General features: G+C 54.2%; 79 protein-coding genes across 79 annotated transcripts in view; 40 read left to right on the forward strand and 39 right to left on the reverse strand.

Moving 5' to 3' along the window:
- Positions 1-1,100: 1,100 nt before the first annotated feature.
- On the reverse strand, positions 1,101-2,682 carry E0L32_008595 (uncharacterized protein; the record flags this gene model as incomplete). The annotated part of the gene is made up of 3 exons (XM_031143467.1): positions 1,101-1,694; positions 2,054-2,392; positions 2,473-2,682. The coding sequence occupies 3 exons, from the start codon at positions 2,680-2,682 to the stop codon at positions 1,101-1,103; spliced, it is 1,143 nt and encodes a 380-aa protein (XP_030992087.1).
- Positions 2,683-3,531: 849 nt separating this feature from the next.
- E0L32_008596 (uncharacterized protein) lies at positions 3,532-4,599 on the forward strand (the record flags this gene model as incomplete). Its single annotated transcript, XM_031143468.1, has 6 exons — positions 3,532-3,548; positions 3,607-3,697; positions 3,740-3,879; positions 3,947-4,025; positions 4,233-4,236; positions 4,304-4,599. The coding sequence occupies 6 exons, from the start codon at positions 3,532-3,534 to the stop codon at positions 4,597-4,599; spliced, it is 627 nt and encodes a 208-aa protein (XP_030992088.1).
- An 87-nt stretch (positions 4,600-4,686) lies between these two features.
- E0L32_008597 (uncharacterized protein) lies at positions 4,687-5,391 on the reverse strand (the record flags this gene model as incomplete). The annotated part of the gene is made up of 1 exon (XM_031143469.1): positions 4,687-5,391. One exon carries the CDS (start codon positions 5,389-5,391, stop codon positions 4,687-4,689), a length of 705 nt encoding a protein of 234 aa, XP_030992089.1.
- Positions 5,392-6,223: 832 nt separating this feature from the next.
- Positions 6,224-6,943, forward strand: E0L32_008598 (uncharacterized protein; the record flags this gene model as incomplete). The annotated part of the gene is made up of 1 exon (XM_031143470.1): positions 6,224-6,943. The coding sequence occupies one exon, from the start codon at positions 6,224-6,226 to the stop codon at positions 6,941-6,943; it is 720 nt and encodes a 239-aa protein (XP_030992090.1).
- A 2,254-nt stretch (positions 6,944-9,197) lies between these two features.
- Positions 9,198-10,789, reverse strand: E0L32_008599 (uncharacterized protein; the record flags this gene model as incomplete). The annotated part of the gene is made up of 5 exons (XM_031143472.1): positions 9,198-9,229; positions 9,293-9,455; positions 9,538-9,604; positions 9,688-10,506; positions 10,560-10,789. The coding sequence occupies 5 exons, from the start codon at positions 10,787-10,789 to the stop codon at positions 9,198-9,200; spliced, it is 1,311 nt and encodes a 436-aa protein (XP_030992091.1).
- Positions 10,790-12,869: 2,080 nt separating this feature from the next.
- Positions 12,870-13,193, reverse strand: E0L32_008600 (uncharacterized protein; the record flags this gene model as incomplete). Its single annotated transcript, XM_031143473.1, has 1 exon — positions 12,870-13,193. The coding sequence occupies one exon, from the start codon at positions 13,191-13,193 to the stop codon at positions 12,870-12,872; it is 324 nt and encodes a 107-aa protein (XP_030992092.1).
- Positions 13,194-15,998: 2,805 nt separating this feature from the next.
- Positions 15,999-16,568, forward strand: E0L32_008601 (uncharacterized protein; the record flags this gene model as incomplete). The annotated part of the gene is made up of 1 exon (XM_031143474.1): positions 15,999-16,568. The coding sequence occupies one exon, from the start codon at positions 15,999-16,001 to the stop codon at positions 16,566-16,568; it is 570 nt and encodes a 189-aa protein (XP_030992093.1).
- A 116-nt stretch (positions 16,569-16,684) lies between these two features.
- On the reverse strand, positions 16,685-18,463 carry E0L32_008602 (uncharacterized protein; the record flags this gene model as incomplete). The annotated part of the gene is made up of 2 exons (XM_031143475.1): positions 16,685-16,842; positions 16,909-18,463. 2 exons carry the CDS (start codon positions 18,461-18,463, stop codon positions 16,685-16,687), a joined length of 1,713 nt encoding a protein of 570 aa, XP_030992094.1.
- Positions 18,464-20,698: 2,235 nt separating this feature from the next.
- E0L32_008603 (uncharacterized protein) lies at positions 20,699-21,979 on the reverse strand (the record flags this gene model as incomplete). The annotated part of the gene is made up of 2 exons (XM_031143476.1): positions 20,699-21,110; positions 21,162-21,979. 2 exons carry the CDS (start codon positions 21,977-21,979, stop codon positions 20,699-20,701), a joined length of 1,230 nt encoding a protein of 409 aa, XP_030992095.1.
- Positions 21,980-22,777: 798 nt separating this feature from the next.
- E0L32_008604 (uncharacterized protein) lies at positions 22,778-24,216 on the forward strand (the record flags this gene model as incomplete). The annotated part of the gene is made up of 3 exons (XM_031143477.1): positions 22,778-23,588; positions 23,647-23,887; positions 23,946-24,216. The coding sequence occupies 3 exons, from the start codon at positions 22,778-22,780 to the stop codon at positions 24,214-24,216; spliced, it is 1,323 nt and encodes a 440-aa protein (XP_030992096.1).
- Positions 24,217-25,286: 1,070 nt separating this feature from the next.
- Positions 25,287-27,490, forward strand: E0L32_008605 (uncharacterized protein; the record flags this gene model as incomplete). Its single annotated transcript, XM_031143478.1, has 4 exons — positions 25,287-25,313; positions 25,372-25,427; positions 25,487-26,900; positions 26,951-27,490. 4 exons carry the CDS (start codon positions 25,287-25,289, stop codon positions 27,488-27,490), a joined length of 2,037 nt encoding a protein of 678 aa, XP_030992097.1.
- An 878-nt stretch (positions 27,491-28,368) lies between these two features.
- Positions 28,369-30,909, forward strand: E0L32_008606 (uncharacterized protein; the record flags this gene model as incomplete). The annotated part of the gene is made up of 1 exon (XM_031143479.1): positions 28,369-30,909. The coding sequence occupies one exon, from the start codon at positions 28,369-28,371 to the stop codon at positions 30,907-30,909; it is 2,541 nt and encodes an 846-aa protein (XP_030992098.1).
- Positions 30,910-31,513: 604 nt separating this feature from the next.
- E0L32_008607 (uncharacterized protein) lies at positions 31,514-33,526 on the reverse strand (the record flags this gene model as incomplete). Its single annotated transcript, XM_031143480.1, has 1 exon — positions 31,514-33,526. One exon carries the CDS (start codon positions 33,524-33,526, stop codon positions 31,514-31,516), a length of 2,013 nt encoding a protein of 670 aa, XP_030992099.1.
- A 463-nt stretch (positions 33,527-33,989) lies between these two features.
- E0L32_008608 (uncharacterized protein) lies at positions 33,990-35,617 on the reverse strand (the record flags this gene model as incomplete). The annotated part of the gene is made up of 2 exons (XM_031143481.1): positions 33,990-35,247; positions 35,304-35,617. The coding sequence occupies 2 exons, from the start codon at positions 35,615-35,617 to the stop codon at positions 33,990-33,992; spliced, it is 1,572 nt and encodes a 523-aa protein (XP_030992100.1).
- A 691-nt stretch (positions 35,618-36,308) lies between these two features.
- On the forward strand, positions 36,309-37,925 carry E0L32_008609 (uncharacterized protein; the record flags this gene model as incomplete). Its single annotated transcript, XM_031143483.1, has 2 exons — positions 36,309-36,545; positions 36,612-37,925. 2 exons carry the CDS (start codon positions 36,309-36,311, stop codon positions 37,923-37,925), a joined length of 1,551 nt encoding a protein of 516 aa, XP_030992101.1.
- Positions 37,926-38,989: 1,064 nt separating this feature from the next.
- On the reverse strand, positions 38,990-40,972 carry E0L32_008610 (uncharacterized protein; the record flags this gene model as incomplete). The annotated part of the gene is made up of 3 exons (XM_031143484.1): positions 38,990-39,813; positions 39,900-40,171; positions 40,242-40,972. 3 exons carry the CDS (start codon positions 40,970-40,972, stop codon positions 38,990-38,992), a joined length of 1,827 nt encoding a protein of 608 aa, XP_030992102.1.
- A 1,017-nt stretch (positions 40,973-41,989) lies between these two features.
- On the reverse strand, positions 41,990-43,642 carry E0L32_008611 (uncharacterized protein; the record flags this gene model as incomplete). Its single annotated transcript, XM_031143485.1, has 1 exon — positions 41,990-43,642. One exon carries the CDS (start codon positions 43,640-43,642, stop codon positions 41,990-41,992), a length of 1,653 nt encoding a protein of 550 aa, XP_030992103.1.
- Positions 43,643-44,940: 1,298 nt separating this feature from the next.
- Positions 44,941-46,386, forward strand: E0L32_008612 (uncharacterized protein; the record flags this gene model as incomplete). The annotated part of the gene is made up of 1 exon (XM_031143486.1): positions 44,941-46,386. The coding sequence occupies one exon, from the start codon at positions 44,941-44,943 to the stop codon at positions 46,384-46,386; it is 1,446 nt and encodes a 481-aa protein (XP_030992104.1).
- Positions 46,387-47,746: 1,360 nt separating this feature from the next.
- Positions 47,747-49,725, reverse strand: E0L32_008613 (uncharacterized protein; the record flags this gene model as incomplete). The annotated part of the gene is made up of 6 exons (XM_031143487.1): positions 47,747-48,091; positions 48,455-49,066; positions 49,144-49,228; positions 49,285-49,447; positions 49,497-49,583; positions 49,632-49,725. The coding sequence occupies 6 exons, from the start codon at positions 49,723-49,725 to the stop codon at positions 47,747-47,749; spliced, it is 1,386 nt and encodes a 461-aa protein (XP_030992105.1).
- Positions 49,726-50,336: 611 nt separating this feature from the next.
- Positions 50,337-51,421, forward strand: E0L32_008614 (uncharacterized protein; the record flags this gene model as incomplete). Its single annotated transcript, XM_031143488.1, has 5 exons — positions 50,337-50,397; positions 50,458-50,671; positions 50,723-50,753; positions 50,815-51,095; positions 51,148-51,421. The coding sequence occupies 5 exons, from the start codon at positions 50,337-50,339 to the stop codon at positions 51,419-51,421; spliced, it is 861 nt and encodes a 286-aa protein (XP_030992106.1).
- Positions 51,422-51,787: 366 nt separating this feature from the next.
- Positions 51,788-53,733, reverse strand: E0L32_008615 (uncharacterized protein; the record flags this gene model as incomplete). The annotated part of the gene is made up of 5 exons (XM_031143489.1): positions 51,788-52,005; positions 52,066-52,331; positions 52,628-52,910; positions 53,397-53,468; positions 53,544-53,733. 5 exons carry the CDS (start codon positions 53,731-53,733, stop codon positions 51,788-51,790), a joined length of 1,029 nt encoding a protein of 342 aa, XP_030992107.1.
- Positions 53,734-54,035: 302 nt separating this feature from the next.
- Positions 54,036-54,971, forward strand: E0L32_008616 (uncharacterized protein; the record flags this gene model as incomplete). Its single annotated transcript, XM_031143490.1, has 1 exon — positions 54,036-54,971. One exon carries the CDS (start codon positions 54,036-54,038, stop codon positions 54,969-54,971), a length of 936 nt encoding a protein of 311 aa, XP_030992108.1.
- A 6,761-nt stretch (positions 54,972-61,732) lies between these two features.
- Positions 61,733-63,236, reverse strand: E0L32_008617 (uncharacterized protein; the record flags this gene model as incomplete). Its single annotated transcript, XM_031143491.1, has 3 exons — positions 61,733-62,605; positions 62,660-62,912; positions 62,974-63,236. 3 exons carry the CDS (start codon positions 63,234-63,236, stop codon positions 61,733-61,735), a joined length of 1,389 nt encoding a protein of 462 aa, XP_030992109.1.
- A 799-nt stretch (positions 63,237-64,035) lies between these two features.
- E0L32_008618 (uncharacterized protein) lies at positions 64,036-69,748 on the forward strand (the record flags this gene model as incomplete). The annotated part of the gene is made up of 10 exons (XM_031143493.1): positions 64,036-64,457; positions 64,716-64,863; positions 65,877-66,200; positions 66,523-66,924; positions 66,991-67,466; positions 67,850-67,932; positions 68,036-68,061; positions 68,118-68,807; positions 68,876-69,314; positions 69,369-69,748. The coding sequence occupies 10 exons, from the start codon at positions 64,036-64,038 to the stop codon at positions 69,746-69,748; spliced, it is 3,390 nt and encodes a 1,129-aa protein (XP_030992110.1).
- A 1,221-nt stretch (positions 69,749-70,969) lies between these two features.
- E0L32_008619 (uncharacterized protein) lies at positions 70,970-72,991 on the forward strand (the record flags this gene model as incomplete). The annotated part of the gene is made up of 4 exons (XM_031143494.1): positions 70,970-71,084; positions 71,147-71,501; positions 71,551-72,115; positions 72,176-72,991. The coding sequence occupies 4 exons, from the start codon at positions 70,970-70,972 to the stop codon at positions 72,989-72,991; spliced, it is 1,851 nt and encodes a 616-aa protein (XP_030992111.1).
- Positions 72,992-73,268: 277 nt separating this feature from the next.
- Positions 73,269-74,445, reverse strand: E0L32_008620 (uncharacterized protein; the record flags this gene model as incomplete). Its single annotated transcript, XM_031143495.1, has 4 exons — positions 73,269-73,300; positions 73,356-73,747; positions 73,802-73,959; positions 74,008-74,445. 4 exons carry the CDS (start codon positions 74,443-74,445, stop codon positions 73,269-73,271), a joined length of 1,020 nt encoding a protein of 339 aa, XP_030992112.1.
- Positions 74,446-75,222: 777 nt separating this feature from the next.
- E0L32_008621 (uncharacterized protein) lies at positions 75,223-75,657 on the reverse strand (the record flags this gene model as incomplete). The annotated part of the gene is made up of 1 exon (XM_031143496.1): positions 75,223-75,657. One exon carries the CDS (start codon positions 75,655-75,657, stop codon positions 75,223-75,225), a length of 435 nt encoding a protein of 144 aa, XP_030992113.1.
- A 1,517-nt stretch (positions 75,658-77,174) lies between these two features.
- E0L32_008622 (uncharacterized protein) lies at positions 77,175-78,908 on the forward strand (the record flags this gene model as incomplete). Its single annotated transcript, XM_031143497.1, has 1 exon — positions 77,175-78,908. One exon carries the CDS (start codon positions 77,175-77,177, stop codon positions 78,906-78,908), a length of 1,734 nt encoding a protein of 577 aa, XP_030992114.1.
- A 1,452-nt stretch (positions 78,909-80,360) lies between these two features.
- On the forward strand, positions 80,361-81,644 carry E0L32_008623 (uncharacterized protein; the record flags this gene model as incomplete). Its single annotated transcript, XM_031143498.1, has 1 exon — positions 80,361-81,644. One exon carries the CDS (start codon positions 80,361-80,363, stop codon positions 81,642-81,644), a length of 1,284 nt encoding a protein of 427 aa, XP_030992115.1.
- Positions 81,645-83,043: 1,399 nt separating this feature from the next.
- On the forward strand, positions 83,044-84,407 carry E0L32_008624 (uncharacterized protein; the record flags this gene model as incomplete). The annotated part of the gene is made up of 2 exons (XM_031143499.1): positions 83,044-83,086; positions 83,149-84,407. The coding sequence occupies 2 exons, from the start codon at positions 83,044-83,046 to the stop codon at positions 84,405-84,407; spliced, it is 1,302 nt and encodes a 433-aa protein (XP_030992116.1).
- Positions 84,408-84,984: 577 nt separating this feature from the next.
- On the forward strand, positions 84,985-86,278 carry E0L32_008625 (uncharacterized protein; the record flags this gene model as incomplete). Its single annotated transcript, XM_031143500.1, has 2 exons — positions 84,985-85,093; positions 85,158-86,278. 2 exons carry the CDS (start codon positions 84,985-84,987, stop codon positions 86,276-86,278), a joined length of 1,230 nt encoding a protein of 409 aa, XP_030992117.1.
- Positions 86,279-88,028: 1,750 nt separating this feature from the next.
- On the reverse strand, positions 88,029-93,414 carry E0L32_008626 (uncharacterized protein; the record flags this gene model as incomplete). The annotated part of the gene is made up of 2 exons (XM_031143501.1): positions 88,029-89,737; positions 89,799-93,414. 2 exons carry the CDS (start codon positions 93,412-93,414, stop codon positions 88,029-88,031), a joined length of 5,325 nt encoding a protein of 1,774 aa, XP_030992118.1.
- A 2,142-nt stretch (positions 93,415-95,556) lies between these two features.
- E0L32_008627 (uncharacterized protein) lies at positions 95,557-99,495 on the forward strand (the record flags this gene model as incomplete). The annotated part of the gene is made up of 3 exons (XM_031143502.1): positions 95,557-95,729; positions 95,824-96,528; positions 96,597-99,495. 3 exons carry the CDS (start codon positions 95,557-95,559, stop codon positions 99,493-99,495), a joined length of 3,777 nt encoding a protein of 1,258 aa, XP_030992119.1.
- A 1,443-nt stretch (positions 99,496-100,938) lies between these two features.
- E0L32_008628 (uncharacterized protein) lies at positions 100,939-104,741 on the forward strand (the record flags this gene model as incomplete). Its single annotated transcript, XM_031143504.1, has 2 exons — positions 100,939-102,790; positions 102,856-104,741. The coding sequence occupies 2 exons, from the start codon at positions 100,939-100,941 to the stop codon at positions 104,739-104,741; spliced, it is 3,738 nt and encodes a 1,245-aa protein (XP_030992120.1).
- A 381-nt stretch (positions 104,742-105,122) lies between these two features.
- On the reverse strand, positions 105,123-105,980 carry E0L32_008629 (uncharacterized protein; the record flags this gene model as incomplete). Its single annotated transcript, XM_031143505.1, has 1 exon — positions 105,123-105,980. The coding sequence occupies one exon, from the start codon at positions 105,978-105,980 to the stop codon at positions 105,123-105,125; it is 858 nt and encodes a 285-aa protein (XP_030992121.1).
- Positions 105,981-106,551: 571 nt separating this feature from the next.
- Positions 106,552-107,381, reverse strand: E0L32_008630 (uncharacterized protein; the record flags this gene model as incomplete). Its single annotated transcript, XM_031143506.1, has 2 exons — positions 106,552-106,890; positions 106,977-107,381. 2 exons carry the CDS (start codon positions 107,379-107,381, stop codon positions 106,552-106,554), a joined length of 744 nt encoding a protein of 247 aa, XP_030992122.1.
- Positions 107,382-109,325: 1,944 nt separating this feature from the next.
- On the forward strand, positions 109,326-111,366 carry E0L32_008631 (uncharacterized protein; the record flags this gene model as incomplete). The annotated part of the gene is made up of 2 exons (XM_031143507.1): positions 109,326-109,543; positions 109,617-111,366. 2 exons carry the CDS (start codon positions 109,326-109,328, stop codon positions 111,364-111,366), a joined length of 1,968 nt encoding a protein of 655 aa, XP_030992123.1.
- Positions 111,367-111,592: 226 nt separating this feature from the next.
- E0L32_008632 (uncharacterized protein) lies at positions 111,593-112,720 on the reverse strand (the record flags this gene model as incomplete). Its single annotated transcript, XM_031143508.1, has 4 exons — positions 111,593-111,861; positions 112,048-112,314; positions 112,423-112,582; positions 112,640-112,720. 4 exons carry the CDS (start codon positions 112,718-112,720, stop codon positions 111,593-111,595), a joined length of 777 nt encoding a protein of 258 aa, XP_030992124.1.
- Positions 112,721-113,845: 1,125 nt separating this feature from the next.
- On the forward strand, positions 113,846-115,048 carry E0L32_008633 (uncharacterized protein; the record flags this gene model as incomplete). The annotated part of the gene is made up of 4 exons (XM_031143509.1): positions 113,846-113,878; positions 114,087-114,349; positions 114,414-114,568; positions 114,627-115,048. 4 exons carry the CDS (start codon positions 113,846-113,848, stop codon positions 115,046-115,048), a joined length of 873 nt encoding a protein of 290 aa, XP_030992125.1.
- Positions 115,049-115,619: 571 nt separating this feature from the next.
- On the forward strand, positions 115,620-116,615 carry E0L32_008634 (uncharacterized protein; the record flags this gene model as incomplete). The annotated part of the gene is made up of 1 exon (XM_031143510.1): positions 115,620-116,615. One exon carries the CDS (start codon positions 115,620-115,622, stop codon positions 116,613-116,615), a length of 996 nt encoding a protein of 331 aa, XP_030992126.1.
- A 186-nt stretch (positions 116,616-116,801) lies between these two features.
- Positions 116,802-118,643, reverse strand: E0L32_008635 (uncharacterized protein; the record flags this gene model as incomplete). Its single annotated transcript, XM_031143511.1, has 3 exons — positions 116,802-116,855; positions 116,926-117,966; positions 118,071-118,643. The coding sequence occupies 3 exons, from the start codon at positions 118,641-118,643 to the stop codon at positions 116,802-116,804; spliced, it is 1,668 nt and encodes a 555-aa protein (XP_030992127.1).
- An 831-nt stretch (positions 118,644-119,474) lies between these two features.
- On the reverse strand, positions 119,475-124,444 carry E0L32_008636 (uncharacterized protein; the record flags this gene model as incomplete). The annotated part of the gene is made up of 5 exons (XM_031143512.1): positions 119,475-120,008; positions 120,115-120,467; positions 120,518-120,690; positions 121,678-124,259; positions 124,322-124,444. The coding sequence occupies 5 exons, from the start codon at positions 124,442-124,444 to the stop codon at positions 119,475-119,477; spliced, it is 3,765 nt and encodes a 1,254-aa protein (XP_030992128.1).
- A 1,442-nt stretch (positions 124,445-125,886) lies between these two features.
- Positions 125,887-127,542, reverse strand: E0L32_008637 (uncharacterized protein; the record flags this gene model as incomplete). Its single annotated transcript, XM_031143513.1, has 1 exon — positions 125,887-127,542. The coding sequence occupies one exon, from the start codon at positions 127,540-127,542 to the stop codon at positions 125,887-125,889; it is 1,656 nt and encodes a 551-aa protein (XP_030992129.1).
- A 2,562-nt stretch (positions 127,543-130,104) lies between these two features.
- E0L32_008638 (uncharacterized protein) lies at positions 130,105-130,785 on the forward strand (the record flags this gene model as incomplete). The annotated part of the gene is made up of 1 exon (XM_031143515.1): positions 130,105-130,785. The coding sequence occupies one exon, from the start codon at positions 130,105-130,107 to the stop codon at positions 130,783-130,785; it is 681 nt and encodes a 226-aa protein (XP_030992130.1).
- A 1,766-nt stretch (positions 130,786-132,551) lies between these two features.
- E0L32_008639 (uncharacterized protein) lies at positions 132,552-133,859 on the reverse strand (the record flags this gene model as incomplete). The annotated part of the gene is made up of 1 exon (XM_031143516.1): positions 132,552-133,859. The coding sequence occupies one exon, from the start codon at positions 133,857-133,859 to the stop codon at positions 132,552-132,554; it is 1,308 nt and encodes a 435-aa protein (XP_030992131.1).
- A 5,430-nt stretch (positions 133,860-139,289) lies between these two features.
- Positions 139,290-139,814, reverse strand: E0L32_008640 (uncharacterized protein; the record flags this gene model as incomplete). Its single annotated transcript, XM_031143517.1, has 1 exon — positions 139,290-139,814. One exon carries the CDS (start codon positions 139,812-139,814, stop codon positions 139,290-139,292), a length of 525 nt encoding a protein of 174 aa, XP_030992132.1.
- Positions 139,815-140,259: 445 nt separating this feature from the next.
- Positions 140,260-143,094, reverse strand: E0L32_008641 (uncharacterized protein; the record flags this gene model as incomplete). Its single annotated transcript, XM_031143518.1, has 3 exons — positions 140,260-141,604; positions 141,685-142,520; positions 142,573-143,094. The coding sequence occupies 3 exons, from the start codon at positions 143,092-143,094 to the stop codon at positions 140,260-140,262; spliced, it is 2,703 nt and encodes a 900-aa protein (XP_030992133.1).
- A 687-nt stretch (positions 143,095-143,781) lies between these two features.
- Positions 143,782-145,803, reverse strand: E0L32_008642 (uncharacterized protein; the record flags this gene model as incomplete). The annotated part of the gene is made up of 1 exon (XM_031143519.1): positions 143,782-145,803. One exon carries the CDS (start codon positions 145,801-145,803, stop codon positions 143,782-143,784), a length of 2,022 nt encoding a protein of 673 aa, XP_030992134.1.
- An 829-nt stretch (positions 145,804-146,632) lies between these two features.
- On the reverse strand, positions 146,633-147,675 carry E0L32_008643 (uncharacterized protein; the record flags this gene model as incomplete). The annotated part of the gene is made up of 3 exons (XM_031143520.1): positions 146,633-147,222; positions 147,296-147,367; positions 147,441-147,675. The coding sequence occupies 3 exons, from the start codon at positions 147,673-147,675 to the stop codon at positions 146,633-146,635; spliced, it is 897 nt and encodes a 298-aa protein (XP_030992135.1).
- A 3,413-nt stretch (positions 147,676-151,088) lies between these two features.
- On the reverse strand, positions 151,089-153,732 carry E0L32_008644 (uncharacterized protein; the record flags this gene model as incomplete). Its single annotated transcript, XM_031143521.1, has 2 exons — positions 151,089-152,767; positions 152,820-153,732. The coding sequence occupies 2 exons, from the start codon at positions 153,730-153,732 to the stop codon at positions 151,089-151,091; spliced, it is 2,592 nt and encodes an 863-aa protein (XP_030992136.1).
- Positions 153,733-166,870: 13,138 nt separating this feature from the next.
- Positions 166,871-167,711, reverse strand: E0L32_008645 (uncharacterized protein; the record flags this gene model as incomplete). The annotated part of the gene is made up of 2 exons (XM_031143522.1): positions 166,871-167,349; positions 167,669-167,711. The coding sequence occupies 2 exons, from the start codon at positions 167,709-167,711 to the stop codon at positions 166,871-166,873; spliced, it is 522 nt and encodes a 173-aa protein (XP_030992137.1).
- A 2,108-nt stretch (positions 167,712-169,819) lies between these two features.
- Positions 169,820-171,628, forward strand: E0L32_008646 (uncharacterized protein; the record flags this gene model as incomplete). The annotated part of the gene is made up of 3 exons (XM_031143523.1): positions 169,820-169,856; positions 170,050-171,123; positions 171,276-171,628. 3 exons carry the CDS (start codon positions 169,820-169,822, stop codon positions 171,626-171,628), a joined length of 1,464 nt encoding a protein of 487 aa, XP_030992138.1.
- Positions 171,629-173,077: 1,449 nt separating this feature from the next.
- E0L32_008647 (uncharacterized protein) lies at positions 173,078-174,064 on the reverse strand (the record flags this gene model as incomplete). Its single annotated transcript, XM_031143524.1, has 1 exon — positions 173,078-174,064. The coding sequence occupies one exon, from the start codon at positions 174,062-174,064 to the stop codon at positions 173,078-173,080; it is 987 nt and encodes a 328-aa protein (XP_030992139.1).
- Positions 174,065-177,449: 3,385 nt separating this feature from the next.
- On the forward strand, positions 177,450-178,833 carry E0L32_008648 (uncharacterized protein; the record flags this gene model as incomplete). The annotated part of the gene is made up of 3 exons (XM_031143526.1): positions 177,450-177,464; positions 177,530-177,692; positions 177,770-178,833. The coding sequence occupies 3 exons, from the start codon at positions 177,450-177,452 to the stop codon at positions 178,831-178,833; spliced, it is 1,242 nt and encodes a 413-aa protein (XP_030992140.1).
- A 1,907-nt stretch (positions 178,834-180,740) lies between these two features.
- Positions 180,741-181,271, forward strand: E0L32_008649 (uncharacterized protein; the record flags this gene model as incomplete). The annotated part of the gene is made up of 1 exon (XM_031143527.1): positions 180,741-181,271. The coding sequence occupies one exon, from the start codon at positions 180,741-180,743 to the stop codon at positions 181,269-181,271; it is 531 nt and encodes a 176-aa protein (XP_030992141.1).
- Positions 181,272-182,332: 1,061 nt separating this feature from the next.
- Positions 182,333-184,259, forward strand: E0L32_008650 (uncharacterized protein; the record flags this gene model as incomplete). Its single annotated transcript, XM_031143528.1, has 4 exons — positions 182,333-182,892; positions 183,063-183,277; positions 183,420-183,528; positions 183,770-184,259. 4 exons carry the CDS (start codon positions 182,333-182,335, stop codon positions 184,257-184,259), a joined length of 1,374 nt encoding a protein of 457 aa, XP_030992142.1.
- Positions 184,260-184,753: 494 nt separating this feature from the next.
- E0L32_008651 (uncharacterized protein) lies at positions 184,754-186,051 on the reverse strand (the record flags this gene model as incomplete). Its single annotated transcript, XM_031143529.1, has 4 exons — positions 184,754-185,283; positions 185,345-185,653; positions 185,704-185,757; positions 185,949-186,051. 4 exons carry the CDS (start codon positions 186,049-186,051, stop codon positions 184,754-184,756), a joined length of 996 nt encoding a protein of 331 aa, XP_030992143.1.
- Positions 186,052-195,370: 9,319 nt separating this feature from the next.
- E0L32_008652 (uncharacterized protein) lies at positions 195,371-196,608 on the forward strand (the record flags this gene model as incomplete). The annotated part of the gene is made up of 6 exons (XM_031143530.1): positions 195,371-195,473; positions 195,525-195,592; positions 195,646-195,719; positions 195,857-195,960; positions 196,025-196,239; positions 196,318-196,608. The coding sequence occupies 6 exons, from the start codon at positions 195,371-195,373 to the stop codon at positions 196,606-196,608; spliced, it is 855 nt and encodes a 284-aa protein (XP_030992144.1).
- A 1,195-nt stretch (positions 196,609-197,803) lies between these two features.
- On the reverse strand, positions 197,804-199,082 carry E0L32_008653 (uncharacterized protein; the record flags this gene model as incomplete). The annotated part of the gene is made up of 5 exons (XM_031143531.1): positions 197,804-198,154; positions 198,208-198,425; positions 198,486-198,791; positions 198,842-198,898; positions 198,965-199,082. The coding sequence occupies 5 exons, from the start codon at positions 199,080-199,082 to the stop codon at positions 197,804-197,806; spliced, it is 1,050 nt and encodes a 349-aa protein (XP_030992145.1).
- Positions 199,083-203,679: 4,597 nt separating this feature from the next.
- E0L32_008654 (uncharacterized protein) lies at positions 203,680-206,463 on the reverse strand (the record flags this gene model as incomplete). Its single annotated transcript, XM_031143532.1, has 4 exons — positions 203,680-204,614; positions 204,673-206,116; positions 206,179-206,360; positions 206,418-206,463. 4 exons carry the CDS (start codon positions 206,461-206,463, stop codon positions 203,680-203,682), a joined length of 2,607 nt encoding a protein of 868 aa, XP_030992146.1.
- A 1,117-nt stretch (positions 206,464-207,580) lies between these two features.
- On the forward strand, positions 207,581-209,130 carry E0L32_008655 (uncharacterized protein; the record flags this gene model as incomplete). The annotated part of the gene is made up of 3 exons (XM_031143533.1): positions 207,581-207,821; positions 207,889-208,101; positions 208,169-209,130. The coding sequence occupies 3 exons, from the start codon at positions 207,581-207,583 to the stop codon at positions 209,128-209,130; spliced, it is 1,416 nt and encodes a 471-aa protein (XP_030992147.1).
- A 301-nt stretch (positions 209,131-209,431) lies between these two features.
- Positions 209,432-209,920, reverse strand: E0L32_008656 (uncharacterized protein; the record flags this gene model as incomplete). Its single annotated transcript, XM_031143534.1, has 3 exons — positions 209,432-209,743; positions 209,815-209,859; positions 209,918-209,920. The coding sequence occupies 3 exons, from the start codon at positions 209,918-209,920 to the stop codon at positions 209,432-209,434; spliced, it is 360 nt and encodes a 119-aa protein (XP_030992148.1).
- A 369-nt stretch (positions 209,921-210,289) lies between these two features.
- On the forward strand, positions 210,290-212,077 carry E0L32_008657 (uncharacterized protein; the record flags this gene model as incomplete). The annotated part of the gene is made up of 1 exon (XM_031143535.1): positions 210,290-212,077. The coding sequence occupies one exon, from the start codon at positions 210,290-210,292 to the stop codon at positions 212,075-212,077; it is 1,788 nt and encodes a 595-aa protein (XP_030992149.1).
- Positions 212,078-215,960: 3,883 nt separating this feature from the next.
- E0L32_008658 (uncharacterized protein) lies at positions 215,961-217,430 on the forward strand (the record flags this gene model as incomplete). Its single annotated transcript, XM_031143537.1, has 2 exons — positions 215,961-215,984; positions 216,207-217,430. The coding sequence occupies 2 exons, from the start codon at positions 215,961-215,963 to the stop codon at positions 217,428-217,430; spliced, it is 1,248 nt and encodes a 415-aa protein (XP_030992150.1).
- A 595-nt stretch (positions 217,431-218,025) lies between these two features.
- On the reverse strand, positions 218,026-223,419 carry E0L32_008659 (uncharacterized protein; the record flags this gene model as incomplete). The annotated part of the gene is made up of 5 exons (XM_031143538.1): positions 218,026-218,964; positions 219,355-221,057; positions 221,107-222,632; positions 222,687-223,053; positions 223,362-223,419. 5 exons carry the CDS (start codon positions 223,417-223,419, stop codon positions 218,026-218,028), a joined length of 4,593 nt encoding a protein of 1,530 aa, XP_030992151.1.
- A 1,168-nt stretch (positions 223,420-224,587) lies between these two features.
- On the forward strand, positions 224,588-225,301 carry E0L32_008660 (uncharacterized protein; the record flags this gene model as incomplete). Its single annotated transcript, XM_031143539.1, has 4 exons — positions 224,588-224,633; positions 224,695-224,702; positions 224,758-225,196; positions 225,264-225,301. The coding sequence occupies 4 exons, from the start codon at positions 224,588-224,590 to the stop codon at positions 225,299-225,301; spliced, it is 531 nt and encodes a 176-aa protein (XP_030992152.1).
- A 3,537-nt stretch (positions 225,302-228,838) lies between these two features.
- E0L32_008661 (uncharacterized protein) lies at positions 228,839-230,167 on the forward strand (the record flags this gene model as incomplete). Its single annotated transcript, XM_031143540.1, has 1 exon — positions 228,839-230,167. One exon carries the CDS (start codon positions 228,839-228,841, stop codon positions 230,165-230,167), a length of 1,329 nt encoding a protein of 442 aa, XP_030992153.1.
- Positions 230,168-231,758: 1,591 nt separating this feature from the next.
- Positions 231,759-243,467, forward strand: E0L32_008662 (uncharacterized protein; the record flags this gene model as incomplete). Its single annotated transcript, XM_031143541.1, has 2 exons — positions 231,759-242,726; positions 242,784-243,467. 2 exons carry the CDS (start codon positions 231,759-231,761, stop codon positions 243,465-243,467), a joined length of 11,652 nt encoding a protein of 3,883 aa, XP_030992154.1.
- Positions 243,468-244,432: 965 nt separating this feature from the next.
- E0L32_008663 (uncharacterized protein) lies at positions 244,433-246,802 on the forward strand (the record flags this gene model as incomplete). Its single annotated transcript, XM_031143542.1, has 4 exons — positions 244,433-244,513; positions 244,644-245,135; positions 245,226-246,557; positions 246,644-246,802. 4 exons carry the CDS (start codon positions 244,433-244,435, stop codon positions 246,800-246,802), a joined length of 2,064 nt encoding a protein of 687 aa, XP_030992155.1.
- Positions 246,803-246,930: 128 nt separating this feature from the next.
- On the reverse strand, positions 246,931-248,463 carry E0L32_008664 (uncharacterized protein; the record flags this gene model as incomplete). Its single annotated transcript, XM_031143543.1, has 1 exon — positions 246,931-248,463. One exon carries the CDS (start codon positions 248,461-248,463, stop codon positions 246,931-246,933), a length of 1,533 nt encoding a protein of 510 aa, XP_030992156.1.
- A 1,761-nt stretch (positions 248,464-250,224) lies between these two features.
- Positions 250,225-252,115, forward strand: E0L32_008665 (uncharacterized protein; the record flags this gene model as incomplete). The annotated part of the gene is made up of 3 exons (XM_031143544.1): positions 250,225-250,329; positions 250,422-251,607; positions 251,670-252,115. 3 exons carry the CDS (start codon positions 250,225-250,227, stop codon positions 252,113-252,115), a joined length of 1,737 nt encoding a protein of 578 aa, XP_030992157.1.
- Positions 252,116-253,277: 1,162 nt separating this feature from the next.
- On the reverse strand, positions 253,278-254,389 carry E0L32_008666 (uncharacterized protein; the record flags this gene model as incomplete). Its single annotated transcript, XM_031143545.1, has 4 exons — positions 253,278-253,459; positions 253,563-253,938; positions 254,049-254,233; positions 254,296-254,389. 4 exons carry the CDS (start codon positions 254,387-254,389, stop codon positions 253,278-253,280), a joined length of 837 nt encoding a protein of 278 aa, XP_030992158.1.
- Positions 254,390-256,473: 2,084 nt separating this feature from the next.
- Positions 256,474-258,852, forward strand: E0L32_008667 (uncharacterized protein; the record flags this gene model as incomplete). Its single annotated transcript, XM_031143546.1, has 5 exons — positions 256,474-257,452; positions 257,515-257,576; positions 257,630-258,055; positions 258,128-258,199; positions 258,265-258,852. The coding sequence occupies 5 exons, from the start codon at positions 256,474-256,476 to the stop codon at positions 258,850-258,852; spliced, it is 2,127 nt and encodes a 708-aa protein (XP_030992159.1).
- A 376-nt stretch (positions 258,853-259,228) lies between these two features.
- On the forward strand, positions 259,229-260,706 carry E0L32_008668 (uncharacterized protein; the record flags this gene model as incomplete). Its single annotated transcript, XM_031143548.1, has 3 exons — positions 259,229-259,397; positions 259,464-259,492; positions 259,573-260,706. 3 exons carry the CDS (start codon positions 259,229-259,231, stop codon positions 260,704-260,706), a joined length of 1,332 nt encoding a protein of 443 aa, XP_030992160.1.
- An 819-nt stretch (positions 260,707-261,525) lies between these two features.
- Positions 261,526-261,841, reverse strand: E0L32_008669 (uncharacterized protein; the record flags this gene model as incomplete). Its single annotated transcript, XM_031143549.1, has 2 exons — positions 261,526-261,730; positions 261,780-261,841. 2 exons carry the CDS (start codon positions 261,839-261,841, stop codon positions 261,526-261,528), a joined length of 267 nt encoding a protein of 88 aa, XP_030992161.1.
- Positions 261,842-262,183: 342 nt separating this feature from the next.
- Positions 262,184-263,662, forward strand: E0L32_008670 (uncharacterized protein; the record flags this gene model as incomplete). Its single annotated transcript, XM_031143550.1, has 3 exons — positions 262,184-262,292; positions 262,426-263,004; positions 263,067-263,662. The coding sequence occupies 3 exons, from the start codon at positions 262,184-262,186 to the stop codon at positions 263,660-263,662; spliced, it is 1,284 nt and encodes a 427-aa protein (XP_030992162.1).
- Positions 263,663-264,786: 1,124 nt separating this feature from the next.
- E0L32_008671 (uncharacterized protein) lies at positions 264,787-267,402 on the forward strand (the record flags this gene model as incomplete). Its single annotated transcript, XM_031143551.1, has 1 exon — positions 264,787-267,402. One exon carries the CDS (start codon positions 264,787-264,789, stop codon positions 267,400-267,402), a length of 2,616 nt encoding a protein of 871 aa, XP_030992163.1.
- Positions 267,403-267,713: 311 nt separating this feature from the next.
- Positions 267,714-268,181, reverse strand: E0L32_008672 (uncharacterized protein; the record flags this gene model as incomplete). The annotated part of the gene is made up of 1 exon (XM_031143552.1): positions 267,714-268,181. One exon carries the CDS (start codon positions 268,179-268,181, stop codon positions 267,714-267,716), a length of 468 nt encoding a protein of 155 aa, XP_030992164.1.
- A 744-nt stretch (positions 268,182-268,925) lies between these two features.
- E0L32_008673 (uncharacterized protein) overlaps positions 268,926-269,170 on the forward strand; it is a gene marked incomplete at both ends in the record, with an annotated part of 459 nt that continues 214 nt past the window's right edge. The window contains 2 exons of the mRNA XM_031143553.1: positions 268,926-268,958; positions 269,020-269,166. Coding sequence (XP_030992165.1) covers positions 268,926-268,958; positions 269,020-269,166 — 180 coding nt within the window. The remainder of the gene's footprint in view (positions 268,959-269,019; positions 269,167-269,170) is intronic.

Genomic DNA, 269,170 nt, shown 5'->3' on the forward strand with positions numbered 1-269,170 from the left:
GGGGGGGGGGGGGGGGGGGGGGGGGGGGGGGGGGGGGGGGGGAGGGGGGGGGGGGGGGGGGGGAAGGGCAATCACCCTTCAGATGAGGAGGCAGGAGGCAGTGAGGCAGGCAGAGAGAGTCAGCCGGGCATGGTAGGTACCGAGAAGCAGTGGAAAAAAAAGGGCTAGGCACTGGGCTGGCTCATTTGCTACTGTCGGGTAGCATCACAACCAGTCCGTGGATCTTGGGCGCTAAAAGGGAGAGAAGGCAGAAACCAGAAACCAGAAGCGGGAGCGAAAGTGAGAGGTGGGTGTCTGGATTTCATCATGTTTGCCTCTCCAGCGAGGCATGTTGTGTCGCAGCAGCCTCATCAGGCTGGAGAGAGCTTGAGTCTTTCTGCCCCGCCATCTGCCGAGGCATTCGATAGCCTTACAGTGACCGACTACTGGGACAACTCGATGCCCACCGGCACGTTTCATCAGGCGCTTGATCTTGCTCAGGGCTCAGATTATGGCCTACAAAACCCGGATCCCCTGCAGATTCAAACACTACAGCATGAGATGCAAATAACTCACACAATTCCGTATCTGTTTACCTTTAGGCAGTCAGATACTTAGTTAGATCAAGGACAACTCTTCGATCTTCTGGACATACCACGACTGTATTCTTCAAATTGTGGATAGTCAGTCCCTACCAAAGCTCTAATATAGACTTTAAGGCCCGTCCTGTGCCTCTTCCAAAGCCGAAATAGCAAATCCTTTAACAGTGTGTTCGTTGAAAACGCAACACGACATTCAAGACCATAATTATGAGAGAAATGTTCATCATCAAGTATCTTAGAATTGTTTTCTGTACAGGTTGGCAGCTTAGATGCGGCCTCTTTCTAGAAACATTTTAGGAATCTGGACATGCTTCGAACGCAAGTATTCGGCAACATTCTTTCCGAGGACATCGTACGTTGAGCTCGCGGCGACACCACGGTCTAGATGATCCTTCAGAAGGAAGTGTACAGCTGAAGATGGACATTAGCGACTCGAATCTCGAGACACGGAAAGGTGTACAGTGGGGCTCACCGTGAATATTAGGGAGTTCAAAGCGCTCGATTCTACCGCCGTTGTAGTCATTCTGTAGAAGCTGTTTTGAAGCTAAAAGAAAGAACTGTCCGCAGCCATGGGTACTCGTCAGCATGCCGAACGTAAAACCCGACATTGCAATCAGAACTCTTGTCTCCTGATCTTGCGTGCACGACGTATCCGAGAGGAGCCGTGCAGGTAGGGCCAAAGCTCTGGAGTGATACAGGCTCAGCAGTCTCATCGACTTCTTGCTCGTATAGGTACTCGGCCGTTGTTGTTGGGGTGGGAATCTTCTTCAATAAACTCTTTGCTGGGATATGCGCGGTGTGACTCAACAGATTCTGCGGGATAATTGTGACGAAGTACTCATTGTACGGCTTCGGCACGCCTTGCCGGGTATCGACGGCGAATGTGGCACCTGGGTATGTGCACTTAATGATGTTGAAGCAACGATCGAGGGAGTTCTTCTTCGACAATGCGTCTTCACTATCAGACTGTGCAAAGATTCGGAACTCTACAGTCGCCGCGTCCTGAGAGCTTGGGTTGGGATTAGCCGGCCCAGTAAGTGTGAATTTGAGAAGGGAGAAGGGATGGACGTCGAGATATTCTCGGAGTTGACGCTCAAGCAAAGAAGCTATCTCCTAGATGTCGAGGCCTGTCATGAAATACCTCGGCCTGGTATCCGCCATGGGCCGTGATCCCGACTTTTGTTGCTGGTGGCGGCGGCAGACAGCCGATGTTGTGCACAAAGACCTTGCCGGGCCGGCTGACTCAATCTCTATCTGGTCGATAACGGCAACGACATTAGAATTGTAGTAGCGCTTCCCTTAAAGCCCGTAGAGAAGCTGAGGTCGACATGTTTCGACCGTGACGCCACCGCTCCGTCCAGGGATGTTGTGTGCCTCGACCGTAAAAGTCCTGTTTGGATTGACTCGCATGATTGGCAAGTTGAGAACCGAGCTGGCACCGTGAGTCATTAACTTGAAGCCTGAGAAGTTACCACCGGTGACATAGTAAGAACATTCGATGAAATGACCCGCGATGAGGCTGTGTGCGAGCTCCGAAAGAGAGTCTCGCGACCATCCACGTCAATAGGCTGCGGCGGCGACCGTGGGGCAGCATCGGCTACGCGACCACAGACGACAATATCGGCCCCTTCGTTGAAAGTCTCTATGATTCCCCAGCTACCAAGATAACATTGGGCAGAGTATATGGGGCTGCAGTCCCAGTCCTTGAAAAGCTGACCGGTTGGTGATATTGCGGAACTCGTGGCCCTCCCCAGTCGACTTTTGCACTTGCTGGAGTACTTGGTCGCCGTCAACCCACGCGACTGTGAGATCTATACCGGCTTTGTCAATCGGGGATCGCAGAACATGGTGAAATTCTCTCGGTATCACTTGCTCCGGCGTTAACAGCAACTTTGATACCGCGAGATTCGATGAATGGAAGTGCGTCGACAATGGAGTGAACGAACTGCTCCTCAAAGGCATCGACCTGGTTGACCTGTGCTCGAGTGGCGACCATCTTGCCCCTGATGGCCATGTAGTACTCGGACATCCAGTCGCCAACGATGAAGTCGACATCACCAGTCTCTGCGAGTTCGACCAGGTTTTCCGGTCGATCGGTCATGGCTCCGGATGCTGAGCCAATGAACACCGGTCTTCTTAGTTTTCTTAGTTCAAGAGAGCCCATAGCTGCGGTCGAATTAGACTCAAATAGAAAGATCATATAACAGTGTTCATTCGCATCTATTGCGTTGGTGGCGAAAGCTGGGGAGAAGACTCAGACTTATACCATAGAAGATGAGTGACCGAGGCTGGACAAATTCAATTTACGTGATTCGAGTGGCGTAGTGGGCCGACGTTAGAACGAGGGCCAGCTTCCCTTTCTCCCAGAAAGAAACGACTGTTTGGCCAGCGCCACATGTCGCTCAATGTTATATCGGCAGAACATGGAGAAAGATGGGAGATCTCCGATGTGTCCATCCTCGGCTTTTCTTGGGACTAGAAGCAGAAGCCGCTAGCACCAAGAAGCTCGTCACATTTACTGAGCTACGTGGGGTGGAGGCGATCTGTAAGAGGCCGAAGATGGTGGGTGGTTTGGTTGATTCAAGAAGCCGAGTCGCCGACAGCTCCACTCCCAACTCTCACGAGTCTCCTCCCCCACCGAGCTCCATACTCATAGGGTTTCAAATCAGGCGGGGTTAGGTGCTAGATGCTTGATCTGTACGGTGAATTCGTGAGCGGTCATCTGATTGAGGGGCCGATCGCCGGGAATGCGCCTTGCAGCTGGGCCGCCTGGCCGAGAGGCCGAAGTGCTCGTTCGACAGGCTGCTTTTAGCTCAGCAGGAGTGGGCACAGCAAGTGCAGAATGACCGTCGATATAGCTGCGCCTCTTCAACCGAGCTTCTGTCTCAACGCCGCGGGGGTTTCCGGAGTCACATACCTTGAACGAGATTCGCATCCTCTCACCCCAGACATGACTTCCATGCTAGAGTACGTACAACTCGATCTCTGTCCTATAAAAGTTGAATGCTTAAAATAAGCCCTCTAGTATCAAGGGTCGTGTAGCCGCCGTCACTGGCGCATCTTCGGGCAACGGGCGAGAAATTGCTCTAACGCTAGCTACCGCAGGCGCACATCTTGTTTGCAGCGATATTAGTCCCGACTGTAAAGAAGGGTGTTAGGAGGACACCAGTACGCCTACTCACGAGCTCATTGCGAGCCGAAATTACCAGACCATCTACCAGGAAGCGAATGTCAGTTCAGAAGAGGATGTCAAACTCCTAGTCGAAGCCGCTGTACATCAATATGGTTGCCTTGACATGTATGTGAAAGTTTGCGAGAGAAAGAAGAACCTATATCTAACCTAACGACTCTCTTGTCTCTTGCAGTTTTGTCAACAATGCTGGCATCTTCTGTGGCCTGGCCAATATTGTGAACGAGCTTGTCGTGAACTTTGATAAGACCATGGTAAGTGATTCCTCATTTCCCCTTGATCCTTCACAGTTGCGTAGGCAATTTCATGCATACTGATTTTGTCCAAAAGGGCTGTGAACACTCGAGGTGTAGTCTTGAGCATGAAATATGCCATCACTCAGATGATGACCACTGCCTTCGGGGGAGCGAGGTTGGGTCGTCAATGTTGCATCTATTGGCAGTCAAGTTGGACTTCTCCAGGAACGTATGTGGCTTGACTCTTCAACGCTTGCGAGAAACACACTGATATCTAACATGATTTTCTATTTCAGCATCTTATTGTGCTAGCACAGATACAGTGGTCCAGTTAACCCGCCAAGTGGCCGTTGACTACGCAAAGGAGAAGATCCACGTGAACGCCGTCTGCCCGGGATTTCTTTCGACGGCGATGGTACGGCCATTCTTGGAAAACCCTGAAACCAGGAAGATGCTGCTTTCAAAAAGCCCCTGGCCGCATCTAGGATCAGCTCAGGATGTGGGCAAGACTGTGCTCATCCTCGCTAGTGATGCTGCCAGTTGGATGACTGGTAGTCTTCTGCAAGTCGACGGCGGTTTCATAGCTCAGTAGGGCCCTCTAAATATATGGCTGATGCAGGACCATCAACAACATGATTGCAAGCATACTCCCCTCTATCACACACCACCCTCATGATGATCATTCCTCAAGCCATGAGAGCATTTCTTGTTCCTGAGGGTTCAGTGTTGGGATGAACCATTCCTCGAATGGGAGTTGTATGGCCCCAAGATCGAAATGGGCGGTGAAGGGATCGAGCATCTCCTGACCTCCACCGTCCCAGCTCTCGAGCGGCACTATCAGGTTCGTTTCAATCTGCCCAGAACTGCAAGCGGTTGGAAGCCCTGCCGAGTCCCAGTCATAGCTGGGCTGACTCGCAATTCGTTGTCGCCTCTCTAGATATCGCATCGGCGTAGTCCCCGTTTGCCTTTTGAACAGCCTGTGAAAATGCCATTTCGACAGCCCAGCCTGGGATGCCATCTCCTCTAAGCATGGTGTTTGTGATCGACCACTATTGTTGGGGGATTCTGCCGTATTGCATGGTAATGAATCTAGCAGTTGAATGAACCTCCTGACGCTTTCGATTCCTTGCTCGGGGGGGATGGTGCCCAGCTCGTTGGGCTTGCAGCGTTTGCACGCGCGGAAGCCGGCATTCTCTGCATCGATTGATAGATTGAAAAAGGTGACATTCTTTCGGCGCGCTCGCCTCGCCTTGCATACAGGCCGGCAGTAGATCTTCGTGGAGATAACGGCATAAACAAAGAGTCCGTCCGCTCTTGCGTCGCGGGTTTGGACGGCATTCCATCGCCCAGCCTCCTCGGCGTATCGGTTGACCAAAGATGTCATTTCAGTCTTGATACCTATCAACTCTTTCCGGCGCTTCGATGATGGACCGGCTAGTTTTTGAAACTCAGGAGGCAAACGGGGATGGTGCCTTCCTCGTTTCTCGGATCATCGACGGCTGCTGGCATAGCACATACACCGTTGGACCCGTTGGTTTTGCTCTCGATGTGGCCAATCATGAATGATTTAAGCCTGCATTCCAGGCAGCACCAATTCCGCCCCACACAACTCTGACTCATCCACGCCGTTGCTTTCAATGTGGCCAGTCATATGGAACCAGACTTGTTGGCCCCCAAGAGTCTCCAGGTGCCTAGGAGATCTCGGAGGCAAGTGAAGATCAGATTAGTTGATTGTCTATCCGATAAATTGGTCTTCGATAGTGCACTAAATGACCCATGAGACTTTCAGAGAGACGATGTCCATGCCATTATTTGAGGAGACTCCAGATAAATTCCTGTTGACAGTTCTGACCCTGCACGGGCCGTGGCCGCGGAGCTACCAAGTTGAATTGAATCAGACCGTTCTCACTTGCAAGGGGTACGAAAGATCGAAAGCAACGATTTCGACTCTCGACTCCATGCCCATGTATCTCAGCTTTGCCTTGCTATGGATGCAACCAATTGGGTAACTTCGGATAGCTCAAAGTCCACCGTAGCATAGCACAGAAACAAACAGCAACGAGACAATGATACGCTACTGGCAATATTTCCAATACTGTCTGTTGGTGAAATATTTAAATGCGAGGCATTCGCACCAACACATCAGGAGACATGCGTCATCTACACATACTAAGCACCTCCGGCGAAACAGTAGATATTCCGCTGTATCTTTAACGATGTCGGGCGACAGCACCACGCATTCTATCATTTCTCCTGCTATCCTCTATTGGGGCACACCTGTAGTGCTTATCTCGTCAGAGAACGAGGATGGCACTACCAACATTGCACCTATGTCGTCGGCCTGGTGGCTCACAAATTCTTGTATGCTCGGCTTAGGATCCGAGTCCAAGACAACCGAGAACCTTTTGCGCACAGGCCAGTGTGTGCTCAATCTGCCCAACGACGCGATGGTCGGCTTCGTCAACAAGCTTGCAGACACAACAGGCTTGAAGACCTTCTCGGAAGCACGGCGTAAGCGAAATTATACATACGTTGCAGATAAGTGGGCGAGAGCAGGCCTGCACCGGCAAACTTCGGAACTTGTGCGACCTTGTCGCATACAAGAATGCCTAGTGCAGATGGAATGTGAGGTGGTCCACTCGCATCCCCTACGCAAGGACGAGCCCGACCGGGCAGGCCTCATAATGGCCATCGAAGTTAGAGTCTTGCGAGTCCATGTAAGAGATGAATTACGTATGGACGGATATCCGAATCGCGTTGATCCAGACAAGTGGCGGCCCTTGATCATGATGTTTCAGGAGTTCTATGGTCTTGGCTCGGAGAAGGTAGCTGAGAGTGTGCTGGGACGGATCAGCGAAGAAAAGTATCGATTCATGATGGCAAGCGGCGCCCGCAAGCTGCCTGGTGATGATGGTGATCACATTACAGGCAAATAGCCACCAAACATCTCCAATCACAGAGAGATATGATTTAAGCTACTAGACTCTTATATAGATACATCTCATCCATACTACTGGCTTCTCGCTTAAGACATACAGTCAATTATAAAGCCAATTCCAATCTTGTGAGACCAGACCAATGCAACTATTCCTCTCCATCAAAGACACACCGCCGCTTCTTATGATCAAACGTATCACGAACCTGATATCAATCGATATATATATATACACATCAAATGGTGTCTATAGAACACGGGTACTGTGTTCATTGTAACTCTTGCATTGTGTCTAGTTTAGAGTGTAACCCGGATTGTATCTGGGAGGTAGACCGAGGCTAACCTTAATATTGAATACACATCTCAATCAGTTATTGGGACCAATACTAACCGACATAGATGTAACCCTGGCCACCCCTGCTACGACGAGAAGGGCCCTTTCGAACTCGCCCCTGCTGGATCTGTGGCTCATAATCATCAAGGTCGACATCGCGAGGCGAGGTGACGGTTAGCGGCGCTTGTGGAGCCGCAGCTCTCGTTCTATTCGAGCATATAATGTCAAGGAATTTTCGCGCCTGGAAAGCGCATGCACCACACAGCTGAGACTTGTTCGCGAGATCTTTGAATGGAAAGACCATCTTCAGACCGGGGCAGTCCACAGCTCAAATCTGGCAGCCGGACTTCTTCTCCGGGTGTGCCAGAGCCTGCTCGCACAGCGGGGGAACTGCCAATTCGGCGTGTCAGAGATAGGTAGCGCTCTGCTGAAACGACATTCACGCTGGCTGGAGGACTGGGACCTACATTTACCCCTGATCAGATGTGTTTTGAGTCACATTTAGCTGCTTAATAGCAAGGAAAGAAGTAATTGATTCGATGATAGGGGATGTTCGCGCGGAGCTGAAGCCATCGGTGTGGTATTCCTCAAATGATTCGACGATGCCATACAACATCCGCGCTGTGATTCACAACGCAGGGCCTTCTTGGAACGGGCACCAGGGCATCACTCCACACTTGCAGAAGGCTTAGGAGAGCGCTGAGTGGTGCCTAGTCCATAAAACCTTCATTCGGCCTAGCAGATGTTCAGTGTTCTGAGATTCATAGTACATATGCTAAAGCTGGTGATGGATGGCCTTGAGGTGCAAACGATTCGTAATGCTTTATGTGAGGGCAGGGCTGACGTAATAATCGTCATCATCCTGACCACTGTCATACCTCAAGCTGGGGAAGCCCTGTTGTCGCCCGGTTTGTGTGCGCACACAGACAAGCACCTATGCATGGACACTTTACCTCAATGCACGAGCCGATCCACAGGGCCTTCATACATCTGCCAATCAGATCTTGGTGTGACCACACAAAGTTCCTTCTTCGGGGCGTATATGAGATCCATCCCCATTCAGCAGAAGGACAAATATGAATTGTCTGTCCTGCATGATCTGTAGGACGAGGGCAAGAGCCATCTTTTCTCCCTGCTTTGCACTCTGCATTCTGGATGAGTACCTCAGGCCTGCTGGCTAGATGCACTGCCCAGTGATCGAGTACCTTGAGTCATTTTCTGCCCGCGACAACTTTCTAGCCTCTTCCAAACACTGACAAAGAGCTGATAAACCCAGTTACCTACGGGCCAAGCATCTGACAAACACTCTAAACCTAGCATACACATGCGGACCCGGTTCTCCTCAACACCGCCTTCAATCGGGAAGGCGTACACATCGCATGTATGTGCATAGCGAGCGCGTTGAATAGGGCGGGGATACTACGTTGAGCAAATCAGTCAAGGCACCACTCATGCAGGAGTCGAAATCTTGGATCTGATCTGATCATCCGGCGAGGACCAGCAAAGGTCAGTGACGTAAGTATTAGAATGCAACACTCACCTGTGTATCTGAATAAGACTGCCAAGGGATGCTGAAAGTATGTCTTCTATTACTCGGGTCATCTCATTGGCTGATGCGACGGCCATCGAGGTGTTGCCCCAAACCTCGGTCTTCTCTTCACCAGTGATGTTTCTCTCTGGCCTACAAAGAAATATGGTTGCATAGCTACACCACCAAGGAAAGGTGAATAATATATTAGCCTTAGTGAAGATTTAAGAGCTTCGTCACGGACTCACTTGATGGCCATTCTCAAATTATCCGACCACATGCCGGTACCATCATTTAAAACACCCCTTTATTGAATACCTTCAGGAATGGCCGCTCGAAAATAGAGTAAGGCACTCTTAAGATCTACTCTGCTCTTATCTAGAGATACGGACGTTACTGGAGAATAACGCGAAGTGAGTATTTTGCTGACTGTCAGACTCTGTCAGTATAAGTGGGAAGTTTGTCTTTGATAGACTTTGTTTGCATACATATCTCATTTAGACGGGCCATTTGACACGAATACAGCCTTCGCTCCTCGGAGCTACTGAGAACTTCTGTCACGTCTGACTCTTCGAGTACTTCGACGTCACAGTCATTACCATTGATGTGTTGGGGTCGTCCGATGGAACCGCTCACCAAGGTGTCACGAGTCTAAAAATGTGGTTAGAGAAGCCATAGCTGGGTTTCCATTCGCCCGCCATCGAGAGCCACATGTGCAGAAGAATGTGCTTACGCGGATCGCCCACCATATCCGTTTCCATCGTCTGGTGGTCGCAGCATCCATGCCAGAGTTCCGGGTACTAGACAGTCCCGTCTGTTAGCTGTCTGGTAGAGTTCTCTTACCAGGATGCATGAAGGTTGAAAATGTGGGACTACAACGTACGAGCGATGAAGCCCAAGGGCTTGGGCAAGATTGGCGGCTACTCCCAACCAGTGAAAGGAGTCCTTGACCTCATCTGGACCTCCCCACCAGAAGCTCATGAAGAACATGCCAACGAGAGTGCTAATCTTCTCCGGCTCCAGGTCAGCGTTATGGAGAGCATGCGCCTGACTGTAGAAGATAGCACGGCCAGAGTAGCGTTGATCTTGGAACCCGGCTGCGCGCAGGGTGGCCTTGTCACAAATACTGATAGCAATAAGAAGGACGGCATTGAGGACCAGCAAAGACACTTCTCCTTTCTGGGCCTCTGGTGTAAGCTGAACGGGGCCCAGGATTGGAAACACCGGGTGAAAGCTGCTGAAGAAGGTTTCGAGGAGCTGACCTAAAACGTTGGTGGGTAGCATGAAGAGCAGGCCTTGTTTCTTGAGGTATTCACGCTGTTGGCTCGTTGAGACAGCCCTGGCCTCACCAGCAGCACGGCCCGCTCCACGGCTGTCGAGATGGAAATGCAGTCTCCGTTCGTAATTAGGCGCGGGTGCAAAAAAAGGGGCGAGGACGTCGTGCACCACGTAGGTCAGACTGAATGCTTCGCCTAGGAAGACCAGCTTTCCAGTGTCGGCAGGGCCATTTTGTTGTCTGCCCACGCCTTGGGCTATCCTGGCATGAAGTGTCTCGGGTACATCTTCTTCCTCATCGAGTGCCGTCTCTTCGTCGCTTGGCTGCTCTTGCAGCGTGTTGAGGTTGGAGGTCTCTGTTTGCGGGCATGGAACGGGTGCCTCGGTAGAGCTCCGCCGAGACTTGGCGCGGTTCTTGCGTGCATATCTGCAATTTTGTCAGTCAAGAGTCTAGATAGAACGAATCAGGGGGTCACTCACTTCCCGCGGTTGGACTTTATCAGAACGCACTGTACGTGGGCATTCGCACAGCCTACGCATGGCATTCCCTCCCCGGCTGTGCATCGCGTCTTGCGTTGGTTGCATCGTTGGCACGCAACGGCCGAGCGCTTCCCAGTTGCCGAGCTTGAACTGCACCGGCAGTTCTCCGACAGTGAGGGTGTCGATTCCCGGCTCACAACCTCCTGTTGATTGGCTTGAACAGCAGGCATATCCAAACGTCGGGCCGGGGCCGGCTCCGTAACGGAGGTAATGAGGGCTCAAAGAGCCCGAAGTTGCCGTGATTATTCGGGATCTTGATAGACGAAGTGGAAACAAAGAATTCAAACAATCAGGATCTGGCTGTGTGATAGGATGGATGAACCTCCGCAATACACTCATCTGGGCTGGGGTTGCATGCGGAGACGAACCAAGTCGTCGGCACAATGTGGGGCATGAGAGAAAAAGGATGGATTGTCGGCTTCTTCGTTGTCACCCTCATCAATCTCGCTCGCGCGTGATTATCCCACATACTAGTGATCTGCCCGGATATCGCCTTAGTTAGCTATTGGAGTGATAAGGAAGATGCCATGCATATTGACGTCCTGTCGAAGGTGATGCAATGGCTCACACAATAAGGTAACTCAAAACCCTCATTTATACCACGGACGCCTTCTTTATCAACCATTCTCTCCAATTTCTCTTATCTTTACATTTGGCCGATTATCCTCACATAAAAACAACCCATAATGCCTGCCCAAGACATCACTTTCCAGACGGCCGACAATGTCACGCTCCACGGATGGTTCTATAAGCCCTCCGCCGCAAGGCATGTCCCTACGTGCCGCTGTGGCGGTTCATGGGGTCCTATGTACCACCCTTAGCGGCGATACAGCGGTAGTAATCCCATCCAGACTGCTAAAGAACGCTCTCAAAGCTCTTAAGCCATCAGGAGGACTAATTGGCTCGATGGGCAGTCATACAGACAGATCTAGGGCTGGCCCTGACCCATAATTAGCCAGCTTTAAAAGATGGGCTAATAGTTGCTGGCTGTCTAAGACCGGCTAGTACATCTTAGATAGACCGGTTTCTTAAGTAGAATCTATCTATCCATATAATTAAAGATAAGAAGATTAATTTTAACTAGCTTAGAGGCATCAGATCTAATATCATTAAGGCCTTCTTCACTCAGCTAAGGCTTCTAGCAATCGCTAAAGTCATACCGTCAAATCGTTGGAATATAGATAAGACTGGACTTCAAGAAGGGAAGGAAAGCAATGGCCTGGTACTGGGAAGGAAGGAGGCCAAGCAGGCTGTTTAAAAGGGCTCTTAACGACGTATATGAACTACTATTATCGAATGTTCAAACGCGGTGGGCAGGTCCCTAGATCCGGCCGTGATATTTCAGGGGAGGACCGTTCAAGACCAAAGGTTTCCCGACGAGCCCAGCGAGATTGACATATTTAACGGTGATTTTGATGGCCCGGAGGGCGGTCCGGGGCGGGGGGTGGGGTGGTCCAAGTTGTGGGGCCCTGTCTTATTCATCACCGGCAGCAATGAGAATAAGCAAATGCCATCCCACGCAGCAGGCGATGGGATGTCACTGCTGATCAAGATCAAGCGAATGGCACAGGTAGAAGACACTTAAGAGGGGCATAGATACTGTAAAATTATCCAAATCAAAAGCCGAAGTGCAGAGCACCACCAAGATGCCGTATCATCACAAGATGCACTCGGCTTGCTACACTCCATTATGCCCCACAAACAATCAGTACAGCCACCAAAGGAGACTCAAATACTGCCAGCACGTAATCCGCGGGATAGCCACCATGGGTCGGAATTCACCTACCGCTTGCTCCGTGTCTATTCGTATATTTTGTAGCTTTACACACAAGTCCCCTCACCCATTTACGAGTCTGTGATCGAGGTTGTTTCTCAGCTCAAAAATTCGACAGAATCCGTAGCTAGGCACAAACTGCTCCTATAGTATCTCTCATAACTGAGTAAATGTTCTGAATCAAATATATTTGAGCGATTGGTGGTAGAGTATTGAAGCATGAATGGCCCTTTGACCATGATGTGTATACGAACATCGTCTTATTGAAGCTGAAGCCCTCATACCATCACAAACATCGACAAAACGAGTCCAAGAGTCAAGTGACAAATAGGCCCAAGAACAGTACACACCCTTTCCTCCATCGTTAAAACGAACGTGTTTCTGTTTACATAGAAGCTCGTGAAGGACGATCAAGCTTAACAGGTAGAACAATTCTTAGAGGAAACCGGTAGGTGGTAGCCTTGGCTCTCAGTAGCCTAGTCCTGATACGAGTTGACGTATGCAGCCAGCTCCTCATCAGTCAGGGGGTCCTGGCCGGCCGCGAGACGCTGGGCGTCAGTCTCAACACGAGCGCAGCCCACAGGGCATCGGCAGTCAGAACGCGCGCCGAGGCTATTGCAGCAGGATGCAAAGTTGCTGAGTCGCTCGCTGATGCCACTGGCCGGGCAATCATCGTTCGTAGGGTTGCCACCAACGCTGCGGCAGCAGGCGCGAGTGGCGTCGACGTTGCTGCCACACTTGCATGCCTCGGTAGCTGAGAAGAAGGCCGCAATGGCAGTGATGGCGGCGGATAGCTTCATTTCGGTAGCTTTTGCTTTTTTAACTCAAAAGAATCTTTTTCAGACTGTGATAAGTGCTTGGACTGGGGCTTTGAGAGTGGCAGTTTTGATTCTCATTGTCCTCACCCGAGAGCAATTGACTGCCTTCTTATACTTCTCTGCTGGCCCGCATTGTATTTAATCTAGTCCATCTGATTCTCCTGAACACCGGTAGCACTGTTGTGTTACCTAAGTCTTGCATTTTTGAGTGCCCGAATGTTACGTAGGTTTTGCACTTCTGAGTCCCCGAATGTCACCCAAATCTTGCATTTCCAAGTCCCCGAATTACTTGGAGCCTTCCCAAGCTGTAGCAAATAGGACCTCATCTACCGTCGTCAGCATCGCCGCTTATGCTCCCCAGTGGCCCAGCGAGTTCCGACCTTGGGTCAATGCGTCTCGTTTCGAGGAGCCTCGCACATAGACCCGTCGCTTAGGACAAGGATGTCAGACGCGTATATGCACAGCCTCTCAGTTCACCCGCGTCCCTGTTCTTCTTACTCAGGCCAAGTCCAATACTACCCTCATCACGGCATTTACCCGCTGCAGTCATGCCGATCAATCACACCCGAGAGGAATCAAGAGCCGGCGTGCTGACGTAGCCTTAAAACTATGATTCGAGAAGTGGGGAGGCAAATTTGATGCCTGAAGTGGAGCGGCCGGATCACTGAGGCTGCACATCGTCGGCTGCATCTCCTCGTTGAGGCATGCTATGCACTGTCCTTCTCCTATAGCGATGAGAATCGTGTCGATCTAGTATTATCCTAACCACACCGACCCGAGAGACGCAAATGCGAACTGACCTATCGGACGGCATAGAGAGATGAATGACACGTAAACTGCGTTGAGGCTGCCAATGAGGATGCCGGGCATGTGCACACGGCCGTTCTCACGGTGGATCCAGGGCCCTTGTTCTCGTACCACAGCTAGGAACTGGAACGGACCAAGGAAGTTGGCAGTGAGGCCACCGATAATGTAGCAGCCACCAAACACAGAGGAGCGAGTCTTCGAGTCTTCGAGTCTTCGGATTTATATGATTGCTGGTGGCTTTTAATTGAAACAAGCCATGACCGACTGGTTGCAACGGAACTGCAGATGACTTGGCCAGCGACAAAGGCTCGCTTGTTTCTGCATGGGTCTCAATTGTAGCTCATTAGCCAAACCCTGGTAGAGACATTCACTAGAAATCTAAGTGCTAAAAGGATGTCAGAGGAACGCGAGCAGCCCGATGCTCTGACAGATGTGTTCTATCGTGGAGACGGTCACTGCCAGCCACACTTAGCAAAGAACAGTCAAATGTTTGAGCGCCATATGCCGTGAATGTGTGACCCGGTTGATCCCGTTACGTGCGAGACAAAGGGGATGTCTGGTGATGAGAATTTTATGGGATAAGTAACCCCTTAACCTTGGACGCGACGCGTTGAAAAGCGGCCCTTTGGCATGGGGAGGAACCCATGATACTGCCGAACATAAAGGGGCTTCCCCGGTTATCTCGGCTCTCACTATGGACTTGTCTGGCGGGGATGGGAATTGTCCGCCCCACTAGTTATACCAACGAAGCTGGCCCACTATTGGCCAATCGTAGGCACAGCATTGTGTATGTGAATATCAACCTTTGGTCTCAGCTTACACGGCCCTGCAGTATGAAAATGTATATATATTGGGTTCGTTGCCTAGATGGGATCTTTATAGTTTCCAAGTTAGATAGACACAGACTACCTCTCGTCATCGAACAGAGCGTTCCCAAAGTCCGTCATCCTGCCTTGTCTCGTCTTCTTTTACGTCCGTCGACGACACTATGGCGCAGCAATGCCGGCAGCCTGAGTTAACTGGGAAATGGCCTCAAGATCTTGATTTATCCAGGTAAAATGCACTATGTCGAATTGAGGGAGAAGTCGGTGACTTAATCGTGCTCGGCTAGCTTCCTTCAGGCATTGATGGGACATTCTACTGAGTCATGTGCGATCCTTTTGTCCCGCCTCATCCCAGCCATGTCCCTATTGATGGTGATTTGAATGTTTTAACATTTCGCATCCGCAAAGGGTGTGTCGACATGAAAATCAAGTACATCGAGACCGAGAGATACAACTCGAACAGAGGGCCAACGAGTCGCTGTTCGGTCTATATCGGAACCCCTTCACGCATCACCCCTGTGTGCGGGCGGCAGGGTGATTCCACTGCGAACACGAATCTTGTGTGTACGGGGCGGATAAACTGTTGGCCCTGAAAGAAGTCGCCCTTCCCTATAGTATCGACCCGGATACTCTCGAGATATGTATTACGGTTCCATTGGAGACCAAGTCAAGGCCAAAACCTTCATAGCTCATCGAAAGATTGATCCATTCACCGATGAACTCGTAGTCTTTGGGTAGCAAAGGGATTGGCCACCAAGGAAATTGTCATCTACGCTCTGGACAGGATGGGTTACAAAAGAGCCGAGCAGTGGACTTAGGCGCCCTGGTGCGCCTTCACCCACGATTGCGCCATCACCCGCAACTGGACTATTTTGGTTCTTTGGCCGTTAGAAGCCAATCTAGCACGGATGAAAGCCAGGAAACAACATTGAGCCTGGAACTACAATCTTTTAGTAATATTCATTGTCGCCCTAAGACGCAAGGAAACTCGTCTTCCCGTGGGGTGGAAGCCGGAGGAGTATCGGACATATTCGTGGAAAAACTGCATACTTATTCACACAGCGGGCGTATGGGAAGCTGGAGATGGCGATCTCTATTTCGAGTCTTCTCGAGTCCACGATAATGCTTTCCGTTTCTTTCCGTCCGAGGACAACGGATGCCTGCTCCTGACGCCAAAGCCGACTTCGTGAGCTGGAAAATCGATCTGAATCAACCAAGTGGTACTAACGTCCCCAATCCTGTTGTTATCATTGACGTGCCGTTGGAGTTCCCGCGTATAGACGAGCGCTTTATGACGTCTGTATGCGACCGCCTCTTCTTAAATGTGTTCATACCCGAGAAGTCCGGCGGCCGCAAGAATATCTTCCACGGGCTCAACGGTCTGGCCATGCATAACCCCAAAACTGGGCTAACGCGGTGGTCCTACGGGGATGAACCCCTCGTTCAGGGCCCTGTATTTATCCTGCGCACTCCCGTCACACCCGAGGGCGATGGCTGGGTTGTTGTCACGATAAAGCGCCGTGGTCTGAACCGCAACGACTCGGTGGTGTTAGACACCCGAGAGTTCGAGAAGCCCGTCGCTATTGTCCAACTGCCACTTCATCTTAAAGCCCAGATTCATGGAAACTGGATCGAGGCATCAATCCTGCCCGAATGGGCAAGCTATGTTCGAGATATACCAGAGGTTCAAATCAATAATCAGGGAGCCTTAGAGCCACTGGCCTGAGCTACTAGCTTTAAGAATATATCGCTTATAGTCTGATAGGTACATCAGTCCGGATAATATATTGCTAACCATTCCGTCGTAATTATCTCCATTTAGCTAGCGGCTTTAATGGACTCTTAGAACCCGCTCGCCATATCCAGCCTCTCTGATAAATACGCGATACCCTCTGCTCGATAAAAGTCAGGCTCTGGGTAGGCAAGTGTGCTGACATTGGTATCAAAGACAAGGTTCTCGGGGTTGTCAAGGGTGTATTCAGGCCAAAAGACTTCTGTCGCTAAGGATGCGTTAGTTTAAAAGGCCCAAGTAATGTAGGGACTGCCATGCATATCTCTAGACTTACCTTCACACTTATTAGGGTTCAGCTCATATATGAAACTGATCCAAAACCGCGACATCATACGTGCCAATTGAGGGTAAGTAGGCGGCATATTCGCAAATGGGTTGACCGCCACTGCATTCTCATAACCTTGGCCCTTGATGTTGTAGAATACAAACGCCACTTCCTGGAAATGCGTTGCTCCAATAATGGGAGGAACACCGTTTGGGACCACATCAAAGTGATAAGACCAGGAGCTCACGTTATTCCTGGCCCATGCCTGATTCGTCACTCTCCTTGGGGCTTGCATGGTCAGGTCCCCGTTATAGGCTGCGCTCCGCTTGAACTGGTACCCAAAGAAGCCTACGAGGCTGGGAGGCGGTCGACCCTTGAGAGTAGCAGGAATACCTATCTGTGGGATATCAGGGTAGAGCGCTGCGATAGTCAAGGCCTCAGCGTCGTCAAAGCCATTGGACTTGACAGCTTCCAGGAACTGTTCTGTGGTATTGATTCCTTTCTTGCTAAATGCAGTTCCCTCGTCAAAGTTTGTTCCAATAAGGTAGGGCACTTTGACGAATGCATCTTTTCGAAGAGCATCAGTGCCGGACTGGGTGATTATATCGCCATCGATGACAGGCCAAGTCCGCACAGATGCCGTCACGCTGCTGTTGAATACGGCTGAAAGTTGCGCTGTTGGAATGGTCCGCAGACATGCCAGAGTGTCGGGTGCAGAGGTGCAATTGGTCGCATTCACAATAGCGTCATAGGCCGGCTGCCAGCTCGATGTATTGCCGCCGGACGAACCAGATGCGGCTCCAGACTCTGATATCGCAGCACGGAACAGACCATCGTCACGGCCTCCGTAGGCGTACAGATGTATGGCGACGCTCATGCCTCCCGCGCTCTCGCCCCAGATGGTAACCTTGGAGGGATCACCACCAAAAGCAGCGATATTCTCCTGGATCCAATGGAGGGCCAACCTCTGGTCCCTGATGCCGAGATTGGAAGCACCAGCGGCTTTAAGTTCTTTGCCGTACAGGAAGCCCCATTCCGCGAGACGGTAGTTCAGAGTCACGCCAACAATAGGTTGCTGAGCAGCGACCGACTCCTGGACGATGAAGGACAGGTTATATCGCGGATCCGAGCCACCGCCCATGAAAAACCCTCCGCCGTGGATCCATACAGCCACAGGCAATTTTGCGTCTGGAGAAAGCCCGCGGGGCCGAACCACATTGAGCGTTAAACAGTCCTCCGAAACATAGTTGCCAAGGACCCAGTTGTCGCTACCATAACCGATGCACTGTGGAGAGTACTGCGTCGCATTCTTGGCGTCAACCCAGGTAGAGTTGAGAGACTGCGGGACTCGGAAACGAAGATCACCGACGGGCGGCTGAGCATATGGTATACCCAGGAAAGTGTCTTGGCCGTAATTTGGGAGGGAAAGACCATAGTATGAGCCGTTCCGAACAGTGACTCTAGGTGCATTACCTTTGCCACGCTCGTTCAGCAGAGGAGTAATAGCACCAAGAACTGACGTCGCGCCGAGCAGCAGCGCTGCGGCTAACGAAACCACGATCATTGTTGTGAAGGTCTAGGTTGATCTACTTCACAGGCAGGCCAAAGTAAGAGAGAATATCATCTGCGCGAGGCAATGTTCAAGGGCCTGAAGAGACACTCGGTCGTTTTCATTCCCTGACTCTGGCAGCATTGGCTATATACATGTAGCTTCGAAGGGCAACCAACACAAAAGTCAATGCCGTAACTCCCGCTTCGAAGGCCCTTCGTTGAGATGCGTTCGAAGCGCCGAAAGAAGCGCCGAAACTTGCTGACAATCCTGGGATCTTCAAAAGCTCACGATACGAAGTTGTAGTCATGGCCAGCAGTGGTTAGGACTTCCTCCAGATTAAGGCAACTCCCGAAGCTAGCTCCGGAACCATGCGGGGTATGATGGGGCCAGCCAAGGTTGAGTGCCGACGGTCTGGTTGTTTACTCCGAAGTTTACCCTTTAGGTTGTGATTGAGAGCCAATAAGAGTCGACTCTGGCTGGATCCTGGCTTGCATGCATCATTTCCCAACCCATTGCCTCTTAGCTCGGGAATCTTGTGCCTCGGCCCTTTACACCACTTCTAGGTGCCATTGTGTGCGCTGGCTCTCGTTCCATAGCATTCTATGTGCTACTGTTTTTTCTTGCCTCGATCAAGCTTGTGGCCTGACCCCAGTTGCTGGTGCATTCATCCTCGATGTTCGCTCCACTGCCCCAATGCTCCAAGACGTCCGAGCAACTAGCTTGGCATCCACAGCGCGTATATCGTTCAAGAAATTCCTCTTAAAGGCCACTTACAAGTAGAATAGCGTAAGCCAAGCCACGCCATCCCTTTAAGAGCTGCAGGAACACTCCACAGATCTTGAAGATACAGGGATCTATTGCAGACATTCTTACTGAATAAGGTAACTTGCACGCGATGTGTTCCTACGGTTCTGAAAATAATAATCCCTGATATGCAGCTTGCAGTGTGTAGTGCAGTCTTTATGGAGTAAAAGCATTGATTGCAATTGTTACGAACGAGGTCAAGCGCGAACACGGCTGGTTGCTATTTCATGAATTCCCACCCCGAAGAAGCTTGGAAGATTGAATTTAGGGAATGCTAGTACCTGTACCACTGAAACCAGACGACCTTCTTAGCATGACTGCCCGTAGCCTCAAACGTGCAGCAAAGTTCGCATACCGTTTTCATACCTGGTCTACATTCTTCGTCGCTATCTTCAACAATCCAGCTGCCGAACGCAAACACATCAGTCAGGGTATATTCCAGAGTTGTAGTGCCACTGGAGTCTTCGTAGTTCGTGTCAGCTCCATGACACAACAGCCATGTTACAACCCTAGGAGGCGACAGGTGGGTTGGTCGGCAGGTGTGGCGCTCTACCTTGCCAAGGACAAATCGTTGGACGGGAACATGACTGGATTGGGACCCAGTTTGTACTGATGTGAGCAACAGTGATACGACTAGACACGTGTATAATTCTTCTGGCGCGAAAGTGAATAGGCAACTCCGGTGCGCTGGGGATCTTTCAGAGGTGTTGCCATAAGAATGGATTCTGGGTCCTTCAGAACCCGATACCCTGCGGTAGGAAGAAGTTTGGCGGTATCTAGAATGACCTCGTCTTGTTCGGTATTCCGGAGAGAGAAGGAATGAGCAATGAGGCATCATCTTGTACGTTGAAGCAGACGCGGGGTGACTTGAGCTGTATCTCTCGACTCGAGTACCACACCAAGGAAGAGTCTGCAGAGAAGCTGAGTTAACTCGTGAGCCACAGGTCAAATGGGAACATTGGAGCCTATGGTATGATCGAAGGGTTCTTGGAAGATTCCTTGCTATTGCTACATGAAAGGAAGGAAACCGGGCTGTACTTTCATATATTGTCTCAAGACTCGATGCATTGCGAATGCTGGGTCTTACAATACTGGCATTATGCCGAAGTGTTTGATTCTTACCAACCCTCTGAACCTAATAACTCTGATTATTGTTGCTGTTGTGCAATGGTAACAAGCCCATCCTCAGTTTTCCTCGGCGGAAAAATCTTGTTACTAGTGGGCATTATTGGTCTGAATTCAATTTTTACACCAGCCGCCATTCCCGTGACCTCTATTCTAACAGTCCGCAAAAGATACTGGCTTTGACATTGCTAACGTCATTAATATTCAATCTAGCCCTGACGGGTTCGTAGAAGTCTCAACCCCCATATACGCTAATTAATGCTAATTGCAAGTACAGATTTCCGTAGCAAACCACCAACATTATGGTGAATCCTGCCACTACCATTCCAGGGATTTTAACTTTGAACAATCCACAGTTGAGCAGAATCCAATGTCGTCCTTGCTCACGGTAGCGGAACCTGGCAGATTCTGCCTAGCCGGCCATATCTCGCGCTTCGCCTTCGCTTCTAGCTTGTGGTGCGTAACGACAGCCTCGCGCACTGACTTCTGGAAGTATAATGGGCCCTGCTCCATTCTCGGATGAAGTTCGCCGTTGACAAACACGCCTCTGTTAATGTTCTTTTGTGCGTTGAGGCACAGGTATTTGTCCTCTGACATGATGCGTTTGTAGATATCGTTGATCGCATTGAAATCCTCGTCGCTGGAGTTCTTGTTCCTGTAGACCTCATACTTCATAGCGGACCTATTAGGCCCCTTGGGTACAAAGCGTTGCATGAAGAAGAAGTGTGGTCTACATAGTCAGCACTGCTGTTCATAGATCTGGGAATACCGATCTACTTACGAGACGTTCATGGAGGCGTTAGGGAAGTAATAGGTAGCAGCGACATTGAAGCCTTTGGCAATTTGTTCCGGGGTGGGGTTGCCAAGGTGTTGGACGTAGCCCTTCTCTGTCTTGACAGCATATGCCTCCAAGTCTGCAATGGCGGGGATGTCGGGATGTGTTGTAGGGCAATGGTAGCATTCGTTGTAGTTATCGGCCAAGAGCTTCCAGTTGTACTCTCCTTCCATCTCCCATGTGTGATCAAACACGTACTCGTCCCAGTTATACGCCTTGAACCGGGCTTGTTGATCAATGCCATCGAAGTCCTTATCCCAAGGCGTTGGCTTCTCGGCACTATCCATATTGACCCAGATGAAGCCGTTTGTGTCAATGTGGACGTGGATTGGGAAGAGCCCGTTCTTAGACTTGTCGAAACCCTCTAGCTCCTGATACTGAGGAGCTTTGGTGAGCTTGCCGTTGAGAGCGTAGGTCCAGTTGTGGTATTTGCAGGCAAAAATGGAATTGTTGCCCTGCTCCTCCGTGACAACTGGGAAGGCCCGATGTCTGCAGACGTTGTGGAACGCGTTGATAGTGCCAGTACGATCCTTGGTAATGATGAACTTGAAATCGGCTACCTCGTACTGCAGCCAGTCTCCGGTGTTGGGCAGCCTAGCCTTGTGTGTCGTGAGGAGCCACTTCTTGGAGAATATGGCTCTCCTCTCAAGATCGTACATGGCTTGAGAAGTGTACCAAGATCCTGGCAAGGCCCTGACGGGGTTCTTGTCCTCGGCCGGACCCGCCAAGCCGCGGCCGAGATATTTCGACAGCAGAGTGATCATCATGGCGAATACAGAGGCTGATAAGCCAAAGAAGACAAGATTTGGGGAATAGGAAGTAGTGAGCTCCATCATCTTGGAAGGACGTATCGCTCGTGTCTTTGTTGGAGGCGTGCTCAATAGAGTCGAGAACTTTGTGCTTGACTACTAACCCAAGCGCACACACTCGAACGCACCTTCAACGTGTCTCATATACTACTGAGCTATGGTTATCTATACTTTGACAATGTACCTTTCCGGGTAGTAAAGCAACCACACGATCGATATCTGGCACGCTCTACCACACACAACACATGCTTCCGTGTCGAGCTTATCACCCAGGGCGCGATCACGTGATCGGGTACCGGACCAAGTCGCCGTGTCCGACGTAGTACACCCAGATACATTCAGCTGATCGGTGATGGCCCACGAGCCCAACAAGCCAGGAGGACTCGGCGCGTGAGCCATTCGATCCGGAACTTACCCCAATATTTGGGCAGCATTGATGCAGACTCCGGTCTTCGTCAGGCCTGATGATCTGGAATGGAGGGTTCTTCGTGAGATGCCGCTTCCGGAGCCGCTCTTGGATCCACTCACACCTGCTTTGGCTCCTTTCGCCCTGCCGACGACATCGGCACTCGACCCCGTAGCGTCCTTCTAGAACTTTTGCACCGCACCAAGGGCATAAATGCATTTTGTCTCTGGACTCCAAACGCAATCCGGAGATCAACGTTTCCATTCACTGTCATCGGTCAGAGTCACTGTGGCAAGGATCCCTTTTCGGCTTGTTGATCCTCCCCCTCCCCGTTCCCCGTCCTCACCATGGCTACTGAGGACAAGTCATCATACATTATCGTCGGCGCAGGCGTGTTCGGTGTCTCGACTGCTTACCACCTAATCAAGAAGTATCCGCATGCATCAGTCACTCTGGTTGACCGAGATGCATATGATGCGGACAACCGCGTAGCTGCTTCGTGGGATTGGAACAAGGTGGTACGCGCAGACTACGACGACATCGTCTACTGCCGGCTGGCACTGGAGGCCCAAGACATCTTCAAGTTCGATCCGCTCTGGAAACCATATTTCCATGAGACTGGTATATACTGGATGTGCCGCAGTGACTATGCGCAGGATGTCATCAACAATTACAAAAGGCTTGGCCGTACGGCCGACCTGGCGGCCTATCCTATTGAGGAGGCTCGTAAGCTTTACGGCGGTCTTTTCGAGGACGCCGACTACACGGGCGTCAAGGAGGTTCTCATCAACAAGACAAGTGGATGGGCTGCCGCTGGCGATGCATTGAGAGCGGTCACTCGTAAAGCTCTGGACTTGGGTGTCAAGTATCACGTCGGAGAAGTGGCAGGCCTGCTCTTTGACAGAGACAGCCGTTGTTCTGGAGTGAGAACAGCCGGAGGCGACGTCCTGATGGCCACGCATACCGTGCTCTGCACTGGCGCATACACGCCGAAGCTGCTGGAATACAGCGCCGCAAGCAGCGGGTTGACTGATCTGCGGGCCGGGTCGAGAATTGTGGCAGGCGGAATCACGACAGGGATGACCAAGCTGGACGACGAATCATACAAAAGGTTTGCGTCAATGCCCGTCGGCGTTCAGGGATACACAGCCGCGACAGGTGACTTGCCCTTTACTCCTTTGCGGTATTTAACGTGCCAGCTGACCTTGAATGCAAGGCCCGTTCATCGGCAGCCTGCCTCCGACTCCAGACAGGGAGCTCAAGTGGTGGGGGCAGACGATTTTCAGAAACACCCGAGAGGTACTCCCTGGTCGTTTTCTCTCAGCACCACCAGCGGAACCGGACTATGGGCAGTGGGATGTCTCTCGAAAGCTCAAGGAGGACATCGACCACGCCAACAAGGTCTTCTATGGCAAGAATGGTGCAAACTGGACGATGGAGAAACATCGCATCTGCTGGTAGCCATTTTGTTGCCCCTAATGTTCACGATGCAGATAGATTCTGACTCTTTGGCAGGGACGCTTTCACGACAAGTGCTGATTTTATCATTTCTCCACACTCCGCGGCAAAAGGCTTGTACATTGCAACCTGTGGCAATTTCCACGGCTACAAGTTCTTTCCTGTACTTGGCAAGTACATCGTGCAGATGCTGGAGGGGGAGCTGTCCCCTGAGTTGGTCCAGAAATGGGCATGGGATCGGGAAAGACCCCAGCCTTCGGTCAACCCCGACTATCCGAGATTTGAAATGGCGGACCTCCTGGATGCCAAGAGAACGTCCAAGCTGTAGACGCACAGGCAATGCCCAGTGCTTAATTATCTCTGAATAATGAGGTGTCCAAGCCGGGACACTTAGCTCCTGCGATAGTCTATTGAGTGCCGTCAACGACAAGAGAGGCGTGGTTCATTCCTTCACATCCTGCACCATTATTGCCAAGGTGCTAAGGCCATCTTCCTTCGCTTCCTGGTTTAGCTGGTTACGCTAAGTAACCCGGGAAATGTGGTTGTGACCGTTTTTGGGCACAGGCCCTTTACCGAGAGCAGCATTGTGATGAGGTAGCTTGCTCGCGTAGACTTAGACACAGGACAACACGGACAATGACGGGGGTCTAGCCAACAAGACTGCTTACATGCACGTCGTGCCCCTGCCGTTGCTTTGGCAGAGGTTAAGTCAAATCAACACACTGCATTCCTTTGATTGAGCCTAGTGTACGTAAGTGTAGTGGTGTGGTGACCCGGCCTTCGATTTCACTTGCTGCCACGTCAGTTTGGGCGCAATCAATCAAGCGGGGACACCAATCACAGATATGGTATCTCTGACCCTGGCCACCAATTGCTACCCCAGGTTCGGTCAAAATACTCGGGGCGGGTATCTTTGATCGGCCTCGTGACGGGGGTTGGACACCCGTCACGAAGTGAATGCGGGGAAGAACGATAGCAGGATGACTCCAAGGAGAGATAGCTTATCGCCGGCATCGGCGGACCGACACGCTACAGATACATTAGATTGGTAATTACCCCTTGTCTGTCTGGTTACTGAGTCGTCCCAAGCATGTTGTCCCCGCCCGCCCATGTTTTGTGCTCTTTCTACCCCACAGTCTTTGGACAGGAGCGTCATCGTCATCCAACGGACCTCTGGGCTTCATGACTCCTCCAGCGGAACGAGAAACCAGTCCTCGCAGCAGACGAAGATCCCACAATGCTTGCTTGCCGTGCAGGTAATTCACGGCCCTCGTCCTCTGTATTTGCCATGCACACTGACCACGTTCTGGCAGGAGAAAGAAGACGCGCTGTCCCGGCGAGAAGCCGGCTTGCTCCAGCTGCTCTCGACTCAACCAACAATGCACCTATGCCCCCGTGATGAAGGCTACTCGAGCCGGCCCCTCCGTATGCCATGCGTTGCGGTAGATGCCTTTAATCGTCGTCGTCTCCTGACATTTGGCAGGAAGAGAGATTGGCCACCTTGGAAGAGAAGCTGGATCGGATCCTGAGCGGAAGCTTGTAAGACTGGTGTCCATCGCAACATCTACAGCGAAAAAGCGGAACTGACCATGATCCAGGCCGAACTACACGAGCTCTGGGCGCCCAGATCAACCAAACAAAGAATTTCCCGACACCTCCGAGCGCTCTTTCTCCCCGAGTTCAGCACCCGAGCGAGATACACCAGCCAGTCATCAGTCGACAGTCATATCCGAATCTGCCTCCTCAAGATCGCGACCGAGTCACACAGATATTGCTCATGGGATTCGGATATACTTCAGGCACTGCCATCGGCAACCGGTGTGGTGTTTTGAGCGCAATGAGGTCAGGGACCATCGGTCATTGCCCGACGAGCTCGTCGGTAGCATTCTGGCGTTGACCTCGCGCTTTTCGGCAAACCATGACCGACACTATGGTGACGAGGCCAGGCATCTGGTCATGCTCCGCGTGGCCAATGGCACTGTCACCCTTCCGACCATCGAGAGCCTGTGTCTTCTTTCGTACTCTTCCTTTATTGGTATGAAATCTCTTTTCTGCGTCGCCTGCCGTCGCGAATGCTCACAACTGGTTGCTGGCACAGATGGCAATATACACTTGGGCCAATTTCATCTTGGTCTTGCGCTGCAACTTTGTCGATCTGCAATGCTCGATCATGGATCGACCTATTCTGTTCGAGATCAGGTAACGGAACGGAAGAAGAGATTATTCTGGAGTCTTCAGCTTCTGGAACACTTCTACGGCCGACCCACAGGCATCCTGAGTGTGTCCTCCCAGATTGGTCGCCTAGCCTTCAGTACCACAACTGAATCACACGGACACAACTCAGATACCGGCCCAGAGATCCCACCGTTACCCAGAGACGAACTCGGGTACGGCGAGCCCAGCGAACCTGGGATCTGGAACACAGCTGCACGTCTAGGTTGGATCTGGGGTAACGTGAGGAAGTACGTCTCTGATTGCTCTCAAAACATACTCAAGGAGCCATGGCGACACGACTCGGCGTATTCTATGGTCAACTCGGACTTCATGGAGACGGAGCACAGGATTCCCATTTACCATAGATATGACTCGGTCAAGTTTTTCGATCGCACTCCGGAGGATCTCAGAATGAATCATGATTACTGGGCACCATGGCTCAAAGAACAGTTCACATATCATGCCATTCCTACCGTCCTCAACCATCCCTTCCTCTACATCGTCGCGGCCCAGCACAACCCAGACCTTGCGATCCCAAACACATTCTGGCGGAGGTCGTCGGAACTGGCTTTACTGCATGCAACCTGGATAGTCCGCATTATTGATATGATCGTGGAGAAGCAGGTTCTGCTCACAGACCCGTTCTTTGGGCACATGGCTGCCATTGCCGCCACAGTACATATGTACTACTGTTGCGCTGCGGCCGCCAGGCTGAAGCACAAATCAAACACCGATCTGGCGAAGTGCAGAAAGTTTCTGCAGAGCTTTACGCAATTCTCACCCGCCTGTGCGGCTCTGGTAGGAGGGTTTCGCCATCTCGATGAGAAGCATGAGCTGACCATGAACAGGACCACAGTCTCGACAAGATGACTCGAATTGCTGCAGATCCAGACGGCATGGATCTTGAAGACTGGATGCCATCCAAGCTCAACCTAAGTGTCCCGCTAATGTGGGACATCTTACTGTTCAATTGTACAATGGACACATCGGGTGCGACCGGTGCCAAGCTCTTGGATGCGTCATTAGCACCAAGGCCCGCTAAAGAAGACGATGGCGAGGACTCGATACTCGAGATCGTCGTCGCGACAGCACCAGAGATCACGATTGACACTACCGATGGTGGGCAACAAGCTCCTTCGCTTTCAAGAAGGCCTCAGGTCGCTCAAACGTCGACGGGAGAAACCCCGCGAAACATTGTCTGGAACGACCCGTCGTTTGAGCTGGTCGATAACCTGACTTTCAACACTACGCCCTGGCTGTACGCAGAGCCCTCGCAATTTGCCACTCTGGGGGACATGGGCTGGCACGATCCTCACTCGGCGATGAGTGATAACAGGGCCCCACCTTGGTGGGAGGGAGGAAATTTCAACAGCGTGATGTTTAATTAGTCACGGTATCCTTGAAGGAGAGCGTGCGTTACCGGCCGGTGTACGATACTTGCCATTTACTTCCACTTTCCTAGAAGGGCGTGACAAGAGAGGGGGATATCAAAAGTAAAGTTAGAAATATCGTAAATATTACGTACCTCATGATGCAATGTCAAGGCCGGTCCCGCACCGCTCAATGCTGCTCCAAAGGTTCTCCACGCCGTTGCTGTGTATCTATGTGTCAACGTGTAACTGCACCCTAAAAATTCTCCAAATTCTCCCACCCGACCTAGCACAAGGTCCACATGATCATCAGCGGTCGCCTCCCGAAGGAAGGGTCCAGACCAGTCTTCTGTGGGTGGCGATGTGCCAAGGAGGGGGGGGAATCCAGGGTATCTGGCATATCGAACGGATCGCATTCTCGGTATGCAGATCGGCCACGCGGTTCTGATGGCCGATTGGCTATTCGCAACCTATCTGGGCAAGCTGGGCAGGGGCAAGCAACATCGAAAGCTTGGCCTTGTTGATAGATACCCGCGTCCTTTTGCTGATAAGACGGCGAAGCGGCCTCCTTATGCCGATCACGTGATAGGCACTTACACGTCTCGAGACATCAGACGCCGCGTGTTATTGCTCGCGGTAACCATTGGGTTGATATTGATATACATTAGATAGCATGGGATATGTCCCTCCTGCGGATGTCTTGAAGTGACTGCATCCATTCTCCGGCCTGGCCATTTGCAGTTGCTACTCGCCCTTAGTCTCATTTCTCATTCCCAGACACCCGGCGATCACTCGACGTGAGAGTAGTTTGTCAAAACTGGTCATTTGCGAGCACAGAACATTATTGCATCCCCAAAATATTGCTTTCAGCGAGAATTAAGAGGGCCGCAAGAACAATGGCCTCTACCTCGCGTGTTGTCATCATCGGGGCTGGCATCGTTGGCACCAACATCGCTGACGAGCTGGTCTCGCGAGGATGGAAGGACATCACAGTCGTTGAACAAGGCCCTCTGCACATGCCTGGAGGATCCACGTCACATGCTCCTGGTCTAGTCTTCCAGACGAACGGCTCGAAGACTATGAGCCTGTTCGCTCGTTACACTGTGGAGAAGCTACTCTCTTTGGAGAAGGACGGAGAGAGCTGCTTCAACCAGGTCGGCGGATTGGAAGTGGCCACGACACCCGCAAGACTCGAGGAGATCAAGCGGAAGCTTGGCTATGCCCAGTCTTGGGGGGTTGATGCCCGCCTCGTCGACACCAGCGAGTGTCGCAAGCTGTACCCGCATCTGAACACCGAGTTGGTGCTTGGTGGCCTCCATATTCCCACCGATGGTCTGGCGTTGGCTGCCCGCGCAGTGCAGCTTCTGATTGACCGAACAAAAGAAGCCGGAGTGCGCTATATTGAAAACACCGCCGTCACCGGCATCGAAAAGGCTGACGGGCGTGTCACGGGAGTTGTGACTCCGGACAACACCATACCAGCTGATATCGTCATTTCCTGCGCGGGATTCTGGGGAGTTGAGATTGGGAAGATGATAGGCCTACCTGTGCCGCTGCTTCCCATGGCACACCAGTATGTCAAGACCACAGCCATACCGTACACCAATGGCGTCACTGCCCCAGAGCAAAACGGCTCGGCCGATGTCGCCGACTCGCCTCCACACCAACCCGTCAAGCCAAACTCGGCGAAATTGCCAATCCTGCGATATCAAGATCAGGATCTCTACTATCGCGAACACGGTGATCAGTACGGCATCGGTTACTATGGCCACCGCCCCATACCCGTGGATGCCGCTTTGCTGGGCAGGACCCCACAAGATGTCACCGAGCACAGCATGCCTTCCCGACTGGAGTTTACCCTCGACGATTTTGAGCCGGCATGGAAACTCTCTCAAGAGCTCCTTCCAGTCCTGAAGAATACGGAAATTGACGACGGATTCAATGGCATCTTTTCATTCACCCCAGACGGTGGCCCACTCGTGGGTCAGGCACCCAACCTTGACGGCTTCTACGTAGCAGAGGCAGTGTGGGTGACGCATTCTGCCGGCGTGGCTCGCGCAGTGGCGGAGCTTCTCACCAGCGGCAAGTCCACCGTCGACCTGGCCGAGTGCGACATCTCAAGGTTCGAGCAGGTCCAGCTCTCGCCAGAATATGTGCTGGAAACTTCCTCCCAGAACTTTGTAGAAATCTACGACATTCTACATCCACTGCAGCCACGCGACTCTCCCCGCAACTTGCGTGTGTCCCCATTCTTCATGCGTCAACAGCAGCTCGGCGCGTTCTTCCTCGAGGGGGGTGCTTGGGAGAGGCCGTATTGGTTTGAAGAGAACGCAAAACTGCTAAAAGACCTTCCTGAGGAGTGGCAGCCTGTGGAGCGCGATGCGTGGTCGAATCGGTACTATTCGCCCATCGCTGCTGCTGAGGCCTGGAAAACCCGTACCGCGGTGGCAATGTACGATATGACGCCACTGCGCCGTCTCGAGATATCAGGCCCGGGCGCGGTCGACCTCCTCCAGCGACTCACCACCGGCAACGTCTCAAGGAAACCCGGTGCCGTCACATACACACTACTGCTCGATGGGCAAGGCGGCGTGCGCAGTGACATTACCGTGGCCAGGATTGAGCAGGATCTATTCCAGGTCGGCGTGAACGGCCCTGTCGACACTGCCTACTTCACACGAGAAGCTCGTCTGCAAAGTAAAGAGTCGCCAGAAAAACAAGCACGAGTTCGGGATATTACGGGGTCGACATGCTGCATCGGTCTCTGGGGCCCGCTGGCTCCGGAAGTTATGAAAGCTGTCACCACCGAGGACTTTTCCAACAAGGGCCTGACATACTTCCGTACCAAGAGAGCGACGATCTGCGGCGTCCCAGTCACCGTCATGAGACTGTCGTATGTCGGCGAGCGCGGTTGGGAAATCTACGCGAGCGCCGAGAATGGTCTTCGTTTGTGGGACGCTCTCTGGAAGGCTGGCGAGCCGCACGGCGTCATCGCAGGAGGACGGACCGCATTCAACTCGTTGAGACTGGAGAAGGGCTTCCGGTCCTGGGGTGCCGATATGACCACCGAGCATGATCCTTTCGAATCCGGTCTCGACTTTGCTGTCAAGCTTGAGAAGCCTGATTTCGTCGGCAAGGCAGCTCTGGCAGGACGCTCCCGCGACAATGCCAGCAAGAAGCTCCGCTGCCTCACTGTGGATGACGGCAAGTCTGTCGTTCTCGGGAAGGAGCCAGTGTTTGTGTCAGGCCGCGCAGAAGGCTACGTAACAAGCGCAGCTTTTGGGTACACGGTCAGAAAGCCGGTCGCGTATGCCTACCTTCCGAGCACCGTGAATGAAGGTGATGCCGTGGAAATTGAGTACTTTGGAAAGCGAATTCAGGCGACTGTAACCCCTGAACCACTTTATGATCCTTCAATGAGTCGTCTCCGCGGTTGAGACAGTCGGTGATCATCTTGATAGTATTCAAGGACCGGTCTCATGGGCATATTAGCATTAGTAGTGAGATGTAATATTGGGGGTGGGTTACTGTGGCACTTGGGAGCAAGAATAGCCTTTGATCATTTTGACCTGCGCATCGAAACATCCTCTCTAGTTTGAAGAGGTATATAATACAGTAAATTGACCAATCTTTTCCTTGTTATTCCAGGCGATTTGCTCATTCTTAGCCACTACTTCTTCGCAGTCTGTTTTACAAACAGAGTGCTTAGATTCTTCCGTCCCCATCGCTCGCTCTCCTATTCTTCCGGGCTCAAGCCTTTGTAGATCCGTGGGTAAGGTCGCTCTATGCATGCCTGCAAGTCAGGTCCATAGCAGTACCCCCGCCATGAGATCTACTGGGTAAGTGGCTTTTTCGGTATACAAAGCGACCAGGCATACCAGCCATTAGGCGGGCGTGTTCTGAGGTTGGTACATCGCCAAAGTGTCGGAAGAGAAGTTTGGTTTACGCTAGGTGGTGCGTGGTACTGGCAATTCCAACCTAGGGACTGGCCTCGACTAAACATGATCCAGTATTATCGTACCCATGCACATTCATGCACATTCATGCACCCATTTCCTGGCCCCAAAGATCCGTATTGAAGAACAAAAGAGACTCTATTTCATCGCCACGGAACAGGTCAGACGCGACTGTAAAATCACGTACACAATCGACCGGCAGCCCTACTCCATCGAATGAGGCGTCGGGATTTAGGTTCCAAGTGGCGGATGGGAGCTCGCTTATGTTGGTTGCGCCCGGTGGTCCTTGTTGTGATGGTCGTGGTGAATGGTGATTACCAGGTCGGTTTGTGACATACTGGTCGCATAGGACGGTCAAGGCACTTTTGCAGCGTCGTGCAGACTCGGCATGCCGAGTGTGGTGGATCAAGATGTGCTGCCCCGTTTGAATAGAGGCCGCCAGGTTCGCTGTTGTGAACTCTTCTACCACTTCGGGGAAGATATGTGCCGCAATAAGAACAGTCGCGGCCGTGTAAACGTATGTCACTATGTGCCACCATGGTAGCACGACGTGCGGGCTCTGCCCCTCGAGGGAGAGACACGTCCGGATCAGGTCGAGGATCTCCTGCGCCGTGCGAACACAGGTGAGCATGCCTTGGTGTGTCACGGCGTCCACGAAGGAGCCGGAGTTCGCGGGCCCGGTGGCGGAATGTTTCAATCGTCTCGCTGCATGCAAGAAGAAGATACGGTACAGTAGGATGCGGATATGTAGAAAGCGCACGTGTAGATGGAACATGGGCCCAGTGAAGGCCGAGTCGCCCCTTTGATGATATGTTTCCGTCAGCTTATCACTGATGTGTAGGTGGTGTGGGAGACCCTGGCGGAAGCCGTCAAGTTTGCCGTCTATGTCTACGATGTGATTGATGTCGACAAATGTCTTGTCGTCGTGTCGAACCCTGTCTTGATGGTCCAATACGTCCCCGAGAATGAGATGGAGTTGGCAGAAGGCGAGGAAGAATGAGACGCCGGAGGGCTTCCCGGGCGGCTGGACACCAGGAGCGACCACCGTACTTGGCCTCGTGTTCAAGTATTCGTCATCAATAGCCGAAAAGAGCTGCGCGCCTTTGGCCATGTCCTGGGAAATCTGCAGCGGTTGACCTGACGTCATGGCGGTGATGCGGTCCAACAGAATACAGCCATGCCAAGCCCGTCGCCCAATCTCTCGCCGATACTGGTCCGGCATACGGTCAATACTATCGGCCTTGTGTAGGCCAAGATTGCGGGCAATCAGGATGCAGAGGCCGACCAACGAGGTGCATCCGCGCACGTCATTGACGCCCTGAAACCACTGAGTAAGCAGGAGCAACGTCCAGAGCAGGTCCATGCGATTGAGATCCAGTAGACACAGCCGTAGCAGCTTCTGGGCACGAAGAAAATATGTCTGAGCCAGCAGGCCTTGGTCTTCTGCCAAATCTTCCGACTTGGATTGGTACACAAGTGCGAAGATGACGTTGAGGTTGGCAAAGTGAATCTGCTCCTCCACGCTGTCTAGCGCAAGCTTGTCCTCGGCCGCCCATAGGTTGTCATACCAGCGCATAAATTTCAATCGGTCGATCCAATGGATGTAGGCGTCCCTGAAGAAACGATCGACCAGGGTATCAGCGACGGGGCGGCTCGGAAGGACGTAGTCGGCCGAGTGTACACCCCTTGGGCGTGTCGCAGGAAGACCTACACACTGTCTGTCGACCGCCGCTCGGTCTTCTCTGATTTCGGGCGCAGCGTCGTCTATGAGGGTGTCGCTCGGAGTTGGGTTAGTAGTTGGCGACTCCCGGAAGACGGTGTTGAAGAAGTTGGTAGAGTTGGAGGCCGCGAGCAGCCCAGCTGTCAAGATCCAATTCCGGCCGCCCCCGGCGCCAGCCTCGTCGTCAGCCATGGTTGGTTCCTCCTTGTCCCTGCAGTGACTGGAGCCAGGAGCTGAGGTATCACCCGTCTCAGTTGTGGGTGGTCTGGGAGTTGGACTGAACATGAGAGGTGATGGTTGCGGCGCATATACGCACACAGGGGGGACATTCTTGCGTCTCAGACATGCTCCGCACTCTGCCAGTCCCGTCAGGTTCATTCTAAGTACATGATTTGGGGGACAAGGGTGGGAAGGAGTGTGTATTACTTGGTCTTCGAGCATCACATCGAGACTTTCTCAGCCTACAAGTGTCGCAGGCCACATCCACCTTAACGCGTTTCGACTTTGGTAAAGTGGAATCCCGGCCTTCTGCATCACCAGCTGGAGCAATGCTCGTCCACATAGTTCACCATAAGTGTAAAGAGCAGTAATAAATGGGTTTGACAGAAAAGGGGCACGCCTTGAGTAGGTGTTTGTGCATGTGGGGGGCGAGTAAAGAGGGATGAGACTGACGAGGCGGGGACCTGCCTCGCGCCGGTTTATTAGTGCGACTCGCGACGGTACTAGCTGAAATGAATCGGCAGGTCTACTAAAATGCCACATAACGGGAAAAGGCATACCCGAGCATAATCCAAGTGGCCCACCACCTATGTCGCGACCGGCCCTAGGATGGCCTCATTGGCTATTCTGATTGGAGTACTTCGCGAGCCAGGCGCATTACATCTTCAAAGTGTTCTTTAAGCCAAACCACATGTCCGTATCCCCGAGTGTCATCGCTCATGGCATCCCGAAGTTCCACCTTCCCTTCCGGTCCGAAGCGCATGAACCGTTCCGCGGCCGTATAAGGCTCCCAAGGCGTTTTCCCATGAGCAAAGGCTGTCCAGGCTTCTGCCATGGCCTCTGCAACTCTCTGCGATTTCGCGGGCAGTGCCTCATTCTCGACCCCGTACATGTACAGGGCGCATTGACCATGGTATGACAGCCCGTACGTGAGCCCTGGGAATGGGGACGGCTCCTCAAAGTGATACAGAAATGCGTCACCTCCCGTCGAGACCTTGAAGGTTTCGGCGATGCGCATATTCGGAAATTGAAACATCATCACAGACATGAAATGCCGGATGGAGTCTCGGTAGGCCTCCCATGGCTGTTCATCGTCCCCGGAAAAGCCAAAGAGACGGGAGAATGTGTCGGCGTCGGACTTGGACAACATGTTGCGGGCCTTCTTCTGGAGTTGCGACGGCTTGATGCGCTTGGCCAGTCCACTCATAATGATGCCCTCGACATTAGTGTCTCCGATAATCAGCGACTGACACCTGGTCTGGTTCGGCTGCTCGAAACTCCACGACTTGGGCAGCAGAACGCCGTCGGCCATAGGACCCATGGCAGCCGCCGAGTAGCTTTGCAGGATCTCTTGAGGCTGGATTGCCCTCAGTCGCTCCAGCCGTTCTTTTGGGGGATCTCCTGCCACACCCAGCTTGCAGCAGAGATCCTCCCAAGCCTGCTGATATCGGAAATATGGGAGAGGCCCCAGAGTAGGAGCCGCGCCTGACATGCAAATGGCGCGGTCAAACATGGGTTTCCCAGTCAAGATGTGATGATGGACGCTGGCGCTGCCAGCACTGACGCCAAAGGCCGTCACATTGTCTGCATCGCCGCCAAAGTCTTGGATGTGTTCTTGGACCCAGATCAAGGCGTTGCGCTGATCGACAAAACCATAATTACCAACCGCCAAGTCGGTCGTGGGCCGCCCTTCGCCGTTCGTCACACCAGACGCCTCCTTCGTCTCGGTAATGAGGTCTTCCGAGGCAGCAAACCCGAGGGCCCCCAGGCGGTATCCCACCTGCACGAGGATGATGGGGTGACCCGTTCTCCGGGCTGTTGCACACAGGCGGTGCGGACGATAGCGGGCCACCGAATTCGCGCCGTATTTGAAGGCGCCGCTAGAACAAGATCTCTCAGCACACGATGGGAAAATCTTGCAGAAGGCGGAGCGTACCCGTGAATCCAGAACATGACGGGGATTTTCTTCACAGTACTCCCGCTCTCCAGTTGCTGCAGGGTCTCTCTCGGGACGCAAATGTTCAGATTAAGGCAATCGAATTCGTCGTCGCCAGGTGTCGGGTCGTTTGTGCCACCACTCACGAGCACCTCTCCTTCTAGCTGAACGCAACGGGGACCAAACTCGGTTGCATCGAAGGGACTTTCTAGAGAATGCCGCGGTCGGCTGTGCGTCCATCGCTTGTCGACCGTAGCATAGGGAATTCCCCGAAAGTAGACCAGATCGTGAGAGTCATCATACTCCCCGATCATTTCGGTTTGCAAGGAAGGCAGGTACTGACTGATCTTCATCTTCACCAAGCTTGGTCGAGAGGTAATTAAATTGCGTAGACTCTGAAGGGAATGACGGGAAAAGGGCGAAGAGATGCGGTATGAGGCCCAAAGTCACGAGCTGCTCTTCGATGTTTAGCTGGCGTCGAACCTTGTGGTGAGAAACTGCTAGCACAGAAGAAGGACGGATCGGTGGTCGGAACGGATAATTAGCTTCCAGAGCCGTGGCAGGATAAGATCTTTTCCGTCATGCTCAGGAAACCGTACAAGATCCTTCCAAGGCAAAAGCTGGACCACACGAGGTCAACAAGGTCGATATTCCCCGTCGGCAGTTGAGATCCTGAACGCGCAGGCGCACCAACCCCCGACCCACCTACTTGCACCATTTCTGTGGTCCAATCATGTCACGAACTCGGCCGGAACCGGGAACGGAAGAGCAGTTCAATCCACGCTAGGTTCCGTCTTTCATCCCACTTGTGCGGAGACCCCGCAAACGACAACGTACTACACTTCTGGAGAAGGATATCAGATGGCTTCTATTTAACGAGGAGGCGATTCTCTTCGATGGAGATGATCATGTTATGCCGACTGCCACGCCCGGTGGACAATGGTCTCATTGGATCTAGTAGTCATAATAATTCCACTCTTCCAGTCCGTCCTAAGCAACCCAACCATGTCAACCGCGGAGAAAATCGAATCTCGCCAACAGGAGTCGCAGGCTCCGTGTGACGACGAGCTCAAGCCACGAGTCCACTGTGTGGTGAAAGATGGCGATGACGCCCTCGCCATACTCCATTCGCGTTTCGAGCCGTACACGAAGGAGGAAGAAGAACGGCTCCTCCGAAAGATTGACATTCGCCTAGCGCTGTTGATGCTGTTCGTCAATGGCATCCAATTTGTGGACAAGTTGGTAAGCCAGTAGCTCCCTGGCTCAAGTGCCATTTCCGCTCTGCTCCATGCTGACCGAATCAACAAGACCATCTCGCAGGCCGCCACCTACGGTCTGGTCAACGAAGCTCAGCTCGTAGGCCAGGAGTTTTCGCTGCTCATCACCATCTTCTACATCGGGTACCTGGTGGCACAATACCCGACCAATTATCTCATGCAACGCTTCCCGATCGGTCGGTACATCACGGTCAACTTTGTCTTGTGGGGCGTCACCCTGACCTGCATGGGTGCCTGCACCAGCTTCGCACCGTTCATGGTCACCCGGTTCCTCCTCGGCGTCTTCGAGTCGTGCCTGAACCCAGGCTTGATCCTGATCACGTCGTCCTGGTGGAAGCGCGAAGAGCAGCCTGCTCGGATCGCGATTTGGTTCTGCGCCAGTGGCGTCATCTCCATTCCCACCGGCTTCATCTTCTACGGCGTCGCCCACATGCATGCACGGGGCCTCTTCCCGTACCAGTGGATGTTTATCTTCTTCGGCGTCTTCACCGTCTGTTTTGGGCTAGCCCTGTGGTACTTGTTGCCGGACTCTCCCGTCACAGCGAGGTGGCTCAACGACCGGGAGCGCCTCATCGCCGTGGAGCGGCTCAAGTCCAACAACACCGGGGTTAAGAACACTCACCACAAGTGGCCCCAAGTCAAGGAGGCACTGGGTGATTTGAAAGTGTGGATGCTGGTCGCTGGTGTCTTTGTCCACAACATGACCAACAGCCTCCAGACCAACTTCACCGGCCTGATCATTAAGGGATTCGGCTACACGACATATCAGGCGGTCCTACTCAGCATCCCTCCGGCCGCCATCGTTGCTGTTACCGTCCTGGTCGTTTCCTTCTTCCTGTCTTCCAAATACGGCGAGGGCAAACGCATCTTCGCCATCATCATTTGCTATATTCCGGGCGTCATCTCATGTGCAATCCTACATGCCTCGCCTTTGAATGAGAATACGAAGGGCGTCCACCTTTTTGCCGTCTTCTTCATCGGTTGTGTTGCCGCGAGTGCCGGCATCATGTACTCCCTCCTATCCTCCAACATTGCCGGGTACACCAAGAAGACGGTTTCGGGGACTCTCTATTTCATCAGCTATTGCGTGGCAAACATCGTATCTCCTCAGACATTCATAGCCACCCAGGCCCCGCGCTACACCACAGGCATCATCGTCTCATTGACAGCCTTCTGTGTCAACATTTGCCTCTTTGCCGGCCTGTATATGATCTACACAGTTGAAAACAGGCGACGGGATAAGTTGGACGAAGGGCGGGCCTGTCAAGACGAGACTCGGGAGTTGATTGATGCTTTTAGCGACCTGACGGACGGCGAGAATAAGAAGCTCAGATATAAACTCTGAGCCGATGTCTTGAGAAAAAACACGCACAACGAGACATACTATACATAACACATCCTGTGTCTCCATACGCTGATGGCCCGACTAGGCTTGGGACTTGGGAAGCCTTCTGGCCAGATTCTATTGTGCCTTCTCCTTGCTTTAGAAGTCGCAGTTCATAAAGAGGACGGCGAATACAGCACATTCACTCTTGGCTCTTCACGCCCTATTAGTCATGATCTACGCTTCTATCTTATGCTTTTGCGTGCTTGAATGAAGCGGATATCACGCTCAGCTATTCTCCCAGCAAAGGAGGAGCAGACTACAGGGGGATCCTAGATCCTATCACGCTTACAGCAGACTTTTATCCAAGTGCTTCTCGGCTACTTCGGACCCTTATTTCTAAGGGGCGCTATTGTTGTTCCATTTCAACAGTTGAATAGTAGGTCGATTATGGGAGAATGAGAATGACAATGGCTATTCCAAGGGGAACGTCAGGCAAGTAAAGATTGTCGTGCACAATATCTAGCCAATGGTACGTGAACCCCAAAAGCTTGCTTTCTATGTGCAGAGTAACAGTCGCCCAAATCCACCAAAGGACTACTTAAGACTCCGTTCTCTCCCATTGCCAATGACAAGACACAAAGGCATCATGATCAGCAGCAGAAGCGAGATCAGATATCACCAATGCCACTACACCAGACTAAGTGATCAGAGAGGCTGGCGAGTGGGAGGCTTGGTTTGGGCTAGTATATACATGAAAACAAGAATGTAAAATAGGATTAGCTGATCAATTAGGCCGCCTTGGATTTCCCTCAATACAACTTGTTCATTCCATATTCTGAGATAGAATGTGGCGTTTATGTTTGATTTATGTTTGAAAGGACCACTTCATCCGTTCAAGTAGTGATGTTGTCAAGTCGATCTAGTATTAGTCTGATAGCCCCGGAATTTTGATGTAGCGTTTAAACTATCTCAAAAGCCATCAACAATTTAGATTTAACTTACTAAGTGAACCAGACTTCAGATTAACACCTATAATCCCGTAATAGTTAGACTGAATAAATACCAAGAAGATAATCCTTGTTTTAAAACTGCTTCACACTGCGCTGGAATCGTGGAGGTTCAAAAGTCCATTTGTCCTGATCCTTCTGCCCTGGTAAAGCATCCTTCTGCCAATACTCATACTCCATCCAACCAGTTTCAGGCATTTGTTCCTCCATTGCTTCGACGAACTGGCCTTGTTCCCGACAAATGGTCACCACGCCGGTCTCCATAACATACTGGTCCCAAAGCTTCAACAACTGTTTGAGCCTCTCAGGTTCCTGTGCAGCCCGATCAACGATCTCTCCCTTGTCCTCGGCAAGATTGTATAATTGCCATGTCTCTGTGCCTTTGGGCTTGGGAAGCCAAACGGCCTTCCAGTCCCCTTTTCGAACAGCGGCACGTCCGCAGGTCTCCCAGCCCTGGATGAATTCTTGCTCATGTACACCGTCTTGCTGACCACGGATGAATGGCAACATCGATTTGCCCCGCATGTGCACCACTTCACGACCATGATAGACAGGGGCGGGATGGGTCAACCCAGCCATCTCAATAATCGTAGGGGCAAGGTCCATAACCGTAGCAAACCGGTGGGTTATAGGTTTCTGGGCCTCACCATGCGCAGGCTCGAAGTGTTCAGGATATTTCACAACAAAAGGAACACGAATGCCGCCCTCTGTTGTCCAGGCCTTGTATAGTCTAGATGGCGCAGTTGAAGCCTGTGCCCATCGCTCGCCATACCAGATGAACGAGTTTCCATTGCCGAGGTTTTCGAGGCTGTTGTCGTAGTGATGTTTAAGGTGATCCATCAATGAGCTTTCCATAATCATAGGGTAGGCTTCATACGCAGCGCCCTCTGCACCATTGTCTATATTTGTGACGGGGATTAGTTTTAGTTAGCTTTCACACCCGGGATCCAGGATGTGAGGGGCAAGGAGCAAGGGGAACGCCTACCAGACATGAAGCAGACAAACGTATTGTCTAATTCCCCGATCGACTCAAGGTAGTCGACCACCTTGCCTACATTAGCATCAATGCATTCGACCATGCCAGCGAAGACCTCCATTGCCCTGGCTAATTTAGCACGCTGCTCGGGCGTTTTGTCGTCCCACTCTGGGGTTTCGCCGACCACGGGATGAGGCTGAACATCCTTGGGAACTAGTCCAAGCTGCTTGAGGCGCTCCAGGCGGCGGAGACGCAATGCATCGGGACCATCGTCGTATATACTGCGAGGCAACATGGATCAGTATTGTGCCCAGAAGGTCTCTCGGGACATTTACAACTTGCCCGTGGTACTTCTTGATGTACTCTTGTGGTGCCTGGAGAGGCCAATGGGGAGCGGTGAACGGATAGTAGGCAAAAAAAGGTTTGTCCGTGCCATTGCCCTGTATCTCCTTCCATTCCTGCAAGTACCTTAACATGATATCACCGTAGCCATTTGAAGAGTACCAGCCGTCGGGAAGAGCCTTGACGTATTGATCGTCTTCCATATGGAGCGGTATGGAGGTCGTGGCCATGAAAGGCGGAGGGGCCCCGTCGAGCTTTGGGGAATAGTTGAAATGGTTCGAGCACGCAGGCAGGTGGGCAAAGGAGCGATTGAACCCGCGGGCATGGGGTGAGTGTTCTGGCGTTAAGCCAAGATGCCACTTACCGCTCATGATCGTGTGGTAACCGCCATCCCGCATCACTTCTGGTAGCGCAGCTACGCGCTCGTTCAGATAACCCTCGTAACCCGGCATCCCGCGCTGGGGCGTAGGGTCCAAATTGCCGTTCTTGGCACTATCTCCTGTCTTCATTGTCCATTCGATTAGATTACCAAGGCCAGCAATATGATGATCTGTGCCACTCATGATCATAGCACGAGTTGGGGAACAGGCGGCCGCGGCATGGAAATCAGTAAAACGATGGCCCTTGGTAGCGAGTTTATCAATATTTGGTGTATGGATCTCGCTCCCAAAGCAGCCGACGTCAGAAAATCCTAGATCGTCGGCGACGATAACAAGAAAGTTGGGGCGTTTAACGGCCATGGTCTCCTCAATTATGGCTGTTCGTAAATCAGGTGCCTAGCCGTGTCTCTTGACTTGTATTGATATGATGGTTTGGTATGGATGGCAGGTAATGTTGTATACATGAGAGGCACCACCAAGTCATATATGCATTGCAGACTCGGGTTCGTTCTTCCGCATTCTGACATGTTCGTCCGCGTTCGGAGACAACCACATCTTGATCTGGGAAACAGGTTGAGGAGAGACCCATCCACTGCCATCCCGCCCGGGGTCGGCCTGATCCCGTTCTGTCCACTGACTATTGCGGTTATGTCTTTCGATGGCGGGGAAAGTGACACCCGCTCTCTGCTCCGCTTCAAAGGCGGAAGGGTGTGAACCGAGGAGGATTCCCGACTACCGAGAAGCGACCCGCCCGACGTCGCCGGGCCATATTCCCGCCTACATTGCCGCTACAGAGGTGGTAAGAGTCATTTACGCGCCCTTGTCAGGCATTGGGTGGCTCAGCTTTAGGTGGATAACCCAGCTCTTCTAACCCAATACCTGACGGGGAGATCCAGGAAGAAGACTCCAACCTACCGAGGTTCTATGGAGGGCCTGAACCGACACCGTAGTGGCTAGACCAAGAAGCAGACACGAGTACACATTACCCGACTCGATTTACCGTGGCAGATCCCGAGGATGCGCATCTCTCTGTTGCTACTGTCGTCTGTGATTTCGCGGATTAACGCCCCCGATGCCCTGCCCGAGCACTATTTTGACACAGAAGAGGTTGGGCGAACATGAAGGCGCCGTAGGTAAAGTGAGCAGTTGTGCTTCCAGGAAGCGCGCAAACGTGACGTCTGTGCCATTTTTATATCATGTCTTGATGCATGGTGCACGTTAGAGAATGTTGTAAATTCCGTTTATTACCTAAGTATCCTCGTCTCGTCCCCTCCTAAATACTTCCCATCCATTGCCTTACCAACGGGCCCCCTCAAGTCTGGAGGATCATCAGTACCAGGTTGAAACAGGTGATACTTGCTGCTCGCAGCCGTCCTTTCAACCGGTTCCCTGATCGTGGGGTCCAGTGACTCTGAAAGTCCCATTGTTCCGATGAATCACGGCCTTTGAGAATTTCCTGGCCGACAAATTTCTTTCAGCAAAAAGAATGTCTAGCTCCTCGTATGTTCGACCACCCGTTTCTGGAAGACGGAAGTATGCCCAAATCAATGTGAGAACCGTCAGACCACCCGTGAGAAGCCCAGTCTTGCCCCTCCAATTGGCCTTCTGTGGATTGAGGATGTATGGGGCTGACACGCTATTGACGATGTTGAGTACCACATACGTGGCCCTGGCAATCGTGAGGGTCTTAGCACGCAGTCGGGTCGAAGAGACCTCTCCATTGATAACATAAGGCAACGGGCCGAGGGTTAGACACCAAACACCAAACCAAATGAGATAGATCGCAGATGTGATGTTTCCGAATGTTGTGTTGAGTGGTCCAAATGCCAAGCCGCCAATCGTAAACATCAACAAAGACAAGACAACGCAGCCGCCGAGGTAGAGAGGGCGCCTGCCGACGTTTCCGGTGAGCGCAGCAGACGCGAGGTTACAGACGAGGTGGATTGCTCCAGTCCCGAGTACCATCTTAAAAGCATCATTGGCGCTGATGCCTGCCTGCTGAAAGAAGTAACTGGCGTAGTTTTGAATGGTGAAGCCGGTCAGGATTTGCGAGCCCCATGATACAGCAGCTATTTCTGTCCGCCGCAGGTCGTTGCCTCGGAAGCAAGAGAAGTATGTGGTGCCTGTACTTATCTCCCGTTCGAGTTGATTCGTCTCGATCATTAAAGCCACAGCCATTTCTGCCTGTTCCTGCTTGATGTCTTCATTCTTAGCCGAGACCAGCCTCCGAACAGATTTCTTTGCCTGGTCATAACGGCCCTTTCGGACAAGCCACCACGGAGAGTCAGGGCAGAAGCTAACAATAGGCAATATGATAACAGGCCATGCCCACTGTATGCCGAAAGGAATGCGGTATGCCCATTCATCTAGGCGCGTATTAAGACTGAAGAGGACGGCATATGAAAGGAATTGTCCGATGCCCCAGCAAGAAACCACCCATGTTTCGAGATAGCTTCGGAGGACAAGAGGAGCCACCTCAGATGCGAACGCCGGCGCCAAAGTCGAGAAGATACCCCATGGAATGCCGCACAAAACTTGGCCGACAAACAGGACTTGCACGTTTGGCGCAAAGAATTGTATGAAGATTGTGCCGGTCAGCAGGAGCAAGCCTGCTTGCATGACCAGCTTGTGCCCAAAGCGATCCGTGAGAATGCCGTTCAGAGTGATGCCGATGATATTGCCAATAGGGGTCCCCATTCCAAGTGCTGCTTGCCACTGCGCATCAAGTGTGTACTTGCCAGTGTTGCCCACTTGATGGCCATATTTGCGCTGGAAAGCTGGGAAGCCGAAGAGACTTCCCATCAACGCAACATCGAAACCGTCCATGATGATACATAGACTCACGGCGGCTGACCAAGCCACCGCCTTCGGATACCGCTTGACGGCTTGTAGGAACGTCGTATGGTGCTCATCTTCGCTTGCCAAGTTGGCATTCGCGGCAAGCTTGATTGGAGCATGAGCTTGGTCGTCCCGGCCTTCTTCGATGTGTTGCGGAGAACCTTTATTCTCAACCGAAGACTCTGTAGCCATCTTGCACTGACAACTCACAAACGAGCAGTATATGTTGTCTTGGTAGCTTGATAGCGTTGAAGTGGGCTTCGCCAGATGGAACAACCAAGTGAAGACAAGAGCGGAAGTCGGAAGAGATGAAGAAGAAATGGAGGTAGGTTGGTTGACCCAGGCGGTGAGGCTACGCCAGAATTGTCTCTACCCAGGATTCCGACTCACCGTGCTGAGCGTGACATGCACGAGGTACGTTTGTCGTGAGCGACAAGGAGCTGGTTGCTGGTTCATTGAAGGGTGACTATGCCCAATTCAGTTCGGCAACGCGTTCCAACAAACCTGGGGTACTTTCAGTCGTGCGGGGACTCGCCTCATGGTGCGGGGGAAATACTGGGATCGGGTGGGGTGGGTTTTATGGGCTTCTCACCAGATGGTCACACTTGATGCCTACTCTGGTCAGACATGGGGCCACCCATGAGATTGCTTCGGTGTCAGATATGGGAGGTCTTGACATCGAGCCCCGGTCCTAGTCCTTCTTCGTATTGAGCCACAGATTACACTTCTTCTTTCTCTGTCTGCTTTCAATGCTTTTTACTGTACGGGGAGCATGCTGGTGGCAATGGGCCGTTTCCCTTCGATTGTCTTCATGAGTCGTCGCCACGCCTCCAGAGGGTGTGTGGATTGTTGACTTTAGCGCGGCATGATTAGCTAGTTCGACGACCTTGGTAGTGCGGTAACAGGCTCTGAAGCGCCCGGGTTTAAATTGGCTGAACAGTCGCCCCCCTAGGAATTCCTGTTGCCGGCCTCTATTTATCAGGCTTTCCCCACTCGAGGCGGCAGGTCTCAACTCAGGGCGGTGTACTTGCTGCCCCTAATCTCAAGGTCTATCGACTCTATTGTATTCCAGGCCGATTGTCAATGATTTGACAATCCCGGCCCTTCCTTTTGGCTCCATGGAGATCGTGTGGCGGTCTTCCAATACGCCAGTCAAGAAACGCAATTCCCAAGATAAGTCCCTGCTACAATCGCGCTTCGAGCCCGTCTACTGAAGGCTGACTGGCTCTGTTGTACCTTGCCATAACTGTCGTGTGCGTAAAAAGAAGTGCTTTCACCTCGACAAGGCGGACGCAACTCATTCCGATATTGACACCCGAGGGATCGACGAAAGCCCAGGCCGCGTCACCGTTTACAATCCCGAATCTGTGCTAACAGATCTCTCCGGCGCTGTTGACCTGGGCACATGTGTCGAGCAACTGGATTCGTGTCCCACCCATCCTCACCCCCGGCATAGCCTCCCTCAACAAAGAGAGAAATGCCAGGCTGCCATGCACATAGCGCAGCGCCGACTAGCTTGGTACAAGAGGTGCAAGAGACGAGCCGCTCCATTGAACCTGTCACAGCCACATCGAAGATACCTTGAGGGAGTAGGAGCCTTCCTCGAGCTACCAAAATTCACGACTGATGCTCTGTTCCCCATCTTCATCGCTCTTCTGAACGACCTCATCCCCATCATCGACGGCACTAGTGTTCTTTGTGACTACAGCAATGGACAGTCCTCCATCTTTTTGACCAGGGCCATATGTCTCGTCACCTGCAAAGTCAAACAGGCCCGTCCCTTTCTGTACGTGGCCGATGACGGTCCGCTCCTGACTCCGCCTAAGTTCGGTTCAAAATTGTTGTCCGGGCTTGATGCAGCAATGCGCGCGGATCTGGAACCGGACCGCCTGTCCAAGGTGCAAATCTTGACGATGATGCATCTGCACAACGATGGAATAGATGGACCAGGTCGCTCGTCGAGTTACCTGTCTCAGGCCATTCACGAAGCGTGGTCACTGCTGTTACATTGGGATATCCCGGGGAACGAGAATCAGGAACAATGCGACTTCCTGTGGTGGTCTCTACGGAACTTCGACCGGCTCAACAAGCCGATCATGGGAACGACTCCATTCATTATCGATGATTCCGATATTGCAATTAAACGCATTCTTCCGAGGAAAGACAGCTACCGCTCGCAACTGATGTCGCTGTCCATGGCGTTGGGGGACCTGATGGTGACGGCGACGAAAGTCTACAAGGCTACTTCGGCGGCGACAAGTGATGACTGTCGTGATTTTCCTTCCTTAGAGGATCTTACATCCACAATCGACTTTTCGCGCTTGCACAAGTCACACAAGGGTACGTTTATCTTTCGCCGGCCCAATCGCTTGGATATTGACGGGAAACTAGCGTACCTCGAGATCTGGTATCATGTGGCAGCGATGTTGTCCTGTCGATACAACGGACCAAATACCGTTCAGTACCAGCGGCGTCTTAGATCAGCAGATCGAATTCTCCATCTCGTCTCCAAAGTAGGGGATTGTCTCCGACCGTTACCCTTAGTACCCTACGCAATGTCCATGTCAACCACAACTATTTACCGTGCTCTGCGCGATAATCAGCGAGATCCGAACGCCGCTCTTCAAGATCTTTGCGCATGTTACAGTGCTTTACTCGCTCTCAGTCAACAGTGGACCAGTGCCAAAGGGGTGGCCAGGTTGACAAAGGACTTGTTGCGAGACTTTGATCGGTTAAGGCCGATGACGAAGCGGCCGGACCATGACGTCGAGAACACTCAGCAGCGTTCAATGCAGAAGGCAGATTCTGCATTAGCAGCCCATACATGTTCTCCTGGGGAAAGGCAATGCGTCATGGAAGTAGAGGATATTGGACCGAGGCCCGTCTCCATGCCTGCAAGTGTCGCAATAGAAAAGACTATATTATTAAGATTATAGGGTTATAATAGGTTAGGTAGATATAGAAAGTATAAGTAATCAATCTATATTTATATAAGATATCCTAAAGAATGGCTATCTCTAATTTTTATATCTAAAAAGCATCTAATGCTAGGCTATTATATAGTTACTTCATTAGTACTGGTTCACTAGAGGTCCAAGCTTTACTATATTATAAATTTACTGTATAACTTAGCTTGTACCTAACAGGAAGGCTAAGAAACAATATATTAAATAGATAGAGTATATTAATTCTCTAGTTTATACCTTTTCTAAAATTAAATTCCCTCCTTCAACTATAGAGTAGTTTCTTCCAGTACTTATAGTTATCTTCTTCGATTGAAAGAACTTTTTCTCATCAGGTACTATAACCTCTTGATAAAACCTGTCATTTCGAATTTTCGTCCAGGTATCCATTGAAGGAACCTCCAGTTGCACAATCCCATCATAGCCCAGGGGGTTGGTGGCTGGATCTATATGAAACTTAAACATGTTATCAGAAAGAGCTCCTCATTATCCAACAGAACATTGAACCAATAGACTGCTCAGACATGCTGTTGTTTGCAAATACTCACACTGCTTGACTCTGGAGCAACCGGGAAGAATAGAGGGCTCTTGGAGAATTGAACATACCTGCCTGTAACTTATCACTCCCATTCGGGAGAGAAATTCACCTCCTAAAGTAGCATGCTTCTCAATCCAATATTTTTGGAATTCTTCTATTGTCAGGTCCGCATTGCGAGTAACAAATCCGAATATTGTAACTGAGCGAGAGGGTCCCTTGCTGTTTGACGCCATTGGTGCTTTCAAGAGCCTGGCAAGCAAATCTTACCGAACTAGCATGGCATTGCCTCTAGAGGGGGGATTATATGGTTTCAGGTGTCTCTTTCTCGCCAGGTGGGACCGCAGGATCGTGTGGTTCCGCGAGATCGTGTGGCTCCGCGGGATCTTGTGGTTCCGCGGGCCGTGGGGCTCCGGGCAAGACAGGCCTATCCCGTGGCGCACTGGAGACATTCGGGCGAGCAATTTCCTCATAGGCTGACAAGGCCGCTGTAGACAGCAGATTGGCAATTCTGTTTGGTCAACCAGACTGACGGGTCAGATTGGCGAGGTTGACGTTTGCTTCTGGGAACCCCCCAAAATAAAACCACCCTCTTTGATTCAGGCATTCACCAGCAGGATCTAATAAAGTTGCAAGCAGGTAGAAATGCTTGTAAACTAGTCTGTCTTGGATTTGCATAAGAGTTAAGTCTATGCCATCATCTAACGCGAGCCGCAGGAGTGTTCTCAAGTGTTTTCATCTTTGGCTCAAAGCAACAGTGACAGATTGTCAAAGTCGAACTACGCAGTTATAACGCCATCATTTCTTCCAGAATTCCGCTTCGTACCACGCCTGGGTGTAATTTCGCTCCTCGTCAAGCCAACCTTCAGCTTCCTTCCAAGTCTCCGTAATCAATTGGCCCCTTTTCTCGTCGCGAAGCACGCAATTCGACTTGTAAGGTATTGGTCCTGCGACAAGGCCGGATGTCATTGCATCGTTGTCGATGACCTCGTTATCTAGCCCCTGGATGTCAAACGCCCATAGCATTCGAGATATGACCATAAACAGACTGCGGTCCGCAACCTGCATTCCCGGACAGATCCTGCGACCAGATCCGAAGGTGAAATGGTCACGAAGTGCCGGGTCAGCTTGGGCCGCAGACTCCTGTGAGAGCATAGAGTCGTGAATGTATCTGTTTGGATCAAACTTCCGAGGCTCCGGATAGCGAACTGGGTCATTATTGATGCCCCAAATCTGCGACAAGAGAACTCAGTCAGCGAGAGTAATTTCACAGTTCCATGATCACGTCAAAATTTCCAAGGACAAGTCCTAGATGCTTACATTTTGGATAATAGAAGCCCCTTTAGGAATTCTATATTCCATATACTGATCATCCCGGGCAACGGCGTGAGGAATTCCGAGAACCGCAGTTGGACACCCTAAATATCTCCACTAATTAGCCTTGATTTTAGATGGGATAGTCACAGTTGTGATTCGATCAAACTAACATCTTAAACTTTCCTTTACTATGGCTCGGACGTAGGGTAAGTTATCCCTGTCTTGCCATTCCGGAAGTCTGTCAGCACCGATCACCTCGTCCAACTCCAGACGGGCTCGTTTCTGAACTTCAGGATAGAGGATCATTGCTTTCACAAATCCCAGCAGCGTGTTGAATGTCGTATCTGAAGCTCCAGCCCAAGCATGGCCTGCATTATATGCCATCTCCATCTCGTTGAGTCCATCTTTGTCCTGATTAGTGAGCATATCGCCAGCGAAACATGGATTAAGTCTTCCCTGGTCAACCTTCGATCTAGCTTGTTGAAGAAGCTCCAACCAAAGGTCCTTCTCCATTATAACAAGCCTCGAAAGCTCTTTATTCAGCTTGTTCAAAGACTTGGGGGTATGCCTTATAATTGGTCGAAGGAAGGGGAAGAATTCTGTGACCTGAGTCGCGATTCCGACTAATGTGTATGACTCGATCCATTCGAAAAGACGAGACACGTAATGGTTATCCGAGCTGTTCACTCTCCAGCCGTAAGTGATTGTTGACCCGGTGCTGGTCGTATAGCGCTTTAGAGCATCATAGCTGCTGTTGGGCTTGTTCAACAAGTCCCAGAGGAGCTGGTTGGACTCGAATCTCTACAGTGCGTAAGTTGCCGAGGTTTAGCTAATGACGACAAGATGGACAGGAAAGTCTACTAATGCACGGAACGTACCTGATAGGGCAAGTACCGAGTAGCAGCAGTACTCGTTAGAGCTGTATGATACATTTTTCGCTGACGGCGCCAAACATCGTCGTTGCTTTCAGGTTTGTCAGTAAATGATGACGGAACATATAAAGAATCATGCAATCTTACTCTCGAGTCGATATCATTAGGTTATATCCAAAGTTGCGTAGGTAATTATCCACACGATTTGAGTAAATGCTGCTCCTTTTATCGTAAAGATCTTTGACCGTCGTGTATGAATTCAACACAATGACATCCATGGCACCAAGCTTTAGGCTCATGATCGGGCCATCTGTCGAGCGTTAGCTTTTTTACGATCCAGACATTCGCTAAGAACATACACTGCGCGGACATCTTTGCAAGCCCTTTGTGTATCTCCCGAGTAGGCATCTGGAAAAGATTTCCAAAGAAGGGGAGCGTAGGTGGCCCTGAAGTATTGTCAGTCATGTCCCTTCATGGCACTGTATGCAACGAACCTGGCGGGTAGTCCTTTGGCCGCCTGCCAAAGTTTCGATGCTTGGCCACCAAGATCGTGATAATCACGACCACAGCGATGACGTATGCATACATGACGAAGTGTTTACGAATGCCCTTCCGGAGACTCGAAACAGGCAATTGTCAGTTGGAAAGGATTGCTACCTCTTATCATAGCACGTCCGCGTTGCTCCCATTAAATCCCGAGCATCACGACCGGCACGGAGACATCCTTGTTTACGTTCCGGACCTTCTTATCATAGCATGTCCGCGTAGCTCCCATTAAATCCTTAGTGTCATGATCGGCACGGAGGTCCTTGTTTACGTTCCGGACCTTCTTGTCATAGCGTGTCCGTGTTGCTCCCACTAATTCCTTAGCGTCACGATCGGCACGGAGGCATCCTTGTTTACGTTCCGGACTTCGCGCAAGGAGTTTTCATCAAACCGATTGGCCGGCATGGATTATAAGAAAGCTTCTGCCGGATGATAGATAGCTATCCCTTACTGTTAGTACTATCATCACACCCGCTGAGAACAACAGAAAACCTGGTGTACCTAGTTTCGGCGATTAGTAGTACTTCTCTTCGGGTCTTTATGCCCATTTCTTTTGCTATGTTTGAGATGCAGATCTCTCAAAGATCAGAGCCTTGACCTCGTATCAGAAGCGCATGATCTACCAAGGATCACCTCTACAGATATTAGCCATCATGGTCATCGGAAACTTCAGCATCGGTGGGAAAATTGCTGTTATTACAGGGGGCGGCTCAGGTAACTTCTGCATGTCGAGGACACCCAATTGGTGAATAGCTAACAACTCATGATTTGGAGGTATCAACCTTGAGTTCGCAAAGCTCTGTCAGAAGCATGGTTGCCGAGTAATAGTTGCAGATATTCGATCCACTCCAGAGCTCGAGGATTGGCTACGAGATGTAGAGAGAGCAGAGACCAAAGTGGTGTATCAGCAGACAGATGTGGCAGAGTGGGATCAACTGAAATCCTTGATTAAAACTTCAGAGAGGCAATTTGGCGAAGTTCCTGACATGTGAGAAGCACGAGGTAGCAAATACTTCAACTGACTGACTCACATTAATAGATATGTGGCTGGAGCAGGGATTTTTGAAGCGGTGGGATCTACCCCGACACCAATACCTATCATTGCTCATGCTAATATTAAATGACTAATAGAAAGGACCTTCCAATTTCTGGGAGGATTTAGAAGACGATCGTTATCGACTACTTGACATCAACGTTGGCCATGCCATCCAATTCACACGGGTGGGCATTCGAGAACTTGTCCATCATAAGAAAAAGGGCGTGGTCTTGATTGTAGGCTCCCTTGCTGGGTACGCTCCCAACTTTACAGCTCCACTCTATGTTGCATCAAAGCATGCCGTCACAGGTTTCACTAGGTCGCTAGCAAGTTTGGATGAGATTGCCGACATTAAAGTAGTCGCTTGTGCTCCGGGGTAAGAGAGTTCTAGGACAAATTAGTCGCTCCCAACTAATAATTTGAGATAGCATGGTATATACGAGAATATGGACCGATGCCCCGAAAGCGATGGAGGAGTATAATATAACCGAGGGCATCTGTGCTCAGCCATCAGAAATAGCCGATGGGATGCTGTCATTGGTCGAATCATCTCAGTGGCCGGCGGGAACTGTCTTGGAGGTTACGAAAGGCCAAGCTTGGAGGAATGTTCCGACCTTCAATGCAGACCCGCCCGCTGGAGCGGGAGTCAAGCCGGCCCAACATGCGGCAGAGAAACGTGTGCTTGGTCTCTTAAAGAAATAGAGGATATCACAACCTTACCAAGAATGCAACCTGAGCCCTTATATCCCTTTCCCCTAAGGCGTGGCGGCCTATACACCGCCCCTCTAGCTGGCTGTTTCCTATGCCTTCACTTTTTCACCCCCCGGGTCAATGCACATGCACGGCTTTCATCAGTATTCTGTCGACGGGTGTTCTGCATACCCGTGGGAAAACAAAATGATGGCGTATTTCAATTATATCGGCATACTACCGCTAGGTCGATGATTTGAACCTTCCAAATTAGAATAAGGTATCCAACATGCTCCAGCACTCATCCTTTCCCCGATCGACGAGTCCCATTCACCATTAACACTCTTCCTGATGGCATAAACCTCAGACCCTAGCGTTTTACTGTTCCTGATCTGCCGTGTCCTCGTGCACCGAAACGGATATAGTACCTTCTCTATCACCAAAGACCGCCCCGATCTCCTCTAAAGAAAGAAGACCTTTTGTCTCGGGGAAGCATAAGTGCAGAACGGGAGCACTGAGAAGTGGCAGAATAATGGAAACGTGGTAATACTTCCATCCGACCTGTGCAAAAGCGATCGGCGCTGGCTGGGTATAGACTAGGAACGCACATGTTAGTGAAGAGAGCATACTAACAAAGAAAACATGATGAGGCGTACCTAGAGTCATACCAAACGAGCCAATGACCGAGTAGCTCACTCCTTGGGCACGAATCGCCGTTAGGAAGATCTCAGTGCAGTAGATATAGCTGATGGCATCGACGCAGCCGCCATAGAAGGTCACAAAGGCGAAGAGGAAGACAACGCCCGCTGCGTTGATGCCACGGTCATTCTTCTTCTTGGCAGAAACGGCCCCTAGGGCGGTCTCGGCAGCCACCATGAGACCACAGCCAACCTGCAGACACTCGTCAGTGGATCCAATTCGCCTAGCATAACGTGAGAATTAGACTCATACTAGACCTATGACAAGCATGCGGATCCTGCCAACCCTGGCCACAAATATTGCCCCCGCCCAGTTGAGGAAAGCGCCCCAGGTAGTGTAGATTCCGTAAAGAAGGAGTGGAAGGTACCCTGTAAGGCCCAGGCCATTGTAGAGAAGAACTTAGTAGTTGTTGATTACGAGCATCTCGGTAGACTGAGCCGCGCACCTTGAATGTACGATCAGCTTCACACTCTGACAAACAAGTTACAGCGCAGGCCATGTTTCAAAAGGGTAACTTACTGGACGAACAGTCCGATAAGAACACGCTTGCGGTAGGAAGGCTTTCTCATGATTCCAAAGAAAGTCATGGCCTTGGCGGGTTCTGACATGACCTGTATCTCGATAGCTCTACATTCAGATTGAGATGCGGCGTTGTCTAGGGCACCGGGTTGGTGATGGAGCTTGGTCAGGATGTCGAGAGCTTCAGAGACACGGTTCTTTTGTACAAGCCAACGGGGGGATTCGGGGACGAGTTGCGAGCCAAGGCCGAGGATGCCAGGGGCAACAGCTGTAGGTTGATTTCCTGCGTTAGCAAAATCATGTGCGACCCTTTGCTATCACTCGGTACACACCTGTAAGAGCAAGGCAGAGGCGCCATTATAGTTGTGGGTTTGTTGCAAAATAACAACCGAGGCCTGTCCACGCAGCGAAATGCTGTCAACAGATAGTCTTGTCAGTTGAACCGAAAGCAATTGACCGGTTGTTGGACTAAAGGAAAAACTAACATAACCCAGCACAAGACAGAAGCCGTGAGTTCCAACCATGCGTCCACGAACGCGTGGTGGAGCCACCTCGGATTGGTACAAGGGAATAATGACATTCATTCATCATGCCAGAGTTGAATCGTAATGTGAGTTGAGGAGTTAGCCAAAGGGAGAGTTAATAGACGCGTACCCGAGGCCATTCAAGGATCTGCCTACGAGTAACATGGCAATATGGACGGCCGCGGCTTGAAACGCAGCCGAGACGACGCAGACGGCACAGACTACCTGTATCGTTCGCTTCCTACCGAACTTGTCGGCAAGTCTGATCATGAGGAGACACCCTACGATGCCTCCGGCCGAGAAGAGACCGTTTGTAGCTGTATGCCATTAGAATGTACACTTCGGACCACAGGAAGCAATATAGAGGCATTGTTCAAAGACTCATTTCGTACCTCCGATCATAGAATTGGCATAGTCTGCATCCGGTCCTGTAAGTGACAGGTTAAAATAGGAGAAGAAAGGGGCGAGTCCGAAGACTGTGCCCATAATAGAAGCATTGAAGCCATAAGTGAATGAGCCAAGAGCAACAAAGAAGACAATAGCGAAATTGTATCTCGTCGCTGGAACCGCGTCGGACTTCATTTTTCTTATGGTGTTTTTGACTGCGATGCATAGAGCTCCGTCAGTGTCTGCTGGTGGAAATCAGTCTGTTGGGACATGATCCTTTCGACTGTCGACAGGGCTTGACACACATTAAGTAAGGGACTCGTAGATTGGGGTTCAATGCATGTCTAGGGATCTGGGGTAGCGGATCCGGGGAAAAGGGGAGGCGTGAATTGATCCATGACTTCGGGACTGAGGTCGAATCTGGAGCTAAGGGGGAACGGCATCTTGAGACATTTGTTGTATAGCCATAGAAGCCACCCAGCAAACTAACAAACCCAATGTGCATCTCTAGTGCCGATCATAACATCACATCATTCTACGCACTATCACTGATTTTACATTGTTCTCCTTCGGACGACGAGAGGATCACGATGCCAAACACACTGCAGCAGATTGCCCTTGTCACCGGAGGTGGCTCCAGAATCTCAGTTGCATTTGTCAAGCAAATCCACAGGATTGGCTACAGTATTCTCATCGCTGACCTTGCTCTCCATCCTTCGGCCTCGGCCTGGATTGAGTCTCTACAACCTGAAGCGAGTCAACGAGTCGTATTCTTCCAACTGGATGTCGCAGATTGGGCCCAGCTCGAGGCATCTTTCAATCGGTGCGTTGCCAGCTTCGGATGTGTTCCCACCCTGGTAGTCCCAGGAGCCGGGGTCTTCGAGCCCTCAAGCAATTCCTTCTGGGAGGATCAAGACCAGGACTCGAGGTACAAGGTTTTCGACATCAACCTCAACCACCCTATCAAAACGACGCGTATCGCTGTGCGCAAGCTTGTTGAAAACAATCTCCAGGGTACCATTATCCACATATCCAGCATTGCTGCACAGCGCTCAAGCATCATTACGCCCCTCTACACGGCCTCGAAACATGCTTTGAGCAGTTTTATTCGCGAAATGGCTCCCCTCGCTGAGATTCCCGGGATCAGAGTGGTCGGAGTTGCGCCGGGGTCAAAAAAAAGTCCCTTCTCATTGCCCTTCGACTCTAACACGTTTCACAGCGTTGTGGGCTCGCCACTGTATGAGAAGCGCGAGGCAGCAAAGTTCCTTGACCCGGAACGCGACTACATTCTGCCTCCAGAAGCTGTGGCCTCAGCAATGATGACATTGCTGAGACAGCTAGACGAATACGAGCCTGGAACAGTCTTGCTGCCACGAGACCGAATGGCGAAAGGTGTCTCTCCTCGGGGATTCAGGGCCGCAGGGACCGGCTAGCTTCACCAGCAGAAAGAAGAATGCAATCCAGGAGATTCAAAAGTTCCTGAATAATAGAAAACATCAGGTCAAAACGTTGTAACTGATTAGACACTTCAAATTACATTACTGTTAAAATCCAATTCATGCCTCTCGTGCCTATATAAGGCGCTGATCGAGGCATTGTTTACTCATTGCCAGCAATGATCTGTTGTAAAGGCAACGCTTGCAGAGTCTGGCGGCGGCCATGCGATTGGTCGGCCATGCCTGCTTCCAGCTTGTTCGTGTCGATGATGATGCGCTTGGTCAGTTCGGCCACCAGTAGACGGCGATGTGGGTCTCTCGGACCCGCCGTGTTGGGCACTCTGAGAAAACATCGCCGGCGCTTGGGCGCACGCGGAATTGCGCACCTTCACCAGGCTTGTTCCCCCCTTGATGATACCTGGGGCAGACTCCGAGAGAACCACATCTTGAAAAGCAGCTATCATGCTAAATAACGGTGGGGAAATTAAAGTGTATCGAGGCATTGAAGCTAAAGCTGCTAGTGCCTTGTTCCCTTGCTATCGCTCAAAGTCTCGATCTGGGCGGTACCTACAGAGGTCAATCAAAATGTGGTGGCTATCCACTGTGTCCAACAAGGCATTAAAGTACCACTATTGTCTACTGGTGTCTAGTTCTATTTTTGTTTCCTTCACGCTGTACCGCCATTCATAATAGCAAGGAAATGTCAAGTCGTGCGGTGCGGAAAATGATCAAGATCATCGCCTCCTCGACATCCAAGGTAGAACCACCATCACTACACTGCAAGGTAACTAGTCACTTTCTTGTTCAGGTTGGCGCCACTGTCCGCCGCGTGGTACCCATATTGCGCGAGATAGCTTCCAGCAAGCATCTGTTGCACCCCCTCAGGCAAGGAGGGCAAGATATCCACTCGATTGCCAGTACCCGCTGCCAAATAGTGACCTTGTAGCTCTTGGCTTGACTGAATGTATTGTCGGCTTGAGTGGACATTCGATCCTGAGCTTGAAGTCCTGTTCGAATGGCTGTTTAGCTAAAAATAGGGTAGTGATATTGAAACAGCCTCACTGAACGCCTGTTCGAAAACCCCTTTGCCCGCTAAGGTACTTATCTTGTAGTTCTATGTTTCAACCGCCGGCACTTGGATGGCCGTCCAGCAAAAGAAGGTCCGGTAATGGTCAGCAGGAAAAATAAAAAGTTGCAGGCGCTATCACCTCAACACCTGGAAGAATGAGAGGGGCGCTATGCCTATGAAGCAATGTATGCGGCGTTACCAAGTACAGTGCCAAGGCCGAAAGGCGAGACGAGGCAGTGACTTGTCCGTCTAAGGTACTGCATGTTGCTTTATGCTGTATGACCAATTGCCATAGATGATTGAATGCAGCGTGATCAATGATCATACAGGTTGAGCACGAATGATTAATGCGTAGCACTCGGCCTTGAAAATTTCCGATGCAATGACGATCTTCGTTCCTTGTCATACAGGGAAATCGATACCTTGGAAGTAAGGCAAAAATATGCGTTTGGTCGATGGACACAGCATGGTGTTCCCTAAACTAACTATGGGCCGACCAATAGTGATCCGTGTCGGCGTGGTACATGTCCGGGATTTGAGTTGTAATATCGGGCCTGGTGACAACCCCTTCTCACCGAAGAGCAAGGGTTTCATGGCATGCGGATCTTCCTGGCCTCTTGACTAGCTATTGGTTGTAGAACTGGAGCAGGCTGCACAGATTGAGCCTACGTGATGATACAATACTGGTTGTGCTGGCATACCCTGGAGTGTGACACTGTGACGACTGCAGCTGCATCCATGTGCAGCCAGTGAGGTCCTACGAAGAGGCTGCTGCCACACTGGGCGGGAAGCTCCTTCCATGGTGTCCTTCGTCCATCCTCTTGCCTAAGTCAAGCATGTTTCCTTGTCCACTATTCTCAACTTCTCTCATTACCTGTTCATCCTGATCTCCATACCCAAAACCCAACATTCGTTTTCAGACTAGCCCAGCTACTTTCATGTAAACCATCAATCGTAATTCTGTTGTCACCGCCCAGTGGATCAAGATGCGGCTTCTCCACCGCCTGGCAGAAGGTGAATATCAGCTCACCAAGGAGTTCCATGAGAAGATCCCAGAGTATGCTATCCTGTCGCACACCTGGTTGGAAGATAACGACAAAGAGATTACTTTACAAGACTTTTGCCAAGGGAACACCCTCGAAAAGCCTGATGGCTGGGCCAAGATTCAATTCTGCGGCGAGCAAGCAGCCAAGGACGGGCTGGAATACTTTTGGATTGATACCTGTTGCATCGACAAGACGAATAATACCGAGCTTGGGGAAGCCATCATATCCATGTTCTCCTGGTACCGTAACGCAAGCACATGTTACGCGTACTTGACCGATGTTTTCCAAAAGCCTGAAGACGGGTCGTCTCGGGATCCGCCCTGGTGGGAGCCAGCGTTTCGCAAGACTCGATGGTTCACTCGCGGCTGGACGCTTCAAGAGCTTGTCGCTCCTGAATCCGTTCAATTCTTCTCCAAAGAAGGGATGTTTTTGGGGAGCAAGGCTAGCCTAATATCTCTCGTTGAAGATATCACCCAAATCCCGAGCGACGTCCTGCGAGGAGGCGGCTTCGAAGAATTCGATGTGGAGGACCGGCTTGAATGGGGGACGAGACGAAGCACAAAGCGCAGTGAAGACAGGGTCTACTGTATGCTAGGGATCTGCAATGTCCAGATGCTCCCTATGTATGGCGAAGGGGAAGACGCGCGTTTCGGCGACTCCGGCTTAAAATCGAACAAATCCGCGACGGACCCCAGGAATATCTGGATAAGTTACCTCACGTCCCTGAAGCAGCTTTCAATTCACTTCACAACAACCACGAACCTTTTTGTCTTGACAACACTCGGGTGGAACTGCTCAAACGAATAGAGTCGTGGGTCGAGGGAGTCCACAACAAAGGTATATTCTACCTGAATGGCATGGCGGGCACAGGCAAGTCCACTGTTGCCCGAACTATAGCCAAGAACTATTACGACAAGAAAGTTCTTGGCGGGAGCTTCTTCTTCTCAAAAGGCGGAGGTGATCTCAAGAAGGCCGACAAGGTGGCTCCTACTCTTGCTAAGCAACTCGCCTTTCGTGTTCCCGAAGCAAAGCGACATATTTGTGACGCCATCAGAAGAGAGCCAGACATCTTCGAACAGTCAATTCGAGATCAGTGGCAACACCTGATACTTGATCCACTGTCCAAGCTTCCCAGACACTCCCCTCCTTCCATCATCCTGCTGGTGCTCGATACCTTGGATGAATGCGACAGCGACAAGGACGTTCGAATGCTTTTCAGAATCCTGGCTGCCTCGCAGATCACGAACATTCGACTGCGAATTCTTATAACGAGCAGACCCGAGATTTATGTACGGAAGAGCTTCCAAAAGATCCCGGAGGTGGATCGCGAGACTTTCATTCTTCACGAAGTAGAGGCGAATCTCATGGAGCGTGATCTCCAATTCTTCTTTGAGAATGGGCTTACAGCTATTCGAGAAGAACTTGAGTATTGCGAGGAAGGCTGGCCTGATAGCCGAATTATCACTCAATTAGTCGAGATCTCGTCAGGTCTATTCATATGGGCCGCAACAGCTTGCCGCTTCATCAAAGCAGGAAAGAGATTCGATTTGATCATGAGACGGATCGCGAAGCTATTCGCGGGTCTTTCCTCCAGTGCCGGGCCGTCTGGACCGTATAAGCACCTGGACCAGATCTATATCCAAGCCCTGCAAGCCTCCATTCGGGACATAGATGATGACGAAGAGAAAGAAGAAGTGTACGAGACGCTGAGGAGAGTCCTTGGGGCTATCGTCGTTCTCAGCTCTACGCTGTCCATGGAGTCACTAGCCAAGTTGCTTGACCTACGAACTATGACCGTCAAGGAGACCTTGGGTGATTTGCACACCATCCTGAATATCCCTAGCGACCCATCACGCCCCGTCCGCCTCCACCACCCTACATTCCGCGACTTTCTCCTCAACAAACAAAGATGTGTCGATCGCAACTTTTGGGAAAACGAGAAACAGGCGCACAGAGCGCTTGGTGATCAGTGCGTACATCTCATGTCAAAGTTGCTCAAAAGAAACATCTGTGGTCTCAAATCTCCAGGCACGCTGGTGGAAAACGTGGAACCAGGTCGGATAGCGCGGTGCATACCCCCTGAGCTCCGGTACGCTTGCCTTTACTGGGTCGAGCATTACCGGCAAAGCGGAATACCTCTGCGCGATGGTGACTCAGTCAGCATTTTCTTCAAGGATCATTTCCTCTGCTGGCTGGAAACTATAAATCTAATGGGCAAAGGCACCGAGATGGGTGCTATCATCAGACTGTACCACTCTTTGCTTATGGTAAGTAGCCGGTCACTACAGTCGGTCGTGAAGCAATTATCTGACAATTTTATTCTGTAGCCTTATGACAACATACATCAGGTACCCTTTGTCAAAGATGCAAGGCGCATGATGTTCAACTATCAGAACATCATCTGACAAGCACCTCTTCAGACATACTGCGCGGTGCTTGTATTCATTCCGCCAAGCAATGAACTCAGGGGACATTTCCGAAGCCAAATACATCCTTGGATTGAAGAGATCAGAGTCATTGAAGCAGATGTGCCCAAGGCCAAGGATGACTTCAACTATGTGAGCGATCTAGCATTCTCGCCGGACGGCAAGAGAATTGAGTCGGGATCCAACTTTCAGGCCGTCAGATTCTGGGACGTAGCGACTAAAGCAACCATTGCGAAATATGAAGGCGACGAAGGCGGCGCGAAGGACAAAATGAGTTCTGTTGCGATGACTTTAGATGGAACCATGCTCGCTGGGGGTTCGGATGATTTCACGGTCCTGGTCTGGGACGTACAATCGCGATCGCTGCGGTTTTGGATCAAATCAGCACACAAGGGTTGGGTCAACTCTGTCGCCTTCTCGCCAGATGGTCGTCTCCTGGTGTCTTGCTCCATGGATCAGACTGTAGGGATATGGAGCACTGCAAATGGAGAACTGATCAAGAGAATCGACAACCATTCGAGCTGCGTCAATTCTGCCACATTTTCGCCTAACGGGTTATACGTGGCGACAGGGTCCGTCGATGAGACTGTGAGGCTCTGGGATATCTCAAAGGCTTCAAATGAGCTACGCGCATGGCTTGATGGACATTCGGGTCCGATTAACTGCGTGCGATTTTCGCCTGATGGGAAGCAGATCGTCTCTAAATCCGATGACATGAAGATCAAAATATGGGATACGAAGACTGAATCAGAGCTTATTACCTTGGTAGGCCATACAAAAAAGGTCATGGCGGTGGCATTCTCTCAGGATGCGCGCCTCATCGCATCCGGTTCGGAGGACAAGACTGTCATTGTGTGGGATGTCACGAGCGGCGCCCGGCTCAGGACACTGACAGACCACACGACAGGGATAAACTCGATTCTTTTCTCCCCAGATAACAAGCTCCTCGCAGCAGGTTCGTTCAATGACGAGGTCCGACTTTGGGACACGAAACGATGGGCACTGTTCGGGAAGCTCGACGACTTTGAAGAGGATATCAATTCTGGAATCACAGCAACCCAGCGCCCCTGGCTTTCGGACATCTCGGACGTGAAGGGGCACTCCAAGTCAGTGACGAGCCTGGTTATGTCACCTGATTCCAAATGTCTGGCCTCGGGCTCGCAAGACACAAGCATCAAGCTATGGAAAGATGGTAAAGAATTTCGGAAGTGTGATGGCCACTCTGGCAGCATAAATGACCTGGCCTTTTCTCCTGATGGAAAACTGCTCGCGTCAGCATCGACCGATACTACCATACGGCTCTGGGATGTTTCAACAGGCACGACCACCCACACAATACATGCCCATTCAGCTGAGGTGCTTCGTGTGCTCTTCTCGTTCGACGGCAAGCTGCTGGCCTCATTCTCGACTGACAAGGCAGCAAAGCTCTGGAATCCAATGACAGGAACGAAGATATGCAGCATCATTGGTCATCTAGATCAGGTGAACGGTGTTGCCTTTTCACCTGACAATTCTCTCGTTGCGTCATGGTCGGGTAGTTCCGTGCTTCTTTCGAATCTGTCTCGTGATGCGGAGCCAGCATCGTTGACAGGTCACTCCAAACGGGTGAATTTCGTTGCATTCTCTGCAGATGGAAAACTCCTAGCATCTTGCTCTGAGGACTGCACTATCCGTCTTTGGGATCGGAAGGGAACGGCGTACCGCCAGATTGAATGCGGGCCGAGCCCTGCCCAGGCCGTCGCATGTTCGACAGACAAACGATCACTGGCGTTTGCATCAGCAGATCAGACAGTCAAGATCTTGAATCTCGAGACAAATGAGACCATGTTCTCTTTAGACGTTGGTATCGTACTGCGTACGATATACTTTACTGAATGCAGCCGTTATATCGAAACTGATCGGGGGTCTTGGACGTTGGTTTGGGATTTCCTGCTGTTTTTCCTTCCATTTCGACTCGTTCTACTGTGCTGTTTGTGACCCGAGACTGGGTTAAGAGGAATACAGAGAATGCGATCTGGTTACCAGGGAAGTATCATGCGGCCCATGTTGTTATTTCAGGTCAGACAGTGGTGATGGGGCATTCATGTGGCTCAATTTCCATTATTCGTCTGGCTTGAGCTTTTCTTGATCAAAGATGGTTTCAGATTTCCGTCTTTTCCGGTCCTGTCCTCTAAGTCTCGATGTTACGGCTTGGCATTTCTGCATTCAATAAGACCATCAAACACTAAACCCCATACCATATGGTTCCCTTGTATCGGTTACAGTTTGGTCCAGCTGGCCGAGACAGTTACCCTCGCTACTAATTGCCCGCTGTGGCGTTTCTGCTGTTTCAGATCCTGCGTTGGTAGCGTTGGTATCTTGTAGAACCTTCTCAACTGCCTTGTCGATATCATAGTAGAACATCCACGATTCTGAAGCAAGAGAAATGCGCCTTACACGCTCTGCAATCTCATCGTTTATCAGCAGACCTTCTGTTCGGAGAGCGGCCTTGATGTTGGCGAATTTGTCTATGGTCTGGTAAAGTCGACCATAATGAGGAGACCTAATAGAATCAAACAAGCTCAGTGCATCAACTAACTGTTTGCCCCTCATCCAAGCCCATTGAATCACCCTGGTCAAAGCGAACACGTCCTCTAGCGCAAATCCGGCTCCGGAGCCAAAATTTCCCAAGAGCGCGTGAGATGCATCACCAATAAAAGCAATGTTCCCATGATGGACAACATGGTCGAGGCGAGGTCCCGAATGCAGTGCAAACTCCTGTGTGTCACCCCGGGCAGCAAGACGCAAAATCTCACGCACAGGGGGACAGAAGTCATCGTACTCAGGAAGAACTCCTTCGAGGTCAACTGGCCGACCCCAGCTGACAGGTTCCTGGTGTCCTGCCGGACGGCGAATGCGGGCTGTGACTTCAAAGTCATTGTCTCCGAGTGGGCACGTAAATACGTACAAGCCGCTTACATGCTTCCAGAATACCGGGGCCCATGGTATTCCTTCAATCTTCGATGCTTCATCTTGGCTAACAATCGTGCGATACACGAATTGTCCGTTGAATCGCAGGGTATGTTGGGGGAAGCAAGTCTTGCGGATCAACTGGGCCAAAGATTAACCCTACTTTGCGATACTCCTTGAGCTCGGATGACATACTGATCTAATCCCGTCTGCAGCAATCAGCAAGTCCACATCGTCGATAGTCCCATCTTCAATCAAGATCCTGACTCGATTGTCTGGCAGATGTTCAAAGTCAACGAGCCTCTTTGACAGATATATGTGGGATTCGTCCACGCTGTTCATCATCGCACGCTGGAGCTTCGCTCGAGCAAGGCGGCAACTGTGTCGACTTGCCGGCACATCTTCCGGGTTGCATTTCTCAATCAGCAATTCCCCCGTCCTTCCGTTTCTACAAATTTTAGATGGTCAGTTGTCGGAGACTAGAGTCCGAGGAGCTACAGTATGCCTACCGTCTCTGCTCAACGAGTCCTTCTGCGGACCGGTAGTAGTCTTGAGCACAAAGGTCCTTGGCCACCCCATTATGCTCCAGTATCCTCCATGTTTGTGGCTGGAGTGTGAATCCCCCACCTATCTCGCTGAGGTTTGATCTTTTCTCGTATAGGTCCCACTGGATAAACGGCAGCTTTGCCAACTCAATGGCAGTGCCAAGGCCCGCGGGGCCAGCACCTATTATGGCAATCTTCAGTTGTTTTCGATCTCCACAGTATGTCATATTGGCGCAAGTAATGGGCAGAGAGCTTTGTTAGAGCGTTGCTGCCTAGCTGCACTGGACTTGTAAAGCTGTCTTACAATTTACTTTGATTCGAAATATTTTTACTTCTCTTTCCCCTGGGCACCACTCAGAGGTTCTGTCACTGACAGCTTCATGTTGGAATGACCTAGCAGTGTGTAATGTGCGACAACCCTCCAAGGTTGTGAAGCATTGTATCTGTGTTCTTCAGCAGCTTCCCCTGTTACAACCAACCCTGGTCACTCGTAGGGAGCCTATGAGGTCGCTGCAGGTGACAAGGTGAAACAGCATGCAAAAGTCCACTTTACACCCGATTTCGGTGTGCGCCCTGCTTTACGATCGGTTAGACATGTCATACTCACATGTCATACTGGCATGTCATACTCACATTGGCTCAAATGCATTCTCGGCCTAATATCACTGGTCATTAGGCAGCCTTCTTTTTGAGACTTGTGTTCTTGGGTGACCGTCAGACAGGGAATCTGCGCACGGTTCGAAAAATGAGGCCAGAAGGCTGCGCCACTATCCCTCCCTGGGTGTAGTTTTCTGGGGTTATTATCAATGCCCTCTGAAGTACAATTCCTATCAACCTATATGTAATAAGAGAGAGTGTGTCATCATGCGGCAGATATCATATTAAACGCAAAGTGTCTGGAATCTGGCAGATATGAGCTTTATAGAGGTATAGGGGTATAGGGGTAATTAATGATTGTGACAAGTCTGTATTCCGTCTCTGAAAGATATTACCCCTTTGCTGATTGCGATACCAGCTTCCCTCATTATGATTTGGATGATCATGGACTCTGGGAGTCCACGATGTCCCGATTGTGGCGGTTCCACCTACGAGGAGATCGCAGACATTGTCCTGCGAATGCCATGGACCTCTGGGTTTAGGGTTAATGAATCATCTCGAACTATCCATCTTGTGCCAGAAGACGAATCCGATGTTGTCTCATCCAGCGCCACTGCTGTGACTCACCTTCTGAAAGCGGCTCAAGATGCAGGCACGTTTGCGAAACTTGCCAGCTGGCCTGGCGAGAAGCTCTCAATCATGGGATCGCCGTACCCATTTGCGATTGATCGCTCCATCGCGCCGTACTTTGGAATCGTCTCCGCTGGTGTTCATCTGACGGCATTTACCCGCGATGGCCAAGGGTCGATCGCCACTATCTGGATTACGTGCCGTGGTGTCAATAAGGCTATGTATGCGGGGATGATGGGTAACTTAGCAGGAGGGCCGTCATGCAAGGCGAGATGCCTTTTACAAGTCTTCTCAGGGAGGTACGGGAGGAGCTAGGAATCAACGCCGAGGCCGCTGTGTCTGGTGGAACCGTCTCGTGGTTCAATGCGAGAGACCGGCCTAGTTGAGTCAGGGGTCCAGTACGTCTATGATTTGGAAGTCAACAGCAAAAGGGTTTTGCACAAAGCTGAAGAAGGGATTGAATGGCTACGCCCTCTCAGTGTCGATGAAGTCAAGGCGGCTCTCATGCGGCACGAATTCAAGCCTAGTAGCGCTAATGCTATGATAGACTTCTTTGTCCGGCATGTCATAATCACCGCTGAGAACGACGGCGACTTTGCCGAGATTGTATCCCGACTGCATCATAAGGTACTCTTACCTACTACCTTCCCACGGCAGGCTGTATGATTATCACGTTACTGGAAGATTTCCACACAATTTTCTGATGCATTATCTAGTTTCTTGCATCCAGCTGCCAGGAGGTGTGGTTAATGTTTGTTTGTCTGTTCTATGCTTGACGGGCAAATCATTGCACATTGACACGGGCATTCTTGAGCAAAATCATGACTCCGTATTGAAATCCGCCATTGGCCTTTGTGCACTTGGGTGCTACTAACCGATTCACCATCCTAGCTAGTCACTCACTAAGACTGCTCATGGGTGCCATTAGAGAAGCTTGCAAGTGTAGATGGATCTTTCTTTTGAATAGCCGCGTTAGAGGAAGGAAAATAAACGAGAAGGCGATGAAGAGGACTGTTCAAATATTATTCTCCCCGTGAAGAACGGGGGACTTGATACAGCAACCTCGCTGCACCGTACGTGAAGCATATGGTTTGTGGCTCGTAGAGGAGAAATCACGGGTGCCAATACCCAATACGAGCTGGGGTTGTTCAGCAGGTGGACAACCCGCTCCCCATACCTTGAGAATCGTGGCACCGGCCCGGGCCCCGCGAGCGTTTGCTGGTTCGACAACTACCTTCGTTAATGTGTCCGACACTGTTTCTTGTCCTTCGCTTCAGTCTTCTTAAAGCTAGCATCAATATCGCCTGCGCACCTCACATCTCAGCTCAAACGAGACGGCCTGAATATGCGTCACATCGCCCCCCCTCTCGCTTAACATGGTTGGTCAGCCTTGACGTTGCAAGCGCCTGGCCCTCTCGGCTAAACCCAATAGGGCTGTATGTTGGTTCTGGCGCCCGGGTTTTTGAGCCAGTATCAATGCTTTCCATAGTGTCGGGTCGACAATGCTATTGTCACTGGCCAAGAGCTGCTCCAGAACTCCATCCAGAATTGATCGTTGGTGATGACAGTGACAAATGAGAAGGCAGAGAGGACGTCTTGGTGTGGCTGTGCCCACTTGAGCGGCAACCACGCGTTCAAAGACCGACTACATTTCACTTCTGGCTCGCAGCAAGTATGTCGGAGGAAGAGATCTTCACGCCGCCCGCGGCCCCCAAGACTTGATGCGTTCACGCACTAAGTGCACTTCAGTTGGGCTTGCCGCTGCAATTTACCGGCTGTCTGGCTCAGGAGGTGCACTGCTGCCGCATGCCAGCGCCTGGCGCCGCCCCCGAGACAACGGAGGTGTGATCATGCCGGAAATAGACGGCCGCGGCCCGCCCAACAGCCCCGACTATTGCATTCATCGCCTGATACTGCGATCAGTTCGGGCGAACTCCTGGTGGGCTGCTTGTTATCTATTTGTTGTGAGAAATCGTGTATCTTCTTTGCCGTCCCAGTTCTCGTTGCTTCGTTCCATTCTCCTTGTCTTACCGCCTGCCTCATACGCTTGTTTTCTGCACTTGATGCTAGAGTTGTCATCACCTGTGCCTACAGCACCATCGTAGGCGTCTGTCCATCATGATCATGTCAAGCTCGATGGCTTCCACGAATTTCGTGCGCTTTGTTTTAGTAGCCGCGTGTGTTTTGTCATTCATTATCTTGGGGCATCCTCACTTTGTGCAGGTAAGTCATGCTGGTCGCTTCATCCCCTTTGCTTAGTGATTCAGTCAGTTAATAAACTTGTAGAGTGGCGACATCAGTATTGTAACGCATCAGTCAAAACAGGCTTACGATTCATTTCGCCCTCTTATTGTCTACATTTATCACGAGACGGAAAATGCCCGCGCGAACTTGAATTTTTTCATCGAGAATGGTCTGCACGATCAGGCCGACTTCCTCTTTGTCTTCAACGGCGAGAGTGACATGATCGATCAGATACCTCAGCACCCGTACATAGCCACTGTGCAGCGGGACAACACCTGCTTCGACCTTGGCGCAGTTGGAGAGGTACTAATGAGGAACGATCTATGGAAGAAGTACAAGAGATTCATCACCATGAACGCAAGTGTTCGGGGTCCTTTTATGCCGGTCTGGAGTCGTTCGTGCTGGACCGATCTTTTCTTGAAAAGAGTCACGGATCAAGTCAAGGTACCTGAGAGCCGCTCCCATCTACCCCTGATCTTCATAGGCACAGGACTGACAACACAGTTGTAGCTCGTTGGTACGACCGTCAACTGCAGGCATATGCCCCACCTACAGTCCATGGTGTGGGCGACCGACGATGTTGGCATGGGCATCCTGCTGGACGACAAGCTCGCAACCAATGCATCGAAAGACGACGCATTTGGTACCAAGGACGACCCGGTTGGGCTGAGCGCCTGCTACTCAGATTGGAGGAAAGCAGTGCACGCCGAGATTGGCACCACGGCCCTTGTCCGATCCCAGGGCTACGAGGTGGACGCTCTCATGACTAGCTTCGAGACGAAGAAGGACATCGACGCGTATTGTGAAGCAAACAATGATTTTGGTGATGACGTCCAGTTTGAGAAGGGGTACTTTGGGACTAACCTCCACCCTTATGAAACGTTGTTCATCAAGACCAACCGAAATATTGATCCTATCCTCATCGACAAGCTCACGATATGGCAAAAGGAAAGGGGTTTCGGTAGCTGGGAAACTTGCAAGACATCGTAAGCGCTTTTATGGGAAGGGTTTTGGGTTTGAGGGAATGGTTAATTGGTTTTCTGGCGTAAAGAACAAGGGCTCTTCAGATCTAGATACACCGCATAGTTTGCATGTTCCTAATACCAATAAATCCTGAAAACGAAACTTTAAAGTTTTATGAGTGCTTGAATCGGACTCGCATTGCGCCATCCAGTGCCTCCAAGATTTGATGGGGAGTGCCTCTCCTGGACCGATGTCAGGCGCCTGGAGAGGCGACTAGTTTGGAATGCCAATAGCGCCGCATAGCCGCCGGGGTTTTGCCCCACCCGTCTCCATCACAGATGTTGTTGGTTCCAAAATGGCATCTGAGACCGCTCCCAGGCAGTCTTGGGCTCGGACTAACATACAGGGGACCTGGCGAAGGCCTGTTGCTATTTCTCCTTTGTCCTACACAGGATATCGATGGCACTTTCTTCCCATGCTTCTGTACATGTAAGATCAGTGCCACCGTGTGACCGCTGCTTTCCGTGTATCAACCCAACGACGGCAACAAGACCATCAGGGCACTGTCAGAAATCGACTCCGTATATCAAAGGCTACAAGACAAGGTCTGGTGACATGGTGAGTTTGGCATCCAAGGATATCAGGGCTTTCCATCCGCTGAGTCTCTAATCTAGGCTGGCTGGGGGAATCCTGTGCAAGGACGCGCAAGAACCCCGGCGTTCTCGGAGCCGGCGGGACTTGAAGTCGTCACGAACCACGAGAACTACCCCTACGCCTACTACTCGAACGACGATGCGATGTCGCAGAAGTACCCGCAGGAGCTTCCGGGGGTGAACTGGCCCCGAGACCTTCCAAAGTATGACGAGCAAGACGAGTCCAGGCATTGGCAGCAGCAACCAGAGACACCCCCACGACGGTTCACGGTCCTCCCACAGACTGGACGGCAACGAGTGATATGGGCCGTGGTGGGACTGGTGATTATCCTCGCCATCATCGGCGGTGCAATCGGAGCAACGGTCGGGAAGAAGAATGCGTCTTCTACTGGCTCAACTGACGCATCCTCTGGCACATCCTCAACTTCAACCGCCCCTCCAATACCTGCTGCCAGTGGTCCAGCGCAACTGAAGTCAATAAAACCCAACTCGCCCCTGGGAGTGACTGCATGGAGAAAGGTCGCCGGCGTCGAGTTGTATCTGTACTATCAGGGTCCCGACAATATCCTCCGTGTCTCCCAATATGACAGTGGACGCGGTTTGCCAACCCAGAACAACTCTTACTGGTTGCAGCCTGCCGCTGCCGTTGCCTCCGCTGCTCCAGGCACGCCTATTGGAGCAACGACAATCGTCTTCTCTACAGACTTCCAGGTAAGCCTACTCTGATGCAAAAAGCCCTGAATGTTTATGAACCTCTCACTGACCTTGCAACATTTTAGCCACAAATTGAGGTCTTCTACTTCAGCCCTCCAGACAACCTGCTGAGCGGTGTCAACTTCAACAACCAGAACAAACCCCCAGCCCGGGCCGATGGCGTGGCAGATTTTAACCTCACCTCCCATCCAGAGAGTTCCATCGCTACGTACTGGCCATACATCATCTACCAGGACATCAAGAACAACATCATCGAGATGCGAAACATGCTTGACGGGTACGGCGCCGGCCTCTTCGGCCCATCGATACGGTACTTCGCAACGAATCAGAACGTCGTCGGCATGCAAGGCTCAGACCTGGGAATCGTGCCTTTATCTGCGGCCTTTGAGACTGCCGGCCAGCCGGGAGGCTACGGCGTGGTGTACCAGAGAGGCGACGGGACTCTGTCAACGTTCGTTCCCAACGCCGCCAGTACAACCAATGTAACGCGCTCTTGGCCTTCAAGTAAGAACCCGCCCTCTCTATGTGTTCCAGCTAATGGCTAATCATGCGACCCAGATGTTGCTTTCCCGAACATAGTCATCCCGAAGGGCAACGCCATCGAAGCCTTCGCAACGGCGCGCCCAAACGACAGCAAGAAGCGAACAAACACCTTCATTCTGTACCAAGCCACTGACGGCGCGATCAACATGGTATGGCAGGACGATGACGTGGGCTGGAAGACGTCCCGGCCGGCCGTGCTGTCCAAGGCAGATAACGGGACCCGGATTGGATGCATCACGATGCCCATGTCACACATCAACACGGACGGCCGACCCCTGCTTCTGGAACAGGCATCAGGTGAAACCAGGTGTTATTTTCAACGAGATGTAAGAGTGGTTGAGGTGCGGTTGAATGGTACGGACTGGATAGAGTTGGGCACTGTGCCTATACCATAGCGGAAGTCAGCTATATGGCTTTGGCTTGTGCTTTTGCAGGCCATGTGTCTGCCTTACTACTTATGTCACACTAGGAATTATCAGGAAGGGATCGAAGGTGGATTAATGCATGATGTCTGGACTTGATACTGTCCTTGAAGGGACTAGTAGGCATCCTTAGTGTATGTTGCTACAGCGGTCTTAATGATGTGCTTTAGTACATCAATGATACAAATACGATGCCGGTCTATATGATCACAGGGGTTTCCCAGGGAGCTGTAGTGGAAGAAATCGAAACTCCCAAGTATTGCGCCTGCCCTGGTCCGGGTTCGCCTGGGCTGACCCGAACAGCGCTGTGATTCAATGCAACAGACCTGGCATATCAAAGGTCCAGAATGCCTCAGCGACCCAATCTAAAAAGGGGCAGTGCGCAGTCATCACTGTGCCTTTGAATTGACCAAGACACTCAATCTCTAGGTCCCGGACCTAGAGACGACGAGATGTCAACTAGAATGCTACATTGTCTCTCAGTTGGACACTTACCATCCCATCGGGAAGTTGGGGCTCTCCCCCTTGGATTAGGTCCTATATCGACCTCTAAGTCAAAGTGTAATCTGCAACTGCGGGTCTAATATCACCACCATACTTTTCCCCTGCTTTTCTCTAGACAGGTACATCGGCATGGCATCCAGGTACATGGCCCTGTGATATTTGCCATGAATTATATAATCTAAATGACTGTATGATTAGCTTCCAGCTGGAGGGTCGTAAATATAGCACCTAAATCCCAATTCATGACACTTGGATGGGACCCGCAAGGCTGGGTGGGAGGTCAAGATGGCAGCCTTCGCCAAATCTGGTCTAGGGCTGAACGATTTCCAAGACTGTGTCCAACCGAGAAAATATGCAAGGTCATAATAGACTCGAGCTAACGGGTCTATGACTTGCTAAATTCTACCGCCAAGACTCAGTCTTCACAAAACACGAGTCAACCTGGTTAGCTCGTTCAACGGAGTACGATCACCGTGGGTAACGTTAGCCAGAGGCATTCCCCACGCCCCATCACGGGGAGAAACAAACCACACTACAGGCTAACTGAGTCCGGGCGGCAAGATTTACCACGGATCAAATCATAGCTGCAACAGATAAAGAGCCCACAACTTCTTCTGCACACCTGAGGAGGATTATTCGGTAAAGACAGTTACACCTGCAAGAGTGTGATTGAGATAGAAGCACCCTAAAATGCCTGCTGTCAAACGAGCTGTCCGGGTCGCCGGAGCCTCTGGTGGCTTCGCTGATCGCCAGCGAGCCATTCACGACCTGGCCAAGTACAGCCAAGTCGATGTAATCATTGGTGGTAGGTTCACTCCTAATAACATGAGATGGCCTCAAATTATTGCTGACTGGTCGTGTTGCTAGACTGGATGTCAGAGTGCACCATGAGCATCCATGGTACCCGCAAGAGAGCCAATGATGAGACGTCTCAAGAGCTCTTTGACCCATCCTTCATGGGTAGTCTTGGGCCGGCTCTACCGTATCTGCAGCAAAACAATGTCAAAGTTGCTGTCAACGCTGGAGCCAGCTCACCGGGAGGGCTGGCCAAGGCGGTCAAGGATGAGATTACCAAGCTTGGGCTTAGCTTGAAGGTTGCCTGGGTTGAGGGCGACGATGTGACGGAACAAATGCACGACATGCTCAAAAAGGGCGAGAAGTTTAAGAGCATCGACACTGGCAAGGACATTGACGAGTGGGGTCATGATCCGATCTGCGCTCAGTACGTCAACCTTGCTACGCGGCGATAATTCAGCAGGCTGACTCTTTAGATGCTATCTCGGAGGGCTAGGGATTGCAGAAGCCCTCAGGTCTGGAGCGGATATTGTAATTTGCGGTCGAGTCTCGGATGCCGCACCCGCTGTCGGAGCTGCAGCCTGGTGGCATGGTTGGGGCCGTGATGACCTCGACGCACTTGCTGGTTCCTTGATCGCCGGCCACCTTATCGAATGCTCCACTTATGCAACTGGAGGATACTATTCCGGCTTCAAGGATCTCTTCGATGGCTGCGAAGATCTGGGGTACCCTATTGCAGCTATCGAAGCTAGTGGAGACACTGTTTTTAGCAAGGAGGAGCGAGGCACAGGAGGAGCGATGACTGTCGGAACTCTCACGTCTCAGCTTGTCTACGAAATCCAAGGTTCCCGTTACTACAGCTGTGATGTGGCTGCCAACCTGGATGATATCAAATTCGAACAGGTGGGCAAGAATCAAGTTCGAATGACTGGTGTCACCGGAACCGCGCCTCCGCCAACGACCAAGGTCGGCATTACTGCACATGGCGGGTACCAAGCCGAGTTCCATTATCTTTTCGTCGGACTGGATATCCAGAAGAAGGTGCGTCATTCCAACTCTCTACAACTTACTAAGTAGGCAAGCATTAACAATTATTCTCAGGCCGAATGGACCGAGCGGCAAATCCGCCATGCCATGAAGGACCACATACACAAATTTTCAAAGGTCAAATTCCACCTCGTGGGCTCCGCAGCAGAGAATCCCGAGACCCAGGATTCCGCCACGGTCGACTTTCGGATCTTTGTACAGACCAAGGATCCGTCGATCTTGGGCCTAGGCAGCTGGGCATCCCTTGGCGGCGCCGAGTCCTTCAATCGCTGGTGCATGCAAAACTTCTTGCAGTCAGCTCCTGGCGCGAGCATCGTACCCGACAGTCGCCAGGCTTCGGGAAAGCCTATCAATGAGTACTGGGTTTCCATTTTCCCACAAGATGCAATCCAGCACAAGGTCTTCCTAGAATGGAATGGGGAGTCAATCGATATTCCACCTCCAGTCAACACGGAGCCGTACACCAAGAGCTTGAAATCATACGAGACTTCCAACCCCGTGGATCTGAAAAGCTTTGGTCCTACAGAACGTGGCCCTCTAGGCTGGGTCGTTATGGGAAGATCCGGCGACAAAGCATCCGACGCGAATGTCGGCCTCTTTGTTCGACACGACGATGAATGGGACTGGATTCGCAGTCTACTTTCAACAGATAAGATCATTGAGCTGTTGGGCAAGGAATATCTTGGCCATGGCATTGAGCGTTTTGAGATGCCTCGTATCAAGACTGTTCACTTTCTTGTCCGTGATCACCTTGACCGAGGCTTCAACTCGACTTCCTCCTTGGATGCCCTTGGTAAAAATCTTTGTGAGTATCTCAGATCAAAACATATCGATATTCCCAAGAAGTTCCTTGACAGAGGAAAAATCTGAAGGGGTGGTGTGCCATTGGGAGGTTCTCTGAATGCAATTAAACGACAGTGATGTCCCGAGATACTCTTCTAGGCCTAAACACAAAAACATTGGAGCTTAGACTTGCGAGAGGACAAGAACAATTTCTGCTTTACTTCACTATCTACCGGATGGGTAACATCAACGAGGTATCGGATACTTGAATTGATAAGTTGCAGTGTTGAAATACGTAGCGAACGCAATGAACAGGAAACCCCACGCACAGAATTGTAGGACCTCGTTGCCTTAGCAAGGAACTTCACATCTCCATCCCTGGAAGCTTTTCGAGCCCTGTGGTGGTCAGCATCGATAGAGGATGTCTCGGCACTGTTTGGTGGAAACTTACACCCATCAACCTCCTCGCCTACGGTCTTCTGAATTGTGCACTTATTGGCTGTTTGCATGGCCTGCTTTTTGATAGATCCGCAGCCATCATAGAAGCACTCCGATTTGTCCATTGCGCGTTGAAGGGAGTCTCCCTTCCAGCCAAACATGTAATCGGCGTGCGTGCCAAATCCACTCGTGCCCTCAAAACTCCACACGAATGGGTTAGGAGCGCCCGATGGCCACATGCTGTTGAATTTAGTCGTATCCCAGACAGTCTCGAATGTCACCTGTGGCATGCGAACAGGATGTGACGAGGGACATGCAGGAGCGTTTGTAAAACCATCCAGCCTGATGGTATTGTACATATGTGACTGATGGTCCGGACTGTCGAGGTTTTTACCATCCCAACACCTTCAAGTACTTAGCGCTGTATTATTCAATGAAAGAGTGGGCAAAGCTACTTACGCTGGGAAATGATGAGTGGTGAAGATGCCTCCGGAGCATGGCCTGGTGGGAAAGTCAGGCATCTCCGCACCCCTGTTTTGTCCCTGGAGGCATTGGTATCGCAAGCCAACATGAGGACGCGAAGTCTGAGTGGGACTGCCGACCGTCATACGGAAACCCTGCAGGTCTTGTTAACTTCCACGTCGACCATTCCGGGGCTAACATACTGGTGGGAACGTTTTGACCGGCTGCTGCTTGATGTTGTCTCTCGTTAAATCGAATTGGGTGTAGTACACTGTGAGACCACCTTGTGCGCCGTTCGAGCCTCCTAGAAGTGGTTGAACGGGAACGACCGGGACACGGTGATAGGATCCATTGGTGGGATGCTTGAAATACAAGACAGCCGTCCAGTAATTGGAAAAGTCTTCGGCCATTTGACACGTTGTACATGTCGCCCTTTCGCCGACATCCCCGGTCATTGTCGCGTTGAATGCATTGCCACCCACAATGTGGTGGACATGCGCAGCTGGTAGTGCTCCCGGCTGAACGACAGGGTCGAGGCGCTGAATTGTCAAGGTCGAGCAAGGGAAACGAAGACCTGCATAGACAGGCGCAACCAGCGCTAGAGCGGACGCAAGTGATTTCATCGTTGAGGCTGTGCTCATCTCCAGATTTGGTGAGGTGAAGTTTGCGAAGGCAAGGTCGGAGGCCACGGGGCCCGACAAGCCTGCCTGAAGGGGTTTATATCAAAAGGTCAAACCTCCTTATCTTCGGAATGACTGCTTGCCATTACCTTCTCAATATGGCACTCTGGCCTCGCTTACGGTTGAATAGCCAAACCATTTGACGCCTTGAATCCAGCCAATGTGATGTGCACACCCACGACAGGATAGTGGTCAGATATCCCATAACGCGTCTGGACCGAGTGCGGGTGGCGGCGATATTGCGGTTCCGGCAGATCTATTCCAAGCTTCTCGGATGGTCGGCAAATAGGTTTAGCCAAGCCGGCTCTGATTGGCTCCTCCCAATGCCGTGGATATTTCGAACACGCTTTAGCCCTCTAGGTCCTTATATGAACTACTATTCACACCTGGCGGCCGAATCCGAAAGGGGCAAATTAAATGAACTTTGTACCATAATTATAGCAAGTCGACATACATCTGATCCAGGTAGCAGCAATAAAACGGTCCAAATGCCATGCAATTGCTGGTCGCCACAGCGAGGCTGAGCTGTTTATTCATTCTCGTCATCAATATAGAGTTTATCAGGCCTGGATACAGGTCTGCTATCGAAGTAACGGGGCTGAAATTCGTCATCCACTCCTACGGACACTACCGAAACCCAAACCCCAAAACCCGAAACCTGTTACGCTGTGAACTATGGCTTTCTCCAAGAGGAATCCCACGACCACATATTCAGTCCAACTTTCAACCCCGACTAAACTAGAAGGCCAGCATGGCACACTCCTTGATGTGTGGAACCGTTTGGGTGAATTGAAGATTCTCCCAGTATATGGCAGATCTCGCGATCGGCTTGACGACCACCCCTTGATAGCCATCCTTTCCTGCTTCATCGCACTCGATAACATCACACCAGCGGGTATCCTTCGGCGGCGATAGATACGGGGAATTAGTCCCGCCTCGAGTGTAGTCACCCGCAAGGTAGATGTTGAATGTCGTGACTCGGTTGGCTTTAGTCATAGTCGGGTCCCAGTCATAATGATAGTTGTAAAACACATCTACCTCGTACCGCTGGATTGTGGGGTGCTCCATGACTGTGTCATCGCCTCGCCAACCCTGGAAGTCCAAGGCGCGCTTCTCGATACGGCGCACTACCTCATCTTCGCGTTCTACATGACTTGACTCTGAAACGCGCATGTTGAGATCGCTGACTCTCTTGTCATGTATTCGATAGATCTTTGACTGCTCGTACCTGCCCTCGCTATCGGGTTTGGGAGGTTAATTAGCTTAGACCAACGCCATGTAACTAAACGGAAATGTTCAATATACTTACCTCAGATGAAGCAGGCGGGAAATCTCATCTTTACTCAGGAATGATTTGATGTATATGATCAGTGGATCTCTGGAGAAAATCTGAGCTGAATAAGGCTGCTCATTGTAGCTCCGGACTGACAGTTCCAGTCGACGCAAATGAGTGCTGTCACCGCTTCTGCTGACTAGCTGAGCAAAGGTAGATGACAAAGCACTCAAGTCTGACGGGTGACCAACGATCGCAATGAAGACTCCGGCAGTTGCCGCGACAAAACAAATATATACGAAGCTGAAGTCTAACTTGTTAGACATCTCGCTGGAAGTCCTCACCAGGGATCTTTCTAGGTCCGGTCAAGTTCAAGGATTGTGTCAAGATTGAGACAAAGATTAACAGCTTTCCAGAAAGCGACCCATGGACATGAAAAGCAATTTGGCTACGACAATGCAAAATAGCCTATTCAGAGATTACGTCTTTCGGATATCCCATCCATGCAAGAGGCCTGTCTGACAATTCCAACGGCAACAGTCAGCCGATGTGTGACCAATGTCCAGAGTGAGATAGACTCGGATGATGCATATGCATTGAGTCGAACAGTTCCCGATCCAGCCGGCCTACTGCAAAACTCGGAACTGTCAATCTCAATGACAGACACCCTGTTTTCGTCACCCACGGCCGTCGTGGATCCACTCGACCATAAACGTCTCAGGGCCAAGAGCAATATACTATATACAATGCGATGCGCCCAAGTGGGTATCAGGATGGTTGACAGTTTTTGATCAACGTTTATCTGATAGCCAATGAAAGCCTGTAATAGATGTACACAGTGCCTTCTAAGAGATTGCAAGTATAGAGCCCAGGGAGCCTTAGGGAACCTTAGACAGGATCCCAAGGAATCAAACGCCTTAGCCCGTGAATCAGGAGGGCAACCCGAGTGTACCCAGTTGGCATACTAATCTAATTAGGAATTATGAGGCGGTCATATCTCTTTCTAGCGTCTATTGCCGGGATTTGGTAATGAATTGATGTGAGAAGTTGGGTTACCAAATTCGGGTGCCGCTTCGCAAACCACAACTTCCCTACGGAGACTTGCGCTCAGCGGAGTTAAATAAGTCTGCCACCGTGACGGCATCCGGGTTTGAATTGCGCAACGTGTAGAAAACGTTAGAACAATAGAAACCGGGTCCCTTTTCTGTCATCTCGTATCGCTCGGGTGGCGCCTGGGTGGAGCCAGCCAGCATGATTCTCCACGAGAGCGACGTGACGATATCCGCTCCGTCTGGGGTTTCGGGGTTGTCGCTTTTTAATAGAACAGCCGAGATATAAATCGTGAGGACACAATCGTGACACGCATGGGCTCGTCCTTGGAACGGAAGTTGCACCATCACCTTTCTTGCCTTGAAGAATGGCGACGCTTCGAAGGCTCGTCTGGAGCGCTCTTTACGCCGCATATGCCATTACACCGACAGTAGCAGACGCTAAAGGCTCATATCTCTGGGATCCACCTATGAATAATGAAGCCAATGTTTATCCTCGAGTCATCGAACTGAAGCATGCGGGAAGTGAGAACGGCAAATTACTAGCGACATGGGAGCATTGGTATACGAAAGGCCCCGACACATCCGACCCCGACGGAACTCCAGGTAGCTTCATCATTCGTGAAAGCAACGATGGGGGCAACTCATGGTCTACCTTGACATCTGTCAACGATACACAAACCGGTCCGGGACACCCTTGTGCTAGATTCTGGCAGCCATTCTTTTTTGAGTTCCCAAAGAACCTTGGAAACTATCCGGAGGGAACCTTACTCCTAGTCGGCAACCTCGTTCCATTCAACAAAACTTTCACTGAATTTTTCACGTGGCGCTCTGGCGATCACGGCCGGACATGGGAGTCTGTGGGTTCCTGGCAACATGGCGGCACCACTACTGCAGGCATCTGGGAGCCATTCTTGTACCTTGACAGCCAGGATCGGTTAGTGGCTGCGTTTTCCGACGAACGTGAGGCCGCCAGCCATAGCCAAATGCTGGTACATGTCATCTCTGAAGACGGGGGAGAAAGCTGGGGCGAAGTGGTGCGCGATGTGGCTAGCGAGGCTCAATCAGACCGACCAGGTATGGTGACCGTAACTCGCATGGACAATAGCGAGTACATCATGAGCTACGAGATCTGCAATCGCCCTGGCTGTCCAGTCCACGTCAAGAGGTCACAGGACGGGGTAACCTGGAACCCTACTGATATGGGGACACCGATTGCAACTACCGACGGCGTTTACGCGGGTTCGGCTCCGTACCTAGTTTGGGATGGGTCTGTAAAGCAGCTCGTCCTTGCTCCTCATTCGTCGTGGGACGCGATAACAGATCTGAAGGGTCCTCGAAATGATCGGACCGTTTTTATCAACAAGAATTACGGCACTGGAGAATGGTTCTGGGCTACATCCCCCTGGTATGTCAACAACGCATCCAAAGCCTGTAATTCCAATTACAGTCCACACCTGCTTCCTCGTTCCGAAGGTGTCATTCGCTATACCGCGCCAGCAAGTGAGGGAACCACAGGACAGTGCTCGGAGAGGACGGGCCAAGCCCCTATTGGCGTTCTGCCATACAGGTCCAATTTCTCGGCCAATGGCGAAGCTGGATGGATCAATTTTAACGGCGAATGGAGCATCTCAGGCAGTGAATACAGTGTCGCCCCAGTTGGTGACGTTGAAGCGAGGGCATTGACTGGGGCCTCAGCCTGGACAGACTACGAGATTAGCGCCGATGTCATGATTGCGGGCAGTTCAGGGGTAGTCGGCTTGGCTGCAAGAGTCACGGCTCCCATGTACGGAGCCAACGCGTTCAAAGGCTACATGGCGGCGATCAACTCCTTCACTGGTAATCTAACGGTCTCAAGAGTGGCGCATAACATGGCAGTATTGAAATCCCAGGCTCATCCAGGTGGCATCCAGGGCAACAAGTGGTATCATCTCTCGCTTCAGGTTCAGCGTTTCCAACTTACGGCAACCCTAACCTCTGACCAAGGTTCGTCAAAGACCACTTACAAAATCATTGATAACAGCTGGCCTCAAGGAGTTACCGGGTTGTTGGCAAGAAACGGGGGAGGATCGTTCAAGAATGTCGAGATTGTCTCCATTTAGATGACATGGAACAGGCGAAGTGTCTAGTACTTAAGCCTTCATTTCTGGCTTCTTGTCTAGCTTAGCTGAGCAACAAATCACAGAACCCTTTTGGCCATGTCGTCTTCATTCAGTGCCCACAACGGAGCTGTTCAATATTCTCAATTCACTACAAGGTCATCATTAAGAAGTGGTTCTTTCTCAAAGCCGTGAAGAACTTGATCAATCACCGCTGCTGCGCACCGAGCCAGGGTAACCCTTGGAAGAGCCTGTCCATGCGTGCTTCCATCGCACTAAATCTGCGTCCGTCAGTCTGTGTGATGACGACCGGTTTGATAACAGAAGCTTCCGGCCGGCCTTGATGTTTTGCTGCGACGGCGAGTATCTGATTCTCCGTCTCGCCTTATACTCATCAGCGTACGTCCATGATGTATACGTCAATTTCAGGTCGAAGAACCTCCGTATGACGCACTGCGCTGACGAAGGATTCGAGCCGGCATAACGCTACACAATGAGAGGTCAAATGATCAAACACTTGGCTAATCCATTCCCTGAGGGGAAAACGAGAAATGGCGAGAAGAAGCGAGCTGCCGGGCTTTCCTGTGAGGATCTTCGTATCGCGCCGCAAAACAGCCGTTTGCAAACACGGAGAACGCAAGTGCTACATGGGCGGTTCTCATTCCAGCATCTCCTTATCGGAATGATTGCGGGGTTGAGAAAGCAGAGAATATCTTGACACGCCGTTGCCTGCCGCTTACAGTCCCGATGGATCTTCGTGTGGCCTCGATTTGGTCACAACAGGACGGAAGCACACGCTTGCCGACTTACTGTCTGGGTTTCAGTATCAAACGTGAACCCGCCGTGCCCACTAGTGGCGATCTGGTGTTCGGCTAGACCCTTAGCTGCCCTGTACTATTAAACATCCGCGTCGGCGCGAGCACCAAATAGAACAGGTGCAAGTCTCGCTGGTTTTTAACTCGAGAGCTAGCGTGCCCCGAAGTGAGCAGTAGGCCGCCGTCCTTAAAGCCGCCACCAAACCGGGGATCACTCCGCTTCAACCTACCTATAATACTCTCGGCATGGCCCTGCCTTGGCCCCTGATCATCCCCAACCTTCTGGTGGCCGGAGGTAGACACCAGAGTGGCGCAGGCTTAGCTCGCACTTGTACTACAAAGATCGCGACTACTGCGAATCAATAGTTCGAGGACAAGCGTCCTCAATAGCTCCCAGCCGGGTCCGTACAAGGTGATAGCTCCGGGCGGCAGCACAATCAAAGTCTGCCACAGATGCCGGCCAGATGCGTCGGTTGGCGTTTTCTGTTGACGGCGATCCATGGAGCGGATTGATAGATAAGTGAATGATCTTCTCGTCGCGCCGCATAAAGGAGCAACCACTCGGTCCCCTCCACCCTGCTCATGCTTCGCCGTGTCTTCTCAAGGAGTCATTTGTATTTGTCTCAACATTGCCTTTACAATGGCCCGTCTCAGTACTGCATCTGCCTTCGGGCTCGTGATCGCTCTTTTCTTCAGCCAGACTCAGGCTACTGGTACTGGTTGCAATGCTGACAATGTTCTGCGTGCTCTGCGCCGCTTTTCGTCGCAAGCATCGCCTTTCTGTGCGACCTTCATCCAGAGCACTGCAACGGTGACGGTGACGCCGACCTCTATAGTACCCGGCACTGTGTATGAGAGCATCACCGTCCAGGGGCCAACCGAGACATCCGTCATCGAGTCTACTGATGTCTCTACGGCCACAGAGACAACGGCAAGCACCTCGCTCACTATCTTCCCAACTACGCTGATAACATCGACCACATCGACCACGGCGAGCACCTTAACCGTTATCTCTACCACAACGGTCAACTATCAGAACATCCCTAACCCGATTCGACGAGATGCTGAGAGCCCACTGCCCAGCTATGTGTCCCAGTACCCTTCGAGCCGGGTCTCCAGCGCATGCTCGTGCTTAGGCGGCCCTATCTCGACGATCACGTCCACGGCCACGGCTGCTCCGGCCTTCAGCACCAGTCTGAGCACCATCACCGACGTGAGCTCGTCGGAGACCACGACTACCACTACGTCGATCACATCGGTGACCACTACAGAGACAGCCAGCACCCTCACGATCACGACCAGCACCTCTATTACAACTACCACTGCGCTTACTGCCGTGCCGACTGCCACGCAGACCCTCGTCTGCAACTACTGCGATCCTGCTCAACAGGTCATCGGTAACCCGTCTTTTGAGGATGTCGCAAGCCCCGGCTCTACCGCCCCGGCTATCTGGTCGACCTATAACCAGGCTGGCACGACCATCTCCGATGTCAGCACAAATAACGCTGTGAGCGGCAGCCGGGCCATCCAGATCTCCCGCAGGACACTCGTCAGCAACGATCCCAGCTACCCACATGTCAACTTAGCGCAGACTGTCAGGCTCTGCCATGATGCCACATACACGTTGACCTACTTTATCGGAGTGGATACTACTGCTATCACAGCCAAGACTGGCTATGTCAACTCCGAGTATGTTGTGACGCTGGGCGGTAATGTCATCGTCGCAAAGGCTGCCGTTTGTGCTGGCGACGCGTCTGACTGCACTTATACCAAGGGCAATATCAGTTACCGTAAGGTCACTGTTAGCAACATCACCCCTCCGAGCTGCAATCCTGAGCTGCTCTTCATGGTCTACTTTAAGAAGTCAACCAAGGTAGTTCCCAATGTGTATATCGACCTTGTGGAAATGGCTGTCTCCCAATAGGAGGCCGCTAGGGCGAGTTCTGTTTCGTCTCCCTAAGAGACAGGGTTCGTTTGGGAAACTTAACCCTTCAATCTTGTTGTCGTTGTTCATATAGATTTGGCCTCTATCACATGAACAGGCCGACGAGGAGCCGCGGTAGGGAATTGATACTTAGTTATTCTGAATTCACACAGCTTGTTTGAGGTAGAATTCACGCATGATCCTGAATGCGACAAGTACCTCAGGAAGTCGTATTTCTTTTCAGTAATCTTGTACTCTAAGCATTCTCGACCATCTGAGTAATCAAGTCAGCGATTCGGCAGGCACTTACGGGTAGTGAAGCTGGACAGATCGAGACAAACATAAGAACCAAGACCTGGTTTTTTGGGATTATGATTTCACGTCACTCTATCCATTCTTAATAAGTGGAATGCTGCGGCCCATTGTTGATCACTGATCTCATGAGCTTTTGTACCGGCTCCTCGGTCAGTCTCAGGACTGAAGATGTCTTTGGAAGAATTAACCTTTGAAAGTTCGGGATTCATCGCTAAGGCGCCGAACGTGAAGCTGATATCGGACGTCCGCAAAGAAGAGTTCCTTAAAAGGGTGGTGCGGCCCTATCAAACTTGGCTGGTGTGTTGTTTCTGCGCCTCAGCTGCTAAGAAACGTTGCCCGGAACGACTGGATATCTCTTCAGTCTGAGAATTCTCTTTCTAAAAAGCAGCTGCAGCTTCTTTGTGGACAAGAAAATGTGTACGAGTCAGCAGAGCATAGGGCTAAATACAAGCAGTGCCAGGCTTCATCATTCAAATGCACAGTCATCATGACTTTTCGGACTTAATTACCACATATTAAATCACAATAGCACTGATCGAGGCCAAGCATCGGAAATTGAATACACCAAGATGAACAAAACTTGAAATCTTCTAGAGTCGGTACGTAATCGCGTTCTCGGTGACTGGAATAGTGGATGAGGGCGACGCGATACAGCTTCAACCACGGGGAGGATGTCTATGATGGCGTCATGGCCAGTACCAAAAAAAACTTGGCTGTTCAGCTGATATTGGTAAATACCCTAAGATACTTCGTTGATTGGTCCCTTCCTTAGACGTTTAAATAACGCCGACGTATAGGTCCAGCCGCTCAATCAAGTCGATCCTGGAACCCTCAATTATCCGGGGATTGACCTTGCCACTGAACGTTCCCTGCTTGGAGATATTAAACGCTTTCTCTTAAGATTGACGCCATTGATGATGCCATGTCCATCACCAGGCGTCGTCTTCATAACATTAGGATATTCTATTGCTTAAGAAATGTATAAAGTCTTTTAGTCCCGAATCAGTTGTTCCTGCAATGACCTGTGGAAGTGGCATCCGGACTGTCTGGTTTCAAAAACTAACCCCGCCCAATACTGCTCATTATGGTTAATTTTGCTGTAGCCATTCTATGGCTTGGGGCTTCAGGTATGTTCTCACGCGCATGTTTTACATTCTCCTGAGCTAATGCATGATATGTATATGGGTAGCAGCAGCGCTGGACCCGGTCTCCGGGACTCACGTCATACCTAGAGTTGAAGTTGCTACCGATGCGCCAAAGTCACAGAGTTCTCCAGCGCAGACGGTCCCAGCGCCATCCACGCCACCTTCCCCGAAAAGCCCGCCTCCTGTCGAGGGTGGCACGTCAAAGCAAGAATCGAGCCCGCAGCCGTCCAAGCCCAGCAGTGCACCCAGTGTCTCGGGTGCCGCGTCGGGTGCCACATCAGCCGGCTCTGGCCAGACGGCTTCACCCCAACCAGCAGCGACGAGTGGTGGCGGGGGAGTTGTCACCACAATAAGAACAACTATCATTGAAACAATCATTGGACCGGCACCGGGCTCCAGTTCCGAGCACTCTGAGCCCAGTCAGCCTGCACCAAGCACGCAGCCATCAGTTGCGCCCTCTTCCAACAATCCGACGTCTACTCAGCCCCAATCATCAGACAAAACTGGCTCTTCATCTTCCGCCCCTCAGACTCAGCCCAGTCAATCAGCCACCCTTCCTGCCAGTGGGAGTGCGTGGCTATCGAGCATCCTGTCAAGCATCATGTCGGCCAGTGCAAGTACAAACTCGCCCGCGCCGTCGACCACTGCACAACAGACAGGGTCCCAAACTTCGGGGGCTCGAACGGCCACGACACAGCCGGCGCAGTCGCCGCAGCCCCAGCCATCTGGCACTCAACAGCCGTCCACAGGAGCCAGCGGAAGCCCAGAAGCGCCAGGAACAATCGTCGTGACGACTATCTTGACCATCACGGGGCCGGGAGCACCTTCAAGCACGGTTAGGTCTGGGCAAGCAAGCCAAACAAGAGAACAGTCGGTTACCAATACTCAGGATCAAGGGCAGAAGTGGACAGGCGCGGGTAACTCCGCCAGCCAAGGTTCTGAGGGAAATGGTGCAGGCCAGACCACATCCTCTGGAGGACTACTGGGTGGGCTCTTATCTACAGTGCTGGGAGGCGTTGGTGGAAGCGAGGGGAGTTCAGGTCAGCCTACGGCCTCTGCTTCAACACCAGGATCGGGCCAAGGGTCAACCACGACCTCTTCCGAAGGTCTCCTTGGGGGTCTGTTATCGACAGTCCTGGGAGGTATTGGAGGGGATGAGTCCGGGAAACCAACGGGCGAGCAGACGACACCCCACCAGACTATGACCCCGGATGCCCCAGGACGCCGACGGAAAGCTCGTGTAGAGGAGTTGGACAGAAAGGCTTCCGCTCCTACTACTACTTTCTTGACCTTGGTTATCTGACAGAGGCGAGAGGTCTGAGAAGATCTATTATCCGGCCCATCCCAGACTCTCAATTTTATTCCTCTCTTGGCTGACCTCGCGCGTTCTGTTTGCATCTCGTTTCAACAAGTGATATCTACTGGTACTCTTGACAATTCAAAATTCTCCTTGAAAGATGTCGACGGTGCTCTCCAAAACATGGAAGGTGACTACCTGCGTTTGACCCTTTTTCTTCTCCTGTGGCCGTGGAGCTGTACTGCAGTCACTCGGCTTGTTGGTCGGCGTCCTGCTGTGCCGTTATGGATTGAGATCGGCTCTTCCGACCGATACTTGCACCAATGATGTCACGCAGTTATGAGTTAGTCAGCCCAAACGGTCTGGGTTCCCGATGTGGAGCCCCCCGCCGACCTTCACGGTTGCGGTATTTCATTCCCGCGATCGCTTGGCGGCGACTCAGCGAGCATCTTGATCTTAGCCTTTGCCTACAAACTGCTTGACGGCACTCCCGACTTATCGTGAATAATATTATATATTATATGAGAAAATCCCATCCTCGTCCCTGCCAGCTTGTGAGCCCGCAATCTGCACAAGCGAAGCAATGGCGTCTTCCTCGGACAACATCTCCGAGATTGTGAAGGGAGAAATTGCGGCACGAGACGCTGATATCTCGTCCATAAACCACAAGGCAAGGCACTCCGAAGACAGGGGTATTTTCATTGCGCCCTCGGGAGGATACGGTTGCTGACCTCTTGTAGATACATTCCAACCCAGAACTCGCATACGAAGAACATGCCGCGCACGACAATTTTGTTGCTGCTTTGAAGAAACTCGGCCTTGAAGTGACTCCACACGCGTATGGTGTCGACACGAGCTTCTCGTGTGACTTTGGGCAGGGAGGCCGACTGATCGTCTTCAACGCCGAATACGATGCGCTGCCCGGCATTGGGCATGCCTGCGGGCACAACCTGATTGCTAGCGCCAGTTTTGCAGCCTTCCTCGGGGTGTGCGCCGCCCTGAAGAAGACCGGCATCCCGGGCCGTGTCCGACTCCTCGGAACCCCAGCCGAGGAGGGCGGAGGCGGCAAGCTAAAGCTCATTGCAGGAGGTGCCTTCAAGAATGTATCTGCGTGTTTGATGGTGCACCCCGGGCCGCAGTATCTTCTCAAGGACCCGGTCCGTGAGGTCGCCTACGTGCGCATGCTCGCCAACGTGAAGTACAAGGTGCATTTCACGGGTCGTGCATCGCATGCGGCCATGCTGCCGTGGAACGGTGTCAACGCGCTGGACGCTGTGTGTCTTTCATACAATGCCATATCCATGCTTCGTCAGCAGATCAAGCCGTACGAGCGGATCCATGGCGTCTTTCGCGAGGCCGGGGACAGACCCAACATCATACCATCGCGCACCACCGTCGAGTACTACGTCCGGAGCGACACACGCGCGGCGGCAGAGGCTCTATGGCAGCGTGTCAAAAAGTGTTTTGAGGGCGCGTCGGTCGCGACAGGTTGTGGAATCGAGTTTGAGCACCTGAACTCGTATGCTGACGTGCGTCCCTCCAAGGTTATCTGCGAGGAGTATGTAAAGGTCATGCCCGAGGGTACAGTCTCCTATGCGGACCCCCCAGATATCCTCGCCGGAAGTACAGACCAAGGCGATGTGTGCTATGTCTGTCCGTCATACCATGGAGCATTCGGTATCAACACCGAGGTCGGACAGGGCAATCATACCCCCGGCTTCACCAGGGCCTCTGCTCTTCAAGACTCATACCAACGTGCGCTGGCATGCGGCGAAGGTATGGCGCTTGTAGGTTTCAAAATCCTCAGCGATGACAACTTCGCTGAGCGTATGAAAGAGGATTGGGAGGAGGACATGAAGGTTGCTACTCAGACATGAAGAGCTTTTCCCAGGGCCATTTGCCTATCAAACTTGGAGGCGTTGCCCTGGTCAGTTAAGCTATTCATGAGTAACACCAGCAAATGAGTAGACTTGCATTTGGAATGACGTCTTCCTGAGCGTTGAAACCGAGAAATGCGTATCAGAACTTCCAGTCACAAGGGTTTAGCACTTTGTTCTAGCCAACTGGGCACCACCATCATACAAGCAACCCAACTACCTAAAATTGATAGGCCCTGACAGATGGTGAAATAATCCGACTATCAAGGAATGGTACTTCAGGAAACGATAGACTACCGACGTAGATTGACCATCGTTGACCATCGTATATCTATCTGCCTCCTTTTGCTTTTGCTGTGTTTACAATAAGGCCGCCCAGGACATGAGCTTGATCCTTCAACCCCAGATGGCCTGACAGTATGAGGTCCCTCGATCAGGACGAGAACGGGTCGTCCGCAAAACTGGCGTCTTGTTCAGCTCACGCCTCGGAGGTTGTTCATCGATATTCACTCACAAGGTGTTGCCCAGGCCATCATCACACACAAGCCTGCCTTGAACTGGGCTACACTGGGCACCGTCGAGAACAAAACGGCCTCCACTAACTTCTTTTGCTGGAATCGTGTTTCTCGCAGGAGCGGCAAATGCCAAGCTGGCCAGGGCGAGAAAAATGGCGGCGAGCTGCATCTTGTCTATTTCGTACTTTGTCGGTTTGTTTATGACGTATGGATGCACTTGAGAAGATAATTGGAGTCTGGCCTGCCAGGAAGTCGTTGGTCCAAAAGTAATTTTCTGCCACAAGCAGAGAGTCGAGAAATGATGGGGAGCAATGAACACTGATGAACAGAGTTCGCAAGATTTTGCTTTATATACGAGGGCACAGCCAAGCATTGTTCGCACAGGATGAAACAGGAGTCTGAAATTCACCTATGTTCGTCCACTGTTGGCCCCTGAATGTGGGTCATCGTCCCATTTCAGTGCGACTTGCAACATCATCACCCTCGCTTAGCATCCGTTCACAGTATTGATGTTAGTCTCGGGATAGAAACCGCGGCTCATAGCTTGCTGTCTCTTGTTGTTTTACTACCCCCGGTTGCCTTTTTATTGTGATTGTTCTGCAATGTGGCAAGCCCATCAGCGCGCCACAAGGTGCAGATAAACATGTAGTGGACCCTTGTCCCAGAACATGTATATCTTCTGCTTCTCTGTCCAGTATTGACTGTCATCTGCAAGTTTCATGTCAAACCTCCAAATTAGTCAAACTAGGATGGTGCGCATTTCAACATAAGCCAGACTGTCAGCAAGGAATTGTGAGTACGAGACGCTTGTCAAGTGAACCTATCAATAACTCACTTCCGGCCAATGCAGTTTCGAGGTCCCATCGAGAACGGTTGAAGCACATCCCGATCGGCTTTAGCGAAGAAGACCATGCAGAGAACGGCCCTTACCTGTGTGCATCGATCTCACAGGGTAACGTTCGGGCGTATTAATTGTCCCATTCATGAGGTTGGAGGGCTTCCTGTAAGCACGCCCCTAGAGATCACCTCAGATGAGATAGATCCTCCGTTTTTAGTGACATCCTTATATAGCAAAAGTCTAAAGTTGGGAGTTTGTATCGTCGATCACTGACGAGATAGTATATCAAGTGTTCCAATTCGGCTGTAAAACGATCGCTATGCTAAGCACCTTCGGGAGAGGTTTCTATTCGAGATGAATGGTCCGGAACTCTAATCTTACAACCTCCAGCAGGGTTTTAAAGACGATTGCCCCCAGCTTTCCAGGCTCGGCTCGCCCTCCCCGGCGCAGCCGCTCCGACACCAAAATTATGAAGTCGCTCGCCGATCAGGTAAGCCTCGTCACGAATTCTCACCCTCCAAGACCGCAGAATCGCGACCATGTACCACAGGGTCCACAGAACTACAAAGCAAGAAGCCATGGCCGGGAAGCTGAGCCGGTAGACCATGACCTTCGCTGCGCCTGCCGGTCCAGGGATCGAGTCCAATATCCCCCACGAGATCGCGAATCGAGCGGAAATCAACGGTGCAGTAAGAGCGAGGAAGCCAAGTATCAAGGTGGGCAGAATGAAAGCCCGAGTAAGAATGGCGGCATCAGGGTCCAGCCAGCCTCGGCGGAGAACGGCACGCACAGCAGATGCGAGGCGAGTGTCGCCATACCATGACATGATGATCTTCGACCCGAGCTTCGTGTATAGAACGCCAATCGTCCAGGTCTGCATTACACGCACATCATGCCTCTGGCCCTGGGCTCCTTCTGTGAGCATTGCCGAGTACATATATGTGTTGAGCGGTGCAAGGATGTAAAGCTCCATCACCGAAGAGAGGAGTAATGGGAGGACAACGAGGAGAAATGAGTAGCAATACAGCATCTTCGATCCTTGCTTGATGAATGACATGGCTTTTCGGACCCCTTGTCGGTTCCCTAGAGCCGAAATCGCGTCTCTGATATAGCTTCTCGCCTTTATGGACAGCGAACGAAGGTGAAAAATCAGATAAGCCGCGGAGCCGAGGATATAGATGCCGATGCTAAACGCGTATATGTCGTTGGTGCGAATATGCGCGGGTATGAGCATTTTGAACATTCGCCTGCCGAATACAAGGGGAATAATGGTAAAGCTGACACCGGTTACAGCAGCAAATATCCACAGGAGGATAATGAACAGGGACACACGGAGCTGAAAGCGAGGCGGAATATAGACAAACTGATACTGGTCAGTCGCGTAGATATCCGAGTAAGACCGCTCGTTAAGACCCCCAGGACGGATGTTATTTTCGGTGACGTCGAGGAAGACCCTTCGTCCTTTGGGGATCTTAACCTGGTCAGACGCTGGGGTCCTGACAAACCGACCCTCTGGAATGAGCTGGCCTGTATCGACAAGCTTATGCTTGTCGGCATTGAGTTTGAGGATCTCGTCGGTCGACAGTGAAGTGGGCTTGGCATGAGCCCCGTCAAAAACGTGGGCCCATGTCGTAGGAACCACCTGGCCGTTGCCGTCATAGGCCAGGAAGAGGCGCCTCCAGTATGGCATCGCTTGGTATGGCGAATCGCTGGGTAGGACCAGTCTACCTTCTTCATCGATCCGGCGTTCTCCGAAGAGGAACCAGCTGATGCGCAGTGTATGGGCGCATTTCCGAAACCACCAGGTATACATGGTGCGGAGCGCGTTGCTCGGCTTGAAGAATTTGACGGCCAGCGGCATTAAAAAGTTGTAGAAGAGCAGATCAATCGGAAACTCGAGAACTGGCTCGTTGGATGAATAGTGAATCGGCAACACGTTGGGGACGGCCATGGCCAGGCCCCAAACAACACCGCCCAGGCAGATGATGACAAGCGCGCCGTAGACAAATGCAGAGAAGAGGATCTTGCGAAGCTGTGTCGTGACGTTCCTTTCAAGTACGTCGCGGACTGGGTGAAACTCGGGGTCGTCAGGGTCCCTGATAAAATCTAGAAACACGCGTATTATTAGCCCACAGCTGCATTGCAAATGAATTTCTGGCTGACTTACAGAGCACGCCTTTGCGCATGATCTTACGACACATGGACACGAACAGCGCAAAGTGAAACATGTAGCCAGTGCCGACGAACCAATGCACAAAAATGGACGTCAGGGGAAACTTGAACGTAAAGAAAAGCCGAGATCTAGGAGAGGTGTCCTCGAAGAGAGGTAGGAGTGCCATGTCCAGCAAGAGCCCGCAGTAGAGAGGAAAGACCAGCATTTCGATGCCGATGATCAAAAGGACCTTCAAGACCCCGCTGGCCTGATGTATGCCTTCCATCACCGAGCCTTCCCATTCCTGGCCAGTTTGCGTGCTCGAGAAGGGTCTCCCACGCCGCACGTAGAGGGTCGCTACTAGACAAAGAACGATGTAGCCAGCGAAAATGGCCCAAAAGCGGTCCATGGGTTCCCAGTACGCAAGCTCAGGGCTGAGAACGACTGGCGGTGACATGTTGTTTTCTTCAAACCAAGACCCTGGATTTGAAAGAACAGCCAATGTATGGATAGCTGTACTCCAGAAAAGCCCCGGGATGAAGGGCACAATTGATATGATGTGAAGAGCTTTGTTACCATATTCGCCGCTTGCAATGAACTGGAAGATGGAGCCGGCTGAGGCGATTGCCGTAGAGACGAAGCTCTTCACGGTGAGCAATGCATCATGACTGAGGGCTGAGAAATTTCGAATCTCCCCAGCCGAAATGACTGGTTGGCTAGCGAAGGCCACTCTGGATATCCTGAGAGCTGCGCTTCGAGACATGGCCCAAGAGCCTTGAGCCGTTCCAGCAAGAGACTTGCTTGCATGGGCCCAACCCAAGATCTGTCCACACAAGTGAAGGATGTAAAAGAGCCCAGTAGACAAGGCCCCTGCAAAAACGAGAGCAATGTCCTGTATGAACTTGGTCAGGCTGATCATCATGCGTACAGGGCGCATGGGGTTGGCCACCGCCCACAAGCCAATCTTGCCGACGTTGTAGGGCAGGAAGACGCCGAGGAAGATAGTGATGGAAACCAAGAATGCACAGAAGATTGCATTTTGAAACAGGCCCCCGATTGGCCCGCGCATGCCCAGGAGCTCCATCACGCCTTCGAGATCTTCGGCGTCGTCGATGGCGTCAGGATCCAGTCCCGCTGCCACAGCAGCCTCTACCACCTCTCGGTCCTGCTCAAAATCATCATCTCTCAGATCGCCATCATCGACAGCAGGCAGTCCATCCACGTCGTCGTCGTCGACAAAAACTTCTGGAGGAGGCATCAACTCGGCCGGGTCAATGGCATCCACACCGCCCCACATGAGATGAGCAAGCCACTGGGCGAGGCCGTCTGGCTGGTTCTGCAATTGCACGGCATGGTGACCATTCTGACGAGGTGGGGGAAGATCATTGAAGTCGGGAAGGTTATTCCACTCTGTTGGGGACGGACGAACCAGTGCAGGCTCTCCCAAATCTTGATCAACGTCCAAGTCTGATAGCTCGTCAAGCTCAGCAAGCCGATGTGGATTTGAGTCCACATTCTCCCCCATCTGGTCCACAGTAACGGCCATTCTTGATGGTAGTTCAACCGGAGTTGTCGGGGCAGGTGTGGGATACACCTCTTCGGCTTCTTCATCCGGGAAGATGGAGGCTCGAGTAGGTGAAGGGGCGGAACGCTGCTGCTGTTCTGGTTCTGAGGCATGCATGGCTGACGAATTCTGCGAGGTAGACGCGGCAAATGACCAGTTGTTGTGTGCCAGTGGACTGATGCTCTCATGTACCTGGGGCCCGTCTGTGTTGGCTCGAGCCCTCGGAGGCTTGCCCGGCATGATCGCCGACTCAGGGTGGAAACCTGCATCATCCTCGTCATCGTCTTGTATTGCCTTTGCTTTTCCCTTTTCAGCCGATGTTGGGGCTGAGTTGGACTCCGACGCCAGCTCCTCGGGCCAAACCCAAGATGCGGGCTGGTCCGGAATGACGCGTTGAGAATCGAAATCCGGCGGGGTGGCAAGCTGTCCGGCTGAGCCCTCCGCATCCTTTCCGACAGGATCTCGTTCCTTCTTGCGGTCTCTCCTAGCTCGGGTCAGACGCATCCAATACTCTAGACGATCCTCGACGCCCCTTTCCTTAGCAATACCCAATATCCTGTCGGGATCTCCACCAGCTTCCCGAAATATACTATCGTATTCATAGACAGTACTGCCTTGAGTGGTGGAATCCGAATCTGTGGGCGATGACTGGTACGCAAAAGCGGAAGGGCCAGCCCCAAAACCGTGGGGTGCATCAGAGAACTGCGCTTCTAGAGTATCCGTCTCCAAGGGTGATGACTCCAGCCCTACTCCGGTGAACTGATGTGAGTCGTGATTGACAGATTCCGATACGAATTCCGACACAGGCAGGTATCGACGGGACGAGGTGGGTAGGTCGGCATGATCATCAGGTTGCGCTGCCGGGGTTGTCGCATCGTTATCCAGAATGCCGTCGACGTAGCGGTCTGCAGCGATGCCCTCGACCATTTCACCGGCTCCGGTTTCTGTGGGTTCTCGCAGGTGGGCAACAGCGCCATTGTGGCCATCAACGGCATCGGCCTGATCGGGAGGCGGGGGGAAGTCGGGATTCTCCTCGGCAGCTCTAGCGGCTCGCATGTTGATCTCGGGTTGCTGCTGGACAACGTAATCTCGAACCAGTATGATCAGGATGAAGCAAACAATGACCAGAACAGTAATTATTTGCCCTTCTAGAATCCAGATGAGGTTCCGGTTCAGGGACGGGTACCGAGTGAGGTTCCGCAGGAAGTCGACGTCACTCAGCAGCGACGGCGGCCCTGTATTGGCAAAAGAGAGGGTGGTTGGATCGATTGAGGAATTGGAGGCTAGAGTCGAGTTTGAAGAACCGAAGCGGCCGGATCCGATTAGAAGGCGAAGCACAGTGGTTGTCAGGGGATCATTCGAAGTGAGGGTTAGATTGACACCGTAGAGCGGCCAGACGAGCTGGGGAACAGTCTCGGGGCTGAGAGCAGGGCATGTAGTCGGCGCAAGGAGAGGGCTAGAAGGGCATACATAGCCACCGAACATGAAAGCAGACAAGTCGGTCCAACCGTGGCCGCGGCCGTCCGCTCTGGGAAAGAGGGAGCCGCCTCCACCACCGAGTCCCTCATCGCTGAGCCAGAAGAGGAAGGACCAGACTGTTCGCATCAAGTAGGGTAACCAACCCAGCCAGACGCTGATGACCAGGGCACCGCGGAGCCACACGAGAATATTTCGGAAAACATACTTGGCGGCGTGGCTGAGAACAATGTGTGGAGGTAATGTCTTGGGCATCGAGGGCGCGTACAGCTTGGTGAAGCGGAAAGGTGTCTTGCAGAGCTCGCAGTGTTTCTTTTGCGAATGTGACAGCCATTCCATCAAGCAGTCCTGGTGGACATACTTGATGCTACCACTGCATTTGCAGGGGTAGAACAACGGCTCCTCGATGGTCGCCTCGCCCCGGCATATTCGACATGTGTCGGGATCGAGTGGCCCGGCGCTGAAAGGCTCTGCCGTATGAGCTGGGGAGGAAGGGGTCGGAGTATGCTGCCCGGCGGAATGGCGTCGTCGTGTGTGACTCAGCAGGTCCTGGTCCTGCAAGACAACAGTGCTGCTCGAAGCTTCGTCCATTTTGAAGTTTTGATCCGCCGGAAGGGGCGGGGAAGAGACGTCCGGGTGTGCTTGGAAGGGCTTGCTCTTCAACAGCCGCCAAGAGGTGTGTTCATGCGCTCATCGGTCGAAGAAGGGACCCGGATGTAGGGACACGGGCGCTTTTGAGAGTGGCTCTTCAGGCGTAGTGGTGAGCGGCAAGGTGAGGATAGCGACTGGAGGAGAAGCCTAGGCAGACGAGGAGAAGCGTCGGAGGTGGGATCGAGAGAGTGTGGGTTCGGGATTTGCTTCGCTGCTGTGATGGACTGGCGTCTAGGCTGCGATGAATGACCGGAGAGAAGCTCTTGATGCGTTGGAAGGCAGGCAATGGATTCCTGCCTGGAAAGTCTGTCGTGGATGCGTTGTTGTGTTGAGGCCGGTCTGAACATCAAAAGAGCTGGAGGATGGATCTGCGAAGCACATGCACCACGAGTCCATTACCAAAGTTCAGGCCCGCTGGTTCTTTGCTTAGTTTGGCGGCCCCACCACCCTCTGTACCACAATTCGAAGCCTCAACGGACGTGCGGCCGAGTCAAGCAGGCACAGTGTTGCTCACTCAGCTGGAGTGAGTGCTCACTGTGCTAAGTTGGTACAACTGCTACCCACATACATGAATGTACCTAAGCAGATCAAATCCAAATTGAAATTCAATGTTGGATGGCCCTGGTCGGTGGTTCTGGAGTCCGATCCCCCGCTTTCTCTCCGCACCTTCATGCTCAACTGACCATCAATGTTTGAATTTGATCAAGATAATGGATGTTTGGTGGGACTGGATTCACGCCTGACATCAAAATGACTGCCCCAGTGCTGAAGGCATCTTGTTCGCACCTAGCATCAGCTGCTTGACGAGCGAACACACGGGCTAGTATTGCAGGCAGTTGAACTACCTATGAATAGATCGTGCCGTGTCCCGGCAGAGCGCTTTCATCGAACGGCATAACAGGGAGGGCGCAAATGCTACTGATCATCATAAATCACGATCGTGCAAACAGAACAGGCCACACACGATACACTGCATGGAGGCACCAGAATGATAAAAGGATATCTTGTCGTCTCCAAGCCGTCTCAAGCCTCAAGGGTCAAGGGAAATACCATGTCTGCTCTCCATACAGGTATTTCAGGGTCAACAAATGGCATCGCCCGGAGCTGGCTCGCCAGCAACAGCCCCTACTGTACTGAAAATGAAAGCCGCCCACACAGCTTGATGACGTTGGCAGATCGCGATAAGACCGCGCTAAAGACCAACCCTCATGCAAGCCCAGTCCAAGTCAGCGACCAGTAGCAGCATCGCGATGCGGGCAGCGTACAGACAATGATGGATGTGGGTGGTCCTCGCCCAGCTAGGATGACCTCATTGGGAAGGCAATGGCGAAGCTGGACGAAAACAGGGAACTTTAGACACGGTCGAGGTGTGCACAGGAACGAATATTCAGATTGCTACTCTCTACCTGATTGAGTATCATGTAGGTATTTGTTTGGTGGAGTGAGAGGTGTCATCTTCAATCCTTTGCTTCTCGATTTCTTTGACATGTCTCGAGTTCGCAGTGACATAGCTCCCGCAAATGGCCAAAAAGACGGGACGGGCCCGGAGAGGTATCATCTCGAGCTGCGAGACGGAACTCTGAGGGACAAGTCTTGGTGGGTCAATTAGTAGCCAGGATACATCATTTCTTAGCGACACGCTCGAGAACTACAAGGATTATAAGACCCAACGCTATCCAAAATTGTTAGCAACATGGGTATCCATCTTGCACTAGTCCAGCGTCCTCCTTGCCCCAAGAGATACCTACCTAGGTGCCTCCACACCACTCTCTGCGACCGGTCAGTGGCATCATAGCGTTCCCCACCCCTGCACCTCGCGCTCTGATCCTGGAAAACCTGCGACATCGTCTGAAAAGATAGCTCCTTCGTTTGAGAATCCTCTGTTCGCCTTTATCAGCACTCGCTGCGCTGTTCTCTTGGTCGTCCGGGAATCGCCTTCTCGACAACCACTCTCCTCGCTCTCATCCACGATTGCTGTATCGCACCATCCATTGTGCTCGACCAGTTGGCGCTCTCGATAAGCAGCATACGAAGATCGCCCGCGTCATCTGCCACCAAGCTGGCGCCGAGCCTTCCCACGCCATGGAAGGTAGTAACGGTTCGGCCAAAGGGGCCCGGAATCCCCAGGCGATGAATGGCTTGGATGGCGTCAGCGGAAACAAGGCCTCGATCAACGGCCGCGCCGTCGTCCCTCGAAGGAGACCGGTGCCAAAGCGTCGGAGCTTCGTCGCGAGCAGTCTCAGTGTTGTTGCAAGGTATGTCGATGCTAGCCCGACGCCATGACCTTATCCCCGTGTTTCCCATCTTTATTTGGCCCGGTGCACTACTGACTGTCTCCGTCTTTCATAGACTGCTGGCATGGTACTCCATCTTGACCATCCTGTTTCGATGTCCCGCCAGCCTTGACGCCTGCGATCGGTCGTCGCCTCATATCTGCAAGCCATACTTTCAGTTGAAGAACACCCTAGCACCGCACGTGGAGCCCTACTACGACTCCCACGCAAGGCCTTACGTAGAGGCTGCCCGCCCTTACTACGACGCAGTTGACCGTACGGTACTGACGCCGGCATGGGGGTATGCTGCAAAGTACGGAGCCCCTCGAGTCGCCCAGGCCCAAGCCATCGGTCAAGCCCAGTGGGAGAAAACGGTCCAGCCCCAGGTAGTCAAGTACCAGGCTCTTGTCAAGTCGAAATACGACGAGGCGCTCGCTCCCCACGTCGACCGTCTCACCACCACCCTCGGACCGTACTACGATATCGCACGTACCAATGCTCTGCAGACATATCACGAACTTCTCCTGCCCACCTATGAGTTCATCGAGCCCTACGCTCTCCAAAGCTACGGTGCGGCCTCGGCTTTTACAACTGGAACCGCCATTCCTGCTGCTGTCTGGGCCTGGAATAAGACGTATGTCTTCTTGGATGGAACTGTCTGGCCGCAGTTGAGAGTCATCTACGTTGAGAACGTCGAGCCACAGCTCGTCAAGATCGGACAGCGTTTAGGCAGATACCATGGGAACGCGACACAAAAGCACATCGTTGAGCCAGCAGCTAGGTAAGTACCTCGTATACATACATCATCACGCTGATTCTTCGAACGCTGACCAGACATGGTCCACTTAGCATTGCTAGTAAAGCGTCATCCTCATTTACGAAACCAGCACCCACAAGCGTCGTGTCCAGTATTAGCTCCATCGTGGAGGAAAATGTGCAGTCTGCTTCTTCCGAAGTGGCTGCAGATGCTTCCACCCCATCCGAAGCAGCCACGACGATGGAACCAGCCAAGCCGAGGTCTTCCGCTCAACCAGTCCCGGGACCGGAGGAACCTGAGGCTGGTGAAAGCGATATACGCAAGACCGCGCGAGAGACAGTAGCCGAAGATCTAAAGGCCTGGCAGGAGAAATACGCCAAGGCAGCCGACGAAGGCGCCGCCGAGATTGAGAGCCGGGTCGAGGAGATCGCCAAGCGCGTGGTCCGTCGCCAGGCTCGGACCACCGGGAAATCCCTACTTGAAGATCTGCAACAATCTATGGTAACAGAATTAGCCGCCCTACGCCAGGACATCCAGACAATCGTCGCCGAGTCTCAGAGCGAGGATGCTTCCACCCAGGCCGCGGAAGACAAAGTGCTGGCCGCAGTACGTCGCGCGGGGAAGGAGGTTAAGGAGAGAGCCCAAGCCGTTCGAACTTGGAGAGAAAAATACGACGCTGAGCTTCAGGCATCTGTCACCAAGGCCGCAGAGACCCATTTCAAGATCCTGGACTCCATCAAGGATCTAGCTCTTCAGAAAATCGGCATGAAGTGGGCTTGGATGGACGGAATCACCTACAAAGACTGGGCAAAATATCACCAGCTTAAGGACCGATTCGATGAGTGGGAGAAGGACCTCGAGCAGCTCATTGTGACTCATCCGGCTCTTGAGCAAGCGCAAAATGAAGGCCAGTCGATCGAGGACAAGGCGATGGAACTCGCGCAGTCTGCCGTCAAGGAACTTGCCAGGCTGAAGCAAGTCGCAGGCTGGAAACTCGCAGCCAATGATGGGACCGACGAGTTTGACAGTGACCTGATGAAAGCTGCAGCCGAAACAGCCCAAAAGGTCAAGGACATGGCCAAAGCTTCTCAAGCTGATGCGCAGAAGTCAGCTGAGGCTGTCATGGACGATATTGCCGGATCCGTCTCATCAGCCAGCCATGTCGCCAGCGAAGCTGTGTCTGAAGCACTGCCTGTCGATGACATCGAAACGGCCACCTCTGTTGTCGAGTCAATCGTGTCTGAGGCTCACGATGGCGCCTCATCCTTTATTCTTGAGACTCCGGCTGCCAGCGCTCAGAGCTTCGCGGGTGAGGCAACTTCTAGCGCTATCGAGGTCTCCAGTGAGCTGTCGAGCGTCACAAATGAGGTGAAGTCGGCATTTGCAGACGAGGAAAACTCCGATTCTCCTTCTTCCGCCGAGAGCTCTGAGCCAGCAGATGAGCCCCTTGTGGCTTCAGCCATCATTCTCGAAGAGACCCCAGTCATTGCGGGCAACACGACTGAAGCAACAGATGTCGACGGTGAGGCCGTTCCAATACACCTCCCCGTCGATGATGTTGCGGAGCCCCAGGTTGTAATTGCCGCATCGTTTGAGTCGACCTCGGCCGCAACCCCGGACCCTGCCTCCTCGACAACGACTGTCAAGTCTGCTCTCTTTGGAGCCGCGGCTCAGGAAGTTCCAAGCCGCGTGCCTATTCTCGACGACGACAGCCTAGATGACGCTGCCAGCATGATCTCATCGATGCAGTCAGATATTCCGCGCACAATCTCATCCGCAGCTCAGTCGGCTTACTCGGTAGCCATGTCACGGGCTGCGGTGCAATACTCGCAAGCTGTTTCCCTCGTTTCAGCTCAGATCAAGGGCACGCCCAAACCTGCTCACGAGCAACTCTTGTCGTCTGTCACGTCTGCCTACAGCCAAGCCATGGCATCGGCCAGCTCTCGGCTGAATGACGCTCTCAACGCCGCCGAAAATCTTTACGGTTCAGCCAGTGCTAAGATAGCCCCTACGACAACCCCTGCCCCTTTGGTTGACTGGGCACGAGTTGAGGCTATTGCCGCCGAGCGCCTTAATCACGGCCGTTCATGGGCGGAAGAGCAGTACGAAAGTGCCAAAGTTGCTGTCGGACTCGCCACGCCCACCCCAACCTCGCCTGTTGAAAAGGTTCTGGAGAATGCGCGATACAATTATTATGCCGGCTTGGGTATGGCTCATGCACGGTATTCCGAGTTCATGTCTGCAGCATCGTCGGCATTCAGCTCTCTGACGGCCACACCTACGCCAACCGATCTAGCCGGCACTGCATCGTCTGTAGCCTCGGTCGCGAGCAAGTCCGCTGCCTCAGTAGCCTCGGTCGCCAGCGAGAACGCCTCCTCTATCGCAGCCGCGGCTGGCTCGCATGCATCTTCCGTCGCATCTGCTGCCAGTGACGGTGCTTCGTCAGTGGTCTCTGCCGCCGGCTCCCATGCGTCCTCGGCCGCTTCGGTGGTTGGCGAGAACGTTTCGTCTGCGGCGGCCGCCGGGTACGAGAATGTCGCATCAGCCGCGGGGGTTGCGGGCGACTTCCTAGTGGAGAAGTGGGATGATGTACTCAACCAAGTCAGCATGCAGGTCTACGGTGCGCCCACCCCGACGCCTTGGTACGAGAGTGTTCTCCGCGCTGCTGGCGAGTATGCCGCGGCGGCAACAGAGGCTGCCGGGGAGGGAGCCTCTTCCGTGACCAGCGCCGCCGGCAGTTACGCGACAGCCGACTCCGAGGAAGCAGCCAAACAGTACACTGCCGTCAGCAGCCTCGTATCGGAGCTCTTGGTCGGGAAGGAACCCTCCTTCACCGAGAGCGTTTATTCGCGCCTCAGCGCCGCGTACACCAGCGGTGCTTCGTCCGCTGCTAGCGTCGCCAGTGCAGCGGCGGCCACCGCTGCGTCAGTGGGCAGCGAGGCTACTGAGGCGGTCAAGGATACCGCAGAGAGGATCCGGGACGAACTGTAACAACCATCATCGGGTGAGGATCGGATATGAGGACGAATGTGGGCCACGAGCGGACCCACCAGCAGGAGGATGGACGGGAATGAAGAATGCATTGATGCACAGTGCACACGCAGCGTTTGCTATTGGAAGTCACGAGCAGGGGCGGCGAGGAGCGCAAGCCGGGAAGAAGGAAAGGAAAGGCAAGGGGAAAAGCAGGAAGACAACCCGTACGGCTAGTCGTTTTCAGTCTTTCCTTTCCCATGTACCTGTATGTTAGTATATACCCTGACATAATGGCAACCTCTGCGGTTGTCGGCCCCTGTTTTCTGTTTCTTTTCTTGAACACATCTTGTACACATTAGCGAGGTTCGGATTTGGAGGACGGTTCCGGGGTTATCCCACCTTTTGTCCATTAGCTGCACCACGAAATCGACACGACACATCTACATAAATCCAGCACAATGAAATAATGCCTGCCATCTTACCTGGGAGTCTTTCAATGTACATACTTGGCGGCCGAGTGTCTTAAAAGACCTCAGCGTGGACCAATGTCGTCGATGCTGCCGTGGTCCTCTCCCACGTGATCAACTTCACCATCTCATCTCCTGATTACCAATGCAGTAGGCACCCAAATAACGAAATGCTAGCGCGCCCATGGTGTTGGCCAGGTCCCTGTAATGCCAGGCCATGTGGCGCTTGCGTCCAGCACTTCGCCATCTCCAGGCCGTCGATTCGGGCACACGGTGGGTCCTTCCAGGTTCTCTCCACATTGGAGCAATCCCATCGCCCGCCAAGTCCCCCTCACAAGCCAAACCTCGCATCATCAAGCCAGAGCAGCCAGGCAACAGCATTTCAACCCCAACCCAACCAATCGCCTGGTCTCCTGCGTATCGCATCTCTCCTGTCCAGTCCTGGGTTCATCGAAAATTTGCTCAATCGCCAATCAGAGAGACTGCCAGCGGGAGACTCTCCACTGGCAAGGCAAAGGCTGTCGACCCATCTGTGATCTTGATGCCAGACTCACAGCGACAGGCATCCAGATAGCGCTCCCGGCAGCAACCCGGCCAAGTGACCTGGCAAGCGATGGTCATATGAGGAGACCCGAGACAAGAGGATTCGCTCCTTTCGCATCTCGCTTTTGCTGTCGCACCGCACTCCCTGGTACTGGGCCGCTGCAAACTTTGTGGCCTGCGCCGGGCCCGGACGTTTGTTTGCTCACGTTAACCTGCTGCCTGCGTATCGCGAAGAGCGCTAGTTCAGGCTTCATCAACGGATCTTCTGCCTCTCTTTTCATTTCACCCGGAAACACCAACTTGGACATTAACCTCTTCGTCAATTCGATCTTTCTTGCTGTTACGCCCATGGTTCTCCATTGCTCCAATATCCCGTCCCATCCTCTCTAAATCACCCCCACTGTGAAGGCCGTCCGCGTTTGGGCCCGTTGCCGGTCTTCTCCGCCTTGCAATGGAGTCCTATGGCTTGCCCATGGGCGGCTTTCAGCTGCCCTTCCAGCGCCGCCTCAGCAGGCTCTACAATGACACGAAGAAATCGTCCGACTTTGTGAAGGACACGGTGCAAAATGAAGAGGATCCCGAGATCAAAGCCATGCACCGCAAGCTGCGCATCCAAAAAGACCGCCTCGTCACATGGGGTCTCGAGTGGTCCGACCCCAGCCAGTCGGCCGAGGTGCTTATTGATTCTTCTCTGTCCAAAGCCGGCCTGAGTGAAGTCGTCGGCAGCATCATGTCCACGATCAAAGACATACTCGCCGAGGCCGAGCCCTTGTGGTTGAGCTCCAAGCGGTTTGTCGGCGAGACAGATGCTCCGAAATCTGCTGGCGATAAGAAGATGCCCATCGTGACCTGGGACAAGGGCCGCTTTGAAGACTTGGTTAGGGACCTGACGACCTCGATTGACACTCTGTATGACTTGTCCAGGACGCGTTCCTCGGCAACATCACAAGCAGCTCGGTCCAAGCTTTACAAATCCGGCTCATCGATGGAAGACCTGCGGCCTTTTGAGTCGTCGAGGATGCAAACACCCCAGCACATCGATCCGCAGACACTGACCCACCTTCAGTCCATGCAGGCCGAGCCCATGACCGAATCCGCATCGACTCACAAGCTTCGCGACATTGTCTTCATGAGCAAGCAAGCGTATTCCGGTCTCACACCCACCGGCACAACCCGACAGCCGTACTCGCCACTGCTCCTGGAATACGCTCCCTTCGACCCGATCTACTCTACTACCGGTATCATGCCGTCCATGACAAGGTTCGAGAAACTTTCGGCAGGTCTTCAGACGGAACCGCAACGATCGCCGGGCTCATGGACCGGCCTGCCCAGGCTGCTCGGCTATTTCGAGGATATGGAACATTCGCGGTTGGGTCTTGTCTACCAGTTTCCCCTCAACTTTAACCCGGTATCTTTCGAGAACTTGACACAAAATCCGTTGTACAATCTCTGCTCTCTCTCCGATCTGCTGGCGAAACCGGACTTTGAACCAAAGCTCGAGGCCAAGTTCCGCCTAGCATACAACCTCGCCAATACGGTATTCGACATGCATGCGCGGGGCATCACTCACGGAAACCTGATTGACACCAACATATCATTTTGCAATACGACTGGGACAGAGCCCGGCCTGAGTTCCGGCGAGGTAGACATCCGAAGACCTCTCATATCAGCGTTTGACCTTTTCCCCGACTCGCTCCTGCATGACCCCTCGGTAGGAACGCTGGTCTCGCTTTACCGCCACCCACTCGACCCGAGGACTGCGGCGCAATCCGGACAGACCCCTGTCGTCGTCAATGCCGATCCGAAAGTATTTGACCTGTATTCCCTGGCAATGCTCCTACTCTCCATTGGCCTGTGGACGAACCTTGAGAACTTAGTCACGCATCCAACATCAACTTCGATCCCAGAGTCCGTCCTTGAGCAACTCGCCATTCGCTGCGGCACGCTTTATACCAAAGCAGTCCAGACGTGCTGGACAGCCATTGACAAGGAGCTTGCAGGACGGGTGACGGGAGATACCCTCCTAGCTCGCGTTCAGGTTAAAGCCAGCAGGTTTCTCGAGGCATGCTGCATTTTGGATGGCGTCAGCGGTCTGGAGGAGCGACTTAGCGATGACTTAGGTGACGACTCTATCACTTCACGTCTAGCGACATCCACACCCCAGCAGCAAGGCGGAAGCTCGTCAAAGGATCTTGAGGCCATGAGACAGTCAATTGAAGACACTTTCCTCTCGGCCTCTGAACGAGCAACCCCAGTGGCTGAGACCAGGAGACCTATCCAAACAACTCCGATCAGCTCTACACGTATGTTTACGATGCATCTAATCTCTTATTTCTTATTCCATCACATCATCTAACCATTTATCTAGCTGTAGCTTCGCCAATCCTCAAAGAGAAGTCTCCGATCACTTCTGCAAAAATGCGACTCTACACGCACGTGTCTCTGCCCAAGGAGACCGTCGACCAATGGAACACCATGCTCATGCCTCAGATTAATCAGGCACTTCGCCAGTTCTATCGCAAGCATGCTGAATCTGTCGAGATATCCCTCGAGTCTATCGGAAAGACCCCCAGGGACACGCAACCTACCGTTTTGATCGTGTGCACATCGGTTTCGAAGGTGAGAAACATCCTGAGACGGAAGCTTGGCGACCTATTCGACGGAACCACTGGTTTTGCCTTGAAAGTCTGCAGAGGACAAGTGTTGCGATCGCGCAATCGTGGCATCCCGCGCAGCATGGCCAAAGAGGACCAGTCAGACGCGATCGCCGCGAACAGAGACTTTCAGGAGCGGCCTCGCAATGGCGCCAGTATTGGAGCGTGGATTGGTGACCGGCATCTACCGCCCGTTAGTCTTGGGGGTCTCATCATGGTCGATGACAAGCCTTACGGGATGACAGTGCATCATATGCTCGATGATCCCGAGGCAGACGAGAGCACACTCACTGAGGACCGTCCCGTCCCCGTCCTTCGCAGCAGCGCCGCATCGCAGGAGATACAGCAGCTGAATGAGTCTTTGGCCGAATGGTACGCCAATTTACCGTATGATCCATCTTGCCCAACCAGCGCCAGCAGCAGCGACGACGATTGTGCCTGCGAGTTTTCAGACACCGATACAGACGACTACTCTGAATCGGCAATCACAAGCGAGCCCTCAGAGAGCGGCGACGAGTACGACGGGCATGATGAGTACGGGGAGCCTGGGGATATCCCCGGTATCGAACCGGGATGTGGAGACGGATATGTCGTCACCCAGCCAGCTCTGGACGATGTTCAAGAGGGGTTCTACCCGAGCCCGGAGAACCAGAATGAAGACCATCTTGACACGTTCAGCCTCGGCGACGTCTATGCGTCAAGCGGCATCCGCCGACGCAGCGATGACAGCGGCTTGATCCACGAGATTGACTGGGCCCTTTTCCAGTTCCACAACGAGCGCCTACCTCATGAAAACTCGATCCCACACGTCCCGATCCTTGCCCAGGACTCCTCGCGCAAAGGTGCCAAGGGTCGGAAGGCGGAGGCTCAGCAGCGGACGGCCATGTACCACCTCGCGGGCAACGAAGTCCACCCCATCGACGTCGCCCCGACGTCGGCGCTGCCCGGTCTAGAGGTAGAGTGCATCGCGCGCACCTCGGGGATGCAGACGGGTCTCGTCCTTCCGACCATCGTCTCAGTCAAGATCTACGGCCGCGCGTCCCCGAGCCACACGTACCAGGTGACGGGGACCAAGCCGCTCTACAACCCGCACCACACGCAGGGCCGGCGGCCGATGCCGATGGGCATCCCGGGCGATAGCGGCGCCTGGCTCGTCGAGCGCGCCAACGGCCGCCTGTGCGGACACGTGCTGGCCTGGTCGGAGCGCAAAAAGGTGGCGTACATCTGCCCCATGGACGTGCTGCTGCTCGACATTGCCGAGACGCTCGGCGCGGCGGAGGTCAGGCTTCCCGGCGGAGAGGCCATTGTCAAGATCCAGGACCAGTCGAGGGAGGGCCACGTAGTGTACGAGGACGAGAGACATCACGGGCTGCCGTCGCCGCTCGACAGACAGCGGGTTGCCGATGAGGGCTACCATGAAGATATCGAGGTCGGGGATGAGGACGAAGGGCAGAAATTTGCGCAGGGAGGCCAGTCCCCGCCGCTGGATGTACAGCGGTCTGCCCCCTGTCGGGGCACGTCGCCCATCGCAGATATTGATTTGGCGAGAGAGATGGGCAAGATGCGCCTTGGCGGCAGTGGCGTTCCGGTGACTTCGTAGTAGTTCATGTAGCTTAACAATACCCTTTTCAATAAATAGTTCACAGTGCCTTTTCATCGCGTTGAATGGAATAACTACAATGTCTCTGGTTCACTCTGTTCTATTAACGGAGTTCTCTCCTAATCTGTAGGTGATCCCAATACCTAAACTTTTCCGCCGTTGAGATAATCTATTCCACTTCCTTTAGGCTCGTTTGTGCTACCAAAAACATATCAATGAAGATGACAAAGGTGGCCCCCAGCAATTCATTAAGAATAGCATGCTTCCCTCCCGTCGAACTTCAAGTCATCGAGTAAGCCATCCCGTAGCCCAAGGCAAAGGCGATAAGTGGGAGGACCCAGAGTCTGGCGGTAACCGCTTGTCAGTACTCGCGGAAACAGATCAAGGGGCATTGGAGGTCACTGACTGAGTGTATATGACGCACTTGCATCGGGCGCTCGAGGGCAATGGTGATGCCGGTATGATGGTCGGCGTGATCTCTCCTTGGACCGTTGTGGCGACGCTGGTCGGCACAACCGCGGGTCTGTCAGGGGTGGTTGCCGGGCTCTGCGTATCCTCCAGCAAGGTGCTCAGTGTCTCCGCGGTGGCCGCCGCGACAGTAGTGATGTTTTCGTGGGCAGCCGACGAGGCTTTGCGCTCTTGATCGAGAGCGCTGACGATAGCCTTACCGCCAAACATGTCCAGACAGTAGCCGTCGTAGAAGAGTGTAGCAGAGGCCACGTCTGAAGCGAGGGACGAGGCGAGGCCTGTCGGGACCGTGGACGCTACCGTGATGCCGTGCCCGCAAGCTGAGAGGACGCAAGCTGAGATACCGAGCTTGATGGCGTGGGGCGCGGATAGACAGACGCAGCTGTTGCTCACGTCATGGTTGGGATCCTCGCAGTGTCCAGGCTTGGCGATCAGGGGAGGGGACAGGCAAGTGGAGGCACATGAGGGAACGGGTAGGGTTGGGTCAGGAGAGAACGTGAAGGGGGAGGCGGCTGCCGTTGCGCTGGGCTCGTCACCACCCACCGTAGTGAGAGAAGCGCCTCTCGCCAGGATTGCGTGTTCTCCGGGACGCATGGTGGCCAGATTGACGACGACATTGGCAGCATCGACCAGGTCCTGACCTTCGGCCTGCCTCATTATGATGAAGGTATCGCCAGAGTGATCGGAACCTCCTTGCTTGGAGAGGGCCAGCACAAAGATGATGCAGAGGCAGGCGAGCCAGCTGATCTCCTGGAAGGCGTCAAACATCATCTTTGGTGTTTTGGAGTTGTTCGATGCGAGTGTCTTGGAGGATAGTTAGCTGCTTTCGCCTGTGTGAGAGATAAGTCTCGGTTTCTGAGAAGACAATCCTGGCCGATTGAGGCTGGATTGGTTGGATTTGACCGCGAAGGAATGGGAGCAAGAAAAGGGCGGTTCAGGTTGGGCTGTCTGCTCTGACAACGTGAAGTTTAGTTTGACGGGGCCACAATCACCGCGAGCAAGGCGCCTTCCGTGCTGCGGCGTGATTCATCATGACACGAGTGCCTTCCCTCGACGTCCGTATTGTTGTGCTCGATGAGTTCCTTCCAACCTTGCATCCTCAAATCCCACTTGCCTCCCAGGCAGGAGCGTTTGACAAGAATTGCAAGTTCGAGCGATCCGGGCAGGTTGCACTCGACAGACAGGTTCTCTTGGCACCACCGAAGACTCGATAGAAATGGAAGTAAGTTGGTATTGGGGATATCATCATACCAGGCCCTGTCTATGTACATGATTTTTAGTCTCGCCCCCGGCGCCTCTTGTCCATTACTTCGTCGTACCCTCCCGCACTCTTATTTTTTGCCTACAAAATGAAGGCAGCACCCAAGCAACCCGCAGCAGCAACGACGAGCATGTTGGTGACCGACAGAGAGCTCTCAACAAAGCCTCCGGCACCGTTCTTGCCGGGGCTCGCGCTGGTCTGCGAGGCTGAGCCGCCTGAGGTGGTCGGAGAGCCTCCCTTGCCGCCGGTTCCGGTAGTCGCCGAGGCGTTGCTGCCGCTGCTACCGCCACTGCTGCCACCGGGAGTCACGAGGGCCGACAACTGGGGGTCGCTGTCAAAGGAGACAGAGATGCTGGAGGCGTTGCGGCAGCCAGAGCTGGGGACCTCGCCCTTGCCGCTGACGAACTTGACAATGGAGCACTGTTGAAAGGAAAGAGTTAGCCAAAAATCTACGTTTCTTATGGGTCGAGGGGTGGGGGGCAGCTCGAGTAGCCGAAGTGACTGACCTGATACAGCAGACCATCGGGAGCGTTGGCGACAATGCTGAAGACGCCGTTCTTGCCTACCCACGACTCGGGAGCTGGGATAGCGGGCTCGCAGATCTCGCCGAGTCCGCTCTGGAAGACGATCGGGAACAGCTGTGTCCAGTTACCCGAGGCCTTCTCGTCGAGGGTGGCGCGGAAGAGCCACTTGGCCTGAGGGTGCAGCATCTTGGCGCCGACGGGCTCGCCGCCGACGTGGAACTCGGCAGTGGGCTTGGAGAAGTCTGGAGCGAAGCCGCCACAGGGGCCGGTGCCTTCCTTGTCGTCATCGAAGCCGATGGTCGGCGGGGTCTGGAGGGTGAAGTGGGCATTGGCGACTGTGGAAAACAGCAGCAGAGCGGCGGCAGAGAGCGAGGCGAGCGGTGCCATGGTGACGATATGTACGAGTGAGAGGGGAGAATGATGCTCAGAACCAGGGGGGATTGGTCTCCAGGATGGAATTGGTGTATGAAGCTTGCAAATGCACAGATGAGAAAATGACCACGGAGTGAAGGCTGCAGTGAGAATGACAATGTCTGCGAAATGGACGAGCTATCAAGGTCAGTCCAGGCTGGAGCCGGGATGAGCGCATGAGAAAGCTTTATGGATGGCCGGGTGAAGTGGGTAAGTCGGGTCTAGCTGAGATGTGGTGGAGCTTTCCATAGCCAAGCTTCGAGCTCAACATGGGCCAGTGCCACATCCCAAGCTCCCCTAGGTCGGCCAGGGATCCTAGATGCTACGTAGGCTGTTCTCGTGTCCAGAGAGTAGCATTGAAAGCCCTGCATGTTGGGGACTGAGACTAATTCGTGCTCCGGGCTTCACGAGGATGAAAGGCTGAGCTAAGGGAGATCAACGCCTCCAGGATCACACAGGCCATGGCAGCCAGGTGCTTATGACACTTGCAGGTTTCCGACCGCCAAGAGAGAGAAACACGAGAGAAACACGAGGAAAGGGGTTCTTCTTGCAGAGTACTCCGTACTACTACCTTGCCCTGGGTTAGGTAGTCTACCGGAAGACCGGCAAAGCTAAGCTCACCCAACCCAAGCTGGCCCAGTACGGGTTGATCCAAGTGATTTCCAAGATTTGGGATGACAAGGCAAGGGACGGCGCATAACAAGCGAGCAGCTAGGGTCGAACCGAAACAGGCTCTTTACACATGGCAAAACGGCCTCGTCGTCGCTGTCACTTGTTCTTGGCACGCGCTTGTTCTGGTGATCATGACGATGCAGTCTTCAAGCCCCAACAACGCGGGGAGCACCCGATCCAGCCACAGGTTTCGAACCGGCATGGACCAAGTACCCAGACTACCTAATCCAGGGGTGTCCGGGAATTCCATGTGTCGCCCTAGCACTCCGCCGCGCAGGATATGCGCAAGTTAATCGAATTCATTGAGCATGTTTCTCGTCAGCTGCTGCAGGATTGATGGTGTTACAAGCACAGCCCATGAGTCGGTAGTTTGGCTGGCTCGTCGTCCCAGCTTTGACCCCTCGACCCTCGACCCCTCCATCTCAGCAAACCGATGCGCCGATACGCCGATGCGCCCCCTGTCAGATCTACTTCTTTAGTGCGGAATGTGCGCAAGTTTCCCACCCCATAGCGCCCGTTTCAGGGCTAGCGTCTGCCTCCCTGGGCAGTCCAGGGTCCATCTGTGAGAAAGATTGAGCAAGTTATGGCTGGCTCGCTTATCCTAGTGCCCGAGCCTGCGGCACCCGGCTGGCCACTCAGAGGCCGCGCCTGTAGGTGTTGCCAAGATGGCAAAGAAGGCCGGCCATCACGGCGATATATGAACGAGTCAATTAATGGCAAAATTCAATCCGATTAGTGCGGGGGGTTAGTGAGAGACAGAGAGCACCGAGATCAAGTGTGTGGAGGACTTGACCGGATCAAACTAGTTGCGTGGCTCTTCCATCAGTTGATCTCTCTACCTCCATGCAGGTCTCTATCCTGTCAACCCTCAACTACCTACGATACTTACGCTTCACCAGCTGCTGCTCCGTGGGGAACGTTGAACCACAAAGTCGCACCCACACACACCCGTCCTACTCGCCTCTTGGCGAACAACTACTGCTTCAAATAAGTATCTGATTATCCGTCAATCTGGCTCGGCCGCCGTGCTTCCTCTAGTTAGCCCCCGCTCTCTCCGTTGTCTTCACATCACAGGCCACCAACGGATATCCTTTCTTCTCCTCCTGGTAAACTCGATCGCACCGTCCCCCACCACGGAAGCCAGCGCATGAGACGGTTGAACCGTTGTTCTGCTCAGCTGGCTAGCGGCGCACCTCCTGCGACAGGATACCGCTGAGCGCCTTCGGCTTCACCAAACCAGTTCGCAAGATGGGCGCTATCACGAGGCGGCATGACCATAGCAGCAGCAGTGGAGGCGGTGGGATGAGCGGAATGGGAGGAATGGGCGGCATGGGAGGCATGGCGGGCACCAACATGTTCCAGTCGACCAATATTGCTCTCGCCGAAACCTACTGGTACATCATCGTAGGTGTTCTCGCCTTGATGGTAGCCATCCGCCTGGTCAATTACTACGACTTCCGGCAACGGTATGTTCATCAATCCGCCTCAACGCCCCGACTCTGCAATGCATACGTGCTCACTCTCTTGTCTTGTTTCTAGGTTGCGAAATCGAGCTTCTACGTCGACCAATTCGCCGACCAAGCCCGCCAACGGCTTCCTACAGGCATGGGCTACCCTCACCGCAGTCGGTCGCGAGATGAGCTATCCTCAGCTCTACGTCCCGGCTAGGTTCTTTTCGTGGGCGACTCCTCCACCGCTCGGTCGCATCCTTGTCCTCTTGATCTACTGGGCCGTCATCATCGGCATGATGACCACCAATGCCATCATCAAGGATGGCCTCTTCTGGGAACGCATCGGCTTTCGCAACGCCTGGGTCACCGTCACCCAACTACCTCTTCTCTACCTTCTTGCCTCCAAGTCGTCTGTCCTGTCCTTCATATCTGGGATCTCGTACGAGAGGCTCAATTGGATGCATCGATGGGTCGCGCGCACCATGTTTGTCACAGCCTCCGTTCATGGCTGGCACTTTTGGAACGAATACGCCATTGCCGGCCTTACCCAAGATCTTTTGGAGATAATGCCCATGGTCTACTACGGCATCGCCGCCTGGACCTTGTTGCTGTGGTCGTGCATCAGCACGTTCGCCCCTCTCAGGCAATGGTGCTACGAGCTCTTTGTCATCCAGCACATCCTCACTGCCGTCATATTCTTGTGGGTTATCTACGTCCACATCCCTAGTTATGCCAGGTACAACCTTTGGTTCGCCATTGCTGCCCTGTGCTTTGATCGCTTCTGTCGTACCTTCATGCTCGTCTGGCAGAACATCAAGTTCCGGCCCAACAAGGCAAGATGCAAAGGTGGTCAGCGCATCGGTCACCAAGCCCAAGTTTCCACCATCGGCGACTCCACCACCGCCATTACTATCAAGGATGTGCACTTTCGCTGGCGGCCTGGCCAGCATCTTTATCTCTGGATGCCCAGAGTCGGCCCGGTCGAGGCTCACCCTTACACCATCGCATGTGCCCATCAACTGCCAGATACCTGTATTTGCAATAGCATCCAGCTCATTGTCCGGAAACACGATGGCTTCTCTAAGAGGCTGCACAAGTTCGCATCGGAGACACAGGGGTCTGAGAAGAAGAGGACGTGCACCGTCTTTGTCCACGGCCCCTATGGTAATCCCCCGAGATGGGACGTCTACGAGACATTGATCCTCATATCGGCGTCGACGGGAACTTCTTTTACCCTGCCCATTCTCGAGAGTGTCCTGCAGGCGAAGAGGGCCATCTGCACCAAGCGTATCGACTTTCTCCTCGCTGCCAAGAAGGGTGACGAGATTGACTATTACATCGAGCGTCTCCACGAGGCCATAGGCAAGGCCAGGGACCTAGGCATCGAGCTTCGCGTCCATGTCGCTGTCACAGGCACGCCTTCTACCCGCACCCGCAACAGGTCACCGGATTCATTCTCGGAGAAAGAAGGACTCCGCTCACAGACTATCGGAGCGACGAGCAGCACCTGTGCAATGATGGAGAGCGGCAAGTGTTGCGCATCGAGCTCGGTGGATATTGAGACGTCTGTAGACGAACGCAGCCCCAAGCCGCGCGGCGGCAGCAGCGCCAGCGTGGACTCCCACGTGCACCACTCATCGACGAGACCCGACATCAGGTCCTTCATCCGAAGCGCAGTCGAGGAGACTGGCGGCGAGACCTCGGTGGTTGTCTGTGGCGGCAAGTCTCTGGTTGCCGGCGCGAGAAACTGCGTGGCTCAATTATCAGACGAAAGAGCAGTACACAAGGGGACCGGGGCCCAGGGAATTCATCTGCATGTTGAAGAGTACTGCTTCTAGCATCGTGTTGGAGAGCCGCATGATTTGTTGCATGAAGCCCACTTCACGCAACCTGATTTCAAAAGCATGGCGTGGCGTTTAATTAGGGAATGAGTAACGAGAATATCTTGGACATAGCATATACACATATGCCTGGGTCCACCTGTCACTTTGATGGCAGTTGGGGGAGGACTAGAGTCTTGATGTTTCGAAAAATAAGAATATCTTTGCATCCTAAACACAGGCCTCAGGCCTGACGTGTCCTTTGGCTAGAGTCTGGCGAAATCTCCCTGGCAGTGACTACAATATCGCAGCCGCTCGCCGCGTCCACAGTTCCATCCTTCCATATGGTAGCCAGCAAACCGTGATCTTCTTCGTCCTTGGCCGCTTCAAACATTGCCTGCACCAAACCCTTCTTCTTCTCGTGCCTCAGAAGGGTATCGAACTGAAACTTGAGTGGTTTGGCGATCAAGAGTGAAGAATAATCATCCCAGTGTACGTCGATCTCCTTCCCATCTGGTTCCAGTTATGGTTAACAATGCCACACAGAGGCAGCAGCAACGCAAAATCATATCCACCCCCAAAGTGCTTGCAGCTAAAGTGAGCCGCATGTGGTGTTTACTTCTCCTCCCCTATTGCGTTCACTACAGGCGAGTAAGCTCCTGCTGTCCATGTCGATGAAAGGCTGGGAGTAAATTATACCTTCTGCCATGAGCATCATCCCAAAGTCATCCACCTCTGCGAGCCACATTTCTGTCCTGGCGTCCAGCTCGCCACTCGGGTCGATGTGAAAGAACTCGGCCATTTTGTAACTACCGCTCTGCCATTGCCGTATCCACAGACGATACCGTGCATGCCATTGATCTTCCTTGGTTTCTTGCCAAAGATAACCGGCCGCAGGTGCGGGAAGCGGCCCGAGCTCGAAACAGGTGAGAATCGGGTAGCCGTGCAGAAGTGACCAGGCCCATTCTACATGATGTAGTGCTAGTATGGTGCGCCTTTTCGCGGAGACGAAGGCCCATTGCCGCCAGTCCGGTATGGTGTGGTTTGCCTCGTGCTCCAGGAACAATCCCGTACCTGCAAGGCTGTGTTTCATATCCCAAGCGTCGATGAGAAGTTGCGCGTCTGCCGGATGCTCCAATGCTGAACTGTGTTTAGTGTCAAAGAGAATGATGATTAGTAACAGGACTAAAGACTGGGTTGCTGCGAGAAGGTCCATAACGTCGTATGATGAATGCTAGCACATGGATAAATCAGAGAAGAACCAATGCCTCAGGGGGGTCGAACCACCCACCTCCCTTAGGAGTCTCCGGATTTCCTGGAGCACGGTGTTCCAGGCGAGTTCGTCACTGCCATCGGTACGTCCCGCCCACATCTTGACCAAAGTGAAACAATTTGCTAACGGCTTCGGAACCCCGTCCAATATCTGGAGCTTGTGGATGATGGGTGGCAGATGAGTGGTATAGTGCATCGTCATCCGGCGCGGCCACGACCTGAGGGTACGGATAACAAAGCGCATCGTGTGCCGCGCGACGATATCGCTGGACGGCCCAATATCCGGAGCAGTTCCCAGCAGGACTTGGCGTCTGCTCTCCGAGATGACTAATTGTGGTGGAAACGAAGGAGGGACCTCGGGGTTTGGTGTTGGCAAGGGTGCCTGGATGCGGCCTTCGCCAGCGGGTACTACTAAGCTGAGGGACGGGGCCGAAGTATTTGCATCCTCGAGAAGAACGGGACCATTACCTTCGCCGGGAGATACGCGGCGGCCATCCTCAGAGCTTTCGGTTGTGGAAACAGCGATTTGGCTCACCGCTACAAAGTGGCATGCCAAAGAACGAGATCTGCACCTCCCACAAGTTGGTCGGTCAAGATCGCAGCGTACCTTGGCCCTCGAGCAGCTCTTGCAAGCCTTTTGCCGTGACAGCACTTGACGGTTCTGAGTGCAGTGCTTTAGGTGCCGCACCAACGATGATTCTGCAGCGCGGCTTAGCAGGCCAACATCAAAAGAGCCAAATGCATGAACTGGGTCTGGTCACTAACTCTGGGTGAATCGCTGTTCGCAGCGATAGCAGACTGGCGGATCGGGGCTCTCTGCATGGACCATATTTGACTCCTCTGTAGCCGCCCTTGGTCGTCTGCAGTTATCCCTTCGGCGGTTCCAAGTTGTATCGGAGTTTTGGGCAGTCCAAAGGGGCTCTTTCGAGGGAGGAACAACAATGTTTGAATTGTGTTGGTTGCTGACTCAAATCCAAGACCTCTGTCGGGGTTGCGAGTTGTCTCCGATTCTCCACTGGCCGGCACCCCACTTCAACCACTTCACTGGATGTAAGAAACGCTCGGTACTCGGGGTTCCGGGTACGCCCACCGGCCTCCGGGGAGCGGCAACGAAGATTTTAAATCGTCTTCTCGTGTTGTTTTTCATGTCAAAGAGACTGCATGACAAATAGAATAGGTATAGAATAGGCAGCAGTTTGGTCCGTCCCACTGTACATATTACGAGATGAGGAAAAAAGAAAGATACTTGATTACATTTGTATGCCACTGTACCTACAGATATAAGCGTCCTGTGGACCTCGGACAAGACGAAACATTAGACTCACCATTCCCCATCTACCTTGTCCATTATTGTTTTTGAATCAAAGATGCCGAGCTACGTCGTCACCGGAGCCTCTCGAGGACTTGGGGTGAACATCAATTCCCCTCGAGCCTGAGCATGGCACTTGCTAACTTGCAAAATACAGTATGGATTCATCCAACTACTTGCCTCGAATCCCGATAACATTGTGATTGGACTGGTCCGAGACATTAAGGCGACACAGGATCACCTCAAAGCAGATGGACTTTCGCATGTGCATGTTCTGAAAGCAGACATCACCGATGGACAATCTCTACGTCGTGCGGCCGGTGAAACGAGGGAAATCCTCGGCGAGAGGGGCCTAGACGTATTGATTAACAATGCTGCCTATGTAAGCGATGTGACTGCGGTAGTATCCCTCAGAGACCTGTGAGTACTGTGAACCCTTCTGTCTACGCTCATGACAGTGCTGAATTACCTCCGCGGACCACAGCGAACAAGACCCGGCTCGGTTGCTCCAAGACACGCAAAAGAGCTTTGACGTCAATGTGTTTGGCGTCTACAAGACCATACATGCATTTCTTCCCCTCGTCCAGCAAGGCGAACTTAAAAAGGTTGTCGGAATCTCAAGCGGCATGGGCGACATCGGTGAGTCGTTACCTCTCAGACTTGGTGCAAGGAAGGACCAGCACCTGACAATACACAGACTTTATCAATGCATACGATGTAGCTCAAGCCGCTCCATACGCTCTTAGCAAGGCTGCAATGAGCACGCTGTTCGCCAAGTTCAACGCTGCCTACCGGCGCCAGGGAATCCTCTTCATGACACTCTGTCCCGGCCTAGTAGATACTGCTGCTACCAATACCAATACCTGTGCGGCCCTCTCCCCTTCCTTCTCGCTACGAAGCCCACTGACTAGTACCGCAGTATCCGACGAGGACCTTGCACGCTTGCAAGACATCCAGAAGAGATTCGAGACGGCCGGTCTGAATACAATACCAATGAAGCCGATCGAGTCAGCACAACGCTGCTTGAAGGCCATCCACTCGTCCTCATTGAGCAGCGGGCATGGTGGCTCTTTTTTAAGCTACAATGGCACTAAAGAGTGGGCGAAGAAGTTGGAGTGACTCTCAAGTTGGTCATGGAGCGGTTCTGCGCGACAAGGACTATGATCATCAAGCCATAGTTGTAGATAGAACCACGATTTGCGTATAATTTTGTGTTTGCTTTCCTATGCCGAGTAACAAGGTCAATGTGTCAAATTGAATGTGACGATTCGACTACAGCCTCTGAATGCTCCCAGGCGATAGGTTGCAGAACAGTATCCCATTCTGACTATACCAACTTCCTTATCAAAAGGGTGTAATCACGTCCTTTACAAGCTTGAATTACAAGACTAGCCCTTGTCAAGAAGTACGCTCCCGTGTATCTACGTCCTTGCTCATATCAAGCCCCTGTTTGTGGAGTACCAATGCTCTCAACACTGTGGGCAGGATGGCCTAAGTGTTCGGAACCCCGAGTTCAGAACCACTGAAAAAGTCTCGGACAGTTTATATCTGGAAGAGATCAATGCTGAACTTTCACGACGGGAGAGGGGAGGCAACATCTCGAGCAAATATATTCAACACCTCAACCCAAGTCAGATCTGTTCGATCCAGTTCTGGAGGTTTCTCATACTGTTGCCTTTGAGAGTACATCATGCCAAAATTAATGATCTATGGCGCGACAGGATACACTGGCCGCATGGCAGCCATGAACGCCAAGAAACTCGGACTCGCCTTTACCATTGGAGGCAGAACGGAGAGCATACTCAAAATCCTGGCATCCTCGCTCAATGTCACCTGCTGCACGCTAAGCCTGGGCGATACGAGCGCCATCGACACGGCCTTGGATGAGATCACAGTCCTGCTCAACTGCGCCGGCCCGTTTATGCGCACCGCAGAGCCGCTGATGCGGGCATGCCTACGTACTGGGACGCACTACCTCGACATCGCCGCGGAGCTAGACAGCTATGAGCTAGCAGAGACACTCGACGACGAGGCCAAACGGGCCAATGTCATGCTGCTGCCGGGATGCGGAGGCAGCGTAGCCATGTTGGGCTGCCTATCCGAGCACGTCCTCTCAGCTCAGACCCGCCCTCCGGCTCGGATCGACATTGCCCTGCACGTCGCCGGGTCTATGTCGCGGGGCTCGGCGCGGAGCGCCTTGGAGAATCTGACAGCATCTACGCTCGTGCGGCAAGAAGGCCGTCTGACGCAACTACCTAACGGCGCCGGTGTTGTCAAGTTTGACTTTGACGACGGCAACGGTGCCGTGGACTGCTTTCCGATCACCCTGCCGGATCTAATCACTATATGGCGATCAACTGGCGTTGGCAACATTAGGACGTACGTTTGCGCCTCGGGAGATGCTTTCCCATCCCAGGACCTTGGGTCTCTGCCAGATGGGCCCACAGAGGAGCAGATGGAGGCGTGGCCCTATCATGCTGCGGTTGTCGTTACCGATGCCCGCGGCAAACATAGCGCAGCTGTGCTTCATACTGTCAACGGATATGCGTTCACTGCGATGGCATCTGCCGAGGCGGCCAGGAGGGTTCTAGAAGGCGAGGCTTCTTCTGGGTTTCAAACCCCTGTCCAAGTTTTCGGAAAAGACTTTGTGAACATTATACCTGGATCGGTGGTTCGAGAAGGATGACAAGGCGATTACGTGTTTGGCGCAGCCTTTGGTCGAATATGGAACAATAACATTATTAAACGAGTTCAATTTGTAACCTATAGAATATGAGAGCAATTACAGCTCAAGAAGCTAGCTAAATCATTAAACATTAGAACACTGATATTAATCGGCCTTTATCCCGATTCTCGAAAACAGTTCCGACGTTCAAATTAGTCGTCTCGGATGGGTGAGGCCCCTGAGTTCGTTCTGAATATTAAACTGTGGCACATTAGCATTGATTGTCTTTGATAGACATTGAATCAAGTCTTCAGACTTTCGCAGAACGTACCTTCTGAGTTTCATCCCACGGGAATCGAGTTGTTGGCGGAGGCGGCTCTTGAAAGACCTCCTTCACCCATTCCTCCGCGAGGGGGGCAGAACGACCATTGTTTTGGACTCTCTGCAGCCCCTTGCTCACTCTGGCCTGCAGGTCTTTCAAACTCGGGCGGTCCTGGGGAAAGTACATCAAGCACTCCTTCACGAGCTTCTTGAGGTCCGCGTCCAGACTAAAGTACTTGGGAAGGTCCATGTCCCATCCCAGCGACCATTTCCGCTTGCCGTCGATCTTGACAGGCCGAAAATCATGTTTGTCCTTGGCCATGAGCAGCGTGATGCAACTCCACATGGTGAGGCCGACCTGCCAGATGTTGGTCTTCTGGCCGTACTGTCCAGCCACGCGCAGCCCCGTGTCATCCACCGGGTTCCAGCCATCTTCGAGAGCCCGCCACTCTGCGGACCACATCTCGGGTGCATTTGTTGCAGCTTTACCACAGACTCGAGCCTGCCAGGGAGTCAAATCTTGGTCGAACCAGTCCATATTGCAGTCGGCCGCCAAGCCGAAGTCGGCAAGCTTGAGGAGAGGGCCGAAGGAATGGTCATCTGCGAGGTCTGCCACAAAGATGTTTCCTGGATCAATGTCGAAGTGCACAACGTTGTTATTGTACAGATAATCCTTTCCTTCGGGCTGTTCCATGACGCCTTCCATCTGCGGGAATTTTTCGTCAATGGGGCTCCCGACGAAATGATAAGTATTCTTCACAGGCTGATGACAAGGAGGAAATTGCAAGGCAACGCAGGCCTGCATCAGGCACGCGAAGATTTGCCACAGCACTGGATCGGGAACTCTGGTTGCTGGTTTCCGCTTCCAGTCACGCGTGGACCTGAACTTATCAAGCCACCTTTCTAGATCGCCATACTTCAGGTACTCGAGTATGAGGGCCTTCTGTTCGTCTTGGGTGAAGTCAAAGTCCAGCATGTTTTTCTTGCTTGGGTCGTCCGTCAAGTTGTGTGCCTCTACCAATTGAATAATATGCTTTGATCGACTCAGGAGCTGGGTGTTCGAAGAGATTTCAAGTCAGCATGTCTGCCATAGAGCCCAAATCATGTGAACCTAGCCACTTGATGGGCAGAGGGGAAATGGAGGGGAGTACCTACACAGTAGAAGTAGTCTTCATTTTCGAGATACTTTTCTCCTCCTTGAACGGAAAGTTTGACGACAAAGTACTTGGGCGGCCGGTTCCCATGGTGCCGAGGAGTATGCCTGAAGAGGGCAGCCAAGCCCATCCCGCCTTTTCCAAGAGGCTTGATATACTCTATGTCATGCTTGAGATATGCTTCACAGGTCTGTGTCAGAAGGGACGAGAGATGCTCTTCATCCGCTGCATGAACAATGGCTTGTTCGTCTCGGTCGATATAAGGATAGGCCGAGACGTCCTCGAATTCCATTTCATCGTCGGTGTCGAGGTCGTCCAGGTCCATCTCTGCATTTGGAAAGTGCCTGATTTCCTCGGGGGTCGGCCTGGGAGGGTCGTAATATCGCTCGCAGAACGCAATGTACTGGTTCCAGTGCTCGTCATCCCAATATGGGTCGTCAGGATCCGGCCGGCTGAGGCCCCGGCGCGACAGCCAGCATTGGTAGCTGATACCAGAACATACTTTCCGGGCTTGATAGACCTCATCCTCATAGTCAGCTGGGTCGAGTCCCAGCTCGCCAGGGGTGGCCGCCATTTTCAAGGTGTTTGGCTGGTGTAGTGCTGAGTGGTGGAAGATAAGACTTGCAAGGTGAATTTTAACAAGGGGCTGGTGTCGTGATTTCGGGAGCATTCACTGTGGAATCAACGTTCATATTTATAAACCTTTCGGAACTACCTGAGGAGGATCTTATATTTCTGTGGATCGATATGATTTATGATATCCTGTGGCTTGCCCTGAACCAAGACTGGGCTTTGTCAACATCCAGCTCATAGAGCGACGGCCATTGCCTTTGGAAATTCTTGTCTAAAAATAGAGCCTTATTGTTGTGATCCCTTTGTCAATTCTAGGACCGGGTTATTTCGCACTGGGTCAATGCACATTGCAAGCAAGACAGAAAGGCAGGGCAAGCGTAGGTCCCGTACGGTAGAAAGCCCAATCTCATGCTTTTCCACAATACCGTATGCCGGTATCAAAGAGAAGGGTGCGATTGTAAGATGAAGGAATGGAATAAAGAGAACCTTGAGAATCTTTGTTCTTGAACAATAGAATGAAACAGTAGCTCCTACGCTGAGAGCGGAGGCTTTGTTGTCTCTAGGAGAGAATGATGCTGAATAGAAATATGATTGTTCTGAAACCGTTTTTGGAGATGGAGATTCTACCCAAGCGGGCTTTTAATGACAAAGACCAAATCTCCTATGCGTCTCTGATGGTACCACGCAACAGAACAAAGCATGGCGAGGGTTGACTTCTATCGAGCCTACAAGGTTGGGATGATTATGAAGGTAGTGCATGCTTATTTTCATTCTCGTTACAAGACTATACTACATGAATGCCCTTTCGCAGAGTCATAAAGGAACTCAAAATCTATACATGGTCTAGTTCCTGGCCCTCTAGAGGTTTGTATCCGTCCGACTTCTTCTGCCGCGCGCAACAACGGCAGCAGCACCATATCGTGAGAGCTCCGAAAGCGACGGCGCCGCCCACGATGATGAGAATGTTCTCGCCAATCCATCCGAACATGGCGCTGTCCCAGTTGGTCCAGGTGCCGCCATGTACTTGGGTCCAGAAGACCCAGGGGTCGTGGCCCGGGCGCGAGTCCATGAGGACGTGGTGCAGGGGTGCCCAGGTACCCTCGAAGCCCTTGACGGTGTGGTCGGACTGCAGCAGCCGGTGGTAGCGCTCAAACATGGCGGTGACGAACCACTGGCCGCTGCTATAGCTGATGATGACGTAGGGGAGAAACCAGTTCCAGTTCCAGGGAATCAGGTTCTCGGTGAGCAGCATGAACCAGGGGTGGCCGGGCTGGCCACCAATGATGTTGTTACTGAGGGCGCCGTGGCCACCGTCTGTGGTGAATGCGGGGATGTAGGTAACTGCTTCGAGACTCGCGGCACACCCCTGTAGCAAGACAACACAGTCAGCAATCCATTTTATAATCACCAAAGCCATCCAAGCCAGCATGAACAGTACATGATCGCTCCATGGTTGCTTGAAGACGACTCACGTTGTCCATGTCCATGTAGATACCACCATAGTGGCGCAGGAGGAAGTACCTCAAGACATCGACGCGCTGGATGGGAAACTTGTAGCCGTCGTAGGTCTTGACGAACCAAGGGAAGTGTTCTTCTAGGAACTTGTGGGAGTTGTCGGTGAACCAAAGCTTAGCGTCGGATTGTGCAAGGTTAGCAGACTGTTTTTGCGCAACCTCCGCCAAGTCTTCTGATCGCGCAAGAGCAGGGTCCTGAGCGCAGCCGTAGATGTAGAATTGCTCACCTTGTGTTCCCAATCCGGGTTGAGATCGATGCAGGTCTGCCGCGCCTCCTGCCAGTGCGCCGGCAGCGTCTCGTTGCCGGGGTCCTTCCAATTGTGAAAGATCTGGTGTAAGATCTTTGGCATGACCTGCGGACGGGGGTCCGGGGTGGTCTGGCTGTGCAGCAGCTCGACGCCCTCCTGGGAGATGCGGATGCCCGAGTGCGGTTTGAAGATGCCGAAGAGGTTGGCAAAGTCATAGAGGCTGGTGACGATGTAGACGAGCAGCGCGAGGCCGGTGATGGCCAAGACGACGGTGATGATGCGCCGCCTAGAGGGCAGGCCCCAGACCACACGCGTTGCCATGATGTTTCTCTTCCTGTGCCTGCGCGGCCTTCTTGCTCGCAGCTTCTATGCGGGGCTGTATCGGCCCCAAAAGGGGCTCGGGATTGCAAAGGTCGAGAGGGGAGGGAGAGATTGAGGTGTGCGAATGTGCGAAAGTGCCGAGGAGGATAGACGAGGATGGAGTGCCGTTGGCTTTGACTCATTCACCTGCAGAGGTGCTGGTGTCGCGAATGGGCCGGCATTGCGTCGTAAAAGTCACCGTCCGTCGAGAACCCGAGTTGATTAATGAATGCATGCGGCGCGGGCTCGGGTTTCGAAATGGGGGAGGAGCGGATCCACGCCTCGCAAATCTCCATCTTGACAATCTCCAAGGGACGCCGCACGTGCTCTCTTAGTGGCCAGCTGTAGGGCAAGCCCGGTGTAGCGGCTGCCTAGCAGTGTCCACAGGTGCGCTGTGCCCTGGTAGTTTTAGAGGGCCAAGACTCTCAGGTTGCTCTAGAGGTTAGGGGTGCTGCGCCTGTTTTCTTTAAGCTTATTATCGGCAGCGTCGACCCATGATTGATCATTTCGTATACGGAGTAATTATCTGTGGCAGCGAGGAAGACTGCAAGCTGGTACTGCCCGATTATTTGGAAGTGGTTGCCTGAGCCTCGGGCTTGGCCAAGTTCTCTACGGTGGCTCTCAGCCTCAACAACCGGAAACTCACATGACAACCAAGCCCTACACTACACGATTGGAGTCCAAAGGTCATCTCTTTGTTTTATTACTCTACATATTACTCTAGACAATGAAGCCATCTTCGCCCAACACAAAGAAAAAAAATAGTCTCGTGATTCCCTGGTCTCAACAAAGGAGTCTATGATATCGAATGCCACGAGCGTGGTTCACCCGACGCGGCGCAAGACGGCGCCTTTCTCGTCCTCTTCAATCCCTCTACCTCGCCCGCCTGGCCGGCTTGCCGGCATTGACGTACCGTATCCGGAATGGCACCGTCTCGGCCACGTCGTACTCGGCCGCCTCGCCTTTGTCCCCAAAGATGTGCAGCGCCCGCACCACAAACTTGTACGTCCCCGGCGGCGCGTACACCCCTTCCTTCTCCTTGCCGCCGCCGACGTCGCCGCCGCCCAGCTTGCCGTCCCACGTCGTGCTGAACGAGCCCCGCGACGCGTACTCGACCGGGTACTCGGGCGGCTGGCCCAGGGACATGACCCCCAGCGCGTCGTGCGCCATGCTCGCGTTGCGGCACAGCAGCACGGGCACCACGTCGACGCGCACCAGCGGGCTGCCCATGGCCAGGTTGACGTTGATCTGCGGCAGCGACGAGTTGGCGTACCCCGTGTCGTTGGCGTGGCCCGGCGGCGGCAGCACGAACGTCGTGTTGCCGGCCGCGCGCGGCGGGCGGTCTGTGGCGCTGCCGCCCGGGCCGCGGGCCCTGCTGTCCGACAGGTACGTGTCGGACGGGTCGAGCACCGTCGCCTTGTGCAGCGAGCCGACGACGCCCATGTACGGCAGCGACAGCGACGAGCCGTCCGACCCGTTGATCGCGATGTAGCCCGAGTACACGGCCAGGCGCTTCGGGTCGACGTCGGCCGGCGGCTTTGGCGACACGGAAATGACGCGTCGCTGGCCCGCGGGGATCGTGACGGACTCGCTCGGCCCGAAGGCTATGGACGCGCCCGAGGTCACCATGTCGTTGGGGAAGGTGTCCGGGAAGATGGTGCTGTCGTTGGCATAAGTGTAGGCCGTCGCGGCGAGCACGTTGCTCAGCTTGTACACGATGGACGTCCTGCCCGTGTTGGAGATGGTGAAGTTCTGCATGGGGATGTGGTTGTCGGTGTCGTTGAACGCCAGGCTGCTGACGCTGAGCAGGCTCGTCGCGTGGGCGGCATCGTGCGCCTGGATCAGGCCCGCGCCCTGCTGAGGAACGGGTGCCAGGAACCGGGACGGCGACAGGCCATTGTGGAAGATGTTGGGGTTCGCCGTGGCCGAAAGCACGCTCTCGATCACCCTGGGGTCCTTTGTCTTGCGCACATTCATGATGAGCGCGTAGATGGCCGCTGTCATGGGGCAGGCCATCGACGTGCCCGAGACGACGGCATAGCCGCCCAGTGGCAGCGGGTAAGTGGAGAGAATCAGGCCTCCGGGCGCCGAGAACTGCGGCTTGATCTCGGCCTCGTTCGTCGGGCCCCACGAGGTGAAGGTGCTGAGATAGCCCGGGGTCATGAAGTTGTCGCTGTTGACAAGTGTCTTTGGCGCCGTCATGGGGTCGGTGGTGCTGATGACGATCTTGGTGCCGGCGGCCAGCTGCTTGATCCACGACTCGCCCTGCTCGCCCGTGACCATGCCGATGGCTGTGATGCCCTTGGTGCCTGCGGCGTCGGCTGCGATGGTGCCGGGAACATTGTTGTAGAACATGACGTATTTAGCGCCATGCGCCGCAGCGTTTGAGGCCTTCTGGACGAATGTGCAAGTGCCTCGTCGGACCAGAACAACGTGGCCAGAAAGGTCCGGTGTGTCTGCCGGGTACGGATCGCAGCCATTGGCAGCGTCTGTGGTGTTGAAGTTGACAGCCCAGAGCGGGAGGCTGACGTTCTTCCAATCCCCTGGAGTGCCGGGGGTGTAGCCAAAGGACACCTCGTCCCCGCCATCGATGGTGTAAGTGCCGTTCGTGTAGAGGATGGGCGCCTTGGTGTTGTCAACCGATGCCACAGACGTGACTCCCTTTCCATTCGATGCTGTGCTCGCGAAGAACATGCCCGTGGCACCCGAGTTTCCGGCAGAGGTAGTGCATGGCACCCCTTGGTCCACAATGCGCGACACCACGACTGCCCACGGGTCCTCGCTCCACCCCGAAGGGCCGCCGATGGAAGCGGTGATGATGTCTGCGCCAGCCTCAAAGGCTTGGTTGTACGCCGCGATGAGCACGTCGTTTGGGACGTCCCCGTTGCAGCCGAAGACACGGTAGCTGCCCAGGGTGACTCCAGGAGCAGCTCCCAAGACGCCAAATTGGTTGTTTCCTTGAGCCGCAATGATACCGGCGACGTGGGTACCGTGCCCATTGCACCCGTCATACGGATCAGGGTCTGGGACCGGCGTGTTCTTGCCATTGAACTGATCGCCGACGAGATCTGTGCCAAAGGATACGAGACAGCCGGGGCCGAAGCAACCTCCGAGGTCAGGGTGCTTGTAGTCCACGCCGGTGTCGATGACAGCGATCTTGATGCCCTCGCCAAAGTACCCCTCGGCCTTGAGCTTGTCTACCTGCGTCATGATGTGCGTGGAGAACGTGTCGTTCTGGTTGTTGGGAGCCTGGCGCTTGGTCATGCCTACCGCAGCTTCCGCTCCGCCTGCCCAGTGCAGCGTGTACTCGGGGATGCTGTACCTTCTCACTGGCCAGATCGCCTTGACCGCCGGCATGGATGCCACCTTGGCCGCTGTCTCGACCGACTTTTCCGCGTCGTGAAACTTAATCGACGCGCCCTTGAACAGCTTGTAGTTCAAGTCCATCTTCTTGTCTGCCTCATGGGCGATGGAGTCGATGAAAGCACCTCCGTCCTGTCTCTTTGTCAGTCTCGATTCTCTAGATTATGACCATTCCTGGACCCAGGGCATCGTACCTGGCCATCTTGGAACTCTACAATGTATCTGCCTGGTATTATCGGTGCTGCCAGAGGTGGCGCGACAGCTCGCACACTGGCCGCACCAGCCAACAAGGAAACAACCCAGGTCTTCCAAGCCATGATTGCTCGGGCGAGTGGAAGGACTGCAAGTAGTGCCTCGATCCTCTTGATGTAGGTTTCAAAAGCAACAGAAAACGAGTGAACGGCAACAGCCAGGCAGTGCGTATGGCCTTCCAAGTCGCCCGAACAGCCACGACCTTTCTCGGAGGAGAGCAGCGAGGGACAACGGGAATGTGCGCCATGTTGATGTTATATGCCGCCGTGCACGCTCGAAGCCGCCTTGTACCGCAGGATGTCACAATGTCATATCGCCGATCGACGCCGTTCGCGGGGGAGGGCCCAGTGCGGAAGGTGATTTTACCCAGAACTCCGCCTGCGGTCTGGCCAAATGAATTGGACAACCCCATTGGGCAATGGTGGAGCTTTCCGCAGATATTGTCAAGGGTTTGCTGGAAGGTTTGATCCTTGGAGTAGCACCCATCGGGCCAACACCCTGTCATCCACGATAACACCAGGGGAGCCTGGTAGGCCGTATCGTTCCGTGAGCGTGAGCTTCTGCTCCTTGTACTTCGTAGTTAGTCTGTGAAGCTGGAGAAGATTCATGCAACACAGGCTTGAGTAACCGTAGCATCGCAGGCACGCGTGCATTACAATGGGGTCTTTGCCAAGCCGCACGCGGCATCTGTCCTCCGTGGAAACAATGAAAGCAAGCTCTGTCACTGTGTCACACGCAGCTGGCCCCTTTTGATGGGCCATTCGGCTCTGCCATCCGCCATCACTGGAGACACCAGAAGGTCCTCTCCATGGATCCCAATGCGTTGGTGTGACCCAAAGATTCCGTGTTTGTCTATCTCCTGTCGCAACAGAGAGTGAGGCTTCCCCAGGCATGATGATGTGGGCATGATGTGGGGGACGGACCCGTGGCGAGAGCCCACGCCAAGACCTGCATCTGCAAGGGACCGCGCCAACGGCGTCCAAACGCATGTCACGAGCGATAAGTCGGAAATGACTTGATGCGACGCTGGCTTCGTTCCTCCCGGCCTACGATTGATCTCGGCCAACGGCCTCATTGAAGCACGTGTCAAGCCAAGAGTATCACCGAATTGGGATCGTCTAGCCCGCAGAATCCTGTACATCCTCCTATGGGAAGATCCATCAGGGTCAAAGATTGGACAGGCCTCTTACTTGAAACCAGCGCGCCATGGTTTACGAAAGTAGTGGAGTGAAGAGGAGCCTTGGCCGTACAACAAGCCTTGATAAGGAATCAAGGGAAAGCGCAGCTGTAACGGCAAATAACGTCCTTGGCAAAAGAGGCCAGGATAATATGGAAAATAGCCAGAATGAGTAACAATACTAGCCTCCCGCGCTTATTCTTTGACATACCGGGGTATTCATACAAGCTAAGGTAGCTATGCTTCCACAAGTACCGATAGTATTATTCTACCCTCCTAAACACCTCACTTACTTCACACCTTTGATATCGCCAAGTTCAGAGATCCTCCTCAAGACAGCAGCTCTCTCGCCACCTCATGACTATTCAAGAACGCGATGCCCTCCTTTCTAAACGTATCCGGTTCCACAAACGGGCCTGACGCGTTGAGCACCATGTTTGCTGGACTTGCCAAGTTGTATTTGGGCCAGCGCGGCAGCTCCAGCGCGCCCAGCTTGGCAGCAGTACCGCTCGACGATGGGTTCGGATCCAAATTGTACACAAAGTTGACGTATGCCATGCCAATTGACCTGGCCAGTTTCAGGTGCTTATCGTACTCCGGGCTCGGCCCGAGGAGACCCGTGATGTTCTGGAAGCTGAAGGCCACATTCGAGAAGTGCTTGACCCCCTCGAGCGGGTTGCTGTTGTAGAGAAGCGTGTCGAACCGGTAGCTGTAGACGTCTTGCCCGGCCTCGGTGTACAGCTCGCACATCTTTCTCCGGCCCGATATCATGACTGCGTCGCCCCCAATGTTGGCCGCGCGCCGCCACATCCTGCCCTTGTCGGGCCAGAAAGTGCAGTTTGTGAGCCAGAACGGCGGCGCGTTGCAGTTGTCGTCGGGGTACAGCTCCAGGAGCCTGCGAATAGTGGGCGGGGAGAGCGCGTACATCCTCCACAACATGGCGTTGTGGATCATGTCGTGGTCCGTGTCAGGCTTGCCCGAGATGGCGAAGCCCTCGTCGGTGTTCGCCCCAGTCAGGAGAGGTACGCGGTTGTATTTGCCTTCGCGAATGAGTTGGCTCGGGTAGCCCGTCAGAAAATCGCCGTCAATCAGAGGGTTCCAGACAGTCTGTGGACTAGCACCGTAGAGCTTGTTCTCGTTCACTCCCCGGAGGCAAGCAAGCTGGTCTTTGGCATCCACACAGCCAACAGTCCGTGTCAGGTTCTCGACAGGAGAGGTGTAGTATGAGAGATCTTGCACCTGTGCTCCCGTGGGGCCACCGCTCTCCATGATAGCTCCACGGAAAAGACCGTCATCGCGACCATTGTAACTGAAGAGGTGATAGGCAATGCTTTGGGCACCAGCACTCTCACCCCAGACCACCACTCTCCTTGGATTACCTCCAAAGCCAGCAATGTTCTCCTGGATCCACCGCAGAGCTAGTCTTTGGTCGAGCAGGCCAGCGTTCGACGAACCCTCTGCTAGGATTTGGGGTGTCTGCAAAAAGCCATACTGATTCATGCGGTAGTTCATGTCGACAGCGATGATGGGCTGGCCCATGTCTTGGCTGACCTTGACGATGCCCGAGAGATTGTACTGGGGATCCGCCGTAGAGCCCGTATAGAGCCCTCCGCCATAGATCCAGACCAGCACGGGCAGATGGTCATGACTTCCCGACGGCCGCACCACGTTGAGTGTCAAGCAGTCCTCTGAGGCATGGGCCTGGAGGACTGCGGACTTGTACTCGCGGCAGTTGTATCCATACTCCGTCGCATTGCGCACACCCGTGAAAGACTCATTGATGCTCTGAGGCCAACGATACCGCAATGGCCCGACGGGAGGCTGCGAGTAGGGAATGCCGAGGAAGACATCCTGGTTCCAACCGTCTAATCTACGGCCTTGGTAAGTACCATTTATCGTCTTCGCGGTCGGTATACTGCACGACTTGCCCAAGATTGGGATGGCGAGCTGCATGAGCACGCCTAGGCAGCTCAAAACGAGTCTCATGTTGCTTACTGAGGGATGTGGCAGATTGTGCGGGCGCCTCTCTCATTGGAGTGACCCAACCGTGCCATCCTCAGCACATATATGTTATTTCGCACCTTGTTATCCGGTGCATGTCTGACTGATTATCCCGTCGACGCCCTTGATTGGAGGAAAATCCAATGGCCGGCTTCGGTGATGGCTAGCACACACTTTGTCAAGCTATTACTTTGCGGGGAATACCGACATTTCGGGCTGTCAACCAGGGTCTCTATGGGGTTTGTGGGGAACCTAGTCGGTCTCGCAACAGAGGAGATTAAGAGAAAGAGATCAACGGAACAATTCAGCTTTCCAGTACGCTCGGTAATTGAATCTTTCTCCTCTATGAATCACCCGGACTTCTCATCTGTCCTTTGAGTATGCTACTGTTTTCATCACAACGAGATACTTGCTAGTTGAGTCCGAGAGTTGATCAACGCCGGCTTCCAATGTATCATGCTCAGAAGTCTGAATAACAGTGATCGGTCAGCTTTCAAACGCTCCGCAGACCAAATTGACGGATTTGATCGTGGGAAGAACTCACAGTGCTAACACGCTGTGTACTCGCCTCGTCCCTGAACCCTGCTAAACAGACCACAACTTTTGGGTCTTCTCGTGAAGCCGCAACTGCGAGATATTCGAGCCCATCCGTGGCAGCGGACGACGCCAAGTAGGCGTTGAACAGCGCAGCAAGCTCCGCCTGCTTTGATTCAGGGATGCTCAAGTGCGACACAGTGTAGATATTGCATTGTGGCGTGCAAGGGGCTCCGGGGAGGATCAAGTGATGGCTATTGTGCCATTTGATCAGTCTCATCCCATGCTGGTGACTTGGTCTCGAAAGCATGATACGCACCAGAGCACCGATGGATTGGACGCATTCATAATCTTCAGGAAGCCTGGCGCGACACTTTGGTACTCCTCTCCTAGCATAGGAGGTTGGTCAGTAATAGTCTTCAATTGATTGGGGGACATTCACCTGGTGCAAAACTGTCCTTCCCTGCCGCGGAGGTCCAATCCGCGATCATAACTGCGATTTGCCGGTCTTCGGCCTGGTACCCATGCATATTCTGTCGAGCAATCGGGAATTTGGATGACTTTTCGGTGATATCATCAAGCACTCCGTAGAACTTATGTGTGTGAGCAATGATTCTCGAGCACTGTCGGAGATTCTCCTCACTTCTTCATCTGAGATATTTGCCTTCCGAAAGCTGACCACCTCGGTCAACCTCCCCGGACCTTCGGCGTTGGGAAAAGTGATAGGTAACGCCATGGATGATTCCTTGTTTCACTTGATATGCCTTTGCAACTTTATACAATGCGGCCTTTTTTTTTTTTTTGGAATGTTCACCAGAACAATTCCTGGATGAATCGGTTCTTATTTCTTGATCCCGAGGAACGGCATCATGACTAAGCCGGCACCATGTTACCGGACGACTCTAGGTGCGAAACTTCCGGCACGTCGGTTTAGTTTCGATTCGATAGATGAGCCTCCATTAATTTCCTGGAGAACTAGCTATCTGAAGGGCATTTCGGAAGTCTTTCCCATATGAGCTTCTTCCTCAGCCATTCAAATTCAGATGGTGTCTTGGCCAACAAAATTCTTTCGTAAGTTTTATCCAGCTATGTGACATTAGACCTCGTGACTGAAGAAAAAACATTTCTTAGCCTCAAAAACCGACAATCTGCGCTATAGCAGTGATGGACTTCGAGTCGGGAGAGACGAAGGTTAGGGTCATTTATTGACTTATTTCTTCACTATTGTGTCCCCTTCAAGTTGTTATGATGTTATCTTGTTAGGAGCAGAAATTGAAACGTATCCTAGCCAGTAAGTGATCAAGGTGTTTCAAACCGGGACAATTATGTATTGGGCCGCCGCCTTTATCTTTGGATCAAGAGTGACACCCGGCTGCACTTGTGCTGGTAATCGCTACGTAATGTGAATGGTGGGAGTCTAACTAGAATCCGATAGAGCCATTGTCTGGAGATATTGCGAAGGTATAGTTAGTCACGATTGCGAAAGGGAGCATTGTAGAACATGGAGTCGGCGTGATCAGGCTATTGAGCACCACCATAGACAACGGTCTCACTTTTCTCAGTGCTCACTACGAATACTATTGGTATGGTTCAATCAAATGAACCGGTTTTGAGATCAAGCAGGTGCAACTGCATTACCGGAACCGCGTGGCGGCGGCGGATCGCCGTTTATATCTCAGTTGGAAAGTAGGCGTACGCGGCCTCAAGTCCGTAGTGTAAAGAACTGCACGAACTTAAAAAGGTTGTAATATCTCATTAAGCAACCATGTAGGCGGCCGGTCGGCCGCGTTCGGCGCCCTTTTCCCCGCAGTGCGCCTTTCAATGTCATCCCCGCATCGGCGGTCCCGCGATCTCCATAAAACCCCGAGTGCAGATCATCAAAGCTTACTGTTCAAAAGTTGGTTTCACCACGGGGTTGTAACTAGAACTGCAGGACAACTTCACTTACCTCTTCTTTCAAGACATCTAGACCGCAAGCCGCACGCATCAACACTCATCTACCAACACATTGCAATGGCATCCAAGGACAATGCCTCGTCCCTCACGCTCTACAGCTGGTCCAAGTCCTCGTGCTCGTGCCGGCTGCGCATCGCGCTGAGCCACAAGAAGCTGCCCTACCGCCTCGTCGACATCGACTACGCCAGCCGCGAGCACCACCGCGCCGACTACGCGCGCATGAACCCGAGCCGCTCCGTGCCCACCCTCGTCGTCACGTCGTCTGGCGGGGGAGAAGCCGACGCCGTGCACATCGGCCAGTCCGTCGCCGCGCTCGAGTTCCTGGAGGAGGCCTTCCCGGACGCGCCGGCGCTGCTGCCCGCGGCGCGAGATCTGGCGGCGAGGGCGCTGGTCCGCACGCTCGTGCAGGCCGTGGTCACGGACATGCAGCCGCCGACCAACACGCGGGTCCTGGACATGGCGCGGGAGATGGGCGTCGCGGACGTGGACGAGTGGTGCCGCAGGGTGCACGTGCGGGGGTTCACGGCCTACGAGGGGCTGATCGCGGGCCGGGCGGGCAAGTTCTCGCTCGGCGACGAGGTGACGCTGGCGGATGTGTGCCTCGTGCCGGCGGCGTGGAATGCGACGGGCAGGTGGGGGATGGAGCTGAGCGAATGGCCCACTGTGATGAGGGTGTTTAACAACCTGATGGAGCTTGAGGCGTTCAAGGGGGAGGACTGGCGGGGAAAGACGGCCTGAGAACAGCACAGCCCGTTACATGTAAGCTGTGCTTTGGTTTGGAGACGTTCAGAGTCGGAGACCTCGGGGTTGGGGGCGTGCGAAGACCGACGTGTCTGCTGAGATGAGATCAATCATGATGATGAGATAAGACGGGATGAGACGAGGTGCTGAGAGGCTCAAACGATCACAAGACCAGTGCGCCGATTCGATGAGGATCCTTCTTGATGAGTCTGGGTCTAAATCAGTGTGCCAATGCCATCACACATGAATAAAGTGCACTTTCATTCTGCCAAGCGAGTTTGATGCTGGGTGTGGTTCAAATCAGCACGCTCGAGACTTTTGCAGTGCCGGGTTTTGGACTGACATCAGACTCTCTTCTGGGACGAACTCTCCAACCCGACACATCCGCCCCCAACATCTATCTCTTGTGATGCTGATGACTGCACAATGACAATGCGCATTCGTCCTCCAGCACTGAAACATAGCAAATCAAGGGCCTCTTCACAACTGCCGTCACCAGCATCGCGTGTCCATCACGGGGACCTTCAGTCCCCCCCTCCATCCAAGACATCGCGTCGCCCCGCGCCGAAACGACAGGCTTTCCGGGCGTCGTTCGTCCCGTCCCGTGTTCGCGGATCTTTGGGGTTGACGTTGACTTTGACACGAGAGGTAGGGCACGTATTCGTGCTTTTTCGCGGTACCGTGACACAAACACACACACACACCACACGCACATATGCAAGCACTCAGGGAAGTAGAGCAGAAGCGAGAAACAGCGGCGGTCCAATCCTCTTCCTCCAAGGCGACAAAGGAGGCCCCACAGAGTTTGCGCAGCACTCTTTCTCCAAGAGTGTGGTGGGTGGTGGGATGTAACCTCAGGTGCCAGGATTCGGCATCATGGGGCCATGGTCAAGCCACGGAGGGAGGGGGGATGCGTGCTGGTGCGTGTGGCTTTGCAGCTTGCTGGTCCTGCAATCCCCGAATCTGACATGGCGAGCCCTTACGACGCTTGCTTGGCGGTGTGTCCCGTAATCGGACCCCTTGACCAGAGTCCTTGCGCACCCGAGGAAGCTTGCAATTTGGGGGCCGAAAGTGTTCGGCGAAAGCGAGAGGCAACCGGGACAGGTTTTCGTTTCCCTCGTTTTCTTACGATACGCACGGGTCGTGGCTTGCTTGGAAGGGGCAAATAGAGAATCCGGGTTTCGCACGGAGGAAACAGGACCCAAGACAGTGGAAAATCAAGGAGGGACTGACCGGCGTCCTGTTTCCAGTGTTGGCTCGCCGAGTCCACTGTGGAGATGTTTTGACAGAATCCTTGACATGGATGGCCAGGACCACATGCCGGATGCAGCAGTGTGGAGAGGGTCGTGCCGCCACTCGACAGGCAACAGCCCGGACCACCTGCCCAAGGGTCTCGACCAAGGTTCATCCATGCGCTGCCGCAGTGTACATCGGAAGTTTGCGGGGGAGGGGGGATGGATGACTCTGACAAGATACTGAGGGGTTTGAAGCAAATCGTAGAGGTCAACGAGGAAAGGAGTGAACAGCTTAACCTGGATGAACTTGACCATCAGACGACTCACGACAGGCAGGAAAGGCACAAGTAAGAGTTGTTGTAGACATGATCTTGATTGTCATGTTCTAGCTAAAAGTATCTATCTATCATGAACCAAGATGAAAAGCATTCCCAAACTCCGTTTCGCTTCGTGTTTTGTCCTGTTGTCCAAAAAGAAAAGCAACTGTAGTACAAAAACAATCCTCATCTATCAAGCGGCCAGACCCTTTCACAGGTACTTGTACCGCCCCTCATCGGGGTACCACACCTCGGACCGCCTCTTGGGCCCGATGCTCGTGTACCGCCGGGGAGGGATGTTGAACCGGCTGCGCAGGCGCTCCTGGTACTCGGCCTCCTCGCGGTCCTCCTGCCGCTGCGCCTGCTTCTCGCGCGACGAAGGCCGCGACGCCGAGCTGCCCCGGATGCCCAGCCCTTCCATGGACGAGTACAGCTCGGCCATGCCGTCCTTGGGGGCAGCGGGCACCTGGCCCTCGCCGGCGTTCTTGAGGATCGACTTGACCTCGGTCTGCACGCCGCCGCCGCCCGTCGTGTTGGAGCGCGACAGCTTGGGCCGCGAGTCGATCTTGGCGTTCTGCTTGGCGCGCATCTGGTCCTCCCAGCGCAGGTGCTTCTTGACCTCGTGCACCGCGGCCGAGGGCTCGCCCGAGAACTTGGGCGAGGAGGTGAAGCCCGAGGAAGGGGAAGAGGCGTACGAGGAGGAGCCGTACGAGGAGCCGTAGAGGGCCTCCTGGTGCGACGTGGGCGCAGACGAGGCCATGGCCGCGGCCTGGGCGCGGCGCTCGTGGCGGATGCGGCGGCGCTCGTGGCGCTCGCGCTCGTCCTCGGCGGATGCGTAGCCCTGCGGCGAACGCTCCAGGCGGGAGGAGGGCGCCAAGTAGGCACTATCGCGGCGGGAGGAGTTGCGGCGGCTCAGGCGAGGAGCAGACGAGTGCTCAAAGACGTCGACAGGAGCGGTGACGCTGGGGTTGCGGCGTGAGGGAACACGCTCTTCGACGATGATGGGGCGACGGCCGCGGGTTTCCTCGCGGGGCGGCGTGTCAATGCCATAGGTCATGGTGGAGGAGCGCTTGATAGGGATGGGGCGCGGCGAAGGGGGCTCGGGCGCGTAGGGCTTGTAGCCCTGGGTGGACGAGGACTCGAGGACGACGGGGCGGCGGTCTCCGCGGCGGCGGCGGCTGCCGCTGCCAGAGTGGTCGTTGACCTCGACCATCCTCGTGCCGCCCACGTAGATGTCCTGGCCACGCTTGTGGTACTTGCTGCTGCGCTCGCCGCCGTCCGGGCGGGGCGAGGGCGAGTTGGAGAGAGGGGTGGGCGGGTACATGTCGCGGTCGTAGACGGCGGGAGAGGCGCGGCCGGGCGAGGACGAGTGACCTGCCTTGATGTAGGGCAGCTGGCGATGGACCTCGCGGATCTTGGGCGCGGCACACATGCGGCCGGGCGTGCAGCAGTCGACGCGCTCAGTGACGTCCCTGTCACCGTCGATGTAGGTGTTGTGGTAGATAGTCTTGCGGCACATTGTGACGATGTTGCAACGTATCACGCGCGGATTGCGATATTTGGTAATGTCAGGTGGGAGAACCGAGTCTTTTGTCTCTGTCTCGAGTTTCTGGTTGTGTGTATCGAGGAGCTCTTCCGAGTCTCGAGGTAATGCGATGTCCGTGTTACCCGTCTGCAGTGTTCTTGTGAATGTGGTTCTTGTGATGTGGTGATCTCTGGTAGCTAGCTCTTTGAAGGGAGTGACTGCCGTTCCAAAGACTCTTTTGCAGCTCGTGTCAGTCGGCTGTGTCAGAGACGAAACAGTCTTTTGAGTGTTGATCCGGGTTCGGTCTTAGATACATAGCATCTGATCGCGACAACACCTCGAAGAGCTGGGACGAGGGAGGGAATGGTGGGCGATATAAGTATTGGAAGAGGGAGAAAGGGAAGTGTGCGTTCTTCAGCAAGTGGAGAAGGATTGGGTATGCTCTTGTGGTAGGAAGAGACTGGTTCCGTGATGTACTGGGTGTGTGGCCAGGAAAACCAAGGCTTGGAGGGGAGGCAAGAGAGAGGCGGTCTTTGTGTCTTTAAATAAAAGTTCGTAGGTGAGAAGAGGTGTAAGAGGATGAGAAGTGTGACACCTTTTCTGGCAGGGTTTAAAAAGGGTGGGTGTGTGGACGACTGCAAGAAGGGGACCCTTGCATCTTGTTCTGTACCCCATGCTGCCAAGTACCTTTCCGTCGAGCACCACTGCCTCGATGTCCTCCGTTACTGTCAAAAACGAGCAAAAACGGGAGCCAGGGTGGTGGTGGGTGGGAGTCGAGGTACCCATGCCTGTACACAACCAACCCTGCCGGCGACTTTCCCACAGCATGGGTAGACGGTTCTGTCCTAGCTGCACTATCTCGCTGCCTGCTGCGGCCTGTGTGGGGACAGGACTCTGTGGCCGATGAATCACACAGACCAGTTGACCAGAGACCCGGCGAGAGGACGAGAGACGCCATGCATGGGTTGGGTGGGTGGGGATGGGTGGGACGACGGCGAGATCACGCTTGCGGGAGAGTCCTTGGTGTGGTGTGCTCCCATGGCCCTCATTCTCAGAGCTCGTCAAGCACTACCTGCCACCCAGGAAACGGAAACGGTACAAGATGGAGGAGTCGACAGGGATTCGGCGCGGGGACATCACTCCCTAGCGATCTGACGGTGCCAAACCTAGACGAGAAATGCCACAGCCCTCTGGGAGGCTGAGCCAAGGCCTGGGGATGGAGCTATTGTTAGGGATCCCCGTAGTGCACAATCCCATCCGCAGCTTGGAGCCCTCCCACGAAGGCGATTAACCCTATGTTTAAGCTTTGCGAAACAACTCGGGGCTCTAACAGGGCCGTGCCAGAGGGAGTAGCCGTCCCTCTCCATGTGGCGTCGAAAGGCCATTCCGAAACTCAATTCCACCATGCCCATGCTTTGTTGCTCACTGCAAGCCCATGCCATAGTGAGTTTCCCCTACTGGCGCCACAGTAAGCAGGATACGGTGCCGCATTCAGTGCGGTGCAGCAGGAAGAGGCAACCAACTGGAGCTACACACACACACACACACACATGCCTCTTTGACTTGACGACGACACGCCAGCAACCCGCCAGAATTCCCCAAAAACGGCCCCCAAAACTATCCTGGCAAAGGTTTGTAGGTAGCTCGGAGTCGGTGCAAAAATAGATTTGACTTTGGCTGAGAGCTGAAGGGGAAACGGTGTCTTTGGCTCCCTCTGGAAGTCCCAAGAACCAGTCGACGCCCTTTTGCGCGCAGAGTTGGCAGAGAGAAGCGTCTTTGCGCAAGGGCGCGAAACGAAACATCCATCATGCGGCCTCTTTCAGAGGGCATCACGATGGTAGGCGGTGAGGAGTGAGCGGGCTGTCTCCTGTAGAAGATGCGGACGGTTTGATGGCCCTGGGAAACGGGCCAACACTGCGCAGACTGAAAGGCGCCAGTCGGCCCATTCCCTTCGACTCTTCTGAGCAATCACTTGCATGCGCGCCGTCAAGCAGGTGGGCTAGAATCTGGCCACTTTGGCTTCCCCATTCGCCCTTCAGCGGACTGAGTCACCGCGGCCAGGAGGATCGAGCAGTTGAGTGGTCCCGTTGTACCTCGTAGTGCAGGACGGATCGCGATTGTGCTGCATGACTGGCGTCGTGCGTTGCAGTAGCGCATGCGCAGCTGGTTTGGAGAACGAAGTCTCTCAATGGCCTGCCCTACAGGTCTCCCCGGCTTGTGCTGGTGTTGATAGGCTGTCCAAGTCTACCCTTGACAGGTACCAGAGAACTGTCCACTCGTCTTGGCTCGCTGGGCCGTGGGTACTCCTGCAACAGTACTCCGTCTGCAGCACTAGCAGCCAGGCAGGTCCCAATTCAATCGAGGAGTTTCCCTTCTGCCTGTTCCCTCGAGTATCACAGCGTTTGAAGCTTGCGTACTGAGCAGGTGCCGACACTCTGGGCCTCCACTCCAGGCCGGCCGCTTTCCTCTTGCCTGCTCCCTCCGCGCCTTTGCGAATTACGGAGTCCGCAAGACATCGGGTGAGAGCGGCGATAGATCGAGTACGGAACGGATGATGAGAAATCAATATTCCTACGCAATGGCCTTGGGAGACTTAACTACGTAGCGTGACTGTGCACTGTAGGACATCGCCGACGGGCTGTGCAGAGGCCATCTCCCAGGACCTGGGGGAGCCAACCACAAGCTCAGCCACACAGCCACACACACCATGACCTACCGTTTTGCAAGAGAGGGTGGAATTCTACGGTGACGCCAGCATGACCGCAGTCAAGAAGTCTACTTGGGCTACCCGCAGCTTCATGCAAGGCACGGGAGGAGCCATCTCCTGCAAGTAAGAATTCCTGGTGTTGCAGCCCGCATATCGAGGCTCTCGACATGCAGTCGGGGTGGCTTGCCATCGTCGTAGTAACGGGCTCTCGGAAGGAAAAAAAAAGAGAATGCACGCTGGGTTCCTCGGCCAGGGCCTCCGACCTGGATAGGCGCTGTGCGATGGAAGCGCCTGTTCGCGGGGCATGCTCTGTCCCAGACTGGGACTGTTGGCGATTGACTGGACACCGGGGTCCGCAATCGGAAACAGGAGACGGAGGGCGCCTTGATGAGACAACACTGGACCTCGAGTTTCGAAGTCTCTTCATCAGCAATGTTGTTGGCCCATTGCGACGACCTAGCTAACTCCTGCGTAAGTACCTTACAAGCAAGCAATTGGGGAGCTCCAAGGCATCCCAATTCCGGAACCCTGATCTGAGTGATAGTTGGAGAAACTCTTTACGGTTCCACCCTTCCACCCACAGTAGTACTTGACCCTCGTGTCTGGCAAGCTGATGGGTCGATCATGGAAACGGGCGCCGTCTTGGCTGTCCAAGACGTCCAAAGACAAGAAAGACGTCAGTAGAATTGCCACCAACGCTGCCTATCCAAGGCCACCCATCAACACCTCCACACACACTCTGTGTCTCTCTCGCTCACCACACCAAATGCTGACAGCCACGGAGTATGCTTTCGTCATGTTCCTTGATCAGCGTTGGTACCCCGAGCAACGGGGGGTGTGCAAGTTTCTGAAAGTGCATTTCCTGCCCATGGCAGAGAGGGTTGGCACCAATGTCAAGGCCAGTTTGGTATCACATCCTCCGCTATCATCATGCCGTGCAACCCATCCCTCTCCCCGAGGATGCTTCCAGGGTCTTCTGTCCTCCCCAGCCCATGCGTGTTCATGTGGCACTCATTCAGGGCACTCGCGTCCTGGGGTCCCGGGCCGGCAATGTGTCTGTCGCCTATCATCGAATGTTGATGGCAAGAAACCGTCATGGCGATCCTGGCCATGCCCACCCTCTCTCTATCTGTCATCCCCCCCCTATGACGACAGTAGGAACGCGTCTCGGGACCCAACGGTGCGAAATACCAAAACCATCAGCAGCCATACACCTACGCAATAGTGAACAAAGCTTGCTAATGGTGTAACTATCCAACTGCCAGCATTGGCGTGGTCATGCGCAGCTTCGGAGATAGCCTCTGGGAAACGGGATTTAAGATTCAGCCCTAGCGAGGCAGATTTTGGTTTCATACGGTTTATGGGGCTTTCCCAGTAGCCCCGACGAGAAAGCTTAGGTCCTCGGTTAGCGCCTCGGACCGCTGAAACTATCCACTGTGGCTTCTCCAGGGCTCGGTCTTAGGGAGCATTTGCTGTTCTGTCCAACGACCTCCATGCATGGATGGATTGCTTCCAAGGTTCAGCTATTGATAGTGCCATGGTGGTAACACGAAGACGCGGCCTTTCGATCACGACAACACGGCATGATCGTGGCCGATGTTTACTGATCAACTTTCAGCCTTTCTGGCTTAGCAAACCTTCAGTTCTGCCTCATCTGAGCCGAGTGCGCCAGAGCCTTGAATTTGTCGTTCAGCGGCGAGAGACAACCACAGACAATCCCCGTGCAGTATGTAGTTACTTGCAGTCTCCGTTCAAGAAACGGTCAAGGCCAGAGATGGCGGATCTCATTTGCTCGTTAAATGAAACATGTTTCCCAAACACACCCGCGATAATTATGGCTGTTTCTCGGTGGAGATGGCTCCTTATTAACCGCCTTCACAGCTTGGCCGTTTGATTACGCCCGGGCTTGAATGGCTGTGGTGACCCGGGAATGCGTTTCAGGACGGGTCACCTGAAATTCAGCTCCTCCATGGCCGCGGCCGGCCGCGAGGCTTGGTCGTCATCCAGATCCTCGGGACCGCCTGAAACTCGGAATTTTCATGGTAGCCGCCGGCCACTGCTACTCTTCGGCCTGACGATATCAAGAATAGCAATGGCAATAGCAATTCAGTATCGCGCGCAGCCCTTTGCAGAAGGCCAACAACATACATTCCACCGTGGCCGAACAAGAGAAGCCATCGCGCGTACGGAGTACCTAGGTTCCAATACCGTCCGTTGCTCGATATGATTTGCTCCTATGGAAGGTTTCGAGGCGTCTATTTTAGTCCAGCCCAGCCCATTCAGGGGGTCGAGGACTGACTTTGGCTTTGACGGGGTCATGGTTTAGGGCCGCATTGGCTTCGACTCGAAAATAGACGCGCGTGGAAGATCTACTTGGGAAGCTTGCAGACCCGGCTCTTTGGTAAGTTCAGACAGCTTGTGTTTTGAGAATTAGAAACGTCTTTTTGACAGTGTTGGAGTGTACGGCGTGATTGTTTGATAGATGTACATGTCTATGGTACAAGGCATAAGTAACCATATTACAACTGAAGATTAGTACATTGACTGTTGATGCTGCTTCCCAGCTCATAGCCATCATGTAGCACGTCTCTCAGACGCCGACCCATCTGATTGGATCGCATCCAGATCCTTCCTTCATGGCCACCATGTGCTGGCCAACCGCCCAACTCGTCTCGTCGCCCAGGCTGCACTCTCTGCTACGCAGGAAGCTTCTTCTACTATGGCACCCTCGTCTTGAGCTGGATTCCGTGCCACTGCTTCATCAGGTCTCCGAGCACCGCGTTGACCATGCGCTGCTGCTTCAGCATGTTGGCCCCCTTGAACTTGTCCGAGCTGATCTCGATGCCGTACATGGAGCCGCACCCGCCCGATATGTCCTGCACCAGCAGCTCCACGGGCGAGAACTCCTTGACCAGGCGGTCCCAGATCTCCGACTCGGCGGCGTCGAGGAAGTCGGGCTTCTCGAGGCCGGCCGAGGTTGACTCGCTCGTTGTGGCGGAGGACGACGATGAGGAGGCAGCGGCTTCGGAGGCCAGAGTTCGCCTGGTAGTGTAGGTACTCGGTGACGTCGCTCTCGAGGCAGAACAGGTCGTGGTTCGTAACGATGCCGCTCTGGATGTGATTGCTCTGCTGCTGCTGGGCTTGGGGAGACGGGCGCCGATCAGGGTCCGATGTGCGGCCGAAGGTTTGGCAGCAGCCTGCAGAGCTGCGACCCGGGCGCGCAGGCAGGTTCGGCAAAGCATTGTGTATGTGGATGAGTAGATGCCGACAGATGGCGATTGCAGAGCCGGAGTCTGGGCCGGTTGAGAAAGGTTGCGCGTGAATTGACTGGATCGCAGTCTTTGCTTCAGATGCAGAGTGATTGCCTGTGATGACGATGATTCCCAATTGCAGGCCATTCTCGGAGGAAGAAAATGGCCTGAGCAATGATGAATTGGTGTCTTTTCATTGGCCACAGCTTGAAGGAATAAGGCCCGTGCGTTGGCGCATCATTCGATGTCTGAACCACTGAATTCCAGGGGCTCATCCACTGAGAGGGCTGCTGCAAACTTGAAGGAGTTGGAACTGGCAGTTAAGGTTATCACAGAGATGTGAGAAGTTGCAATATTTCATCATGGATGTTTCTCCTTCATTCATGACTGCTTATCAAGAGAAACGGCGACATAGAGAACACTAAAGCCATTCAAATCACTCCCTGCCTTTCTTCACCTCCCAATCCGCCAGGAACCTGGCTTTGACCTTCCTCCCCTTCAAGCCCTTGACCAGAACGCCCACCTCCTGCCCGGGCATCAGATCCAACATGTTGTCCGACCACAGAGGCTCGTACTCGTCAAACTTCTCCGAGCCATCGTACACCGGCTCCAGCCAAACGCCCTTGACCGGTTGGTTAGCCGAGACCGTGACCCGGTCTTCCCAGCCGCCATCGGTAAAGAACCCGGTACCACCCGCCGTCGCCGCTGAATGGGACGAAGGCGCCAGCGCCGGCGCAACCTGCACCGAGACGGACGTATCGTCGGGCCAGTACAGATAACGGTACGGCTCCGGCCAGTCCACGGCGCGCGCTAGCTGGTTGCCAGACTTGTCCGACAGCGTGGCCTCGAGGATGACGAGGCTGTCCTCCGTCCACGAAGCCTGCGACGCCAGCGCTCCCAGCTCCGTGTTGCGGCCCGGCGCGAGCGTGACCGGGCGCGAAGCGTCCTCCGCCGACAGCTCGGTCCACCGGCCCGTCTCGAAGTCGTACGCGCGCAGGGCCAGCACGCACTCGACCGCCTCGGGCCCGGTGTTGTGCCCGAACAGCGCGAACCGCGGCACCTTGGACTCGGGCCTGTCCTCGTCGACCCACCGCGTCGCCGGCGCGCGCTCGACGCCCACCGAGACGGGCGCGCAGGCCCGCCGGATCGCGTAGAACGCCGGCTTGGGCCGCAGGAAGAAGTCGACAAACGCCCACGACGTGACCGGGTAGCAGTCGTTGAGCTGCCAGATGATGGCGCCCGCGCAGAGCTCCCGCCCGGGGCCCTGGAAGAGGCGCTTCCAGTCGCGCATCGCGCACGCGTACGCCTCGGTCTGCATCAGCTGCGACGAGTAGACGAAATTCTCGAGGTCGGCCATGTCGAAGCGGAAGTTCTCGGCCAGGTACCGCGCGATGCGCGTGTGCGCGCCGTGGCCCTTGTTGTGGCAGTCGACGAGCCGCGACTGCGGGTGGCGCACCGACGCAGGGGCGTCTGGGGGGAAGAAGTTGTCCACCGTGCGCTGCACGGGGAAGCCGTGCATGCCGAACTCGGACACCAGGCGGCCGCTGAGCTTCTTGTACTCCTGGTACGGCTTCTGCTCGCCGTGCCACACCGACCACTGGTGGATGTCGCCGACGGTGGGGTCGTTGGCCGGCGCGCCGCCCCACGGCGAGTTGGCCCAGTAGAAGACGTTGGGGGCGAGGCACTCGGCGACCTTGGGGAGGACGTCGAGGTAGATCTTGCGCTGGGGGAAGGGCTGGCCGTCGAAAGGACCTGTCACGTCCGAGTGGTCGTACTTGATACTGGTTGGTGTGTCAGCACATATACATGCATTCGCTCGTCACCAGAGGGATCATGCTGAAGTCATTCACGAAGAACTTACCCCTCCAGGTCAAAAAGCATGAAATCCTCGTTGCCTCCGCAGATCAGGGCTAGGGATGCCCGGTTCCTGAACCTGGTGATCTGGGCTTCAGCTTCCTTCCTGACGCTCTCGATGAACGTGTCGTGCACTGGTGTGTTGGTGCAGGCGAACCCCATGTCGTGCCACACGAGAAGTCCGTTCTCGTCGCAAGCATCAAAGAAGTCCTCCGTCTCATAGATGCCACCACCCCAGACACGGATCATGTTCAGATGGCAGTATTTCGCTACTTCAGCCCAATCAAAGTAGCGCTGCCGAGTAATGCGCGGGATCATGTTGTCTGCGGGGATCCAGTCGCCGCCTTGTGCGAAGATGTCCCGGCCGTTCACCCTGAACATGAAGGTCAGGCCGGGCTCCTTGTCGAGCGGCCGCTGGATGACCTCGATGGTCCGCACGCCAAAGCGCGTGGATGACTTGTCGAGGATCGTCGAGTCGGAGCCGGTGATTGCAACTTCAGCTGTGTACAGGTGCGCCTCCCCCTGTCCGTTGCACCACCACAGCTTCGGAGAGTCGATCTTGATGTCGACGGATCCCTGCTCGCGATCCTTGAGGTCGACCGAAGCGGTTGCCACCTTTGCGCCCACTGCATCAACGATGTCAACGGTCGCCGCGGCAGCAGTACTCTTAGGCGAGACCGTAATCGTTGTCGATATGCTGGCTGACTTAAGGTCATCAGCGAGCTTGGGGACAATGTGCACATTGTCGATACGGGTGCCGTAAGACTCGAGGGAGACAGGTAGGTAAGGGCCTGCCGTGACAACGATGGGACCCCAGTCCCATCCCCAGTTGTACTGGTTTGCCTATTTCAATATCTATTCTCGTCGGATCGGAAGGGGTTTGTCTGTACCATACCTGAGCTTTCCTCATGTGGTTCCTTCTAGCGTCCCTCATGATGCATTTCAGATAGCCGTTGGCCTTCTCGAGCTTTGCTCCAATCTTTTCGGCGCTTTCGAACAGAATGGCGAGCTCATTCCGCTCGCCGGGCGGTCTCAGGGCTTCTTTTACTCCGACGCGGTGCGGGATGAACATGTTGTCGCTCCTGAGGACTTCCTTGCCGTTCAGCGTGACAGTCGCAAAGGTATCCAGCCCTTCGAAGACGAGATCTGCGAATTGGCCGTCCGCCGTCTTGGGCGAGTCGAAGGAACAGGCATATTCCCAATCGACCGCCCCGGCCCATTGGATCAGACGCTCGTTCTCGCCAATGTTTGGGTCCGGAATGAGCTTCTGGGCGAGAAGTTCCATCTGGACCACAGAGGGGAACGATGCGACTGGTGTCCATTCTGCCAGGCTCGGTAGGCTTTCAGCTTTGGCGTTGCCATTGCTGTTGGCCATGCGCCATCGCCACGAGGTGAGTTGTGTCGTTGTCTTTGACATGTCGGCCACAGGAAACAGATCAAACCTTGTTAAAGTTGCAGTTACGTCCAGGTAGAAAGTGATAAAAAGGAGAACTATAACTTCCTCTCAGGTGCTCAGACAAAGTACGAATCAGTTAGAACTGCGCTCTATTATTAGCAGCCCAAAGCAATCAGGACCGGCCGCCGGGTAATCAGTGGCCACGTCAACTGACATCGCAGACACCATGAATCCTTCCCCTCCTTCACACCCATGAATGAGAGATCCGGTGGAAGACATGCAGCTCCCCCATGCCCCGCAGCACCAGCCTGCGGGGTCTTCGTGAACCTCCTTGAAGGGGAAATGTCCGAAGCTCCAGTACCTCCGCACCAACGGGGCCGTTGGGGTCGTTCTTACGCCGGACCGTTGAAAGAATGGATCCAACAAGCGGGGCAGTGTCGTCAAGGCCGGACACGTTTCCGGTGCCATTCAGGTGTTTCCGGTAGCTTGGCTCGGACATTGGCCAAGGGCGTATGCGAACCACGTCGCGCCCCGGCCGAATTAACACGCGGCGATATCTTGAACGCCTTGTGGGGGTTGATGCAGGCGTGTGAAACAAAGAATTCTCGATCAAACTCTGTCTAATGGCTCGCTAATGTCCGTATCCCACCCAGGTCTTGCTTGCTCTCGTAGATAGATGTATGCCAATCCGGAAATTGCCAGACCATTTCACCATCCAAACTTCTCGACCGCGACCCTCAGGTTCGCCCCCCGGCCGAGTGCCGCCGCACAAGTGTTCCGCACCGTCCTGTTCATGCCGTCCGGACCCGACACCACAACGCCGACCTCGTCGTCGCGGCCAGCCCCGTCCGCTATCCACCCGTCCACCAGGCCCCTGATATCCGGACGCCCAGCCTCGGCAGTCGGCTCCGGGATCACCAGCCGCAGGCCCGCGTCGGCCAGCTCGTCCAGGCGCTCCTCGGGCAGCCACCGGCGGTGCGCCCGCGAGTGCGTCACCCACAGCAGGTACACCTTCTGCCCCTTCTTCCCCGCGGCAACCCGGGGCGCGTCCTGCAGAAGGAGCGCGGCGGCCAGCGGGAAGACGACGGCGATGCCGGACCCGCCGGCCACGAAGATGACCGTGTCGCTGGCCCGCGCCAGGTCGAGCGCGTGCCGGGACCCGTACGGCCCGTCGAGCCGGACTTCTATCCGCCGGTGCAGCCGTGCGTGGGCGAGCAGGTCTGCCGTGAAGCCTGCCTGTGCGCGGACGAGGAGGTTGAGCCACGCGTGCGAGGGCTGCGCAGCACCAGTCCCGCATCCGGTCCAGGCGGCGATGGGCGGGGCTGCCGAGGCGATGGTGAAGGGGTGTGCCTGGAGTGAATGTGTCCGGCCGAGGGCAGGCACCGTCAAGAAGATGTGGTCGGTCGGTCGCCAGCCGCTGATGATGGTCCGGGACTTGCTCCCGTCCTTCTTCTCAGGATCAATGACGGGGAGGTCCCAGTCTGCCGACAGCATAAGCGTCTCTCCGTCCTCGAGGATGTCGAGATCGGCAGTCATGCGCACGGTCTTGAGCCGGAAGCGCCAGATAACCCTATCGATGACGAAGATGGCCAGGGCGATACCGACGTAAGGTCGAGCAGTGTGGTGATGGAGCCATGCGAACACCAGAGCTATGATCTGGAGAGAGACATGCGAGGCGAGGAACAGCTCGTACCAGCGCTGCCGGAAACTTCCGAGCGATGTCAGGTACAGGAGCTCGTAGGCAAAGAAGGCGCCGAGCCCCACGACGACGATGCGGTGCAGGAGGAACTCGTCCAGCGAGCCCTCCATCAGCCACTCCGGTGCGTATGCGCACCGCCATGTGAACAAGCCGGCGACGTGGACGAGGGCTTCGAAGCACATGAGCTCGCCGACTCGTCGGTGGAAGATGTTCAATGATTCGTATGATCGACCCGTCAACAGCTTGATCGGCTGGTTCTTGGCTGCCAGGATGTAGAGCAGCGGCAGGTTTGCCATGAAGATGAGACTTGCTCGGTCGGCGACGTCAAAGAGGTACTTGCCTCCCATGGGCACTCCGTACATCTGGTAGAATACGTTGACGCCGAACCATCCGAGAACGAACAGAGTCGTTGCATTGGAGGGGAGCGTTCTGCGGATGACTGGGATGGGCTGGGGTTGGCGAGCCAGCCAGCCCGCGCAGGCTCTCTTGGACCTTTCCAAGACACCTGGTGAAATAGCATTCCTGTTTATTGATGCTCTGTGGCCCAAGAGAGGCAATCTCTCGAGATCGACGTAGGCAGACTCGGCGTCCTTGGCCGCATGGGGAGGCGTGGCAAGTCCTTGTAGCGTGCTGCTCGACGAGGATGACGTCGCCTGGGATTCATTCTCGCTGTCTGAATTTGATCCCAACTGGGTGTCTTGACGATTCCGTGCCTCATATACTTTGCTTGAGACCGCTGGCGACTTGGCCTCTCCAGCTGGTGTTATGCACCTGGCCCTCCATCGCCTCTGGTCCCGACGCTGCTCCCTCCAGTGCCGGGCAGTCAAGATCAGCAGCAGACCTAACAGTACCAAGTTGTACGTCGGGGTTAGTGCTCGTCCCAGGCGGATGGAACCGATTAATTTCTGGAGATATTCGAGATCCTCTCGGCTCGGCGGCATCCGGAAGGGTGGAGAAACGCCCTCGGCTACCGTGACAGCCTGTTCCGCCGCCTCCAGCAGCACTGTGACCCGGCGGACGATTGAGGCCATTTCAACTCGCGTAGAGACGGAGTGGATGTAGTCTCATCCGACGCTGTTTGTCTGTGTTGACATGGTTTATGTCAAGAAGCAGAGCACTCGAGCACGGAGATGGGGGGATCGATGACGAGACTAGAGACGAAGGCTCGGGGCGCCTAGTGAAAGCACAAGACGCCTGAGTGGGGGCACAAGGAATCACTAGTGATGGCCAGTTATCTGACCATCTGATAAGACAAACACACGAGCTAGTTGCCGATCTCGGGTCCAATTCCCTGAGAACGTTTCGTCTCGGTGTTACGAATAAGAGTTGAGTGGGCGGTTGTGTGCCGATGTCCCCCATGACCAGCCCGGCAAGCCCAGCCGAGAACCAGTCAACAACGAAAACGGAACCGCTAATATCGAATCCCGGATGGATGTCCACTACCATGGCATGTTCCATGATCGCAAGCAAGCAGCATTGCGCAAGTTGGGCCCCATCACATATGATTTGTGGCCCGGAGAGCCTCCACATACTTGTACATGCGAGCAGCAACCTACGTTGCTTGCCAGCAAACAGACGTGGCCCAAGTGGTGGATGAACTCATCTTTAAAGACGTGCATGTGAACCATAGTCTCCTTTTGATCAAGGTTTTGCCACTCTTTTGCTCTGTATGGAGAACAGAATGATTGTAGAAAGGCGGTGCGGGTCGTAATCATCTCAGTCATTCCCATACTGCATAGCTATTTTACCCCGTATCCAATCCTTCAGACCAGTAGCCCGGATTCGTCCACTGATGCTCATTTACTCCTAATTGTCTTCTTTCCGTTCCTATCCAATCATACAGCCTTTACCATTTACCATCTACGGGAGGTTCTTCAGCTGCACGCTGTTGCGGCTGTTGTGCGAGGCGGCATCGGTGCCGGTCCAGTCGTGCTTGCGGGCATTGTCCTCCATGCGGGCGAGCCTGGCCTTGGTAGCAGCCTGCTGGCGGCGGCGGTAGAAGAAGAACCCGCCGACGATGAGCAGAGCGATGCCGCCGACGACGCCGACGACGATGCCGGCGATAGCGCCGCCAGACAGGCCCTTCTTGCCGCCGCTGGTCGAGGCGCCCGAGTTGGACGAGGAGGACGTGGACGAGGGGTTCGCAGCAGCGGCCGAGCTGGCGGCGGCGGCCCACTTCTTGTCGTCCTCGCCGGGCTCGGTGGCGTTGAAGCAGGGGATGCGGGTCTTGAAGTCGGCGGCGCTGACGTAGGTGATGTCGGCGCAGGCGTAGAAGGTCTGGTTGTGGGGCGCGTCCCAGTCGGCCTTGTAGATGATCTGGAGGGTGGCGTTGGTGCCGGCGGTGATGTGGGACGGGGCGTCGGGGATCATGGCGCAGGTGTGGCCCGGGTTGAGGTCGGAGATGGACGGGTTCTCGACCAGCACGGTGAAGTCCTCGTTGGTGGTCGGGTCTGGGAATTTGCTCCAGGTCAGATGGGGTAATCACAGCAAAAGATCATCAATCCTCAAGGTGGGTGAACATACCGCTCTTGTACGAGATGCTAATTCTCGAGTTGTAGTAGTCATCCTGGCCAACGAGGGAGACAGCGCCGCCAACTAGTGAGTATAGGTTAGTTGGGAATCCAGTGATTATGTTCCGAATCGTCGATCAGGTACCAGGCAGACATACCCAGAGGGAAGTTGGTCCTGTTGCCGGCGGTTGCGCGAGAGCCGCAGGGCGGCACGTTGTCCATGTCGCCGGACCAGACACGGTCTGGGGGCCACATGAAAGCGGCGGGACCCATCTTGTCATCGCTGACGCTCGAGTGCTTCTCGGTGCCGCCGCCGCTGGTCTGATGCTGGGCAGCGACAAACGAGGTGAGGGCGGAGGCGGCCACAAAGGCCTTGAGGACGCTGCGAACCATGGTGGCTGTCGTTCTTGGCGGCAACAGGGGAAGAATGGATACAGATTAATCCAGTAGAAGATAAACAGCAGGATATGCACGGTTACAAAAAGAACATCGTCCAGAGGGGAGGTGTCGATCACCCGTCGAGGCACACGGGCTTAATATATAGACCTGCACGGCAGCCCGCCATCCCGCCATCCCGCCATCCCGCCAGCCCACCGGCCAACCAGCCACCTGCCCTCACGAGGGAGTAAAGCATATTTCCACGCTATTCGATTGTTGAATGGCCGGGCAAGCCTTGGGAGAGTCGTCCCAGCGGTGTCGGCTCCTTGGCGTTCTGCTTTGGGCAGCCCCAGGACTGGTGGTGGGTGGTGGTGGTGGGTTGTCTTGGGTGGTCTTGGGTGGTCTTGGGTGCATCTTCTCCACTTGATTAGATTGTCATACGATCTGATAAGATAATTTTTTCCATCTCAGTGGGCGGCCGGACAGCCTATAAGGCTTGGCATCCCCCCCCTCAACGGCAACACATTCACTCTCCTCTGGAGTCCTCTCCATCCTCTCCATCCTCTCCACCGGGCTAGCACCTCTGCAGCCTCTGGTCTCGCTTTCGCCATGCGCTGGCGCGACTTGGCAGCGCGCGAGAGAAGAGAGCAGTTTCCGAGGGGCCCAACAGGGATCCAGGAAAATCCTGGGAACTCACATGGATTCCGCCCCGGCTTTGCTACTATCGGCAAGCCTTGATCTGGCAGGTGACTGATTGCATCTGGTGGTGGCCACACGGGACGAACCACAGGGTGGGTGGCTGCCTGTCTATTTCTCCTCTTTTTTTTATCGTTCGCTTATGCCTCCTCATATATGCATTGCCACCATAACGAGGCCGGCCAGGATGCCAGACTCGCGGCTCGGTCTTTGGAGCGAACTGCCAGCTTACTATTCCGGATTGAAGAGGTTATATGCCGTCTCTTATACATCCATCCGTATCAAAACCTGTGCTCGAGATAGGCAGGTAAGACAAGAGCCCCCGGAGAAACAGTCTGTCAAGTGAGCGCTCTAGTGCACTGCCAAGAGCTGCTTACACCATGGTGACAGATTCCCAAGCTGAACTCCGGCCGAAGACCGAGGACCTGCCCTAGTGCGGTGACACGGAAATCCTGCCACCTTCCAGCCTCCATCCCGGCCTTGCCAACGTGAAATTCGCGCAAGTGCACCAGCCAAGACGATAGTTGGAGGGTTCACCTGCCCGCATGCGGGTGGCCGATCGAAGTCGTTCGGCAACGTTCCGATGCACATGGCATTGCAGCGCGACCGGTTCCCCGACGCGCCTCCATTGACTCCAAAACGACATGAGAAGTGGACCTGATTCTACTTTTAAATGGGAGCCAACCTGTGATCTGGGAAAGGTATCGCTCTCGTATAGATGCACCTGCCTCTCACTGTTCCCACAGCCCAACAACGCCAAAGCTCTTGACCAGGGCACAGGTCGGCTGTATTCTTGAGCCGAGCCTCGATCTAATAGATTCATAAGATCAGTTCTCAGGAGACCATCTCATGCTCCACTGGAATTGGAGTGTGCATCATCCAGTCTTGCTTGATTTCTTCGAGTCTGTGAGCAGACATAATGGCACTCCGATGGTAGCGATCACTTTATGGCAAGGTCTACAGTGGCTCAAAAGTGTTCCGACTATCACCAAATGTTTGCCCATGCCACCTGTGCCCATAGTCTCGAGTAATTGACCCGCTCAACGAGGAGACCGGACATAATCTTGCATTGTTGCCTCGGCATCTATGGAAAGAGCTTTACAATGAGGTAAGATAAACTCGATAGCGTGATCTGTGGTATGCGGCAGTCAACAGGCTGGATGCTGGCCGTATCTCTCAACTAGGTGCTCTGAGCACCTTACATCCATTCCACACGTGACATGGCAATGTGCGATGCAGCAGCTCCCGCCAAAGCTGACAAAACAAGAGCTGCAATAGGAAGGTTTAGTGTTGGTGGATATCTTGCCTCAAATGTTGACATGTTGAACCACATGTCATCGTCATCCAAGCCGTTCCTCAAGGTTGAAGCTCAAGTGGCATCCATGAAAGCCTGCCAAAAAAGATAGGGTAGTCTTTCTCTTCTTTGTATTGTTCTGTTGGAGAATTGTCCAGGACAGAATACTACCCTTTATTACAGATTCTGTGCCTTGTGTACCAAAGCGTAAGGCCCGAGAGAGAGAATTCGCGAGAATGGCAAGATTAGCTGGGTGATAATCCAATCGATCGTTCACGCTGGATGACAAATGTTCTTTCTTGTTTAAGTTTCTGCGACTTGGGATGCCTTCTTTCATCGGCACTACCTTGAGTGCGCTTGATGATACTCAGGAGTAGTCACGCCCCACAAGGTCACAGCATTTGATCTATTGCTGGTCATCCCCCATCGTCTACCAGCAATAGACAAGTTACACTAGCCATTTGGCGACAGGAAGAAGACTTGAATCAGTCCTTCTGTAATCTAATTTTGCTTTATGGGAGAAAGCTGAGGAAACCACACTGCTTGCTATTGCAGTGACTCCTCAAGGTTGCTACAATTCCTGCACGCAACATACCTCAAACCTGGCTGTTCTGGTCCAGCAGTGCCATTAGAACTCACATTATCACTCCAGGAACCATGGCAAGGTGGTGTTAGATCTGAAAGCAATTATGAATGGAAATATGACTATTGTGGTGACAAATAACGCGTGCCGGCGCCGCCCCTGAATAGGAAAGTGAACGCAACTTGGCGTAAACAAGCCCTGAACGCACAATTGCAATCCATTGAGAGACGAATCTGAGGAACAATTAACTTTCAGTGTTAATTACCCTCAGTTCTGCCGAGCTTAGCGCCGTTTTTCAATTCCCTACGTCTATGAAAGGGCGCCTTTTCCCCTTCTCTTTGCAATTTCTCCTTCTCTCAAACACATCACCACCGACTTCTCAACCAAAGTGCAAAGGCCTCTGCCCTTCTGTCGCTGCACTGGGTAAGTCTTACGTCTGTCCTCAAGCTTATCCTTCCACCTCCCTCCCACATCTGCTAACCATGCTTCCTTCTACAGCAGCACAGATCACCGGCTGAGCTCAGCTCACACACTGGGCACGGGGCTCCCCTCATCCCTTCATCATCCCACCATCTTCAAAACACGAGCCCCGTGCCCAACTCACCTCACTCAGCTCAAGAGCACCACCATCCCTATCCAGGGGCTCACAGCCCGCCACCAAAGACACCAAGGGGGGGTCATCTTACCTCAAGACCCCCCCCCCCCCCCCCCCCCCCCCCCCCCCCCCCCCCCCCCCCCCCCCCCCCCCCCCCCCCCCCCCCCCCAAAAAAAAAAGGTCGTCAAGACAAGACAAAAATGAAAAAAAAAAGGTGACCTTCTAGAAAAGAAGACCGTGCTCTTTCAGTCATTGTCCCATTAAAACATGATCCACTCAACTTCGACTCCCGGCCCGCCGATGCAGCCGGTCCAGTTGAATGGTCCTCGGCCCGGCTTGCTGCTGCCCGCGCCCCGCGACGACCCGCTGGGGCTGCCGGCACCGCCGCTGCCCCGTCCGGCGACCACCACCACCGCCGTCCTCGGCCGCTCGTCCGCCTCGCTCTTGATCTCCCCGGCCCAGAGCCGCTCGAGGACGTCGAGCGCCGAGAGGTTGTTCATGTAGCCCGACCGCGACATGATGCTGCGGCACTTGCTGCGCACGATGCTCTGCTGCAGCTCGTTGACGCACTCGCTGCCGGCCACGAACAGCGGCCAGAGCAGGAACTTCTCGGCCGCCGAGCCCGTCTCGAGGCTGTTGGCGTAGTAGACGATCTGGCTGACGAGGTTGCGGAAGTTGTTGTGCTCCGAGGGCGAGGCCGGGTTGGCGAGGCGCTCCGTGTACAGCAGGGCGGCGTAGCGAAAGGCCTCGGACAGGCTGCCGAGGTCCCGGACCTGCGCCGACGTGGGCTGCGGCGAGGAAGCGGGCAGCGAGGAGAGGAAGCGCTGCGGCTCAAAGTCCCAGGCCTGCAAGGCGGACCGAGCCTCCTTCCACTCGCGCCAGAAAGTGTTGCGCTGGCTGTCAAAACCGGGAGCGACGGACAAAGGGTCTTCGTCCTCCATGGTAGGGAAACCATACGAGTCACCGCCCAGGTGTGTCCTGTAGGCATGTCCCAGAGGTGATGTCAAGGGCGATTGAGACCGCACTTGTGTGCCGTGACTGAGCGTTGCACCCAGAGCATTCTGTACTGGGCGGTGCTGAGAGAGGAGGTTGAGCCTGCCGAGTTTGATGATGGTCTTGAACAAATCGCGGTCGCAGCCAACGAGGTTTTCCGCACCGGGAGGGAGCAGCTGCGCATCCGGCATGACACCGTAGAAGTTGGTGTCGAGCTGGGCCTCTCGATCATTGATGCTTGCCGAGATGGCGTCAAAGTAGGTGAAAAGGGACTCCATCCAGGCCGAGTCCCGGGAGGGAGGGAAGGTGGATGAGCGCCTCATGGCGAGGATCTTCTTCACCCCAGCAAACTGGGTGTGGAACTTGGCAATTCCCGATTCCGCCATGCGGTAATGGCAGAGAATGAGGATGGTGGCCAAGACGGAGTCGTGCTTCGATTTGGTGGTGTCATTGAGCTGTTCATTGAGCAGATGGACAGCAAGATTCCTATGCTGATACTCCTCGGTCAAGGCGTGATCGTCTGTGCGACTGTCGCTCAGAAGCTCTGATAGTTCGGAGGGATTCCTCGTGTGCTGCCCTAAGCTGAGCTTGCGCTTCATTCTTAGGTTGCAGGCAGAAAGAGCGCAGATGGCGTGCTGGAGACTGCGGCTCCCGCTGGCCAATTGCATGATGTTGTTTCGGAAGGGATTGTTCGGCCCGTCAATGAAGACCATAGAAGGACACATGGTGTTCTCATAGTAGTCCAGAAAGAAGGGCATCTTAGCTATGAGGTCATTGTCCATATGGACAGAAGGGGGATCGAGCAATGAAGGCCAAGCCGCAGGGCTGCGCTCCGGGAGGTCGTGAGATGAGGCATCATCGTCTAGGCAGGAGCCCCAAAAATGGCCATTTGACTGCGCACTAGTGCTGTAAGTATCTAGATCAGGAGTGCCTAGAATGAGATTCTCTGTGTCAAAAACAGCAGGTCCGATTAGGCCTTGTTCTGAGTACGTACATACCTGCGTGGTCACCGTCATGCAGCGAATTGCCGCCCAAGTGCGACTCGAAAGGCTCTGCCTGCGAGGGCAGACTGGAGCCGTGCTCCGAGCTGGGGTATAGAAGGCTCGGGCACGAGGTCGGGACGGTGGGTTGGTCGCTCAGGAGAGCAGTCGAGATGGGCGTCTGGATGGCGGGGGAGTTGTGGCCCGTGAAGCTCTCGTATATGACGGTGGGACTGTGCATGAAAGGGATGTCTTCCCTGGAGAATGTGTGGCTCATGGGGGACATGTAATCGACATCACTCAGAGAGTCGATAGATGAGGAGAGGTTGTCGCCGGGGTGTCCGACGTGGAGGCCCATTCGGCCAAGTCTTAGGCTTTCTGCCGGGAGGCTTGTGGAAAAGTGAGACCAGTTTGGCTGAGATAATGAGGCGTGTGCCTCTTCCGGAGCCATGCGGGAGAAGTCGTAGCCAGGGTAGGGCGTGGTTGGGACCGAAGAGCCTAGGTGGTGCTCTGGCACGGTGTAGTCGCCATCGCCGCGGCTGTCACGGCGGAAGCTCTCCTGCTCGTGCCAATGGCTGTTGTTGGCAGAAGAGGAGGCTCTGGCGCGTGCTGAGGCACTCTTGGAAGTCTGGGAGCTGACGGGAGGAGCTTTCGCTATAGGTAATGAGAGGCCGCGAAGTTTGCCACGGCTCGCCACACCGACTCCCCAGGTGAGCTGCGTCTTGTAGCCCGAGCATTCGTTGCCGAGCTCGAGGCACTGGGAGCAGTACGGTCTTCTCCTGTCACACTTGACATTCCTCTTGGAGCAGGTGAAGCAGTCATCAGCAGCTCCGCCGGCCGGAGCGCGTCTCCTGCGCTTCTTGACGGCAGTGGTCTCTGCGGTGGCCGGAGCTTTTGACGGGAGCGGCTTGTTTGTGAGCGGGACAGTCATGTTAACGTTGTAGTCGGCGGGCAGCTATAGGACAGCGGGCGGAGGCAATGCAGGAGGACCGTTCTGGAAAGGAACATATGGGAAGATCAGACGGCCGAGAGATGAGTGCAAGGCAAGGTCTGGCCATCAATGGCGATGCTTGACTGGTGTGGGTAAATGGATATTTAATATGGAAAGACGGGGAGGGAGAAGCAGGCTCAGAGAGCGAGCAGAGAACCTGGGGAAGTGAACGAACGTGCAAGCTACGTGGGGAACAGGTAGGAGGATACCAGGATGGGAGAGTGAGATAGAGGGGTCATGTTTAAGAGAAGTCGCCTGCTTCGACAAGATGATCCTACGACGTACAATCAACTACACACACACACCACAGGCACACACACACACACTCATGCACAAGCACACCTCTTTTTTCTCTCTGGCCCGTGGGAGACCACGGGCCACACCCTTGAAGAGAGAGGCAGAGAGAGAGGGAGATCTGTACCGTAGGGGCAGTACATCGAGGTACAAAGGGACGGGCTCGATGGGGCAGGGGAGGGCAGGGAAGAGTGGGAGCAGAGCAGAAGTGACCGGGGGATGGGCGCGTCTGTGGGTGGGAGGTGGTGGGCCCTGCGCTGCTGCTACGCGGGTCCTGGGAACGGTCAAGATGGCGGCGGCGATGATGTCTCACCGGCCGGGGGGAGAGTGAGAGTGTGAGCGCATCGTGGCAGCTGGGAGCGTGGTGGATCTGGTAGCGGATATAGACGGGGGTTGGGGACGGAGAAGGATGATCATGGACGAGGGAGGGGGGAAAGGGTCTTGGAAACTAGGGCTAACTGGTCCGAACGAAAGGAACAAGATCAACAGTTAGTTAGTTGATGGAGAAAAGACAACGGCCATTCCGGCCGTACCAGCAAATAACACGAACAGTAAAAGAGAGAGAGAGAAAAAATAGCCAACTAAGCTAACCAGGTACTAAGTTGGCTCTTTCACGATGCGATCTAACTAGAGGAGCCTTGACCATCATCATACGGTTTGCACTGACGCCGTAAAAATCACACCATGGCAGGGAGCTTCGCACGAGATCAGGTCGCAGGACTTTTGCTTGCTTGCGAAATCTCAACGCAATCGAAAGACGGAGATGCGAGGAGGACGCCAATGTAGAAGAGTGGATGTGAGTATGTATGTGGTGTGGCACAACAAGACAAGACAAGACGAGAGAGATGGGATGAGACGATGCGAGCCACTGTCGTCGATGGTGGCGGTGGATACGGCACAGCGATACCTACAAGGAGATGATTGCGTGGGAGGCACAGCCGAGAGAGAGAGAGAGAGAGAGAGAGAGAGAGGTAGGTAGACGATCAGAGCCTACCGTTCAGAACGAATCAATGGACGGGAGTACCGAGTAGGTTGGCAAAGGTTGGGTAGGCTGGCAGGCATCTCGGGGATCTGTAGTGAGGATGTGAGAAAGTGAGGAAGTGGGCGGATGGCGGATGGTGTGTGTGTGTACTTCGTAGTGTGTGTGTGTGTGTGTGTGGAATCCATGGATGGCGGCGCATGTGCAAGGGCGGCGACGGGCGGCAGACCGGGGGGGTCCTGCTAAAGACAAAGACACAGAGGCAAGAAAGAGCCAGAGGAGGCTGCTGCTGCCGTCACCAGCACCGTTGCCGCTAGCCAGGTTGACATTAGCCCAGCAGGTAAATGGAAAGAAGCCCTTCCAAGCCGTCTTGGCCTTGTGTCTCTGCCCTTGTCGCCTCCGTCTTTGCATGCATATCAAGTTCGAGGCGTCGACGGAGCGACAAGGGGGGAGGGATCTCACTTGCGAGAGGCCGTGGGGCCGGGCTCATCATTTGTGAGAAACAGCAAGCGTCGAGATGGACAGCGATGGGCGAGGATAGCCCGAGATGGCGAGGGCCGAGGCGAAAGTACAGTGCTCATCTCCAATTCGTAGCAGCCAGTACATGACCTACCGCTGTCTTTTGACTGGATTGCCCTGTCAAAGGCCACAGAGAGTGAAGTGCATGCATGTACTTGTACCTCGACCCTTGTCCGCCCCTCCCTCCACCATCTCCTCCTGCTCCCCCCTGTCCGCCATCCACTTCGAAGCTAAGCATGGGGGGACCGGACGAGATCCCTGCTAGGCTACTTGGTTCCTCAAAACTGGGGGGCAGCAGCACCGGTTCCCACTTGAGGCGTGCGCCAGGGCTATTGCAGGCACAAGAACACACTGCGGTTTTTAGGTTGGTAGCGTTGCTTCGTGGCGATGCGACAGGGGCGGTTGTTCTGTACAAGGCTCTGGTTAGGTAGTCTGCAGGCCAGAATTATTGCTGCTTCGCTGCCGCCGAGGCCTGTTGCGAGCATTGTGCAGTCACACATCGTCTCTCTCTCTCTCTCTCGCTTTCTCTTCCGCCTCTTGTCTTGTCTTGTCTCCCTCCTGCCATGTCCTAGAGCTCTGCCGCTTGACCATGGCATGGGGCACAGCCGCGGGAGGAGTCGCGAGCAGCGTGTTAAAGGGAATTCGGAACCCCAGGACTCTCCACTGGGGCTTCCACTACTACAAACCTAGGTATGTACATGGGACATCGGTGCTCACTCCCCGCTCCTATCTCCAAGTCTTCAGGGGCCAGGTTTCTTGATATCGTTGCATTAGTCGGCAGTAAAAGGGACCCATCCCGATTTACGTCGTTCCTGGCGGTTCGTGAGATGCAAGCCGCATGCTGATGCAAGAGGGCTCAAGCACCAGCACAACCGACTAATACCTTGCTCTCCACACTGAGTCTGAATACGACAAGCCAAGGCGTCAGGGGGCCATCCGACATGAGAGGGAACGGCAATTCGGGTAGTTCTCTGTCTCTTCTCGTCTCGTCTCTACTTGTATAAGCGGGCCATCTTATCAGTACTAAGTAGACTGGCGAGACTGTCAAACCCAACACTCACTGCCGCCCGCTTCAAGTCAGGCGAGCCTGTCCGTGTCTAGAGTTTGCCAAGAATGCCGTTGAGCTAAGGCATCCGGGCGGCCTAGCCCTAGAGGCTCACCCCATCAGCCTCGGCATTGCGAGCTTCTGAACAGCAATGATGTGTGCTGCAAGCCACCCGGAGCCTCCAACTGTTTCTGGATTGTTGCGCTGGCCCTTCAACCCCATCATCGCTAGCTTGTGTTTGACCACTGCGAGAAGGCAATGCAAATGACTTACCCATAAGCTGGACAAATTCGTGAGACACCCGCCTATGAAAAGGGCCCTGGGCCGCCAGTGATAGCACAGGCACCCGACCTCCATGCATGGAGACAGCAGGTACCGTTGCATCAGCGGGCCCCTCCATCATGAAGCAGCAGAATCCTTTGGGAGAGATGCCCTGCTGCACGAGCGCCACCAGAACCAGGCCTCTGTGTTTTGCAGCTCAGCCTGTAGGAAGGTAGGTACCCGCAAGTATCGACTCGAGATACCTACCTGGCTACCTCGGACTCTCCTTTGAGCTGCTGGTTGCTTAATTTCTTCCTACAAGTCGTCTACGGCGCGTGCCCGGGCTCTTACGAGAAGCCAGAAGCTGCGTGACCCTGATTTCCTGAAAGCAGAAGTCATCCTTGAGGCGTGTTGACCGCTTGCATGCCAAAGACTATTCTTAGGAACAGCTCAATCGACAGAAATCCGGGTCCTGGGGAGTGCCCATGGTGGAAGTGGGTGCTGTCGTCTCTCGGTCGTTATTGCCTTTCACAGCATGTACCAACTCGAATATATTATGAGACGCATGTGGGGGTCGCTATCGGTGAGGGAAGTCGCCAACGCGCAACCCTGAGATTGCTTGCAGGTGGCCAGTGAGCTGTCAAACCAATTTATATTCGCTCACCTGCAGCCGGGGATTAATCTACGAGATTGTGTTATCTTGGTCCTTGGGCCAAACAGACATTCGAGAGAGGCTTTCTTCTTACACAAACCCAGGTCACAGAGAGGCGTCCGAGCAGAGCATGACCTGCGCAATGGAGTGAAGTTCATTTTACTCTCTCGTCCCTCACTCGCGCCGCCACCGCTCTTTGCGACCAGAAAATGTCGACGTCAGGGTTGTGCTTTACTTAGCTTCTTTGTCTGTTTCGTCACAGCGGCCAGGCCGAGGAGCGTGTCTGTCCCATGCCGGTGGTCTTGCTTCGGTCTCGTTTCGATGCTGCCTCTTAATCTAATCCCCATATTATCCCACCGGTCTGTCTGACGATGGCCGGCCATAGGTACTGACAGAGATTACAGGCTGGTGATCCCGCGACCTGGACCTTGCTTGTATGGGCATGCAGGTTAGCTTGCTTGCTAGCTCTTAGCGTGGAGATGTTTCTTGTAGATGGGATCATCGTCTGGTAGCGACGAGGCAGCTCGAACCAGGAACTGAGCCAGGAGGATTTCACACACACACACACCACACACACAACCACTCGTCACTGGTCAAAAGATGCCTCGGGTGCTCACGCAAGCTGACACCGGGGGAAATGAAAGTACCTACCCGCCTGCCCGCCCCTCTTCGATCCCATGGTCGCACATGTTCTCTGCAGGCTTCCAATGAGCTTCCACGGCCGCGACCTGCATCCTCTTCACACCTTCAGCGCTCAGGCTCTCGGTCCACCCCGACGCTTCCTATCATTGCGATTGACATCATGCATGGCGCTGTTCAACCCAGATGCAGTGGGGTCTGCCCACCTCCATTGGAATGCGCCGGCATGCGAGACCACCCAAACTGCCAACTGAACGTCAGTCCCCATCCCCAAGACGTGCTCGGGGTGGCGAGTGGCCCGCGCTCTCAGCTGAGGGCTGTCGAAACGGCATGCCGGGCCCTCGCGACGAGCAGCACAGTCACGGACCACGGGCCAGCAGGTGCTCCTATGGCCAAGCCGGCGATATAGGTGCCGGGGATCAATAACCTTAATCTGCGTTGTTATCATTCGGAGACAGACCCTGGCCATCAAAAAAGCAAAGTTCCACTGTGGGACAGCGAAAGCTTGTCGGGCTTGTGATCTGTCCAGGCCGCGACATTGATCACGCCCGAGAAAGGGTCGTGCTTCCTGTACGATGATCGCCTCGCGAGGCGCTGCTAGAATGCTTTTCAGACTCGTGCAACATTGCATGGCCGGTCTTGCATGCATATTCACGAATCATCTGGGTCGTCCATGCCACTCAGCTGAGGTGAGTTTGGGCCCGATTTGCCCTCGAAGCAAGATTGTTCAACAGCTCCGCCGCGGCTGCTTCATCTCCTGTCCGGATCACGTTCTTTTCTTCTTCTCACGTCAGGCCTCCCCTGCATCGACTTTTGGTTGCCAGGACTTCAGGGGAGGCGCGTGCGACACAGGCATCTTCCGCCCGCACATCCCACTCACCCCAGTCCCGCCCGTGGCTGGATGGAGCCGAGCGCGCCCCGGAGCCGAAGTTACCTACACCGCAAAATACGGCCGTTTCGTATCAATTGTCGACAAGAGGGTCTTACTAGAGATGCAGACTAAGACGCCTCGACTGCCCGATAACCCGCTCCTAAGAAAAGGCCACTTTGAAGGAGTCGCTGGCCCCTGTATGGTCTAACTAGTACCTGTCCGCAGTTGAGAGCACAGGCGAGGCAAGGTACCGAAAGGTACAGAGTCGTCGGCACTCCAAGAGCCGGCACCAAGCTAGCCTTGGTGAAACAGCGTCAGCGTTGTCCAATCTCTTGCCAGCGCAAGCTCCGGGGGTTAAGGTACCCCAATCTCCTTTAACTCTGTTTGGTCAAGCCCGGCTTCTGCCACTCCTTGGTCAAATGGGTGCATTGGTGTCTCTCTCTCTTGGCTCCCGTAGCCCCCTCGGCCTTTGCCCCTTTCAGTGCTTGACGAAACAGGCATTGAGACGGCCTTTGGCGCTAAAAATCAGCCACAATTTCGGTTGATCAGGAACTGGTGCAGAGCCAAGCCTGAGTCTTTACCAAACCTTTTACCGACGTCATGGCAGACCACATGCAAACGAGGCACCTGCACGTCAAAACAGCCTAGGAATCGCACTGCTATCATGAGAAAGAAGGAGGCCAGCCTCGGGCAGGAGTACAGGACTTGCCCGCTGATATCCACCGAGACCCTGGTCCCGGCCGGGCCTTTGACACTTTTAGTCTTGTGGGGGAAAGGTATTCCGAACGGCGGGCCCCGACTTACAGGGCCACTCGCTCGCTACTCCAGAGGCCCAGAGATGGTAGGGAGCATCCTCTAGGGAAAAACCACGATCTGCCCATCTGCCCAACCATGCCTGGCCACGGAATAAAAAAATAAGGCTGTCCATTGAGTTATCCCTATTCTCCGGAGAGCTACGTACGAAACAGGAAGCCAACTAATTTCCTGACGAGCAAGGGCACGGCTGGACAATGTTAGTGTCCGACTACAATACGCTCTGACACCTTTCACACAAAGGTAGTTTTGACCCGGCTATGGCCAAATGACACCAATCTAACAGCGGACGAAACATCGCTTATGCGTATCGACAGAGCATCTTTGTTAAATCGCTATCATCAGCCCGACCCCGCAGTATCCCGGAAGAAGATCATACATCTAGATCGAGAGAGCGGTGAACCCCCAGGCTGGAGTGGAGATGGGTCTCTGACTGTGCCGCAGCCCTCAGCAATCGTCTCTGCTGTATTGGATTCGAGAGTCGAGCTACCTTGTGATACAGGGATCTCATAAGCTTACTAGCCGTACGACATCACAGGCGAGAGGTACATACTCATCTCTCTGGAAACTTCCGTCATCTCATCGCAATTGGACCTTCAGGATATTGCTTCTGTCACTGGACGCCCCCCAGCTACTGCAAGGCCGGTGGGCTGCCTTCCGCCGGATCGTCGACACTAGCAGGTTTGCTGGACGGCGGTTGGCTGTGTTGGGCCTCCACTGATGTGCGATGATCTGTACCTTACCTAGGTAGGTAGGTAAATCCCCCCAAGGTGAGGAGCATTGGGCCCCCTGCAGACAGATATGGGACGTGTTCTGAACGTGCAAGTACGTATGGAGTATGAGTTATTAGAGAACTCCGTGGAAGCGTCGGTATCCGTCGATTTCCATTTGGAGTGCCCCTACTACGTACTCCGCATCGCTAGCTCAGCGCCCAAGGCAAGTCACTAGCCCCCAATGCTTGGCCACTTACGAGATAGCGCGGACAGGGCTGCAAAGCACATGCATCCCCCAGAGACGCTAGAAGGACCGAAGAAGCATGCATCGAAGAATCGATCCACTGAGGGGTGTTGGCAGGAACAAGCTAAACTAAGCAGTGCCGCGGTTGCGCCGTTGCGTGAACGTGATCCGACTTTTGCAGTGTCGACAACCGTCTTCCCAATCACCTCTGGGACGTCAAAACTCCGAGCGCTAATTGGGCGACCACGCCATTTTCCGTCGTCCGCTTAGGGAAAAATACCTAGCGTTGGCGTTGTTCTCTTCAAGATCAATCCCGGTCTGCGCAAAAACCCTGTCGGTTGCATCACTCCCGAGGCATGCCGTGACGAGAGTCGAGGACGATCACGCCGCCAGACCACTCCTTCAACCAGGGCCTGCACCCCTGGTTACAGCGGTTGAATATGGCACTCCTTGACATCGACTACAAGTATATGAAGTCTTTGGCCTCCCCTGCAAACCCCAGCAGAGGAAACAGGCGCGGATAAGAGGCGGGATGCTCTCGATTCTACCAAAAAAAGAAGTGGGAAAGTGGCACCTACTGCCCTCTGCTGCCACGGAAAACTGTGCGGGCGGGATTCCTCCGTCTTGACTGGCCTAGTAGCGAGATGATCGGCGGAGACAGGCGCCAGGGCTTGTTATCATTGGCGCCTGTTCGGTACGTCAACCGCGGACCGGACTCGGGACCAAGGGAAGGACACGAGCACGGACAGGGCTTGGATAACAGCGCTGTTCCGGAGCTAGTGATTGGCGACCTTTTCTTGCAGGGACTAGACGCGCCCCCGTTCAGGCCATGTTCCCTGCTGGCTAGTCGAGAACGGCTTCGTGATGAACAGGATTCTTCAACTTCGACACGGACGATCCTCTCTGCCAAACGAGAAATACCTACCCACCACACGGTTGGCCAGGCCTGGATGGTATCACGATAAGCCCAATCCTCTCTTGTTGGATTCCAAGAAGCAAAGCCCAGACGGCAAATGGCCACATTGGAAGTTCGACTCTGGCGCTCTTGATTCGACAGAGCAGAGCCCGCTCCACCCGGGCCCCGTCGGAAACCTAACCAGATCGAGGCCCCCGCCGCTAGTGGGCAAAATAACTAACTTACCTACCTGGCACCGTCACTGCACGCCAGCCAGTTTCTGAATGGAACGTTACAATCAACATTGGGACTTGCTTTCCTGCCCTGCTGGACAATTCGCCCAATCGTAAAAGATCCCCTTGAACTCCCCGACGGAGCTTCCTGTTGAACTCTGGTGCGCGCACGCCGCCTGGCGCCACGCACAGGCGGAGTTTTGTCTCGTGTAATGGAGTGGTCATTAATCAAGATAGTCTCGTGCTGGCTGCCCGACTGCCGCTAGGCTTTGAGCAACATGAGGGTTGGGGTTGCATAGCTCGTCATGAGTTCCGCGGTGGTGGCACTTACAACAACGCACCACCCACTACAGAGACTGGAGAGAAAAGAGGCTCTCAGTCCTCTGGCTGCTGTTGATTGCAGTGCCCTCCTGCCAGGCCTGCCCCCCGGCTACTACCCAGCAAAGAAAGTGCCAACCACTATGTTGCGGTGTTCTAGTCCCAAACTCTGCTATCAGGAGGAGGGGTCCCCCTTTGGAACAAGAACTAATAAGCGACGCCTGCAATGTGGACACTTGCCCTTTTCCGTCACCGAGACGGGCAGGCAGGATGACATCAGACTAGGCCAGAGATGGGTGTGTCAAGGGTACGTAGGTAGGTTTGATGTGAGAGAGAGAGAAGCTGGGGAAAAGAAGGGCCCGGCGGGCGATTTCTCAGGTACGGGCAGGTACTCTCAAATCTCCAATCTTGTAATCTGGGTCCAGGATGGGCGGGTGGCCCTGCTAGCCTGCTTTTCCTGCCTTGTATCTCCTTGTTACCGGGTATTGCGCGCACTGCTCTTTTCACACTCGCCAGCGACCTCTTGGGGGAAAACCTCAAGCCGTCCCGTTATGCCCTACGGCCATGTAGGGCAAGGGGGAAGGGGGGGCGGAGGGAGCAGGGACAGAAACTTCATGTGCGCCGGCCAGTAGCCTGGCGAGGACCCAATTCCTCGAAATACCGGGCCACTTACGCGGGGGCCGGGAGCGTTGCATTCCGGGGAGTCTCTGCCGTCTCACTGCTTCCTCTCTTCACGGCTCGTCTGCTGTCTCTATCAAGAAGACTGTTGGCTCTCGATGTCCAATGGAGCTCGGACATGGCTCTCTGGCACCATGCTCGGACTCGCTATATGAAGGTAGCCAAAGCTGCCTTTGCGTCACTGAGTCTGAGTTGAAGCGCTCCAGTGAGTGGCCAGCATGTGACTGACGTCGAAAGGGCTTTTACGACCTTTGCATCCATCGAGGATTTCGTGCCCCGTCTTCCCTCAAGATGAACACCCGGCCCGGGCGTCAGAGTTTGCTGACAGCCATATCGAGGGGGGTGGTTTCTAAGAATATCCTCAATATCAAGACTTGGCGGCTGCCACTCGGATGTGGTCACGAGCAGAGACTTTGCATTTGGCTTTGTCCAAACACCATCTCTCATGAAGAAACCACAACTCCCTGTTCATCTTCCGGTGGGTTTCCCAGAGAGACGGAAGCGTGGTTCACGCGGGAAAGCTTAATTTATTCTCCTTTTTTGCTCGCGTATGCAAGCAGGCCCTCCATCTCCCAGAAACTCAAGCGAGGCGCAGGTCGGTCTATCTGCTTTTTGTTTAATATGCCTGGGTGTCAGCCATACGACGACGACGGGTCTTGGCGCTTTCGGAAAAAAAAAGCATACTTGACGACGACGACGACGAGAGCAATAAGCAATGCCAAATCCTTCGACGCCCGGACCTTCTCGGGGTCCTTTGTGCAGAGAGTCAGAAGCAGCTGCGAAGCCCCCCTTTTGATAAGTGAGGCTTGGAAAAGCTCATAGGGCCCCTCGATCTGACACGACATCGTGTCTAGACCGCTACCCGCGTGATCCGGGCTGGCTTGCCTCGCCTCCGAGTCGCATCTTCCCACCCGTGCGGCCCTTCCCGGGCCGTGGGGACGGTCTGACGGTTCGATGATCATGTGCGGAGGTTCGTTCGTTGCCTACTAATCAATGGTCGGACAAGAGAGAGTGAGGGCCATCTCGGTATCACCCGAGCTGACTGACTGACCTTCCTAGACCATATCCGAGGACACCCCCCGATCTCAGGGAACCAAGTCCCCCCTTGTCAGATCTCGACAATCTCAACAGCTTCAGAGCAGCAGCGGCATCTACCAAAACCTTTCTTTGATTACCACACTCAAAGATTCTCCGAGTACAAGAGAGGACTTTTGCGCTCCGACCCACGAAAGCAATATACGGACCCAGATTATGCAACAAAAGCTCTCTCCACCGGGGGGAGGGGGGTTGCACGCGGACTAAAAAAGTGTCCTACGACCGTTGTTGTGTTGTTTTGGCACCGCAGGAGATGACCGAGATTTCCGCCCAGAATAATTTATGATGAGATTCACCGCGCCCTACGCCGACCGACACTCTTTTGCGTGTGTTGTCCGCAGCAGTAGTAGTAGGCTGTGGCTTATCAGCCCACGGGGCCAGGGAGCGTGTCCAGAATTATATTAATGACGACAACCCTTCAGACTACAAGTAAGCCTTCGCCTCTTGGCGGGCGGTGATACAAGATTTGTAGTCCTAGTCATGAATGACATCGATGTTTGTAAAGGCAGGGGTGAGTATTGCGTCAGGGGTCACGTTTTGCCGCTCACTGCAAGTGCGTAGAAAAGATGCAGTTGTTTTGAGTCAAGACGGGGAGGTCACGTTAGATGAGAGAGGAGGCGAAGGTGCGAAAAGACTGGCCTGCGTCTTGTCTGCCTGGATGCAGGAGCAGAAAGAGCACAAGGTTGCGAGAGAGAGAGAGAGGTAACAAAGCTATTGTAGATATCACAGAGGCTTGTAGTATTGCTACCGTAACAGATTCCTTCTTCTGATGAAGAAAACTCCACCAGCGAGCTTACACACACACACACAAATACACACACCCCGCTCAATAAGCAACAAGGGTGTTGTGTGTGTGTGTGTGTGTGTGTGTGTGTGTGTGTGTCTGACTGACCTTTTTCTTCTACAACTTGGGGGGAGGAGCCACCCTCGGAGCCAGAGTGGGAGAGTAGCTGTCGCTTTTCGCAAGAGTGAGACAAATCATAGGGCGGAGCTGTGCTCCTCTCAGTACACCACCGTGAGAGAGAGAGGGAGAGAGCGAGCCCGAAGCATCATGTAGTTGGTCTAGTCTCTTCCAAGACCAATCCTCGGCCGTGTGTTGATATTAGCCCCCGGCCTACCAAAAACGGCCCCCGAGCAGCAAAAGCTGCTCTGCCCGGGGAACCGCGTAAGCCATACCGCGGCGCCCCTAGAAAGCGCCACGCCGTTTGGGGAGGGAAGCCGGACGACCAGCCCCGGGGGGGGGTTGAGGGGGGGCATGCGAGTTATCGGCCGGCAGGTACGTAGGATGTAGGTAAAAAGGAGAGGCACGAGGAAGAAGCCCCTATCTCGGGAGCCGATGGAAACCCGCCTCCCCCAGACGATGACCCCAGGTCAGGCAGAAAGACCCCATCTTTGTCCCCTGCATCACGGTCTTTTTAAACCTTTTGCCTCCTTGTGCCTCCCCTTTGTGCATTGCTCAAGACACTCAGCTTCGAGTTGGCGCGTGGCAAGCTTCCTTCGAACAGGGGGCTGGAGCCGAGCGGGGGGCGGGGAGGAGAAGAGGACTGGGGGAACCTCGCGCCCCGATCCAACGTTACCCATACGTATCTGGAGAACTTCTGGCCGGGGGTGAGGAGGGGAGGAGGCGCAGACGAAGCTCGGCCGGGGTTCGCCGCCCCGATTCAGCTTGAGAGACCACCACACACACACACACACACACAAACATAATCTTTCCTCCCCGGCAGCGGGGCGGGGAGTGGCTTGCTGGCAAACCGACGCGCAAGAGGCGATCGGCGCCAACCCGTTCCCGCCCCCCATCATCGAACCGTCCAGGCCCGCGTGGGGACGCCCCCGTCGATCGTGTGGCGTGTGCCTGGCGGCCGCGGCCGCGGTGCCGGGGCACCCGAGGGGGGAGGGAGATAGAGATGTCCGCTGTGCGTAGGGCTCTGTTAATCTCTCTGCAACCCTTCAACCTCGACCTTCACCACGTTCTTATCACGGTGGCTCTTCTAGGGGGGTGGGAGGGGGAAGGGGGAGGAATGATGATCTCCTGACAACACCCATGCACCGGGGTAGGCATGCGTGTCTCTTTTCCAGGACGGACGATCTTTGCCCGGATCCGGGTCGGACGCTAAGCGTACTTGGTTTGTCTGCTGGGGGATGCCGATTCTGTGGGAAAGGGGAAAATAAAAGGGGGGGAGGGGGGACATGTGCATGTGTCTGCTGGGGCGAGTTGGGGAAAAGCGACGATCGTTTTGTCCCTCGAGGTTGCATTGCGGACGACATGTATCTCCATGTACAGCGAGCTAGGCTGGGGCTCTAGATCTTTTCTCGTTGCGGCGGAGTCTGTCTGGGAAACAAAGAATATGGATTCTCTCTCCTGCCAGAGTAGCTCAGTCGTATGGGTATTAGGATATCCATCAAGGGGCAGTGTGAGTGATAAACAGAGGTGTGTATTGACTTTGGAAGCGGGATAGCAAATGAATGACTATTCTATGAACCAGATCTCGCACACTAGGTGTTCATCTGGAGCTATCTTTCCCGCCCCGATATGGCCCGTCATAGAGCGATAACCCAAATCTCAAACAAGAACGCGGAGAGGGAATCAAGTCATCTCATCGTCTGTCTACAGCCTCGGCTCTCTTCTCCAGCAGCAACGCATTAGCTTTCGCGGTCTTCTGTCCTAGAGACCGCGTCCCTCACGCCGAGACAGCCACTGTTTTTCTCCGCAAGTGCAACATCACCCACCCACCCAGCATCAGAAAAAAGAGCAAAACCAACACGCGGAGGAGTTCTCCTGCTCCACCGGCTCCCTCTTCGGCAAGAGAGGAGAGGAGAGAAAAAAAAGACTCACGCCTTCTGGCCGTGGGCCAGCTCGTCGAGGATGGGCTTCTCGAGCGACTCGGGCTTGGTGGTGCTGGCCCAGCGGCCCTTGACCTCGCCGTCGCGGCCGATGAGGAACTTTTCAAAGTTCCACTTGACGCGCTTGAGGCCCATGAGCCCGGGCTTCTTCTCCTTCATCCAGGTGTAGAGCGGGCTGGCGGCGTCGCCGTTGACCTCGGTCTTGCCCATGATGGGGAAGCTGACGCCGTAGTTGACCTGGCAGAACTGCTGGATGTCGTCGTCGGAGCCGGGCTCCTGCGAGCCGAACTGGTTGCAGGGGAAGCCGAGGATGACAAAGTCGTCGCCGACGTCTTGGCGGGCGCGCACGTCCTTGTACAGCTTCTCGAGCCCGGCGTACTGCGGGGTGAAGCCGCACTTGGAGGCCGTGTTGACGACGAGCACGACCTTGTTCTTGTAGTCGCCCATCGAGACCTCCTCGCCCTTCTCTGTTGGGGAAGAAGAAGATGATTGGTTAGCGAAAAGATTGTGTTTTTTTTTTGGGGGGGAGCGCTGGTGCATCGGGGAAAGCAGCTTCCGGGACTAGCCGGCCGGAATCCGGTGCTCGGTGGTGTTGGTGTGTGCGGCTGCGGGCGTAAGCTGACATGTCCGGCAGTGCCGAGGTAGCTCCGGCCCCGTCCGCGGTCCCGGAGAAGGGGGACAACAGCGTGGGGGTCCAATCTACGGCGCGGCAATGTGGATGCGGACAATGTCGACGAGCGTGACCCGGAAGCTGCTGCGAACGACGGGTGGGTGACTGGCACTTACTGTCCTTGACCTTGAAGTCGTAAAAGGTGGTTGCGGAAGCCATGGCTGCGAATGGCCTGATGCGGACTCTGTTGTTGGCGGGGCGCACGTCTCTGATGATGGCGGTTCTCGCAGGAGAGCTGGTTCCGAGTCGTCGAAGCTCGTGCAACAACAGTGATGGCGCTCGAGAGCAGGTGCTAGACATGCAGTGCTCGGGAGCAGACTCGATGTTCCAGGTTTGTATCTGGGACGGGGTTTGTTCGCGATGGATTGGAGGGGAGAAGAGATGGAGAGATCGGGAGGGGCGGGGGGGGTTTTGTTGTCTCGAGGGGAAGACGTCACAGAACTAGCTCCATGTAGCTCGGGGTCCGATAGCTCCAGGGGATTTGGAATCAAAGGGATGGATGGGATGGGATGGTGGGGTTGAAGCTTGGAGCTTGGAGCTTCTTCCAAGGTTTGCAGGGCTGGCTGGGTCTGGAACGGGAGCGCTCGGGGGGATGTGACACACGCAAGGCCTGACGATCATCAGATACGGGAGTTTCACAACGGCATCTTTTTTTTTACTATTCCGTGGCGTACCGTGGCACAAGCACAAGCACAGCCCGCAGCATCCACGCACACACACGCCTCCATCCATTCTCTGTCCGTCCGTCCTCCTTGTTTGGCTGCAGAGTGTGCGTACCCGCGAAGGAATGCTGGCTCCCGCCCGCACAAGACGGCAAGGCAGAACACGGCGGAAGCTCTGCTTGGTGGTCTGGCAATGATGCTAATGTAGTGAACCTCGGCATCTCCCCGATCCGTACTTGTAGATGGTGGCAGGCTCGGAGGACAGCCATGGCTTGATCGGATGGCCACGGTAGTGCTCCGGCACTCCCGAATCGGGGCTTGAATTGCGCCGACTACCTCGAATGGGAGAAGAAGAAGACTCCCCGTCACGCGGACTGTGGATGGATAGCAATCCACCTCGATACCTGTTCTGGATTCAGATGGAGTCAATTCCCCAAAGGGCTTCCTGTTTCCAAGATGCCCATATTCCATCATAGACACTGACCGACCCGCTGAGATGGAAAGCTTCAGTATGTGATTGTCAATTGGATGACTAGCTCTTTGCCTTTGGGCATCGGGCAATTTAGCCAAGTTGTTTAGCTCCGGGGCCAACCTGCACTGGAATTTTTTGATTTTTTAATTTTAATTTTGGCGGCTTGGGAGTACATTCAGTTCGAGCCTCCAGGTGTTAGTATCTCTAGAGGACTTATTTTTCTACTGGCATCGCTGTTTTACACAGTGAGTCGACGGCAGGCAAATGACAAGGTTGGTACGTTTGTGGATATAGCACAGTGCCTTCCCCTCGTTGTCGAGAGAAGACATTTCGCTCTGGATAAAGTCTTTTGATCAGATGAACAACATGCATAACACCAGACATCGCATTGTGTAAATAGCAAGATATATCAGATACATCATATCAGAGCGATGGTGGTGTCGAATGCAACTTGGAAACCTCTTGCAAGCACCTGAGCTCTCTATCCCGAACAGCCTTGGAAAAACCCTGGGCTGTCCATTTAGCGTACCACTTCAGAAAGGAACCCGCTGGGTCCCCCAATTGCACACCGACTTGACGGCCTAAGCAGATCTGACAGCACCTGTGACAACCCGCCCTCCAGGGCTTGCCAAGCTAGCCCGACGAGCCCGAGTACCTAGGGAGCTTGGGCCGTCGGGGCGTCGACGGAGGAGGGGCTGCCAGCTGGAGGCTTGCAAGGTTGGGGTGGAGATAGCGAATCCCAAGACCGCAGCACAGCCAGTCAGCCAGTCAGCCAGCCAGCCAGCAGCTTCTGGCCTGACCTCACCAACAAATGGCCAGACTTCATACGCAGTCTACGTACACCAGCACCGGCCAAAGTGACATGCATTGTGAACGCGGCCCTTGCATCGCTCTCCTTCTTTGTCTGCCTCTCGACTCATTGGGCTCGTCGAGAGACTCCAAACGCGTGCCTTGAGCAGTCCCCGAGAGAGGTTTCTCAAGAGGCTCCCGCCCTGATCCTCACGCCTTCTCCTTCTCTCGCCCTTCCCCTTCTCGCCTGGTCACCCAGCACAGAGCACAGACAACATTGAAGAGAGCATTGCCCGCGCGCGCCGGCGGAGTCCGACGCCTCCATCCACAGCAGAACACCCATCATGGAGGTCCAACAGCCTCGGAACATCGTGATTGTCGGTAGGTATGCTTGCTTTTCACTGCCTTGCGCATCACTCTCATATCTCCATGAAGCAAAAAGTCGTCTGCCCCCAACCAGCCAGTGCTGGACCTTTTGCGGCGTACACACATGCACACGCACTCTCTCTCTCTGTCTTCCCAGCTCCCCTTATCTCAAGATAAGCTCTACTGACTCCCCTCCCCCCCCCTGCAGGCGGCGGCATTATTGGGTGCACAACAGCCTACTTCCTGACGCGGCATCCCAAATTTGACCCGGCGCTGCACAAAATCACCCTGCTAGAGGCCACCGCCATCGCCTCGGGCGCCTCGGGCAAGGCCGGCGGCCTGCTCGGCCTGTGGGCCTACCCGGCCGAGATCGTGCCCCTGTCCTACCGTCTCCACAAGGAGCTAGCCGCCGAGCACGGCGGAGCCGAGCGATGGGGCTACCGGAGGCTCGGCTGCGGGAGCCTCAGCGCCGTCGTCAAGCCTTCCGACATAGCCGCCCTGAAGGCCAGCTCGGTGAGGACGGCGACCCCTGTCAAGGCGCCCCAGGTCCCGTCACCCGGACCCCCGAGGACGAACGGGACTGGCCTTGTCAACGGCAACGGCAGTGCCAACGGTAGTAGTACCAATGGCGCCGCCGCGGCCACGAACGGAACCATGAACGGCGCCACGGCGGCTCCGCTACCCATCCAGTCCAAGGTCGAGCAGGGAGAGGAGAAGAAGCAGTGGGAGAAGCTGCCCAAGCAGGACGTCGCGGCGTCAAGTCTGCTGCACGAGTCGCCGCTGCCCCCGGACCTCGACTACATCCGGTCCGACCTCGTCGAGCACTACGAGGAGATGGGCCGGCGCGGCGCCACCGAGACGGCGCAGGTGCACCCCTTCATGTTCACCACGGCCATGGCCGCCCTGGCGCAGGACAAGGGCGTCGACATCCGCCTGGGCGCCAAGGTGACCAAGATCAACCAGGACGGCGACAGGGTCACGGGCGTCGAGTACCTCGAGCGGCGGACCAACTCGTCGCGCAGGATCGACGGCGTGACCGACGTGGTCGTCGCGGCGGGGCCCTGGACGGGCGTCGTCCTGCCCAGGACCAAGGTCGAGGGCCTGCGCGCCCACAGCGTCGTCTGGAACGCCCACGTCAGCCCCTATGCCGTCTTCACCGACATCGAGCTGCCGGACGACTACGTGCCCGAGCACAGGCGGAAGCTGGGCCAGGGGAGGAAACACACGGGCAACGTGGACCCGGAGATCTACGCACGTCCCGGCGGGGAGGTCTACGCCTGCGGTAAGTCCTCTTCTTCTTCTTCTTTTTTGCCTCTTCCAACTCTTTCAGATGGAAGGAGGTTTTCTGTTACGCATCTTATTTTTTTTTTTTCCCCTCCTCGCCCCCCTCCTCTCTCGCTGACACATACCCCCCGCGCTTTTCAACCAACACAGGCGAGCCGGACTCGACCGTCCCCTTGCCGCCCACGGCCGACATGGTCCAGTGCGACGAGGCCCAGTGCGACGACCTGGTCGCCTACGTCGCCACCGTGAGCCCCGCCCTCGCCGCCGCCCCCGTCAAGAAGAAGCAGGCCTGCTACCTGCCGCGCCACATGCGCCTCGGCGACGAGAAGGCGCCCCTCGTCGGCCGCACGTCCACGCGCGGGCTCTGGGTCGCCAGCGGGCACACGTGCTGGGGCGTCCAGAACGGGCCCGGCACCGGCTGCCTCATGGCCGAGATGCTGCTCGACGGCGAGGCCAGGAGCGCCAACGTCGACAAGCTCGACCCCAGGAGGTACAAGGTTTAGTAGTTCTCAAACATTCCGATGATGATTGATTATTCATTATTATTATTGAAAGAAAAAGGGTTGAAACCTCGTGTAACCCTCTGCAGCTTTTGTCCCGTCCTGGTCTCTGTCTGTCTGTCGGGAAATGAAGCGGTACGGGTTGGAGCCCATTGATGCGGATTCGGTGACGGGATACACTTTTTTCTGTCCTGGGATGGTGGCAGTTGAAAACATATATATATATATACGACAGCAGGGGGGCCATGATGCTCCACGGTGGGCCGTGGAGAGTGTTCGTTGGGGTTGAAACCCCGAGTTCTCTACCTAGTATTACCCAGTTCAGGGGGGGTCCTCCTCGTCTCGTCTCGTCTTGTCTTGTCTTGTCTTGGTGGTGGTAAAACAACCGGGGGGTTTTTTGGGGTCCCCAGAGATTGGGAGAGGGTGGTTTTTGTTTTCCCGGGGGCGGACCCCATCTCATGCCACACACACAACCCGGTGGTCCGGCACGACGCCCAACGACATGCATGGGCCGGGCCATTTTTTTTTTCCCCAAACCGGTTCTCGGGAAGAGCAGAACCGAATCGGGAAGGAGAAAACGTGTTTCGTGGAAATGAGACTAAGACCTGCCCCGAGAGAACGAGGCGTGGGTGTGGCCGGGCGGCGTGCTGGGCGCCCATTCATGCTAGGAAGAGGAAGAGCCTGCTTAGGTAGTCCCCCCCGCGGGTGCCTGGCCGTGTTGATAAAGGTCATCCTAGTACATTGTCGAGTATGCCCGGATCGGATCGGGAGCTTGGTCCATTGTGCAGGATGATAGATCTGGGAGGAATGTGAGGAACCAAGTCGGGGTGGATTACGATATTCTATCTCTGGAGCATGATCAACGAGCGAAAGCGATCCGATCAAGTCTGAACCGAAAGCTGATTCTTTTGCATGCCAAGGCCGCAAGGCACCGTTTTCAAAATCATTAAAATCTTCTTTTGATCCCGTCCCTCTCTCTATCTGCCCTCAAAACATGCCAAAGTCTCCTTCTCCTGCTGTGTTCCACTCTATGCGTCAGCAGGCGTCCGGACGTCCACCCTTCTTCTTCCCTCTGCCCATCCATTTCGAACCTAGAATTATAACCAGCGGACCATGCAGCAACGAACGGTTATGTTCCTCCACCACTCTGATCTTTGTTTCCATTTTAATTACTCAAGAGACGACGTCCCCCTGCATCTCGGAGCCCATTCGCAAGAGCCTGAAGGGATGGCCTGGGGGAAAAAGACCCCAAGAATGAATGCTGTATGCGCTGACAGACATTGAACAAAGTAGAGAAAAGATGCAATCCATCTCAATGTACCCGAAAAGAACCATGGAAACGGCATGAAAAATTCGACAAACGACGACATCGAGTCAAGCTTGCCTTGTTTTCAAGCTCACAGTGACTCCATTCCCCATCATGATACAACCCTCCACCGGGCCACACTTCATCTATAGGCTGTTCTCAATCTCCATCGCCTCCTTGATGCCCTCGGCAATGGCCGACACGCGGGCCTTGTCGAGCCTCTTGAGCGGCCGGCGGGGGTAGCCGCCGTAGCCGTAGTAGCTCTGGATGGCCGACTTGGTGCCAGCGATGGAGGCCTTGGTGAGCACCCAGTCGCCCTTGGACAGCTTCTTCTGCAGCGCGATGGCCTCGTCCCGCTTGCCCTCGGCGTACAGGTTCCAGACCCTGACGCAGAGCTTGGGCATGACATTGGCGCCGCCGGCGATGATGCCGCTGCCGCCGCTGGCGAGCGTCTGGACGGTGAAGTCGCAGATGCCGCCAAAGGCCATGTAGCCTGAGCCCTTGGACCCGGGAGTCTTGGCGTCGGTGGCGAGAGCGACGCGGGTCAGCTTGCCCGTGTTGCCGCAGGTGAACTTGGTGCCGATGATGTTGGGGTGCTCGGCGAGCTTGATGATCAGGTCCGAGTCCATATCAATGCCGGCGACGGCACCGGGATAGTTGTACAGAACCAGAGGCAAAGGGCTCTCGTCTGCCACAGCGGTGAAGTAGGTGGTGATGGCCTCCTCATCCATGAGCGTGCGGAAGTATGAGGGGGGCAGCAACAGAGTGTAGTCGGCACCGGCTTCCTTGGCGAGCTTGCACAGCTCGATGGTGCCCTTGACACTGCCCTCGGTAGCGCCAATGATAATAGGCATGTCCTTGAAGCCGGCCTCGTCCAATGCCTCCCTAGTGGCCTTTGTTACGGCCAGTCTCTCCTCTCGCGTACAGTGGATGGCCTCGCCATTGGAGCCCATGGTGACGAGGCCGGCCAGGCCGGCGCGAGCCAGACGCTCGGCATGTTTCTTGATGACGGGAATGTCGAGCTCCTCCGTCTCAGGGTCGAAGAAGGTCATAGTCGGTGCATAGATGCCCAGAGGCAGTTCTCGACGCGAGGTCGTGTGACCGTTGGCGGCAGAGCCATTGGGGACAGTCATGGTGAATGGAAGAATCCCAGAACCGGGTCGAGACAAACAGAGATAGGCACAAGGAACGCTTCGAACTTTCGAAGAAGGTAACAAGAAGTATGATCCAGGGTCACACGAAAGCAGGACAATACACAAAAGCAAGAGAAAGGGAAGGAGGGGAAGGGGAGTATGACGGAGCGGACGGTCTCTGACTTATAAACAGAAACGACGAGCTCTCCAGGGGATTCACTCCGTTCGCAAGGTGATGGGCCACAGAATAGCGGGTAGCAGGGGTAGAAAGGGTCCTTTGACGAAAGTCAAAAGTGTCTGACCGACCTACCTAGGTACACCACGAGGTTGGCTCGTTATGACATTGGTCCGAAGGCACCACAAATTTGGGGACTTGTTTGCAAACTAGTCTGGCCACTTTTTGGAGTGAGGTAAGGATGCAGCTGCAGAGGGGGAGGCTAATAAAGAACCAGGGCGATGGGCTTGGGGAAGATCAAAAGGTTGGATGACTAGCTTTTTTCGTCAACGACTGACTAAAACCTAACACAGGAGGGGTCCGAAATCCACATGTACACACGTAGCCCGACGGCACTGCGGCAGAGACATCTCCCAGGTGCGTATAACGTATAACGAAGCAATATATAGCGAATGAAGAGCGTAGGTGCATGCGGAAAGAAATCACGCATCCACACCCTCTGCCGGGAGCAGGTCGGCTGCACATGCGGTCCGTCCGGAGAGGCAATGACGAAGCGGAGTATTTCCCGATCAACCTGATTTCTCGACTGGGAGCCGATGCCAGATCCAGGTACCAGAGCTGGGACGTGACCCCGGAGGAGTCTGTTGGAGCCCGGGCCAAGTACCGCCCGCCGTCCGGCGCTGACACGCAAAAGAAACAGGTACATGGGCGAGAGCCTTAGCGTGGGGTAGCCCGGGCGCCCTAACCAGGTCGGCAGCACCTGCGAGACCGGAGCAGGGCCACGATGCGAAGATCACGGGCAGGAGAGCAGTGACCCTTGAGCATGTACTTGTATTCTCGGTGGTCATGGCATGGTCACTTGAAGCCAGGAAAGGCAGAGATTTGCATCGGGACTTGTACGAGCAGGCAGCTCAGTGTCAGTCACCGTTGGCACTGGCCGGGCCCTTGGGTCGACGGCAGGAGTGGGGCGACGCCGTATGCACCAGGGCAAATCGGGTCTACAAGTATATGCCAGTCCAGAACACAATATGCCAGGATGCTAGCGAGGCTGCAACTGCTACCCTTTGGCCACGAGACGAAAGGAACCCGTAACGACGTGATGGTGGAAAGAGGTGTTTCCTCGGGAAGTGCAGGGACATGCGGGCCATCTGACACGGGCACTCGCTACATAGAGGTACGGTAAAAGGCTGCTAACAATCAGGACGCAATAGTGCCCAGCGGTTCCAGAACTGCCGACGGTGCCCGAAAGAGAACCGGATAGACACGCATTCAAAAACAAGATCTGGTCAAGCTCTCTGATCATTCAGAAACAGCTGCAAGGCAACTTGCCCTTGGGAACTGTGGAGTTGGCTGTGGATGTGAAGTTGGAAATATCCGATGTGGGGCAAGCAATGTGCACAGAGAAGAGGATCGAAAGGGAGGGGAACGTAGGCACGGCAGAAAAGGCGGGGTTCGCCTTGGATCAAAGGCAAAGGAGGCTCGAGAAGGGTAGGCGGTGGCCAGAGATCGTGAGCCGGCATGCCAGTCTGTCCAGGTGTAAGTCTGGCGTTGGTCGAGAGAGAGATGAGGGAAGCTCTCGGCCCACTAGGGCAGAGTAAAGTGCTGAGGTAGACCCAGACCAGAAGATGGCACCAAGCAGCCCAGACGTAGGTACTGAAAGCCACTCCGGGCAGATTTCCCTTTCTCGTCGTGAGAAGACGGGTCCCACTGAAGCCGCTTTCTTCCCCCATGGCGGACGGTAGAAAGATGAACGTCGACGGTCCTAGTCCCCTAAGCCGCATACTTTGCAGGGACTAAGCAAGCGGCGAAATAAAAGCCACCAATAGGAAACACCGGCCTGGTACGGCACGCGTGTGTGAATGCACGAGGCGCAACACCAGTCAACCCTCTGGCAGTCATTGGCGAACTCAAGAATCTAAAACTGTGGATGATTAGCGAGGGCGGACATCCCGAGAGAGCCTGGGTACATAGAGTACATCAGTTTGAAAGATTGTCGATGTCAGGCTCGACAGCCGCCGGAGATCCACTCACCGAGACTTTGTCCGGGCCTCCATTCGTGACTTGACCAATACTGGCATGCAGTAAGTACTTGAGCAGGCATTGATTCGACCGTTGAAAGCAAGAAGGGTTGAATCAGAAAGCAAAGGAGCTTGGCGGTGTTGCTGATGTCAAGTTGGCGATGCAATGTCGGCAGGACAGAGATAAATGTGAGCATCTCCTTCTGATGTAGGACTGAAGGAACAACTCTGGCATCGGGCAAGAGCGAGTTGGGCGGGGTGATGCCCTCAGAGGATACTTCAATCCCAGCTCCCTGTAATGCTGTACCTAGTTACCTAGGTACACCTAATGCTGCAATGAACTGACATTGCGGGGCACATCTCTAGCGTTCTAGCGTGGGGGCGGGGGCTGCTGCTCCACTAGAGCTACCCAATTTCCCTTCGGATCCCCGACCGGCTCCCGCACCAGATCGAGATACTGCCGCGATATTCGACACCGGATCCCTATCACATGGGTTGCTAGATTTCACGGTGGGCTTGCTATCATTGCGATGCGTGAGGCACCTGGAGGGGACTCTGGCGCTCATCCTGATGCCCATTTTGCTCTGCATATGAGTCTCAATGGCGAGCAGAAAATTACCCGGAGGGGAGAGAGACGAGAGAAATGTCCTTCGTGAATGCTTTGCCAACTTCCAGAATGCCCGTTGCCGCAACGCAAAGCGCTTCCAGTACACGGAGAAACTCTAAACTCATGATTCAACACAAGTACTTGGAGACTGGTACACCTCCAAGCCGAACCCAAGAAAAGAAGACTGTCTGGTTGTCTCCAACCGGCCCCAATCTGATGGCCCCTCACCCCTCAATTTCTCCGTTCCTTGTAATAAGCTACCAGTAGTGTAGTAACTATGTAGGTAGTGCTCCAAGCTGCGCATTGAGACGTCCGCGTTCTGGACCCTTGAAAATCAAGGCCACCTCTTGTCCAGTGTCTTGTGTAATTTGATCCTATCCCAATTCTCTCTTGCCTTCTTGACTTGATCTTCCAGTTCAATTGGATGAGGAAAGTTCCGTCAACGCCATCGGATCACAGACCAGAGATCCTCTGCTTTTAGTATCAAAAGCGTCGAGCTTCACCTCGAGGGAAGCTAGATACAATCTCGAACAACTGGACTACCACCATTATCCAGTGAGAGACCAAGAGTAAATCAAAACAACCATGGAGCCTCTTAACGTTCTGATGGCAAGTCAACGTGCAGAATCCCACACCTTAGTGCTCAACACTGACATGACGTACAGGTTGGAACCGGCGAGTACACCACAGGATTCGTCGGTGGTGGTGCTTCCGGATCAGACAAGAAGGTCGGTGTCGTCGGCCTCTCCATGTTCGACCTGCGCCGGAGAGGCAAGGTCGGCAAGCTGAGCATGGCCGGCGTCAACGGCAAGAAGTTTCCCGCCATAAGTACGTGCAGCCAGCAGAAGCCTCGGGAAGGGCGGCGCATGATTTCCACGAGACGAACTAACATACCGGCGCCGTAGGGGAACACTTGCAGAAGAACATCACCGAGGTCTACAACAACCTGGACACCTCCTTCGAGTCCTTCCCCGCCAACGACGCCGTCGAACCGGACGCCTACAAGACGGCCATCGACGCCCTCAAGCCCGGCGACGCCATCACCATCTTCACCCCGGACACCACCCACTTCCCCATCGCCCTCTACGCCATCGAGCGCGGCATCCACGTCATGATCACCAAGCCCGCCACCAAGCTCCTCGCGCACCACCTGCAGCTCATCGACGCCGCCCGCAAGCACGGCGTCTTCGTCTTTGTCGAGCACCACAAGCGCTTCGACCCGGCCTACTCGGACGCCCGCTTCAAGGCCCAGAAGCTCGGCGACTTCAACTACTTCTACAGCTACATGTCCCAGCCCAAGTCCCAGCTCGAGACCTTCAAGGCCTGGGCGGGCGTCGACTCGGACATCTCGTACTACCTCAACAGCCACCACGTCGACATCTGCGACTCGATGGTCTCGGGCGCCGGCTACGTGCCCGTCAAGGTCTCGGCCTCGGCCTCCAAGGGCGTCGCCGTGGGGCTCGGCTGCCACGCCGCCACCGAGGACACCATCTCCCTGCTCGTCCACTGGGAGAAGCGCGGCGACCCCTCCAAGCGCGCCACGGGCGTCTACACGGCCTCGTGGACGGCGCCCCAGCGTGCCGGCGTCCACTCGAACCAGTACTTCCACTACCTCGCCCAGAACGGCGAGATCCGCGTCGACCAGGCCAAGCGCGGCTACGACGTCGCCGACGACGCCGCCGGCCAGCTCATGTGGTACAACCCCTTCTACATGAAGTACGCGCCCGACGAGGACGGCAACTTTGGCGGCCAGGGCGGCTACGGCTACGTCTCCATGGAGAAGTTTGTCGACGGCTGCCGCGCCGTCAACGCCGGCCGCCTCAAGCCCGCCGACCTCGACGCCAAGGGCCTACCGACGCTGGCCAACACCGTCGCCACGACGGCCATCCTCGAGGCCGGCAGGAGGAGCATCGACGAGAATAGGGAGGTCAGGATCGAGACCCAGGACGGCGTGTGGAAACTGGTTTGAGCGGGTGGATTGGATACTGTTCCCGGCATCTGGACTCGGTCAAAATTGGTATTCGAGGGTATATAGATGAGGTAGTAGGCTCAAGTTCCGATCTCCGAACCATCTCTGTCAAAAGGATTGTCCCATTGCCACTCTTTGCAGCCCTGACTCAAGTCAGGAGGAAATGCATTACCTCCTACTTCTTTATTACTTGAGCCACATTTATATTTCGTTCCTCGCCCACACTGGCAGCCTCCGTGCACCAGGCCAACTGCGCACACGGACCCCCTCCCCCGCGAAAGGCAGTTATTATTCTAAATAGAGTACCTAGTTTCCATAGGGGGTGGGATGGTGCAATGGTTTATGACCACGATAACGTGGATTCCATTTAATAAATAGCACGCCATCCTACCCTCACGACGGAGGACACCACAAAACATTAATGTGGCTGGTCTCGTGTTCGAGCAAAGAAAAACCCCAAAAGGGGTTTTTCGCAGGTCAGGGTTCGAGTGACACCTTGGCTGAGCTTTTTTGCCCCCTTTCTGCCTTTTTTTTGTCTCTCGCCTTTTGGCCTTTGCTTTTGTCATAACACAAGAGAGCTTATGGGCATATCAAAATTCAACTAGACCATGACCGTAATTCGGTGCTCTCTTAATGGAGTCTGATAGGTTTGCTCACGATATGGTTGCATTGCACCAAACCATATGACTCCGAGATCACTTCATAATATCAGAAATCTCTGGCACTCTGCTCATCAGAATATCCGGCGAGAAGTAAAAATTGTTCCTTTCGACCATGGGGTTGTCCTAATTTATCCTTTGTGTCCAACACAGCAAGCACAGGGCCTTCATGACCTTACCCCTGACTGGGCCAGTCAAGTGTTATGATGCCTCCACGACATCCGCAACATTGAGGATCCCGCTGTTCAAACGTCCCTGACCTGCGTTGAGCCACCAGAGAGATGGCTCGGCTGTCATCCCTTAGCATGTCCTGTCCATGTTCATTCTTAATGCCCAATCACAAGCCTTACCGAAGCTCACCTGTGGTTACGACCTATCTATCGCTGGATCTACCGTCTCATCGCCTGGAGGATTTTGCATCCCGGTGGTTACACTGGACAAGCCTCTCGATCATACCGCTGGCGTCTCAGGACGACGCTACACCACTCTGGCCGTATTAGCAGGGAGGACTTATGTTCTATCTTGAGTCGATCATGGACCAAGGCTGAAACCTACCAGAATACCGCCGGCCGCATGAAGCCTATCAAAGATCGTTTTCCACAAGAGTTCTCTATCCTCGAGGTTCGCAAAATCATCTAGTCGACGAGCACCCGGACAGCGCACGTCGTGTGCAGTCACGCCGAAAGCTTTCGAGCCACCCAAGCCGGAGAAGTAGGGCCTACTGGGCACACAGGCAAAATGTATAAAAAGAAATAAGAAGGCGAAAAAAAGAAAAAAACTCGCACATCAGCCCGGAGGGTGGTATGCTTCGAAAATTCGCCCTTTCTGGCGGATTTTGCTCCGTGGTTGTGAATCGAACCCGTGTCCTCCCCCTTTTCCTTGTCTCCTCTTCCACTTCCCCTTTCCCGAAATGGAATCATTAGTCCACCGCAGGACGACATGATTGACCTGAACTTGACCAACCGATCAAGCCGCCACATGCCGCCCCCCTGAAAACCAGTCAGCAGTATTGGAGGCCTTTGGCTCGTGCGTGCTCAGGGACTGATATCGATCGAAAGCGCATCCCATGGGCATCTCTCCCAGAAAAACAAGGCCTGTGGTAACGCCACCTAGGCCCTACCAAATATCCTGCTCCGAGCAAGATTGCACATAAAAGACCTTCGCCCTGGCCTATTCCACATTCTCAAATGCATCCCTCCTTTTCTCAAGTCTGCTTCAATTCATCAGCCGGTATAACATCTTGACGACATGACGAACGGTCTTCACATGGCAAAATCAGGGGATGAGCCCGAATGTATGGGTATCGCCACCGTTCCGGTGCCACGACAAGCTTTCCTCAAATCGGAAACCGGCTCCCCCGATTATTTGAGTTTGACAACCGAAGAAGGCATGGAGAGATACCAAGAGTACTTGGGGAGGAGACAGGAAGCCCGAGACCGCTACATCGCCTCGCGGGCAGCCTTGAAGCGGGATCTCAATCAAGCTCGTGACGATTATTATGACGAACTCAAGGAGGTGTGCAGGTATCGCGCCGAGGTGCGCGAGGGCGCCTCTCGCTTGCCTCCTCCGCTGGCCTCTATCTGGCATAGGCTCATAGGGCAGACATTCGAGTTTCTCCGACGAGACTTACACACCAAGCCGGGGCACGATGAACTGCACAGGCACACAGTTGCGGCTAAGGAGGGGAGGTCGAGGATCGATACGGAATATAAGGAAGAAGAGGAGCGCCTTCGCAAGGAGTATCAACATATCCTCCATCCCATTGCCCTGGCAGATTAGGCTTGCAGGAGTATGATTATGGAAGAGAGGAATTCTGTCGTGGATGGTAGGGGAGATAAAGGGGTCCAAACGTTCAATTTGATACCATGAGCCGGAAATATGATGGGTAGAACACGATTCTTGTATGGCGACCAAGCGCTAAATGTCTATCGAATGATGGAAGCAGCCATATGCTAGATGCCAAGAGGAGTTAGGAAGCCTGCAAGTCTCAAGGATGCACAAGAGTCAGAACTTTGAATACGGGTGGCTGGTAGAGTTACCATCCATTCGTAGACTTGTCTTCTTGCCAAGATGTAAAGACCAAGGCTGTACATAAAAAACCTTGCTCGAGTCTCAGATTAATTGTAACAGAGAGAAGTATGTGATTTGTCCAGACGAGCGCCATGTACCAATTAAGTATAGTCAAATGTTGACAGTTCAGATCTAAGAGTATAGATCAGTCACAAGGACGACTTGTTGCATTCAGCTCTTGTAGGGCGTCTTGTAGGGTGCCACATAGTCAAAACCACAGTCTGTGAGGGAGAAAGGTTACACTGGGGTTCTCCTTGCTCACATGTCACCTTGGATGTGCAGGCAAAAGGAATATCTTGCAGATGCACATCCAGTTGCGGACTACTGCAACTCCCCCAACTCCCCCAACTGCATGATTGCACATTATCACCTGCGGCCTCCATTTGAGGCCTAGTGTCCCCCAGCTAGATTACCACTCTTGTTACATGATAAGAAGAGTCATTCCCAGAGATGTTGATCATCTTGATCTGCATCATCGACTCGGCGGTATATCATGTGGTTGGGGGGTCTTTTTCGCTAGAAGTAGAGACTTATGATGGCAACCTTTACGTTCACGAATTAATTGCTCGAAGCACTCTCATCAAGTTGGCTGAGTCCTATGCGTCCACAGCCTGCTACTTTCAGACGATATATCGCTCAGGTGCAAGCACTTAGTGGTCGAAAAGTTGTCAGCAGTCACAACGTGCTCGCGGCGTCGCTTTCGAAAGACTCAGACGTGGTATGAACAGATTGTAAGGGCCAATAGACAGTCACTCAACAAGTCGTACTTGATGGCACTGGTCAGCAGCGGGACCTATGTTAGTTCGCAAGGACCCGTTGCAGTCAAGGATCAAGGCCCGACGGCAACAACAACGTGGGCACTGAGTCCCCTGGACCAGCACATGTCCAACATCTATGTGCGGCTGATGTACTTTATCTCCTTCGAAGATGTATCAGCCGAAGGTATCCATGACGCGACAAGCCGACTGTGCGTGGCCCTCGACGCAAGTCTTGACCGATGGCCATTCTTGGCCGGCATGGTGTGCCCGGCGCCGTCAACAACCAATGCTGGGGCGGTACAGTTAAAGTACCAGCTGCCCCGACGAACGGCAGTCGCTGGCGACCGCCACCGTCACCCTGATCCGGGTATCTTTCGAGCTCAGATCGTATGGTATGACGACTGGCCGCATCGTTACGACGACTTCGCCAGCAGTGGTGGTCCCGACCCGAACATGTGTCAGAAGGAGATCTTCTCCATCTCCGTCAAGCATCCCGTGCCTGGCGAGGTCAACCCGCCGCTGACCTTGACCGCCAGTTTTCTGGAGCACGGCGGTTTGGTACTGTGTTTCGCGTTTCACCATGCGGTGTTTGACGGCGCGTCGATCTCGATGTTCTTGGAGGAGTTTGCAGCCAATGTTCGAAGTTATTCGAGTTCAAGACCTGGTGAGTTAATTGATTGTTGCAGTCGGTGTGATCATCGACGAGAGGGTTGCCACGAAGGCCAGACTGACATTGTGGCAGTCGATCTGAAGAACACATTTCGAAGGGAGGTGCCCGAGATGTGGAATCTGGCCAGGCATGCAGAGCCCCTGGGCGGTCTGTTGAGCAAGCATTCGGCCCAGCGATCAACGTCCAGGAGTTCTCGCCAATTGATCATGCACAGGACTCTGCCATCGGGCAAGACCTGTCGGATAATAACGTTGGACGGGGAAAAGGTATCGAACCTGAAGAGAGTGGTAAACAGAATCGTCGGTGAAGAGTTCCCGGGCGCGTGGATAACCACAACAGATTGCATTTGTGCCCTCGTCTGGGTCGCCGTGATGAGGGCGCGTTATCATCGTTTGCCGGCGGATGCAATAACAACATTTACCACTGCAGTCGATGCACGAAAGCGCGTCCATGGTATTTCATCCACGTTCTTCGGCAATATGTTCGTCCAAGCCCATGCGAGAGCCAATCTGGGAGAGCTTGTAGGTGCGAGGAAACGGTTAGTAACAGTTTTTCAACTCCTCCCAGCCCCCTTTATATGGAACAAGGCAGACACAAGTCCGCCTGGGAAGACAGAGTTACCTACCCCCTGGTTCGCGCACCATGCCGGACTGGAAAAAAAATTCTTCGTCTGCCCTACAAACCGGGCGTAAATGGGACCGGGATCCTTGATATGCAAAGCGACTGGTCCCAAATTACACACCTTGCTGATGCATTTCACCTTTACCGGAAACGTCTAGACCTGCATGCAAGACACCACCTCGCCGACGATCCGATGCCCAGGATAGGGACGACGATGAGGCTCTGCGACCCCCAGCCGGCATGCAACATCCGGGCATCCTTGCAGCAGCAGCGGTTCGCATCCACGCTGCTGTGCTGGGTGTCGACGACGCATATGTCGGTCGTCGGTTCGCCAATCTGGCACGGCACCAGTCGAAACTGACGAGTCAGGAAGACACCGATGCTGCCAACACGGGTGTCGACTTCAGCTCTTGGGCCACGCTTGGGGGTGGGATCGACTTTGGCCTGCCGGGGTCTGGAGGTCGACCGGACTGGGTCCGCAAGACATGGTCTTGCAACCCCGGCGCTGCCAACGTCTTGCCCCGGACGGGTATCGGCAGCGATTGGGAACTGTTGCTGAGTCTTGAGGAGGTGGAGATGGAACAGGTGTGGCGCCATGAGGAACTAGGGGCGTGGATGAAGGAAAGCGAGGAAGGGAAATGGCGGTGAGGCAACCGCTCGGGATCAATATCAGTAGGTGAGACAGTAGGTGAGACATGAGTCGGTGTAGAAAGAGTGCTCTCCCTATAAAAAATATTAGGATTTATTGGAATGAAATAAATAGAAAGTAGAAGTCGTGATACAAAACGTGCTCATTCCTCTCAACCCAATTTTCATCGTGAGTAAAGGCAAAAGTGAAAAGACTCGATCAAGATCATTCCTGGTGTTTTGTTCCCCGGCCGGCACTGTCAGTCACCCCTGTCCCTGAAACCGCGCCCTGTAGGGTGTTCATAGATACGCCTTTCCAGGGGGTCCTGGCGCTGAACACCCCTGTGGGACCCACTGAATCTGCGGCATGGCCAACAGGTAATTTCAACCTCACCCGCACTCGCGTACCGCGCTCTGTCAGCCTTGTTTGACAAAGTAGAAAAGACTATAGACCTCCGGTCAGTCTATAGTAAATCGTGACTCTGTATGTGTAGTCTTCGAGACGCGATATGCGCTCATGGCTGTGGAATGACGGTGCATGTACAGTTGTTCTGAAGTTGGGCTACGAAGGGGACCATGATAGCCATGTAGCCCAGGATACAGATCAGTTGCGACTGATATGTGATACCAGGAATCTGAGAGACAAAGAACGCCACAAGAACGACGGCGGTGATGCTCACAGCCAAGCTCTCCCCCTTGGACATGGGCAGCATATACAAAAGGCTGACTGGTAGAAGCATGGCAGCCAAGGGGACGAGGATGGCGATTATTCGACACCAGAACTCCACTCTGTCCTGGTTGATAGACAGCATACCATCAGGGGCAGTCAGCCTAGGAATGATCCAAGGGCAGTAATGGATAAGCCAGTCAGTAAAGCTGTCGGAGTGGCTTCGGTCCATGTCGACAAGGTCGTCAGCCCTTTGGAAGGACATAATTAACTCGTCGGAGAGCCCGTTCCTCTTCATCTGGAGCACCATGTCATCGTGGCGCATGACCGGAACGCGCGGTAGCTTGCGCATCTCGCCCTCAACTCGAAGGAGCTCATCTATGTCCGTCATATTAGTCAAGTCTCTTATACAGTCGAGGTGCAATGGCAAGGCACGCACTGTATTGGTTCGTAAGCCTGATGGACTCTTCTATAGCCATCTCCTCAGCTCTCGCTTGGCTTGTGGTACTGCCACCAGGACAGCATTTGTCCTGGCCTCCAGTCTGGGCTTCCGGTGCTGGGTTTCCATCAAGGCGCTTAGCGATTTGTTTGAGCGCTTCGGATTCCTTCAAGACAATCTTTGTTTGTAAATAAAGGATCTGAGCGCGCCTCAGGACGCTGAAGCTTGGTTGGACGCGCAGGTTGTCGTAGAGGCATTGCTCGGCGGCGAACTTGATCAAGCCAGGAGACATCTCCGAGACCATATCCACTTTGACAGTCAGTCGTTTTGCTGTTGGAAAGGACACGAGGACAGCTCACCATCTCTATCTTGTATGATCGGGATATCTTTTGTATCAGCCACGGGAGTTGTGGCTAAGAACCAGTTAGACGACAGTAGCAACGAAAGTAGCACCGTCTCAAAAGACGTGCAATGCGTTCATTGTGTCTCTTCAACAGTGACTAGATAACAGTGTAACTTGGCTGGCACCTGACAGAAGTTGACCGAGGAGCAAAGTATTATTGAATAGAAAGAGAGAGAAAGAAGAAAGAAATCGTGGACTTACTCTCGACGGGTGCCACAGCCTCTTCTGGGTCAGCAGCGCGAGGTGATTGTCCTGGGTCGCTGCCCCATCTTCGGAAAGTAATTTGACTGACAATGTTTCCCATGGCTGCTGGTTCATTGGCGTGTCCTGATTTCGATGAAAAGAAGGCTTGTCTCTGGCACAAAATGGCGAAAAGCTCTCCTTCTTATACACTCCGTATTTGCAACCCCCTACCACTCCATCTGGAGGACACCGAGACTTGACAAAAGAACGAAGGACGCAAGGCTCGACCTCTGTTGCCTGGATGACCCAATGTGGCTCCCATTGTATCCCCGGTGGGGTTGAGACCCTCTTGGGGGTGTGAGGGTTGGTGATATGATGGGCCAAGTTATCTAGCGTCAAGTGAATGAACTGTCGGTCAGGAATATTGCGAATAGCATCTAGATATGACTCTAAACGGACCAACACTCCATTCGTGAATGCAGAGGGTGGGGACCGGCCCGTCCGTCATGCACAACACAGCCCGTCGAGACCGCTGGACGCGCAGAGTGTGCATGGGGCGAGATCGATGTTGGCCCCGCAACATGCCAATCATCCATCATCTAGATCATCGTCTCATGCAGTAAACGACATCTGGGGATCACCAAGCCACGATGCTCGGAGATATCTGCCTGTCGAACAAGGAAGAGATGGTGTGTACATTGTTGCCCAACCACTATTGTCCAAGTCTCGTCGACGAGAAGCGGTGTGAGCAGGCTGGACATAGTATGACTCTCAAGTGTCGAAGCAAGAAGAAGCGAACCGCAGAAGGCTACTACTTCAATCAAAGCTAGGAAACAATCGAGAGAAGCCTGCAATGGGAAATATCTCGCGATTCAGTGCTGGCATCTTGGATTCATAGATATTCCGAGAGTTACGCTGACGCTCTACAGGACGGGCCAAGTTTCAGTGACCAGGCTGTGAAATGAAATACCCAAGGGGATAATGGTCTTGGAAATATTACGATCGAGGAATCACGTAAATGCATGCTCGAGCGGCTTGTATGACTGACAAAGGGGCGGTGCAGACTGCACCCGCCTTGCCTTCCAACATACCCCATTGCATGCAACCATCAACACATGCCTGCCCAACGTTCTCCATATGTTTCTATCCCCGTATAGAATGATGTCGGCGATGGCCAGGATGTTAGGCTTGCGCGAGAGGCAATCGCCGTCGAGGCTTCTCACCGCCGACCTTCGGCCGTGCTTTGGAAGGTCGTTCGAGGCTCGATTGCAAGAGAACTGTGATTCGGGTAGATAGAGTGCATCTACAATAGATTTTAGCACGATTCAACGCCCTGAGCAGATATGCCAAAGCCCTTTAAGCTTTGTTGATTCTCTGGAATCGCGTGTAGCGTCGAGGGAGGCGAGTTGATCTCGCAGGGGGTCTGGTGCGTAGCTGGGCGGAAACTCGTCGAGAAGTATGCAAGACCAGACAGTTGGGCACCAAGAATATTCACTGAGGCAATGTCCTCTGGTTCGCATTCACGATACTTTGGGTCTCGAGATCGAGGGTTGCCTGGCAGTAGGGATCTTCGGAATACTTGTGGTACTCTGGAAGGCGCGAGGCTATTGCGCTCTGGTGCAGGAGAGCCGTCAAGACACTGCCACGTCATGTAAGTACAATCCACCAAGCTCCTTGCCTAGTGTCCATTCCTGTTTGGAAGAATCCCGGAGTTTGTGGACTTGAAAACTTTCCCGGATGGGCTCGTGGATCGGATTGACTTGCCAGGACTCGAGCAGGCGAGATGCTCCACGAACCGCGCATCATCATATACAATATGAAAAGCCGGTAGCACCTTTATAAAACGAACATAATGATCCAACCATTTACCCAACGGGGTTTCTATCCAAGAGAAGGCAGATGGTTGAGACTACCTTTTCTAGTTTTGGATCAAATGGGTGCCGAAAAAGGAGACGCGAATTGGCCACCTCCCTACCGCTTCTCGATTGGTTGCATGTACGAGCACGCAACGCACAGGGAAGGAACTGCTTAATGTTCTGTGTGAGTACCAGGTGTCTTTTACGGGCATCGAGCAAGAAATAACGACTGAACTCGAGATGGCCGGCACTGGTCAGGTGAAAAGAACGAGGACTCCGATTGAGAGCTTGTGATTAGACGTAGCCAAAGTTCAGGCGTACGTACGTGGGTGGTAAATTGCTTTTGCATTGTGACTCTCTATTTGTAAGACTGGGAGGGGGCTGCTGGAGAGCGAGTCGTTCTGATCCTTTGAATGAGCCTCGGCCAGCTCAAGATGTGCAGTTCCTCCGTCCCTAGAAAGACCAGGCCCCCATCCCCCTACCGTCCAAGGAATGCATGGTCATTTTTCCGACCCCAGCTGGACGTGGAGACAATCTGCGCTGTGATTTGGCCACCGAGATCCGAAATCATAGCCACTTGTTTGCCTCCTCGTACCCCTATTAGGCGCCAGCCTGTCCTGACTGCATACATAAATAGACACCTCGCTCCATTTGCTCAAGTTCATCGGTTTTCGTCCCTCAGTCATCGTCCAGGGCATCGTCAAATCATATGCGAACTGCCTGCGAATATTTCGACGCCCGGAACTTGTGGCCTTTTCCCCCAGAGAGGAGCGAAACCCTGCGACATCCTCGAATCCAGCTTACAGCCTGTCGAGTTGGATATGATTTCTTTGTTCAGGAGCTCGAGGACCCAGCTCCGGCAGAGGAGATCAGGAGATGGCAAGAGAGGGGCTTCGAAATTCCAGCATTCCAAAAGCATAACGGCCGGCTCCGGTTTCTACCACTGCAGCCGGGGCCCGCTTCCCGAATCCTGTGGCATATGAAACATCCAACTGGCCGTCCGGGACACCCTTGCTTTTCGGAACAAGGGCAAAGAACAGGGGATTTTTAACCATCCGCGATGGCCGCAGGGTTATCTCTCAGATCCACCAAATCGATGACTCGCAGATCTCTCCGGTGTGCGGCCGACTGCATATTCGTCAACTGCATCGCCGCCACGCTGCACAGCTGGCTGGACAAGGCCTAGCTCGTCACGCAGAAGCAAGGTCTCCGTCAGTCAAGTATCATGCTGCTTTGGCGCCCAGCGCTTCGCTGCACTGATGCCACATTGACCCACCTATCAGCCGGCCTCGCTTCTCCTTCCCCCACACTGACGACTCCTCACCGGTCCTCCGTCCCGCGTCGTACCACATGGGACATGGGGGGTTCCGGGACGGCTCGGGTTGGACAATGGCGACTCGAATCCGACGTACACCCGCGCTTCTCAATCTGGTCAAAAGCCCGTCGCGTATTACTTGTAGTAATATGAGGACGTGCCAAATCTCCCGAGAAACAAGTGTTTCCGCGGGCTTGGGATATGGGATCTGAACACACCAGCTGATTGGCTGCGCGGCTCAGCTGTTGCGACGGGACCAAGTGTGACCGGCAACACGCTTTTTCCTTCTTCAAAGTCCGATGCAAGCGCAAGGCAATGACGACCGCAATATCGCGATGCTCTTTTATCACGGCGTGTGTCGCAAGCTACGATGGCAGGCAACCCCAAATGAGAGAGCAAGCCAGAGCTGTTGAAGGATTGCTCCGCAAATGGTGCTAGGGGCTGGCGACTTGAATATCGGCGTCGCATCGCACGCGACGGGGGCTCGAGTAGTGGAGACGGATCCTCCAAGCTTGTCCCTGTTCAGAGTGTCGGCGCCACTAAACATCGGTTGTACCCGGTCGTTAGTCTCGACGTACTGGGTCAATGTTTTGATTGTCGTCTGCGACGAAGCATCATATCTGGAGGGACGCCGTCTTCTTGGTGCATCGGCAGCTTGTCTGGTCTTCCGACCTTGAGTTGCACGTTGTCGAGAAGCCAAACCACGGGCAAGATGTCGGCGCGCAATCCGCTGGGCTCGATGTCCATGCTAACTGTCAGGATCCCCTGGGAACCTGGTACTTGATACGGCCCCCCTAAGACTGCCTATTCGCCTGTCAACCTGGGACTCGCCATGGCTCTCCTCCGGGGAGCGCTGGCAGCCAATAATTTCAGACGGCTCCTCTGTCGAAATCCGCCTTGTTTTCCTCCTAGGGCAAGCCAGCCAGACATGAAGAAGAATCTGCGTACGCGAGGTGTGCTCCCCTAGGGCACGGTCACAATACCGGGCCTCAGAACCGGTCTGTGTACGCAAAACCCTCGTTCGACAGGCTCGTTTCGATCCCCCCAGATCGTAATTGCAAATCCAATCCCAAAACTCCCGCATATCAGCCGCGAAAACGAACTGCCAACCATGTGCGGTCGTTCATCCAACAGGTGATGAGATTGTGTTTCCGCACGCGCATGGCTTGCAGCCAACTGACCGTCTTTCAGCGAGCCCATGCCGCCAGCACGTCCGGCCAAGAAGAAAGACAACCCCAGACGCCGAAGCATACCAATATCCCTTACCGAGTCGGACAACAAATCCAAGAGCAAATCCAAGAAGAAAGCCACCAAGAAGGGAGACGAGAAATGCTCTTCGGAGACCACCCGGTCCGATTAACATACCTCGCCCCTGCAAGAATGGATTTCTGGCGTCAAGGGTAGTGGACGAGGGCGTCTGTGGAGATCTAGGTTGGAATTCAACATTCCCTCCACACGCGGCGCACGGGCAGCACGGAAAGGGGGCTGGCATTGTTCGAAACGAGTAAACGAGACATGTAGGATGTCACGCAGGTAGAATAAAACTTCAGAATCGATTTTTTCTCCGGGTAGTACAACATTTCGCGCCGTGTTTCTATGCTGAATGGAAGCGTGCCCTCTTTGACGCGAGCGGGATGGCGATTCGCAGGCGCTCCAGTTCACGACATGGCCAGGCTGTGATTCATCTCGTCCGCATCCGCCACGGTCTTGAGCATCCTGAAGAGCATCATGCTTGTGGAAAAATTTACAATTCTGGATCTGAATTCCATTTATACCATCACGGTATGCCTAGATAGCCTGCCGACATCTGCCGAATACTCCTTGAAAAAACAGTGGTTTCCTCCCCATCACGAATCACAACACCGCCCGCCCTCCCGCCCGCCAACCCCCTTTTTGTCTGCCCTGGCCTCTGCGAGCCTGCCACAGGAACTCGGTATTTCTAAGCCATCGAAAGGGCCCTATTTGAACGGCATTTGATCCCATTATTCGCTGGCAAGTCGTTGATCAACCGCGGGAGGATCGACTGACGCCCGGGTAGCCGGCCGTCGGGGCTCCCTGCCGGCGAGTCTGCTGGCCGGCCGGTCGGGCATTGCGTGGCTCGTGTTCTGTCGGAGAGTCTGGCGGCGTGTCCAGCGGCGTCGTCATGGCCTTTGGGAGTGTTCTAGGGTCAAGCCTGACGTCCTCGCTGCCATCGTTGCAAAAGGTGTCAATTCAGCTTGGCTGCAAAACGGTTCGTGAGGCGCGTCCTCTGCCATCAAGGGGGGTCGTCACCTTTTCCCGCCGTCGCCGCAGCCAAAACACATTTTTGGGGGGGCCTTTCTGCGAGGTTCACGGCTGGAATCAAGCTCTCTGCGGGATCGGTTTCTGACTCCTTTTTTTGGCTGCGATTCGTACACAAATCCGAACCTGGGCCACGCGCCTTCCAGACAGCTGCCACAAACCTCACAATATTGCACTCGCACATCAGAATTAATCCCTCGCCCAGGAGAGTATAGTCCAAGCCCTAGCAGAGACCCAGCACAGACGAGGCTTCCCTCTTATTGGGTTTCCCAGTTCCGTCACAAGCAAGGAACCTTGTCCAGCACAACAGCTAGCCACTTTGGCGGCCATCTGGACCCAGAGTAGGAACTCCCAAGGTGCTGCTCACCGATAACATAGACCTGGTCCATCCCAATATCACGGCCAGATCGCCTTCGTTGCCGGGGCTTCTCAGCTCAACCAAATGCATGAGGAGAAACGTCGCAGAGACTCCCGACAACTCCAAAAGCAATGGTCTCTGCAAATACCATTCTCCACGAAGAACAGCGGGTCAAAGAAACTCTGATCTACCCGCGAGCTAACAGCGGGTACCTTGAGTAGCGTCGGGGACGGCCAGGGGACACGGTGATCCTAGTCAATGTCTTTCCCCACTCTTCCACACCCCAGACACCACCCGAACATCAGGTCCGGGCTCCAATGGCGCCAGCGTGGGACGCATGTATCGTTACGCTGGCCAAGATGGGCCGGAAGAATGAAACCGCACTGAGTGAGCAGACGTTATCACTGCTCGCGGGTGTGCCTCTCCCAGAAACATTCCGAGCCTGGACGACTTTTTTGCGGGTCGCCGAAGGGAGGATCGTGCTGAACACCGATTGGGTTGAGCCATCTGCATCTCCACAAACACTTGTTTGCTTCGGCAGGTTGGTCATGACCTAACGGCTTGACACATCTGGAAAAGAACGTGCAGCCATAGATCAGGCTGCAAATGCAGAGAAGACCTTCGCATTTCGCCTCGGCGTGGGGGGGACGTCAGTACGTCCCTCATCGATGACGGGGTGGTAGGCAGGTGGCTGGCAATCCAGACTTATAGCTGTCCACTTGGCGGCAAAGCGTAGGAGAGTGACATGAGCTCGATTTCCCCAAGCTGGGCCGAGTGTGGGACGAGAAATGCCCCCCCCGCAAGGCCGACGGCTTTCCTGATCTGACCAGACGCGGCCATCGAGACTCAACCAACGAGCATTCTCGGAAGAGGACAAGGGGTGGTCAGCGAGGTGCGCCGTAGCCGCGAGAGTAATTTCGTTTGATGTGAATCGATTTCAGGATTCTAAGTGCCTCGGTTGTTCTTTGCTGGGATATTCGTTATCCTTCCTGCCCTACTCCAGCGGTCCTTGCTTCTTTCGAGGCTTGTTGACCTTTGCAGCCGTAACCGTGGTTGCCCATTCCAGATGCCGTCTCGATCTCGAATTCAAGGGGCGCGGGTGCTTTCAGCGCTGCAGGAGAAAGTCGAGGTAGGATCGCCAGTACTCGTTCGGCGCGTAGTGGTCATGCTGATGCTTGACAGATGAGGGTTGGGGCAGCATGTCGAGGAGGGAGTGCCGAGTTTTATAGATACGGAGTATGAAGCGCGGTGAATCAAGCCTCGAGGGGAAATATGGGGTACATCGGGCACCATGACAAGCCTCGTCCCAATTCGTCGCACAACACCATCCAATAATCCTCGGCTGCATCCCAGCTGCGAGGCGCTCCCGGCGTCACCCCTACAGTAGCCAATGATACCTAGAAGTCTCATCAAGCACAGGGTATCACCTACATGACCATACTCCACCCATCCAAGAGCGGACTTCCCTCCTCAAGGAGCAGTTGGTCCTCCATCCTCCACCTCCTGATGGAGCATATAAGCTCTGGCCCTGTTAGTAATATGGCTGGCCAGTTACCGCCTGCAGACCTGGTAGCTGGCGCCGCTGGTCCGGGGCTACCGCGGATGATTATGACACTGAGGTGGAAGTGCTGGATGGGAGTGTGCGAGGCGCTCCTCAATGACCTTTACCATTCGCATCCCTGACATCTCAGTTTTCCTATGATGTCTCCTTGTCGAGCTTGAGGTCCCATGCATCGGAATCTGCAGATTGCAGTCCTCTGCCGAACTTCAATGGATCCTTCATTCAATGTTCCGAGGTAATCCAGCTGGCTGAAAGAGTGCTTCGTCATCACTAGCTAGATCCCCTCTCGTTCCCCTGGGGGTGGCATCCGGCTCGAGGTGTCGAATCCGAATCTACTTCCACTCAGCTCTTTCCTCGATCCTAATGCAGTTCCCTCGTCTGAAATTGCACCTCGATAAAGATTGCATCCCTTTGACCTGGCCAACGCTGCGCTTCAAGCGTCGTCCTCAGTGATCTTACCCTGACACCTCTTTGGTCTGGTGCAGCCCTCTGCGATAGGGGTTGGGTCACGCATGTTGCCGGAAGGTGCCCAGGCTTCAAGGGAAGGTAAGGAGAGATCGCGTCGACACGAAGGAGAGCGTGTTCTTCGGTGTGGAGCGAAGATGGCAGCTCGAATAGATTCCTCAAAGACTCGATAACCAGGCAACGCGATCATCAGTGTTTACAAAGACTACCTACTCTCTCTCTCTTCCAAAAATCACCACTGCATAACATACCACGCTAATCCACCTCGAGCTCCTGCTTGTACCTGATTTAACCATCTTGCCGGTTCACGATGGGCAGAACCCACACTCTTACAATCAAACCATCCTCCTCCGGTCGATCAAAGCGTTGTACGCCCCGATAGCATCGAACCTGCGTCTTAGTCTCACTACTGTTTACAATGGACCTGTTTACGTTGCGATATATTGTGGTAGACTGGTCATGAACTCCTTATCGACTTTAGTCAAGAACTATCCATCGAGCTTCGACGTGATCCTCCCACGATGTCCTGCTGGCGACGATGACTCTTCTGAGGTAGTCAGGCTGCTGCTGCTGCTGTTGCTATGGACGGCCTCGTTGACGAATCGAACCAGAAGCTATTCGAGAGACGCCCAACTGAATCTGCAGAGTACAATGTAGCATTGAGGACATACGTGTGCTTGATCATCGGGCGGTTCAGTCGAGGCGGGCATGCATTGACTCTACCTTCCCCACGAGGCGCAGAGTAAAGGTTCATTGCCTTGAATATTGTTCTACGTGTGAAAATTCTCTCCGTCGTCACTGCCATTGCTCAGTAGAACGGCCCAGAATCATCATCCACATTCCTTCAATGGACTCCTTGAGAGCCTGGACTTGTTTGGGGGTGAGCACCAAATTTACCCAGCGTATCTACTGAGAGGTTCTTGTAGGTCCTTGAAGATACAAGGCAAAGTGACTAGATTCACAAGAGTACATGTTCTCCGAAGCCTCCTTCACCGCCTTCTACTGACAAGACTCGATCAACGACGTTAGGCGAAAATGATCCCACCTACTTCGCTTCTAGTCTCGGCCTCCCGCTCACGACGCTGTGATTTGTTTCCTTATCCTCCGGGCTCCATTCTGCTCCTGATGCAACCACTCGATCATCTCAGCCGGGGTGTTGCGGGGGCCGAGTTGATCGTGCTAGATTAGCTGCACGTCACGGAGGCGCTGTGCTTGCATACCGAATCTTGCTTCCCCACCTCCATCGCTGCGAATGGATTGTTGATCTCTTTTGAGTCACATTTGGATGCTATTCGCAGTGGTTCTACGTGCCAGCGCATCGAGGAGGCCGAATACAAGTATGCCCAACCCATCAGATCAGCAACCAACACACCCCTTCAAAATGGCCATAGCCCCACTAACAACACGGCTCAGAGCATTATTGACTTTTCTGGTGATGGAGGACGGAGCCTTGCGCTCTTCAGGCTGTTGCCTTTCCTCCTCGCTGGCCGAAAAAGCGGTCAGTGTCTGTATCGTTGACGTGTATTAAAGCGAAGGATGTTCGCCTTCTTGTGATGGAGAATATGGATCGGCCCGGGAGAAGCTTCCGGAGACAACGCAACCAGCATGGGCAATACCAGCAGCCATTTTTGGCTCCCTCGCAAGAGGACTGGCCGAAATCGATCTCAGCCTTCGGACTTGGAAGAACGCGGCACGGCGCCAACGGAAGGTGAGGTTCTCTCGATCGTCCCCTCATCCCATATGACTTGAACTGGGAAAGCTCACTGGAACCAGACGTCAGGTCCACGGCTGACTTCGAGGGGCCCCCTTCGATTCAACGTCAAGATAGTATGCTGCCCTTCAGGAGACAATCAGATGACAAAACTGACCGTAACGTCCAGCCGACACTGTGGGCAGAATGCCCCCAGGGTTACTCAAACTTGCCTCCGAACAATGTCTCTACGTTAATTCGCGTGTACGACCACGGTTCAGCGAACTGAGACAGGGCTATATCATATACTACCAAGCCAAGTTAGGAGTCCGGGACGAAAAGGATCTACAAAAGATCGAGGAGTTACTACAACAACGACGAGCCTCGAATTAATCGCCTAGCACCTTTGGCCCAACCGAAGGTGTGGGCGCTGACAAGGCAAAGCCTCTTCGCGATATATATGACGCTGACATCGAGACTGGAGCCAAAGACATGCTTACATATCGTACGTATTACCTTTCTGAACCACCCAAAATGAGCTGTGTGCGTTCGACTCATCCTCGTGATAGGCCAATTGCTTAACATGGACCGAGAGTTCCATGATCTACCCGCTGTTCCGGACGATGATCTTGAGCACTTCAGATGTTATTATCGATATCTCGGGATGCGCGATGAGTTCTTGGCGTCGATGAGGAGGAATGGTGACATTGTTGAGCTCTACAAGGACCATGTTGACGCCCTCATCGACTGGCTGTTCAAGAAACGACCTTGGTTCTTGACAAGAGTACGTGTCCCTTGTCTTGATCTAGCATGAAACTTGTGAAGTCGCCTTGCTGACTATGTACAATGTACCAATCTCTAGGGGGCGCAGCAATCTCCAGATGGTATTCAATACGTGAGAAGGAGCACAGTTTCGTCCTGGCTTCGAACAGGCACCATCCTGCTGCTGCTGGCCGTCATGCTACTGCCCATTAGTCTTCTCTTCCTCGCGTCGACTTCCAGAGGGCTGAGTCTAGCCGTTGTTTTCGTTTCTTATGGCGTTGTGACGATTGCTGTGTACTTTCTACCCAGACTCACGTTCCAGCAACGACTGGTATGCATTCTCGGCTACATGGCTATCATGTCACCCTTCCTGAACCAGCTTCAGAAATGACTGCACTTGTCCAATCAGTCAACTGTGAGCTGCCATGACCGACGAATGAATACAAGCGACTATACTGGAAGTCAATTCTATACTCGTCACTCAAACAAGAGCAAGATCGGGTATAGCTGGGGGCCTCCCGCTGATTCAGAAAAAAGATTCCCGGGGTATTCAGCACAGTGGAGACATGGAGTGCGCCGATGCGGCTACCCTACAGGGGCCTATTACAAGAATAGACAGGGATTGCGGACAGCCCAGTGTGGCAATAGTTTTGGTGTTTCTTCATAGTTGACATGCATGTTTACTTTTCTTACGATGTTTATTGGAACCTGTTGGACACGCTCTTCGATATAGCGACGCCTTTGCTTGAGATCCAAATCCCCCGTCCACGAAGTTGTTCTAAGTAGGCTTGCTCGGTTTTACGATCTAGTTACTTTTCGGTGTATCAATGTCACTCCCATTTAGATGCATCTTTTTCATCCGTGTGATCAAGCCGTCACTAGAGAATGGACGGTTAAGATCATACATGAAGACATATCTTGTGTTGAACACTGTGAAGTCGAACCTATCACGGCACCAAGCTGACAAGGCTTATCTTGTTGCCGTATGACATGACTTAGTCTCGAGGCATTCGCTTCGCAAGGATGGCGACCGAAGGAGCAGTGCTAGATGAAGAAAATGCCGCGATCTTTTCATTTGGAAACAATCAAGTGTTGGTCTTGAGCTTTGAAGGAGTTCGGTCCTCTCATGGAGTGTGAGCGCATTTGATCAACGGGGCGACGAGGCTCTTAATCAATGAGCAACACTGTTGAGAAATAACAGCGCTGGGCTCCGAGGACAAAGATGACCATCCACGAAGGAATGTCAGAGGGCAGATCACTGATTCTCTTGACTCAATCTGTACGAAAAGGGGTAAACAGTAGGTGTAGACTTTTCAACCAAACGTGTGCAACAGCGCGTCAAGTCAAGATCCCCAACATCCCTTGGGTCTTATTACGCCCCTAATAGCGTCCATTTCCTCGGCTCGTTCTTGTATGATCAACTGCTAGAGCTTCCTTTCAACTGCCAGCGCAACAGCAAGCTCAGGGACCCCCTGAACATCCAATCAACCTAAAAGCGACGATATGGGAAACAACATCAACGAAAGAAATCCATACCAACCACAGAAACAAAACAACAACGAATATGGAGATCTGTTGGCCTGAAATCAACTCGAAATCTTAAACGTAATCAATTGTTCGGAAATTGAGCCAGAAATGCAACCATCAGGGCCATGAATGCCAGGAGCCAGACCAACGCAGCCATGGGGCTCACCCAGGGGAGGCAGGAGATCAGGGGCATGAAGATGAAAGCGGAGACCAGCACCAGAACCCATCTGCCAGCCTTGGACATAGGTATGAGGTACAGGAATCCGATAGGGAGCAAAGTAACGATCAATTCGGCCAGGACGATCAAGAAACTGCAGAACGCCATGACTCTGCTCTTCTGCACTGAGCCATTGCCGTCCGGACTTGTATAGAAGAACGGCCACTTGAGTTCCCCATGCATTGGTCAGTAGCTGTTTGTCCCACGAATTGCGTGCTTATATGCGGGACGGTCTGAGAGACTTACGCGCTGAACCAACTTGGGACAATCACGAATCACCACGTCTGCGAATGCCTCGATGTGGCCCCATTTGGTGTACACGAAGTCATCGGCACGTTCCATGAATGCGCATTCCTCCTTGGAGAAGCCGTGCTCGTCTCTCAGCCCTCTGTATACACCGGCGTGTACGGACAGAGATGCTCGATGGTAGTGTGCATTTTTAACGTCCATGGACACGATTTGCTCTGTCACTGTTTGTCAGCGGCACTCCCTTTCAAAAGACCTGGAAGACGCAAAAATATCACCATAGAGCTTCATGACATTGAAGACTTCATGCACAAATGGATCGAAGGATTGCTTGAAGGCTGCGACGTGGTCGCCCTTCTTCTCGTCCAAGTCCAAGTCAAGCGGCTTGAAGAATTTATCGTCGAGGCTTGCCTCGATTTTCTGCGATATGATGTCTTCCCAACGTCCGACATGGATCTCCAAGTATATGATCAACAAGCGTGTCAAGCTACCGAATCTTCGGTGGAATCGCTGGTCGCTGTAAACGCATTGCTCTAAAGCATGCTTCTTCCAGCCACCCGGCATCTGTTGAAGTTTGTCCACTGCTATTCGTGAGTCTGCTGTACCCCCATTGTACGTGGGCTAGTTTCCTTACAGTCATCATCGTACTCGAATGGGTACTTCTTCTCACGTTGCTCGTGGTCATCTAAGCCTGGCAATTGCTGTGAGATCTGTTGCTGTTGTTCTCAAATGGATAGGGGTCTGGTCGTGCACTTACCCCTGGCGGCAGAGGCGGAAGGACCTGATTCGATGTCTGGGCGAGGACAAGACTTCCCGGCCTTGCTGGGAACTGATCCCTTCCCAAAAGTAGTGCTATTGTCTGGCTGGCCTGCCATGGTGTTCTGCGGCTACTCCTGATCTCGTCATCCGGCTGGTCACAGAACCCTCCTCCAAGTCGCAAACCAACCGCCCTTCTTATAGAATACCCGTCGAGTCATCTTCGTGTCTTCACCGCCATGTTACAGAGAAGTCTGCAAGGCAGGAAATCGACGGAAGTGGCGATGCCCAACTTGGTCCGAATTGAGGGCCTCGTTGATGCGGTTCACGATGGAAGTGTTGGCGGGGTAGCCTCTGGCAAAGGGTGTGCCGATCTCCGATGTGATGGGCTACACCGAGTCCTTTCTACTTCCGAGTCTGAGTTGGCGGCAGAGGATACTTTGAATAGCATCAAGTGATGCAGCATGAATTTCTCTAGACCATTCAGAGTACGGGGGGGTGGGGGCGGCCCGTCTTGTCGTATGCACGACATCACCAACTGCAATGCACATGGCATGGCGCCACGCTGGGACCGAAGCCCCAGACTCGAGGGTACTCTGCTATTGGGTTATCGAAACTGAGTCACCACATAATTCGATCTTGATGGTCGCAAGGCTCTACGAGAAAGCGAGGCAGTGCTTCACTGGGCTGGAGGAAAGGGTGTGGGCATTGTGGCCCAACGCGGCGATCAAATCTTCATGACGGAGGCGGTGAAGGCATTTAGACGGAAGGCCTCAAGAGATGGAGGCTCTTCAGTGGCATTGTATCTAGGAGGGAGTAGGTAGAAGCTGGCCTCGACTCGCTGGCCCCTTTTCTGTATTCACCATGAACCCAGAAGCAGCTCTCCAGGCTGTGTTTCGAACATGTCACTCCAAGTTATTGGTGCCAAGCGATATCAAATACTCGTCGGTTGCCTGCTTTAATTGTTCCTTGATGGAGAATGGGTGGGTGGTGCCCGATCATTGTGATGGTGCTCGTAGATTTGGCACAACCTGTCCCCCCTCGAGGGGAGGCAGAAGGGCCCCTATTTTGACACGACACAGCTCTATCCCAGGATATTTTTCTTCTCAACACCAACAATCCTCAGTATTGCCATTCGTAGTTATATTCCTGGATAGGTTCTTGTACGATGGTAGACGATCGAGGTTCGTGGATGAGCCGCAACTCCCATCGTTCCCAAGTGTCCGAACTGCAGGAGATGCGGTTTATCCTGGTCTGCAAACTATCGGGCTCGTAGCTCCTTGACCACAAAACGATAGACATTTGAGAATGAAGTGTTAACTTGGACTTTCAATGCATTGCTAGAGTCTCAGCTGAATAAGACTCGGCACTATGCTGCATGGTGGTCACAAGGGCCGTGAAGCTCGAGAAAATGGATTCATCCGAGTATTGGTACTCGCAGCTTTTCAGGGAGGGATTTACGGCAGCTCGTATGCACGCAAACAGGGCGAGACGGGGCGTGGTTTGGCACGGCCAGACAAGCAAATGGAGTCCTTGAATTGACTGGAGCAGTCTTCGACACTGGAAATCGACGAGGACGACAAGAATGCTTCACTATTCAGCAGTGAAGGGGAATGGAATGGAATGTTATGGCTAAGTTCTTGCTGCAGCCCCCCGATGAAGATGAAGGGATGTGTGAACGAGAGCGCTGGGCTGAAGCAAACCCCCTTTTCTTGGGCCGAGATAATACCGTATGCGCCACCCTGGCAGTGAAGATGCACATGTTTCTAACTCGTCAGCTTGAACACGGCACATCCTAGGCCTTGGATGCTATTCGTGGGATGAGTCTGCATTACGACATTTGTGCACCAGGGCTGCCTTATATGCCTAGGTCGCACCTACCGCTCCTACAACAAATTCCAGCGGCAGGCAGGAGAGATACATTAGAGCGGTGAGCACCCTTCATCGACTCGCCAGCCTTTCTCTCGTCAAACGTCTCCTTTCCAACTTCTCTTCAGCATCATCACTACCATCTATCCGTCGCTGGATTCATAAATACTTTGGTATTACCATCTCACACGTTGTTCCCACTGCAGTCAAATAGGTTCTCCTACTTCTCTGCGCACACACCATTTCATTTCGAACCAGTTGTTGTACCCACTCCGCCTACGCCGGTGCCTCGTCTCCCTGCCATCTGCCACGACGAAGCGGTCGATGCAAACTGGAGACTTGACTGGGAATATTCTCATCGGAACTGTCGCTGCTCGATGGACCATTGCCTTTCCCTGACGCAGATGACAGATCGCTATCCATGAAAGACATCGCCCTCGAAGAACACACCATGGACACGCCTCCTGCGATATCTGGAGCCCATCACGAGAAACAGAAGCACAATCGTCGACTGTTCGTATCAAGTACAGTGGTCGCCATACACATGGAGGACTAGGGTATTTGCCATGCTCAAGTTACCCCTTGCTTTCCGGATTGCGAGCTGCAACCATCCCACGACTTCATATGCAGGCTTTCTCGCCTGGGTAGACCAGGGAACAAACTCTCCGAGGGTGGATGGATGGCTATCTCCTGGTGTTGCGTTCAGGCCAAGTGGTCCTTTTAGCAAGTGCACTGAGCTTCCTCATGCGGGTTGGGCCGGAATCTCCATTGCTCAGGCTTCGCGAGATGACAACTCTTCTCATACCAATCGCGCGTGGAATCCCCCCGCAACACCCCAACAAACCCCCATCTTTATCCGCCCGCCCGTCATGCAGGTGCTTCTGCCACGCACGGGATGCGAGTTGCACAAATTGCACCATTGCAGACCGGCCTTGTTGTACCAAAGGGGTTTCAGAGCGGTTTCTTCGGCAGCTGCGGCTACTGAGATATGTGCGCCGCTGTGACAAGCGTCTCGATGGGCGATGGCATGTGATTATCATTGCTGATATCAGTGTGGCCCCACCGCTGTCCCTCATATGGTCCTGGCTTGAGACTACAGGCTTTCTCACCATGTTACAGTCCGATTTTGAATGCTTCTGGACGGACATGATTTTACTCCAAGCGGATTGTCTGGCCATGATCGCACCAGGAGCCCATGTTTCGGAACCGGGTTCGGAACAAAAATGGCATAGCTCAGGCCACGCGACTGTGTCCAATCGAACAAACGTCAGCCAAAAACGCCCGAGCAGGGGTTGAGGCCGGGGTTGGGAGGATGGTACTTTGATCCGCTGTTCCACAGCAGTCAACGGTCCGGTGTCCTTCTCGTTGCGACCGATGTCAACCTTCTCAGAATTGGTAGAAAAAAGCCACCGAGGGATTCTCGATGGGCGGCTTGAGACAGACGGACCGGGGGATGGAGCCCTTCCGTGGTTTTCGCGCCGTTGGCTGGGTCGACAACACCAAGGAGGTACTATGGCGGGACATTCTGGCATCTCACTCGGCATCTCAAGACCTCCTGGAACCTGAGTGCGCCCAGCCAGTCGCATATGGGAGAGGTGCCGCCCTGTGCACTGGCTGGCTGAGAGGCCGCATCGAGTTTTCCATGCCCTAGGTACACTCGCATAATCCGCACCATGTGTGCGTGTGTGTATGTGTGTGTGCTGGAGAAAATCTAGGACAGAAAGGGGCTGGTGGACGCACCGTCACAGAGGGCGTTCTTCTCAGCGGGTGCAGTGCACGTCTCTCGCATTTGGAAGGGTCAACTTCCAGCCTGATTCGCTTGAGGCACCCGAAAGATCACGTCGGCGAAAATTCCTGAGCGCTTGGAAGCAAATATCACAAATAACGATCTGCAACAGCAAAGATGGGGAGTTGCTTGAGCTGTTCCAGGTAAGCTCTTGGCCTCGCGTGGGAAACCGCGTTGGCAAGCCCACGAAGTCGTGTCTAAATGACCCGGGATTTCCAGTGATGAGGACTACCGACGCCATTATGGCTCCGAACGAAGCAAAACACGCAAGGGAGACAACAAGGATAGTCACACTCAGCACAAGGAGACGAAGAATGGCTCGCACCAGCGAAACGGATCGACTGGCTCCTCGGGGGGATCATCTTCTGGTAAATAGGTCCTCGGACGCGGCACCCCGCGGTGGCTGGCAACCAACACGACGCACAGGTCCCGGCTAGGTGGCTACGCGCATTCGAAGACGGAACAGGGCGCTTGCATTTCGACGAGGGGAGCTCGGAGCTTTCGAGCAAGGCCTACCTAATGTGGTCTTTGGGTCTTCAACAGACTTTCTGATACAAAGCCATCTCATCATGGCAAGGCTGGTGTTTACGGAGGGTCTTGGGGAACGGGTTTTACAATCATTACAATCAAACACAACAGAATAGACAAAACAGTCGGTCTATAGAGGGTTCAATACAAGGCAGTATGGGTAGAGATTGCTTCTTCGAAAATTGATCCTGCAGGTGCCCCTAGGTTCGCACGGCTGACAACAGCAGCCCGAACAGATGCAATCTCGAACGCCGCCCGGCCTCGTGGTCAACTACTGCGGCTTCAGCTGCCGATGCAGAAGCAGCTCAGGAATACGAGATACGCGACCAGTCATAAATGCCTTATATTCTCTTGGTACAACATGATTAGAACAAATGAAAAGGGTTCGTCATAAAAAACTTCTTTTCCGTCCGCCCAGGTGCTCATCCATCCATACACCGGCTCGCCCCTCCCACGGCCCAATCATCATGGTCACTGATCAAACAAGAACACCAAGGGTTTTCAACAACAAAAACGCTAGCTTAGGCCCATCATTAATCGTCCATCGGGGCATCGACAAGCGTGACCCCATGCTGCTGGTGAGCATGGTCGCCCGCCGCCGGCTGTGCTATGGGGATGCGCCGGCCCCCCGCGAACCGGGCGCTATTCCTCTTGAGCGAGTCCCGCTTCGAGGGCGTCTCGCCCGCCGCCTCGGCCGCCCGGCTGGCGAAGGACTCCCCCGGAGCCACGCCGTTGGCGCCGTCGGCTGCCTGCTGCGTCGCCGCCGCCGCCGCCGCGGTCGGGGTAGAAGACGCGCCGTCGGGGACCTCGAGGCTCGCGCGCTTGGGGACGACGGGCCCGAGGCTCTGGCGCGAGCCCCTCTCCGCCGTCGCCGTCGGGGACCCCGTCGCGACGGGGAACCTCGTCTCGGGCCCGCCGATGCTCCGGTCGCGGCGGTGGCCGGCGCCCCGCGGGCTCGGGGCCGGCGACGTGGCGCGGCTGCGCGAGCCCGAGGCCTTCTCCAGGATGGCGCGGGTGCGCTCCTCCATGTTGGCCTTGCGGTTGCTCTCGTCGGTCGAGATGGCGCGCGGCCGGTTGCTGCCGCCGCCCCCGCCGACGGAGCTCGAGTGCGACAGGGTGGACATGCGCTTCAGCTCGCTGAAGATGGCGTCCTTGTTGGCCAGGAGGTCGCGCAGGAGGCGGTAGGCCGTCTTCTCTTCCATGGTCAGGGACGTTTCCGTGCGCGGCCGCAGGATGCACGGCGCCAGGACGGTGGCCAGGGAGGCGACGTAGGCCTCGTCTGCCGAGGTGAGCTCGATCAGCCGGGTGAAGTGGTTCATGCAGGCGTCCAAGGTGGCGATGTTCGTAAGTCGGAGCTGAGAGAGGGTCTGCTGGAGCACCAGCACGCGCGCAGAATCAGTGCTGTCCGCCGCCGGGGTCTGGTAGATGGTTCGGATGATTTCATAGACATGTGAGGAGACGAGAGAGTCTAACAAGGTGGATGGTCAGTTACAGCGTGTCGTTCCGTACCACAATATATTACTCACCCGGAAGCTCGAGCAAGTAAAGCTTGAGCAAACTTGCAACAGTAGGGATGTCGTATTCGGAGAATATCTCCGCCGAGAAGCCTTTGACGTTGTTGACCTTGTGGCGCAAGTTGTGCGTCTGTGCCAACGGGACATCGACGAGCCAGACCCCACGCCTGGCCTCGTCGCCTTCCAGGTCAGGGTAATGATGATCCAGGTAGGTCAAGATAGTAGTGATAATGATGGGGACTCGCTTCTTGTCGGCTCTAGCGCGCGCCTCGAGATCAACACCAAAGATCTGGTCATCAACTTGGTTGTAGTAATTCTCGTAGGTCACGACTCGCGGGACAAAGCTGCCCGTCCGGTAATTCTCGAGAAGATAGCGCAAGTCGCCAAGAGGCTGCACTGTCTCTTGGAACAGCATCATGTTATCGACGGTTGACTGGAGGCTAGGGATGACGTTGCTGATGGTGCCCGAGAAGTCCAAGATGACGGTCTTGATGGCCTTGAGCCTGTCGAGCTCACACCTCTCCAAGAATTTGAGGTGAGCAAAGATGGCCTCTTCGAGCTCCATGCGCAGCTCGTCCAGTTTGCGCACGCCGGCTTTGTATTTGTCGTCAGACTCTCGTGCCTCTCTGCGCATGCGCTCCGAAGGAGTCTCGTTCGGATGGGCAGTATTGAGCACGTTCCACTTCTCCAGATATTCACTGACTGTGCCAACCACAGGGGAGTCGGCAACATCGGACGCACCGGCCGGGAGCGAGAAAGTTCTTGAAAGCGGCGCCTTCTTCTCCGGAACTCCGGACAGTTGGAAAGCCTTGGGACGCCACTGATAGAACAGCTTGGACGAGTTTGCGAACGTGTTGCCAACGTTGCCGACCAGTCGCAGAAACCCGTTGCTCACCAGATCCTGGCCGATGCGTTCAGCATAGCTGACGCTGCTGGTGTTCATGTGCTTCTGAATGTACTCGACGATATCCGAACCGGCCGAGGTGTTCAGGTATGTTCCTAGAATGGGAACCTTGGTCTCCCCGGTCTTGATGTTGTTGAGCATGTGCGCAAGGATCTTCTTGACTTGTTCGGGCTGGTAGACTTCGTCACCGATCTCAATAGGCTCGTCGTCATCGTCTAACTCGTCCTCCTTGTGGGATTGCACCTTGATCTCGGGGATGTTCTGCTTGGGGCTAGTTTCGGGGTCTTGGAACGCGAGTTTGTTCTCCTCCTCGAGGTCCTCTAGAAGGCGGCATTTGTTGAAGTAGTTGCTGCGCAGCTTCTTGACGTTCTCCGCTTGGCGATCATGCGTCTTGATCCGAGACTGCAGCTCGTCCTGGGAGTCTTGGATCCGGGCCTCGTGCGCTTCGCACCATCGCGAGAAAGGGTTGACGACGAGATCTCGAATGTTTTGCGCGATCTTGCGATGGTTCTTGGCGGCCTCCTCCATCTCTGTGCGGACACCCTCGTAAGCCTGTGGTTCTAATTAGCACCTTAACCCGTCAACTCCCCCAACCACGCGACGATAATCCATACCTTGCGCACACTAGCACCGTCATCTCTGGAGAATCCGCCTTGCACCTTGTCGACTGCCACAGGGATATCGGCCAGCCTCTGGCCATATGTCTCCTCGGCCTCTGCGCGCATCCGGGCAATGGTCATGATTTGGCGATTCTCGATCACGCCCTGCTGGAGCTTGCCGAAGAGGACACCCAGTCCTGATCGCAGTCAGTATCTAGCATCGGGTTGGGCCTGCGGCATTTGCTGCTGCGTACCTGCGGCGTAGTCGCTCGACCAGAAGGATTCCGAGAAACCAGGCATGGTGGACAGCTATGCTCCAGACGAGCTCCTGGCAAACGGGAGTTTGGGTTCGGTTTGAAGGGGACTTCGTTTGCGCCGGGTCGTGTGCTGAAGACACTTTGTGTCTCACTCGTCTGTACAAAGAACGGATTGAAGCCGAGTCTCACAGGCTTGATGGCGACCCCGTCGTTCAAGCAGTGGCTCGCGGGTATCAAAGAGGGAGGCGGCAGGATTGCGTAGGGGGCGAGTTGGGAGCACTGCGAAGACGACGCAGAGCGCAACGAGGGTTGAACGATTGAATGTTACGGTGGAGGGAGCTCGATGACGGAGCCGTCCCAAAGCAGGAACTGGAGAAAATTATTGATACGAGAAAAGGAATTCGCTACAGCGTGGCTGATGCACTCTCGGTGGACCTGGAAAATGACCAGGTTCGTCTCGCTGGTGAAGCTCGCTGGGCTGGTGGATGGTGATGGAGTCTCCGGGGGCCAGCTCTGCACGGACGTGTGGCTGGGCATGTCATTGGCCTAATGACGACAGGCGCCCCCGTGTTTGCGGTTTCATAGAGGCAGCCTGGTTGCCTTTCCGCGTTTGTTAGCGCAGCACGGCTGAGAACCACTGGAGCCAAGCCAGTACTGGGGCTCCAGCTAGTTACCGGCAGCGCTGCAACGGCCGGTTTTGACCCCTGAATCAGTCCTATGGTTCCCCTCAAAGTCTCCCCAAAAGGCTAAAGAATGTTAGACACGCGCAAAGAACAGGCCCTAGTCTGAGGTAGTGGAGCTCGTCCGATGTCTGCAACGCAGCCCGCCCTGGAGGAGAAAGATGGCTTGTGATTATGTAATACGTCCCGGCGTATTGCCAGCTCCGACAGCTCCGTCAACCAAAGTCCAAGTCGTCGCCAGTTGCCCATCCTGACTTGGCTCAATGTTATCTCAAAGTTGAAGAGGGGTCAGCATTGGAGATAAAGACTGCATTAAGCTTCTATCTAATCTTTGTTGCTTAAACAAACCCATTTGACGATGTGCAAGGAGACCCAGCCATCTTGAATGCACGGATAATCGGCCATCATTTTGAAGTTGAACGGGTCTCTCTACAAGAAGACTATCCACTAGCCGACCGCTGAACGTCTTATATCAACAAGATGACTTCAGAAAAGCCCAGCTCTCAATGGAGCCAACCCGCGCCAAGAGACAGTAACCGGCCCTCCAGCTCTTTCTTTACCAAAGGGAAGGCTCTCATTGCTGTTGGAGCCATCCTCGCCCTTGGATTTTTCACTAATACACACACGAAATGCATGCCCGCCGCCTGGAGAGGCCCATCTCTCGAGAACCTCAGTGTTGAAGAACGGGCATCCAAGATTCTCCGAGAGACGCCGCTAATTGGTAATGAATTTTGAATCCTCGAATTGAATCATTGAGCCTGTCTTGGACGTCTCTAACAAGGTCACAGATGGCCATATCGATCTCCCCATCTACATCAGGTATCTCTTCAACAACCACATCAGTGAGGGCAAATTCCCCAAGTTGTTCGAAGATGGCGGGCTTCCTATGCACTTGGACCTGCCTAGACTCAGATCCGGACAGAGCGGCGGCGCCTTTTGGAGCGTCTTTATCGAATGTCCCAAGGATGGACAGGACATCTCTACAGAGAACCAGGCAGAGAGTGAGTCTACCGGGATGGGTCACCGTAGAATGAATCGCTTGAAACTGATACTCTGGTGATATTCAAGGCGTCGTGAAGACCCTCCAACAGATCGACGTCATGACAAGGCTCAAGGAGGCCTACCCAGATGTCTTCTCCCCCATGGTCAACAGCAGCGATGCACTGGCGGCATTCAAGAAGGGGCTGCTCATCTCCCCTCTCGGCATCGAGGGACTTCATCAAATTGGCAACTCGGCTGCCAATCTCAGGCGGTTCTACGACCTAGGCGTCCGCTACTGCACGCTGTCGCACAACTGCCCCAACAAGTACGTCGACGCCGCCCTGTGGGAGAACCCCTTCCGCAAGGCGCCCTCCAAATGGGGCGGGGTGAGCGAGGACGGCAGGGAGCTGCTCAACGAGATGAACCGGCTCGGCATGATCATCGACCTGTCGCACACCAGCGTCGAGACGCAGATCGACGTGCTCGGCGGCGGCGGCAAGGACTGGGCCGGCAGCAAGGCCCCCGTCATCTACAGCCACAGCAGCGCCTATGCCTTGTGCCCGCACCCGCGCAACGTGCCAGACGACGTCTTGCAGCTGGTCAAGAAGAGGAACTCGCTCGTCATGGTCAACTTTGCGCCCGACTTCATCTCCTGCACCGAGTCCGACAACGAGAACGGCCTGCCGGACTTCGATCCTGAACATTCTACCCTTGCCCAGATAGCCAAGCACATCATGCACATTGGCGACTTGATTGGCTACGATCATGTTGGCATCGGAAGCGACTTTGATGGCATTCAGACCGTCCCGAGAGGCATGGAGGATGTCTCCAAATACCCAGACCTCGTTGCCGAGCTCTTGAGGAATGGCGTCAGCGATGCGGATGCTGCCAAGGTTGTGGGAGGCAACATCCTCCGGGTCTGGCAGGAGATTGACAAGGTCGCACTCGAGATGCAGGCGGCCGGAGAACCGATCCTTGAAGACGATCTACCCGATCTTTTGTTTCAAGAAGGCGATGCTTTTGGAGTCTTGAAGACCGGCGTTCAGTAAAAGCAGGGCACAACTACCTATTGATGCCGTCGGGTCCAAAAGAAAAGTGGTTGAGCTTTGAAATGTTATACAATGTAGGCTAGTCGTACACTCTTTAGTATAGACAAAATACGTGGGTGGCTCGATCGTTTTGCCAACGCCTGAATCATCTTTGGATCCCTCTGCCGTATTCGGGTAGCCCAAGTCCTTCGCATATCGGCTGAGCGTGCCGATGTCAGCCACGGCCAGTTGTTGACTGCTCTCTCCACCACCGTCGCCCGCATATTTTCATCCACGCCCGCCTCGAGAATGCATTCTCCTCTTAACCTCTCCGCTCGACCTGGTTCAGCTTCCTGGGCGTCGCGTTCTGGTTCCTCGTCTTCTGGCCGCGCACCGGCAAGCCCATGGCGTGCCGCCTACCCCTATAGGTGCCCATGTCCCTCAACCGCTTGATGTTGTCCTGTACTATCCTCCGCGCGTCGTTCTCTATCGTCATCGTCGACAGCTCGGCCGTGAGCGCCGTGACGGTCTTGGGCGCCAGAGACCCGACCTTGGCCTGCGGGTGTATGTAGTATTTCGCGAGGATGCGGGCCGAGGTCTGCGGGCCGAGGGCGTAGAAGCTTTCGAGCGCTTTCTGCAGTTTGGGGGTCCTAGGTTAGATGCCGTCTACCTAGTACCGTTGAGTGATGGGGAAGATGGCCATACCTTGACCAGCTTCTGCTCGTGGAAGTTGACACCTAGGATGAAGACCTGGGAGCAGAAGTCAGCTGGTTGTTTGATCGAGACGGACGTGCCGAGAGAGACCTACCATTGTGCCTGATTGCTGGTGAGTATCCCTCACGGTTATGGCGCGTCCAGACTTCGATCGTTTATTCCGTCAACAGTAGCCGCATCCCGCGGAGAGCAATTGGCGCATACACTTTCAGTTGTCGAGCATGGGGAGATGCTCCAAAAATGGATCATGGTTCGAGGTTGGCCAAAAAATAAGTAGGTACCCAAGGAAAACGGCGATCTTCGGGAGACCCACATCGCCGCCGTGATTGGCCAGCGGCTGGCCTTACACATTTTGTGAGCCTTTCAACTCCAACCAAGCCAAAATTTCATCTGAGAGGACGAGCAACTCAAGGAATTGTATATCTTTGGCGACAACCGGCCCGGCGCGGCTGGCAGTGGTCCAAAAATGATTCCGGAAAAGCCCCTGCCGTACTCTGACGAGTTCTCGTCTGTCGAGGACTACATCGAGGCTCTCCTGGAATACACCAGCACCACGGACATGTTCCAGATTCTGTGTGGTGGAGTGCACATTCTGGATTTCTTCACCACCGAGCCGGGCCTCTTCAAGACCATCATCCCCGAGAGCTGGCAGCCCTTTCTGGTGGCCTGCAACCCTATGGACTTTTTGGATGTGTTATTGAGAGACGACCTGGACAGCCCAATCACCAAAGATGGTGCGGGAAGTCCTCCAGAGGACCTTGTCACATTCGTTCGTGATGTGCGAAGACTCAGCCTGAGAAGATCCTTCGTTCCAAAGCAGGGAAAACTGCCAGTGCTGCCTCGTCAGGTGGCGCTTGGGATGAACATTAAAAAGGTCCACGAGGTCACCAGTTTTGCCGGCTATGTGGATCGGCTTATGGAGGACATATCCACGACATACGGCCAGGAGATGACGCATCTCATTGACTTTGGAAGCGGGCAAAACTACCTCGGCAGGACCTTGGCGAGTGAACCGTACAACAAGCACATCATCGCTGTTGAGGGCCGAGAGGAGAACATTGCTGGTGCGAAGAACCTCGATCTGCTGGCGGGCCTCGCCGAGAAGGAGAAGGCTATGCGGAACAAGAAGGTCTATCAACAAGTGCTCGATCAAAGGACGCCAAAGGAGAAGATGAGCGACAGAACCCTCAACCGCGTTGCCAAGCCCCTGGACTTTGCCCCGGAGGTGGTGGCGGCCGCCGATATGCGGCCCATCAAGGACCTGGAACTCACATACGTACAAGAGCAAGGTAAAGGCTACATACACTACGTCCACGACAGGCTGGAGAACGCCGATATGACTTCCGTCATTGGCAAAGTCAAGGAAGACCTCCTGCCCGGGCAAGAGCAAGACCTGCGCCTGATGGCAATATCCATCCACTCCTGCGGCAACCTCTCGCACTTTGGCATCCGGTCCATGGTCCTCAACCCCGACATCCGCGCGGTCGCGATTGTCGGATGCTGCTACAACCTGATGACGGAGAAGCTGGGGCCGCCGACCTACAAGATCCCTTACATGCGGCCCAGCTTGCAGGCGATCAACGGGCGCGTCGCTCGGGAATCCGAGAAGCGCGACCCGCAAGGGTTCCCCATGAGCCAGCGCCTCTGCAAGTACAAGGACGGCGTGCGCCTCAACATCACGGCGCGCATGATGGCCTGCCAAGCGCCCGAGAACTGGACCGAGAGCGACAGCCAGGGCTTCTTCGTGCGGCACTTCTACCGCGCCGTCCTCCAGAAGCTGTTCCTCGACAAGGGCGTCATCAACAAGATCTACCACGACAAGGGCGAGGAGGCCGACGACCAAGGGAACTGGAGCTCGACGCCCTTCAACACGAGCACGAACCCGGTCATCATCGGCTCGCTGCGCAAGGGCTGCTACACGTCCTTCCACGCGTACGTGCGCGGGGCGATCAAGAAGCTGACGTCCAACTCGGAGTTTGTCCAGTACAGCCGGGTCGTCCGGGAGAAGATGGGGGACATCACGGACGAGGAGATCTCCGAGTACGAGCGGGCGTACGGACACAGGAAGAACGAGATCGCGGCGATCTGGAGCCTGATGGCCTTCTGCGCCGGGGTGGTCGAGTCGCTCATCGTGGCAGACCGGTGGCTGTTCCTCAAGGAGCACACGGACCTGGTGCAGGACTGCTGGGCCGAGACGGTCTTTGACTACAAGTACAGCCCTCGCAACCTCGTCGTGGTTGGCATCAAGAAGTAGCAAGACACGGGTCACTCACGGAACCCAAGCTGGCATCAGGGTTGGCCACTGGCTTGCTCCCAATGGCCCAAGCTCTTTACTGAGTGAGACACATGGATCATGCGGTGAGGCCAGGTTCTCAGAGCCAGGTAGTCTGCGGCAGAGAAAACGTCTACTGCCGGCTTAGCAGCGCATAAGCGTGGGGGCGCCCACGGCACAGGAGACGGGATCACCACCTCACGATGTCTGGCCCACAGCATGCACTTGCGTCAGGACTCGTCTGTCTCAGGAGCTCTGGCAACTCGCTCCCCTCCAGCCGCCTTTGGTGCAAGAGCCTAGCATGCTGATGTCATCTATGCACCTATGTGAGATGCAGCCTCGACAACGGTCGTCAATTGCGGGGCAGATCGTGGAACTACCGAGGGAAGAGACACGAGCAAAAGCGCAAAGAGGCATATGCTCGGGCATCATGTTGGAGAGGAGCTGATGCAATGGCAAGTGAGAATGAGACGAGTCACCAGAACGATCGAGGATAGCGCGGGAGCATTGTCCGCTTTCGATGTCTCTCACCTCATGGCGAGCTCGTGGGCCAGCAGAGTTGGCAGCATACGCCCACAGAGTGACGATGTTTTCGGGTCACAGGATGGACTCGCTCTCGTCATCATAGACTGATGTATCATTTTTTTTTGTGACGCGCCGTCGGTAAGCCCAAGTAGCCGAGGGCCTCACAGCTAGGAAGGAGAGAAAGTAGACCAAGACCAAGATGATAGAGTCAATGCGAGCCGAACCCATGACCGACTGCCACGGCCATTACCTCATTAGGTAATTCTGATGTCCTGTAGAAAACGCTGATAAGGACGGCGTTACGATGGCACGATGTCTACTTGTATCAAAGAGCAAAAGCTCCACTGCCAGTTATCAGTGGAGATTTGACGAGCATCAACGGGTTCAAATTGCTTTTTTCGAAGCGCTAGGCAGATCACCTGGCCCACTTGCTGCTCGTCAACTCGCGGGAACGCCATCTGGAGGGGCCTTGCCGAAGCCGTAGCACCGAGCACACACGAGTCAAGAAGGCTAATGCGTCCTAAGATTGGGGGATCTCGTCCTCGTCATGCTTGGCCTACATAGGTACCTAGGTAGTGAGGAAGCAATGCGTATCTCTTCAAGCGACGAATCATCCATCCCGGGTGAGTCTGTCTCCGCAGCCATAGACAAAGGGCGGGCAGCGCAAAGGAGGGCTAAAGAAAAAGCAAAGTCAATGGCATCGAGTGAGAAAATACCCGGCATCACATCGGCACCACTGCTGCAGAAAAGCAAAAGGAACAAGAGCTGTCGATCGAGGCACCAAGCTCCAGCCTCAACCTTCCTTTCCCCGGATCAGGCCTGCATGCATGCGCGGGTGTGTTACTTTTTGTCGCACACACAATCTCCGGCTTACGAGCCTTGCTGTTGGCTGTTGGGCCACCAGCTGCTCAATCGCTGATCAACCCCCTCACATATCATATTCCGTGCCGGAGCCAGCAGGTTTCGATGCTTCGGATAGAGAGGGGAGAGGGCCTGTCGGAGCCGGTCCTGATTTGCTCTCGAGGGCAAGCAGGAGGTGGTGTCCATTGTCATCTCGGAGCAGACCTCATCCTCCATCATCCTCCTCATCCTCCCTACCTATCTGACCCCCGCCGAGGACCCCTGTTTCTTTGTGCGGTTCTGACGCCAAGCTTGCTCCACACTTGATGCACTGAGATCATCGGGGCCACTGCATACAGACCTAATGTGAATTCTTCCGACAGCTAACCCTATCTTTTACCAGCTAGCTATTTGCCCAGGTTCCTATCTCTCTTTCTGTCTGTCTAATGCCAATGCTACTTGGAACGATACTACTTCGGGATCTTACCTACTTGATCAGCTCGCGATCTCGACGGCACCCCCCTCAGTGCTTAGCGTGTGTCAACCGAGTCACATCGCACCAAACAGGTTCCCGTCCAGCTGCCTCTGCTTTGCGGCAATGAAAGGGGCTCGACAGTCGCAGTGCATGAGAAGCGACGCCTCAAGGTTTCTCAGTCGAGCCATACGTTACACACAGTGGTCACTGCAAGGTTGAGAGCACGAGCCGGGGGTGAAAGACAGAGCACGGCAAGAGAACGGAGCTGTCGTGTGTCTAAGACACATCCCTAGCTTCCCTCCCTCCCTCCCTCCCTCCTCCTCTCTTAGCCCTCTTAGCAGGGCACCACTGGGATGGTAACCCCGCGGTGGCACTATTCCCTGGACACCTAGTCGACGGGTGATGACAGGACGGGCCCTGAATTGAAAGTCCTGCATAACGATGGCTGAGACCAAAGTGCACTTCCACGCCTGCCAGCGAGGAACCCGGGTCACCAGACGACGTGATGGATGGAAGCCAAGCATGCCACTCAGCTCGTCATCCTGGCCCTCCATGGTGCGTGGCTTTCGGGTAATTCCAGCATGGAACAGGAGAGTCAATGACATGGCTCTGCATCTCTCTCTCTCTCTTGCATCAACCTGCCACGAAAGTGTGAGGTAAGGGGTGGCAGCAAGCGAGGTGCTTCCTGCTGTGCGTGCGTGCGTGTGTGTGTGTGTGCCTCGGCATCGCCCCCAACCCGGGAATTTGCCCTTTATATTGGGCGCATTGCGAGCGAAAGCCAAAAAAGCAAGAGACGGGACAACAAAACCACTCATGCTTCAACGGGCATCCCCCACGCGCGCATCGCGTCCCCACCGACCCGAATGCAAGACGGTCCCAAAGGCCTCTAGCGCCGTAGCTGCTTTTCATGCTTGTCTTGACCGTTTGTTTCTTGGGCTTGGGATCGCAGGCTTTCGTCAGATCCAGAGCCGGGCATCTGATGTGAGTCTCTTTGAGGGCATCGGCCGCCCCTTTTCGGGGGGTTGGAGAGATGGGATGGGATACCCAGGTGGGAGACTCGCGATCCGGCCAACCAGAGCTGCCCACTTATAGGCTCATGGCCCACAGCCGGACCAAACCTTCTTGACCAACCTGATCATATATCCATCCTCACAATCGCAGAGCGCGAAATCCTGCCTTGTTCTTGTTTCTCCTTTGCTGCTCTGTGGTTCCTCGAGTGCTAGGGCGAAGTCGGAGTGCTCTATCCGGGACCAAGCCCATCATTGTCTTCAACAAACTTGGGAGTCATTCGAGCATTGCTCTTTGCTGTCTGCACACACTACTGCTCCCACTAGTCTGGTGGGCGGGCAACCACAGTACTGGCCTGTTGTGCTCAAGTGTTTTTTCCCTTTGACTGCCTGCATCATCACTGTGCTTCCCGGGCCGCCGGGCACCGGCCCCCCCGAAATCAATACACCTCTGCCGGTGCTTTGCACTGAAGAAGCTTTGACCCCGGTGCAGCCGGCGGGTCCTCCGTGTCCCCTCTCGGCCTACCACGCCCGGGCCCGGCTCTTGGCCATTTTGTTGATTGGCTTGGTCATTCAAACCTTATCTCTGACCAAAAACAGAGAGTCAGGGTCTTTGTTACTTACTTCACCACACGATACTCCCTCCCCCGCCGCCCTCCTCTCTCCTACCCGGCACAAACCTTGACGATAATCTCTTTGTTGGTTCTCGGCCGAGGAAGGCTTCGTTTCTGATTTCCCCTCTATCCTTCTCTTGGCCGCCTTCGAAGCGTGCGTGGACTCCCTTCTCCCGGATTTCGGTGCCTAGCCGACCCTCCTTTCCACAGCCACCACACCACACCATCACCACACCACAACATTTAGGTACTCCAGTCGCGCTACCCAGCTTCAGACTACGTCGAAGCCTCTGTGATTCTCGGGACCGCACTTTGAGGAATATCTGTCTATTTTACCTCATCCCACTGGATACACAATTTGACACCGAGCCGCAAGCGGGTGACTGCGTGGGCAAGCAGCCGCCATGAACGCCCAAGTGTCCTTCCTGGTAAGACGCCCCTCCAGTTGTCTCATCCGTTGCCTCGGGAGGAATTCCATGCACCGTCGTAGATATGCGGCCAGGTCTTGAGCTATCTATCCCAGCGCACGATCGCGGAAGTCCTCTCCTGGTGTATTCATCGTAACCTGAGCTAGCACTCCCCTCCCCCCCTGAACGTTGCAAGCTCTCTATTTCGAAAAAGAAAACGCTAACAGAGTGCTCGACGGCAAGGACGGAGAGTTCAGCCTGATACACATACCCCGCCACCTGTACTCGGTCTTCCTCGAGCCCATTCTCCGCATCCTGCTCCCCCAGCAGGAGAGCTCGGAAGCGGGCCTCGACAACGCAGGCGGCTTCCAGGGCCTCACCGCCGACCACAGGCACGTGCTGCTCAACGTCAGCGTCACGCCCATAGAGTGCTCCATCGTCTGCCACCAGTCCTGGGTCGAGCGCGTCTTCCGGCCCTTCCTCGACGCCGCCCTGCCCGCGGACCTGCGCAGGGCCGTCGGCATCTCGCCGCACCCCTACATCGCCCTCTGTGTCGTTAGCGCCGGCATAGACGCCGGCTCCCGCGTCGTGGACCTGACCTCGCCCCTGGCCCTGGCCGGCATCCCCATCTTCTTCATCACGACCTACTTCTGCGACTTCATCCTCGTGCCCCGCAAGAACCGCGACAGCGTCATCCAGGCGCTCGGCACGCGCGGCTTCGTCTTCTCCGAGGCCGACTCGTCCTTCACCTCACCCGTCATGATGGCCTCGGTGAGGGGCCGCGGCCCGACGACGACGATGGGCGGCGCCGGCGGCGGCAGCAGCGCGCCCTCGACGCCACCGTCGTCGTCCTCGGCGTCGGCCGCCATCAGCGACCTGCAGGACCGCACGTTCGAGCTGCTCAAGAGGCAGTCGGTCGCGCCCGAGGCCCGGCGGAGCCTGCACCTCGTCCACTGCTCCGGCCACGAGATGCACCACGTCGGCGGCGAGATCTCGTCGCTGCGGCCGAGCCTGAGCCGCGCGCATACGGGAAGTGGCGGCGGCGGCGGGAACGGCGGCGGGTACCGCCGGCCCGAGCCGACGTGGATCGATAACATCGACCCCAAGCTCTTCGCGTGCCTCGTGGCCGCCTTGGCCTCGCAGCCGGCCTTCCTCTCCGTGACGCTGTCCGCCGAGGACCCGCCCTCGCTGCTCCTCGACCGGGCCCTGCTGCCGCTGTTCGGCGACGCCGTCGTCGGCGACACCGAGACGGACCTCGTCCCCATCTTCCTGGACCTCGGCGGCCTGCCGCCCGAGACGACGGGGATCGTGTCGGGCGTCGCGGGCAGGCTCGTGCGCGAGATGGAGGCCGCCGACACGGTCGAGCTGCTGTACCTCTCGACGGCGCGCGCCGGCACCGTCATCCTGTCGCAGGACCGCGTCGAGGCCGCCGTCGGCGTGCTGCGGCCGCTGCAGGACAAGGTCTAGGGGGCCCTTGTGTCGCCCCGGTTCGGGAGCGGCTTGGCGCTGGTCGGGCTGTCTGGCGGCGTGCGGAGGGTTCTTTGTCCCGAGGAGCACCGGTACATGAACTTGTGATGGAGGGAGTTGTCAGGGTATGACGGTATTGGTTTTGTTGTTGTTGTTCGAGGCTGAATCCCCTGTTTGGAGCATGATCCAGCTGCTCATGGACCATGTTGTTGCATTTTGCTGGAGTGATATCGTAGCATCTCGGGCTTGGCCAGTGGAAGAAAGCTGGGTGCATGAAAATGGCGGGTGTGAGAGAGGCGACATTTGGGGGGTCTTTCCGATAGGCATAGGCGAAAAGAATCGTTGCTTTCGTACGCGAGCAGCGAGGCGTTGGTCTCGGCATGTATAGTATTCCATCCCAAAGATTCTGGCTGGCAAAACCAGGATCCGGCTTGCATTGTAGGCGAATACCCAAGAATCTCCGTTCAACCGTTTTTGATCCCCCACCCCCCAAAGGCAGCCGACCATAACCTCTTCGCGTGACACATACCGGCAACAAAAGTTTCGTGATTGTCGTTACCGTGCCACTGCGCAGCACTCGCGCAGTCTTCTCAACTCACTTCCCATGCCCCTTCTTCTTCCCGCCACCCTGCTGCGCCGGCGGGTCCGCCCCGGCCACGAACCCGCCCTTGACGACGGCGTCCCGCGCGGCCTGGTTGATCAGCGCGAACCGCCTGGGCCCGAGCTTCTGCCCGCCGTACCACCGCGTCACGACGACGACGAGCCCCCACGCGTCCATGAGCTGCAGCAGGTGCAGCAGCCGGCCCCCGGCCGCCGTCTCGCCGTCGTCGTCGCAGTCCTGGAAGACCGTCGCTGCGGCGGTGGCGCCAGAGGAGGACGAAGAGGAGCGGATGCGCCACGCCGTGATGTTGTGCGTCGCGGCGCGCGCGCGCCGGTCCGTGGCGAGCAGGTGCGCCACGCAGCGGGCGGCCTCGGCGGGGGAGGACGCGGGCGCCGCGCGCGCGAGGAAGACGGACTTGTTCTCGGCGATGGGGTCCGAGAGCGTCCACGCCGGCTCCGGGCCGAGGTCGTCTCCCGCCGCCGCGGCATGTCCGTCGTCGCCGTCGTCATTACCGTAGGCATCTGACGGTGGCGGAGACGCCTCCTCTGGGTCTTCTGCTGCTGCCGCGGCCTCCTGCAGCGCCTCGAGCTGCCTCGAGAGCTCCTCGAGCGCGTCGAACAGGCACACCTGGCCCGGCTGGTAGACGGCGGCGACGGCGTCGCGGAAGAGCCGCAGGTCCCGCGCCGCGGCCCCGCGGCGGGCGTTCTCGCCGGCGCTGTGGGTGCCGAGCACGGACGGCGGCTCGGCCGGGTAGGCCGGCGGGAACTGCAGGCGGAGGGAGGACGGGTCCTCGCCGGGCAGCTGGAGGATGTAGGTGTCTGATTCGCCGCCGCCGGTGTTGTTGTCCGCGGGGTAGGGCACGAGAGAGCCGTCTCCGTAGATGGAGTTGATGGCTTCGACCTCGTCGTTTAGCTCTTCAGACATGGCTTTGTCCTTTGGGGTTTGGCGATTGGGCGAGATAAAACAAAAGTCTCAAAAATTATGGGCGCAGGTGTATGGTCTCGACCCGTCCAGTCATGACTGTTGGCTGAACGAAAAGCTGCTGATATTTTGCATTGTCGAAATATTAGGCGGGACTTTGGTAGTGGCGGGTGGAGTTTGATGGGCCATTTTTCTGATCAATCTGGGCGCCTAACACCCGGAATCCCTCAACGGCGGCAAGCTCTTGGGAGGAAGCAGAACCGTGACAATTTGTTATGCAAAGCTCTCGAGGCAGCCTGCCTCATAAATCACGTTGTATTATTACCGCTATTACTCTAAATTCGATACCAGTTGGCCTTTGTCACTCGACTTCCGTTGTCGCAGCCCAAAAAACCTCGAAACAAAAGACATCTCGTTCTGTTTGGACACTTCGAGCGGCAGGACGAATGGGTCAACCTCGATCCCAATGTGAGGCTTGCCATCCACCCCAATGAAGTGCCCGAAGCTGTAGGTTGGCTCCCTGCTCATCTTCTCTATTGAGCCGTCTTCTGTACCGTATGATCGTTCATCCTTCCCTTTCCGTCTATACTCGGCAACTGTTCGTCCCGCGGCGACATAAGCGATCGTCGATGCGATCGAGGACGGCATCCTCGGGAGGTATGGCTCACGTTCCCTCGCGTACAGCACTGTCAGGGCGATGATGTTGATTCCGAGAATGACCACGCTAATCAGAAATGCCGGGTTGTTCATGAATATCCTGATCTCTCTCCTGACGACAACTCCACCCACGGGCTGAGAGGTGTCGTTGATGGCTCTGAACATATCCAAATTGGCGCCAAGTAACGCTGCACTTGTTCGTTCAAAGAACCTCGTGGTAACCGCCAATGCGTCTTCCATGCCAACCACTGGCTCGCGAGGATCCACCAGTCGCGTGCTTTTGAGTTCGATATTCGCAAGGTAGTTCAGCCAATCTCTTGACAAAGTGTCGTTGTGCCAGGCTGGGCCGACATTAACCCGATCAGGATCTCCTACCCATCTTATTGCCTCGTTCGTCAGGTTCAGGATCTGCCCGGGCGAGAGCATCTTTGACAAGTCATCAAACCCTCCCACTCTCCTCGAGTCGAGCACGTAGCCGCCGCGGTCTGTCGTCAAGTTGAACATGGCAGTCCTCAGCTCCGGCTGACACAGTACCCCTGTGGTAGTGCTGTCTCCCCCGTGTGTTGACTGGTTTGCCTTCATCCATACCGCCACGAAATTGGCCTCACAGGACCCGTCATCGGGCAGGGACTGTGTTACGGTCCTATCATTGTTTGACAAGGGGTGAAGCGTGCCAATCATTTCCACAGACGCCGGCCCTTGCACATGGTTGTCTTCAATGACGTAGGGATCTAAATAGCATAATAGCTCCGCGCCATTCTCTTTCTTGAATGATACCAAGAGGTTGTTCCGGAAGCTCGAAATGAAGTAGTATGAGGAGTAATTGGCGTGCACCGGATCGTTTTGAGACATCGAAAGGGGCAAGCAGTTTGGATCGAACCCAAATCCACGGGTCAAGGTATGGAATTGTAGTGATTGATCTTGTTCGCGGTTGTTTGGGTATTCGTAAGGTAAATAAACATGCTTTGAATCAGTCCACGGTGGAAGTCTGGTCCCGGCACTCGTGTTCGCGAGAAGGATATAGAATGCTTCGTAGTATCTTGTAGAGTATGTGGGCGGGCGGATAGTGTTCCTGGCGAGTGCTGGTTCTCTTACTAGGCGTCCCATGGCTGGGTATCCGACCTGCGCGGATGCTTCATTGAAAATCGCACCCATTCCCACAGCAAGAATGTTGACAAGCAGCGATAAGCAGCACATTGCTGCCAGCAAGAATGATCCGGATCTGAGAGCTCTCAAGACATTGAGCTGAGGCGGGAGCGATTCGTACGAGATGTCCAGCGTCGTCTGCGAGGACGCCTTGCCTTGCTTCAACTGGTGGAACGGTTGGAAGACACATGCCAATCGAGTAAGCAGTACCAGAAAAGGCTCCAAGAAAGTCGCAAAGATCGTGGGCAAGTAGTTCTCGAGGATCTGTAGCACTTCGAAGCTATCCGTAGGTCGCGGCAGGCCTGTCACAATTAGTCTTCAGAATTGAAATAATGACACGACCCGACTTACCACCTGTGATTCCTTCCTGACGTTTGAGATAGATCAGAAACGTCGTAGCCGAGATCAGTATGGTAATGAGAATGAGTCCAGTCACGGGAAGTAATTCTTTCGGTCGAACTGGTTGGTAGTCGTATGATGACCAACTCGATGATGAGTAATATCCGGATTTCGTCTCGTGTTGTTGATCAACTCTGCGTAGTTGAGAACAAGGGATAAGTCCTGAGGCGCCAGGTGTGGCTTTTTCCAAACGATATTGTTTCTGAGATATCTGTTCCGCCAGGTCGTGATCGTTGAGTCTATCCATCGTGGTGAAATCCCCAAGTAGACTCTCGCTGGAGCGCAACATCTCGAGTAATGAACCAAGGCTGGAAGGATCATTGCGGAGACTGCTCTCATATCCAGAACAGAGAAAGAGAAGAAATCCTGAAATGATGGCCACGACGACGAGCAGAATCTCCACAACCAGGGATATCGGCCTGCTGACGACGACACCGAACAGCTCAGCGTCAACGCTGCCTAAGAACTCCACAGCGCGAGGGATGGGAGACATGAGCTGAGATATCGCAACCGAAAACAATGCCTTGTGGGCATCACGAAAGGCTTTGGAAAGTACAATTGGGTTCTGGAAATCATCGACAGACCCGTTCTTGTACAATCCAACAGCAAAGCCGACCATATTGGTGAATGGGTAAGCAATGCGATACGCATCAAGACGAACAGTCTGGTCCAGGTAGATCACTTGCCCAATACCTTTATGACTTAAGTTGTCCGGGACGCCCGTGCCAATGAGATATTCGAACGCTGTGCTGTTGAATTTGTCGCTCCCAAGCACTTGCAGGTTGCCGACTGGGGACGGCAGGCGTTCAAGCGGTTCGTGTGAGCTTCCTGAGATAGTCGCAGAGACAGTCTGCTTCGCATAAGATGTCTCGCAGAATATGAGAGTCGCATTCTGGAGGTTGTCTAGCTTTGTCCATAGAGCAAGGAACTGGTTTGATGCTTGTGGTCCACATGTCGGAGACGCGAGCCACCAATCCGAGCGAGCATCCTGATGCCAGCCGACATAAAGAAGAACTGTGGTATCGCCGCCCTTGACGGCATGCGATGTTGGTACAGTCACGTTGGTAAGGCACCCGCGTCCATTGTCCGCCTCGAAGGTCTCTTGTCCAGATGGCCGACGCCATTTTGCAGGCCAGCATTGCAAGTCTGTTGCGTACTCGACGGTCTCCCCAGTATATGTGTAATTACTTCCAAAAGTTTGAAATTCTTCCGCCGGAAGGAAGGGAAGCAAAGAAGCTTCTGGCGTGCTGAATGCGGGCAAAGACTGCCCAAGCCAGGTTGTCGCATACGCCAGATTCAAAATGGAGACATCAATACGGTTTTGTTGTTCTTGGAGAGGAATCATGCCGACATCATGGCGCAGACCGATCACTTTCGAAACCTTGACAGATCTCATGCCAAAAATGGCACTCTGCAGTGGCGTTATCAGCCAGAAGATGACCATCATCGCAGTGCCGGTGAGGAAAACTGGCCAATGCCTAAGAACATGAGTGGATGGCCATGGGCATATACGGCGGGAAGGGGCCGTCTACCTTCTCTTCCATGCTTTAAAGGGCACAAAGGCCAGAAATTCAAACGGGTAGTCGACTGATAGTGTTGAGTCTCCAGAGGCGCCCCCGGGACGGGACAGATCGAGCCATGGCTGCATCCGACGCACATCCGAGTCTATCCAGGCCCAGGCCAAGCTGTAGAATACGGCAACGATGGTGGGTAAGAACTGGTAGCTAAAGGTGACAAAGGTGGGAACGTCGGAATCAGTTGTCGAGAGTGCAAGGCCGCCTTGTCTCAAGCTTCTCTGTGCGAAGAATTCCAATACGCCTGCAACCACTAACGATGAAAACCCAAATGCGGAAAGTGCAATGGATTTCATCGTGAAGGGTTTCCAGCCGACCATCCTCTCTTGTAATGTTTAGCAGGTGCAGGAATTTGCGTACAAGTCCGGCCTTGCTCACCATCGGTCTGCCTCATGGCAAAGAGACGTCGAAGGCTGGTGAGCCACCCGACCCTTGGCTGTCCGATTTTCGACATTAACAACTCCTTCTCCGCTGACATTTCCTGGTTTTTCAAAACCTTTGGCGGTGACATGAGCGAATCGACCACCCACTGCTAGGTATGGGAGTGGCTCGAGTCGATCAGTCCTTTCTTTGGAACCTCTGCTGACCGGGACGGAACTTGATGTCGTGATACTCCATACGGAGAGAACGTACCCAAGGCACAGGAGCCAGAAAGGGCGAAGGAGGGCGGAGTGTCTTTGGAAGCTGCCATGTTGAAGACATTATATACTACAGGATTGCTCATGCTCGGACAGAATTTGGTAGAATCTGGAACCAACAACCTCATGCGCCACAACCCAACATTGGCCAAAGATAACCTCATTTGGTATGGCACGGCCGGGAACACGTTCAACCTGTTTCATCGAAAGGACGTTGGACACTGAGTGAGCGCCAAGTTGAGCAATCAGCGTTGTAGCACTCATAGCTAGATCCACCGTTTTAAGCGCCAGTCGTAGGAGAAGATGCTTTTTGATTCGTTGAAGCTTGGGGTCGCCCGTGATAACGGCCAGAAGCATACCTAATTTCCATAGACTTGAACATCTGTCTACATGAATGAATGCCTGTGCATCTATGCAATGAATGAAAAGACTGAAATAACGTCAGTGACATGACCAAGCTAGGTACCTCATAAAGTGAGCACGACCCTTGGTCTCGTCAAGTGGGATTGACCGCTGTGATGCGAGTGTATTTGCACTAAAAGACCTACTCGTTAAAGAGCTGGAGAACCCCTGCGGGAAGGCCCGCCCAAAGGTGCGGCCGGCGCTAAAAATCTGGCTTGCTGGCCAATGAGTGCTCGCTGCATCCCCTCCAGCCTGTCCGATCAACCCAGATCTCCTCCGGGTCCAGGAGCCCCCTCGTGAAGACGAGCTTTCTTCTCACCATCTCATGAACATGTGGTGCTTTCCGCCTTCTCAACTATGGCTCCGTCGCTGGTTTTCCGAGTGCTTATCTTGCAGAGCTGCACCACGCGATGCAATATAGCAATACTCCTGAAAGTACCTAAGAAAAGGGAATGCATGAAAGCAGGCAGGAAAGCCTTCTTCTCTGAATTTGACAAATGTGTAGTGTCGAAAAAGGGAAAGATAGACGATATCGCTCTTCGAGGCTGCTCCAGTCGGCACGGCACTGGGTTCAATGTTGCTTATCGGCCGATTATCGGTGACTAACTTGGACCCTCAGGTGGTGTGTGTCACTGGTCTGCTACCTCTATCTGGCGGAGTTGAGCCTCATCAACCCTACTTCTTTACATCGGTCACTTGCTCTCCTCTGTAACGTCTGCGAGGAGTTATCCAGTTATCACCATCACTTGTCGCCGAAATTAAACGAAGAAGCATCGCAAAATATCATAAATCTTGTAAGGGCGACCCGCGATTTTCAGCATGTCTCCCAAGGCAGATACGAACTCTCATACAGCCTTCTTCTATGGTGCGTCGAGTTGGCAATGTGCAACCCGCAGTGGCAGCGAGACCGACTAACCCTTGAGCAGGAACCTTGGTGGGTTGAGTTTCCGTGAGACTTGCCAGTGCTTTCAGGATTAACCAGTCATCAGATGGCCTCGGAGGTATTTTACACGGTGTGTTTCCTCACGGACCAGCCACCACCGGCCGTAACCGAGGCATACACTTTCCGCCCCGCGATCCTGCACGGATATTGCCGACGGCGTGTACGTTATGCCGACTACCCAGGTATCATCGAGGATCCGGAGCATGTTGTGCGCGGGACTGTAGTGACGGGGCTCACGGATGCGAATATGGCCAAGCTGGACTACTTCGAAGGCAGCGAGTACGAGCGGCGTCGGGTCAAGGTCCGCGTATTGAGCAAGGTCGGAAACGACAAGGGCGAAGGCAACGAGGAAAGCGATGAGGAGGTCACCGCCGAGGTCTATGTAATCAAGGACGCCGCATGTCTGGAGAACAGGGAATGGGACTTTGAAGAGTTTCGCCGAGAGAAGATGCGCAACTGGACCAGGGAAGGCTATGTTTTTGATGGTATGTCAGCCCTTGATCCTGGATCTCTATTAAGTTGAAACAAGCTGAACTTCTTTGCCACCTCTAGGCTGCGACCCAAATGACCCAGCTACTGTCGTTTCTTGATCGGGAGGATGAGTCTGACCGAGGCGCGGGGATGGAGCAACTAGCATCCTGGTTCCCTCAATCAAGGTGAGGCTACCTAGGACCCAGGTGCCTGGTTGCGTGGCGTCTTTTTATGATATTTGGTATCATGGGGTAAGGCCCGGCCCTGTTCGCCAAGGTGCCGCCAGCGGAGGTGTATCGTTACATGGTGTACCGTGCTGGGTCTCATAGTAGACATTGACTAGAAGGTACTGCGATGTTTTCGGGTTCTTCTTTTTAGAGATACCAATATGCAAAGTGCAGGGTTGATACAAGATCCCGAATGATGTACCCCGGAAAGTTCCAAATTGGAAGCGGCTGGAAGCGGCTCTCGTGGCTGCAGTTGAGCTGCTCACTTATAGGACTTGGACCAACAATAGACATTGGCAGCCATTCCTTAATGTCCATGCAATAAATGTAAATCCTGGCTAGCCCGCATAGATGGTCGTTGATTATGTTAGCGATTCCCCGGAAATTTCGCAGAACAGATGTATCTGGAAAGAAGAGGCAACAAAGCCAAGAATAGAGCATTCCTGGGGCATTCGAGGCCGCCGATGGATGCAACTTTGAGGACTGGAAGTGGATGACGAGTGCCACCCAGCCAAATGGCCCCTGCAAAATATTGCGCCACGCATCCCGTGTCCTGCATTCTTGTTCATCTCTAGAATTCATGCACATTGGAGCCACAGTCAGGGGCCGTAGACGAGCCTGGATTGCCGTGTGCCGTTCGTGGGTCTTTACTAGGCGCTGAGCCTCTTCGCTTGACAAGCTCAGCGGCGAGACTTTGCTAAACGAGACGGCTCTCCATCTCTGATTAAAGTATCAGACGCGGCCGCAGAGAGGGAAGCCTCTCACATAAACGCCGACGGTTGACAGGTGCCACGTTGACTAGTGTAGCGCCGACCGAGCCATACAGAGCTTCAGGTTAGACAGGCACAGGATGAGATTCCAAGAAACAAGAGAATCCGACTGTGTGGGTGGTGCTGGTCAGGAATTGAGCAACATCAGACGGTCTCTCGACTCAGCACACCAATGATTCCATACAGACAGGCTGCACGACAGAGTAAGGAGATGGTGGCTCGAGGTCGAATTGGGCTGTTCTGGGAAAGGGCTTCACTTTTGGTGGGTCTGTCCTGAAACTAGGCCGTGTTTCACCACTCCGAGATCGTGGTCGTGTGGACGGCCGCTCGTGGCCATTCGCTCCCTACCTGAGTCGGATCGCGTATCCCTGTCGCAGTTGATTCGCCGCCCCTGGGTGGTCCGTGAGGTGGCACTCCGTCAGGGTTGAATTTTTGCCATTAGCCAATATCTGTGTCAAGAATAAAGCGACGTGCTGTAGTATCCCGAACCGCCTGTTCATTCACATGCAAGGACTCCATGTAGGAACAAGGAGAAATCACTAACTCAGGCAAGCTTTGAAGCTGATCGACGTGTGGATGGTACCTAGACCCATGCATAGGAAAGCAATGTGGAATGGATGATGGGGTTGTTGCATATCGTCTTTGCCTTCCATCCATCTCCTGAAGCGGCGGCGCGAGTGGTCAAGGGATACGTCAGCAGATCAAGAACCGGCCTGCCTATCGTATTGCTGGGTGTTGCGCGCGTCACTCGTCACACCACGATGTACTCCGTAAGTACGGAGCAGTAACTACTTGTATGTGCGCATTGATTGCGCTTGGTGGTGGCGGTGGTCTTCCATGGGATGCCTCTCCCAGGAATGGACTGCCAGGCGGAAAGATTTAGAAATTTTAGTGGTGCTCAAGCGTCGGGCTGCTTGACGGCACGGCCCCGCCCCGAGCCCTCGCAGTGGTGCCCCTGACGTCGACCCCTGAAACCCCAAGGAAGCACTAAGGAACCCCGCCCGCAGCCGTCCAGCCACAGCGCAAACACCGGCTCTCGCCCAGCGACCCCTGCAGGAGAAGCCCCACAACTGACCCGAAGCAGGGATGGCTCACCGTGTTCTGGGCTTCTCGGCAGTCCAGCGCCGTGACTGGGTAGCACCCGACCTCCGACCCAAGGAATGCAAGCTGACTGGTCGTGGCCAGCTTTAGCGAGTTCCCGTTCCCAGGCCTTCTCGCGGCCTGATTGGAGACCTCCGTCAACCCAAGCAACGTCAGCTGAAGGAGAGGCGGCGAACAGCACGTCGTGTTTTCACCTTGCTTCTCTCCAGACCACCGATTCTGGTCTTGCAGCGCTAGCAGAAACGCCCCTGGCGAAAAGCCAAGCTTTTCGCTGGATGCAAGGCACCGGCGTCATTGAGGGCACAGTCGGCGAGCAGCCAACCCCACAACATCTCCAGGCCATCTGGACGCACATAGATCTCCGTCTCACGGCAGGATCTGACAAGGCGTCCAGGCTGTCTGTCAGCCCAAGTTGCACAGTTGATCCTGCCGGGAAAAGGCACACGACATCTTCAGGACTACCTGGGCCATTCATTCATCCCATGTTCTTCTCATCGGGCCTTCCATGTCGGATGACTGTGAAAGGTAGGCGGAGATGTGTACGGAAACAGTGTATTAAGAGTGGTGTATGCATATTCCTTCCTCCAAACTGCATGCTTGTTCCTTGCATGCGCCCTCACCTCCTTTGCATTGCATGGTAACGTTGATATTCCCCGCCGCCCCAAACGATCCTAGTCAGGGGTCTTGGGGCGAATTCTTGTGGAATGTGGAGTGAGGGCGTCGTCTCTACCGCACTACCCATCAGGCAGATCTCTCATCCTGCCCACCCAAAAAAATGTTTCGACTTTTCCGTGCCAGTTCGAAACACGCCAGACCGGCTCGGATGAGCCTATCATCGCCTTCACCTGGCTGGCCCTGCATCACCCATGCGGACAAGGGCCCACGCTCCTCCCTGCCCTTACGAAGTGGGAGGACTCCAGCAGATCCACAATGCTTCAGACATGTCGACGGAGATCATGATGGCTGAGCACTACTGGCTCCGTGCCACGACGCCCGCGCCGGACGAACCCTGGACGGCGCTCAGCTAGATATCTGAGTGGACTCCCAGATGCATTCCGCGTGATGGTTGCGTTCTTTTCACAACCTCCACGGTCCAATCAGTCGTTGTACACCATTCGTTTCTACCACCATCTCCATCTCGTTCATTAACTCCATTCGCTTTCGACCATCCTCTTCGGGACTCGCTCGTTTTTCATTTTTGGAGATCGTGAACATATAAGCTGGCTGGGAGCCCCGTCCTACTCGACCCCATCTACCTCTTTCGTTCAGCAGCTGCTGTCCTTCAACGACTCTACGAGCCGCGTCCTTCATTCCTTGAGAAGGCTAGCCCTTTCAAGTGTCCATTGACAAACCCGCCTGGTGCATTACCTTCCTTCACGATAAAGCCTTGAGACTCTGCTTTCAGTTGCTCATATATTCTTTCGAGCTCCTGTATCACGACTCCTCACGAACGCAACGACTGCACATCCCATTCGAAACACAAGACAGAATCCTCTGTACTATCGACTTCTTGATATTCCTTCGTCTGGAACGAGCTATATCTTGCCTTCATTCAAAGATGTTTTTCTCCAAGACTACAGTGGCCGCCTGCGGCCTTGCCACCTTGGCAAACGCCCACATGCTGATGAACACGCCCAAGCCCTTTGCTCAGCCAGTTCTCCACAATGGACCTCTGAGTGACAAGGGAACCGACTTCCCTTGCCAACTGCAAGGCGGTCAGCAGCTGGTTGCCGGAGGCGCCTCGAACTCCATGGCCCTGGGGTCGTCACAGCCCCTGAAGTTCACCGGTTCAGCAGTCCACGGCGGTGGATCTTGCCAGGTTTCCATCACCTATGACAAGCAGCCCACCAAGAACAGCGTCTGGAAGGTCATCCACTCCATCGAGGGTGGGTGCCCGGCCAGAGGCCAGACCGGCAACATGGGCGACAACGCCAACGCCCTGGACCCCGACACTTACAACTTCACCATCCCCAACGACATCCCGACCGGCGATGTCGTCTTGGCCTGGACTTGGTTCAACAAGATCGGCAACCGGGAGATGTACATGAACTGCGCTCCCGTGACCCTCACTGGCAGCGGCGGTAGCAAGTCGAGCCTCGACTCGCTGCCCGATATGTTTGTCGCCAACATTGGCAACGGCTGTGGCACGGTGGACAGCACGGACTTGCTGTTTCCCCAGGCCGGCAAGAACGTCCAGAAGCTCAATGGTGCTACTTCGGCCTTTGCCAAGCCCACTGGATCCTGCCAGGCAGCATCTGGAGGCTCTGGTTCCGGCGGCTCCGGTGGCTCTGGTTCCGGCGGCTCTGGCTCTGGTTCCGGCTCTGGTTCCGGCAGCGGCAGCGGCGGCTCTGCTCCCACTAGCACTGCGGCTGCTGGCGGCTCCAAGCCTTCCAAGACCGGTGTTCCTGGCGGTGTTTTCATCACTGTAGCACCTTCCGACGGTGGTGCTACTCAAGCTCCTGCCGCCCCTTCGACCACTGCTGCCCCTACTACTGGCGGCTCCGGATCCGGATCCGGATCTGGCTCCGGTTCGGGCTCCGGCTCTGGTTCGGGTGCTGGCTCTGGCTCTGGCTCTGGCTCTGGCGCCGGCACTGGTTCGGGCTCTGGCTCGGGCTCTGGCTCGAACACTGGTTCGGGCTCGGGTTCTGGATCCGGCTCGGGCTCTAGCTCTGGCGTGTCTGGTGCTCAGGCCGCCGGTTCAGCTTGCAGCACCGAGGGCACTTGGCTCTGCCTTGGCAAGGCCTACCAACAGTGTGCCAGCGGTACCTGGTCACCAGTCATGGCTCTCGCCGCGGGCACTTCATGCACGCCGGGCCAGGGTTCCAGCATCAACATTGCAGCCATCAGCGGCAGAAAGAAGCGTGTCGCAGTTCGCTTCCGGGGCTAGATGACCCGCCGAGGCCTACTTTTTTGCCACCTTCTCTTCTTCTCATCATCTTCATAGGGTCAATTTTGGTCATTTCTATTCTTGGGGAACTTCATCATCATGTCCCGGGAGCCGTTGCCACCGACGCAAGTTGGTCTGGTCTCGGGACCGCTTCTTTTCAACTTCAAACCTTTTTTTTCTCTGTGTATAACAAAGTATAGAATTCTCGGGGAGATACATATGGAGCCATCGTGCTCTTGTTGGTCGGACTGTTTGGACAGCAGACGCCAATGACACAATGAACATATACGTGCATTAACAAATCATATGCTCATGCGAGCCTTTCCCTGTCTCCATGTGACATGCAAAATTACACCCTGATGATAAAGAGCATTGCCTTCCTGCCGCTTGAGGGGACATCACATCACTTATGACTGCTGTATATGTTAGTCAGAGTTATGGTAAGAGCCTCGAGCAAGCGGCAAGGCTACAAGTGCTCATCTCCCAACGCTTATTGGCCGCGCCGGGCGGATGGTGCGAGTCAAGATAATGTGCGCGAGTGATCAAGACCGGCGAGTACTTCAAGAGCTGTGTAGAAAACAACTGCCACTTCCAATCAGTCGGGGTGCGGCAATGCCAGAGTTGGTGAAAGGCCACGGTGGTAACGCCCAGTGTTTCTAGTGTTGGGTCCTCGTTTTGGCCTGCATAGTGAAGCCAACGGCATAGAAGGCATGAGAGCTGTAGCAAAATGCTGTTCGCTTTGCCCCAAGTCCACACCCAATCTTCGCACTGGCTCTTCTCTGTGTTGACAAGATGTTGATTATGACACTGAGTCTTGCAGGACACCACCAGAGGCAATACTCTCAACCTTTAGCCCAGTCTGGTCCACGCGTACGCTTGTTGTGGTTCGCGGTGCTAGGCGAGAAGCGGGATGTTGCAAATGCATTTGAACCTCAACTTGGAGTATTTTGTTTGACATCAATCAGAAAAGACTGATCCACATGATGACAACAACCACCAGTATCGAATGCTGGAACTTGCAGGGAGTTGTTGAATCGATGTTGGAAGCGCTGACTACCGGGTCCAGAGTCCCGGGAGATTCTTATCGATAAGATAAGCATGAAGGTGCTAGATGTCTAATCCGCGCGCCTTACCCTTGTAAGAAAAGACCCCGCATTGACTTACAGGCCAATTAGCACACGCATTTTGATGGAAAAACATACTTGCAGCGCCTAGCGCCTTTTGAATTTGGCAAGCCGTCCCCCCAGCTTCGCGCTTTCTCGACTTTTTTGGCTGCGACGTGTTGCAGCCTCCACAGCACCTTCCCATACCTGAGCCTGGTGAAGCACGCAGCGCATCGTGTGCGCAAATCTGGGCCTCTGCCTGCTTTTCTTTTCCTTTCACATTTTCATCAATGAGATACCCCTCTTGCGACCAATAAAATACCATTTAATGCTGGCAACGCGTGTTGCGTAGCTTCTTCACTTCCATTCTTCCGCTGCGCAGTCTCCCTGCCTTGACCTGCAGTCAGAGACGCATTCTTGCCCATTCTTCACGGGGAACTCAGGCGTGGGGCACAACCTCACGACTGGGAAACCCTTATGCCGCAATCATGGCGAGCAACGTGATAGACGATATACTGAAGCGGCTCAGCACTCCTGACAATGGTACGTGCCTTCTCAATGCCTCCAGAACTGCCCCTCTTGTCTGCGGTCCCCCACGTACTAACAGCAAGGCCCTGCGAGTAGAAGCGAAGGTCAAATTCGAGGCCGCGATCGCTCTACGCGACAGTCTCGACCATTACACGAGTCCCCAGATATATCCGCAATTCCTTAAGCGGGTAATGCCGATCATCGTGCACATACTGCGAGGACCATGCATCTTCCAGAGCAACTCCAACGACCAGAAACTCAGGAACTGTGTTCTCGAGATCCTACATCGATTGCCCACGGGCACGTCACCCCCCGAGCCGTTCGAGCCGTACGCAGAAGAGGTAGTCGACCTGTTGATGACCCTCGTCAAGAATGACAACGAGGAGAATGCGACAATATGTGTCAAAGTCATATCCGATATCCTTCGGCATCAGCAGAAATCGCTGAGTGGAAAGGTCCAACCTTTCCTGACTCTGATACAAGAGCTGTTTGAGCAGATGGATCGTGTTGTTAAGGAACAGCTCGACAATGCACCTGCTGCGGGCAGCGCTCCTGGCGCACCATCAACACCTGGCGCATCGCAGACAACGTTTCAGCATCAATCCGGGCCAGGCTCCCCTGTGGCGCCGGCACCAGACTTCGATCAGCAACAGCAAGCTTCCCGACCGCTCCTAAAGGGCTGGTCGTCCTTCAAAGTCCTCTCCGAGTGCCCGATCATTGTCGTTTCCATTTTCCAGATCCACCGCAGCGCCGTTCCTCAGAATGTGAAGGCTTTCGTTCCTCTTATTAAGAGTGTCCTCTGCTTGCAAGCAAAGGCGCAGGAGCAGGCCCATACCGAAGCTGCAGCGAAAGGAACTATCTTCACCGGTGTGAGTCCGAATATCAAGAACCGAGCTGCCTTTGGAGAGTTCATCACGGCACAAGTTAAGGTCACCAGCTTTCTTGCCTATCTCTTGCGTCAATATGCCCAGCAATTGACCGATTTCCTGCCGACGCTTCCCGATATCATCGTTCGACTTCTCAAGGATTGTCCCAAGGAGAAGTCAGGAGCCCGCAAGGAGCTCCTGGTTGCGATTCGGCATATCATCAATTTCAACTTCAGGAAGATCTTCTTGAGCAAGATTGATGATCTACTCGAAGAGCGCACCCTCATTGGAGAGGGTTTGACCGTATATGAGGGCATGCGTCCGCTGGCTTTTAGTATGCTTGCGGACCTGATCCATCATGTTCGCGAATCGCTGTCACCCGAACAGATACGCAAGACTGTCGAGGTCTACACAAAGAATCTCCAGGACAACTTTCCAGGGACCAGCTTCCAGACCATGAGCGCCAAGCTCCTACTCAACATGGCTGAATGCATCGCCAAGATGGAGAACAAGGTAGACGCGAGGCACTACCTGATGCTCATTCTCAATGCCATTGGGGACAAGTTTGCCGCCATGAACCGGCAATACGAGAACGCAGTCAAGCTCTCAAAACAGTACAGCCAACACCAGTCTGAGGCGGCAACAGAGACGTATCTTGCAGACAAGGAACACCCGCCTCAATGGGATGAGATCGACATCTTCAATGCCATGCCAATCAAGACATCCAATCCGCGAGAGCGTGGCGCGGACCCGATCGTGGACAACAAGTTTTTGTTCAAGACCTTGATGAATGGCCTCAAGAACACGTTCTATCAGCTCAAATTTTGCAACCCTCACATCAGCATCGAGGCAGCGAATGCGCCTGGCCACTGGCCAGATGTCTCGTATGGCTTCACGGCAGAGGAAGTGCAGGTCATTGTCAAGCTGTTTCGCGAAGGCGCCTATGTCTTTCGCTACTACGAGATTGACAAGCCCCCCGTCGACTCGCCCCATGCCTCTACAGTGGAGTACATGGCCAATTTCTACATGGTATCCAGTAGCAAGGAGGAGAAGGAGCTTTTGGAAACCTTTGCCACGGTCTTCCATTGCATCGACCCGGCAACTTTCCATGAGGTATTCCAGCAAGAAATTCCACGTCTCTACGAGATGATCTCGGAACACACAGGCCTTCTACACATTCCCCAGTTCTTTCTTGCCAGCGAGGCCACATCACCAAGTTTTTGCGGCATGCTTCTCAAATTCCTGATGGAGCGTATTGAGGACGTCGGTTCATCAGATATGCATAAGTCGTCCATCCTGCTGCGCTTGTTCAAATTGGCATTCATGGCAGTCACATTGTTCGCTAGCCAGAATGAGCAAGTCCTCCTCCCGCATGTGATCGACATTGTTACCAAGTCGATCGAGCTCTCAACTCGAGCCGAGGAGCCAACCAACTACTTCATTCTCCTGCGTTCGTTGTTTCGAAGCATTGGAGGTGGCAAGTTTGAGCATCTCTACAAGCAAATACTTCCGCTACTGGAGATGCTTCTCGAAGTCCTGAACAACCTACTGCTGGCTGCTCGAAAGCCTGCTGAGCGAGACTTGTACGTTGAGCTTTGTCTCACCGTCCCGGCTCGCCTGAGCAATCTGTTGCCGCACCTCAGCTTTTTGATGCGTCCCCTAGTCGTTGCACTTCGTGCTGGCTCCGATTTGGTAGGCCAAGGCTTGCGTACACTCGAGCTTTGCGTTGACAATCTTACTGCGGACTATCTGGACCCCATCATGGCGCCGGTCATCGATGAGCTTATGACTGCTCTATTCGACCACTTGAAGCCGCATCCCTATAGCCACTTCCATGCGCATACCACAATGCGGATCCTTGGAAAGCTTGGCGGCCGCAACAGGAAGTTCATGACTGATGCACTGCCACTTGAGTACACAAAATATGTCGATGATGCCTCTAGTTTCGACGTGCGGCTTATCGGTTCTAAGCGGGATCGGGCTTTTCCTGCTGACCTAGGCGTCGGATTCGCAATCGCCAAGATCATGGAAACCCCTAAGGCTGCGAGGAGCAACAACACCAAGCAGCCCGACATCTACTATAAGAAGCAAGCTTTCCAAATGGTCAAGGCTCAGTTGAAATTGCGTATCGGGTTCGACAACCTCCCGGATGATCTACCTCGGCTCCTACGCCTCCAGGCGCAGGATATTCTCCAGAGAAAGTCCGACGCTGACTTTTCGGTGTTCAAAACTTCGGAGCGGGAGCACTCGGTGGCCAAGAAGGATGATCAAAACGATGTTTTGAAGCGGCTCATCAAAACCATCATGTTCGCACAGTCAATTCCCGAGTTCAAAGACGAGGCTGATGAATTCCTCATCAACATCTGCCATCACTTCACCATTCTTGAGATTGGTCGGACACTGGTGGACCTGAAGAAGGCAACAAATCCTTTCGATGTCACGTCCGGGGAAGGGCCTCTTTGCCTCGACACCAGAGTCCTTTCAGATGCGGTTCTCGAGTCTCTGGCGTCTGAACATCCAGATGTGCGAGACGCTGCCCAGCGGGCGATCATCGAGGTATACAATTCAGCAGTCACGATCTTTGGGTCGGAACCCCAGATTGCGAGTCGACTCAACTTCTTCAGCCACCTTGCGACAACCTTTTGTCACGGTTGCTACGAGGAAGAGTGGTTCACCAAGAATGGTGGCAGCGTAGGTATTCATATCCTGCTCACAAAGATCGACTTGGGCGACCCCTGGGTTGCGAATAAGCAGATGGATTTCATCCGCGCTCTGATGTACGTCATCAAAGACATGCCTCAGGATCTCCCCGAGAAAACCAGGCGGTCTGCACAAGACACCCTCGAGGTCCTCCTCCATAGAGTGACCAAGAACATCAAAAAGGAGGATGCTCTTCCAGTTCCATCCCAACCTGGCCAGCCTCCTCAGAAACAACCCCGCCTGTCACAAGTCTGCCTCGTTCTCAACAATGAGCTTTCTCACATGAATCGGCATGTTCGTGAGACTGCGAGGAAGTCCTTGGGACTCATTGCCAAGGCCGCGAATACAGAGATCTGGGAGCTTATCGAGCCTTACAAGGACCGATTGCTTCAGCCAATCTACCACAAACCTCTTCGCGCCCTCCCATTCAACATCCAGATCGGGTTCATCGATGCTGTAACTTATTACATGACATTGAAACCTGACTTCGTTGCATTCGACGACAACCTCAATCGTCTTCTGATGGAGTCTCTCGCTTTATCAGATGCTAGTGATGAGTCTCTGGCGGGCAAGCCAGGCGAATTCAGGACACATGATTTCATTGTCAACCTGCGTGTTTCGTGCATCAAGATCTTGAGCACTGCAATGGACTTCGAGGAGTTCATGAAGGGGCCTAACAACCCTACCCGTACCAAGATTGTCGCTGTGTTTTTCAAATGCCTCTACCAAGAATCGAAGCCTACCATTGAAGCCGCCAATGACGCGTTGAAGCGAGTCTTGTCGCATACCAACAAGCTTCCACGAGATTTACTTCAGTCTGGTCTACGCCCAGTCCTCGCGAGCCTTCAAGACCCGAAGCGTCTCAGTACACATGGGCTTGATAACCTTGACCGGCTGTTGCGGTTGTTGACGACCTACTTCAAAGTCGAGATTGGCTCGCGTCTCCTGGACCATATCAAGGTCCTTGCTGACCCCAACGGCTTGCAACAGATCTCATTCACGTTCTTTGAGCAGAACCAGGCTATGAAGGTCATTGCAGCTGTCTTCAACATCTTCCACCTGCTTCCTGATGCTGCCAAGCAGTTCAAAGAGCGTGTGATAGACACTGCTCTAGACCTGGAAGAGAAACTCCGCCGTACCCAGCACAGCATTTTTCGGCCTCCTCTGTATATGTACCTCAACAGGTACCCCGAAGAAATCTGGAACTTTCTTCTGGGTAAGATTGAGGACGTGAAATATGGTCGATTCCTCGCGCAAGTGCTCCGCGCCGAGGCGAGCACGCCTCTCAGGGATTTTGCGGTCAAGAATGTCGAAGGTCTGATCAAGATCTGCAGAGACATCTCGACTGAGGGCAAAGAGACAAAGCATGCAGCCGTCATCAACACCATCAACATCCTCGATGCCCTGTGTCATTTCCCTGGCTCAGTCTCCTGGGTCGAGAAGAAGGAGAATCTCGATTGGCTCAGGGATGCTGGCAAAGACTTGCAGCGCCACTTGAAAGCCAATACTTTGCAGCCGAACCTCAGACTTGGAGGTGTTCAGGCTATGGAGCAGCTTGTTTTCATCTTGACCAAAGCTCTCGAGCTGAACTCCAAGGACTTCAACTCGCTCCTGGGTCTGGTGGAAAACATCACTTCCAATGGTCTTCCCGCTACGCAGACTTTCTTCTCCTACCTCTACAAACAGATTATCTGCAACGAGTCGGTCGAGTTCTGGAAGACGATGATCTTGCGATGTCTTGAAGTGTACGCTGGCAAGACAGCGTCGCAGAGGACGAAATGCTTCCTTCTTCATTACATCGTCAATCCGATTGTTGCAATGGACGTGATGCGTCACTGGAACCAGTCAGACCAGAATAAGAATGTGCGTTTGATGGATAAGACCGTCATCGATTCGATCAATGCAAAGATCTGGAGGGTCAATCTAGCAGATCCGCAAGACGACCTTCTTCAGCCTGGAATCGACCACACACGCATGGAGGTTCTTCAGCTCTCCGCCATGCTCGTCAAGTACCACCATGCCAACCTTCAAGACGCCCGTAAGGATATCATCAAGTTTGGCTGGACATACATTCGACTGGACGATGTGATCAATAAGCATGCTGCTTATGTGGTTATTGGCTACTTCATCGCTCACTACGACACTCCCGCTAAGATCGTATCGCAAGTGTATTCGTCGTTGTTGAAGGTCAACCACAATGAGGGTCGAACGCTGGTCACACAAGCGTTGGAATTGATGGCGCCCGTACTGCCAAAGCGCTGCGCTTCGGTGCAGCCTGCATTGTGGGCTGTAGCACCTCGCCGTATTCTGGCCGAGGAAGGACAGAACGTTCAGCAGATGACCAGCATCTTCCAATTCCTGACCAAGCACCCGGACTTGTTCTTCGAGTCTCGTGACAAATTCGCCATGCTCATCATCACATCTCTGCGTAAGGTTGCAGCGCCACCGAATGCCTCTAATGAGAGCAAGAAGTTGGCACTGCACATGATGTGGTTGATCTGGTTATGGGAGCAGCGACGTGTGGAAGGCAAATTGGCTGCCCCGCCGCGCGCTGTGTCAGAATCTCCGAATTCCAAGAAGCGCAAGTTGGACAGCGATTCGCAAACCTCCTCCCCGGCAGCGTCTCGGCAAGGCCCTGTTGCCGAGAAATCGGAGTTTATCATCCCTCCCGTCGGTCGACAAAAGATGGTGCGCTATCTTGTCGAGTTCATTGCTCAGCTGCCTGAGAGGTATCGATTACCATCTCAGAGACCTCTCGATGCCTCTATATTGCCTGTTTCCACAGACCTCTGCAACAGGGCAATGGCTTTGCTCTATAACCTATTGCAACCACAGTATTGGGGTGATCTCGATGTCGACCTATTCCCCAACGTCACCGAAGTCATTCTAGCAAGCGAGCGGACCACCACTATCCTCGCGGCAGATCCGGGAGACCGAGAGAAACACGATGAGAAGTTCGTCACAAACATCATCAATACCCTCCAAGTCGTGCGCATCATCTTGAACTTCAAATCTGACGACTGGATCCTGAGGAACATGGAGAAAGTGCAAAAGGTGTTGGAACGGTGTCTCAAGTCGGATAAGCCCGAGCTCCAAGACTGTCTCCATCTTGCGGACCCAAAATTCGATGATGGTCGGGTCTTGAAGTCCACCATCAAGAGGGTGCTTGACGCCGTGCCTGTTGATTCAGAGGATGTCACGATGGAAGATGCTGATGCAGAAGGCGAGTCTGAGAGCCAGCCGTCAGAGATTATTGCCTTCCTTTCCAACATCGCGACCGAGACCATGAATGCTGGAAACTACGTGGCCGGTATCAACATTCTCTGGTCTCTGGGTAATCGACGCCCTTCGACCATCGACAATCACGTACCGGCTATCATGAAGTCCTTGCAATCAAAGCTTGCCCGTGATCACATCTCACACTACACCGCCGTTTCCAACCTAGGTGCTCCTAACCCTCGTTCACAAGATCCCAACGCGCCGGTTCAGATGAATGAGTATGACCTGGAGATTCAGTCGGGCCTGATCCTGAAAGCAATCGATGTGACTGCCAAGCGCATGGAAATCCTTGGCGATAATCGACGACCTTTCCTCAGCGTCCTTGCAACGTTGGTCGAGAAGTCGCAACACATCGCACTATGTGAGAAGATCTTGGACATGGTCGAAGACTGGATTTTCCGGTCTGAGGGCACCTGGCCAACGCTGAAAGAAAAGACCGCTGTTCTTCACAAGATGCTTTCTTTTGAGCATAGACAAGACCCAACCATGCTCCAAAAGTTTTTGGCGCTCGTCATTCGCATCTACGAGGATCCTAAGATCACCCGCACAGAGCTTACTGTGCGCTTGGAGCACGCATTCCTCATCGGTACGAGAGCACAAGATGTCGAGATGCGCAGCCGTTTCATGACCATCTTTGACCGGAGCCTGACTAGAACTGCGAGTGCCCGTCTTTCGTATGTCATCACATCGCAGAACTGGGATACCCTTGCAGACTCGTACTGGTTAGCACAGGCTTCACAGCTTCTCCTGGGCGCGGTCGAGACTAGCGCAGCTGCACAGCTGCACCCTCAAGATCCTCGGCTTGTTCGACCATCAGTTCTCTTCAACACCTATGCGAAAGATGCAAGGGAGCCTACGACAATGGCTGATGACAAGTATGAAGCCTTCATGGCGGGACATCGGAAGTTCGCTTCCGAGCTAGGCGATGTCAAGATTCGAGACATTGTCGAGCCACTCACCCAACTTCAGCACATCGATTCCAAGCTCGCGCATGAGCTCTGGGTAGCTCTGTTCCCCATGTTCTGGTCAGCGACAGTGCGGGAAGAGCGCACCGATCTCGAACGTGGCTTGGTCGTACTCCTGACCAAGGACTTCCATACTCGGCAACTGGAGAAACGTCCGAATGTGATTCAATCCCTCCTCGCGGGCGCTGCCAAGTCTTGGCCAGAATGCAGGATTCCTCCTCACGTTCTCAAATATGAAGCCAAAACCTTTGACGCCTGGTACACGGCTCTGGTCCAACTCGAGAACGCAGCCATCAAGCCAGAGGTCGACTCTAATAATGTTAGAGAGAGCACTCTTGATGCGCTCGTCGAGCTGTATGCTGCTTTGCAGGAGGATGATCTCTTCTACGGAACCTGGAGACGCCGTTGCCAATTCGTCGAGACAAATGCAGCCCTCTCCTACGAGCAAAACGGCATGTGGGACAAGGCGCAGAAGATGTATGAAGCAGCCCAGATAAAGGCTCGGACTGGAGTCATCCCATTCTCGCAAGGCGAATACATGTTGTGGGAGGATCACTGGGTCCTTTGCGCACAGAAGTTGCAGCAATGGGAGATTTTGCAGGACTTCGCAAAGCATGAGAACTTCCAAGATCTGCTGTTGGAGTGCGCTTGGCGCAACCCAGAAACCTGGCAAGACCCAACCTCACGCGAGCAACTAGATGGCGTGATCAAGGGCGTCATGGATGCCCCGACTCCTCGGCGGGCTTTCTTCCAAGCGTTCATGTCGCTTCTGAAGTTCCACAATAAACAAGAGAGTCTGCAGGAGTTCAGTCGAGTCACCGATGAGGCAATCCAGCTGTCTATCAGGAAGTGGCACCAGCTGCCGGTGCTTCTCACAAACGCACATATTCCGCTGCTGCAGAACTTCCAACAGCTAGTGGAGCTTCATGATGCCAGCGTCATCTGTGGAAGCCTCGCCAACACTACTCAAGCCAACCTGGACGTGAAGTCTGGCGAGCTCAAGCTGCTTTTGGGTGCCTGGCGTGACCGCTTGCCCAATACCTGGGACGATATCACGGCTTGGCAAGACCTTGTGACATGGCGTCAGCATATTTTCGGACTCATCAATGCCACTTACCTTCAGCTTCTGCAGCCACAAAACTCGGCAGCTGGAGGTGTCTCCTTTGCTTACCGAGGCTACCACGAGACGGCCTGGATTATCAATCGCTTCGCTCATGTCGCCCGGAAGCACAACCTGCCCGAGGTCTGCATCAATCAACTCAGCCGCATCTATACGCTCCCCAATATCGAGATTCAAGAAGCGTTCCTCAAACTTAGAGAGCAGGCCAAGTGCCATTACCAGAATCCGGACGAGCTGACGAGTGGATTGGATGTGATCAACAACACCAATCTTAACTACTTTAGTGCACCTCAAAAGGCCGAGTTCTACACTCTCAAGGGAATGTTCTTGGAAAAGTTGAAGCAGAAGGATGAAGCAGACAATGCTTATGGGACTGCCCTCTACTTCGACATCACCGCTGCCAAGGCGTGGGCTGAATGGGGCTACTTCAACGATAGGAAGTTCAAGGAGGACCCGACCGACATGAACTCTGCTCGTCAAGCAGTCACCTGCTACCTTCAAGCAGCAGGCAGCTACAAGAGTGCCAAGTCTCGAAAACTCATCGCCAGAATCCTGTGGCTCTTGAGTCTGGATGATGCCCATGGCACAATTGCGGCTGGCTTTGATGATTTCAAGGGCGAGACACCCACCTGGTACTGGATCACATTCATTCCTCAGCTCTTGACAGGACTTGGCCACAAGGAGGCCCCGCGCGTCCATACCATTCTTGTCAAGATTGCCAAGTCGTATCCTCAGGCGCTCTACTTCCAACTGCGAACGAACCGGGAAGACATGCTGGCGATCAAGAAGAATCAAGAGGCCAAGGCCAAGGCTCGTCAACAGCGCGCCCAGTCTGCGGCTGCGGCGTCCAAGCCGAGCAGCTCCCCCTCACAGCCCAAACAGGATACTCCTGTCCCCGCCAAGGCTGAGGGAGGTTCGAGACCCGCGACCGCGAATGGGGAGACACCGCAACCAGTGAAGACTGAGGGCACCGATCAACCTGCAACCCCAGCTGCGGCACCTGCCGCGCCTGCCGCTCCAGCGGCTTCTGCTGCTGCCCCTGTTGCCAATGGCAACACTCAAGGACAAGGCAACGAGCAGAACGGCACTGCACAGAAGAAGCCGCCCTGGGAGCTCACGGAGGAAATAATGAGTGTGCTCAAGTCTGCATTCCCACTCCTGGCGTTGTCTATGGAAACCATGGTCGACCAAATCCAGAAGCATTTCAAGTGTCCGCCGGACGAGGACGCGTATCGACTGATCGTGGCGCTCCTGAACGACGGTCTTGCGTACGTGAGCCGCATGCCCACGTCGTACGCAAAAGACGTCAAATTACCTTCGGCCACAGAGACCAACATCACTCGATTCGCGGAGACAGTGCTTCCAGCACACATCCGACCTAGCTTTGAGGTCGATTTCGTTCAGGTCAAGCCAACCATGCTCGAGTACATCCATAAACTCCGCAAATGGCGGGACAAGTTTGAGGAAAAGCTTGATCGCCGGGCCGCACACCTACCCCTCGAGTCATTCTCGCCTCACCTCAGCGAGTTCCGCTATCAGAAGTTCGACGACGTGGAGATCCCGGGCCAGTACTTGCAACATAAGGACAAGAACCAAGACTTTATCCGGATCGAGCGCTTCTTGCCGAACGTAGACCTAGTCAGGACTATCGGCGTTTCCCACAGGCGCCTCAAGATTCGCGGCCACGACGGTAGTGTACATTCGTTCGCTGTGCAGCATCCGGCCGCGAGACACTGCCGCCGCGAGGAGAGGATCTTGCAGCTGTTCAGACAACTTAACCAACGCCTCAGCCGTAAGAAGGAGAGCCGTCGGCGTGATCTGCAGTTCACGCTGCCGCTCATGGTACCTCTGGCACCGCACATCCGCATTGTGCAGGAAGATACCTCGTACATTACCCTGCAAGGCATCTACGAGGATCACTGCCGACGCAACGGCATGTCCAAGGATGAGCCTGTGTTCTTCACAATGGAGAAGCTCCGAGGTTTGGGAGATGCCAAGGTAAGTTGCGGCGCGGCAGGCAGTCATGCAATCCACAGTGCTAACACACCCTCACAGCCTAGCGAGCGTACAGCAACGGCTCGACTGGAGGTCCTCACGGCTATCCAGGAGAAATGGGTCCCGCATACAATTGCGCTGGAGTATTTCCAAAGCGCCTACCCCGAATTCTCGGCTTTCTGGCTGTTCAGGCGACGATTTTCGTACCAGCTTGCGGCATTGACTTTCATGACGTACATCCTTTACATTGACAAGCGATATCCTCACAAGATCAGCATCGCTCGTGGCTCGGGCAACATCTGGGGTTCCGAACTTATGTCGTTCATGGCATCCTCCAAGCCCTTCTTCCACAATCAAGAGCCGGTGCCTTTCCGGCTTACCCCCAACCTTCAAACACTTATGGGACCGTTGGCGACGGAAGGAATCTTCAGCGCGTCAATCATGGCGATTGCGCGGTGCCTCACCGAGCCCGAGTTCGAGCTAGAGCACGCATTGGCCTTGTTTGTCAGGGACGAGATGATGTTCTGGTTTACCAGCAGCCATCGCAACGCCAACCTCACCGAGGCGCAACTGCGAGAGACGGTGCAGACCAACAGCGACATGATTGTTAAGCGGGCAGTCAGTCTCGCGCAGGCTCCTGTGGGCAACCTCCCGGCCAACCAGACGGTCATCGATCTGATTGCCAAGGCGGTCAACCCACTGAACCTGGCTCTGTGCGACGCCTTGTGGATGCCGTACATGTGAGAGGCCAAACAGATTGGCCCGTCTCGCTCTCTGCATGGAGGAGGGGGTTCCTGGAGGCGGCAGGCGGCATGCGGTGTACGAATCACGATTCTGCTTACTTTTCCTTCACGATTACTGGCAGAACACCTGCGGGGCTATTGTTGTTATCGTTGTATCATCTTTGTTTTTTGCCTTGGGTTTATGATATCTGCGGGGCTTGGTTGGCAAAATTGGGCGAATAGCCTGGCGTCCGGCTGCTTCATTCGATTGGTTTCTGATACAGGATTGGGGGGCGAGGAAAGTGTGAAGCACGATGAAAGCTGCAAGTTTGTACAATAAGAGAAGAGCCGAGGCTCGGGATAGTCAAGACTAGCCTCCTCGGAATGACCTAATTCAGCTATGATTTTAGCACCACCATTCAGTCTCTCGACATGCCTAAGTGATGCTATCAGAGCTATCAGAGAGGGCCGGTCATCGGCTCCTGCGCTGTTACCCCAACTTTTCTCCGCACTCTAGGCAAGCCGCAGCAGACCAAGTGGGCTCAAGCACTTTGGAAGCGGATGTAAGCAGTTTGTGTGTTACCCTGGTCTCGAGACTCTGCGGAACTACTCCTCGCCTTTTTGTGTTCCCCTCCGTATCTTTGTGCTCTTCCCCCCTCCTCATTCGATCTCAAAGTTAGAACTACGACTCATCATTGGCATGGCCTCATAGCGAGAGATTCTGGAATGTCTGTAGGCCTCTGAAAGCCCTCATCACGAACGTCTAGGGAATACCTCCGACTTGGGCGCGGTGCGGTGCCTTGCCTTTTTAGTCTGGACCTTGGGCATTTTCGGTCGTCGCGGTTGAGGGTTAACGGCCCGGCTGCTGCCACATCTCTGACTAGCTTTGAAGCTTGGGATTTCGTCCTCGACCTTATATTTATAAGGACGTCCTTTCTTTTCAGGATCGAATAAGGAGACTGTCTAGGTCAACTGGTACTGGTCACAATGGCTTCGGCAACAGTCCCCAGGAAGCTCTGGGAGCACCCAGATCCCAAGAGCACAGCCATGTACAAGTTCATGCAGCAAGTGAACAGGAAACACGGATTGAATCTCAAGGCGAGTAGACTACCCCCAAAATCGTTCAATGACGGCCTGGGATAAATGTACAAGGCATCTCTTGCTGACGTTTTCTAATACACTACTCCGCCCTCTACAGACCTTCCAGGACCTGCACCAGTACAGCATCAGCCAGCGCTCCGCGTTCTGGTCGCAGATCTTTGACTCGTCGGGCTACATCTACGAGGGGAGCTACGACCGGCCGGTCGACGAGTCGGCGCCCATCGACGCCGTGCCGCGCTGGTTCGAGGGCGTCCGCGTCAACTTTGCCGAGAACATGCTCTACCCCAACGCCAACGCGCCCGGCTCCAAGAGGGACGCCGACGTCGCCGTGACGTCGGTGCGCGAGGGCGGCGGCGAGCTGCGCGAGGCCACGTGGGGCGAGCTGCGCGCCGAGGCGGCCAAGGTCGCGGCCGCGCTGGCGGCGAGGGGGCTCGAGAGGGGCGACCGGGTCGTCGTCGTCGGGGCCAACAGCGTCGAGACGCTGCTCGTCTGGCTGGGCACGAGCTGGCTGGGCGGCATCTTCAGCAGCAGCTCGACGGACATGGGCGTCACGGGGATACTGCAGCGGGCGGTGCAGGTCAACCCCAAGGTTCGTTTTTTTGGGACCCCTCCCGTGACCGTCTGAGGCAGACAGACACTGATGAAAGGAGAATCGTGGACTAATATGAGCCTGCTCTAGTTGGTGTTTATGGACGACTCGGCCATCTACAACGGCAAGACCATCGACCTCCGCGACAAGATGACCGAGGTCATGAACGGCATGAAGGAGTGCAGCAACCTGTCGGGCATCATCTCGGTGCCGCGCTTCGCCAAGGCCAAGGACGTCTCGCGCGTGCCCCGGGCCGAGACCTGGGCCTCCTTCCTGGGCGGGCGCGAGGCGGGCGCGCCGCCGCCGCCGCCGTTTGTGCGCATCCCCTTCTCGGACCCGTACCTCATCTGCTACTCGTCCGGCACGACGGGCATGCCCAAGGCCATCGTGCACTCGGTCGGCGGCTGCATGGTCAACTACTTCAAGGAGGGCCACCTGCACGAGCGCGTCTCGCGCGACACCGTCGCGATGCAGTACACGACGACGGGCTGGATCATGTACGTCGCCGCCGTGGCCCCCTTGCTCTTCGGCGCCCGCGCCGTGCTGTACGACGGCTCGCCCTTCCAGCCCGACGCCCGCGTGCTGGCGCGCCTGGTCGAGCGGCAGCGCGTCACCAAGCTCGGCATCAGCCCGCGCTGGATGTTCGAGTTTGCCAAGGCCGGCCTGGCGCCGCGCGACGTGGCCGACGTGTCGAGCCTCGAGGTCGTGACGAGCACGGGCATGGTCCTGTCGGACCAGCTGTTCGAGTGGTTCTACGACCGGGGGTTCCCCGCGCACGTCCAGCTCGGCAACATCTCGGGCGGCACCGACATCGCGGGCTGCTTCGGCCTGCTCAACCCGCTGACCCCGGTCTACGTCGGCGGCACGCAGGGCCCGTCCCTGGGCGTCGACGTCCGCATCTTCGACTCCCTGCAGGAGGAGGAGGACGGCGCCGCGGGCCGCGAGGTCGACGCCGGCACGCCGGGCGAGCTCGTCGCCGCGCACCCCTTCCCCAACGTGCCCTGCTTCTTCTGGGGCGACGGGGATGGCCCGCCGCCGGGCCCGCGGTACCGCGCCGCCTACTTCGCGCGGTTCCGGCACGTCTGGGCCCACGGCGACTTCTGCGCCGTGCACCCGGCCACGGGCTCCATCGCCTTCCTCGGCCGCGCCGACGGCGTGCTGAACCCGTCCGGAGTGCGCTTCGGGTCCGCCGAGATCTACGGCGTCGTGGAGCGGCGGTTCGCGGACCGCGTGGCCGAGTCGCTGTGCGTCGGCCAGCGGCGGCCCGGGGTCGACCACGACGAGCGCGTCGTGCTCTTCCTGCTGATGCGGCCCGGCCACCGGTTCGACGGGGCGCTCGTGCGGGAGCTGAGGGAGGCCATCTCGCGGGACCTGAGCAAGAGGCACGTGCCCAGGTTCATCTTTGAGACGCCTGAGATTCCGGTGAGTTTTTCTTCTTCTTTTCTTTCTGTTGTTCAAACCGAGGGTTTTTAAAAGAATGGAATGGAATGGAGCTGACGTGCAAGTAGACAACGATCAACGGCAAGAAGGTCGAGTTGCCCGTCAAGCAGATCGTCTCGGGCCAGAAGATCAAGGCGAGCGGCACGCTGGCCAACCCGCAGAGTCTAGAGTACTACTACCAGTTTGCCCAGGTGGAGGAGCTGGTGGATGCGAAGGGGAAGCTGTAGACATTCTTTCTTTCTTTGTCACTTTGATAGAACGATTGGTAGTCCGTAGAACTTCGCCATGCGTGTCCCCTCTATCGTACCTCACCGCTCAGTTGTGCATGTTGTAGATTGTATAATGGCTAGCTATATTAGATACCAAAGCCGCGAAACACAGCTTCCTTGCACTGGTTCAAGTAACCCAATACCTTCTCCTTCCCATGCCAGGCATCGTTGTAAGCACCGCTGAGGCATAGCTGGCCCCGGAAAGCCCCCAAAAATAGCCCAAGACCACTACGTAGTTCCTCGCCGGTAACCCAGGGGTCGTGCAACTCAAAGGGTCCAGTATTTGGGGTTATGATCTTATCAACAACTCCCATACTAGAGATCGTGACGGGAGCAAGGACAGCCGGAGGAGGGACCGGGAGCGTCCTACCCTCCGCAATGGGTGGTAGATTGGGAATACCTGCCGCCCAGATATAAGGTGCTATCGCATAGTGATCAACATCGTCCCGAACACTATGGTAGAATTCCTTCGTGATATCCAAGATCCGCCGAAACTCTTCTCGGGAGTTCTCCTGAGACTTCTCGCTAGAGAGTTCCTCCCCTTGCATCGGCACCGTCATATCGACTATGAGACTCTTCTGAGGTACCGAGTGGTAGAGTGCCGCCGCGTGCTTGGGCGAGTTGTAGGGCGGCACGCATCTGCCGCGCTCGTTGCGCAGGATATAGCCCACGTACCTGACCCGACGCTCCTCTGGCCGTCTCTCCTGAAGATCACGCAGAGTCAGAGCGATGGCTGCGTGGAAGGCGTGGGTGACCGTGGCACCCGCTGCTTTGCATGCAGCAGTGAGCCTCAACGTCTCCCCCGTAGAGAGAGTAAGTGCAACACGCTGGTGACGTCCGGGGATGAGGATACCCTTCCTATACGGGATGCCGAGTAGATCCACGCCAGGGTCTTGCTTTGGAGGAGCATTTCTGGGTACGAGCCCGTCTAATCTCTTTTGCTGGGCAGGGGTTGGCACATCGGGTACTGCAGCGGCAATTCGATATGCAGGGCTCAGATTGCCCGCCTCGGAGCCGTCGAGAGGGAACTTCGGTAGTGGAGCGCCAGCAGCATATGCTTTTGAAGCGTGCGATATGAGATTGTTTAGGAGCAGGAGCGTGCCGATGCCGTCAATGATGTCGTGCGGAGACCGAAGGACAAGGTCTCGACGGACTTGATCGACCTGCTCGGGTGGTTTGATGACGAACAGTGTAGGCATTTTGGGCGCGGGAGGATCAGAGTTCGCCCACTCTACACCAGTTCGGTCCGAGGAAACTGTCTTGAAAGTCTCCTGTAGCCAGTCGTCTCGAGCCTCTGACGTCTGAAGGGTATGGTATGTCTTCTTCCATCTTCCACTCTGCTTGTCAAGTGTGACAACAGACGCGATAGTTGGGTAGTCGTATCGTGTCTGTAGCCAGGCAGCCCGTAGCGCGGCTTCGAATTGTTCTTGCACATCTTTGTCCCTGCTGATAAACTCTTTGGATAAAGAGATTGTCACTGAGAGATGGCCCGTGATAGCAAAATACATGCGACCACTCCCTTCATACCACTTAGCAGAGACGGCATAGGATTGTTCGATTTCATCAGCGTCGCGTTCCCAAACACCCGGTGTGACCTGGTGCCAGACGAGGTCTGCCATGACTTCAGTAGCCAGTTACAAAGGCTTGTAAAGGGCTATAAACTGTGCTCGAGACACGATGGACAGGCAAGAATGGTGCTTTACGAAGACGGTCAGACTAAAGACTGGGGAGTTAGCGCATCCTTTTACAACAAATTTTCTCACGTACTACTCTCCAGACTTGGACCCTGATCTTTGGGACCTGCCTTCCAAGTTTTCGTTTACACTATACGGGGGCGTTGGCAGTGTGTGATGACGGCGCGGGGTAGGTAGTGGCAAAAGAGAGGACATAAAGCATGAAGCCAGGTCAAGATAGGCACTGTGAAGGAGTGAGGCACTTCGTCACCGATGTAGCTGGCAGAAGATAGAAAGCAGCCATTCCCCGGGTGGCACATGCCTGGTTGCTGCTCGGAGGAATGCTCCGAAGTTTAACCGGGCCAGCGCAGGGGCTCCAACCCCGATTCGCCGCCACTTATAGGAAGGACTATCATAGCCAGAGCGTCTTGTTCATGGCACTACGGTTTGACGGCCGTCAGTCCGTACCCTCGGGACATATCCTATTCGCCTCGTTTGTGCCTGGGAAAGCGGAGATTCCGGCATAACCCTGGCCTCATAGACCCTGTCTAGACTATTGGCGTCCTTAGCAATTGGGTCTCCCAAGTTCTTGTAGTAACATCCTGTAATTAGTGCTAACAAATCACCAGGCAATACTGGTACGCATGACCTACTCTACTATGCCAGTCGTATTAAGTTAGTTGTGGTTCTGCGTGTATCTCGATTTTCTGTTGGATTTTCGTTGATTCCCCGAAAGGTCCAGCGCTTCATATTTACGGAGTGAACCTGCTCAGCCCGCAACTTTGAAGCTTGTGTCGACTAAACTGGCTCATACTCGATAGCCATATCACGATTTATGTCACAAAATATGTGGGTTACGGGAGAATGCCCGCTTCGATCAACAGTGTCTGTTGGCCCCTTCCCTTGCTCTGAAAGTGCTCAAAGCATAAAGGATTCGTTGAAAGGATCAGCATTCAAGAAGCGGAACACCGTAAAGACACTGGCATTCGGGCAGGTAGTCTACTTATAGATCTAGTTATCCATGGAAATATAGAATCATTTCCGGTTCAAACGTTTTAGATGATATTGCTTTGAACTATTGATGAGAGAGATGGATAATATAGTGATAGCTCTACACAAGAACCACTGCTATAACTAGAAGTTATCTCCTCCGTACAAGCAAAACTGTAGGGTTGCTGAATGCTGTAGTTGAATGCTGTAATTCTTGTTTCTACTTCATAGTGTCTTGATTTAAACCAACAGCAGTCAGCTCTTGTACTGGTCGCATCTTGAAAGTCATGCTATTCCAGCCCTCAGCTGAGAGATAGTACACAGGAACAAGACGGTGATTGGTCCCCACTGACACGAGAAATGGTCACTCTAGGCGATTTCAACGCCTAGCCCAGCTGAATCAACAGATTGATCAGCAGCTTCACAACGTCATTCCCTGTGGCCCGTGCCCTGTAATCATTGAAACCCCCACGCTGCAGTGCTTGTCCCTGGAGGAGGGGCAGACGAGATCCGTCGCAAAGAACAGATCGGATTTGTCGCCCTTTCATTCCTCTTTGAGACAGCAATGTGCAGGACTCACATTCGAGAGGTTTTGTACATAGTCACCGCATTGTAAATAAAGCATCTCGAAAATATCATTTTACCCAGTATCTTCAAGATTACCGGACATCACAGGTTCACCGAATCTGCTGTTCTCGCCACCCAGCGCCTGGCAAGATGGGCGCGCCGAAGGACCACAACAGCGACAAGCACATCACCTTCGAGGACGGACTCAATGATGGCCCTTCAAGTGCCAGCGACGAGGACCACAAGGCGGTAGAGGTGAGAATCACATCCAAAGCTACATCCAAAGCTGGATCTTCATTTCTTGCTGTGCAAAGGCTGTCTTGACTAATCACGCGTTCAATCGCCAGGTCATGTTCGACCCTTCGAATCCTTACCGGAGGAAGAGTTCCCTTGTCGCAGCCGAGACTCCCCCGCCCAAGATCCGACAGTCCAACAACAAAGCGCACTGCGTAGTCCACCAGTTTCTCGAGTCACAAAGGCGCGCCCAAGCTGCAGGTACCCCTCGGGTCGAGCATGCTACCGTTGCGAACCACAACTCTGATGCGGCTGAGGAGCTTGGCCTGAACCGCAAGGTCGAGCCGAAGGGAGCACATCACCATAGATCAGCTCGAGGCTCTGGCGCCAATACACCTGCACTGGCCGTGGACTTTAGTGACGGAAGCGAAGCCGGCCAGACGGACCAGAAAGAGTGGAGGCAGGAGATCGCCAAATCGGCCTCCCAGATTGATCTCGATGCTGCAGAGCATGACATTATGCACAGCCGCCTCCTCACCAAGAAGCAGCTGAGCGAGATGGCTTGGGGCGTGCGCGAGCTAAGCCGGAGACTGGGCAGCATGAGGCTCAAGTTCAGAGTCAAGACCATCTTCCTGCTCACCAAGATTTACGACCAAGACTTGGTCCCGAAGACGCGGGAACTGACGCGCTGGTTGTTGGACAAGGACAGAGACGTCCGATATACCGTGTACCTGGAGCGAAGCCTCAAAGACAATAAGAAGTTCGATGCGGCCGGGCTCATTGAGGAGCTACAGAAGGACTACGTCGAGGCTGGAGAGGTCTCCGAGGAGGCGAGCAAGGACATCGCCAGGCGTTTGCGCTGGTGGGATGAGGGAATGCCGCGGGCGAGGCCGCATACCTTTGACTTTGTCATCACTCTTGGTGGCGATGGCACGGTCCTATATGCCAGCTGGCTCTTCCAGAGGATCGTGCCGCCCGTCCTGAGCTTCGCCCTCGGCAGCTTGGGCTTTCTCACCAAATTCGACTTTGAAGGCTATCAAAGTACCCTGACGACAGCGTTCAATGAGGGTGTCACCGTGAGCTTGAGGCTGAGGTTTGAGGGAACGATCATGAGAAGCCAGAAGAAGCCCATGCCCCAATTGTCAGATGGCAGCCATGATGAGCTGGACGACGAAGAGGATATGCGGGATCTAGTCGAGGAGCTTATCGGCGAGGAGAAAGACGATGAGCACACTCATCGACCGGACGGAACCTTCGAGATCCTGAACGAGGTCGTTGTGGACAGAGGTCCTAATCCTAGTATGTTGTCAATTGTCTATTCTACAGTGCACGCGCACCTGTGTCACTAACATACCTACCAGCCATGTCGTACACCGAGATCTTCGGCGATGACGAGCATTTTACCTCCGTCCTGGCCGACGGCATCTGCGTCTCCACGCCCACGGGCTCGACGGCCTACAACCTCGCCGCTGGGGGATCCCTCTGCCACCCGGAGAACCCGGTCATGCTGGTCACGGCCATCTGCGCGCACACACTGTCCTTCCGCCCCATCATCCTGCCCGACACCATCGTCCTGCGCGTCGGTGTCCCCTACAACGCCCGCACCTCCTCCTGGGCGAGCTTCGACGGCCGCGAGCGTATGGAGCTCAAGCCGGGCGACTACGTCACCATCAGCGCCAGCCGGTACCCCTTCGCCTCGGTGCAGGCCCCCGGCCGCCGCAGCGAGGACTGGGTCAACAGCATCAGCGGCAAGCTGGGCTGGAACACGAGGCAGAAACAAAAGGCGTACAAGGAGTGGGATAAATGAGGGGATCTTCCCCTTTGAGACAAAGGGCGATCTTATAGATGAGTTTCTATTTGCGTGCATTTGACCCTCCCTACAAAGTCAGCATTTTTCATCATCATCATCATCATCATCATCATCGGCATGGATATGGACGAGAATAGTTACTCTGTCCCGTCTCGGCATGAAAGATCCACTGGATATTGCTTAGTTTGACTGCCCAGGAGGCAAACGAGCAGTCTTGAGCTATAAATATCTTTGAACGGGAAAAGGGGGCGATCTACGGAAAAGGAAGGATATGCTATTTATCTTTTTTTTCTTTTTCCCATCTTCTTCCGGAAGATCTTTTGCGGGAGGGCTGGGGTGGCATTTGCCATGAATCCTCCATGTCCCGGCGCTTTGATACCCCGTCGGTGTCGATCCGACGACTGAAACGCGACAATCTACTATTGAAGGCCCCCTCGCCTCTCATTGCCGCATGCAGGTGTCAGGCCCCCGTCTGGCTTTGACTGGGGAGTATAGATAAGGAAAGGCTGCTGCTGCGACCCTGACAAGATCTTATTGCTAAAGTTCGAGCATCCGGCAGGGTTGGTTGGACTCTGGAGAAGGGTGAGATGAGAGCAAGGGCGGAGGGCCGACTGTCTCTTGCCATCTGCTCTGCATCGTGACGGAAAGAAAGCGAGAAGTGTAGAAATCGCTCTGCTAGGAGCGACATGTACATAGATAGGCACGGAGTCGAGGCTCAAGATGACAGAATCTCGATCTACACTGTGATGACACAGAGCACATTAGCTTCATTGCATCGCAACGTCGGGGCTTGGAATGCCGTCATGAATGTTTGCCTAGTCTAAAGTGCCGCCGAAGTGATCATACAACGCCATTGCTTCCTTGGAGAAGGACATGACCAAAAATTATCCGTCCCTGAATAACTAACGCCACAAAACACCTCAAAACATGCAGGGTGTCCCCCCCATCTTCACAGCTCAGAGGTACATGATGGAGAAATGCGGTCCCAGAGAAGAAAAAAGTATACACATTGCGGACGCTAAGGCTTGTCCATCTGTATGTTCCAGGATGAGGCGTGCAACACGAATGACCTCCCTCCTCTGGGTTTATTTTTTTTTGTCTTTTTCTCGGTATGTGTTTTCTTGAGAATAGAATAGAAAAAGAACACAACCTTGTCCGTTCACTGGTTGTCGTCCGCGATCTGCTCCACAAAGGTCATCGTGATGCCTTGATCGCCGTCAACATTAAGGTTGAGGGAGTCAATGGTATCACTGCGGCCAGAGATGGGAGCAGAGACGGGGCCGGCGGCTCGGGGGACGGCCGCCGCGACGCTGCGGGCCTCGTTACTCGTGCCTTGCATCGCTGCATCACAGGATATCAGTAATGGAACGACGTTTTCCCCTGCGAAATTCCGAGAGAGGAAAGGGAGGTAGGATCGCCATTGTGGGAACAGAGTGCTACTCACAAGCAGGGACACCAGAGCGGACATACATGGTAGTAACGCGGGTGCGCAACGGCTTGACGCCCGCCTCGCTGCCGGTGACGACGTCACGCTTCTCGGCAGCACCGGCACGACCCGGTGCGGCAGGTGCGGCAGGTGCAGGTCTAGCCTCGCCCTCGGCGCCCTTTCCCGGTCGTGCAGCGGCTTGCTTGTTGTTGTCGACGATGATGCCGACGCCGGAGCCCTCAGCGCCGGTACCGAGCTGGACCTTGGGGCCCTTCTCGAGAGCAACTTCGGCGAACTTGAGGGCGCGGTCGAAGCCGGTGAGATCTCGCTTCTCGACGGCGACTCGGGGGGCAATCTCCTTGCCTAGACCTTGGAGGGAGGCAATCTGCTGTGCCTGTATCCAGCGCCTTGTGTTAGTGTCTCAATCCCATGAAATGTTTCTCGGACCCAGCCCAGTATCCCGGCCTGCATGCATGTAAATCTTAGGTAAGGGCCAAGACTGACCTGTTCTTGGAGGCTGGGATCAGCCGCATTGGCAACAGCAGCCGGGGGCTGTGCCGCTGGTGTTTCCGGGGCAGCGGCACCGTTTGTGTTGGCCCTCTGGCCTGCAGCATTAACCGCGGCGCCCTCGAGGGCGTTCATGAGATTGGACACATCCTGTCTGCCACCGAAGCTAATCTCACCATCACCTGTCGCCTTGTCAGTTATGAGTTCGGTGTGGGGGGTCACTGCATTCCTCCTTATGACGTACCAACAACCAGAGCAGGTGAGTAAGCTCCCAGGTTGATGTTGAGTGGGAGTGCAGCGGCCAAGCCAGCAAAGGCGACAAGAGCGTAGCGAACCATGATGAAATCCTATAGTCTGGGCACAAGGCGGATGATGACACAACGTGACGAAAGAAAATAAAACTTAAGTTTATAAAATATACGACCAGCGAAAAGAAGTGAATGTATCGCAAAGGAGACGGCGGTTCCAAACGGAAAGAGATTGTGAATGAGCCCAGCTGACGAGAAAAAGAGACAAGACTTGCCCAAGACATTGGCACAGATGGCAGCTATATACTCGTCTTGGCCATGACTGCAACGGCATATCGTCTTGGGCGGCAACTTCGCCAAGAGCCAAGAGCCAAGAAAGTCAAGACAAGGCCAAGAGATGGACTTGGAGAAGCCAACAGGGGTATCTCGAAGATGGGGATGTGAAGCATACGGAATGGTTCAGCATGGCCTAGACTTAGGCGAGTCTATTTGCTGGGGACTTTGGTCTGCCAAGATGGAAGAAAACGATGCCATCCAGGCGTGAAACAAGGATGACACTGGTCGACGACAAGGCTACTGGAGGCGTGACTGAGGTTTGCTCGCTGTGAACGACGTGAGGGGGCCAGGTGAAGTGTTTGGGACGGATGCAAGTCCCCCATTGGCGGCGTAGGACAGGTGTATCTGCATCCGGTGTGTAAGATGGAGTTGCAAAGCCAAGGGATGTACCTTGGCGAGATGTACATCTCTTGGCTTTTGATATCGTGGGGTGCCAAGGGGACCAAGTACCGGTAGGACAACAATGGGAGACCAAGTCCCAAAGCCGGTCCCTGGCAGAGATCCCTCAGCTTCATCCGCTTGGCCCAAAGAAGTATTTGAGTAGCAGCCGCATGTGTGTTGCCCGGGGTCGACGTTGCTTCGAACGCGGTGTTTCGAGGTGGGTCAGTCACTTCTGAGACCTTGCCAAGAAAACATCCTCAACCGTGCCCGGCAGGCCGACCAGCAGCCAACCAGCCGTCGATAACGGCCGCCGTAGAATATCCCGGTGAATCTACCGCAGACATACGAAGTAGAAGAGTCTCCGAGGTGCCAGGTCTCGCGGCAGGGTTCCAAAATTAGACTGCCACGGGCATTATCTCTCACGTCTTGGCAGGACTCAGAATGCTCTGGAGTCTTGAAGCCCTGACGGTGATCACCGCAAAAGAACAATCCGGAGCTTTTCAACAAGAAGACTGAGACAGAACGCCGCACCCGGCTAGACGAAAAAGATAGCGTTGAATACATGTGCATTCGAGGCAGCATGTTGATGGAGTAGCTTGCCTCAGGTCTGGCTCCCCTGAGAAACATGGGACAGAGACAGACGGCCCAATGATGGAGAGAGTTAACAATAGATCTAGGATTCTCAATCAATGGTCACGGCTGCGATGGGAGGGGACAAGACATGGCCTGCAGTCGATTTCCCGGCAAGAAAGCTTGGTTCAAGCCTCCAGTATTTTGGCGAAAGCTTCGATGACCAAGTTGAGACGCATTGGCAAGAGCTTGTTGCTTCTATTTTTGTAATTGCGTGCACTGGCCCCTGCTAGGGAGGAAAACAAGCTAATCTGGGGCCCGCTTGGCATGGATGCTTCCGTGTAAGTGCCAGCTTCAATGTTGTGATGTGTCATATCGCCTTGATATCTCTTGGCCAGATGGAATGGGTATTCTGTTCTGGTATGCCTCTTACTTCCGAGACCTGATATTTTACTCTGTGATTATCTGCGTTTCTCCTGAGGGTTTACTTACAAAGCAAGGATTACAGATGAGCTGGTCGCAGTCTTTCTCGGGTTTCGTCGCACTGATGTGCAACTTGTAAACTAAGTAAGTAGATACCTATATCGAGCTTGCTCACTGTGACGCGTCAATATCCTTATAAAATTTCACATCATAACTTCACCTAAATCATAAACCACTTGGACTCTTCACGCTGTAAATGGCCGTCTTGGGCAAGCCAAGCCAGGCTTGGACTGATCGACGCCTGCGACGCTGCAACCCCGCTTCTGAGCTCTACTGCCTAAAAAGCCCCGGATGTAGCTTCGTCAGCTTCTCGTTGCCTCCTCGAGGCATTGTGTCCCTTTGGCTGGGACCATTCTTCGAAACATTCAACAAATCAATAATATTGTCGAACGAATCAGGTCAAGATGTCGTCCGAGAAGTTGGAAGGCGTTCATCACGCTAGCCAAAGCCGACCTCGGCCAAGCAAGAAGGGCCGCTGGATTCTTACCGCCATCGTCACTGTTTGTGGACTTCTTTGGCTGCGGCCAGACCAAAGTCGGCTTCATGATACATTTGGATCCCATCATGACGGCAAGGGCAATCAATCTCTCCCTTTCTGGGACCGACTTGAGCCGAGCGAGAAGCTGTCATGGACCCCATGCTTCCGCGACGCCGGCAACTTTTACTGTGCCCGGCTCACCGTGCCCATGGACTATCGCCGCCCGCTGAGCGAGTCTCCCAGCCACCCCAAAGTGCACATTGCCCTCGTTATGCTGCCTGGGGAGGGCCATAGCGAGGAGTCGGGAAGATTCTCCGAGTCCCCACTCCTGATCAACCCCGGCGGACCCGGAGGAAGCGGGACCGGCTTTGCCCTCAGCGCGGGACCGGGCATGCAGGCAGTGGTGGGCCGACACCACGACATCATCGGCTTCGACCCCCGGGGCATCGGTGGCACATCGCCGCAAGCCGACTGCTTCATGGGATCGCATGACGCCGACGACCCGGCGTCGATCGATGAGCATAACCGCGTCGTCAGGAACCGCATGATCTGGAGCCTTCAGAGCCTGACCGCTGGCGTTGGCAATGACAGCTCCAGCGCCCTTCAAGATATGTACGTCCACGCCAAGGCGCTGGGGAAGCTTTGCGCAGACAAGAACACCGAGGACAGCATCTTCAAATATGTTGGCACTCCGCATGTGGCGCGGGACATGCTCTCCATCGTCGATGCTTGGGATGAGTGGACACGGAGCCTCAAAAGCAAGGCAATGCCGTGCATGAGGCAACCTGCAACGGCATCACCAGAAGAGGCTGACGCTGACCCAGCGTTGAGCACCCGTGGCAAGCTTGTATACTGGGGTGTGAGCTATGGTACATTCCTGGGATCTACCTTCGCTGCAATGTTCCGTACGTGGCCGCAATTTCTCCCCTGATGCTGACGAATATATGACTGACAAGGCTGAACCCAGCCGACCGAGTGGGAAGACTTGTTCTAGATGGGGTGGTCGATAGTGATATTTACTTCAAAAATGTAAGCAAATACATCTCCTCCCACCATAATGACAAGAGAGACTGACAGCACAGGCTTGGATGGGTTCGATCCAAGACGCGGACAAGGTCTTGGACCGCTTCTTCTCTCTGTGCCACTCTGCGAAGGAGGACTGTCTTCTCTACAGGAAAGGCGACAATGTCGAGGACGTCCGATCGCGCTTTGAGAGTGTTATGAACAGTCTCAAGGAGGAGCCCAAGATCGTCATCTCGAAGCAGATCAGACTCCCTGCTCTCCTTCCGCATGCTCAACTGCAGGCGGCGCTTTTTGTCTTGATGTACTTTCCGGTCATGTCCTTCCCTGCGCTCGCTTATATTGTAGATTCTCTACATCGAGATGCGGACTTGAGCAGTCTGATGGGAGGCCCACACGTCGATGTCATGTGCCATGCCGACCAATACCTGTCCCAGTTTCCGGAGGACAGTCCAGTCGCTACAGGTTGCGCCGACTGGAAAGCCTTGGTATGTTATGACTTGGACTTCTTTCGTCTGCAGTCCCTGCACTATGCTGACTGTTGATGACCCGCATGACAGAATAATCTTCCTTTGTCTGCAGTGCAGAAGATGTTTGAGGAGCTGTCGCCGACCTCTTCCTTCGCAGGCGTGGTAGGTTCTTTACTCTTTGGGGGGATGCTTGCATTGAAGGTACTTCTTACTGACTCATAATCCAGTTCATGAGGTTTATGGCACGGTGTGTTGGGTGGGAGGTCGACGTGGAGGATAACCCATATCTTGATTGGGACAGCTTCCCGACAGTGGACAGGGCTCCAGTCAACACGTCATTTCCGATTCTCTTCATATCGACGACCATCGATCCAATTACCCCTCTTCACCAGGCTTTGACCATGACACAGCGATTTGGGAATTCCGGGCTGATTGAGCAGCTCTCGGAAGGTCACAGTTCTTTATCTTCAGTATCGCTCTGCACCATTGGCAGGATCAAGGCCTACCTGAACGAAGGCATGACTCCACCACCGCCGGAACTTGATGAGTCCGCTGAAAAGAGCCAACACGCCACTGGCAAATGGGTTCAATGCAAGGCCGATGAGAAGCCATGGCGGCCGTTTGGCACACCAGAATGGCTTCAAGAAGCACGGGGTCTACACGCTCAGGAGGATATCGAAGTCCTGCAGTCCTGGAAAGAAGTGCAGCGCGCTCTGAAGAGCCACTTATTCGCAGGCATAGAATTGGATGACGGCCCTCTGAAGAACGTTGCCCATATGGATTACGATCAGCTAGAAATGGTCATGGTGTCTTGAGCTTGTCAGCTTGTACTTTCAGAGAAGATGATGGGTGTGCGTGCAATAGAATAGCGTATCCATACATCAACCAATCACCGAAATGCCTTTATGGTCCATCAACTTGCCCCTGTAAATCCGGCGACTCCCGACTTGGACGAATAGTAGACGCCAATGCAATGGCAAAATGCCCCACCCTAGGAGTGTTGCTAGCGTTCTTAGCTCGATGGCTCGACTCCCGAAATTTCTCAAGGTCGTAAATTTTGCTTGCATCAGACCAGACGACAAGAGAGGCAGCTCCTGTCAAGACGACCCACGCAAGCCTCGAACTCTTTCTTTGATTTTTATTTCTCTCTCCGCTCCTTCGTATAATTCCCTCCTCGACGTTTGACCAAAGATGTCTGCCTCTCTCAGGACGCTGGCGCCGTTCCTGCGGACCGCTCGCGTCTCCCTGCGCAAGCCCGCCAACCCTCTCATCACCCTCCAGCGCCAGAGCGCTTCCCCTATCCTCAACCTCTCCAGAACCTATGCCGTCTATGAGCGCAGCAAGCCCCACGTAAACATTGGTATGCTTGAAGACGGAGCCGGCCTCCTCGAGAGAAAGTAAGGGACTGACAGATGTGATCGTGTAGGTACGATCGGTCACGTTGATCATGGAAAGGTACTCTTTTTTATTCTTACCTCGGATAAATGCGCAAGCGCGTGAATTCAGACTCGACTAACACTCAGTCACCTGAATAGACGACTCTGTCCGCCGCCATCACCAAGAGGCAAGCCGAGAAGGGCCTGGCCAGCTTCCTCGACTATGGCTCCATCGACAAGGCTCCTGAGGAGCGGAAACGTGGTATCACCATCTCCACGGCGCACATCGAGTACTCGACCGACAAGAGGCACTATTCCCACGTCGACTGCCCGGGCCACGAGGATTACATCAAGAACATGATTACTGGTGCCTCCAACATGGACGGTGCCATCATCGTCGTCGCCGCCTCGGACGGTCAGATGCGCCAGACCCGTGAGCACCTGCTGCTCGCCCGCCAGGTCGGTGTCCAGAGGATTGTCGTCTTCGTCAACAAGGTCGATGCTCTCGAGGATCCCGAGATGCTGGAGCTCGTCGAGATGGAGATGCGCGAGCTGCTGAGCTCGTACGGCTTCGACGGCGACGAGAGCCCTGTCATCATGGGCTCCGCCCTCTGCGCCCTCGAGAACAAGCGCCCCGAGATTGGCGAGCAAAAGATTGACGAGCTTCTCCAGGCTGTCGACGAGTGGATCCCTACCCCCGTCCGCGACCTGGACAAGCCTTTCCTGATGTCCGTTGAGGATGTCTTCTCCATCGCCGGCCGTGGTACCGTTGCTTCCGGCCGTGTCGAGCGTGGTGTCCTCAAGAAGGATTCCGAGGTCGAGCTTATCGGCAAGGGTGGCGACATTATCAAGACCAAGGTCACCGACATTGAGACCTTCAAGAAGTCGTGCGAGGAGTCCCGTGCTGGTGACAACTCTGGTCTCCTGCTCCGTGGTGTCCGCCGTGAGGACGTCAAGCGCGGCATGGTCATTGTCAAGCCCGGCACCGTCACTGCTCACACCCAGTTCCTCGTCTCCCTCTACGTCCTGACCAAGGACGAGGGTGGCCGCCACACTGGTTTCCACGAGAACTACCGCCCCCAGATGTTCATCCGCACTGCCGACGAGTCCTGCGCCCTCTTCTTCCCCGAGGGTACCGAGGACCCCAGCTCCAAGATGGTCATGCCTGGTGACAACGTCGAGATGCTTGCCACCCTGCACAACCCCGTCGCTGTCGAGGCTGGCCAGCGCATCAACATCCGCGAGGGTGGCAAGACCGTTGCCACCGGTCTGATCACTCGCATCATCAAGTAAAGCGAGCAAAAACTAGTTGAGGTTGGAAAGGAGAGCGCGATGTCCAGAAGGGGTTGGACTGAGCCTGGTGTCAAGGGTTTAAAAAAGAGTTCTTCTTTCTCAGCAAAAAAGGAATTTGTACAACGGCTGTACATTTTGAGAGATTCTCCACGAGGGCCATCTTGTACATTACACATCTAGGCTCATGATCTCCCCTCCACTTCTACCCTTGTCTTTCACATGTACTTTAGACAAGTTGCGGAGACGATAATAGAAACCATACCCATTGCATCCATATGCCGCCCCTGGTCTACTTGTCTAACAGTGAGTCATCGATTGACCCTATTCATGGTAAACTCACACAACTGAAGCTTCTTTCACACATCACGAACACACTGAACGGACATTCGCGCATTAGAACATCATGCAGGCTCCGGATCCTGTCCATGACACCTAGGCCGCACAAGACGGAAGGTAACGAGAACCAAGTGTAGGTTGGCAAAGAATCTATTCATATCTTCGAATCGAGACTCCGCACTTTTGCCTTTCACAGCACCATCCCCTGCTGGTATGTAGATTCCGAGACCATGTCCGATAGCAAAACCAACAAACTCCAGTGAAAGCCACGGCCGGCCCAAATGTTGATCGGTCCGAGTGGTACGTAGGATGCATCGAGTCGACTTGAAATTTTTCCACTCCCCCCCAACTTCCCCTCCGCTCATTCCATCGTAATGATTTACCGGTGCTACAGGAGAATGCCAACGTTAGTATATCGTGTCCCCCATGGAAATTTTTGTGTCGTCGTTTGTGTCGTGTGGGCGTGTATCCTCTCGGGGAGTCTCATCGTACCTTGACGAAGCCAATGTCGGCAGCCTTCTCACGGAAGCACTGACGGCAGATGTCGAGGCCGTACTTGCGGATCAGACCGGCACGGTGGGTGCAGACGCGGCTGTAGTTGCGCACAAAGACGTTAGTAAAACATGCTTCCTCCGTGTCTCCCTGGACCTGGTTGCCGACTGTCCCTTCTCCTCCAGCGAAGTTCCTCCTCTTTCTCAGGTCATTCTCCTTCTGGGGGTTCGGGGTTTGGAGCGTACCAAGAGCGAGAGCCCTTGCCGTACTTGCGAGGACGAGAGTTCCAGACGGATTCGTGAGACATGTTTGCGGTTTGGTGGCTGCAACGACGGTCTCGAGGGGGGATTTGTCGATTGGTGGTGCTGGTTTGAAGTTCGTGAGAGGGCCGTCCGAGATGGGGATATTTCTCGCAGGTAGGGTTTTCGACAGAAACTTTTGTGTGGGAAACAGTGGCCGCAGGGTTGGATTGGTGGGTTCCTATTGGCGCAATCCGGCTGGAGCGCGCCTTAAAGTGGAGAATCTCTCCAAGTTGCAGGCCTCCTTATCTACAATGTTCGCGCGACACCTTTATCACCCCGTGACTCCCGACAGAAGATGTACCTAAGTACCTACCCTAGGTTCCGTAGCCGCCGGGCGCCACCTGGCAATGACGCCCACCCCACTTCCTGAGAGCTCGGGAACAGGCACATGGAGTCTGGACCAGAGCTGGAGCTTGGACAGCATTAGTGAGCACTTTCACTGTGGAAACGGTCTAGGTAGGAGGTACTTGTAAGCTGGCATCTTTATCCAGCTTGCCTGATCCTGGCAGACAACAGGTCCTCTTATTGCATATATCTGAATCCAATTTTTATTCCAGTGATCCTGTATAGCCAATTGTTGGGTTTCCAGGTCCAACAGTATCTCATACCAATACCGACTCTTTCAAGCTTCGTTACGCAGCAAAGCCACGAAGTATGGTTTCGTTGAAGACGCTGGTCGTCGCCGGCCTCGCCACCGCCGTGGCTGCCAAGTCGGCAGTCCTCGACCTCATCCCCGACAACTTCGACAAGGTCGTCCTCAAGTCCGGGAAGCCGACGCTCGTCGAGTTCTTTGCCCCGTGGTGCGGCCACTGCAAGAACCTCGCCCCCGTCTACGAGGAGCTCGCCCAGTCGTTCGAGTTCGCCAAGGACAAGGTCCAGATCGCCAAAGTCGATGCTGATGCCGAGAAGTCTCTGGGCAAGCGCTTCGGTGTCCAGGGTTTCCCGACCCTGAAGTGGTTCGACGGAAAGTCGGACAAGCCCACCGAGTACAACAGCGGCCGTGACCTCGACAGCCTGTCCGCCTTCATCACCGACAAGACTGGCGTCAAGCCCAAGAAGAAGCTCACCCCTCCCAGCAGCGTGGTTATGCTGAACGATGCCACTTTTGGCAAGACCATTGGCGGCGACAAGCACGTCCTCGTCTCATTCACTGCCCCTTGGTGTGGACGTATGTGACATTCAATGTCCCTTTCCGCCTGTATACACATGACTAACAACCTCACTCCTTAGACTGCAAGAACCTCGCCCCGACCTGGGAGGACGTTGCCACCGACTTCGCTGGCGAAGACAATGTCGTTGTTGCCAAGGTCGACGCCGAGGCCGAGAACAGCAAGAAGATCGCCAAGGAGCAGGGCGTCACCTCATATCCCACCATCAAGTTCTTCCCTGCCGGCAGCAAGGAGGCTGTCGACTATGACGGCGGCCGATCCGAGGGCGACATCGTTGCCTACATCAACAAGAAGGCCGGTACCCACCGTGTTGCAGGCGGCGGTCTTGATGCTGTTGCCGGCACTCTCGAGGCCCTCGACCACATCGTCGCCAGGTTCACTGGCGGCTCCTCTCTCGCCGAGGCTGCTGCCGACGCCAAGAAGGAGGCCGAGAAGCTCAAGGAGCAGGCCCAGATCAAGTATGCCCAGTACTACCTGCGCGTGTTCGACAAGCTGAGCAAGAACGACGACTTTGCCTCGAAGGAGCTGACTCGTCTGGACGGCATCCTGAGGAAGGGTGGCCTCGCCCCGGCCAAGCTGGACGAGCTCACCGCCAAGACCAACGTTCTCCGCAAGTTTGTTGAGAAGATCACTGGCGGTGGTAAGGACGAGCTGTAAATCACATCTCTTTCGGGATGAGGAAAAAACGGGTTATATAGGCTATGCTGTACACATGAGGCTAGACAAAGCACGAAGATAATGAGCGCTTCCAAATAAGGAACATGAGATGAAGTCGATATTCCCTTGCCCGTAATAAAACGCCTTGCTCTAGTCCATATAGCTGCTTGAGTTGCCTGGTGAAACACGAGAGCCAGCCAATTATGCGCATCGTAACATCATGACGATTTTGAGCTGTCATTGTCATTGGCCTGCAAAGCCGCCTCCAACTTGTCCAGCCTCCTTGCCATCTCGTCCACTACAGTCTGAGGTTTAGTTTCCTTGCCTGTGCGTCTCATACTTGGGACCTGACTTACTCTTGGCAAATATCTCGCTTGAAACGCCAGCAAACTTATTTGAAAGAGTGTTCAGGAGCTCATCCAACTGGACAGTCAGGTCTGCGCGAGCATCGTCGGACGTCTGCAGGTCCGAGGTCAGTTTAAGGAGTCTCTCTATGGTCATGCGCCCTCGTCAACGTACTCCACTCTGGCTCGATTCATTGTTTGATGACATTCTGTGAGGATGCCAAGGTCGCCCTCTGTGGGGAAATTGGGTAGATTTAGCGAGGATTGGGTTTGTTTGTGTGTGTGGTTTTGCGGCGCAAGAGGTCAGAAGTTGTATGAGCGCTGGTTATGTGTTTTGATATCGAGTCCATGGATCGATCCATCTATGGATGCATGTGCGATAGTTACTGAGCCGCCCTGAAGATTGGCGGGCTGTTAGGCGGGGCGGGGCTGGTTGATCCAGCTCGTTAGTGGCGGCGTTAGCGGGCTGGTGCATCGGAACCCTGCAGCTTCGGGGTGTCGTAATCTGGAGAATGGGTGACAGCTCCGAGTACTCTCAAGTCCACTACCTGTACTGATCGGTGGCATCATCGGTCGCCTTTGCCTCCTCACACAGTAACCCCCATTCACGGCAGCTCACCACACGAGACTGTAATTCCATACATTGTTCAGTGTGCTTCTTGTGAGCTTGTGTCCGCTAAGCTCGGCCGAATACAGCCACCAGCAATGTCCAGCGGATAGTCTGCGCCACCAATCCGAAGGGCACGAGGGGCGGAAGGACCGCTGTGAAGTTCAGCGACCATGCCTCAACCAAACGACAATGCCCGCGTCATCTTCCTAATCGTCCTGATTCTCTGGCTCAACGCCGGCAACGATGCCTCCCCGGGCCTCATCACGGCCCCGTCCCTCATCGCCCAGCGGCTCGCCCGCCAGCGCGCCGCCCACGGCGTCATGAACAGCACCCGCTGGGGCGACTTTGCGCCGCGGCAGGCCGACGACCCGGACGGCACGGCGGCGCGCCACCTCAACATGACGGGCTTCCGCGCCGGCGACGGGTACGCCTGGGAGGACCTCGGCCGCTTCCGCGACCGGTGCGTCGAGTGGAGCCGCAACGCAAACCCGGGGCGGCAGCGGCAGCAGCAGCAGCAGCAAGAAGGCGGGGAGGGCCGGGACCTGTGGGACACCGGGGAGGCGGAGCCGACGTGGCAGAACGCGACGGGCGTCGTGAGCGGCGAGTGGGTGCGGCGGCCCGGGTCGGTGGCCAGGCAGGCGGCGTCGTACAACCTGACCGAGATCACGCCGGATGTGAGCTGGATGGGCATGCACGCCGAGTTCGGGAGGAACATCACGGGCAGCGAGGGCAGGGTGCTGCTGCGCATCGACGACAAGGAGAACACTGTGGAGTACGAGCAGGTGCTGATGGAAGGGTACCCGAGGGGAGGGGGGCTGGTCCGGGAGATTGCGGCGTCGGTCACGATGGAGGACGTCGTGGGCACGGGGACGACGCATGAGATGCGTCTTCACGGCGTGCACTGGCCGAAGCAGGGCGTCATGCTTTTGACGACGACGAGCGAGAAGTTTGCGGGCATATTTGGGCTGCCCCATCTCACACCCGGGCCGGACTTCTTCCAGTCGAGCCAGAAGGTGCTGAATCAGACGCTGGACGAGGTCCTCCGGAAGAAGGAGAGGCTGAGATTCATCGACCCGTCTAACCCGTGGAGCACGAACCCGGACGGGCCCCAAGATAACTGGAACCCTTCGCCTCACTGCGAGTACCTTATATACTTGCAGGTCCACCCCCTGAACCCGACCAAGATGTACAGACCTCCGCCCGGACTCGGATCCAATGATAGGCTGGCACAGATCGTGAAGGGGATGGAGGACGAACTTCGGTTTCCGACGGGAGCCCCCATTGGCAACGTACCGGAGCTGCAGATGTCGGCGGTCATATGGTCGCCCGACTGCTCCTACTTTATGGAGTCGAAGGGTCCTCCTCACTACGCGCCCGCAGATGGCCAGCATCTGGTCGGCAAGAAGGAAGAAGTGTTTCTTCACTCTGTCAAGACCTGGCTCTTGGGCTTTGCCGCCATCATCTTCGGCCAGGTCCAGCTCATGAAGAACCAGATGCGGGAGACTTGCACGCCGTCAACGCTAGGTCGTGCCAGCTTCATCACTATCAGCATGATGGTTCTAGCTGATGGCATTACCTTTGCCGCATCTTCATTCTGGACGCTTTCAGCTTCGACGACGTTTTTGCCGTCCCTTGTGGTTACGTTCGCTGCATTCCTTGCCATGACGATCGGCGGAAGCTTCCTTGGCGAGATTTACAGGACGCACGCGCCGGAGCGGAGGAACCGTGAGAATCGGGAGAGGCAACAGCAAGCTGCGACCGCAGCTGCATCCGCTCAGCCAACACCGCCGCCTAACCCACCTGTGACCAGCGATTCTCTTCCACGGCCCGTCACAGCTCCGCCAGTCCGGGATGTGTCTGCCACGCCCATCATTGTCCCGTCGGACCAGGACATTGACGCGGAGATAGCGGAAAACACGGCTGCAGGTGCCGCCGCCGTCCCTACGCCTGCAGCCACTGCTACAATCACAGCCGCAGCGACGGCCACCACTGCCAGAACCGATCCCATAACGCCCTTCTCTACGATAGCGGGCCGCTTCGTGCTTCTAGGGATCTTCTTGTTCTTCCTCTCCCTCGCCGCTACGACCTGGTGGGCTTCTGTGCGTTCCGCCTATTCCAACACCATCGCCTTCATCTATTTCTCCCTCTGGGTTCCGCAGATCATCCGCAACGTCCAGCGGAACAGCCGCCGCGCTTTCTCCTGGCGCTTCATGATCGGCCAGAGCATCCTCAGAGCCTTGCCCTTTGCGTACTTTTACCTGCGAAGGGACAACATCATATTCGCCTTGCCCGACTGGCGCTCTTTCGCGGTACTGGCGGGCTGGCTGTGGATCCAGCTCTGGGTCCTTGCTTTCCAAGACGCCCTTGGCCCGAGATATGGTCTGCCCAAGGGCTGGCTGCCCGAGGCTTGGGATTACCATCCTGTTCTCAGGGAAGATAATGTCGAGGCTGGTGGCCTGCCCATCGGCCTCGTGTCTACGTCGTTGCCCGGCTCTCCGGTGCTGGAGCGGGTCCGTTCCAAGAGCGAGGGCGAAGGATCAGGAAAGGACAAGAGACGCCCGCATACCAGAACCATTGACTGCGCCATCTGTTGCGAGATCCTCGAAGTGCCTGTCGTCCGTGCAGGCGAAGAGGACCCCGCCGGTGGGGGCGTGGCTGGCGTGCTTGCTAGGAGGCAGTACATGGTCACTCCGTGCCGGCACATCTTCCACAGCGCTTGCCTGGAGGGGTGGTTGCGGTTCAGGCTGCAGTGCCCGATATGTAGAGAGGGCTTGCCGCCTCTGTAAGTTCTGTAGATGTAAAGAAAGTGTTTGTACATAGACTCGTTGCGTACTGTAGATTTTACGTATTATATGAACATTCCATGTTTCTGAATACACACGGGCGCCGAGCATGGCTTGCCAGTATGAAAGAAGGACAACACTTTGGACTTTGAATTCGCTGTATTGAAGCTGCTATTCGTACAGCTCGGCCGTGTCGTAGCAGAATGGCCCCCTCTTTGAATCCGCGAACGCCTGTTTATTTCCAAAACCATGGGAAGGAAGCCTTTTCGTGATGAAGAACAGCCTAGTAACACCCGGGAATGCGACCTTGTCATTTAATCCACCAGGAACTCCTGGATATCCTTGTCCTCCTCGTCCGCCTGCTCCTCGGCCAGCTTCTTCTCGTGCGCCTCGAGCATCTTCTTGACCATGTGCCTCTGCCGCCTGCGCGCCTTCTTGCCCCAGTCGGTCGCCGAGGAGCCGGCGCCGGCGCCCTCGGCCTCGTCGCCCTCGCTGTCGCTCTCGTCGGGCAGGACGAGCTTCTTGTTCTGGCCGCGCAGCTCGTTGGGCGTCAGGGCGGCGAGGCGCGCGGCCTCGCGCTCCGACTCCTCGCCCTCCTTCTCGAGCTGCTTCATCTGGAACCGGGCGCCGAGCTTGAGGATGTAGGGCCGCAGGAGCAGGTAGGCGCCCACGATGGCGACGAGGCGGATCCACTGCTGCAGGGTCAGGGCCGAGAAGGAGGCGGTGACGTTGTTGGTGAAGCGGCTCGACACCGTCGAGGCGAGGTTCCTGATGCCGTCCATGTTTGTCGCGCGGGTGGGGAGTGGTACGCGGGGGGTTGTTGTTCTTGTTGTATTTGGCTTTCTCTCTTCTTGGCGTGCGTGTGTGTGCTGGGAGAGATGATATAAGAGGACAGAGAGGTCCAAGTAGGTAGGATAGGTGGTGGGGGGAAGTGTGTTGGAGAAACCCTGCCTTGTCCTTCTGCGACTTTGCGACGGTTACGCGCAGGTTTCTGCTCTGCTATTACCTGCCGTGTATGCACTCGCAAGGGGGGAAAGGGCAAATCAATTGCCTGGTTGACTAGCAGTAGAACCTTGGGAAAGCAGAAAGAAAGCGCTGGCGAGAGAGAAAGGGTATTCTGCGCTCTTATTCATGCCAAAGTTGAAAAACAGGGTGCCCCCAATTAATTCCCTTAGTCGCATTTTGAGACAATTTTCTGTCCTGTCCCGGAGTTTCCTTGCAGGTCTTCTAGAAGGTCACGGTCAGTAATCGCAAAAACTGGCCCTGTTACAGGCCAATCAGTGCCCTCCGAATCCACCGACACCCGGCTGAAAGTGCCGGCCCCACCACTCTGTGCAGCGGCTTGACCGGACATCCAGAGAGCCAGTCATCTTTTTTTTTGGGACGCGCTGTGACGCGCCTCCACTACTAGGTAGTTATCGCGGCTAGACCTGTCGGACCCGATGCAGCCTCCCGGATGGTTGTTGAGCTGGAGTCTTATCACAACAGGATAGTACACAAGTCCCCACCGAGTTCAATAGGGAAAGATGGCGGAAGATGAGAACGAAGACATCCAGGAGGTCAGTCGAATCCCCCATTTCGCATCAGCGGATTCCAGGTTCTGATTCGTTGCCCATGTAGCGCCTCAAGGCCGCGCTCTGGTTCGCCATAGGCAAGATGGTCGATGAGGAGTCGATGAGGCGCAACAGGAATGCAACTCCCCAGTTCATCGGCGCCCTCACCGAGATGGTCTGGGCGCAGATTGGTCAGTCCTGTGCCCTTAACATCGTCA

This window comes from Thyridium curvatum, assembly GCF_004353045.1.
Source record: "Thyridium curvatum strain D216 chromosome Unknown NODE_58_length_281357_cov_77.750052, whole genome shotgun sequence".
In the NCBI taxonomy this organism is placed as follows: Eukaryota; Fungi; Ascomycota; class Sordariomycetes; order Thyridiales; family Thyridiaceae; genus Thyridium; species Thyridium curvatum.